The sequence below is a fragment of the Pseudopodoces humilis genome, chromosome 10, assembly GCF_049639895.1.
Source record: "Pseudopodoces humilis isolate 2021_Gansu_Grassland_sample_001 chromosome 10, ASM4963989v1, whole genome shotgun sequence".
Classification (NCBI taxonomy): Eukaryota; Metazoa; Chordata; class Aves; order Passeriformes; family Paridae; genus Pseudopodoces; species Pseudopodoces humilis.
In genome coordinates this window covers 2,285,731-2,561,938 of record NC_142209.1, presented here as the reverse complement: position 1 = coordinate 2,561,938, position 276,208 = coordinate 2,285,731, and the positions used below count along the sequence as shown (strand labels likewise).

The window sequence follows — 276,208 nt, the reverse complement described above, 5'->3', positions numbered from 1 at the left end:
GGAGGCATTTGGTGAAACAGGAAAATTTAGATCAAACGGCAGGAAATCCGCCCTCGGGCAGCACAGAAGAGCCGTGCTGTGGAAAGCTCTGCTCTGGCAGGAGGTGATCCAAGACAAACAGGGAGCTGCCTTCTGGGATGGACTGGCTGGCGGGCAGGATGGGTGAGAGCTGGGGCTCTGGGCAAAGCCATAAAAGCAGTTTGGCTTTGTGCTCTGCTGTGGTCACTGCAGGCGGTCAGGGAGGAGCTCCTGCCCTTCCCAGTCTACAGGATGATACCTCCAGCCCATGGAGGAGCAGAAAGAGCCTTTCTCACCATGGCCTGAGGCGGATATTTATATTTATAACTCATATATGGGTGTTTAACAGGGTATTTGCCAGCCTGAAGTGGCATCAGCATGGTCCCGGCTGGGTTTGGTGCAGATGGTGCCCTCCTCATTGAGGTGTGGGCTGTTTGGAGGCTTTGGGCTCTTCCAACGAGAGCATTTGTGTGCAAACACAAAGATAAATGTCCCAAAGTGGATGTTCCCATGGTGCCTGTGGAAGTAGCTGCTTGCTGGAGTGAACAGGGAGCCAGGTGCTACGTTTTGATGCAGTAGTGACTTCTCCTCGGTGGAGGTCTCTGGCTGCAGAGTCAACAGGGAAGATCAAAGACTCATGGATTTTCTTGGATGGAATGTCCTGCTGCCTTTCATGGGGCAGGAAGGGAGAGTGATTGAATTCTTGAGCGCTTCCCCTGGGGTTTCTTCCCTGGTTGAGATCAGGGCTTGTCTGAGAGCTCTTGGATGTGGAGTTGGCAGTGCTTGGGTGACCGCCCCATAACCCCCACCTGTCTGGCTGGTTCCTACAGGGCTGAACCCTTGCAGGAGTGCATCCCCACGAGGCAGCTGTGGACTGAGCCAGCCCAAGGCTTCGCTCAAACGCAAACTGACGTATTTCCAGCCAGTAGGAAGTGATCGCTGCCTGGGAACCCGCCTTGGAGTGCATTTGTTGACTGAAACCTTTATCAAGAGAGTGAAGGTGGTTTCCAGACTTGTTGATGTCCTCGAGATAGCTTTCGTGGAGGCTTTCCAAGACACTGCAATCTCAGCTATTGCCCTTTGACAGCAGCAAAGATAAAGATATATGAACCTCCCGTTCAAGGAATATTCCTCCTCCTCCTCCTCCTGCAGTTCTTAAGATTAGGCTGCTCCAGGGCTCTGTCCCTGGAACAACAAGCTGAGGAATCACAAACAGCCCTAATCACCCATGAAAGTGCCCTCTGCCTTGTTTCTCCTCACCCTCTTGGAGCAGGGGCTTGTGTGGAAGTGTCTGAGCTCATGAGTGCGAGAAATCCTTGAGGCAGAGGTGACTGATCCCCTCTGACTCTGCAGGCAGAGGGGTGGCTCTCATCCTGCTCAGGCTGTCTAAACAACTCGGTGTTTCTCAGGAGAGATGAGAAAGCTGAGCTGAAACCACATTCCCTGGCACAATTAATGCCTGAAACAGAAATGTGTTCACGTGGGAATGTAGAGGAGCTGGGAAATGCTGCCAGCCTATCCATGAGTGTCCCAGGGAATCTCCTGGAGGCCACAGGGAAAAGTGTTAGACCCAAAAGGGACAGAGGTCTGTGAGGGGGACCAGCTGGGGAGGTCGTGGCTACACAGACCTGCTATGAGAGGAGGCTGTGGCAGTGACAGTGAGTAAAGATGGAAGAGGAGATGAGCTCCAATGAGCTCTGGGCCATCTCTGTCCTGCAGATGGAATCACAGTATCATTTAAGTTGGAAAAGACCTTTAAGGTCATCAATCGTGTCCCCAGGTGCCTTGTCTACACTCCTTTAACTATCCCCACTGATGGAGACTCCATCACTTCCCTGACAACCCTTTTCATGAAGAAATTTTTCCCAATATCCAATCTAAATCTGGTGTGACTTGAGGCCATTTCCTCTTGTTCTGTTGTTGTTACCTGGAGAAAGAGACCAATTCCCACCTGGTTATGTCCTCTAGTCCAGGGAGTTGTGGAGAGTGAGAAGATCCCCCCTGAGCCTCCTTTTCTCCAGGCTGAGCCCTCCCATCTCCCTCAGCCACTCTTGGTGCTCCAGACCCTTCCCCAGCTCTGTTCCCTTCTCTGGACTCGCTCCAGCCCCTCAATGTCCTTCTTGCAGCGAGGGGCCCAGAACTGGACACAAGGATTTGAGGTGTGGCTGCACCAGTGCCCAGCACAGGGGGACAATCCCTGCCCTGGGCCTGCTGCTCACACTCTGGCTGCTACAGTCCACGTGTCCTTGGCCTTCTTGCCCACCTGGCCTCATGTTCAGCTGTTACTGACCTGATTTCTGGCCCCCTTAGGTGACTGCCTTGAGGACCCTCCCTCTCGATACTCAGGAATCTTTTCCACATTTCCAGCACAGATGTATCCACGGCCGGCTTTTTCCTCATTTGTTCCTGAGCCAGAGGACAGTGCTGGCACAAACAGCTCCTCTCCCTGCCTGTGCTCTTCGATGTTGATTTGGAGTAGTCTCTCTTTGGCCTTGGGTTTCAGAGGGATGCTTTTCGAAACCAGAAATAAATGGGCTTGAAATATTTCCCATAATTTTGCAAGATCTCAACCCTCTGATAGCCAGATTAGAAGAAGGATAACAAGGAAATCAGCATTCAGGCTGGAACCACTATTGTTAAATAGACACCACCATAAAGCCAGTACTTCTTGTTTACAATTGAACTCATGAATTTTTAGATATTAATGTATGAGAGATTGAGTAAACAACCATTGTGCCTCTAAGGAATGAGTCCCAGGCTGTCCTGAGCTGGAATACTTTGTACTTTCCTGATTGCCTTCCAAGAATTTCAAATTACTTGGTAAGAGAAAAACAACCCGGCTTCACGAGATGTTTGTGAGGCTTTCTGGATGGACTTAGTTCTTCTGCTCGGTGATGGGGCTGCTTTGGGGCAGAGCTCTGGGGCTGGGAACTGTGGGACACTGAACACCTGGCTGTTCATGGAGGGGTGGTAACATGAAGGATAAACCACCAGGGTCAGGAGGGTCAGCCTGCAGGTGTTAGAACCCACCGAAACATCGTGGACACTGGCACAGAGAAGTGAAAGGACAAGTGGGAAGTCACACAGCACTTCAGGGAGAGAGCCAGCAAGAAAGGACTCTGCTTGCCTGATTCATGAGCCTTTCTGGAGCAGCTCAGATGCTTTTGGGCACAGGAACAGCCCCAGGGAAAAAGTGACAAAGGGATGCATGGCCATGTCCCCCATGCCGTGGAGAGACCAGACCGTGCCATGCTCTCCATGGAAGCTGTGGCCCCTGTTATACACCCCTGGGTTCTCCAGGCTTACCCAGAGTGTTTCTGTACCAAAGTGGCCCTGAAAATTGCAAATTGTCCCTCTGGACCATCCCAGACACTCCTGCCTTGGGCATCCTGGCCAGCACTTTGGTAAAGCAGGCAGGATGGGTCCCTCTCTACCTGGCTCCTTTTTGGCTTTGGTTCCCAAGCCAGCAGCCTGGAGCTGTGGAAAGTCATGAATTCGGGTTACCAAACCATCTGCTGGCTGCATTTTAAAAAGCAATTAAAGCAAAATTGTTTCCAGCCCTTCTGTTTGCAAGATGTAGTCTACAGAGAAAAAGCCAAGCCAAGCCAGGATTTGCCCGATCCTGCCGCTACTCCAAGTATGAGTTAATTTGATTTAATTCCTCTGCTGTGCATGCTGGAAAGTGAGGAGTTCCCTACTGAGGGCCCAGGAAGCATGCAGGTAAACAGGACTGTGTGCTGTTGAGTTTAAATGATGGATAAACCCAGGAAAATGACATTTTGAGACTTTTAAAATTGCTTTTAATTAGAAATTATTAAACAAGAAAGTAAAAATGAAGGCAGTAGGAATACTTTTGCATGGTAGAGGATGATAGAGTGTTGCTGGGGATGGATGGATGGCAGGTCTAGGCAGAGTTGGAGGGTCTGAGGAGCTGTTCCTGGGGTACCCCACAAGGCTGGGGCACTGCTGTGGGGGCAAGGGGTCCCTCAGAGCCACCTCTGCTCACGCCTTGACTCCCAGGGACCTCTCAAAGCACAAAACTCTTCTTTCTTCCTTTTCTTGTAGTGAAAGGCACACAGAGAGGGGACCAAAAGGAGGTGGGGATGAAAAGAGAAGGTAGGGTGACATCATTCTTCCTTGTCCTCCTTTGGCAGCTGTCACCCTGCCAAATCAGAGGATGACCTTGTGCTGGAGGGGAAGGTGAGGCCATGCCTGGTGGTGAAGGGCACAGACGTAGAGGATTTAATATTCTCTGTGTTTTTGTGTCCGCAGGGTTTTCATTCCTGTTCTGCTGAGAGGTCGTGCCCAGGAGAGCTGGGGAAATGAATCCTCATAACCCACACAGGGCACAGCTCTGGGCACAGCTGGGGACTGCCTGACAGCCAGAGGTGACAGGATCAAGATGTTCTGGTGCTTCAGGCTGTGCTTGGTGGAAAGGTCACACACCCAGGCCAGTGGTGGCAAACCTTGCTCTGGGAGCAAAGGAGAGAGGGAGCAGATTTGGGACAAAACACCTTTTTCCAGCAAAGGAAGGTGAGGTGCCTCAATGCTGGAGAGGGTGAGGTGAGATGAGATGAATCAAAGAATCCCAGAATGGTTTGGATTGATAAGGACAGCAAAGGTCATTTAATTCCAACACCCTGCCATGGGCAGGGACACCCTCCACTAGACCAGGCTGCCAGAGCCACATCCAACCTGGCCTTGGACAATTCCAGGGATAGCACAGCCACAGCTTCCCTGGACAGCCTGTGCCAGGGCCTCAGCACCCTCACAGGGAAAAATTTCTTCCTAACATCCCATCTAACCCTGCCGTCTTTCAGTTTGTACCCATTGTCCTGTCACTAGGGTTCCTGATGACGAGTCCGTCCTCGGCTTCCCTGGAGATGCCTCCAGACACTGGGAAGTGCTGTGAGGTCTCCATGCCACCTTCTCCAGGCTGAACAACCCCAGCCTTCTCAACCTGTCTCCAGACGGGAGATGCTCTCCTCAACTCCGTGGGCCTCCTCACGATGGTTCCATGTCCTTCTAATGCTGGGGATACCAGAATTGGTGAGATGAGACAAAGTGAAGTGATGGCGCTGTGCTGACTCTGAGGAGCGCAGGATGCTGGCTTGTCCAACATCCAGCTCTGTGCCAACAACCAGCTGAACGGCACATGGCTGTGCCATCCAGGGGGCAAAACCCCTAAGAGCATGGCCAGGAGGTGCATTGCTGGTTTAGAAGGAAAAAGGCCCGAGCTCAGCCCAGGGCCGAGCTTATGTAAGAGCTGGCAGCGGGGCTGGCGGTGCGGAAACCCAGCGGGGCGCAGCCGCCTTTGATTCTCTCCTGTTTGCTCAGCAGCTTTCATGCGGCGGGGGAGCAGGGCGAGGACGCGAGATTCCTGCACACTGAACTCCTCTGTTTCTCTCGGCAGGATAAACAGGACATAAAACAAAGCCCCGAGCCAGCTCTCGCCTCGGAGGCAGCGCGCTGCCAAAAGCCCCGTGGAACAGCCTGTTCCCCCGGGGAGCAGCCACCCCATCCAGGGTGCCTCGGGCTGGGATGCAGGAGGAGATGGGAGCCCACCCAGGGGAGGTTTGGGGTGCTGCAGCCCTTTTGGTGGCCGGGTGAGGCTTGTCCTGTGGCACTGAGGAGCAGGGAAATGGGGGGCAAAACTCCCTGGTGGGATTCAGGTGATGAGTCCTATGGATTCTCCAAAGTGACACCGGGCTGGGCACCGTGTGGCCACTGCTCGGGCTGGGTGTCACCTGCCCAGCTATGCCACAAGGCACAGTCCCAGGCAGCAGGACTGAGCCCTGGCTGACCCACCGTGGGGTGCAGCAGGGTGAGGAACAGGTCAAAAACTCTATTCCCCTCTGCAATGGACTCTCTGGGATTTCCAGTGCTCCCTTAAAGCTGGGCTACTTTATAATTTCCCTTGAGAAATAATTTCCAGGCTCTCTTGCCCCCATACTGATCCCTGCCAGTGACAGAGGGCAGTGGGGCTGACCTCAGCCTTTTCCCAACACAGGATTAGCTAAGCTGGCTCCTCAGAGACACAGCCCAAACCCCTGGCAGCTCCCCTAAATCTCCAGAGAACCACGATTTCACCACTGCTCTCCTCCTCCAAGGTGAGAAGGCAGGGGGCACACACTCGCTGCTGGGGCTTGAAACCCTTCCAAACAGTTTCAAGTGGGGTTTGCTTGGGAACAAAGTGTCCTGCAGCCACCCTGGAGTCACTTGGTCAGGGCAAAGCATCTGCCTAGTGTGAGGATGCAGCAAAACTCCTCAAAACGCTATTGCTGCTGAAGGAACAGGAAGGGAGGATGGTTTGCTGCTGTATTCCTGTCCTGCCAGCCATGGTGGGCAGTGAGATCCCCTCTCTGCCAGGGCACTGCTGGTGAGTTACCCTGAGCTCTGCCACAAGCCTTGTGCTGCTCTGTGCAGCAGTGTTGCTGGCTTCTGCTCCCAAAAGGAAGAGCTGTGGCAGGGGAAAAGCCATCTGGGCCAAAAGCTGTTTTCCTGGCTGGGATGTGGGGGCTCTGAGCTACACACAAACACACAAAGCCATGGAAATGCAGAGCTGGGAAAGGAGGTGCTGCCCTGAGAAGCAGCGTGCCCGGGTGCCTGCTCTGGCTTCTGAGCAGCCCTGCAAGTGCCTGAGCTCTGCTCCTCCAAAACCCTTGGGATCTTGGTGGCTGGGAGGATGCAAATCCTGGGACTGCTTTTTCAAACCTCTTGGCCTGGGGTTTTGTGAGAGCTGGCTTTCTTGTAGGATTCCCACTCTGGGCTTGATGGGTTGGAAATACTGCAAGAGCAGCCCTTTTTCTGTTTTGTTTTGGGGTTTTTTTTCCTCCCTGATGTTTGTGTCTTTCCACTTCTGTCTCTGGCCAAGGCAAGGAGTGCCAGGGCACAAGGGCCAGGCACACCCAGGGGGAGGAATGGGGAAGCAAAGCACCCTCAGCCCGCAGGACAGAGGGGACAGAACACAAACCCAGTGGTGGGAGCAAGGAGGAGGAGGTTTGCTTGCCACCTCTGGCTGAGGGATGGCTCTCCTCACAGGGATTCATGGAATCATCAAATCCTTTGGATTAGAAAGGACTTTGAAGATCTTCTAGTCCACCCCCTGCCATGGGAAGGGACACCTTCCATTAGACCAGGTTATTCCAAGCTCCATTCAGCCTGGCCTTGAACTCTTTAAGGGATGGGGCATCCACAACATCTTTGGGCAACCTGTGTGCTTCACCACTCTCTGAATAAAGAATTTCTTCCTAACATCCCATCTAAGCCTGCCCTCTGTCAGTCTAAAACCATTGCCCCTTCTCCTATTACTCAATGTCCTTGTCAAAAGTCCTTCCCCAACCTCTTTGGAAGCCTCTTTTCCATGCTGGAAGGTTCCTGGACTCGAGGCCAGTATCATGGCTCCAGTTCCGCGCGCTGTCTCCTGCTCCTTCTCTGATGCTGTGTCACCTAAGGAGAGGTGAGGAGGGTCTGCACAGGGTGTTCACACAGGATTCCCACCCCTTCCCAGCCCCACGGATGGCTCTCCCTGCCCCTGCTCTGAGCAGGAATATGGGCTCCAGCTGCACAAGTGGAAAAGGCTCCAGCTCCCAAAAAGCAGCGCAGGATCAAAGCTTTCGAAACACTCGGGGCATTTGGCCCAGGAGGTTTTGTTCTGACTATTTATAGCACTTGGGGCCAAGCGAGTTCAGAGTTGGAGGAAAACTTTTCCAAAGCTGGGGGCCATTTGGATGAGGGAGGGGGAAAGGGAGTTCAGCCAGGTCCGTTTCCAGCAAATGTTGACTCCTTCCCTTAGGTATGTGTTGCTATCCATGACACACTAACAACAGCTCCGCACACAAGTGCCTGGCTGGCCCTGCAAAGATTGAAACAAAAATGTGAATTGGCTGGGAAGGAGAACGTGGAAAAGGGAAAGTTTCCAAACAGCAAAGCTGTAGCATTTGAAAGCAAAAACTTTCCTTACCAGCTTGTTTTCATCCTCCAGTCAACATCCTTCAATTACAAATACACCAGCATTGTTTTCCAGGGAAAGCTGGAGATTATTTTAGGGCAGAAAGACCAAATTACGGTTTCCTGAAGCCATGCTTGGAAATAGAGAGGAGGGGTCTTTTTATCTTCAAGGTGAATTTCCTAGCGCTGTTGCTAAAGAACATTTCATTTTCCTGTGCTACCCAGAAAAGCCAGGCTTCAACTCTGAGCAAGCAAACCAACACAGCATCCTTTAAATCCTGTCAACCCAGACCATGAAGGCAGAGCTGGGGTTTTCCTGTCTGCCAAGTGCTACTGTTTAGTCCTGAGGAGCACGAGCAGGGTGCTTTAGATACACACCGTGGCTTTTTGCATGCCTGGCTCTGCTCTCTTGATTTGAGGAGCTCAGTACAGGTTATAAAAATATCTCTCTAATTACCAGTAGCTTCCCAGCCATGCTCAGCATCTCCCTTTCTCCTTGCAAAAGGGTGCAATTAGGTTGGCAGGTAATTATAATCAGCCTAATGTGTGGATGTCCTGAGGAAGGTGGGTTTGGTAGCTGGGTGGTGTCCAGCCCAGGTGGGCTCTCACTGGGAGGGATGTTATGCTCTTTCCTGGAATGGGATTTCTCCATGCTGTAAGAGCTGAGTGCTGCAGCAACAAACAGCCCCAAACCTTGGGTTGTTCTTGGGGAGAAATCCCATAGCTAGAAGATTTCCTTTCATACTATCAGAGTGGTTTGGGAGATCACCTAGTGCCACCCCCCTGCCAGGGGCAGGGATGTCTGCAGGGGGAACTGTCAGGCAAAGGGAAGGTTTCCCCTGAACCTACCCAAACATCAGCTTGTTTCATATTTCTGTGAATGACCCAAAAAGCAATGTTGAGCTGTGTGAACGAGGCAGAGCTGAGGGGGTATCAACAGCACCGGAAGTATTGGGTGTTAAAAAGAGAGAAATTTCAGGGTGACCTGAAATACAGGAGCAACAAGAATGATGTGAAGAGCAGAACTATAAAACACAACATCTTTGAGCTTGAGACACAATAAGATAGGACTTTGCATGGTGTGGAGGTACCAGAGAAGGGCTTCTGTCTGTCTGTGGATCTCACAGCACCTGGGAGCCACAGCCTCAATGCTCTCATGGAAAAGGGAGATGCATGACTCGGGTGACAAGGACTCTCTGTTGATCTTAAGACCCTCATGGCAAGGGCTTCCAATACCTCCAGTGGAACAGCAGCTACAAACCTGATCATCCTTCCCTAGGAAATGTAAAGAGTGGAGAGAGTACAAAGGAAACCAACTGGCTTGCTTGTGCCATGGGTGAATTTGTTGTGAGGGTCAGATGTGTCCCTCTTCCATTTTGTTTTTTTTCAACGTGGCAGAGATGTGCTCCAAGCCCAGTTTCCACCCTTACCCAGCAGAAGAAAATGTTCTTCCCATTTTTTTGCCTCCTAATGATGATGATGATGAAAATTCACCTCGTTTTGTACGTGTCCTGACCATGAAAGACCCTTCTTGTGCTCGGCACTAATGTTCCCAACTCTTGACTTGGAAGGGCTACACTGGCCAACTGGACAGTCACTGGTTCACTGAGAGGCTGTCTGCTCTGCAATTAACAGACTAAATGCCCACCATTGTGGGTGGAAAGGAGTTTTAATTAAAATCCCTTGGTATTGGCTTTGGCCAGCCCGTGGGGTGAGTGGGAAGAGGGCGGAAGGGCCAGGTCAGTGACTTGGGTCACCCCAGGAGAGCATCCACTGAGCTGAGACTGAACACAAGGAAGGGCCCAGTTTATAATTGCAAGGGATTTGGATTTTTATTTTATTTTTCCCCTCGAGTGACCTGCCCAGTGGACAATTCCAAGCTGATAGGAACGCAGATACTGCCAGCCCAAAGTTGGGATAGGTCCACAGGTTGTTTGAGCCCTAATGAGGAACCATGAATAGAAGCTCACATCCACAGGGGAAAAACACCTCACTCCCTTCTCTAATGAGCATGGCTCTCCAAATCCTTTTGTCTTGGGCTTTGCTTGGATTTCAGAGGTGCCAAGGGCTGTCTCTTCCAAGCTGCTGCCACCTACCCCATCTTCTCTCATGATGGCCACCAGGGAAGGTGCCAGGTGGCCAAGGCAGACCTGCAGCGTTTCTGTGCTGGTGGCACAGGTTAAGAGAAGTCCTTGGAGGGTGACACCCCCTGACTGGAAGCCACCCTCCATGTGCTCACCTGTGGCATGCTGAGCTCTGGGCAAACCACAAGTTGTGGGTGTGTACACCCCAAAAGGTGCTCTCTTTAACTCTGAGGGAGTGTCAGCTCCTCCCCTTGACAAAGTGCATCAATTAATGCAATCAAACATCACACAGGAAACTGGAACCAGGATGGCTTTCCTGGTTGTTTGCATAGATCAAGTCCTGCTTGCTTTCATGATCCTATTTATATTCCCTCTGCTCAGGATGGGGTGATGAACTTTCTGATTTGCACACTAATGAGCAGACAAAATTAAGAAATATGAAAAACCTAATGGGTGTTAGCCCCATAACTTGTCAGCTGAAGTCCAGCATGAGGGTCCTACCAACCCATGTTTTCCCTTGACAAAGCCCCAGAGCCCTGAAGACTCTCTTTAAAATGTTACTCCAAAATCCTGGTTTTCTTTTTTATTTTTTCTAAACTTGTTAAGGTAACTTGGGAGGTTTTCCTTCCACCTTGGACTCCTGCACCTTTCCTTCAGATGTTTTCCAGAGGCACCCCAGACATTCCTGTGGGATGATGGAAAGAGCATCTGGCACAGCCTTCTGGGAAAGGAGTTTAATTTTCTCTTGGGCTCTGGCCTAAAGAAATTAATTTGCTTTCACATGTTTTAAGGAAAGAGGGAAAATAAAAAAATAATTTTCTGCTGCCACTGGAGTCTCTGGGTTCTGTTTCAGGTTTAATTTCGTGCTGTGAAGCTGCGTGGGAGCAATTTTGGCATTTCTCAGCCAGTGCTGATGGTGGATGAGACTTTGTCCAGGTGATCCCAAGCTACTCCTGCACCCCACCAGGATGGGTGTAGGAGCCCAGGGTGCCCCTGCCCAGCACCCATCCTGTGGGCAGGGAGGGAGACAGGGAAATTTGGGTGGCAGGGGCTGGAAAATGGGGAGATCCCCAGTGGTGAAGCACAGGGGGGGCTGCAGGGACTGCTCACAGAGGTTTCAGGACTGGGTGAAACATCCTGCTGCAGTTTAGCCCTGTGCTGGGCCAGCCACCTGGGATGAAATTAGCATTTGGGGACAAGTGGCAGGGGATTTTTTTTTTTACTGTCCCCGTAGAAAAACGCCATTTTTACTGCCCAAGCGTAGCAAACAAAGAGGTTGGCTGTGTTTTCCCCTTTCCTTTCAATCCCCTTTCTGCACGGTAACACTTTCTACTTCCAGACCTCGTTCTTTTATTTTTTTTTTAACTTCTTTTCCCCCGCTCCTATTTCCCTCTCCCTTCCCCCCCGCCCCAAACACCCCCGGGGGGCTGGGAGGGGGGCACAGCCCTTGCCCCTTTCCCGGGGTCCCCAGGCTGGCAGGGTGCCGGGGAGGTGCCAAGGCGATGCCAGCGCTTCCTGCTCCTTCCCTGGCAGCACAATGGGGACATTCAGACGGGCACCAGCACCAACCCAGAGCCTCCCCCTCGCCACTCTGTCCCCCCTATCGCTGTCTCCCAAATAGCAGCATGAGACAGAGAGCAGCTGACGCCGTGTCCCAGCGAGCCGGCGGAGGCGAACTGGAATCCGAGCATCACAAAACAAGCGCTGTGCGCGCTCCCCTCCCGACGCGTGTGCCCGTGGCCCCCTCCCTCCATCCCCCCCCCAAAAAATCTCCAAGTCTGCCCAGTAACACCAAACTGGGCTCCCTTTCCCACCCATCCCGGCCAATCCCAGCGCTGCCAACGAGGCTGGGCTGCGAGGGGCAGGAGCTGCTGGAGCTGAAGGAACGAAATGTTTCCCTTCTTCTCCCCTTCTTCCTCCAGAGCCCCGTTGTTTTCCAATTCGGGGCCGGAGGGGAGGCGTGGGCTGGAGCTCGGAGGCAGCTCCCCGTCCTTTCCCAGCAAAGCAGAATATCCTCAAAAACATGGGATGAGATTCCATCGCTGCTTCAAGGGAGCCTTGTTCTTAATCGCGGGGAGATCAGCGGTATTTTAGAGGTGGGACGGAGGAGAAAGGAGAGGGGGGCAGCACGAGAAAAGCAAGGCTTCGTCCTCCCAGGGTCCAGCCAGATCTTTTCAGGCTCTCCTGAAGGCTCCGAGGGGTTTGGTTTTCCCCCTCCTCTTTGCTTTGCTGGTTTTTCCTCATCTCTGCCGATGCTTGCAGCAGCTGCTGTGTTTGCGGAGCAGGGGCTGGGGCAGGGCTGGTGTGGTTCCCGTGCTCCTGGGGCACTGGGAATGAGTGATGGGGATTGCCTGCTGCCCTCCAAAACCCCGCAGGAAGCTGCAGGAATGAAAGCACTGAACGTGCTGGATTTTAGGGGATGCCTTGTCAGTCCCTGTGCCTCCTCCCTGCTCCTGTCCCTGCTTTCTGCAGGTCCCTTGGGCTTAGCAACCACAGGGCATGAGCTGATGGTGACTGGGAGCAGAATAATAAATCACATTTTGGTCTTTCCTAGCTTGTTCCTGGGGCTCCATCTCAGGATGGGCTTGCCACACCTAGAGCACAGAGGTGATAGGGATATCCAATGCCCGTCCCTGACATAAAGGATGGGTGTTTGGACCCAAGATTGGTGGTGCAAGCAGGATGACGTGCCCCTGCTGTTTCCTGCTGAGATGCAGAGCTGTGCTGAAATGCAGCAGTGCCCAGTGAGTGCTGGAGGCCAGGTCATAGCTGCTGCTCCGTGGAGATGTAGGAGCTCTGCTGTGTCCACGGCACTGATGCCAGGGAAAAAGCTGCCCAGGGAAGTGCAGGAGTCATCATCCCTGGGAGTATTTAAAAAACATGTAGACGTGGCACTGGACTCAGTCTTAGAGGTCTTCTCCTACCTAAAGGATTCTGTGATTCTCTGCTCTTCTGATTTACATCCTGCTGAAGCCTCAGCCTGGGAAGTTGTGTTGTGGCTTAAAGCAAAGAAATCCATATGGGATCTCAGTGAGCTGAGGACTTGAAGGCAGTGGCCTCGTTGCAGAGGGTGGAAAGCAGGAGGCCAGGTCACCACACAGCTTATACCTTGCAGGGAAATTTCTGCCAGCAATGCTGCCAGCCTGAGGGGATTGTCCTGACATCCCAACACTTTGCAGCCACCTGTAGAGGAGTGCCACACTCCCCTGGTTTTTTGGGATGTCGTGAAGGGAAGATGGGACGAGCATCTGCTCGGCTCTGGGTATCCTAAAGGGCTGGGGAGAGAACATCTGCCTGCTGTAAGCTGGTGCCCTGGAGAGGGGTCAGGCAGAGTCCTGTGTTGGGAAAACCACAGGATAGAGCCTGTGTGGGGCTGCAGATGTCCTGGGAATGCCAGCTGAGCCGTGCCACTCGTCAGGGGGTGGCAGGGACAGCTGGCAAGGGCAGAGTGTCCTTGTACGTGCTGCTCCACCCCAGGGAGAGGCTCAGCCCAGGGCTTCTTGCACAAACTGTTTGTGTAGCTGAGGAGAGCTGGGCCCAGGGGCATGGAACAGCCTGGGACATCCCATGGCAGCTCTCCTGCAACAGCTGCTGGAGCTGGGCCGGGACCACGGGAGGGAAACTCCAGGAATTACAGCTCCCAGGAGAGCGGGACCAGCTCAGCACCACCGGCTCTGCCCTACAAAGGCAATGCTGGTGGGAGCTGTGCCAGTAAAGAGGTGTTATTTCTTAAAAAGGCATCAGGGTGTGTTTTTCCTGTCCAGGCTGGGGATACAGATGGGTTTTGCAGTAGGATGAGGGTGCTCCTGGTGCAGGACGTCTCCGTGTTCATGGGGCAACCAAGAGAGCCCAAGCTGCAGCTCAGCCTTTGAGGCCAAGAGGATGGGAAAGGGCAAGCAGGGAGTGGGCAAGGGGGGCAGCCAGCTTTGCACCAAGGTTATGTTATATCCAGTTGTATCCCTTCAGGAGGGAGTTTGCTGAGGCCTGTGGAAATTCCCATCCCTGCCTGTGATCTGAGCAGGGCAGTGATCAGTCAGGGGCGACCTTCCCTTCACTTTTCAAATCTCAGAGGAGACTTCCCTGGAAGAAAGGCTAAGTTTTCTTTGGAGCAAAGATAATCTTCCCCTCCTCCCTCAGTGCTGAATACTCTGGCATCGCACCAAAGAGCAAAGACAACATGAAATACACCCTCATTTCCTTGGCCTCTCTTCCCAGCCATCCCCCAGCAAAGAGAAGCAATACAGCATCTGCGTTTCTAGCTGCAGCCTTCTTCCAGGGCCAGGTCTTTGTCGCTTTTTTTGGTGCCAAAAGCTTTGAAATCTGTTCAAGGCATAAAACAAGGAGTGAGCAGCAGAAGCAGCACTGCCTGTTCAGCCCTGCCTGCTGCTGGTAGTGCTCCAAAGGGTCTCCAGTTTGCTCAGGCTTTTAAGGTGCATCACTGAGGCCACCACGAACCCGTGGCATTGCTCAACCTCCCTGGTCAGTGCACATGGGGAATGGAGCCAAATCTCAAATCTCTTCCCTTCCATTACAGGCTAAAATAAAATAAAATAAAATAAAATATAAAATGAAATGAAATGAAATGAAATGAAATAAAATATAAAATAAAATAAAATAAAATATAATATAATATAATATAATATAAAATTAAATTAAATTGAATTAAATATAAAATGAAATGAAATTAAATTAAATAAAATAAAATACAAAATAAAATAAAATGAAATAAAATATTACTTAAAATCAAATCAAATCAAATCAAATCAAATATAAAATGAAATGAAATGAAATAAAATATAAAATATAATATAATATAATATAATATAATATAATATAATATAATATAATATAATATAATATAATATAATATTAAATTAAATATAAAATGAAATTAAATTAAATGAAATAAAATATAAAATAAAATAAAATAAAATAAAATAAATAAAATAAAATAAAATAAAAAATAAAATAAAATATAAACTAAACTAAACTAAACTAAAATAAAATAAAATAAAATGCTGGAATAAGGATGTTGGCTCTGCCTCACAGGAAGCTGCTGGCCACAGCCATGGTGTTGAGTCTAATTTATGGGCTAAGCAGATTTGGGAGAAGCTGATCAGCAAAGAGTGATCCTGCTGGTGTATGCCAGGCCATTTCCTCCAGGAAGTGGAAGCAAAATGGGAGCAGAGGTGTGTGTGGTATCCACTGTGCCTTCATCACACCAGCTCTTCATCTTCCTCCCTGTCCTCTTGCAAAGTGACTCAGAAGCCAGAGAAGTGGCTGTCCCCATCTCCAGCCCCTTGGCTTGCTGCAGGGACCTTCCCAGAACATCCCAGCTCCTCCTGGGCTGAGGGTGGGATGGATGGGGAACACTGGGAACAGCTCCCACCCTTTGCTGTGGACTGCGGAGGGCACGGGGGGAGGGACCCACCTTACACACAGGAGTGTCTGGTTTGGGCAGGATGGGGAAAGCAGGGGATTTATTAAATCCTTTGGAAAGAGGGTTTAGAGCCTGCAGGACATACCTAGTCAGGAGGAAATTATTCAGTGGTGGGCTGAATAATTTCCAGCTTCGGTATCTCACGCTGCCCATTCCTTTGCACTTCACTGAGCCGCCCTTCCAGCCACCCTCCTGAGCTCAGAACCACTCCAGCAGGAGCTGTAAATCTCTGCCATCAGCCCAGGGATTCCCATGCCCTCCTGTCTGCCACCTTTTGCCCTGGACACTCAGACAGGCCAGAGGATTAAAGAGGGAAGTAAAATTAACAGGAAGGCGTATTTTGGGAATGAAATGCTGGACAGGACTCAGGTGGGGCCTCTGTAATGGGCCCAGGGGCCAGATGCCACGTCTGGGTGTCAGAATGGGAAGAGGTGTGAAGGTTGGCATGGGGATGTGCATGCAGGCATATTTATTGCCTCTTCAGTGTTGCCTTAGAGTTAAAATTTATGGTACATCTTCTCTTCCAGCTCTTGTTTCCAGGACTGCAAAGATGACTCTGGAAAGTGGCATGCAGTGAGTTTATCCCCAGCCCTGGCACTGTACTGCCTGGAGTGAGGTTTTCCTCTGCTCTGCCCTCTCCTCCCTGCTGCTCCCATCCCTCCTGCTTGTTTTCCATGTCCTGCAGAGCCAGCCAAGCAAGATGCTGTAATATTTTCTTCCAAGTGAAGCTTCCTACAGTAATAAAAAAGGGAAAATGTGGTTTGTGCCACAAGTGAGAAATGTCCATGCCTCACTGCTCTTCCCCATGTGCTCCCCTCCCCTGCAGGTAGGTCTGGGAAAGCTCCTGGGTCACCCTGGTCCCCATTTGTTCCCAGTTGTGCCTGGGGGAGCACTGAGCAACACCAGGCCTTAGTGACAACCTCCAGGTGAGTCTCCAGCTCCTCTGGGTTTGAAACCTCTGTTTGCAACCCCTTTCTTGTCCTCCTGGTGTCACCTGGTCACTGCTGAGGCAGATGGCAGAGAGGGAAGAAAGAATTCCCCAGTGTGAAACCCAAGGGATGTGTGGATCGTGCCAGGGAGGCACCAGCTGAGCATTTTGTGCAGCTCCCAGGTAGCCAACAAACCTTTGACAGGTGACATGGCAGGACACGGTGGCTTCAGAGAGAGATCAGTCTCCAATGACCACCAGGAGCAGCCTCTGAGCCCCAACATGGGAGCTGACTCCACACCCAAAAACCTCCTGGCAAATTCCTCATGAGCCTCTCCAGGAACTGCTCCATGGCCAAATACCACCTTCACCACTGCGAAACTGCTCATCCTTGGGGTGTTTGCACGTCAGTGAAGAGCTGCCTGGCATTCCTGCTTCCCACTGAGCACTGAGCATTGGGCTGAGGCTCCTCCTGGGGTCCCTGTGGCTCCCCATCCACGCTCAGCTAACCTGCTGGATTACAGCCCCTTATATTTAACTGGATTAGGTGACTGTTTCTGCAGTTACTGTTACTGTTTTGCACTGGCCATATTTATAGGGTGTTCTGGTCATATTTATAGGGCTGCAGAATCAAGTTACAACTTGAAGGGCTGCAGCCCTGTAGGTCACAGCAATCCTGGATAAAGTGGAGGAGCATCACCCATCAGTGCCAGCACTTCCAGGGTGGCACAACAAACAGAAAACCCCTCCCCAGTGGAAATCTTCTGCTTTGGGGGAGCAGGCCCAGGGAGACAACCTGAAACCCTGAAATGGGAGCAGTTCACACGTCCCCTTGGGGTCCCTGTCCCCACCCCAGCCTGGCACATTGGGAAGCTGCCAGCCCTGGGGCTGCTGTTATGGTGGTGGCAGTAAACACCTTCCTGCGGCTGGGCAGAGTCCAGTCCCACATCCTACGTGCCAGAGCCACCCTGCTGACCCTGGATGGAAGCCTCTCTGCTCCTGGAGGGAATCAGGCAACCCCTCTCCTCACCCTGATCCACGTCTGGGGTGTTTGTGTGGACCTAGAGAATAAACCCCGCAGTGTCGCTGATTCAGCCCCAGCCAAATGTTGGTTTTCACTTTGCACAGCCTCTGCTGGTCAGGACACCCTCATGTCCACCTTTCCTGAGTGCAGAGGATGTCCCTGAGGGCACACACACTCTTAGCTGGACTTAAGGATGATGAATATTGAAGCATATTAAGCAAACAAGCCCCCTCCAGCAGGACTGCAGCCGATCTCAGCCATGCTGCACGTTCTGAGGAGCTAAAATTAGCTGTGTTCCCATGCAGAGGCTGTGCTGGAGCTGTGCTTGGAGCATCCCAGCTTTAGGAACTGCTGCTGCTGTTGCTGCTTTGGGTGTGAGTGCCTGGGGGTGGGCAGCCCTTGTCCCAAAAATGAATTTTTTTCAGGAGCCACTCGCCTAAAGGCAAGGGTGGGTGAAATGAGTAACCTTTGTGCAACTATTGAGATAAAAGCGCTGCTCACACGGGCTTGTGGAGCATCTCCTGCCTCACTGCAGCCCCAGGAAGGACTTGCAAAGCCCCCACTGGCTCAGTCTGCACCATGCTGCCCCAAACCCACAATCCCAGCAAAGATGAATCTCCACATCTTTCCTTTGTGTGGGATGAAGAAAGTCACCTCCATTGCTCGGGCATCCTGCTCCACACCCAGCAGGGACCAGCCCTGGGGACAGGGAGTCCCAATTAAGCTCTTTGTGAGTAATGAGGAACTCCAGCACATGCACTAAAAATAAGGAAGCATCAGGCACAGATAGATCAGCTGCAGGGACCCCCGGAATGACGGAGCCCTGATCTGTGGCCTGACCTCGGCCTCACTCGCTGGACTCCTCAGGCCCCGGCTCTCCTGGCTGGAAAACCGAGGAGAATAAAAAGCAGGATGTCAAGGCTGAGCTTAGCTTTCCCTTCTGCAGATAAATCACTTGGAGATGAGGAAATTGGCTGTGTTTGTTTGCCAACAGCTCACACGTGGCATGCCAGGCCTGGCCGAGCAGGGCGGCTGTGCCGGGCAGGCCGCAGGGCCGAGGTGGGAGGATGAACAAACACCATCTGCTGTCCTTGGCCTCATGGGGAGGGGTGGAGAGTTATCCCAAAGATCCAGTGGCCAGGGAGAGGGAGCAGCCACGTGCTGAGAGGGGAAGAACCCTCCCCATTCTTCCCTGCAATATTTGGGCCACACCAACACTCTCCATCACCGCACGGCTACCAGGAGAGCTGCATAAACCACCAACAAATTCAAAAATGCAAGGTTTTTCTTCAAGCATTTCCCCATCACTAGCTCAAGTGCTGGTGGTTTTTCCATTCCATACAAGAAATCTACATTTGAACCCTCATATCCCACGCTATGTTTTGTGGGAACAGAATTGGGGTCCAACAACCTTGCCAATATTCCCAGGCTGGTTGGGGTGTAGTATAAAGGTACATGCAGCTTGCTTTCCCTTCTCCAGCTGATGGGAAGTCAGGAAGGATGATATATTTTATCTGGGGAAGTAAATCAGCCAGAGAAGCAGGCTGAGCTTGATATTGAATGTGTGAATTTTTTTTGGAGAGTAAAGAGCCTGTCTTAGAGGCACCTTTTGGCACCCGGCACCCGCAAGGCTCGATTTGGGGTGTCTCAGTAATCACCTGCTTAACGGGGAAAGCTCAAGGAGCCAGAGAACAGGAATTGCACCTTTCCCATCCCCATTTTCCTGGCAGCAGGAGCAGTTTGCTGCAGCTCGTGTTCCCATCTATTCTGGAGCTGAAGGCGTGAAAACAAACGGAGGCTGATTACGCCCCGCTCCGAGGAATGGTGCGGATGTGAGAAGCCGCAGAAAAACTTGCTCACTTGGTGTTTTCCTGAGTGCCTGCCAGAGCTGCATCTGCTCCTGGGCCGACGCTGCCTGGCTGCTAGAAGAGAAGAATTTGAATAATTTCTGTCACGTGGAGGAAGAGGGAGCAGAGAGCCACCCTGATGGCCTTTGGGAGCTGAAAACTGACGCTCGTGTTCATTGGCTGCCATGTAAGATACATCAATGTATGGATTTTTCTTTTGTTTCATTTTGGTTTTTTTCCTTTTATAGTAGTGGTTTTGGTTATTATTTCAGGGGATGAGCTTGAAAGGGCTCTGGGGTTGTGTGCCTCTTAGAAATCTTGAATCCTTTATTGAGCAGATCCTAAAATCCTACTCCTGGTGCCCCACTGTGGGAGTATAATTCAAGTCCCCCTCTTCTCTCTTCTTGAGTCTCTTTATTCCCTGCTTTAACACATGGAGATGTGTGTATGGATCAAGCCTCCATCCCAAATGGACTATTCTAAGTACTGGGCCACATTAATATCCAATATATTAATTAATAATTAATTAATTAATTAATTAATCGGATAATTAATATCCAATAAAATCAGACCTGGTGAAACCAAATAAAGTAAGAAAAGCTACAGGCAGAGAAGCTCTGCAGAACTGCAGCAAGAGCTGCTGAGAGATTTTCTCCAGTCCAACCTCCCCAGCCTCAGATCCTCTTGCTTCTGTCTTGGAACTGGGAGGGAGGGAAGAGCATGAACAGATGTGGTTCCTTGCAGAGGAAGGAGGCACCTTGGTTCATGATGAGGAGACCCTCAGAACCTTCCAGACACTGGGCTGGGAGAGCTTTCTGCTGCCCTTTCCCTCTCCTTTCTTCCCATCTCTCAGCACCACCTCTTCAGAGAGCTGGGACCGCTTTAAACCCATTTATTTGAAGCCAAGGAGGGAGGGAGGTGGAGAAATACAATTACTGGGTCAGTGATTTGTCTCCTGCAAGGCTCCCAGGGTGCAGCGTGTCTGCTGGAACAAAAATCACCATTCATCTGGCCCTGATAATTCCATAAAAGGCTCCAGGTCCAGGGATGAAATAGAGCCATTCCCAAGGAAGTGCCTGCATTTTTGATGGATGCCTCAGGCAGCTGCTCCCTCTGGGATGAGCAGTGCTCTGCTGCAGAACAGACCTCAGCACCCCAAAATGGGCCCTTTCCTTATCCCCAGCCAAAGGGAAAGGACTGGGGGATCCATTGGGATGTCAGTGGCACTTGCTCAGGCTCTCTGTTCAGCCTCTAATCCCTAGGGATACCCTGGGTGTGTTTGGAGGCTGGGAGGGATGTGGGTCTCTGAGCTGAGCTGTGTCTTTATGCTAAAGCGTTTTAAATTGCATGAAAAAATGTGATATTAAATTAAAAATAATAAAAAAAGGCATTTAATTAGGATGATCCCAAAGCCTGCTGTGCTCTGGTTTGTCCAGGGGTAGGGAATGGAGCTGGGAGTGTAACAGGGATAGAACAAGCAGGAATAATCCCAGAATAATCCTGGGATTACAGGCAGCAATTAGCACCATGGGTATGTCCATGTCCCCCTGTGCTCCCTTCTGCAAGGTTTGGGATAAAACACACGGACTGGATTGTACCTCCAGCCCAAACTCACCCCATGCTCCAATGCCTGGCTTTGGGCTAAGGCAGGGTTAGACCCGGGCTGGGTTCCTGCAACACTTAGGAAAAACAACACCTGGATGACTCCAAAGTCAGCTGGTCTGGATGTGAGCAGGGGAGAGCTGTTGGCGGCAGGAGGAGGCGGAGGAGAGGGGCAGGGTGGAAACAGGAGAACAGGAGCTGCAGCCAAGGCTCTGCTGGGTAAGGCTGAGCTCCCCAGCGTGAGCCCTGTGCTCACCTGCACACCTCAGCCCACACTGGCTGGGAGCAGGCAGCACCAGGCACATCCCAGGCTGCTTTCCAGACCCTTGGATGACAGCTGAGGTGGTGCCTCCTCCCCAGAGCAAGTCACATCCATCCTGGCCTGCCAAAAAAACCACCCCAGCAGCACTGAGAGGCCACAGTGCTGGGTTTGCAGCAGCCAGGCTGTGCCACAGCAACATCCACCTCCTCTGAGATGGAGGCAGATGGGCAATAGCCTGCTGCAGCCATTCCCTGTGGTCTGGAAAATGGAAATTTCCCCACCAATAAAATGGGGAGTTCAGGGAGCCATCGGTGCTGACTCGCCAAGGAGGCATCAGGTCACAGCAAATGATGCAACTTTCCCTGGGCTGGAACTGGATGGTCTTTAAGGTGGCTTTTAGTCCAAACCATTCCACCAATCCACAATTCCATGCCCCAATCCTTCCGTGGCCCAACATCCCTGTGCGAGCTGCACCCCTCAAACAGCTCAGGCTGTTTTCTTGAGGGAGGGCATCTAAAAATCCCAGATATTTCCCCAAGGGAATGGCTGCCAACGAGCTGGTGTCCAGGAGAGGGCAGAGCCCAGACACAGCTTTGCCTTTTCCACATCTCTTCCTCTTTTTATTTATTTTTTCTTTAATTTATTTTTTGTTTATGAGTTTAAACCCCACGAAAGCTCTGAGGTTTGTGCCTTTCCTGGTCCTTTCCAGCCCCAGGTGTCTCTGGCGAGCCAGGCCAGCAGGTCCCTTGCTTACAGGGTGTTCCTGGTGCTGAGCCACCGCGGCTGCTCTTTGGAGAGGTGACAGAGGTGACATGTGCCTCGGGCAGGGTGGAGAAGATGCCCTGCGTTAATCCAGGGATCAGTTGCAAGGAACGTTGCCCTTCCAGGAAAAGCAGGCAGGTGTGGTCAGTGTCCAGCCAGCTGCGGGTTTGCCGTGGGCTCTGCCCCATCCTGAGGTTCTGGAGCGGTACCAGGAGCTCAGGGGAGCAGTGGGGGAGCTGGCATCACCCCAAGAGGGTCAGCACAAACCCCAGCCAGCTCAGACTTAGGCAGAGAGGAAAATACCCTGTGCTGGGCAGCCCAGAGCAGACTGAGAGGTGGAGAAAGCAGCTGGGGAGGGTTGATGGAGGGAGGTTTTCTGGGAGCAGGGATGGAGAAGCAGCAAGTTTGGAGAGGGTCACCGAGCAGCACAGAAGAGGGCACTTCCCTAGCACTGCTTTCTCCAGAAATAACACCCTTCCCCAGACACTCTGGAAACTCCTCTGGCCTTGCTCTGGCCCCAGGCTGTTAATGTTTAACCCCTGGACAGGGACAGCATGTTGCAGGCAGCAGGGAGGTGGTGTCAGCCTGTGGGGACAGCAGAGGGTGGCTGGGCACACACTCGAGGTCACCTCCCTGCGCCGTGGGACCCCCACGGCCTCGTGTCACCAGCAGCACCTGGCACTGCTCCCTAAACCCCAGGGCTCAGAGGGAAGGGGCTTTGCCAGGGAAGGGTGCACTTGGGAAAGGCGCTGCTGGGGCTGTGGGATGAGGGATTCACTGGGGGTGAAAGGGGGAGGATGCTGGGTCAGCCTCCCCCATGAAGCTCCAAGCTCGGCAGGCAGAGCCTTGGGGTGGTGCACGGCGTGAACCCCGTGTGTTTGTGCACACCAATCCCCTTTTCCCCCAGGAACATCATCCCAGGCCTTCCAGGGGTGGTTGGTGCCGTGTTTTAGGGCGAGCTCCGGCGTGTTGGGGGGGAAAAACCCCACGGCTTCCTTGTACGCAAACAAAGCTTGACTTTATTGCCTTTAAAGTGCAACCAGCACAAACAGTGGCAAAAGTGCAAACACTGATAATGCTCGGAACATTCTGAGCTGTGCAAACAAGCTGGAGGTGGAGGAGTGTGTTGAAATGAAGGGGTGAGGAGGCCGGGAGGAGGAGAGGTCCCTGCCCCAGCAGCCCCCCAGACCCCTCATTCCCCTTCTCGAGGTGCCCCGGGCGGTGATGCTGAGGCTGGGATGGGGTGGGAGCAGTCTCAGGGTGAGCAGGGCTGAGTGGGAGCCTCCCAGAGCACAAATCACCCCCCTGAGATGGGATGCAGATGTTGTTACAACATTTTTAGCCCCAGGCCGTGCCCTGCCCTGGCAGAGGGAAGAGCTCCATCCCTTGCCTGGTGGCTGCCCACACAGAGCATCCCACCCTGTTCCAGATGCCTTGTGGTGGTCAGAATGCTGAATAAATGCCTTGCTTTCTTCCCTTTTTCCCCTATCTCACCTCCTTTTAGCTGCATTACACACACCTGGACCCTCTTGAGCCTTGCTCAGCATTTTCTGTCCTATCCAGCTACCCAGAGCCTCCTCCAGGTGATGAGCCAGAGGTGGCTGCTGCATATCCCAGCTTGCCTGGTGGCACAAATCCCTGTTTCCCAGCACCCTCAGGGCACATTTTGCCCTGGATGGGGGTGGATGATTCACAAAAAGCTCAGTCCTGGCAGAGGTGAGAGGCTTTACAGGAATCTCAGAGCATCAGTGCCATAGGGAGGGACTAAAATCCAGCTCCTCAGGAGACATTTTAGGCTTCTGCCTCTTATTCCTTAGGATTACCCACCAGGCTGGGAAAAGCCACTGCAAGAGGCATGAAAGGAAGAAAAAGATCACTGGGGAATCAGGCAGGGTGCAGGGACCTCAGCCCTTCTCTTGTCTCCATCCCTCTGGATCCCAGTACACCCCAGAATCATCCCAGGCTGTTTTTGCTGGTGGGCTGGGAGGGAAAGAGGTGCCTGGAATCAGGGCAGCCCCATCTCAGTGCTCCTCCAGCTGCCAAATTCCCACCAGATGGGAATTTTTGGGAAACCAGGGACCCAAACCTCACTACTTGAGATCAAGCCAACCTCCAGCACGGGCACTTGTTTTCATACAGCCAGGAAAACCAGAATATTGGGAGGAATTAATGTCCTTGCCAGACCTACCCAAAACCAGCCAGTTCAGCATGTTACTGAGGGTTGGGACAGGCAAACAAAATGAGGATCCACTGGCTTTTGTAAGGCTTGGGAAAACAGGCTGGAGTACAGTACATAACGTAACAAAAAAATAGATGTACCAAGCTGAGTTCAGTTGCTTTGGGACAAAGTGATCTGGTTTTTAATTATTTTTTTTTAATAAAGCCAAAGCTTTCCTTTACTTTTGCTTCTAGATCTGCCAAGTCTCCTCAGAGTGAAGTCTTGGGGATTTTCCCAGCTGGAGTCCATGTCTGGTAGGAGAGGCCAGGAGTGCCTGCAGCGCATGTGTGGGAGCAGAGAGGTGACAAACATCAGATGTGACACCTGGGCTAGTGCTGGCCCAGCGTGGCTTGTGGATATAACCAAGGCTGGAGGCCAAAAGCAGTGAGTGATTAGAGGGAAACAGGAGTTTTCTCAGACGTGTTCTGGGTGCTGTTGAATGGCTTTGGCTTGACAGAGGGCATTGGGTGGGATATTGGGAAAAAATCCTTCCCTGTGAGGGTGGGGAGGCCCTGGCACAGGTTTCCCAGAGAAGCTGTGGCTGTTCCATCCCTAGAAATGTTCAGGGCCAGGTTGGACGGGGCTTGGAGCAACCTGGGATAGTGGAAGGTGTCCTGCCCATGGCAGGGGGTGGAACTGGATGATCTTTACTGTCCCTTCCAACCCAAACCATTCCATGGCAGGTGGGTGACACTCCCAGGAGAGGAACATTCAAGGAAGAAGCCAGACAAATCACTCCCTGGGTGCTTGATGCTCCCAGGATTTTGGAGCAAGCTGCTATTCCCTTTACGAGCTCTTTCTCTCCCAAACACTTTCCTTCCAAAAAATCACGATGAGCATCACCCAAGCCCCAGCAGCCCCATTTCCCCCCAGCCCTGCCCCACAGGCTGCCAGGAGCAGCTGTACCTCACCTGCAGGGTGCTGGAAGCTGCCAGGCCTAAAATGATCACAGCTCCCCAGGGAGCAAAGCTATTTCAGAGGCTCCAAAATTGCAGCAGCCAGAATTATTTCCTGCATTAAGTTATTTAAGCATCTGGCTGTGCAGGTACAAAAGCAGCTCACTTATATATATATATATATAAAAATAAAGCTTTTCCCTGCTAAGTGTCTTCAGTTTTCCCACAGGTACACTTTTTCTCTGTGCTGCTTGGGATTTGGGGAAAAAAAATCTGATTTTTTTGGGATGTGTTTGGGATGGGGCAGGATGGCACCACATCCCTGGAGCACTTGGCTTCATTCATGGGGAGGAGCAGCAGGGTCGGTGCCCTCTCCAGTGGGCAGCCCGTGTCCCAGCCCGTGTCCCATGTCCCAGCCCGTGTCCCAGCCCGTGTCCCAGCCCGTGTCCCATGTCCCAGCCCGTGTCCCAGCCTTATGCCAGGGTCAGGCGCCCCAAATCACGCGCCGGAGCATCGCCACCGACTGGCACTTCACATCTGCTTTGAGGTGCTGCCAGGGACTGGAGGTCGCGCCTGCCAACGAATCACAGGCATTGTGCTCCACGGCTCCCCCCTTTCTCCCCGTTAATGGCCCCTTTCTGTCCCCAGGGAACGTGATTCTGCATCATCCTCATCCCTCTGTGAACCCCAGCTCCGCTCCGGGCTGCCTGCCTGCACCCACCACTGGCCACATCCCAGCTGGGACAGCTCTCAGTGCTGGCTCTGCAAGAAGCTACTGAACCCCACCCCATCCCCCCCAAAAAAAAAATAAAAAATCACTTGCTGCATTCAAGAAAATCTCCCCCACCACTGCAGCCATAAACCATGACACCAAAAACGGGGTTTTACCCCCCAGTTGTTGGTGCAAAAGCATCTCCCTCACTCTGCCTCGCAGTGGTACCCACTTGGCAGCCCAAAGCCAAGGGCTGGAGCAGGTGGGGCTTTGGAAGCTCTCCGGGAACACAGAAGCCACCGAGCCAAGCTGTTGTTCTCATTTGTTATTCAGCGTTAAGGAAATCTGCGTCGTTCTGCAGCCTCCCCACCCCGGAGGATAATTGATGCTAACGTCATTTCATTTCAGTCCAGCTGCTGGGCTCGGGAACAGATGTTTTATTGTTCCAACTGAACACACGGAACCCAGAAAAAAAATAAAATATATTTTTTTTTTTTAATAAAAAGCAACAAAACCCGACTAATTCGTGTTTGTGAGCGGTTTCCTCTCCCCACAAACGCGAGGAGGCAGAGCAGCAGTCCCAGGGAAGATGCAGGCCTCTGGGAAAGCCAAGATTTATACATCCAATATATGATTCTACATCCCCCACCTCCAAAACTCTGCCCTGTCCAACAGGCAGGTGCTTCCAGCGGAGAATCATTTCCTCAGCCCTTGCACCCTCCCAGGAGCAGGGACCCACCTGGGTTTTCCACAGAGGGGCACAGCACATCCTCAAGAGCAAAGGCACGCCTCTCCTCCGAGGAGAAGCCAAAAACAGGTGCAGAAATGTGCCTGTGGCAGGTGGATTTTCAGAGCCCAGCCTCTTGGGAAAGAGCTGGGTGGTCCAGGGTGGGAGTGCTGCACTCACAGCCGTGCTGGGGATCTCCCAGGGACACACACATTACTCCAGGAGCACAGGGTGGAGGGATGAGGGGCAAGACTTGCTCTGCAGCAGGTGCAGGACAACACCTGGAGTCACAGGCTGAGCTCTCCTGCTGCATCCTGAAGCATTCCTGTGAAGCTGCCACCAGGCAAGCTGTGGAGCAGGTGGGAGAACCTTCCCTGTCCGCCAAAAAGAGACATTTAAAATGAAAAATCTTGCTGAGCAACCAAAAAAGGAGCCCTAAACCTACCCAGGTTAACAGGTGCTAAATGTTGATTTTCACTCTAGCACTAACAAAACTTCTCTAGCAGAAGAACTGGGAAACACTCTTTTACAAACTGTGGAGGAGCTGCCAGAAGGGAAGGTGTAGGTGTTCGCCTTGCCTCACCTGAGAAGGCACCTTGGCTCCTAGGTGAGAAATGGAGCCCCAGAAAGGAATAAAGGGCTCTGAAATGCAAATTATTTGGGTGATTTTCCCCTCAGGGCTGCCCACAGGGATGATGGGAGCATCTTTTGACACCTCCTGGTGTGTACAATATTTCTGTGTTTTCTCCCTGTTCCTTCCACAAGAGGAGGGTGGGAGGGATCTAATCCTCAGGAATCCACCTCATGGAATACCCTGCTCCCCCTCAGGGCACTGCACTGGAGCTGGGGCCTGGCACATGGTTTGGAAAGCCCTGGCAGCCGTGATCACAGCACCTTGTCTCAGAAAGCCCACGCTGGAGGACTTTTCAAAAAAAACACAAATAAAACACCTTGAGTGTGAAGAGCCCTGGGCTCTGCAGCACCTGTGCAGGAAATCCAGACACCAGATGTGACTGTTCCCTGGAGAAGGACAGTCTGGGGAAGGTCTCTGTACAGCCAAAACGCAGTAAGAGGCTGGAGGTGGAAAATACCTCTTGGATCATCCACCCCTTCCCATCGGCTGGGAGAGCAGCAGGGATGGGGTCAGTGAGTGCCATCTCAGGCACTCATCTCAGGCCTGCTGAGAAGCTGTTCCCACTTCCAGACAACCTCCCTGCATCCCACCCCGTGGGATGGATGCTTCGTGCCTGCTGGTTCCAGTTTCCCAGCTGGCTTGGCATCAGCCCATGGCCACGGGCCTTAGAGCTCCGAGCAGGCAAGGGGAGATGCTGGAGATGCCACCCCAGGCAAGCCAGAAGGATTTGGTGTCCCTGGGGGGAAGCACTGGCCCAGAGGCCACCAGCAGAGTCCCTGGGGGTGTCCAGAGAGGTCACTGAAACCTTCAGGGGGTGACATTGTGTGGGGACATGTAGGGAGGCAAGGCCGTAACCCGGAGCTGTAGGTACAGAGCCCGAGAGGAGATGTCAGAAGGAGATGTCATGGAAAATATTTACTCCATGAGGTCAGTGCACCCTGGGCTTCTCTCTGGAGGGGACTTTGAACACAGGAGGGCAGACGTTTCCCTTCTGCAGCAGAGAGAGGCAGGGCAGAGCAGGCACTTCCCTCCGCTGGGCAGATGAAAAGCACAAGTGGAAAGTTTTGTGAGTAAGGAAGAGCAACTGAGCCATCAGCTGCCGGCCACTGGGTGCCTGCTGTTAGGGGAAACTGCTTGTTTTGGAAGAAAAAGGGTGGATCTCTGAGAAAAATGCATGGGTGGGGGGGAAAAAAACACCAAAGGGGATGCCCCAGAGCAGGGCCATGAGCTGGCAGTAGGAGACAGGGAAGGGCAGACATGCTCTGGGTTATGTATAGAGGGGGGAAATCACCCCAAAACTGTGTGATGGCTCAGAAAAAAAGACCCCAGTCCTCATGTCTGGCTGTTTCCAGCAATAAAAACAGTGCTTGGCATCCTCTGCTCCTGGGGTTCAGCTCCCTCCCACAGGGATCCTCGTCACAACCTTTCATGCTCAAGGTGAGGTTTGAGTGTTGATCCTGCTAAATCCCATCCGTGAGTGTCCCTCTGGATGGAAGCAAGGTGTGATTGATCACTGCTGGCTGCTCGGGCCACCTGCACCAGGTGAGGCCAACAATTTGGGTGGCTCAAGCAGAGAAAATCATCTTTCCTAGAAGATCATCAGAAAAGGCAGATATTTCACGTCTCATGAGGCAAAGCTCTCAAAGGATGATTCCCAGCACATTTTGCTTGCCCTAATTTCCAGGCAAACCTTCCAGGAAGCATCTCTTGCCACAGTTGCTGGTTGGGTCAGCATCCCAGGGGAGAATTTATCTCTTTATTTCAGGCTTCCATGATAAATTGATGATTTTCCCCCGATGGCCCCCAAGGGGACTGTGACTCCATCACCACTCACACATGAAAAGGGCAGGGGGGGCTTCCAGTGCTGCCAGCAGTGACTCAGGAGGTGACACTCCAGCCCTCCTGCTGAGATGCTTCCCTTGCATCAGTCACTCTGGAGATGATCAAGGCACCCAAGCTACATTTTCAAGATGTGCTGTGCTCTTTTAAGCCCCCCCACATCCTCCTTTCCAAGGTTTTTTTTTTTTCCCCCTTTTTTCACCTTTTGACTCCCCATGTTGCCAACTCATGGAGCAGGGTAGGGGTGACCTCCTCCCCAGCCTTCTCCAGTTTGTCCCCGAGGAGAGGGATGGGGATGAGAACTTGCTCCAGGCTCCAGGGTGGAATTTTGCTCACTTCAGTGACCCAGTGCCTGTGGTGTGCTCTAAAAATACAAATAAAGCCATGGGCAGCCTGAACACACCCCGTGTCCCGCAGAGGCTCGGCCAGGCCCTGCCTCCCTGGCTGAAAGAAATTAAGCTGAAGGCCTAAAATTAGGGAAAATTAGGAGACCTGTGTGGGAATTCCAAGCACAGAAAGCTCTCAAAATCTTGTAAATGCAAGCTTAGCTATAGACATGGACACAGGGTTTGTTTTAAGGCCTTGGAGAAAGCTTCCAGATTTAAAACCATACAAATCTGAGTTTAAAGAGAAAGGCATTAAGTTAGGTTGTAGGAAGTTTTAAAATTTTAAAGTTAAGATATAGAAGTAGTTATAAAGGTAATAAGAAGTTTAAGGTATAACAAGTAGTTTTGAGTATCATTATATGTTTGGTTAAGAGTGTCCACACTCTGGCAAAGATGTATAAAACAAAATAATTGGTGTGAAAGTAGAAATATTCTTTTGTGGCATTAGTTTATTGGCTAATTAACCTTTAAAAAACCTTGTGACCTCTAGTCTTGTTACCACTGACCACAGACATTCAGTGAACCTGGTGAAGATGCTCTCACTCCTCCATGAGACTGTAGAAGAAGATAAATAAATCATGCTTTAAAACATCTTTAAATGTTTCTTAAACACTTAAACCATCTGTCTCACAAATTCCCGATAGACCTGGATGTGGGGTCAGGAGCAGGAAGGTTCTGTGTGCCCCTCACACTCCCTGCTTTGCTAAGCCAGGCTCATCCTATCTCCCCTGGGTTCTGAGCACCCCATCCTCATTCTGCTGCAGCCAGGCTGGGCTGGGCTCAGGACACACAGCAGGGACACAGCCACAGGGATCACATCCCCCCCCTCACGGTGTCCTTGTCCTCAGCCACTTCAGACAAACCCCAAAGTGGCAGCAGAAGCTTTCCTTTCCCATCCTCACCTGACTTGAAATTCATGAATTTCACCCCCATTCCTTCCCCTCTCTTGGGATCATCCATACTCAGTCCCCACATGGATGTCATGAACAGAAAGCACCCCTGAGCCTGGCCCTGCTTTAATTAACGTGATGCTTTGTGATTGCAAAGCCCACCCTGCTCCTGTCACATCTGGGGGCCCTGGCACTTGTCCTGCCTCCGTCCCCTCGCACATTCCAGGGACAGGGAGCCAAAGGGGACAGCAGGCAGCAGAGGCTGCGGTTTCCCTGCACCATAAATAAATAAGCAATAAATAATCTCTCCTGGGAGGCAGGGCAGCAGGGCAGCAAGCCCAGGGAGGTGGATTTTGGTGGGCAGGCAGGTTAGGAGCCTCTGGAGCCAGCACAGCGAGCGCTGTTATCGGTGAACGGGGCCAGGATGTCACCCACAGCTCCTGTCACCGCCAGGACACCGAGCTGGGCCAGGGGAGCGTGGGGGAAAGGTTTGTCCCTCGGCCACGGGGCTATTCCTGACTTTGGGACAGGGTTTGGAGCCAGGCTGCACCCGAGGAATATCCACACACCCTGACATAGAGAAGCCTCCCCATCCCCAGACTCCCAGTGCGAGCTGCCCCCACCATTCCCGTGGCTGCTGTCCCCTCTCTGGTGACACCCCCTGCCCTGGGACACGCTGTCCCTTGTGCTGCCACCCCTGGGAAGCCACCAGGCCAGCGAGGTCCCCGGGCAGGCAGCAGCTGATGCAGGGACCCGGCTGGGTTACATGCCAGCGGCTGTCTCTTGTTTACCAGCCCCGTGTCCCGTGCCAGGAGGATTCCTGGAAGCAGGAGGTGGTCTCACAGCCCTCCCTGTGCTGCAGGACACGCAGGTTGTGCCAAAAGCACAACTCCTCACGTGGCTGCTGCTGATATTTCCTAAGCTACCACCCTCCTTGCTCCCCTTGCTGATCTTTTCACTTTTTAAAATTCTCCTTCCCCTCCTCTCGGCTCTGAATTTTCCCATCTCTTAATTTAAAGGCATGCCAGGGATGCTGGAGGTCTCCAAAGGGATGGGAAAATCCTGGCTCTCCTCCAGTCCTGTGAGGCTGCCCAGGTGACACCAGAGCCCCAGGCAGCCACCCTGGGCTGCAAGAAAGGAATCGAGTCCTGGAGTCCAGACTCTCAAAATGGTTTTTGGAACTCTTACCTGTGCAGAGAAACAGGTGTGAGCCTGACCATCACTTGCAATTAGGACAGCAAGCCCCTTCCTTGCTCAGGCTCCCTTTTCCCAAGTCCCTCCACGCCTCTGATCCCAGCAGGGCTGGCCAGAGGGAAGTGAATCCTTGCAGATGCTGCTCCAAAGCTCTCCCCAGCCCATGGGCCCTGAACTGGGATCCCATAACTGGCATCAAGCAATGAGCCACTCCACAGGCAGGCCCAGCCCTGTCTTTACAGCCTGGTGGAAATCATTTGTTGTCCCTCCCTTTTGGGAACAGCATCAGCCACAGCTGGGCTTTACCTGGTGCCCCCCCTGAATTACCCCCAGGACCTCCAGCATCGTGTCCAGCACCTCCTCAGGACTCCTGAGCTATTTTCTCTCTGATTCACTTTCAGTACATCCCAAGACAGATTGTTTACATCTTTCAGAGGGTCTTGTGTGTCCAAATATTTCTATTTTTATTCCAGATTTCTTTTTGAGATAGACTGGAAGTTATCCTGAGTTGCCATTAGGGCAAAGGTCTCCCTGGGATATTTTTACACATTGAGGGAGAGATAAACTATAAAATGTAATCTTGCAAAAAGCCCTGAAGCGTTTTTGAGACACCTGCACAATTCCTTCATGGCAAACTAAACAGCTTCAAGCTACAAGTTAACTTAAACCTCCTGGGCTTTTTTTTTTTTTCCTGGTGTGCATTTCTGCCCTGTAAACAAAGAGCCAAACAAAGCACCTTTGCCACCCAGTGGAAAATTCAATCTGGGCAAAGGGAAAAAAAAAAAGAAGAAAAAAAGAAGAAAAAGGCTTTGTAAATAAATGGTTGCTTTTGCAAAGGGTCAGGACTCTGACCATTGGGTGGGCTCTGGAATATGGGTGACCAGCAGTGCTGCATGGAAATGAGAGGAAAGGAGGAAGGGAAGAGGAGGATGTGGGAAGGAGGAGCAGGCAGCTCCTGCAGGGAAACGCCAGGAGCACCCCCAGAATTTCAGGTGACCTCTCCCAAAGCTCAGCAGTGCTGCCACATGGGGATGGCTCAGCCTTGACACCCTGCAGGGTCTGGATCCCCATCCCACACACGGGAACGCCCTGTCCCAGCCTTCCCGGCACAGGGACAGCCTGGGAGGGCCCCCAGGCTGATGTGGTGGGTGTGAGTAATCCCAGCACTGGCCCTGGGATGAGGATCCCTCCCTGTGACCTCCTACCAGCTCCTCCATCTCTCTGTCACATCCGTGTGTCCTCCTCCTCCTCCCTCCCACCTTCCTTTAATTACAAATACCATGGAAGCCCTGGCAGAACCCCAATTAGCAGCCAGACCCCTGTCAGCACCTATTATCTCCTGTCCTGGCCGTGTCCTCAGCGAGCTGCTTCAAAATAAAGGCAGAAGGACGCTGCCCGTGGGCAGGAGGAATTTTCCACTGGGTGGGTACAGCCAGCCTGGGTCACGGGATGCAGTGCCCTGGCTTCCATCACCCACCAGCACCCTGAGAAGCAGCTGTGCCCCTTCCTGTGCCACCCAAATCCCAGGGGGTTGCCCAAAACAGCTGAACCTGGAGCACCCCAGCCTCATTGCGAGGGGGGCAGGCTTCAATCTCCAGGTTTGTGCCGCAGCAGCTCCCTCCAGGCTGGCTCAGCACCACCTTGGCAGGAGGTTTCGTGTGTGACCCCTGTCGTGGTTCCATGGTGACCCCTGTCCCTGGGGACGTGTCTCTGTCCCATGGAGCTGCCTGTGGGGGTTGTAACAGAGTCCAGCCCTGCTGGTGATGCTCAGGAGGAAATGATGAGGAACAGGAGGTCCTCAGGTGGGGACTGAGGGCTCCTTGAGGATGCAGCCACATCTGAGAGGGAGGGCATCCTCACCTTTCCTGCTGGGTGAGTTCCTCCCCGCAGCGCTCTCAAGCTGTTTCAAACCAGCCAAACCACTTCCCCTGGCCACAGGCACTGAGAGCCAGAGGGTGTCCAGGGCAAAAACCCTCTGTCCACTCCTCTCCTGGCTGGCAAGCAGCTGTTTCCCGCTCCCTGGCACTCCACATCTGGAAGGGAAGCATCAGGAAGGGACGCACTGGGTACTTCCCCTCCGCACATCTGGGAATTGAGAGCTCTGCCTCATTGTGCTGGGGCAGGGAGGGTTTTGCTGGTGTTATTAATCCAAGCTGGCCCAGACTCCAAGGGAAACAAAAGCTTCTTCCTTGCCAAAGGGAGGGCTGGCTGGAGGCAGCCACAGGAGACGAGGGCTGGGCTATTCCCTGGGCTCCTAAACGCTGCAGTTTGGTGTTTAAATTTAGCCCTGGGTTGAAGCTGTGCAGGCATGAGCCCTTCTGGAGAGCCAGCATCAACATGAACTTCATGTGTGCCCTTCCTTCGCTGCTCAGCCCCCAGAGGTGCTCCAGGGGACAGATTCCTGATGGAGAAACACCCCAGACGTGCTCTGGAGGGCAGTGATGGCTGAGCAAGGCGGCCTGGCTGGAATAAACAGCTCTTCTGGCCATCCAAGATAAAGGAAGATGCTCACAAGTCTCTCCTCGTCAAGCAGACGGCGAAGAGAACCTCCCAAAGGTGTGAGAGGGCAGATGTTGAGAGCTCTGGCCATGTCACCTGTGTGTCACCTGCCTCTTTCCTGGGGCACAGAAAGTCCTCATGGCTTGTGGCCTCTTGTGCTTTGGGATGCCTGGGAAGGGAGCCAAGCCCTCACTTCTATTTCATCACCAGGATCCACCACCCCCACCTCACTGCAGAGCCATGAAAAAGGGATAAAAAGGGGGAAAAAAGGGGAAAAAGGGGGGGGGGGGAAGGGGAAAAAAAGGGAAAAAATGGGAAAAAAAGGAAAAATGGAAAAAAGGGGAAAAGGGGAAAAAAAAGGAAAATAAGGAGAAAAAAGGGGAAAAATGGGGAAAAAGAGGGAAAAGGGGGAAAAGGGGAAAAAAGGGGGAAAAGGGGAAAAAAAAAGGGGGGAAAGGGGTAAAAAGGGGGAAAGAGGAAAAATGGAAAAAAGGGGAAAAGGGAAAAAAGAGGGAAAAGGGATAAAAAGGGAAAAAGGGGGGAAAAAAGGGGGGAAAAAAAGGGAAAAAAGGGGGGAAAAAAAGCCCAGCTCACAGCAGGTCCCCCCTCTACATTTAGACCCCCAGATGGGAGGGGCACTGGGTTTTTGCCTCCCAAATCCATAACTGAAAGGTTTCAGGCAGAAGTTCTTTCCATGAAGCTCGATCACACCACCTGGGAAGCTGGGAATGGTCCAGAGCTTGCCAAAAGCTGTCACCCCCTTGCAGCTGAGCTCTGTGGCCTCTGCCTGAGCTGGCCACTGGATCAAAGTGGGCAAATGAGGAATCAGGAGGAATGCTGTTTATTTGCTGGAGCTCTGCAAACAATTCGTATGGCCTTGTCCTCTGGATGAACCTGCTTCGATAAGGATCCTATTCATATTCCAGAGATTCCTGAAGAACAGAAAGTTGAGTGCAAGTGAGCCATCCTGCTCTTGTCTGCCAGGGAAATGAGTCTGCTGGCTCAGACCCCTGGGAAGAGAGAGGTGCTCCAAGCTTCTGAGGCTTTTCTGCACAAATCCTGTGTTAAAAGCACCTTGTAAATAAGGTGGAAGGGAGAGGGGGTGGTGGGAAATCACTGGCTGAAGTGACAACCTGACATTCAAAAGGTGGGAATATCACACTAGGTCTGTAGGGTGAATGGCAAAAGACTGGTGATTCTTTTATACAGGGAGTAGTAGAATAATGAAAACAGCTGAATACTTAATTTCACGGCTTATTAAAATCCTGGGGAAGATGATCCTCTCTCTGCACACAGCTCCCTAGGGATGAACCGTGTCTCACTGCTCTTGGGAGGGTTCAAATGCTGCAGGGATGCACAGAAAGCTTTGGGCACAGCAGGAGACACAAAGGTAGCTTGGGCTGGGGTGTTTCACCTTTCTTTTTTTCCTAAATGCTAATTCAGATTGGAAGGTAAATACACAACACTCACAGAAATCCGTGCTCCTCTCCAGGAAAGAGAACTGCAAGCCCACACAAGCTGGGAAGAGCAGAAATGCAGACAGTTTTGTGCTGGAAAGCTTTTCCCCATGACAAAGACAACCTGGTGCCAGTGTAAGGAGAATTAAATGGATTCAGTGAGTGGCTTAAGCAGGGGTTTCTCAGAGCCTGTGGCTCACTGAAGAAGAGGAGTGGGAGGAAGACACAAGAGAACCATGACAGAGACATAATCAAGCTTAGCTGCTCTGCTGAGGCTCAGAGTGATCCTGAAGATCTGGGGAATCCAGGCCAGCTCCATTTGCATCAACTCAGAGTGGCTCCTACAATCCCCATCTTCTCCTTTGAAAACGCTTTTCCTTTAGGCCACTTTCATTCCCTCTTCTCCCTGACCACTCAGTGCTGCCAGAAATGCTCACAACCTGCAGATTGAAAAGAGATTCTGCTCCAAAAATCAGCTCGGGAAGAGCTGGGGGGGTTTGATCTCCATGACCTGCAGAAAACTGAGCCCGTGGCTGTGTCAGCTCTGCCACTGAGGGATAATTGGGAATGCTGCCACCAAAGGTGGATGCTCAGGTGGGAAACACATCCACGTTTCATTGGGATTTTTCCCTGCAGAGACTGCACCAAGCCTGCCAAGAAGCATTTGGATAACACTCAGGCACAGGGTGGGATTTTTGATCCGTCCTGGGCAGGGAGAGAAGTTGGACTCCATGATCCTCCTCAGGATATTCTGTATTTCCCCAAGATGGGCTGTGCTTGGAGAGGAACTTGATGGTCAAACCCCTCTGATAAACCCAAAAGGAGAATCAGCAAGCTGTAAGCATGACAAGAACAACATGCAGTTTTTATTGGCCCAAATCACATCTTTGCTTTTGTTTTGCAGGAACCCCTGGTTTTGCAGACTTTTTTGACAGAAAAAGGAAAGCATTGCTGGACTCAAGCTCTGTTCTGCAGCTGTAAAGTGCCACCCCCCCCTCAGTTATTCGTGTTTATACAAACACAGCACCTCGCTGGGTTTGTACCACCCTGGTGATTTCTAGGCAGGTCTTCACCAGAACAGCCCCGCTTTCACAAGTGCCCGAGAACTTTCTAAACAACTCAGAGAAACCAGGGAAAATGTCATCAAAATGAGCAAAATCATGGTGGGGGGGGGAATGTATAAAATCACATAGACACGTGGGGAAGGGGAGGCAGAAAGCCAGCACTGACTGTGTCCCATCCGTGGGGATGATGCTGGGAGGGCAGTGCAGCTCTGCCTCCAATCACACCGCTGGCAGCTCTCGTTGCTATGGCCCTCAGGTCTGAAACTTTGGAAATTAGGTAAAAGGTCTAAACACGAAAGGGTTTTTTTTTCCTTCTTCTTATTTTTTTTTTTTTTTCTTTTTTTTTCTTTTTTTTGCCTCCTCCCCCTCGGCAGCGGTGCCCCTTGCCTCGCACAATCCCTCTTCCTGCTGAGCCCCAGGAGGAAAGCAGCTGGGATGAAGAATTAACTCTCGCAGTCCCAGGGGTTTTGCAGCGATGTGAGACAGGAGGGGTATCCCAGGGAAAGGGGGAATGTGCCAGCAGATCCCCATTCCCACCTGCCCTGCGCTGATGGAACTCCTGGAGGGATCCATCCTCTCCTCCCCCAGCAAGGGCGAGCATTTGAAGTGGGTTTCATTGCGAGATCCCAAAGGACAGGGTTTCATCCCCACACCATTCCCTGGGTAGAATTTGACATTTTTAAGGGTGCTGGATGCAGAGAGATCCATCTCCTCCCGTTGCAGAGGAGAGGACACAGCGCTGACACCCAGCCTCACGGATCCCCCAGCTTTCCCTTCATTAGAGTCACCCCTTAATTCCCACAGCCCCGAAAACAGGCCATTACAAACTTTATTTACCCAAATATTGACTACAAATACATATCCATAACCCAGTTCCCACCCACTCCCCGCTTCTTATGCTAATTAGAAAAAAAGCAATTAAGCATGGGCAGTTTGTCCTTGGAAATGGGTCGGTGGTCTTTGGATGAGTAGGGGTCATGGGAGGGAGGAAGGGAAATGGCTCTTCCTCCTTCTGACCTTTCTATACATTTATTCTATTATTCTATTTATTCTGTACATTCTATTCTGACTTTCAACACAAAGTGACAAATTAATCTGGTTTGCAATTCTCTTATGTTCTTGAAGTTCCTCACAGGATTCTACATTTCTCATTACAAGCCCAGCTGAACAAACATAAGGTTGACAGACAATCAGTTATTCTTAATAATTATTATTATTATCTCATAATTCTAATAGTGCCTCTCTATTAAATTTAACAAGGATTAGTTTTTTATTAGATTTAACAAAAAAATTAATTTTAATTAAGGTCTTAGCTTTACTAATCTCTTAAATTGTTCGAAGTTTATGCTTCATGCCATTCCCACAGCCTCCTGCCCACCAGGACCACCCCAGGCACACCTGGAGAGGTACAAAAAGCATCTATGGCACACCCAGCTGGGCTGGTGTAGGAATCCAGAAATGGAGAAACATTTCTCTGTTTGTCCTATCCTCAAAAAAAAAAGCATTAATTTTGTCTCTCACTGATGGAAAGGCTTCCAAATATCCCTGAGTCAACCAAGATTTATATATAAAAAAAAAATTAAATATATAAGATAGAAATTGATATAAAGTATAATATATCACTGAAGTAAAAAATATAGATTTTCAAGTGTTTTTTAAATAAAGATGAAGGAAAAAGAGTTTAGTTCTTAACACTTCTTCTTCCTTCTTTCCATAATTCTACAGTTTTTAAGAGCACAAGAAGTGATTGGTTAGAAGTTAATCACAGTTTTAGTTACGCAAGTAGATACAGAAAATTTACTGGTTAATATATAAAAACAACCCACTTGTCTGTTGCTAATTGAGCGAAAATGAGTATAAAGATAAAAGAGCTGCACATTTCAGAGCCATTTTGTGCCATTCAAACCAATTTGAGCCAGTCCATAGCAAGGTGAACTTAAGCAGAAAGTCTGAGAAAGCCTGCCAAGCCTTTTGATAATATATTAATAAACGCAAAAAACAAGAATCTAACGAGCCTTTAGGGTATTCTTCCTGACACAGAACTGAAATAAGCAAGACTTCCCGTGAAGAACTATCCCAAAAAAGCTCAACCCTGATAAAACTGAAATCCCACATCAGGCTGGGAACAGTTCCAGGAGTTATCTGAGCCCCTTTTTATTCAGGTTGCTTTTCCAGGTGAGAGAGCAAGTGCCCCAAATTCCAGCTCCGGGAAGCTCTTGGCTTTCCCTCTGGAGTGAGCCAGACACCTCTCTGGCTTGGGGCCAGCTCTGCAGGGCAAGGGAAGGGCCACAAAGGTGCTTTTGTTCCTCCTGCCTGCTCCCTGCTTCTCCCCAGCCCTGCTGTGACACCTTCCAGAGGTTGGAGTCATCTTTCCACTAAAAAAATCTCCAGCAGCCTTTCCCAGATGCTGCCTCAGCACAGCCAGATCGGGCTCATCCCTCCCCTACCCCGCCTTTTCCCAGGAAAATTCCAGGCCAGGAGCGACCTGCTGGAGCAGGTGTTTGTGTGAATCCCTCTTGGAGCAGGTTCCCGTCTGTGCCTGTCTCCCTGGAGCTCACCTCCCACCTGGGTACCACGGGGTGAGGAGCTGTGGAAAGCACCTTGCTCCTCTTCCAGACTCACAGGGTCTTTCAGCCTGGTTTATTCCAGAAATTTCAGCTGGATAAACTACAGGTGTCGAGTCCTTGAGGTCTGCAGGGAAAGGAATTATTCTCTAGCAGAAGAGCTGGGGAAACCTCCAAGAGATGCTGGCCTGTCTCTCTGAAAATCAGGCCTTTCGATATTGTTTTCATCATTTCTAGCCACTTTCCCAGGAAAGTCACTTATGTTTATAGTGTTTATACATTTCATTAAAGATGTGCCTTTTGATAGACATCTCTCACTGCCAGTGTGGTTAAGGAAGTGGTAACCTGGCTATCCAACCCCTGGTCATTGTGAAAAAACCTATAAATACTGAAAGAATAAATAAACTTCCTTCTTCTTCTTTCATCCCACCTCGAGCTGCAGCTGTGTGAATCATTTTGTACCCAACAGTAACGCTGGCCCAAGCCCACCTCGGGTTTGAGACGGAGCAAGAAGTCTCCAAACCAGGAGCAGAGGCAGCTCCCATTGCTGGTTTGAAATGCTCACACATTTCTTGTTTTCCTTCCCTTGTGCCAGCAGATGAAATGTTTGTTTCCCAGTGATCCCAGTGTCTAACATTGTTTTACCTCTCCTGGCAAACACTGCCTTGCCCAGCACCCAAAACCAGCCCAGCAGGGGCTGGGCAGCACTGCTACAATTCCCTCTTCCAGGAAATCTCATCAGCAAATGAATCTCTGTTTGGCACATTTAGGGACAGCAAAACACTTTTAGAATATCACCCTGTTCTTTGTTCAAGCTCTCAATTCCCTGTTTAGAAAAACCCACCTGGAAAAAACAATTTTTTTTAAATGCCCTTGGTTATTAAGCACCTGCAGCTCCTATAAAACATCAGCTGGGACCAAAAAAAAGGAAAATAGAGCCTTCTTGATGAGGAATTTGCTGCCTGAGTCTCACTTAGCTGCTCCCAGCACTGTTGGATGCTTTGGGACAGCGAGCTGGGCTGGGCTGGAAGCTCAGAACGAGCTCCTGCCCATCCCCATCCCTATCCCAGGAGAGCAGCCAAGCCAGGATCCAGCAGCTTCATCCACTATGTGCCTGTTGGACCCCAGGTATTGGGATTTTAAGAGCTGGGAGATGTTTTAAAGCATGATTGATTATTTTTCTTTTCTTGTGAAGAAGTGAGAATGATTTTATAATTTATTATTTATTATAAATAAATAATTTGCTAGATGTTTGTGGTTAGTGGTTACAAGACTACAGGTTATAGGGTTTTTTGAAAGGTTAATTAGTTAATAAACTACTTCTACAAAGAATGTTTTTTATCTTTACACTAAAAATTATTTTGTTTTATACATCTTTGTTACAACGTTTGTTGTAACATGGACTTCCTTAACTAATTATATAATGTTATTTTATAACATTTATAACTAATTATATAATGTTATTTATATAATATTATATAAATAACAAAACTACTTGCTACACTTTAAAATTTCTTATTATATTTATCACTTTAATACCTTTAAAACTTTCAACTACTCAGCTTAATGCTTTTTTTTATCTAAACGAAAAACTTACATTTTCATTTATGTTTTTTTAATTTGGAAGCTTTTTTTAAGGTTTTAGGTTGAACTCTGTATTTCTTTCTGCGTTTAGTCTTGTGTGCACAAGATTTTGAGAATTTTCTGTGCTTGGAATTCCTATGCCAGGCTTCTCTGGCACTCTGGGAATAGCAATAACCATTTTCCCTGCAAATTGTTCTGGATCCCAATGTATTCAGGATGCTAAAATTGTGCATCCTATGCCTCGCTTCTAAATCCAGAGCTGCTTTGCAGCACAATGTTCTGCCTCACCACCTGCAACACGGCACCAGACTAAACAAAAATGCCAAAAAACCACCCCCAAAAAAATCCAGATCTTAGGGGCCCAGCCTTGCTGTGGAAACTGCAATTCCTGGGATGGCAGTGGGAAGCAGGGGGTGTGCAAAATAATGTTCTTCCCAATCCCTGCCAGGGGAAAGAGCTGGGAAGGATGCAGGGTGGAGTAAAAATTAATGAGGTGTCTTCCCCTCCTCCCATTCTGTCTTGGGTTTAATGGTTGGAAAGCCATCAGCAGATGTCAACAGCGCTGGAAAAGCAGATCCAGGGGAGCCATCAGCCCAGAGCAGCCAAATGAACCCAGGGACGGAGCAGAAACCTGCAGGACAAGAAACCCTGGGTGAGAGCGACCGAGTCAGGCAGCAAAAACCATCCTGGGGTGTAATTTATTCCATTCCCTCCCACTGCTCCTGCTTGCTGCTGTGTTGGGGGCACATCCAAGTGTCTCTGGAGGAGCCCCCTGGGTCCTGGGAGCTGGAAACAGCCAGCACAGGCACTGGGAACAGCAGGGCCAGGCTTTTGTTTATTCAGTGAAGGGTGGAGGGAGGTGCAATGCAAGGGGAAATCACTGATAGGTAGAGGATGGAGCCCTGACAGCAAAGATCCCCTCAGGACTAAGAAGCAGATCTCTGGAGGGGAGAGAAAACAAACAAATTAAAATAAAAATAAAACAACAAAAAAAACCCCACAAAATAAATGTAAAGGAAAATTTAAAAAAAAAATAAAATAAAATTGGGTGTTTGCTTACAGAGAGAAGTCGTGTGTTTCCTCACGACTGGAATATAATGAATGGCCCAAAGAAATATTCCAAGCAAACAAAGCAAAACCCTCTCATCTGAGCATATTCCTTGCCTTCCAGCCTTCTCCTGTCCCCAACATCCTTCTCATCCATCTCCCACACCGAGCTACCCATTAGTGGGCAAGCAGAGCAGAGGGACAGGAGGCCTGAGCTGAGGAGATGCAATTCTAATTAATACAAGTTTTCTCCCCAAGTCCTTCTGTGCAAAGGACAGGGGTCTGGCAGGGGGGTCCCTCTCATCCTGGGGGTGCAGCAGCACAGGGACAGAGGAATCAGTCCTGGTGCCCCTGGTTTTTTGGGTTTAGAAGAGGACTGGCCAACAACAACATGACTAAAATCCTATCCAGCAGCAGCTGAGCTCCTCATCCTCCTGCTCCCACAGACCCCTGAGCACACAGGACTATTCCACCTGCCCCAAATCCCCCAAAGCTGCAGTCTGGGAGCTCAGTTCAGGATTGCCCTGCTTCCCCCCAGCCCTAGCTCTGGCCCAGCTCTGCTGAGAACACTTGATCTCCTCCCCGAGCGCTGCCAGCTGGGTGAAATACAGCTGCTGCCTCAATAACGCTGGCGGAAAAAAAGGCCTGACATTATTCACAACAAAAAGACAAGCATTGCTCTGCTTGCTTTAGATTTCATGGGAGCAGTTCCCACTGGCTGCATGGGCAGGGGAGGATGAGCAGGGGGGGGCTGCTGGGTCTCAAAGAGCTCTTTGGGCAAAGCTGTCACGAGCTCCCACCCAAAACATCCCGATCGCTGCCATCCCCCCACCCCAGCCTTTGCACAGAGATTCTTGGTTTGCCAACGCCATCTCCTCCAGCAGAAGCTCCCATCTTAAAAGTTCCATGACTTTCTCCAGCCCAAGACCACCAGCAAGATGAAGGAGAACTTGCCAGGAAAGCCAGCCACGAGGAGAGGTGGAAAAGAGGGAGCCAGTTAATCACCCAGCATGTGTTATCTGTCTGGGTGGAAAATGGTCTGAAAATACCCTGTGTTTCAGAGCAAGGGCATAGTTTTTGGTGATTCAGCCACCTGAAGCCTTTCCAGCTTCCAGGTTAAGTCCAAGTCTAAGCCCAGCTTTTCCCAGGTAGCTTCCTAAATGGCAATGGCACCTGGACAACATAGCCCTGGGCACAGCTATTCCCACCTCAGACTTGGGGGCTTGCTCAGAATCCCCTAAGAACAAAACCACCTCAAGCTTAGTTCACTTTCAAGCTCCTTACTCTGAAGTTCATCCAAAAATTTACATTTTAGCATTTAAATCAGCCAGTATGTAGTGACTGCAGAACAACACCAAAAGGATCATTTGAGGGCTGAAGTGGTGCCTTAACTGAAATTATCTTTTCCTGTTTGCATCAAATCCAGAGTCCAGACACTCTGACAGCACCTTTTAACACATTAAGCAACTTTTCACACCACTTTCAATATAACTGCACTTATGAACCAACCACAGATTAGCCTATAATGTTACAACCAGTATTTAAGCAGAGTAGAAAAGGCACCTGCAACAAGATATTTACAGAATTTAAATAAGATACATAATTTAGATAATAAATTTGATAAATAAATATAAAAAATATTTGATAAATAATGATATAATTAATATAATTAATATTTGATAAATAATTTCAATTTGATAAAAGATTGGTGTGAAAATGAAAGAAAGCATCCTGAACAGTGCAATGAATGATGTGGAGAGGCATTGGACAGATTGGGGTTTGTGGTTGAAGGAAACGGTCCCAGAATTTTTCCAAATATTTCCTGGTCACCATGCTTGCCAGTATCCAGCTCAGGAGGGCAGGAGGCTCCTATTCCCTTGCTTTCCCAGTGTTTTAGGGATTTTGGCCAGGCTCTGGCTCAGGACAGAGGCAGCTGGGCAATTCAGCAGCTGCTCAGCATCCCCACAAGCCGTGGATGGGTTTGAGGCACACAGCTCTGTGATGAGAAAGAACAGCCTAACCCTGGCTCTGATTAATATTTCTCATTTCAACAACATGTTTGGCGCTGGGGGAAGCTGCCAGCAAAAACTGTGGAGTCTGGTGCCTCACCCACCCACAGGACACGAAAACAAGGCTGCTGTCAGCTTCATCTCAAACCTGCGTGGAGGGTGAGGACCTTTCCTTCGGAGCCCTCAAAATGAAGAGCATCAGGCACAAGTGCAGGGGGTTGAGGCAGCAGGCTGGGGCTGCTGGGGAGCCACCAAACACCAAACAGCCCTGGGGGCAGGATCTGCAGATCTCTGGTGGGACAGGGATCACATCCTACAGGTGGGACACCGGGAGGGTGGGCAGCCAGCGCTGGGACGGGCGGAGGAGAAGTTTCTTGGTCTCCCCCAGGCTGTGTTTTCTGGGATTGTGGAAGCTCCCATTTCCATCTCCCTGCCTTCCCAGCGTTTTTGAGGGAGTGAAAGTGAAGCCAAGGAGGGCAGAGAGTTCAGCAAACAGGGGCAGGAGAGGAGAGTCCCGGGGTGAGCTGTGCATGCCTGGGCCAGCCCTCCTCCAGAGGACTTGCTGGAAGGAGACCTGGGCACAACCTGTTGACAAAGGAGAGCAGGGCTCCCGTACAAACAGCCTGGCTCCACCTGGGGCAAGGGATTAGAAAACTCGGATTCCTCTCAGCAAACCAACTGTGGCTGGAGGCAGGGATTAAACCCAGTGCTGAGGAATGTGGCTCCTTCCCGCTGCAGAGTCCAAGTTGGCACCGCATCCCCACTCAAGACTCGGCTTACATAATGCAGCTTATGAAAGCAAAATAGCACGGCCATGCCAGCCTGTGGGCAGGCCAGGATGGGAGCAAAGAAAGGGAAAGAAAGACATTTTTTGGCTGAGGTAAAGCCTCGCTGCCCCAGCCTTGTGCTGTGTCACCAGGGAAGGGAAGGGAAGGAAGGGGGCAGGGAGGGAGAAGGACCCAGTCCTCCTACAAGGCTGTGAAGAGCTGCAGTCCTGGTGCTCAGTCTGGAGTCACAGAATGTGGATTTTCCTCCCCAGTTTACCTCTCTGACCCTAGGCTTCTCCTCAGTCAGGCAAGTTCACATTGAGGTTCAACCACGGAAGGTTTTGGGCAGTGAGGAGGGAGCCAACATGCAGGAAGCACCCAGGCCCAAATTCCATTCCTTCAGACACCTCCAGAGGCAGCTCGGGGATGCTCTGACCCACATCATCTCCCACTGGGAACAGAGCCCCTGGAGACCCTTCAGTGCTGAGAGCAGTAGGATTGTGTCTGCCCAGAACCCTTCTCCACGCGTTCCCACCAGAGATCACTGCACAAAAGGGAGGAACAGCCCCCAGACACCCAGCACTGGCTCAGGGTGGAGTCACGAGGATCAGGCTGAGATCACCACTCATGAGCCAGGCAATTCGCATCTTTAGTCATCCCTCAGTGACTGATATCCCCCACAACCTGCCTGGCCTCGGGAAAAGCAGATCCTACAAATGGACTGGCCCCTTTACCAGCAAGCAAAGAGTCAGGGTTCAATTGACATCCACACAGGATGTGTTGAAACTGCAAATAGGTCACCAGTGCCAGCTGGAGAGCCTGGAGAACCACTCGTGGGTGGAGGACCCACTCAGGAGCCAGCCCGGGTCTGACTCTGCATGCAGCTGGCTGGGGAAGCCAGGCAGACCTAAGGAGATCTTCCCTTTCAAGAGCTCCCACTTGTTCCCTAAGCAGCTGTCCTCGGTTTAATCAGTAACTGAACAAGTGGGATGAGATCCCAGGCTCAGCTGGAGCTGAATTCCCGATGTGTGTGATGGCAGGAATCCCCTCCCAGCTCCACCACCTTGCTCAAAGGGGTCACACACAAGGAATTACCACACCTGACCTTTCTCCAGCAGCCTTCTGGAGCATGCCCTGGTCTCCTTCGAGGGGACAAAGAACCCCCAGCCGCTTTTCCAAAGGTGGAAACCTTCTCACTTTTATCAGCAAGCGTAGATCTCAGCTGGGACTGCTCCAGGCCCAGCACCAGAGGAGCTGCTGAAGCTCCAAAAGGCATTTCAAGAGAACAAAGCTGCTCTGATAACAGCAGCTTCAAGCCCAAAGAGAGGCTCTTGAAGAGCTCTGCAAATCAGTCTGTGCCCAGCTCCCTCCCTGGGGCCATCCCTTCCCTCCCACGGGCCAGCATCAACACCCCAGGAAAGGGGGAAAACACAGACTTGGAGAAATAAAAAGAGTTTCACCCAGCAACAAAGATGTGCCTCTCTTCTCCCTCACCTGAAGGCATCCAAAGGACAGCTCAGCAAATCCTGACCCAGCTAAGGCTGGCTTATTCCTCCTCCAGACGTGTTCAGGGAGAGAGGTGTGTGCAGCCAGGGGCTGTGAAGGCTGACCTACCAAAAAAAAAAAGGTAATCAAGGAAGCTCAAATAGCACTGCAAAACTCCCAGAAAATAGTAGGGGAAGTGAATTGTGGATGCTGGAGCAGCATCAAGGCGCTCTGGGAGTGGGAAAAGGCAGGAGAAATCCAAGCAGCCACACCTGATGCACCAGGCTCTGCAGAAAGGGAAAATCCCTCGTGTCCAGGCAATAACTGGGCTGGCACAGCCTGGCACAAAAAGATGCTTCCTGTGGGAATCTGGATTAGCTCACGGGCTCCAGGCTGTATTTGAAGGGGGCTGTGGCTAATCTTCTTTTGATTGCCTTAAAATCCAGCTGTGGGGAAGAGCCTGGCATGTGAGCAGATATATTAATAGGTTAGGGGCAGCCTCGTCTCCTAAGCTGGTGTTTGATTAAAAGGGAGCACAACCAACAGGCACTTCAAAAAGCTGCTGCTATTTTTGTCTGCCTCGTTTGGAGCAGTTCCTGATGCTTGCAAGTGCCCAGCAAACCCTTTGGGACTGATCCTTGCTATATCATTATTCACATTTTAAGGATTCACTTCCTCCTGAGAGGCTCAGATCAAAAGTCAAAATGTTTTCTATGAATGCATAAGACATAAATTCAGCTTCTGAGGCTTTCAGGTTCAATTTGTAAGAGCCCCATGGCCTTAAGAGGAGGCCTCCCTACCCTACAGAGCTGGGAAATCGTGTTTAAGTAACTACAAAGCAAATTCAGCAAGAAGGCTTTAGGCAAAAAGTCAAAAAACAATGTCTAGAGGGAATAAATGATTTTTTTTTTCCCTTCTAATTCATTATAGTAATTTTTTTCCCCCCTATACTTTTAATAATGATCTGAAAAGCCATTTCCCAGCACAATGTTGTTCTGACCTTGTTTTCAGCCGGGTAATTGTGCAGTGAGTGGATAAATGCTTTCTCAGCTGAGAACAAGAGGAACCATTAAGCATCAAGCTCCTGACCTAAATTTATGTTCGGGGCAGCTGGAGGAGCAAAGGACTGATGCCTGCTCCCCTCATCAGCCCGAGGGACACCCCAATGGCAAAGGGAGATGCTGTTTATCCCAAAGCAACCCAAGGAAGGTGTCCCTGCCCCTGGCAGGGGGTGGTTTGGAATGAGATGATACTTAAGGTCCCTTCCAAACCATTCCATGATTCTATGGCAAAACACAAAACCTGCTGCCCATCAGCTCCTCCTGCCTTGGTGATGCTTAGTGGCCAAAACTGAGCCATGTCCCTCCTTTTCCCAATTTTTTGTTCCCCAGGAGGAAAGGCTCTCTGGAGGGAGATTCAGCTTCAATGATTCACAGGGTTTGGAAGTGCAGGATCTTTAAGAAAAACGAAGAGAAAACCAAACCATGTCTTTTCCCTCCTTCTGTGCCAATGCCTTGGCCACCTAATTCAGGTGTAATCCGATTCTTTCCACTGTAACATTTCCTTGGAAGGCATAAGAAACAGCAGCTGCCTTGCCCCTGAGCCCAGATCAGAACAAAACTTCAAGATTTCTGGGCTCCTGAGTTATCCCAGAGCAGCCTGGATTTGTTTTGGCTGCAGCTCCCAAGTCCTTTGTGGCCGTGTCAGGATGGGAAGAAAGGAAAGGTGTTCACTTTGCCTCTGTTCCAGACACACCCCACCCCACCAGGGCACAGGGACAGGGGAATTTTGGGACTGTGCTGTGTTCCCCAGAAGGGAGATGCAGGAAAACAGCTGGCCCATAAAAAATAAACGTGATAGCAGGAATGGCCTCATCAGCCCAGCAGGATGCTCAGGTGCAGTTATTGCAGATTTAAAGGTGGGAGTGGTTAAAGCGTCCTCTCCTGAAGGAAGCAGCTGGGGAATGGCACCACAAGCTAAATAAAGGACCACGGGAGCAAAGTGACACATTTCTACTGCCTTGGTTGTTATCCCAAATGACTGGGTTTATGCCAAAGGTGGACGAGCAGCATTTTCTCATTTCTCTCTCATTTTCTTTCTTAGGAAGAGTGGGAAAGCTGCTTCTTCCACAAAGCCCCCTTTTAAATTAAGTTTCCTGGAGTTTTGTTTTCTGTAGGATTTCTATATCCCACAGAACTTGTGAGGAGGAGGCTGGGAAATGCACAAACATCTGTGCCGACCCCATGATCCTCCCTATGGACACTCACAATCCCAGGCCCTTTCCCATCCCAAAATAATCCCATTCGAGCCAGAGCTGGACCATCCTTCACCACAGAACCAAGCACTGCTGCTGACAAATCCCCATTTTCTGGATGGAAAGACCCCTGCCTCCCCCTCAAAGAAACCTCACAAATGAAAAGCCACATCTACCCGCTATCAGAGTCAAAATCCTTTCAAATGGTGAAGGCAACACACGCACAAAAAGAGGCTGCAGAGGTCAGATTGAAGGTTTTGTTCTTTTTTTCTTTTTTTATTACAAAAAAAAAAAAACAACCAAAAAAAAAAAAAAACCAACCAAACTATTCGGAAGAAGTCCAAATGCAACGGAATAAAACTGGCACCATCTAAGATATCCAAGTGTAAAATCCCGGAACGTTTGAACCCCCCCCAGCCCCAGCAGGAGCTGGGAGTGCCAGGGGTGGCTGGGAGGGACAGGTCAAGGTGGCCTCTCCCTTCCCTTCTCCTTGCCCCCATCCTGGCTGGATGAGAGCCAGGACACAACAGTGGCATCAGCGGTCTCTGTAAAACCATTCAGTCGAAGAAACTAGGATCATTATGAAAAAAAAAAAATGTCTAAAACTTCTTTTTTTTTTCCTTTTTTTTTCTGTTTTGTTTTTTTTTTTGTTTGTTTTAAACCTTTATCAAAAGCCCTGCTTTAGTGACATGCTAGCCCTGCTGGACAGGTGACACAGCCACGGCTCTGTCCGGAACGTTGTTGACCAGTCAACTCTTGGTTCAGGACACCTTCCTCCCGCTCTGAGCGCGTCACGGCCACCCGAGTCACAGTGACAAATGCTTCTGTGCAGGCTTCCCGCTCTGGGAACCCCCTCCTGCAAGCTCCACTCCATGCTGGAACAAATCTCATCCGAGTCTCCCTCCAAGCTCACCCTCAGTCCCACCTGGAGGCCTCCGACAGCATCCGCAAGAGCTCTGCCCGCTCCGGCTGGATGAGGAACGTCATCTCTTCAAGAAAAAAACACTTTCATATAGAATTTTTTTTTTTTTTTGCTGTTTTTATATTTAAATAGAAAAATACTACTTCACTCTGTGTTATGAGCCAGAGATCGGTTGACTTCCAGTGACAGAACCAAGAGTTCTCCTCAATGCTCCTACGCTGAGCTCAATGCCAGAAGATTCCCAGAAACCTCAGAGTGGCCGGAGGGCGACGATGTCCCCGTCATTGTCCCCACACAGGAAGGAGCACAGGCACAGCTCCCATCGCCACAGCTCCCATCTTCCCTTCTCCACAGAGAGGCACCAACCTTAGAGAACCATCAGTCTGCAGAGAGCCAGCAGCGGGGCTGACCCCCCAAATCTGGCTCTGTTTTAAGCTTTCTCCTCTCCTACAGGCTTTCTGCGTGTGCAGTCTGTCCCTGGAAGCCACTGGATCCCATCGGATGTACACATGAATTAGACAAGAAAAATAAAACAGTGGTTAAAAGTTCTCTAACACCCCGTCCTCCTCTCATCTTCTGAAGAGTCAACGACAAACAGACACGGATAAAACTAAACCTGCCCTCCTCCCCACCTCAAGACAACAAGAGTTACTGAGACACGAAACATGTTATCTTGTACCCTCGGGATTACATCTAGAAGGGAAGTTTAGGGGCGCGGGGAGCGCGGGGGGAGGCGGTGTCCGCGGGGCGCAGTCCGCTTAGTTCTTGTACTCAAAAGGCTCGTCCCCGGTTTCGTTGAGGAGACACGTGCGGACCAGGGCCTCTGTCACGGCGTAGGGGTCACAGTTGGCGGAGGGCCGGCGGTCCTCGAAGTAGCCCTTCTTCTCGTGGCCCACGTTGCGCGGGATGCGGATGCTGGCGCCGCGGTTGGCCACGCCGGCCGAGAACTCGTTGATGTTGGACGTCTCGTGGAAGCCGGTCAGGCGCCGGGCATTGTCCAGCCCCCCCTTGGGGTCGTAGGCACGGATGTGGTACTGGTGGCGCTTGCTCAGCTTCTCGATGGCCTCCTCGATGTGCCTGCGGAGGGAGGGAGGGACAGGGGACGGCACAGTGAGGCACGGCACGAGCTGAACCCCTCTGTCGTGTCGAGGTGACGAAGAGATTCATTGCCGTCCCCAAGCCACTTTGTGACGATGCCTTGTGCCACAAAACCCGCTCGGCTGCTCATCCCAACACAGGGTGTCTCTCCACTCCTGCTGCTGACCCAGAAAAAGGGTCCTCGTGGCCAAATCCCACAGGCTCCCTAAGGAGTGCTGTCTGTGAGACACCACCAGTTAAAACTTCCCGCTTCCACCCGCTCTCGGAGGGGAGAGCTCTCAACACTGGAGTTCACGAAGCTCTCAGAGTCATGGGCTGTCCTGTTATGTCAGGGCATCACTAAGATTAAGGCAAGAAAACAGAGCTGCCTGAGGGATGGATCCCCCCACACAGCTCCAGTGACACAGGGTCCCTGACTGCACTCAGCACAGCAGTCCCATGCAGGATCTCTCAGTTTGCACCTTTAGGATGCTCATCTTTTAAGAAAACATGGCAGCCTTGCCCAGATGAAGCGAATGGTCTTTCTCTTTCATCATGGCTATAAAAATATAATTTAAAAAGCCTGGTGCTGAGTTTGTTTGTTTGTTCCCAGCACTGGGAGGTCAGGAGCTGTTAGGGATAGCTGCATCCTGTACTTCCACCAGTACTGCTGGAGCTGTACTCCTGGCTGAATTGCCCACCAAGCATCAAGATGAGAATGTATCATTATAAAAAAAAATACACATTAAGAAAAACAGAAACCACAAAAACAAAACAAGCACAAAAAAAAAACCCCATCCAGAAGACTGGGATGTCACGCCAAGCACCAGAGCAACAAGTCCCGTGTCATCCAAAGCACTGCAAAATCCTGCAGCCCAGTAAACGACCCAAACACTTACTTGAGACCTCCTTCTTCCCTCATGCTCTTGGTGCTGAAGTTGGTGTGGCAGCCAGCACCGTTCCAGTTCCCAGGGATGGGTTTGGGATCGAAGGACACCACGACCCCGAAGTCCTCGCACACCCGGTGCAGGATGAAGCGCGCGATCCAGAGGTGATCCCCCATCTCAATCCCTTCGCATGGTCCCACCTGGAACTCCCACTGCAAGGAGGAGGCGTCACGGGCTCAGTGGGGTGGAGACAGGCACCTCCCACCCCCTGATGCTGGGCACAGCCACACAGCTCCCGCTGCCTGGGGCTTTTTCCACGCCACTCTCTCGCTCCATGAGGCGTCTTAGAATGGTTTTACCTGGGCTGGCATCACTTCTGCGTTGGTTCCTCCGATTTTCACGCCGGCATAGAGGCAAGCTCGGTAGTGGGCCTCCACAATGTCCCTGCCATAGGCTTTGTCCGCCCCTACACCGCAGTAATAGGGACCTGCAACAGCACAGGGGAACATCAGCCTCCACAGGGAAGAACGCTGACATTCCGTGAAGACCCAGCATGCACAGAGAACTCTTCAAACGCCCCAAGATCTGTTTTTCATGGAAGAACTTGCAGGGTAGAACGCTGACGGAGAGCAAGTTCCCCCTGAGTTTAAGTCTCCCCCTGAGTTTAAGTCCCCTGCAGACCAACAAACCAAGCAGCAAATTTGGAGGTGGCCAATCCCCACCTCAGCCTTTCTGCAACAAATTTCATCTCGTGGTTAGTTTTTGGCAATCTCCCGCTTTCTACCGTCCACCTTCGGTTCTAGGAACACCTTGGATCCCTCAGCTCAAGCTGTGCCGCACAGATTTCAGTTCAAACATTCCTGACTTGGTCCAGGCTCCCAAAAGATTACCTTGGGGTCCAGGAAAGCCATTGGAAGGCCAGCCAAATGGATGTCCATCTGTCCCCAGGAGAGTGTACTCCTGCTCCATCCCAAACCAGGGGTGCTGGTTGGACACCATGTCCATAATCCTCCTGCAGGTGTGCCGGAGGTTTGACTCTGGAACGGAAAAGCGACACGAGGCTCATGAGCACCTCCACTCCCCACTTCCACTTATTTTACAGTTTGAGTCCCAGCAGCGTTGAAGAATCCCAAGCCCAGCCCTTTGTCCATCACCAGCACTTCGTTTGCCCTGTCCTTTCAAGGCAGGGGTTATTTCTGTGTCATGCTAAGGGCACAGACAGCACTCGGGCAGGTCTCCCATTCCCCTTCCCAGGAACACCACCTCCACCAGGAGAAGGGAGAAGGTCCTTTCATTCACCTGCAGACTGGCGGTTGTATTTGAAGACCTCGCAGAGAACGAGTTTATTGGGGTCCTTGCGGAATGGGTCCCGGAACATGGCAGCAGGTCGCAGGTACATGTCACTGTTGGAGCCTTCGGACTGGTAGGTGCTGGAGCCATCGAAATTCCACTCAGGCAGATCTGGAGCAAAGAGAGGAACCAGCCACAGTGATCCAGGGTCCCTGGTCCCCAGGATGGGCTCCCTGCCACCCTCCAGTAAGACAGAGGTGAAGATGGTCATAGGGAATAGGTTTAGTCCCAGCACAGCTGATTTTGTTCCAAGTGGGAGAAGAAAAAAAAAAAAAAACAAACCAAAAAAAAAAACCCAAAAAAACCCAAAACAAGCAAAAAGCCACAGGAGTGCAACTCCCCAGCCACCCTGGGAAATAACAAGTTGCAGGGCCGCTGGCCAAGCCCGAGTGAACAGAGTAGCACTGAGGACATTTCCCATGTCACAACAACCACAAGGATGCGCAAAGCAGCCGGTCCCCTTGGCTAGGAGAGGGCAGACCATGAGCCATCTCCCAGCTGTGGGAATGAGGGGAGCCATGGAATACCCTCAGTCACGCTACCAAGGCCTGAGGAAGAGAGGTGGAATCTCATCTGGAAGGAGAGTGTGGCCCCTCGCCCACCCCTCCATCCTGAGCACTGCCCTCCAGGTCAAAACCCACAACTCCACTCGGGCAATGTTATCTCCTCCATATCCCAGGGGGAAAGAGGGAGGATGGGAAGCACAAAGATTTCCAAGGAGCTGTGCCAACCACTCCCTCAGAGGGAAAAGGGGGAAAGGAGAGAGGGGAAAGAAGAAGGAAAAAAAAAAAAAAAAAAGGAAAGAAAAAAAAGATAATTCTGCTCAGTCACACACAGTATTTTCATTTCATAACTGTCTCCAGCCAGCTCCATGGCAACCTGGGGAAAATCCTAATGCTATTATTGTGTAAGCTGGGACTGTTTGTTCTGAGGGACACAAGCTCTTAATTACACCGGATAGCTCCATTCTTTCCCCTGCACTTTCTTCTGCCAAACTACTTCCGGCCAAAACGAGTACTCGAGAGTCAATGGGCAGCCGAGCCCCTGCCAACAGCCCCCAGCCCCTGCCAACAGCCCCTCCACAGCGGGGACAGCAGCAAGGACGGGCTCCCAGCCCTGAAACTCCCTGAAACTCCACATCTGGAGAGCTGGGAACGCTCCCCTGCGGTATCTGGGGGAAGAGGTAACTGGAAGGGCACGAGGAGGAATGTCTTCCCCAAAAGCCATCCTTCTGCCACGGGAGGAGAGAAATGGCATCCTTCCTCCACCGGGTGAGGGGCTATGAGTGCTGCACCTGCCCTCTCACCTTCCAGGCTCTTGGGCTCGTGGTCCAGCGTGCGGGTTTTGCAGCGGAGGTGCTCCCCGGTGCCGTCGATCCAGATGTACATGGCCTGGACCTTCTCCCCCTGCGGCAGCTTCATGTACATGTGCTTGATGGCTTTGCTCAGGTGGGAGCTCGCTGAGGTGGCCATGGCTGCGGTCCTGACGAGGGGGTTCCTGCAGGGGGGAAGCACAAACAGCCCCTGCTGTGAGCCTTTTCCTGCGTTGCCACATTTTTCAGCCCCCCCTCCCCACCCCAAGGCCAGGGAGGAGCACGGGACAGCTCGGCCACAGGGCTGGCTGCCACCTCCAGCGGTTCCCTGTCATTCCTCAGGGAGAACACACAGCAGATGCCGGCAGCCAGGAAAGCCCTGCTCCACAATCCCTTCAAAAGAGTCCCATTAATACCCAAACCCCTGCTAATAAACCAGAGCAATAGACTTCCAAAGGGCTCCTTAGCCCCACGTGAACTTTTCACCTCCACGCTCCGCTCCAGAGAGAGGCTAATGCAAGGAAAGCTTAGCTGGGGCTTTCTTAATAGATCTGCATCATCGAGGAGGGCTTTTCTGCCCCAGCTGCCTTCTCAGCCCGGCCGAGGCTATCCAAGCCCGGTCTCAGGGCAGCAGGAAAAGCAACAGGCAGCACCCCAGGCAGCGATGGGGAGGCGGGATGGGCCGGAGCGGCTCTAGGACCAGTGGGTGCGAGCTGCAGCATCCCCAGAGCCCCGGGAGCCGGGCTCCCAGCGCCAGCCAGCCCACTCGCGTCCGACCCACAGCACCGGGCTCCGCGCGTGTTTTCCAGGGAGCTGGGAAATGCCAACAGTGTGGAAATGCGGACTGACTCGGAAAGTCGCTCCAACATCTCGTTCGCCGGCGGGGGGCGGGGGGCTCGGGATGAGCCGCCCCCAGCCCACCTCGCTGCGGCTCCCACCGCCGCGCTGCCCTGCCAGGAGCATCCCCCACGCCTGCGGCCGAGTCCCAGCGCTGCAGGGAGCAGCTGAAGGGGTGGGGGGGTGGGGGGAGGTGAAAGAAAAAAAACCAAACCACCCACAAAAACTGCAAAGGGAATGTTTTCAACAGCAAAACTCAAGCTGCCACTTCCTCCCACCTCCCCTTCCCCCAAAAGGAGGAATTTTCCCTTGGAAGGTCTGGCCGCCGGGGCTGCCTCCCCTGCCCTGCCGTGCACGGAGGGGTTGCGGCGGGTGTTGGGCAGCGGCACCCCCCTGTCCCCGTGTCCCCCCGGGCCGGTACCTGGGCTCGGCGGTGGCTGCGGGCGGGCGCGGGGCTCCCACGCTCGGCTCCCGGGGCCGCGCCCGCCGCCCCTTTATGGCGGAGCAGCGCCGGCCCCGCCGCACGGATTGGGCAGCGGGGCGGGACGGGGGGGACCCGGGAGGGGGGACAGGGCCACCACCCCGCCTCCCTCCTCCTTCCTCCTCCTCCTCCTCCTCCTCCTCCTCCTCCTCCGCCTCCGCCCGCTCCGGCGGCATCGCGGCCCGGCCGCCCCCGGCAAAGAGGGGAGCGCTGCCGCTTCGCCCCGGCTTGGAGGGGATGGGTGGGTGCGGAAAACTGAGGGAAGAGGGGGCAGAAAGCGGAGGGTTTGGGTGGGTTTTGGGTGTTTTGAAGTGACCGGAAAAGCAAGCCCTCGTCGCTGGGCAGGCGGGAGCGGATCCAGCGCTTTCCGCAGCGTTTACATGAGCGGCTGCCTTGGCACAGCTCGCAGGGATGGGGACCGGCCGCCCCGGGGACAGGGGGAGGCACCGGGGCTCCAGCGAGGCTTTGGCTTGGCGCTCACTCTTGGGAGGGGGAAAAGAGCCTCGGTGCCCGGTTTCTCCTCCTTGGAGCAGCTCACAGCCTCCAGCACCTGGATTTGCAGAGCCTCGCTGCAAGGCGCAGGATCACTCAGTGTCACTGGAGGGAGGAGAAATCCCCCGGCCCCACCATGGGAGCACCCACTCGGCACCCAGCAAAACGCAGGCAGTGCCCAGTATTTTTCCAGCCCGTCGGCCCGCTTGTCCCATCACCTGCAACTCCGTGCAAGTCCCAGCCCGGATGCAAGGGGCAGCCGGAGCTGCCAGCCGTGTGTGCACACCCTGGGGACACACGCAGGTCCCAGGCCGAGCACACGCCACCCACACGCCTGCCACGGAGCCACAGGATCCTGCTCTGCCCCATGCCAGCCTCGGGGAGATGGCACCGAACTGCTGTTCCTCGAGAAGCTGGAGCCTCCTGGCCGTCACAGCCACCCTAGCGCGGACACAGGCACTGTACAGGCAGAATCCAGAGGGAAAATGGCCAGGGAGAGACGGATCTTCAGGCGGGAGGAGGGGGAAGTGCTGGCCAAAAACCACGCTTTGATTTATGGCCCATCTCAAGAGCCAGATCCCCACCCTCCCTGCGGGGACAGCTCAGCTAATTCCTCACCAGCAGCACCTCGGAGCAGCCACCAGTGTGCGGCAATCCCCTGAGGCTGCCCAGAACAAGGTGATTTTCAGGTGCTTTTCTCCTCCTGGAATTGCTTGGGCAAGGCAGAGCCACCGAGCATTGCAACAGCGCCCCAGAAAGCGCCTCCTTGCCAGCACCCCAGCTCCTGCAGCCTGTGCACAGAGCCGCGGTTCCAACACAAAAAAAAACAAACGTGGTGTTTTACCCACGGAAATGAGCTCAGGAACTCACGTTCAGCCCAAGTTCAGCTGTGGTCACCCAAATCTAACAGCTCAGCTGAAGCAAAAGGAAGCAGAGCAGAGGCTGGTGCCCAAAATAGTTCCCATAAAGGGGAGTTGTCAACGTAAAGCGGCGTCCGGCCCTCTTCCCTAGTGAGTGTTTCTTTAATCGGGACGCCGAGAGCTCCGATAGCTCCAAATTCCTGGAATTACGCCTGCTACCTGCTAATTTCCCAGTAACTTTGTCCACCTCTGGCTTCGAACGAGCCCAGATGTTGACAAGTGGAAGCAGCGGGGTGACCCCCGTGCCGTGCGAGCCTCGGGGCTGGCCAGCTCCGAGCAGCCCTGAAGGCAGCTTGGCAATGTAAACATCATCCCTCCATCCCAAAAATCAACTCCCCCAGCCTGGGAGAGACGCCGCTATGGTGGGCAAGGCTGTGATGGCGGGGGTGGGAGGATGGAGCTGCCAGCCCCGGCAGGGTTTGGTGTTTGGGCTCATGGCCAAGCCCCCGTGCTCGCCCTGCACAAGTTGTTTACGAGCCAGCGGAGAAGCGGCAGCCGCGGACCCAGCGCCCTCTCCCGGGAAGCGTTCCCGGGCCTCCTCTCTGGGCTCACCCAGCTTGTTTACAGCCTGCCTTTCTTCTCCTCCTCCCCTTCCAGCCTGGCTTTTTTTCCTTTTTTTTTTTTTTTTATTATTTTTTTTTCCCGGGAAAGCCTGCTCAGGCTGTTCTTTGGCCCAGCTGCGTGCTCCAGTGACCCTCGGTGTCTCCAACAAAACCCTCCTCGGGGAGCTGGGGAGGGCTCGGTGCCAACAGGTGACACAACCCACGGGTGGACTGAAATCCACCTTCAAAGGGCCACACGTGCAGCCAGAGGGTGAGACAATGTCCCCTTCCAGGGGCGAGTCCCGACTGGCACAGCTTTTTCCTTCTTCCTCCTATTAATTTGTGGGATCACCTTTTTTGGCACAGTTTGATATCCTGAGAGGAGTGCCAAGGTTGGGAAGAGGATGGTGAGTTACGAGGGTCGGGCAGGCTGGACTTTGCAGCCTCCTGCCTCCAAAGCAGCAGGGCAAAACCTCAGGGACAGGGCACAGCCGGGTCCCTGCGCTCCCCAGGGAAGGTTTGGGGATCAGGATGAGTTTCTCTCAGGTAGCATGAGACATTCCTGCCCTTTTCCAGCTCCAGCCAGCAGCCAGGCAGTAAAGGATCAAGGCTTCCCTCTCCACTGTGCCTTGCTGGGGCTGCCGTGACCCATCCCTTGTGGTGGGCCCCCGTCCATCCCTGTCCTTCATTTGGGAATGCCTTAAAATGCAGAAATATCACACCATTGTGGGGGGGGAAAGAGGAGGGTGGCAAATTGAGGATTAAATAGACAGGATATGAAATTTCCTGCTGGCTCAGGCCATGAGGCAGGTGGCTGAGGGCTTTGCTCCTGCAGTTCTGGGACTTTCCCAGCACCATGGGGCCATCTCCAAGGATGCCACCTCACCACAGATCCTGGAATCTCAAGCCCAACACATTGCACACCCGGACTGCTAAGCCCAGGTACCTGTTGGGTTTTCACCAGCCCTAAAGAAAAATTCAGAAGTAGAAAGGAATGTTTTCGTTTGTTGGGTTTTTTTCCAATGGAGATGTCACACAAGGAGGAGGAGGAGGAGTTGCCCATTTTGCTGTGATGGTTAGGTCCCAGGGGGAGGCTGGACACACCCAAAATGCCCCAGCCTCCAGCAGTGGCACAGCTGGGAGGGAAGAGGGATGAGCATGACATCATGGAATCAGAATGCATTGGTTTGGTTTGGAAGGGACCTAAAGGTCATCAAGTCCAACCCCCTGCAATAAGCAGGAACATCTTCAGCATCTCTCCTCTCCCCATGCTCAACAGTCAAGACATTCCTAGTTTGAGCTATACCACTTGCATCCAGGGCAGTGCTTTGGGCTGGCAGGTCCTGCACGAGGAACTGAACTGCAGCCAGGTAACATCAGCCAGGGGCTGGCTGTCCTGATGTTGCATCACCCCCATCTCTGCCCACCCCTGGGCACAGCTTGCACCCACGGCAGGTGGGCTCCCGAGGCGCTCCCAAGCTTTCACCCACCGCCACCAGCAACAGGAGGGCTGGAAAAATCAACCCAACACCCGAGAGCAAGCGCTGAGCTCCGGAGTGACCGAGGACAGGGAGCTGGCCGTGGGGATGAGTGCACTGGGGGACTGACCTTGTGCAAGCAGCAGTGGCCGAGCGGTCTCCCCTGGAGCGCTTCAGGGGGCTGACGAAACCCCCCAAGGCAGGCAGGCAGTAGCTGCTGGCTCTGGCTGTGAGCAAACATTGCACGCTCCGCAGCAGGCCCATGCTCCCTTTGAAGATGCTGCCAGGGTCAAGGGTGGCCGCGGGCTGGTGGCCAGAGGGCTTTCAGCTTTCCAGAGCAGATCACCTGGGCTGTGCTAAAGGGCAGTTTAGGAAAGCAAATTAATAAGCAAGAGGTGCATGCAGAGTGAGAAAAAAACCAAAACCCTCCCTCCCCACTCGGCTCCCCCGGCCACGTGCCAGGATGCACAGAGGGAAGAGGGACCTTGGGTGCTGCCACCTCCCTCCCCACCCCTTTCTGAGCCACCTGGCTGCCTGTCCCCCCTTGCCACCCCTCCCAGGATCCCACAGCACTGCTCCATGCCCCAGCACCCCTTGCCCAGATCCAGAGACATTCCCGGCGGGCAGCCCCTACCTGCTGCGCTCCGCAGACCCTGCCCGGGGACCGAGCGCCTTCCCCGAGCACGTGCTCGCCTTCAGCAGCGGCCCGGGGGGAAGCTGGAAGATGAGAACGTCAGGGGCAGGCGGGATTTGAGACCTAGAAATTGCTTGGCTCGGTTCGTTCTGTACAAGGGTGGAGAATATCCCAGGGAGCGCTCAGCACATGCCTTTCCCCACAGTTGGAAATTGGTCACACTGTGCATTGGCAGGGTTGTTTTTATTGGGATTTTTTTTTTCCCCATTCTCTCTCTATTTTTTTTTCTTTTTTTTAACTGTTCACACTGATAAAAGCACTCCCAGCCAGGTTGGGGCTGTGTTAGCTGTGGCTGGCACATTACTTTCAGCCTAACACAACGCACAGCTCCGTAAGTGAGAGTACAGAAATCCTCAAACCGCTGCCCTGAGAGGATTAAGCGGTGAATCCGGGCCCGATATTGTAAATTATAAAAGGTAACAGCAAAGTGCCACCGCCCATGTCCCTCCCTCGTGGCTGAATTAGGTCCCTGTCCTGCCACAACACGTACTTAACCCAGGCTGCTGAAGTCAACAGCCCCAGAGGCTCGGGTAAGGTTACACCAGTGGCTCTGCTTCAGCTGGAGGGGAGACGAGCAAAGGCAGAGCCTGCCACAGGGGCTGTCAGGTGTAAGGGACAGTCCCAAGCAAGGAAACCACAGACTAATGGCAACAGGCTCAAAAATACTCCCAAAGGAAACACCAGTGGTGCCCTTGCTGAGCAAAACAGATCTTATGCACTCAGGAGCATGGAAATCACATGTGAAAAAGAATTGTCATATGTTCAAGGAAGGAGTTAATATTTAAGGCTGAACTGGAATTCCTCAGGACTTGGGCAATTCCAGTTTTAAGGAGCCGTGGGCCTAATGTCCTATAAACTCTTTCTATGAAAACAGGATGAAGTTGTACAAGGGGAAAAAAATCCCAAATCTTCCCCCAAAAGCTCATGGTGGGGATATAATGCTTATGCAGGTTTGTGCACTCAGGCTGGAGTTCCCCAGATTTCTGGGTCTCCAGATCATCGCCCAGAACCAGAAGCAATGCTGAGATGTTGGGGGTGTGTGGGAAACAGCCACCACTCTCCTGACAGCACCAAAAGGGACAGGCTGGGCTGCTGGGGGAGGCTGTGAGTGGCCAGTGACCACAGGCAGTGAGGCTGACATCGTGTTTGGGCAGCCTTGGACTTTGGCACCGTGGGGGAGTGGTGCCAGCTGATGTTGAGCAAGAAGAAAAATCCCAGCTCCATCCCCTCTGCCGCCCTAGGAACGTGAGGTTCTGCCACTTGTCACCTCGGGGCTGCCAAGGGAGGGCTGTTCCCCACTCCAGGGACAGGGGATGTGGGTGATTCAGGCTGGGGCAGAGGGGGAGTGAAGCCCTCCTGACGTATTTGGTGTTGCAAGCCTGCCCTTATCTTTTTGTGGAGTCCAGCCACTCCGAGCTCCCTTCTAAATCTGGGCTGTGCTCTTGTGCCCACCTCTTTTTTTTCAAATCTTTTTTGGTTTTTCCACCCAGCTGATGTGAGCTCCCCTTGTGAAGAGACAATGTGCCCTGGGAAAACCTGGGAAGCTGCAGCTCCATCCTGCCAGACCTGTTGGGAAGAAAACTCCGTGGAAATGGACCTGTGCCCTCTCACAATGACCATGTTGGCTAATTCCTGCTCACAACCTTAATTTTTTCCTGGCAGAAGCCATTACAGTCCCACTGAGGTCAGTCCAGAGCTGAATGAGCACCCAAGGAGCCACCCCAGCCTCTGAGGATCCTACTGGGCATCTGCTCAGTTGCAAACTGGAAAATGTGGGGGTTTTTTTCTAAGTTTTGACCTTTCTCTGAGAACCTTTGAGTCTTTTAGTTGTGAGACAGCCACCATTCCAGTTCATTCCTAACCCCTCCTCGCATCTCTGGGGCTCAGCAGCATAAATCTTTATGGATCTGTGATCAGAGCTCCTCCCCAGGGTCTTCCATAGCTCCTTCCCCCAGCTCCACCTGGCACCACTGAGATGAGCAGGTGTTTTGTGGCTCACAGCTGTCCCTTCCCCACATCAGTCTGGGTTTTGGCACAGTGACCAGCCCATATGGCCGGGCTGTGGCTGAAGGAAGGCGATTTTACATCCCCGAGAGGCTGTGCCAGCACTGGGGTTCCCAGCACCAACCCCACCATCAGTTCAGAGCTGTTCTGTCCCAAGCCTTTTGCTGGGATGCAGAGCCCTGCTGCTGCTGCTGGGAACAGCTTCACATTCCTGATTTGACAGCGCCACCTCGTGAGGTGGCCCCGCTCCTGGGGACACCGTGGGACACTGTGGGACACTGTCCTGCCCCTCTCTGCCTGTGCAGAGCCCCAGGACTGGCACCACGGCATTACGAAGAGCAGGATCAAACACCCACCTGGGGAGCAGGTTCCTCCTCCTGCCAGGGAAACAGGTCACTCCTGCTGCAGGACAGGTTCCTTCTTTTTCTCCTCCGTCTCCTTCTCCTCTTCCAGCTGGAGGGTCTCCAAGGTTGGGTCTCAGCCCCAGATCTGATGAAGAAAGAGGCTGATAAGAAATGTGGGTTTGTTTGGGGCAGGCACAGTGGGGTCTCCTGTGAAATTCCCATCCCAAGCCGAGCAGATGGACTGACAGCGAGCACACCCAGCGCTGAGGTGCCTCCAAGAGCCTGCTTTGAAGGCAAGAAGTTTTCCCCGGCAGGGAGAGGGGAGGGGTTTCATTTCAGGACTGCCTGAGTGTGTCTGTGGGGCTGGTGGTTTAAAAAGTGACATTTCACGGAATCACAGGGTGGGTAAGGTCAGAAGGGACCACCTGGCCCAACACCTCAGCTCAAGCAGGGTCCCCTGAGCTCAGTACTGAGGATTGTGCCCAGGTGGTTCTCAAGTATCTCCAGAACATCTCAGGGCAACCTATCCCAGCGCTCAGTCACTGTCACAGTAAAGTTTTTCCTCATGTTCAGGTGGGAATTCCTCTGTCCCAATTTCTGCTCATCCCGTTGCTCGCAGCACTGAGAACATCCTGGCTTCCATCCTCTGGACATCCCCTCTTCAGGCACATACACATCTTTAGACACTGATCACATCCTCTCTCAGTATTCTCCTCTTCAGGCTGGGGGACAGGCAGGAGGGAGCTGCTGAGAGCCCTGTGGCCCCCAAGGGCCCTGTGGTCCCCAAGAGCCCTGCAACCCCCCAGGAGTCACCAAAACGAGCGTGTCACAATCAGGGTGGCGCTTCGGAACACAGCACCGGAACACTGCACCATCATGATGACTGCTGGTGAGTTACCCTTTGCTGGGGGCTTCAGCCCCTCTAAAAACACTCCAAAAAGTAGAAAAAGTAGGGAGAAAAAGCAGTATTAAGCTTTGAAATGAGGGTCTTCCCTCTATCACAGCCGTGCCTTCATGGAAGAGGACATTTCCAAGGGTATCCACCCAGCAGCAGACTGATGCCAGCCCACCTTCTTTGCATCCAGATCTTTCAGACATGAATAAAACTTCACAGGGTGGTGGGAGGTTGGGCACTGACACTTGCACTGAGCCTTGGGTGGGTGAGCTGTGTTATGCCCAGTGTCTGGGCGAGGCAGAGGAGCCCAGCTTGTGCCCTCCAGCCACAGCACCTCCTTTCTCCTGCCCTGTGGATGCCACCACGTTTGTGCCCAGCCTCTGTGAACCACGTGCCTTTGCCATTCCAGCTCCCAGCTCCTGCATGCTTCTGAACCTGGTGCTTTCCAAACAGCCTGTGCCACCCGTCCCTACACACATTTCCCAGACTGTCCCAGCTCCAAACCCTCCCGTGTGCACACAGGACAAACTCCTACCACATATCCCCTAAAGCTGATTCCCCCCAAAAAACCTCCTGCTTTGGCTCACACTCATGTCCCAGATGCCAACACAAAGCCCAGGTAACTTTTTTCTTCTCCCCCTGTAGCATCCATCGCCTCCACGGACGTGGGGCTGCTGCTGCAAGATGATGTTTTTGTTGACTTTTTCAACACCTTTCTGAGCCTTCCCGTAAGTCCACTCTGCACCATGAAACCTGGGGCCTTTCAGAGCTCTCCTCAGGTCAACTTTCTCTGGCATTAGAGGCCACAGGAAAACTGGGAATACGCCTCATTCAGGCTGGAAAATGAGGGAAACTTGAGGATCTCAACTTGGAGGTCTAAAAGGGAATTCTGTGCCCTTCTGTGTAGTGGGAACTAACTAGAACAGCTGGGCTCTGGGCTCCTCTGCCACCCTCTATCTCTTTTGGGTCTCCCTTTCTGTTTTGATCCAGGTTTTTGGCCAGACACCTCTTTACATCAGTGGCACGGGCCAGTGGTACCTGTGGCCAGAGCTCCCGAGCCACCTGGTGAGAACTTTCCTTGTTGGAAGGGAGGAGTGGGAGGCAAAGGGAGGAAGGGACAGGGCAGGGGAGGGAAGGAGCCGGTTTCTCACTGCCGAGGCCCCTCTCTGGCTCTCCTGTTCGTGCAGCTGGGCGATCATTTCAAACCCAGGCGTCATTTCGCTTTGAAGCCCTGGGCGGAGCACAAGCCATTTAAAGTCCTGCTGCAGTTTATGGGGTCTATCTATAAACACCGAGAGCTGGAGCGAAGGAGAGCATGTGTGGCGGCAGAGAAGGACACAAACATCAACCCCTTGTCCTGGCTTCCTCCCGAATTCAACAGGAGCCAAGCCCCGCTGGCCACGGGGCTGGCTCAGCCCTCCCTCCCCACGCTCGCCCCCGTTCCCCACAGCCTCCAGCGCCGCTGGCAGCGCTCAGATCCCAAAGCAAAAAGGAAACTGCTCCTCTGGAAGCTCCCGGGAAGCTTCCATGCCCCTTCTGGGAAAGCAGGGGAAGGAAGGAAGCCGTGCAGAGCCGGGGCTCCCACTTTGGCAGGCAGAGCTTTTGGGGACGCTGTCACTTGAGTATCCCCCCCTTCCTTCTGCCTCAGCACCAGGGTGGATTTCATCGCCATAAAGCAACAGGGCGCCTTCCCCAGCTCCTTCCCCTGTAGCAGGGACTTGTCACTCACCCTGATGGCCAGGCAGGAGCCGGCTCCTTGCTCCCAGCTAATCCTCTCCTCGGGCAACGCAGGATCCCAGCCCCGAGGCTTTACTGGCTTGGCTGGAAAAGCACAGGCTGCCTCACTTCTGCAAATCCAGCCTGTGCCTCCACCTCGTCCTCTGCCAGAAGCTGCTGGCTTTCATTCGCTCGGGGGAAGCAGGTGAGTCATCGCGGCACGGAGGAAATCGGATCGGCTTCTCCTCCGCGCCTGGCCTTCCTCTCCCTCCGGGGCTGTCACCGCCCGCTGCCTGCCCAGTGGGTCGTGCCTCTGCTCCGGGTTAAAAAGGCGTTGCACATCCCGTTTTTAGGGATGCAGCAGGTCCCGATGGGATGTGAGGGGATTTACTCCTCCGCGCTGTTAATAAGGGCTCGCTAAGTAACCTGCCTAGCAGGGTTTACCGAGGGGTGCAGGGGTGGAGAGGGGCTGGAGAGCATCCTGGGGGTACGGGAAACCGAGGTGCTGATGGTTTGGGTTTGCTGCTGTTGCTGGGCTGTGGTCTGTCTTACTGGCTACAAGTCTGGAGCGTGCTCGCTTTGCCCCTAAAATGAACCTTCTCAGTCCAGCCAGGACTGAGACTGGAATAAAAGCTGTGGCAGCAGGAATGCAGATTCTCATTTCAGGAAAAGAAGAAATTCACCAAGGCTTTTCCCCAGTATATTGCTGCTGCTTCTCCAGTTAGGTTAAAACTCAAAGCAGGAGGAAATTGAGGGCAAGCCCCACATTTGAGAAAAGATGGGCATTTGCAAGGAAGAGAAGCACAGCAGCTGGACAGGCTGTCCCTGACAGCAGCGAGTTATCCTTCTAAACACCACGTGTGCATCCCACAGCCTGCCCAAAACTCCCAGTTCAGGGTGATTTGCAGGTCTCCCTCCAGCAGCCTCTCTCAGGGTGGGAGCTGGAGAGTTTCCTTGGGATCTGGCAGGCCACCCCTGGTGCCATCTGTGCCCTCTGTCCCACAGCAGAGCTCCTGAACTGGCAGGGTGCTGACCAGTGGCTGCTGGAGAGGTGCATCAGCGGGAGCCACGGCATGCGGCACTTCCTCACCTTCATCCGAGGAACTGCAGGTGAGCACGGGATGTCCTGCCTGGCAGGACACTGGCACAGAGCTGGGGGCATGGGTAAGATCCCAGAGAAAGCTTTGGAAGGTGAGCCAGCAGCAGAGCTGGGAGGGAGATGCATAAGCGTGGCTTTTCTCTGCTGTGTTCCCTCTGTTCATCCAGGTGATCTTTCTTCTGCTTCATCCATCCTCGGGGCTTTCAGGGGTTCCTCCCAACTCCCATCCCTTGTCTGATCCGTAGGGGAAGAACTGATCGACTTCTGGCTCATCACTGAAAGGCTTCTGGGTCTGGACGAGTCAGATGGGAGTCAGAGGGACCTGTTCTTGTCCCTGCTTCAGAGGCTGAGAGCCACTCACCTGCGCGAGGGCTCCAGCGTCGTCACCCTCTGCACCACCATCCTTGGTAAGGAACAGGGGATCTGCCCTTCCAGAGAGGGCTGGATGCTCCCAGGGGGATGGGATGCCATCAACTGCTTGGTTTGACTGGGGAGCAGCCTACATGGAGCCATCTCCCCGTTGTAATTCCCTTCATCCATCTCAGGATCTCTGCCGAAAGCCAGGCACATCCAGTCCCTCAGCACCAGGAGGGAGATCCTAAGCAAGATGCAGGAACAGGCCCTTTCCATGATCCAGAGTTACTGGCTCCCTAAATTCTTCGTGCACTGCAGGATGGGAATGGAGGAAGAGGAATCGTGCCAGCCTGTGCTCCAGGAATATCAGGAACGTTTATCACAGGCCTGCTGGCAGGAGCCCCCAGGCCTTTCAGAGCCCCTCCCCACCATGCACATCAAAAGGAGCCAGGGCGTGTCAGGGCCCTACTGCAGCCAAAAAGGCAAATTAGAGATCTGGGCTCTGGTCAAGGAGGGGAGAGACAGCCAAGAACTGAAAATGGACACTTTTTGGGTGAAACCAGAGAAGCAGCCAGGGCCAGCTGAGAGCACTGAGGGATTGTGTCTGGATGAGGATGCTTTGGGATCGATTCCCCAGCAGTCAGAGTGTCCTGCCTTTGGAGGCAGAGGGGGAGGAACATTTCCTGGAAAACCTCAGTCCAGTGCAGAGCAGGATCTAGAAGACCTCTGTAAGGAGAAAGTCCTCTCTGACCCGCCTCCCTCTGCATCCCTTGCCCAGCTGCCATCCCTGAAAAAGCCAGTCAATACCTTGGATTTCCTTCCCTGGGCCCTGAGTGCCGAGGTCTGTGCGGGACGACCCTTCAGAGACTTCCTGCAGCACCAGAACAGGCCCATGGAGACTCATCTCCTGGACCTGTGGCACGACCTGGAGGAGTTTCTGCCCGTGGTGCTGGACTCCAACAGAGAAAACAGCTTCTTCCTGCGCCATTTGATTGGGGAAAAGATCTGCAAGACCTACCTGGAGGAGAGCAGCAGTGAGAAGCTTCCCTTGGAGACCAGGACTCTCATGAGTCTGTGGGAATATCTGATATGTGGAGAATTCTCCCCTTGGATATTCAGAGCCCAGAAGGAGATTTGCAAGGTACACAGGGGTGCTGGCAGAGGTCAGGCTGGGAGGTGCAGCTGGCATTGGCACCCCTGTGGTGGTGTGAGGGCTGTGGGAATGCTTAGGAATTGAAGCATTTGGAAAATTCAGAGGAAAAAGAGATTAGGAAGGGTAAATCTTACAGTCACTTTGCACTGGAGCAGTGCCCGAGATGCCCCAGGCCAGTGGAGAGGAGCATCCTCACTGGTTTGCTGGGCAGCAGAGCAGGGGTGAGCAGTCACTGAATATCTCTGGTGACCCTGGCTGGTGATTCCAAGGGCTGGGGGTGACAGGACACTCACCATCCTTTTGCATCCACCACTGGCTCCAGCACAAGCCCAGTAAAACCCATTTAGAAGGCCATTCCTTCTGGGCAGCCCCAATGGGCCAAGCTGGATGTGCAGGCGTGTTCCTGGGAAGTTGTGAGCCACCCATGGCACCAGCACTGTGACCCTGCCTGGGGACAATCCCCTTTTGCTCCTCCTCAGGTGCTCTGCAGCCTCTATGAGGAATTTCTGGCTGTTGATGACAGGACGTTCCTCCAGTTTATGGTAAGGGGGATGCACAGGGGCATCCTTGGGGGGGTGTGCAGGCTCCAGTGGGGATGTAAAAAGCTGGAGAGAGAAAGAGAGGGAAAGAGGGAGGGAGGAGAAGCCCAGCATTAGCTCCAGTGGTCTGGCATCCCACCATATTCCCAGCCAGCACAGAGTGGGAAGAGGCCATGCAGCCTTTTAGCCTGTGACTCAACCACCCTCAAGTTTTCCACTTTTTTTTTTTTCCACCAAAAAGGATGATACAAGAAATCAGAGTCACACAAGCACTCTTCCCAGGTTATTATTCCTCCTGGCATCAGAAATCCCATAATACCTCCCCCAAATTCCAGCATTACACCCAGAAACCTCCTTGCAGACAGAACCTCCTGAGCATCCCACCTGCACTGGTACCTGCACAAACCATGCAGGCAATTTTTCTCACTGCAGATGGTGTTCTTCAGAACAACTGTTTTCCCAAAACGAAATGTAAAATCAGCAGCTGATCCTGGAAATGTTAAAGAGAGGCTGTCAAGGCTTGGTGTCCTCAAAGACCTGGCTCCCAGAGTCTCAGCCAGTGAGAGCTGGGCATTTTGGAAAAGTCAGCTGGCAGCTCCCAACCCTGACTCATTAACTGCTCTTGGTGGGAAGTTAATTAGCTGCCCAGGTTTTTAAGCATCTCTTGAAGAGGAGATCTCCCCTCTGAGGCCAGAGCTGGTCTGGGAGTGCAATTAGCACTTCAGCAGGCATCAGGGCCGTGCTGGCTGTGGGCACCATCCCCTGAGCCAAACTCCTCCTGCTCTGGAGTCAGGGGAGCTGCTGGGGGCTCAGCAGGGTTATTTTTGGTGCCTGCTCTCAGCCAGAAACCTCAGCTCCAGCGCTGCTGCTTGGCGAGCTGGCCAAGCTGCTTGTCTGTGGGGAGAGGCAAACCCCACAGGAGGGTTTCGGGGGGAATGAGGGAGGCACTCCCAGGGCAGCAGCTGGGGCCAGCCCGGGTGACAGCAGCCGACAAAACAGCACATGAGGCTGCTGGGGACACCTTCAGGGTTGTTTCCAGCCCTCCTGGAGGATGATGAACCCTTCAGGAAAGCTGCGAGGTCGTGTCTGGCCTACCTCTGGCTGCCTATCCCCGCCACTTCCCAGCCAGCTGAGATGAGCTTTGTGCTCACAAAGATTCCTTCCAGACTGCTTAAAGCTTGAGTAGAGATCTAAACTGGGCAGGTTTGTGGTTTGAGGGGCTGTAAAACACGTGGGCACAGCTCTGGAGACGGGGAAGGCGCTGGGTGCCATCAGCCTGCTCTCTTCTCGCCTCAGGCTCCAGGGATGGACGTCCCCATGGCCGAGGTGTCAGGCCGTGCTGCCGGCACAGGAAAACATTTCCACCTGTCCCAGAGGATGAACCAGTCCCTGAAGCTGAGCCAGGCCTTGCACGGCACCAGGAGCTTGGAGGAGGTCTCCTCCAGGCACTGGCAATTGCTTGCTGCCCGGGACCTCCGGAAAGGGGGCTCCATCCAGGCAGAGCTGGAGCTGCTCCTGGGCAGTGATGGTAAGAGGAGGTTCCCAATTCCTGCTGTGGCTCACCTTGGCTGAAGCCAGTAAAGCATGTTTGCTGCTCTGGTGGTGACCAGGGGCCCTAAACAGGCGATGGACATCATGGAGTGGGTTGGTACAGAGGGTCTGGGAGCCTTCATTTGTAACCAAAGCTTTGGAAGTGGCCTAAGGGCCGAATTCCCTCCTGCCAGTACCAGGGGCACCAAATGCCACATCCCTGCACTGGCCTGGATCAGATGAAGGCTGCAGCAAAGTGACCGAAGCCCAAAGCCAGCAGTGGCTCCTGCCACCCCACTTCCACATTTTGTCCTTCTCCTGAGGATGCTGGGACTGGCCATGCTGGTTTTACTGGTGCAACCCCTCAGCTTTGTTCTGTCATGCAATCTTTTGGGAATGACACCAATCTTCTCAGCACCTGCGGTGCACTGAGGGTGACAGCAGTCATCTGTAGCACCCCTGTAGCTCAGTTTTACCCAAGAAATGCAGTGTCATGGATAGATCATGGAACAGGGCACACAAGGGAAGATAACAAAACCCAGCCCTCAGAGGCAGTGCTGATGGGCTGTCATAACCAGAGGTAATGGACGTGGGATCTGTCCCCTCTCCTCTTTCTCATGCAGAGTTACAGAGGATTATGGCAGATGTGCAGGATGTGGGTAGCCCAAGCAAGGAAGAGGAGCTTCTGCAGCTCATGAGTACAGCATTTGGTGAGTCCAGGCTGAGCAGGCAAGAGGCAGGGTGGGCTCCCAAACATTTATCATCCTTGGGGGTATTTCAGGGACTGGGTGAGCAGGAGGCATCATCTGATGGAATTTCTCCAGCAGGAAAGGCCTACCCAGCCACAACAGGCTGTGCTCTGGGGCATTAATGCAGCCAGGGAGGGTGGGAGTAGGGGATTTCTGTGAAGCAGACGCTGAGGAGGTCAAACCATGAGAGGTGAAGAGCTCCCACAGTGTCTCCAGAGCCAGAATCACCAGAGACACCACGTGGAGGCTCCAGGGTCCAGCTGTGTGCAGGCTCTGGCTGTCACCTGAGGAAGAGGCCAGCCCTGTTTCTGTCCCCACAGCTGTTGCATCCGAAAGGATTGCTAGAGAGAATGCTGCTGCTGCTGCAAGGAGGAAGGCATCTAGAAAACGCAGGTCTGGCACCTTGCAGCACAGAGCTCCTTCCACTCTTTCAGATTTCTCCCAGTTTCCAAACTGCTCCCTGTTTGGTCATTTGGCCCTCTCAGGCATAGGTGGCCTGTGGGTCTAAACTGAAGAATTACCAGGGAAAGGAGGAAAATTAACACTCCCCACCCCCAGTTCAGATTTACTCTTCGCACCTTGTGCGCGTCTCATGCACTTCATCCTCAGTCAACCCCCAGAATGCCACCTGGGCAGGGCCCAGATTCCCAGAAAAATCACTTAAAATCACACTGTAGCTGTACTTAAATCTCTGGAGTCACATCTCACCTCCTGGGAATGCTCCAGCCATGAGTCCTTACAGCTTCACCCTGGGATATAAAGCAAATGGAAAAGTGATGGTGAGCACCTGAGCTGAGCTGATTTTCTCCAGTTATACAAATGCACCCTGCCCAACATCCATCCCACCCCAAGGGGCCAGACAGCAGCTGCTGGAAATGCATTTTTCTATGACCCATCAGCCACTACATTGATATTCCATCCCTCACCCCAAACCTACCAAATCGTTTCTGGGCGTGCAAGCTGCTGGACTGGAAAAGGAAACACTGCAGATAAGCAGGACAGACACTCCCAAGGTGACCACATGCAAGAAGAGAGCCCAGGGGAGGGGAGGGGATCCAGTGCCCTCTACCATTGTCCAACCTCCTCCAGGAACAGAAATCCAGTGGGACCCCAACCCCAGGGCCGTCCCCTATCAGCTGCTCCCCACCTTAGCTCCCCTTCCATCAAACCAATGCTCTCCTCATGCCTCTGGCTGCCCTTGATGCCCTCTCTGCTCTCCCATCTGGCAGGTTTGAGGAGGATGACGAGGAGGATGAGGAAGAGGAGGAAGGCATCCATCAGAAGAAGAAGAAGAAGAAGAAAGAGCAGCAGACACAGAAGAAGAAAAGGAAGCAGAAGGAGCAGCAGCAGGAGGAGGAGGATTTGTTTCCCTGGAGCAAAAAGCCCAAGTCTAGGCGTCGCCAGCACGTGCAGGAAGAGGGAGTGGGACAGAGGATGGTGAGGAAAGATCCTGTGTGCTGGCAGGCTGAGGATGTTTGAGGGTGTTTGAGGATGCCAGGCAAGAAAGAGAGGAGGTGCTGTGAGACAAGGGATGTCACCTGAATGGGGTGAGGGGATCAGACTTGGAGAGTTGCAGAAAGTCAGCAGGGAAAGGCTCCCTCCTACAGGCTCTGGAGTCCTGGTTGAGCGATTCACACCATCCCCTGGGGCCACCAGGGAAACTGAGGAATACTGGAAAGCAAAGATGATGGCTGGGTCACAAATCCCACTGCCAAGGCTGCTCCAGCTCACGGTGGTGGGTCCAAACAGGAGGGCTCAGCCCCAGGGCTGCAGCTCCCTGGCTGGTGCCACCTGTGCCGTGTCTCTGCAGGGATGGGCCTGGGATGCCATCCGGGAGCTTGTCGGGAGCTTCTGCAAGTTCCAGAGGGAGATGAAAAATCAAGAACGCCGTGCAGAATTTGAGGAGTTTCTCCGTCAGGAGCGAAGAAACGAGAGGGAAAGTATGTACAGTGTCCTGCCACCCCTTCTCCTCCCTCCCCAGGACACCCCTGGGTTTAGGCAGAGAAGAAAATGGAGAAAACCTGTCCCTTACCTCCCACCACTGTGACTTAGTGCCCCGTTGTGCTGTTGCATCTCTCTCAAAAAATGTTGTATATGCAAGTTTGCATCCCTGCCAAACAAAAAAAAAAATCCCAGCCCAAAACAGGAAATGTTAAATGGAGCTAAGGTGAGACAGACCAGAAAAATAAACAAAAGGAAATTGTTTTCTTGGCAACAGGGAGCTGACCTAGACAGAAAGCTTACACACAGGTGTGAGAGGAGGTTGGAAAAGCAGTTAGAAAAGTAATCTACTAAACACACAGAAATCCTATTTAGATAGAGAGAATTTTGTATATGGGGGAAACAAGAGATTCCTTCCCTTTCATCCTCACTCATTATCTTCTTGTGGGCTCTATCAGAGCCAGGCCAACAGCTGGACACACCAGCAGGCTTTAGGAACAGGCCATTCCCTATAGGAACAGTGAACATAAACACTCTGTGGGTGCAAAGAGGAGGAGGGATGGAGGAGATCACCAAGCTAGAGGGGAGGGTGTCACCCACAGAGGTAGAAAGGCCCTCAGCAAGTTGCATGAAGCAACAGGTGAGGTGAAAGAGCAAACCCAGTGCTGGGCAGCAGGACACAGCATCTCTTCCCCTGTCCCAGACTTGCCCATCAAGGAGAAGAAGAAGAAGAAGAGCAAAAGTCCCGCTAAGAGCTCCCGCTCCCGCAAGGGCAAAGCCCAGCCGCAGAAGGTGACGCTGGTAAAGCGCCGCATTTTGGACAAACAGCTCATCATCATCAGCTTCCTCGTCAATGACCTCCGCTTTTACCTGGAGATGGACAAGTAAGTTCTTCTTCCACCACATGTTCAGGTACCACTGCAGAATCCCAGAATGGTTTTGATGCCTGGAGAAGGCTGACCTAGGACAGAGGCTGCACAGAGTTAAGAGTAACGCAGGTATTTATTGAAAGGCCTTAAAGGACACACCTCGGGCAGTACAAGAGCCTGGCCAGGGCTACACCCAAGATGGACCTAAAAATGGTCACAAAATGGATGATTGCTCACGAGGTCTCACATTTTTATAAGTTTTGGTCCATCTGCATATCAGGGTTAATTGTCCAATTACAGCTTCAGGTTATGAAGTCCTATCCTTCTTGTTTTCTCTCTTCAGTCCAGCATTATTTCTGCTTTTGGGCCTGAAACTTGTAATGATTGTCCTTGGTATCAAGCTGGAAAAGGAATTGTTTTGTCTACCTGCTCTGTGAAGAGAGCTCACTAACACTTAATATGAAGTTCAAAACTACACACCTAGGCAGCACAGAATATGAAAAATATGAAAGCTAAATCTTAATGCATCGTTTCCTGGGTTAGAAGGGACTAAGGTCATCTCATTCCAACTCCCTGACATGGGCAGGGACATCTCAGGTTGCTCTATCCAATTTGGCACCTGCCTCCCTTGGCTCTGGCTCCAACCCATCTCTGATGGAGACCTCCAAAACCTTAATTTCAGCCTGCAGTCATCCCCTGGCTCAGGGTTCCTGTTTGAAATCCATTTAGTCTGGTAGTCCCAAGCAATCCAACATTTTTCCCACACCACTCTGGATGTCCCAGTTGTGGTGGCATTTCTCCCTTGACTTTGTCCACGCTCCCAACAAACCTGGAAGAACAATCCATGGCCAATGGGCACCAATCCTGCAGCCAACACTCCCACAACAGGCAAATCCCCAGCTTTCAGTCCTCCTCTTTTCCCAAAAAGGGGGAACATCACCTGCCCCAGGTGAATCCTGTGACCACGAGGGTGGCAGAAGAGGGAGGTGGCCTTTCATACCTCCCGTGTCACTGTTCCACACCTTGAGGATTGCTTTTCCTGGCCAAGCAAATACCAAATTAAGCAAGAACACGGCTGTCTAACCTAGCACTTGTCTCAGAGCAAGACCCCACATGCCTTTGCAGGTTTTCCAGGTTGGCTGACTCCATAGGAGCTGTGGCACTCCACAAGATGCGGTCAGAAAGGCACGTCGCCTTTCTCAGAAAGAAACGTGAAATCATCAGCAGACTTTTCCTGAACTCTGATCTCCCCCCCAAGCTGCGGGTGAGACCCCAGGACCCACCCAGGAAGGCTGGAAGCTGCTGCCTGCTCAGCTGGGAACAGTGGTGGGGAAGGAGGAGCAGGCAGGGGTCTGGATCTGCTGGGGAGGGCTTTGGAGTGTCCTCTTGAGCTTGGGGCTTCCACACGGGCTGGGAATGATGGGAAGCAACTCCTCACCAGACCCTGATAAATTGAGAACAAGCATGTGGATAAGGGTGGGAGAGATGGGGATGACTCTCCAGCATTACCTGCTGGACAAATGCCAGGGCTGAAGCACCAGGATGGTGCTGCACACCACCAATGCAGTCCTTTCACTCTTCAGAGGCCAGTGTCACCATCATCCCCTCCCCACTGCACCCACCCCATCTCCTCCCAGTAGCTCTGCCATCTCCCCTTTGGAGGGCACTTCCCACAGAAATCCAGGTGGGATCCTGCCCTTGTGCCTGGGACAAGCATCCAAGGATGGAATTTGGGGCTCTTCTTAGGGACTGCTGAGGTGGGGTCAGGGATAGAAACCTGGCTGGATGAAGAAGCCAGGATGGCTGCAAAATGGTTTAGTATCTTCTGTGCCCAGGTCAACATCTCTGAGAAAGAGAGGGATTTAATCTGCCGTCCATCTTCCAAGGGGCCACTGACCCGAGCTATCTACCACAACGCCAAGGTCACCCTCTTCCCCATCCTGATGTACTTCTGGAGAAGGTACCTATCCATCCCCTCTCTCCCAAGGTGGAGGAGGCTCTGGGGATCCCACCCTTTATCTCCAGCCACTTGTTCCTCTGCCATGCTGGAAATGCAGATGAGACGCTCCCCTGGAGCTCAGCTGGAATTGTCTCCTTGGAGCTTCGCTGTCTCCGGTGTTTCTCACGCAGGTTCTGCATCTGGAAGGTGATGAGGAGCTTTCGGGCCTACCAGGGGGACAAGAGCTCTGAGACCAATGAGGAGGACGGGAGTTTTCAGCTCACCAAGGGGGACAAGAACTTGTTGGGCCACAAGGAAGAGAAGAGATCAGAGGAGCCCAGGGGGGACAAGAGCTCCTGGGGCTACAAGGAGGAGAGGAGATCTCAGGAACCCAAGAGGGACAAGAGCTCCTGGGGCTACAAGGAGGAGAGGAGATCTCAGGAGCCCAAGAGGGACAAGAGCTCCTGGGGCCAAAAGGAGGGCAGAGTTCCAACCTCTGCACCTCCTGGAAAAACCCCCTCCAAAGCACCCAAGATCCCTGGTCCCAAGAAGCTGGTGGCCATTCCCTCTGCTACACGTTATGCTCCAGGTTTGTTCTTCCAGTGCAGAAACACCCAGAGCTGACATCTTTTAAGTTCCCCTGAAAAGACCCCCTCCTTCACACAGCTGTGAGGGTGTGTGTGGCGCAGGCCTGCTGGGAAAATTGAATGGAATTGTTTTTTTCCCTGTCAAAATTGGTCAAAACTCTCCAGTGGGATTTTAGAAATTTTCTTTGGTGAATAGGGAAGTGAGCACAGAGACTTCCTGAGCAAAGAGCTGTTGCATAATTCCTATTTATTTCGATAACCAAGTTAAAAATACTCAGGCACACCCCCTGAAACAGAAATAAAAACCCCCAATCTTTCTGGCTGCAAGTCAAATGGGAGCAGGAGAAGGAGAACAGCTGTGCAGCCAAACACCAGGCACGGTGGCATTCCATGGAGAGTGCTTTGAATATCTGGAATGGAGAATAATCCTCCATCAGGATTTGAGGTGACAACTCCGGGGAAAGAGGTGTTTTTTCTTCCTCATCCACTTGTTTAGTTGCAATACACTGAATAGCTCTAACAACTGAATAACTCTGAACATCACAAAGTGATGCTGAGCACTGTCAGTCTGCCTGACAGCCTGCTCCTTGGCTGAATATTCATTTGGAAATTGTCTAATTGATTTTTGATTAAAGGGGAAACCAAAATAGGCACATACTAATCTTGCTTTGACGGATGAGTGGGCGTCAGCAAGCTGCTGTTCTGCTCCCTGTCATTTATCACTGTCAAGTTCTGGCTAAAAGGCAGCAGAGTTCGAGGATTTGGATGCCTCCAGGCAGGTCCTTGAGCTCCTGCTCCACAGCAGGGCTGAGGTGACAGAGCCCTGTGCTCCAGGAATGCCAAGCCATGTCCATAGCTCAAACCACCTCCCTATTCCCATGGAAAACATCCAAGTCTTCAGCTTGGGTCTCCACCTTGTTACAGAGCCTCACTGCTCTTCCAGGACCTTCTCACACATAAGTGTTCTCATGCAAAAGTCATGAAGAAAACCCAGGAAAACCTCATGTATCACACATCTGTTCCAAGCTAGTGATAAGCCAGAAGCCTTGTGTCACACCAGAGCTACTGGCTGTGTTATACAGGACAAGGAGAGTGTTTGCCAGGGCCTGCAGGGAGCAGAGTGACATTTAAACTGATTCAGATTAGAGCTAGGAAGTCGTTTTTTACACTAGAGGGTGGTAAAACACCAGTACACGTTGCCCAGAGAAGCTGGGCATCCAGAATATTTCCCATCCCTGGAAATATTCAGGATCAGGTTGGATGGGGCTCTGAGCAACCTGGTCTAGTTGGGGGCTGCACTAGATGGCATTGAAAGGTCCCTTCCAACACAAATTATTCTGTGTTTAAATCAGTGCAAACTGCTGCAAGGATTGGCACGGTCCCAAGCAGCACAGCCCGTGTTTAACTGCAGCCACAGAGTCTGGGAGCTGCTCTGGATGTGTAGAAAAGGCTGTGATCTCCCCAGAATTTGCTTTAATTCCACAGGGACTGTCCCTGGGACAACAGTCCCCAAGCCACCGCTCCTTGCTGCATCTCACAGGGACGAGTAACAGGAGCCAGGCAGAAAAATATAATCCCTCAGCTTGCCTGGCATGTGGGGGACAAGATGTGTGGCCCAAAATATCTGCTCTTTCTGACTGTGCTGATGTCCACACCAGCTCCCAAGACACTTTTCTGCACCTTATGCTTTCACCAAAGACCTTTCTCTATGGGTCTTGCTTTTCTAACCTTTAGGTAAAAATGTGCTTTTGAGCTAGGGTGGGGGGGTGAAAAAAAAAATAAATTGGTTTTGTTGCCTTTTAAAAAGCACCAGAATTGCTGGGGGAAACACCTGAAATCACAAAGAAAACCTCCTCTCCCCCACACTGTGCTCTTGCCTTGTTTTGAGGGATGTGCAGGCGCGGTGTGAGCAGGGCTGGGTGGTGGCAGGCAGGGACCCATCTGCCATCACCAGGCATCACTGTGGCTGCACTGCCCGGCCCCAGGGCACGGCCACCAGCACTGGGGACCGTGGTGTACCAGCACCAGCCTGGGAAAGTGCTGCCCAGGCAGGCACAAAGCCTGGCACACCTCCCCATCTCCCATTTCTGCCCTCCAGCCTTGCCGCAGAGCCAGGGCGGGTGGGACATGGCACTCCCACCCTGCAGCCCCCAAACTGTTCTGCCATCAAGGAGACCTCAAGGCCTCTCTCAGTCATCCTTCCTTGTGCTCTGGGCAAGCCTCAAATGATTGAGGGTCCTGCTGTCGTCCCTCATTTGCCATCAGAGCTCTCCATGTCCTTTCCCTCACCAGGTAGAAGGGCTGTCCTCATCTTCACGCTGTCAGGCGGCCTCGAGCTCCTGCTGCCACGGCCCGAGGTGATAAAGGAGCCTTCAGAGGAGGAAAAAGGTGAGCCAGTGCTGAAAGGGGCCCTCCTGCTCCTGAGGGCTGTGGGGATGGGAGCTGCAGGAGGATGGAGGGCTCCCTGCAGCACCCATGGTGGAAGTTTGTGCTGTTGTTGCCCTCAGATGCAGGTCCCAGCGAGGAGAAGAGGCCCTCGCTCAGCGAGTCTGCCCCACAGGGAGGGTAGGTGCTCCCAGAGGTGTTCCCCTCCTCCAAACCCCACAGCACAGGCTGTGACTCTCCTAAAATCCCAAGGGTTTGTGCAGGATGCTGGTCAGCCCCATCAGCTCCAGTAAGAGTCACAGAAAACTCCCAGCTGCTGCATGTCTCCATGCCCAGAACTCCTCCCTGGGAACATCCCTCTCCATGCCCAGAACTCCCTGGGAACATCCCTGATCCCTCTCCCTGCCCAGAACTCCTCCCTGGGAACATCCCTGATCCCTCTCCATGCCCAGAACTCCTCCCTGGGAACATCCCTGATCCCTCTCCATGCCCAGAACTCCTCCCTGGGAACATCCCTGATCCCTCTCCATGCCCAGAACTCCTCCCTGGGAACATCCCTGATCCCTCTCCATGCCCAGAACTCCCTGGGAGAACATCCCTGATCCCTCTCCATGCCCAGAACTCCTGCCTGGGAACATCCCTGATCCCTCTCCATGCCCAGAACTCCTCCCTGGGAACATCCCTGATCCCTCTCCATGCCCAGAACTCCCTGGGAGAACATCCCTGATCCCTCTCCATGCCCAGAACTCCTGCCTGGGAACATCCCTGATCCCTCTCCATGCCCAGAACTCCTCCCTGGGAACATCCCTGATCCCTCTCCCTGCCCAGAACTCCCTGGGAGAACATCCCTGATCCCTCTCCATGCCCAGAACTCCCTGGGAGAACATCCCTGATCCCTCTCCATGCCCAGAACTCCCTGGGAACATCCCTGATCCCTCTCCATGCCCAGAACTCCTGCCTGGGAACATCCCTGATCCCTCTCCATGCCCAGAACTCCTTGGGAACATCCCTGATCCCTCTCCATGCCCAGAACTCCTTGGGAGAACATCCCTGATCCCTCTCCATGCCCAGAACTCCCTGGGAGAACATCCCTGATCCCTCTCCATGCCCAGAACTCCCTGGGAGAACATCCCTGATCCCTCTCCATGCCCAGAACTCCTGCCTGGGAACATCCCTGATCCCTCTCCATGCCCAGAACTCCTCCCTGGGAACATCCCTGATCCCTCTCCATGCCCAGAACTCCCTGGGAACATCCCTGATCCCTCTCCATGCCCAGAACTCCCTGGGAACATCCCTGATCCCTCTCCCTGCCCAGAACTCCTTGGGAGAACATCCCTGATCCCTCTCCCTGCCCAGAACTCCTTGGGAGAACATCCCTGATCCCTCTCCATGCCCAGAACTCCTCCCTGGGAACATCCCTGATCCCTCTCCATGCCCAGAACTCCTCCCTGGGAACATCCCTGATCCCTCTCCATGCCCAGAACTCCCTGGGAACATCCCTGATCCCTCTCCATGCCCAGAACTCCTCCCTGGGAACATCCCTGATCCCTCTCCATGCCCAGAACTCCTTGGGAGAACATCCCTGATCCCTCTCCATGCCCAGAACTCCCTGGGAGAACATCCCTGATCCCTCTCCATGCCCAGAACTCCTCCCTGGGAGCACCCTAACCCTGCTTTCAGCAACAGCAGCCACTGATGCAGCATCTCTCCCTTCCCTGCAGGAATGAAGGGAAGCTCAGCCCTCCCAAGACAGCACCCACACAGGTGGGATCTGAGGAAGTTGAGCAGCCTGGACACAGGGAGTCATCTGAAGTTTGTCAGCAATAAGACCTAAAAATAAAAGCAACTCACAGCGTCCTCTAGCTTACCTGGTGGCAGCACATAACAGCTCACAGCTCTGCAGGGACTTGCTGTGACATGTATTTCTAGCTGAAACACCACACAAATCTCCCTTCTCACGTGGATCTGCAGCATGTACCTCAGCTCCTCACCTTTCCACACAAATTAAACACTTCCTGTGGCTGAGAGAGCCCATTTGGTTCCCTCACTCAGCTGGCTGCTGAGAAAATGCCTGTTTTGACAAAGCCTTTCTGATTTTCCCACCAAAATCAGCTCATGCCTTACTGGGGCTTCAGCATGCTTCTTTTTTTGATGAAGTTTTGGTGTTTTGTTGGGGTTTTTTTTAAGCCAATGTGTGTTTACAAAACACTAACCAAATCATAGCAAGGGCCTTAATTTTCCCGAGGTGAAACTGAGTCAAAGTGACTTTGCCAAGTGACCAGGAAGCTGCAGAAATCACAAATATTCTTTGGACCTCGTGAAGACAAAGACCACAACCTTTATGTGTTTGTCAGAGGCAAGCTCTCAGCTTTGTCATTTTCAGCTGTTTTTAATCCCAGATCCTAAAAGAATACATCCTGGGAATAACACCAGCTACATTTTAAGGCATATTTCCTATTTATCAGTTATGATTATCAACACTTTGCCTCTGGAGGATCAAAAAAAAAATCAAAAAACCCAAGAACATTTCTTTAACTGAAGGGCTTGGGAAGCTGAAATGAAATGTGACCAACGCTCAGAGCTGCTTTTACGCTGGAAGTTTATTTTGCCCCAAAAGCTTTCAGCCCTGAAATCTTGCCGTGTTTTTATCAGCTTTTCACTAACACTCCTGAACCCACCTGAGCCCAGGCCCTCTAAGGCCTCACAGATGTGCCTGAAGCTCAGCACAGCGAAACCACAGCTAAGTAAAGCCTTCACTGCACTGTTCCTGTGGGCTGCTCTGTGGGTTTGTTTCTCAGAGCAGCAGATGAGCCACGGTGAGCTGGGAGCATCCCTTAGCACACAAGCGCATCCTCAGCGTGCGAGAGCCAGGACAGGGAGCACCTGATCCCATCACACTGGGCTAGGCCAGCTGTCCTGGGGGGTCCCAGCAGAGGAAAAAGCAGAGGCACAGCGAATGCAGGCAGGACAGCAGGGCAATGAAGCGTGTGGGGCCAAAGCACACCTTTGGGCATCGTTGGTGGGCTGCAAACCCCGCTGAGGTAAAGGCAGGCAGCGCCTCCCAGCTGGGCACCGATGCTGGGACATCCCATTTTGTCACTCATTTTGGCAGATGGTTCTGCCCCCAGCTCCCCAGGACACCTCCATCCCTGGGCTGTGCCCCAGGTACTGCCACACCACCCAGCTGCAGCACTGGCCACCAGTTTTGCATCCTCCTGGGAGAAGCAGCCTGGTGTTTTCCCCAGCCTTGCTCCCAAGTCCTGCATTCCTTCCTCCCATGGTCTGATGCTCCAGGAGCAACCAGGGATGCATGGATCAGGTTTCTCCTCTGACAGCAGCAGCCTGCTGGTGCTTCTGGCTTCTCTGACAGCAGGACAGAGCCCAGGAGCTGTCCCTGGAAATTCTTGCTAGCAGCCAGATTTCCCCAGAGAGATAAGCCACAGCCTCCCTGGGTTTAATCATTGCTCTGTTTTGGGCACACCTTTGGGGTCCCAGCCCTCCAGTGAAACAGCAGAGTGATGGGAGAAGTTGCAAAGGTCACAGAAAGTCGGGAATGTGGCATTTTACAGGAGGCTGGAGGAGCCCAGCCTCACTTCATGCCAGAGCAGAAATGCTGCTGTTGCACCCCACAGCCCCCTGTTCCCCACACTGCTGAGACCTGAGCACTCATCTCTGGGTGTCCTTCTGCCTTCTGGGCATGAGAAAGACACAGTGAGCAAGAAAAAAATAAAAATAAAAAGAGAGCAGGGGGGAAAGGTAAAAAACCCAAAAAGATTGGCACAAGAGGAGTCAGTGTTCTCCTGGTTGCATTTTGTCATCAACAGTTGCTTAGTAAAACTTCCATAATGTATTTAAAAGGCTCTCAGGTCCTCCAGAAGGACTTTTGCTCCAAGACAGGACCACTGATGCAGGTCCTGATGCTGCAGAACCTCTCCTCCTGTGCAGAGGGGATGGGGGAACCGCATTCCTAAAGGAGTGTAGAGACAATTTTCTAGTCAAGTTTATTTCAAGTTTGTATCTCCATGGAGTCATTGAAAGAATAATTATCCCAGTTTGGAAAAAGAAACACCAAAAACCAAACCCACAAAAAACCAGCCTTTTCAACAGCTGAAACATTTCAACTTTTCCATAACAATGTCTAATCACAGTGCAAATCAGAGCCTTCAAAGCTCGTGGTTGTTACACCAAACTCCTTGGAATCTTTCTTAATTTAAATCCTCCATACTCTGTCCCTGCGTGTGCTTTATCCCATCTCCTCACCCACATCTTCAGCTCTTTTGCAGGTGAATAAATAAGAAATAAAAGGAATGATGGTGGGGTCAGACACGGGACAGGAGGTGGTGACATCCTACAGAGAAGGGTCCTGGAAGTCTGCAAAGTGACTGCGCATGGGGCTCTGACGTAAACTGTTGTACACATAGATGGTGAGCTTTGGAAAAACCGCCAGGAAATACTCAGCATAGTCTCCTATTTTGTTGCTGATCCTGAAAGAGAACAAAAGCAAACAGGATTTTTAAAGCTTGTCCAAGGGGGTCAATATTCTAGGATGCCCTTGCAGAGGAAAAGCCTTTCCAGAGGCTTTCTGATAACACGGGGAGGTTTCCTAGAAACCCCAGAGCTGCAACTTTTCTACTCCTCAATCCTTTTTTTACTTTCTTTTATTTTTTTTTTTTATTTTTTTTTTTGCTATTCCTTTAATTTTGGACAGCTCTCTCAGGCACATGGTGGGGATTCTTAGGCTTGTCCTGGGCAAAGACAGGACTTAGTGATCCTTGTGGGTCCTCTTCAGCTCAGGATATTCTCTGATCCTATGCACCCATGTCAAGAGCAAGGATGAGAACACATACCCTTCATCTTTGTGTTCATCCATGTTTCTCATGAGCCTCAGGAGCTGGATGACATCATTTCTGTATTGGGTAGGTTTTGCATTCCTAGGATTTTCCATGATATGTAAAACATCTTTGTCGATCTGAAAGGAAGCATACAGATTATTCCCTGCCTTTCACACCCCACAAAAACCAACAGACTTTGAAGCTTTGCCAGACAATTTGAGAATGACCAACCCATTTAATCACCCCCGTTAGCAGAGCTCCCTTTAGCATCAACATCTTCTCACTACATGCCTTCGATTGAATTGCATTTCCCAGTTGTCTGTATTTTGTGTGGGGCTACTTTTCCCAGTTCCATTTTTAAACAGAGCCCGTGAAACACTCGGAAAATCTTCTGCCTGAATCAAACCTGACACCAAGCCTAGCTCAAACCTGACACCAATCCAAATTGAAGAGGATTACCATTTCGGTCCACTCTGGATAAGGAGAAGTTTTCTTAGTGACAGCTTCAAAAATCCTTTTTTGCTTTCTGTAATCTTTGATTTTATTCCATATAGTCTTCAGGAAGCTGAACCTGCTGTGGGATGAGAAGCTTCATTAGCTGCAGTGGGACATCACTGCTCACTGACCCACACCAAAATTCCACCTCCTCTGTACTCCCAGGATTTACTTCTGATTGCTCCAGAAATAGGGATGTTTGCTCAACCCTTCCAAGCCTCGTTCATCACCAGAAGACAGGCTTTGCACGAGGTCCAGAGCCTCCTCGTAATCTGGGGAATTGGGATCCAAATCCTCCATTCCAACTTGCTGGAGGGGTTTCCTGCCTGCTGTTAAAACGTAGAACACGAGCCTGCCCAGGGCCTGCAAAAGAGACATCACTGCTCCAGTGCTGCAGGCACACAACGGGAGAGGATTCCTACCCCCAAACCCTGCAGCTGCCCAGAAGTGTAAAACACACACCCAACACAATCCTCGACCCTGTGTGCACAAGGACAGAGGAGACTGGCGTCCAAATCAACATCGCTCCCACGCGACATCTGCCGCTACAGGGGCTTTCCCACGAATCAAGGCATTTTGTGGGATGCAAAAAAGCCTTTCCCTAGGACCCACAGCTGCAGAGCACCCAAAAATTCAAACCACAGTTTGGTTCACAGAGAACTTGCCTTTAAATCTGACTTTACAAGCTCTTCTTGGCCTTCAATCGACCTTCTTTTATTACCAAAGTCCGCCAAGTAAATTTTGCCGGCTAAATCTGAGGAAATAGGAGAAATTGTTAATAAATAAAGGTGGCAAAGCTTCATACGGTCCATCGCTGACTCCTGGATGGCCCCTTCTTTAAAAAACAGTTCTCTGAAGGCATCTGTGATGGGTTGATCTGCCTGCAGAGCCCTGGAGAGGGGGGCAGAGCTAATGAGATGTGTAAAGTTGTTCTCTCTGTGAAAGTGTCCATACTCATTTAAAGAGGAGATCTAAAGCCACCCCATTCAGCACAACGACATCTCCATTTTTACAGACAGCTGTGAGACACCTTCTCCCCTAAGCTACAGGGAAAGCAAAATGAAAACATAAAGAAAGCAAAACATAACCTATTACGAAGTTCCCGGGCTGTAGATCCTGGTGAGCAAATCTGAGGGAGTGCAGCTCTCTCAGTGCCTGGAAGATCATCTTCAGAGCAGCTTTGTAATCCTTTTGGCCTTCAGGCTCCTGCAGGTGTTCCTGGAGGTTTTTCTCCCAGAGTGGGAAGCACAAGTACATGCAATCTTTTTCCTTCTCAGACTGGAAGAGCTTCAGTAGATGTTCGCAGTGAGAACATTTTTCGAAGAACTCTTTCTCTTTGTCACCCTCTGCGCTGCAGGTTATTCTCACTGCTACCTCTGTCCCTCCGTGGAGCCCGAGGTAGATGCCATCCTGAATTTTCTGCTGGTTGTATGGAAACATCTTCAGTTTGCCAATCATGGGGCGATGCATTTGATGAAGTTTTTTCAGCTGGGGCCTCCAGCGTTTGCTGTTTGGCTCCCACGCCCTGGGGGTTTCTGGAACAAACCTGGCCTTGTACTCACGGAGAAGGTTTTCCATGCTTCGAGAACGATTTTCCATTGCAATTGCAATCGGGTTCCCAAGATCAGTCCTCGCTCCCTTTTCACACAGCAGCTTTGCTATTTTGTGATCATCTTTCTCCACAGCCACCATCAGGGCTGTGTTGCCCTTCTCATCCATGTCATCAATGTCTATCTCACCCCTCTCCAGCAAAGCTGTCACCAGCTCCGGGCTCTCCATTTCAACAGCCAGGATGAGGGCGGTTTTCCCACACTCATCTTTGCTCTTCACATCCACACCGTGCTCCAGCAGGAAATGAACTATGGGCACAACTGACTCGTACCTTTTTCTGCCCAAATCCTTCTTTAGGGCGTGGATCAAGGCGTTCCTGCCTCTGTTGTCACGGATGTTCACATCAGCCCTCATCTCCTGGACCAGGATTTTCACAATGGAGAAGCGGCGCTCCTCACAAGCGTCCATCAGCGCCGTGGCACCTCCTTTGTGCAGCTTGGCTTTCTCCTCGCTGGTCACCCTCCTCAAATTCACCTCTGCTCCTCTGCTGTACAGGAACCTCAAGGCTTCCTCATTCCCATGCCACGCAGCCTCCATGAAGGCTGTGAAGCCATTGATGTCCTGGTCGTTAATGTCTGAGCCGCGCTCCAGGAGGAGCTTCAGGATCTCCACGTTCCCTGCTACCCCTGCCACAGTAAATGCAGTGCCACCATTGTCCTTCCTGGCGTGCAGAGAAGCTCCCCTGTCCAGCAGAAGCCGGACCAGATCCTCCTCACCGATTTGCACTGCGGTCTGCAGGGGTGTCCAGCCACTGTCTGCCTTGGAATTCACATCTGCCCCTTGCTCCAGCAGCTCCAGCACAGCCTCTTTATCCCTGTTCCTCAGAGCAAGATTTAGCTCGGAGTTAAGGACTTCTGCTGCCTTCGTGCTGGCAGGGGTGGAGATGTTCTTCTGGGTGGGAGCTGGGTGCTCCATGGTGATCAGAGGGAGGCTCTGGGTTCACCACAGAAGGATGGGAGAGGTGCAGTGCTCGGTGCCTTCCTTGTGGGGGATGCGCCAGGCATGGCTGATGAAACCCATTAGGTGCAGTGTCGAGGGCTCTGTGGTCTTCACCTGATTAATGAACAGAAAATGCTGTTTGATTAGCCTGGAGTAACCTCACCAATTACACCCCATGTCCTGTGTGAGGGGCAGCTGGGGACAGCAATGCCAGTGCCAGCCAGGAGAGCCAAGGCCTGGAGAGAAGCCCAGCTCTAGCACCCACAGACTCCTTGTTTCCTTGCCTGGCCCCAGCCCCTCTCACAGCCCAGGGAGGTGTCCCTGCTGCTTTTGCTGCAAATGTCATCTCAGCCTTGTCACAGATACCTGATAAGCCATTCCCCAGCCATGGTGTCAGAGATGGGCGTTCCCTTTCAGCTTCGGGTGGCAACAAGTCCTGACTGCCCCTGGTCCAACGCCTGGAGGGAGACAGAAAGCCAACCTCAATCCCTCCTGCTTCTACAGGCCATGAGGAGACCATTAGGAAGCCTCTCCTAAGCTTTACACCACGTTAGGAGATGGATCAGGTACAAATTAATTTACCTTTATCTAGCTGGTATCTAGAAAAAGTGAGGCTCCAGTACCCATTTTCTGATCAGCACCTTCAGGAGTTACTGCCTGACAAGCTGAACTGGAAATAAATTACCCAAGCAAATCATCAAAGGGATGGAGAAGTCTTAAGGTATAAAAGCAAAGTATAAATTTACATGAATTTACCCTCAGAAAAGCCAGAGATTGTGTTTTGGATGGTTTATTTCCCTGCCCAGCAGGAAACAAACAGAGTATTTAATTGATTCAGATGCATTTCATTTCCTTGTATTAATTTCTACACTTTTTTGCCACACAGAAAAAAAAAAAATATATATATATAAAAATCTTTACTTTCCTGGTCAGAAAAGCAGCACAGCATCACCTCGGCACAGTGGGGCTCAAGTTCCTCAGTGTTGTCAAGATGGGGAGGGGAAAGAGAGGGGCTGAGCACCTTCCTCCTCCTCCTCCCAGCAGCACAGACAGGAGATCTGCCCTCCAGGAAGTGTTTTAATATTTCCATCCCCACCCCTCTGACTTTTGTCCCCATGAGTCACCCAGCTCCACCTTCTGCCACCCACAACCACACGGCCGGCAAGGCGTCCCCAAATATGTGCTGGCCCCTGGCAGGAAGGAAGGTTTTATCCATTTCCAGGAGGATGCTGGGGTTCTGGGGGAGGTGTTTGGTGGCCTTTTTATCAGCAGGCAGCAGAGAAGTCACGAGCAAAGCGCTCTCCCCATCTCTTTAGAAACATCTGCTCAGCAGTGGTTCAGGAGCTGAAGTCGTGGAGGCATTGAATGCATCAGGGGTGTGCACTGGGGGACATTTGGGGTTTCATTTTTAAGCTTTCCTCACCTTTTGGTAAATCCATCTGTGTGAGGGGGCTGAATGCTGCTAAATTACAGCCAGGGAATCGCTGAGCTGCAGATCTGTGGGCTCCTCGCTGCTTGGGCAGGGAGCTCCCTGGCACCACCCTGGCACCCTGCTCCTTGTAGGCAGCTCTGTGCAAACACCCAGCCTGATCCTCCAGGCCCTCCTTATCTGCCTGGAAAGGCTCTGCAGGAAATACAGGAAGGATCTGTGATCTCCCAGCCAGGTTCCTTCACTGCCTCGTGACGTGAAATGAGCTCAGCAGAGCCTGTGCAACTCCCCCAGGCACCTCCACTGGACTGTGCCAGCAGCAGGATTCAGCTCACACCTGAAACGGGGCTGGAATTGTGTCATTTAACCATCCCTGACCTGCCATGCTGCCTTGGCACGTGCACAAACTGGGAATCTGCATATGGACCCGGAGACACGGCCTGATGAGGGCACAAGGGCACGGAAAAGCCCTTAAAGGGCTGGGTGGATGCAGCCCTGCACGTGTTTTCCATGGATTTCCCAATCCTTATGGATGCCTGCACTGCAGCTTTTGCTAAACTCTGCCCCTGTACCTCATTGTGGTGTCGGGCATCCTGCTTCCCACAGCATCCACAGGGTCTGGGAACATCCCACGGTCTCTGCATGGAATTCTGTAGGGTTTGTGCTGCCACAGGAGACCTTGACACAGCCCCACAGGGAGAGAGACTGTGAAAACTCAGGGAGCAATCTCCAGTCTGTCTCAAGGCTTCCAGGATCACATTTTAATTCACTCCTTTAATTCCTTCAAGGAAGGATCTCTCCCAGTTTGACCAAGGCTGTGGCTGCAGCTGCTGGTGTTCAAGCACCCATTTGCAGGCTGCAAAACACACAAACAACCAGAGCAAGGACACATCTCAGCTCCAAAGCCAAAAAAGGCATCCAAAAAAGAAGCCAAAAGACATTAAAAAAAAAAAAAAAAGCCAACATAACAACATCACATCGCCCACCCACCCAAGTGCAAGAGCCTTCTTCAGCTTGCTGGTTTAATTAAAGTCATTTATTATCCTGTGGTGGGAAGATGAAAAACCCTAGGATGGTAAGAACCCAAACCTTACAGTGGTGGGAAGGAGGTGTTTGCAGCCAGCAGAGCTGGCAGGAGCATCCTGTGCCTGCATTCAGCAAAGAAGAATTTGCTGGTAGTGCTTTCCTCATCCAAATTATTTTTCAGAGCCATCAGTTTAAACTCTGAGTCCCTGCAACAGTTTCCAGGGAATGAAAGGGTCTCCAAGGTTTTCTAAAGCATGGGAGTAGCAGAGCTCCTCTCCACCACCATTCTGTAGCCTCTGGGTTATGGAGTTTGTGCTTTGTGTTTGTATTTATGTATTTATGTATTTATGTATTTATGTATTTATGTATTTATGTATTTGTACATCTGCAGTGATTATTTGCCCCCACGCACCCAGGGACTCAGGAGATGAACTGCTGAGACACAGACAGCAGGGAAATCAAGGGCACAGCTAAGCAAATCTCCCTTTTCCTCCATTCTGCTGGATTTACACCCATTTTTGCATCCCTTCCCCTGAGATGACATCTCCCGAGAATCCTTGTCCTCCCAGCAGCCACAAATAAACACGAGGCAAAATGTGGCAACAAAAACTGCCTGCCAAGGGTAAAATCATTTTTTAAAGGAGCTATGAATAGTAGGGTGAGGTTTTTTTCTTCATGTTCCTTTTGCGTGCTTTCTTATTTTATTTCCAAGTGGGAACATCCCAGGGTTTATGTGCTTGGCCACGCTGATGTGACTTCCAGAGCTGGAGAACAGCCCACAGAAGGATGGCAGGTGATGCTACCCATGGAGGAGCATCAACCACTTCTTACAGAACTATTTAGGTTTGAAAAGACCTGCAAGATCATTGACTCCAACCTCCAAAATCGAGTCCAGCCATCATCCATCACTGCCAAGCCCACCACTGAACCACATCCCCCCATATCTATGCTTTTTATGGAGTGTTTTTACATTTCTTAAACTTCATTTTCTGGTTTTTTAGACTGCTGCTCAATCCTCATCACCACCAAAAAAGACATTTTTGCCAGCAGGGAAGGAGAGATGAGGGCAGCAGCGAGGCAAGCAGGAACCTCACCAAGCAGGGCAGCACATCCCAATCCCTGGGCAGGGAGAGCCGCGCACAACCATTTAAAACAGCCCAGAGCAGCCCAAACAGGTCAGACAAGGAGTCAGGCTGAGCTCCTGAGCTTAGATACCTTTCCCAAGGAGAGCAGGTGGATCTCCAGCAGGATTTCTCCCTGCTGTTCCTCATCCCCCATCCTTGCCCCCAGGCTGTGGCTGCACCAAGTCCGAGCTCCCCTCCAGCACAGGCAGGAGAGCTGCAGACCCCAGCGCCGCCCTCGGTGCCCCAGCAGGAGCAAAAAGCACGAAAATCATCTCTCATTCCTCCTCAGCTCCCCAGGCAGCCCAGGGGTACAAATCCTTGTGCGCAGCTGGAGCGGATTGGCAACCTTGGCATTCAGGGGAGCACATCAGCTGTGAGCTCTGGCACTTGGTTCAGGGAAAAGGCCTCCAAGTGGAAGCTGCAGAGCGATGGCAGCCAGCTGCTCCCACCCTGCTGACTGGCCTGGGGGCTGGCAGAGCGCTGCAGAATGTTTGGCATATTTGAAATGGCTCGGTGCAGCCTCTCTGCTGCTGAGCTTCCTCCAAAAGAACGTACCCAGATAACATTTTACAGCTTTACTCTTTTTTTAAAGAAAGGAGAAATAAATCACGGATGTACACACGTGTAGCCTGTTGTCACATGTGTGCATCCACTGGAAATGAAAGCTCAGAACTCCTACACTTAAATATCTGCACACCCACCTGCCTAAATCCTTGTAGTGCACTCCTGCATCCATGTCCACGTCCTAAGACCACCCCAAAGCTGCTTGGTCCCACTGGAGCAGCGACCTTCTGGCTGCAGGAGCCCCTGAGCTGCTGCTGGGAATGCTCCAGCTCCCAGGGCACAGGGAGATGGATTTTTTTCCACCAAATAAATCCACACCACCCCCCACCCATGGAAACCTGGCCCTGGAGCAAGTTTGTGTTCACAGCCTGGGGGGGCAGGGCAGTGCCAGCCCCCACAGTGGCTCCCTGGAGCTCAAATCCCTTCAGCTGCTTCCAAATTTGCAGCCTCTGCCCTGGGAAACTTCAGCCAGGGTTTATTGGGAGTGACCACAGCCGGCCGAGGGAAGCTTTGGCTCCTTTTTCTCAAATGTGGTTTTGTGGGTTGGGGATTTTTTTATTATTTTTTTATCCCATCCCCACCCCGAGGCTTTTTTTGTTGTTGTTGTGTTCCTGCTGGGTTTTGGCAGCAGCCACAGCTGGATGAAAGGCTCGCTTTTAGTGACTGGGATTTCTCTTTGGGAAGCATCCCTGAGGAAATGGGGCTGCAAATGGGATTGTCCAGGATGAGCTGTGGGGTCTGAGAGCTGCCACCACCGAGGCTGAGGCAACAAGAACAGACACAGCCTCACATTTCCTTCTAAAGAAAGCTCAAAAAGGTTTTAATTCCATATTTTTATTACTATTTTATTTTGCTGCTGTTGGCCTGGTTTATTTTTTTTTTTAATGAAGAATCAGTTTTAAATTAACTTCAAGGCATGCAAGACAAAGTGTTCATATTTTTCATCCAGCAGCTGCAGTTAAAGAAAAAAACCAAAACAACACCACCATTATTTTTGATTCTAGCTGCTTTTAGTTTGCTTTACTGCTCTCTTTCCTGACAAGTAATTTAAATATTTCCTGGATACTTTTCAGCTGATTTCTTCCCTCTGACACGGACAAAGATCAGATGGAGATGTAAACTGCTATGATCCCAAATTACCGGGCTTGTAAGACAAGGCCATGCTTAATTTAAAAGGAAATGAAATGTGAGGGGAAGCTCAACCTGCTTTCCTCTGGATAGGTGGGGATGGAGCAGGCCCATGTGTTTTACAGTGCCTGCTGATCTTTAGACCCTGCTTGGCTGTGTCAGAGGGGACAGGAGGTCCTGTTGCAGCTGCAGCTGCTTGTAAAATGCATTTGAATGGCAGAGGGTGGCTTGTGCTGGTAGTAACACCTTGGAACATGAATTATTCCAGTTATTCCCCCGTGATCCCAGCTCCTCCTCGGCAGTCCCCTCACGCTCTCCTCCGCTGACGCAGGCCAGTTAATTCTGGCTTCCAGAACACGCAATAAATAGAGAGAAGGCAACTGAAATAAAACCATATTTCGGTTGGGATTTTATTCCAAGCACTTGGGGTGCTCCTCTCCTGCACACAGGCAGCCCTGAGTGTGCTTCCATGGGAAAGCTTTTTCCATGCAACCCTGCCCTTCCCTCGCAGAGCATTCCAGGGAAGTGCTCAGACCTCAAGGCGCTCTGCACAGGAACAGGATGGTTTTTAATAACCCCTCTGATACCAGAGAGTTTCCTCCTCGTCAATGGATTCAACCATCAGGTGTGTTACTGAGAAAAATCAAGTGTTATTTATGTCAGTGACCCAAAAGCAGGGTTTTTTCTTGCATCCTCTCAATTTTAAGATATTTGTGTTTTACTAATACCGAGCAGATATTGGGAGCTGCAGTCCTGTAAAGGGCTCAGAAATTATGAGTAATACAAGAAATATTGAATAGCCTGGCAGTTCAGACATTCAAAACTTCCCTTCTGCTTTCATTCTTTTTATGAACCATCCAGTTTTCTTTGATAAACCAAATACCACAAAGATTTATGCTTCAAAAGTCTTCCCCCTTCCTTTTCTGCTCATGACACTGTCACTTTTAAAGCGACTGGAAATTGCCCCCTGAGTCACCCAACGCAAGCAGCTTTGCAAAGCATCCAGAATTAGAATGTAAAATTCAATTGAAAGTCCACAACCAAAAAATAAATAAAATAAAATAAAATAAAATACAGACCCAGCCCATGCTGTCAGGGTGTTTTTCTCTTTGCATTTTATTTTGGAATGACAACATTATGTCGGTAATGAGAACAGGCCATTGTGCATCGCTGGCTTCAGTAACACAGCAAAGGTGGTTCCAGTTGTAAAAAATAAATAGGAAATAAGAAAGCAGCTGGTATCTCCCTGTAAACACAGCCAGGAGGCTCAGAGCTGGGACCAGGATGGGGATGGTGGAAGAGGACACGGAGTAACATCCCCAAACTGGTCCTTGGTCCCTTGCTTTGCCCAAGCAGCTGGGAAAAGCCCAAAGGATGCTGTGCTCTGGCTGTTGCTGAGACAGGGGGGCAGGAGAGAGCTCCCTTGGCAAGGAGTGAGTAGCAGTGGGATAAGGAACTCCAGGTTTGGGCTTTAGGGATAAACGAAAGCTCAGCAGGGAGCAGTGCCGGTGGCACATTCCCCAGGAGCCAGCACAGGCTCCACATCACCCACCCACCCTGCCACCACTGCTGCCAAGTGGGATCCACACCTCTCCAGGACCCCAGAATTCCTGCTGAGAGGGACTTTCTGAAGAGCTGCTCCCCGGTGTGGGCTGATGGCGTGTCCTGCCACCCCTCCGGGTCACTGAATTCACGTGAGCTTTGGCTCACTCCGTGGGTTTCTGGTAAAGTGCTGTGGCTGCAGACTGGTTCCACCATCCAAGGGAACACCGAGCCCAATCACAAACCCAGGCAAAGCCCCGGGTTTTCTCTCCCGTGCGGGAAAATCAAGTTTTCCATAGGGCTGCTCACCAGAGTGGCTGTTTGTCCTCTCTGTTCCCTGCTTAGGACAAGCTGCTGTGTGCTGAGATGCCTTCCACATCTTTAAGGGGAGAGAGGAAACACCATGGGCTGCAGAGCATCCTTGCACCGCCTTCTGTGGCCCTCCAAACCCTCTAGCAGCTCTCCCTGCTGCCACTGGTGTACCTCGCTCCACAATTGTGCTACAAATCTGTCCAGTCCTCTCAAATCATTACACAGAAAAGGTGGGAGGCATGCTAAGTGCTACAGCAGCTAAAATAATTTAATTTACAAGCTCCTGAGAGCAAGGGACATGTGTGTGTGCTTTCAGCAGTGCTCCTCTGATAAATACAGGTACAATAATAATAACAACAACGATGAAATAAATAACGATAATAGGAATGAAAGGTCACGCACGTGACCTAAGATTAGGTGCGATCTGGAGGTCGTGGAGCTCAAGCGAGGGATAAAAACACCGCTGCACTTGGAAGGAGGTGGAAAGCTTCGATGCAGAACATGCATAGGACACAGCTGGAGGATCTCGGGCTCAGGAGAAGGATCCAGCTGAAAACGCCGCGTAGTTTCGGGGCTTTTATCCTGGCCGTTCCCTGCGAGTGGGAATGGAAGTCTCCTGTGCTGGCCCTGCCAGGTCCGAGAGCAGGTGGGAGCTCTTCGGTTGTGGATGCTCAGGGGAATCCCATTTTTCCCTGGACCCGCAGCTCAAAATCGTTTCTTTCCGCGTCCGCGGCGGCGCCGCAGGTCTCCGGCCGAGCTGCGAGGGGAGGCTCCGGGCTCCCCACCCAGGGAGGAACTCCGGCTCCAGGTGCTGGGGATCCTGCTAAAATTCCAGAACTTCAGCCGAAACCCCGCGGCTGGCGGGCCTCAGCCCCCGCAAACCGCGTCCCACCCTGCCCTGGCTGGTCCCCCCGCCGCGCCTCGCGGCTGGGCTCAGGTGTGCGAGCGCTTGCTGGCACCGCGGTTGGCGGCCTGCTTGCTCATGTCCTGGTAGGAGGCGGATTTCAGGAAGCGGGGGTAGGAGTCCTTCTCCATCAGCGTGCGCGTCTTGGCCTGGGCCTCGTTGAAGCAGGCGGAGGTGGCCCCCGAGAGGTTCTTGCGGGTGATCTCCCTGGTTTCGTGGTCGATGTTCACCTGCAAGGCAGCAGCGCTCACAAACGTTAACTCCTCTCCTATGTGAGGGCAAGAACTGCTTTTAATCCGTCTCCAGATGAGCGTGAAGATGCTCACAAACCTTTCTACCCCTTCATGGTTAGGCTCAATTTCTGTTCCAACATTAACAAGCCAATCTGATGGACCACACCATCAAGAATTTGAAGCTCTCATGAGCAAGAGCACATCTTCCCACTGATCCAAAACAACTTCATTAAAACCCATCAGGATATTTTATTCCTTTCCCACCCTATTTGATGCCACAGGAAATGCTCTCACCTCCCTGGGCGCCTCACTTTGGACAAACTCCTCAAAGATCCTGTTGGCTTTGGAGGCCAGCTTGGTTTTCGACCGGGTCTTTTTGAAGTCCTCGCATGCCAGCCAGAAGTCGAGGTTCTCCTCGCTGAATTCAGTCTTCAGGAAGGTGTGGAAGGCATTTACCCCACCTGGGGAGGGGACAGAAGAGCAGTTAATGGGACAGAAGGCAGGGAGGAAGAGGAGCAGCAGCAGACACTGCCTGGCGAGAGCGTCGCCCTGGGAGCTCAGACCGTGACATCTGCAGATTTCCTTTCCCTGCAGGCAAATTCCACCCTCTGAGACACTGCTAATTGGCCTCTAGACTCCAATAAAATCCTTTCCCACAGGCAAGTAATCCTCTGGTTTTATTTATCTGACCTTTCTGTAATGAGGCTTCAGAGTATTTTCTTTACAGCTTCGGGAACGAGCTAATTCTACCTAAGGAGAAGCGCGCTGACGCATCGGAACGCTGCAGGAGCCGAGCAGCGGTGCCTTGATTTTGATTTCTCAGCCGAGATCCAGGGGGGAACGAGATGCTGAGGATGGGAGAGTAACTACAGCAAGGATTTCAAAGCTGTGCTGGGAGGGTGGATTAAGTTACCAAGCTGGAGATGCTTGTTAGCCGTCACAGCACGTGAGGAAGGCTGGGAAAAAAATACATTTGGCCCCAGACTAATGCTGTGGAAGGACTTTGTCTGGCTGAGGAAGATCCTTTAAGGTAGACAACTACTTTTGGATTAAAATTTGGGGCTTCTGCCATTGTGCAGAGACCGGTGTAAGGAGGGAATGATGTGTGGGACTTAAAAAGAGATCCCATCTCTGGGACTGGAGAGGGAGACAGCATCTCACAGAAGCCCTGTGCATCACAGACACACAGCTGATACCAAAGGGGGGGAAAGGCCACGGTTATTCAGTAAAACAGCTGGATTCCTTCTCCCTGTGGAGGAGCCATCCCCGGAGGCACAGGACAGACAGACAGAGGGCAGCAATGCAGTTGTCTGGACAAGCCTGAGGGGAGGCGGCTGCATCGCTGCTTCCACCAGGCACCGAGAGCAGGCGCTGCCTTCTCCCGGCTGTGGGGAAAGGGGTGCTTTGGGAATAGCACGATGCTCCCCCTGGAGGGCTGCTCCTCATGGGATGCCCGTGGCAAAGCGCCTGTCCCAAGCGACACAGCATTTCTGCCCCCTCAAAAACACCCAGCCAGGAGGAAAGGGTACAGCTTCATGGGGCAGGCAAAATGAGGCCTCAGATCTGGGCAGGAAAGGGACCTCTTTCGAAATCCTAAAACACCTCATTTGAGGAGGAGGGGAGGTTTCATCGTACACCGACTCCAGCCATACAGCTCACTGCGAGTACGTCTGTCCTACACGCTGTCACCAAGAGAAGAAAACAAAATGCTACTCACTTTTGCTCTTGAGGAGCTGGTCAAAGGACTCCCTCCATTCCAGCACATCTCGGGAGGAGTCTCTGGAAAAGACAAAAGGATGTAAGGCTCGCTGTCCAGCGGTGAGGGATGGGAGCACTTCAGTTGTGCGGCTCCATCGATGGGAGACAGCGGCATTCGGCAGGAAGCCAAAGCCAGAGGCCAATATCCATTACCTGTGGGCTCTCTTTCCTCTCTCCTCCCTTTCTTTTACCTTCCCTGATGGCTCACCCGACCTCAGCTCCATGCTGCTGGCCAGGAGGTTCTCTGGGGGATGCTCAGAAAAACCCTTTTCTGCCGATACAAGTCCAGCAGGTTCTCTAGGGAATGCTCAGAAGAGCCCTTTTCTGCTGGTGCCGCTCCAGGAAGAGCCCCTGCCCCTGAGCAGCAATATTTAGTGCTCTGTGTTTGATGCTGCCTGCATTCCCAGGGATCCCAGCCACCGGGAAGAGCAGGAGCCCCGCAGGTTCTCCTCTTGCCAAGGCCCTGCTCTCTGTGCCTAATGCCAGAGCATCCGTTCCCCGGCAGGATTTTATAAGCGCTGGAGCTGGGAAGTGATCCGCCTTCCCGGCCCGCCTGGGTGGGACTACGTGGAGGGGGGAGCTGTGCTCTGTGCTGCGCAGATGGGCAGGAGCATCCCTCGGGAAAGGCTGCTCCAAGGGGACCTGGCCCTGCCTGAACCTGGGCCAGAGCACTGCTTGGCTTACCTGCGCCTGGAGCCCAGCTGCAGCTTGCTGGAGCTCCCAGTCTTGTGTCCCAGCTCGGGTTTGTGAAGCAGGATGCCCAAGCGGGTCTTCAGATCCTTGGCTCTGGAAGGGAGGGAGGGAGGGAGGGGAGAGGTGGGGTGGCTGGACCGTCAGTCCTCTGCCGCCACCCCCTCGGCTGGCAGGGGCTGCACCCCACGGGCTCGGGGGCACAGCCCTCGCTCCCCAGCTTCAGCCACTTGTTTGCTCTCTGGTGTGTGAAATAAATGCTCCCCACTTGCTTTTCCTGCTCCCTGGCAACGGCGCTCGGCAGCGCATGGAGCCCGGGGGACTGTTCTCTCCTGCTCTATTCCCAGGCGGAGATATATGGAATATAAACCACGACGAGCTCTTTCCTCTGAGGCAGGTAAGAGAGCAGCTGCTGAGTGCCCAGCTGGAGCGCCCCCAGCTCTCCCGGAGCTAACCTGGCTCCTGTTCCCATCCCGCACTCACGGCAGCTCCCAAACCAAACTGGAGAAGCACCGCGATTTCTTTCCGCCGGGCAGAGCGGGAGCATCTCCCTGCTGCCAGGATGCTGCTGCTCCCCTGCTCTGTGTTTTGGGGTGCTCCTTGGGGTCCCCAGGAGCCTGACACCAGGCCGTGGAGAGGGCAGCATCCACCTACCCCATGCCTTTAGGAGGCAGCGGCGGCAGCGATGCTCCTGTGCCAGAGGCTGGGATGCTCCTGCCTGTGCCAGAAGCTGGGATGCTCCTGCCTGTGCCAGAGGCTGGGATGCTCCTGCCTGTCCCAGCGCTGAGGGCACGGAGGAGGCAGCTCCCTGCCCAGGGAGGTGTCTGCGGCAGCAGAAGCGGCTTCTGTCTGTCCCCAGGGTGTCCCCGGGACGGCGTGTGGCCCCGCTGCTGTTTGCGTGCCGCGGCTCGTTCGGGCGTCCCAAGGCGCCCGTACAAAAATAAGGGTTTAAAATGTCAAGCCGGCAGCGTGGGGCTTTGCGGGAGGAGCAACATGTCACTAAACAGTTCAGCCTCGGTGACAAAAATACTCCTGCTGCTGCCAGCTCGGAGCGAGATGTGCAGAGGCAGAGCCGGAGAAAGCCTGGTGTGTTTGGACAGCCCTGGGCAGCCTCCTCTCCCTCCGCTTTTTTCACCTCCGTGTTCCCCTCCTGGGGAAGCAGAAGGGATGCAGCCACACAGCATCACTCGGCTGCGTGTTTCCTCGAGGTCTGCACCCCACTTTCCACCCTAGCATCACATCACGGGCTGGTCCAGGTGCATCTTTTCCAGCGAACCCTCCGGCTCCCAGAAGCGCCTTACCTTTCCAGGCAAGTGATGGGCAGCGCGGCTAAGCCCCGGCACATGCTGAGAGCTGGGCACCCAGGCATCCAGCAACTCATCGGCTCCTTAGGGATGGGCAGAGGGGGTGCAAGAGGCTGCTGAGGCACCAGCTGCCCCTCGGTCCTTTTGCAGCAGCGGCGCGGAGCCGCGCTTTATATCGGGTGGGAGGCGGGAGAGCGGGGAGGGGGACCCAGCATCGCTCCAGCCTCCAGCCAACCAAAAGCTGCTCAGGCAGCCAAGATAAGAGCTTAGGTAAGTTTGTGTGTGCTGGTAAAGGAGGGGGGAGTGGGAGGCCCAGGCTCGTCCTTGAGCATCACAGTCATAGCCGCTTCCTCGAGAAACGGAGGGGGGAAAAAAATCCAGGCTCTTTTCCACCGACGTGTGGAGCCTGCTGAGTAACCGGAGGGTGGGACAGCGAAGGACAGGACAGACGCTGCAGCTCCGTCCTGCTGCTCCATCCCGAGGAGCTATTCCAAATATTCCACGTTCCAAACCTCCCCGCGCTTCCAGCACCGCAGGCTCTGCCCGAGTGGTTTAAGCAGGGGGTGGGAGCCCCCAGCGGGGTCAGGAGGGTTTGTGCTTCCTGGGGTGATGCAGAGGGTGTAATGTTTCCATTTCCCTCTTCATGGCACTGCCAGCTCACAGCTGGAATGTAGAAGGACAATGTCTGGCCCTGTGTGCTGGCTGAAGTCACTTCTTCATCACAAATTCCCTGCTGGTGTGTGTGAGGAGGGAAGGGGTGTGCATCAAAGAGAGCCAAAACCTGGGAAAGCATCGGATAATTGAGGATCCTGATGAGGAAAGGTTGGAAACTGGAGGGGAAGGACTGAGCCAGCAAAAGAGAAAGGGGTTAAACCAGTGCACACCAGCAAAGCCCAGGGTCTGGTGCTACAAGAACCAGAGGTCCGTGAGAACCAACAGGTCTCTGTGGTGATGTCAGGCTCACGCAGGATCCCAGAGCTGCCCTCCCTGCAATTCCCCAGCTCAGTGGCTCTGGAAAGGAATGACTTTAAACCCTCCCTGCTCATGGCCAGCCGAGCACAAGGCCGCAGCTGCCACTTCCACTCCTCATCCTCTCCCTTCCTCCCTGCTATTCCCAGCTCAGACATTTTTCCAGAGCTCCAGTTGTCTCCTACCCTTGCTGCCTGCATTCATCACACCCAGCACGTTGCCAGAGCATCTTTCCCAGGAGAGATGAACTGTGCCAGGAGAGTGGCAGCACGAAGCCATCTCGGCCCTGGGCCAGGAAGAAAGGCTCCTCTCAAGCTGCCTTTGGGATGAGGATATCTGGATGGGAGACTTTGGGAGGAGCATGAGGCACCTCAGCCCCACTGAGCAGTAAAGGAGAATCCTGTCTTTCTCTCATCGCTTAGGAAAAGCCACAGAAATGGTCTTGCTCATGGACAGACAGGAAAAATGCATCAGGACAGATGAGAGAACACACACTTTCAGCTCCTGTCTCAGCTCTAATGTAAGAGCAGCCTCTTTCCCCATGGCTCTGGGGTTTTTCACTCAAATAATCAAGTTTAAGCCTTCTTGGTTAGCAGATATTCAGCTACAGATAAATGGCTGGAGTTACAAGAAGCTCTTATTCACGTCTTCCCTGTGCCTTAAAACCGTGATTAGAGCTGTGATCCTTGCTGTGGACTGAAGGGAAGATCTGCAAAGTCACAGGATGCTCTGGTAACTCTCCCTGGTGCTCAAGGCATGGTGTGAGCAGGTCATGCCAAGAGGAAAACCTCCAGGAGCCCGGCCACGTGTTGCAGGCACACGGGACAGAGGATTTCTGGCTGCAGCTCCACGGTGCCTGGCACAGCCACTGTGCTGGGAAGGAGCCACGTGCTGCTGGAAGCAGCCAGGCAAGTGTAACTATGGCAAAAACACAGCTGGGATGGCAGCAGCAGCAACTGGTGAGGAGCAGGGGGGATGTGAGCCAGAGCAGAGGAACTCTGCACACCTCTGCCTTGAGATTACAGCCTGCTGACACTGTCCCCTCTTTGCTCCAGGCTCCCTGCTGCTTTTCCCAGAGAAATAAAATGCATTGGGAAAGTGTGTGTGTGTGTGTGTGTGTGTGTGTGTGTGTGTGTGGTTTTGGGCAAAAAACCTGGGCTCAGGTGAGGCCAGGATGGCAGTGAAGCAGAGGTGAGGAACTGCCCATGGTGGGACAGAGAGAGCCCTGTAGAATCCCAGGGAAGGGAAGGGAAGGGAAGGGAAGGTGCGGGAAGGGAAGGGAAGGTGCGGGAAGGGAAGGGAAGGGAAGGTGCGGGAAGGTGCGGGAAGGGAAGGTGCGGGAAGGGAAGGTGCGGGAAGGGAAGGGAAGGTGCGGGAAGGGAAGGGAAGGGAAGGTGCGGGAAGGGAAGGTGCGGGAAGGGAAGGTGCGGGAAGGGAAGGGAAGGGAAGGTGCGGGAAGGTGCGGGAAGGGAAGGGAAGGGAAGGGAAGGGAAGGGAAGGGAAGGGAAGGGAAGGGAAGGGAAGGGAAGGGAAGGGAAGGGAAGGGAAGGGAAGGTAAGGGAAGGGAAGGGAAGGGAAGGGAAGGAAGGGAAGGGAAGGGAAGGGAAGGGAAGGGAAGGGAAGGGAAGGGAAGGGAAGGGAAGGGCAGGGAAGGGAAGGAAGGAAGGGAAGGGAAGGGAAGGGAAGGGAAGGGAAGGGAAGGGAAGGGAAGGGAAGGGAAGGGAAGGGAAGGGAAGGGAAGGGAAGGGAAGGGAAGGTGCGGGAAGGGAAGGTGCGGGAAGGGAAGGGAAGGGAAGGGAAGGGAAGGGAAGGAAGGAAGGGAAGGAAGGGAAGGGAAGGGAAGGGAAGGGAAGGGAAGGGAAGGGAAGGGAAGGGAAGGGAAGGGAAGGGAAGGGAAGGGAAGGGAAGGGAAGGGAAGGGAAGGGAAGGGAAGGGAAGGGTAGGGAAGGGAAGGGAAGGGAAGGGAAGGGAGGGGAAGGGGGGGAAAGGGAAGGGAAGGGAAGGGAAGGGAAGGGAAGGGAAGGGAAGGGAAGGGAAGGGAAGGGAAGGGAAGGGAAGGGAAGGGAAGGTGCGGGAAGGGAAGGTGCGGGAAGGGAAGGGAAGGGAAGGGAAGGTGCGGGAAGGTGCGGGAAGGTGCGGGAAGGGAAGGGAAGGGAAGGGAAGGGAAGGGAAGGGAAGGGAAGGGAAGGGAAGGGAAGGGAAGGGAAGGGAAGGGAAGGGAAGGGAAGGGAAGGGAAGGGAAGGGAAGGGAAGGGAAGGGAAGGGAAGGGAAGGGAAGGGAAGGGAAGGGAAGGGAAGGAAGGGAAGGGAAGGGAAGGGAAGGGAAGGGAAGGGAAGGGAGGAAGGGAAGGGAAGGGGAGGGAAGGGAAGGGAAGGGAAGGGAAGGGAAGGGAAGGGAAGGGAAGGGAAGGGAAGGGAAGGGAAGGGAAGGGAAGGGAAGGGAAGGTGCGGGAAGGGAAGGTGCGGGAAGGGAAGGTGCGGGAAGGGAAGGTGCGGGAAGGGAAGGGAAGGTGCGGGAAGGGAAGGGAAGGTGCGGGAAGGGAAGGGAAGGTGCGGGAAGGGAAGGGAAGGGAAGGGAAGGGAAGGGAAGGGAAGGGAAGGGAAGGTGCGGGAAGGGAAGGGAAGGTGCGGGAAGGGAAGGGAAGGTGCGGGAAGGGAAGGGAAGGGAAGGGAAGGGAAGGGAAGGGAAGGGAAGGGAAGGGAAGGGAAGGGAAGGGAGGGAAGGGAAGGGAAGGGAAGGGAAGGGAAGGGAAGGGAAGGAAGGGAAGGGAAGGGAAGGGAAGGGAAGGGAAGGGAAGGGAAGGAAGGGAAGGGAAGGGAAGGGAAGGGAAGGGAAGGGAAGGGAAGGGAAGGGAAGGGAAGGGGGAAGGAAGGGAAGGGAAGGGAAGGAAGGGAAGGGAAGGGAAGGGAAGGGAAGGGAAGGAGGGAGGAGGGAAGGGAAGGGAAGGGAAGGGAAGGGAAGGGAAGGGAAGGGAAGGTAAGGGAAGTGAAGGGAAGGGAAGGGAAGGGAAGGGAAGGGAAGGGAAGGGAAGGGAAGGGAAGGGAAGGGAAGCACAGGAGTGGGATTGGGCTGTTCCAGCAAAGTCCTCCTCACCAAGGCTGCCACAGCCCCTCTGCCCACTCTGCCCCTGGCACAAGCCACCAGCTGAGCCCTCTGCCCCCTCAGGCCACTTTTCTGCCTCTCCCCTCCGATGGGGCAGTGCAAGGACAGGCAGCTGGCCAGCACTAGGTGAGATATTTCATATTGCAGAGCTCTTCCCAGGGTTATGCAATAGCCTCTCAGCCCAGCTCCGTGTGTGTACTCGGATGTCTTCATGCTGCTCTGTATCTAATTTAATTACGTGCTTCCTGTCTCATTTAGCTCAGCAGCCTCCCGCGGCTCCGGCTCCGTTGCCTCCATTATCAGCCTTTGTTTTGGAATAATACAAAAAAACTCATCTGTGTCGCAAGGCCTGGGGCCAGGCTCCCTTCCCAGAGCTGGGCCACAGCCTTGCCAGCACCAATCCACCTCCCATCCATAGGGACCAGCTTCATTTCCAGCAGGCAGGTCCTGGCAGGTGCCTGCTGAGGCTGGGAGGTGGCTGGGCTGTGAAGGCACCCACAGCCACCCTTCATTTGTGGGGGTACAGCAAAACACACACACATACACACCCCATCAGCCCCAGGGATTGCTGCTGGTGTTCCTGGGTCAGCATCTGCAAAGTGCCAGCAACTTTGGAAAAAGCAAAAGCAAAGGTTTCAGTCCCACACTACAGAAATGGGGTGGGGAATAGGAAAGGAAGGGTTTGGTGACAGGGTGCAAAGTGCCCTTGAGTGCGTGCCCCAGTGCACAGCCGAGCTCTGAAGAGAGTTTCTGGCAGCGGTGTTTTGGTATTTTGTATTCTTGTATTTTTATACCATTCAAGTGGAATACGGGGAAGATACAGAAATAGATTGGGAAGGGGAGGCAGGCAGAAGGAAGAGGGGAAGAGCCAGGCTGAGCTGTGCTCTTGGGGTCTCACTGCTCACCAAGGAGCCTGTCCCCAGTTTCTCCTAAACCAGTGGGCAACCAGAGAGGTGGCAATCAGGAATGGTCAAACCTGAAGGCACTCCAGCAGAGCCTGCCATGGAATCAGGGGAGGTGCTGAATGCAAAGGAGCAGAAATGGGAGGTTTAAAGGCCCTGCTCGTGTTGCACAGCCCCTTTCCTCCCCACCTGCAAGCTGTTGATAAGCTCTGGATGCCTTTGAGGGGGGCAGTAAGCCAAGGAGATGGGAATGGGATGGAGGTTGGTGCTGTGCAGGCAGGAGTGCAGTGGTGGGGACAGGGTTCAGTGGTGGGCTGGGCAATGCTGCCATAATGGTCCAACCTGATGATCTGAGAGTTCTTTTCCAAGCTGAGAAATTCTAGGATGGTGCCAGGGAGGAGCAGGGAAGCTGCCAAGGCCTAGACAGCAGCCAGGCATCTGCAAGTGGTCTCTGAGTAGCCACATTGCAGCTGGGCAAAGCTTCTGGGACAGGGACAGTCAGGGGACACCTGTGGGACACCATTTCCACGTGGCTGCAGGTGAGCCTGGCTCCATCTGTGCCTGCCCAGCCCATCCCAGGACATCCCAGCTGCCCATGAAGGATCCCTCACCCTCACCCACGGGGCCTTTGATGCTCTCCCAAAGTGTTCACAGGTGGCACAGGAGGAAATAGCTGCTCTGGAAATCTGGAAAGAGATTATTGAAATTTTTTTTTAAAAATTCATAATCATAATAATAATTAGAATTACAAAGGAGGTTTTCAAGGGGCAGCTGTTATCCGCTCTGCTCACGTGCTGGCTTTGCACAGCTGCACAGGGAGAGGTAGCTGACAGCAGGTACTTTTAATCTTCTCTTTCCGTTCCCAGCACCTGCTTTTTAAAGCCACTGAGCAGCCAGGGGGAAAAAAAAAAAAGCTAAAAGATGATGGCTAAATATATCCCAACTAAGAGGAGAGACAGAGCAGCACTAATGGCAGATCCTTCCTTGGATGCATTCAAATTGGTTTGGCTCGGAGACAGGCTGAGGGAAGAAGCAGCAGATGAGAAACAGTAGAAGAAGGGATTTAGGGGAAAAAATAAGGGGGATAGAAAGAAGCCAGAGGGACTGATAAATCCCACTACACCCATTTCCAGAGGAAAACAAGCCCATTTAATTTTTGCTTTTAAATGCAACCCCGTGCAGCCCACAGAGCAAACACTCACCTTTGGCAGGGAGAGTGGGCGAGGGAGCCCTCAGTGTGCCCAGGGCCAGATGAGATCCAGGTCACTGCTTTTCCTGCAGGCCAGACCAGCTCAGGAGATGCTCAGCCCTTCCTCACTGAAGCCCCTCAGGGTTTCTGCAGTAAATCTCTCTTTTTCATACAATTTCCCACTAAAACCTAACCTGGCCTCAACTGCCTTGCTCCCTGCTCGTGCCTCCCCTTCCCCCTTTGCTACCCAGGATTGCCCTCAGCTGCTGCCTGACCCTTCCCCAGCAATCCCAGGCTCCTCCAGACCCCCCAAACTGGCTGGTGACTCTCACCCTACTCCTTTTCATCCCTCCCTGCTTTATCCCATAAGGATGAGGCTTTTCATCCGGGTCTGAGCTGCCTGCTGGAGCACAGGGTTGCTTTTATGGTCTGGAGAAAGATCTTCTTTGGATGATGAAGATTATTTTCGATCCATCCACGCTGCTTCTTTTCCCAGGAGCTCCCAAACCGCTTCTCCTGGTGCAGGGAGCAGGTTCAGCAGGTGTTTGCACCTCTGGCTGTGATGGGTTTGGGGTTTGGGGCAGGGAATCCATCACGGGCTGCACTCAGAGAAGGACAGCGATGTGCTGCTGGAAGGCTCTTGGGATTTTCCTTCCTTGCAGGTCCTACTGACACATTTCTGACTCATCTCCCCAAACTGGACCTCTGGGGAGGCTGGTTCTACATTGCTCCAGCTGAGCCATGGACAGCTGGGAGCCAGCACAAGCCCACTCTGCTGCCCCATGCAGCGTGTCTGCAGCAGTGAAACCAGGGGCTGAGGAGAAACAGCTTCTCCCCTCCTCTTCCTCCACAGCAATTTGTCTTTGGACACCCCTCCATCCCCAGGATTTCAGCTTTTCAGACACTGAGGCAGAGAACAAATAGTCTCAGGCTGTTTATTACATCCTCAGGGTGTCTGTACAGAGCAGGGGTCACACTGCACGACGTGGTGATGCGACTCTGGGGTATCAACACCGATGGGATTGCTGGCGTGGCTGAGGAGCTCCTCCAGCCTCCCAGGGAAGGGAGCAAACAAGCAGCTGATGCAGGAGGAACCCGGGGAGCCCAGCCCATGCCTTCCCCTGAGTGGGAAAGGGTCAGCCTGAGCAGCCTGTGGCCTGCCCAAAGTGCTCCTGCTGGTGTCTCCCCACGGCAGCAGCACCCGGACGCCGCCGAGGCGACAGCAGCAGCATCTCGTGGAAATAAAAACGTGGCAGAGGGAAGCACTTTGGAGCTGCTCCATTTACCTGGTGGCTCACTTCTGAGTTCACTGAGCCACCCACGAGTTCATTTCCAGAGGGACAAGACATCTTTGTTGTTTTGAGCAGCCTTACTGGGCGCTTGGGCTTGCAGTCAGGTCCTCAAGGGCACACAAGGTGGAGGTGCCAAGGAGCTTAAGGACAAATCCGAGCTCTGATTTGGGTAACTCATAGAGAGGTTGGGGGGAGAGGTTATAAGAAGATGAGATCTTCAATTGTGGTTCTTAAGGAAGGGGGATCTACCCCAGGGTGTGCTTGTACCCTGCTCTCTTCTTTGCCAGGAGTCCCACAGAGGTCAAGGAGTAAACCCAGCAGAAGGTGCCTCCTTCCCCTCACTGCTTTCCAGCTGGTGGCTGCAGGCACTGACAGAGCAACATGAAGACATTTCTCTCAGGATGTTATCTACACTGGAAATGCAAAGCTGAGCAGCTCCTCGTCATGTCTCAGAGCCAGCCTGGGGCACGCAGCACGTGAGGCAAACTGGGGAGGTGTGGGGCCACTTGAGACAAACAATTCACAGCACAGCTGGTCCCCAAAGCTCCCTGGTCCCTCCAGAAGCAGGCACTGCCTTTTCTCCTGGGTCTTTTTGCCAAGAATAGTGGATGTTTTTGGTGACAAGCTCATCCCCCTCTGCCACCTCCCTCCCACGGCCTCAGTTCCCTGAACTCCCGCTGAGTTCACCGCAGTCCCAGATTAGAGACACATCCTCCTGTAAAGCCAGGAGGAGGCACAGAGCACAATGACTGACTTTGACGAGCAAATACAACCCACACACCTTTATTGAGACTATTTTTATAAACCAGAGGGCCACGGGGGTGCCCAGCTGGGAGTGACCCCGGCACGGCCGCCCTCTACCCTAGCCAGCCCCTGCCACAAGCACTGCATGTGCAGCGTGCATGGAAAGAGGAGAAAAAAGAAGGAAGACAAAAGACTTGGGGACAAGATGAGCCTCTGCAAAGCCCAAGGGGTTTGTGGGAGAGAGAAGCATTCTGGTCTAGCAGCAAAATGAACTTTAATTCCAGTTCTGGGATATAATGCTACGATGCCGGAGAGAGAGCACAGCACCAAGGAAGGAGACAACTGCAGCAGCCCCAGGGATGAAAGATAATGCAGAAATGATGTGAAACGTTTTGTTCTTATATAACAGGCAAGGAAGAGCTCGTAGGTGCTTTACAGTGGCAGTAGGAGGCGTGTGGGAGGGAGATGGCATGACCAGAGACGTGTCTGGGGAAGGGAAAGGCAAAGAGGAGAGGAGGGATGGATGGGGATGGAGGAGAGGCAAACTGGGGGAGGTTAGGGCAGTCCCAGGCTCAGACAGATGAGGACAAACAGTGCTGGTGGACAGGAAGGTTTGGAGTGCTTCAAGGAGGAGGAAGAGGAGGGAAGACAACCAGGATGGGACAGAGAAGGAGAGAGGAGTTTGGGGGGAGAAGCCAGAGGCCCCCAGGGAGGGGAGAGCTTGCACTGAGGGGTGAGAGGCACTCCAGGACTGGCATGAGGTATGCTTTGCTATTGCTCTGAATGCTGTAAACATTTTGGTTTTGTGTCTATCAGTGAACATTCAGTTCAGTTTGATACATGTGCTCTTAGGGGTAACTGGAAGCCTAGCAGAGTTTTACGTCTCTTACTACTACTCGGACTTATACACGAGGCAAACACAACACTGGCTAAAGATCTCAGTTTATGTCATTTATGCCTAATTCTCCTATTTTAACATGCACATCTATGTCTCAGAAAAGCTTCTCTAGTAGAGGACACTAAATAAGATACAGATGAAGTCACATGCACTCTCATCCACCCACACCCCCAGACACACACAGCAACTTCCCCCTCCCCTGCTTAGACTGGCAAGACTTTGCCCTTCACACCTCCCCAGCATGGACAACAGGGAGCCCTTGGTGCATTAATGAGTCCCCTAAAAGTGATGGAAATCATCCCAAACCTGGCTGATGGACCAAAGCAGGAGAAACTTTAGACAGGTCAGAGTTCTGCGTCTGATCCTGGAGTTAACACCACCTGAAGCTCATAGAAAAGGGAAAGGAAATTTGTAAACTCTTTTTCCCTTCTGCCATCAAACTACCTGGGAGCTGACTGGATATGTGCCAGCAAACAGAATAAAAAGAACTGAGTGAACCAATTTTTTTCCCCGCTCTTCATGTGACGGCACACTTTAACACTTTAACAGGAGGAAAATTTTGGGGGTGTGTGCTTGTGGAGAGGGGAAATGGGTTTGTGGGTTATGAATATCCCTTTCACACCAGAAAGAGATGAATCAAGGATAGGATATTTGCCCTTGGTGAGGATTAGTCACCACTCAGCTCTTTCCAAAGCTTTGGCTCAGTCATTGTTCCCTTGATCAGCCCCTGGTTTAAGGGGTAGAGCTACAAGCTGCTTATTTTGATTCGCTTCAGAACGGCATTTCCATAAAAGAAGCAGCTGGTGCCATTTTCTTGTTTAAGAAAAATAGAATTTTACTTTAAATAACTAGTCTGCTTTCCTTCCAGAAAGATAAACTGCAAGAGCAGCAACAAAAATAACCGTGGCAGACTCACATGCCTCAGACAATACTTTTGCTCCCCTCTGTGTTCTGGGATGCTGCTCCCAATGGAGGGCCTTGCCTGGCACCAATTTAATGGGGAAAACACTTCCCCTGCACCAGCCAGCCTGATTCCAGGCAGAAATGGCATCTCCAGGTGTACCCTGCTCCAGGCAATTCCCCAGGTGGGTGGAGGAGAGAAAGGAGCTTGGGTTTACAGGGTGTTGGCCACTTTGAAGTGAGTTCTGAGGTGAAATGAAAGGACAGCAGCACCGAAGCTGCTGGAGGACCTTGTGGAGAGATGGAGTCACAGGAGTCTGAGCAGGACCAGGCTTTGTAGCCACCAGGGGAGCCTGGGGGTTGTCCCCACTCACATTCCTCGACACAAACATCTGGTTCCTGCTGTGTCCCCTGGCCTGGCTGTCTCTGTGACCCTCCCCAGGGTGCTGCAGAGCCTTGTCTGGGGTGCCTCAGCTGGCACTAGAGGTCAGCACCACCCAAGCCCACTCAGAAGATCTGTCTGGAGAGAGGTACCACGAGTCTGGCCTTCTGCCTTCTCTTTGAAAGCCATGACTGCTTAAGCCTCCTGCTGCTGGCTCTGGCACCCTGGGCAGCTCTGGGATGCTTTCTGCACGTGCAGGCAAGAGGAGGGTGGAAAGGAGGAAGGCAGGACCAGACAAGGTGGCCTCCCTTCACCACCTGCAACACTTGTTCTGATTGTTTGAGGCTGAGCTGCCCTCTGGCAGCACTGGGGTCACTGGGTAAAACTGGGACCGCAGGCTGATGCTTTAAGATTTTAGCTTTTATGTTTTCCAGATCCTGTACTGCTGCACTGGTGCGTAGCTCTGAACTCCATGTAAAGTGTGGTTAACTCTCTTCACATTTTAGTTAAACAAAACAATCCCTTTGGGTGATCCAAAGACACCTCACTGCCTCAGGCCCTGAAAAGTATAAATAAAAGTGAATTATGGGGGAGCAAACTGGGGGAATGTGACTTCATTGCCTGAAGCTGTAACTGGAGGATTAACCCCTGATATGTAAATGGACCAAAATTATAATTGTCTGAAAAACTCATGGCCATTGTCCATGCTGGGTGTAGCCTTTGTGAGGCTTTTGCACTGCCCTGTTAGAGGCCTTTAATAAATATCTCCTTTATCCTCTTAACTCTGTCTAGCCTGTGGTCTTGGCAGCCACTCCAAGGCATCTGTTTTCGGTGACCCATTCCTTGCACAGGTTCCCCAGACCTGTCCCACTGTGCCTGGCTTGCCAAAAATCTCTGGGACACTGAGCTCCTGCATGGTCTGGTGCCCTTGGAGAAATCATGGCAAATCTGGAGCATCTTCCAGGGGTCTCTCACCTCTCCCACTTTCAAGCAAGCGGCAAAAAGTTTGTGTCAAACTGCCGAGGGCAGACCTTTCTGTCCCTTGTGTCCCATGAGGGGCCTCCTGTGCCTCAACAGTGTCCTCAGGGGTCCTTGCAGGGGCAGAGGACAGCCAGGAATGCTGGGTCACTGCAGCTCTTCCTGGCCATTCCTCATGGAAATTTAACTGGAGGTGGGATTTGCCTTCCACAGAGGGTTCTGCTGCTGACCAAGCAGGCGTTGAAAGAGGCAGGTTTCCCTGCTGAACATAAAGATTGCAGGAACACACCTCCAGAATAAACCCAGCGTGGTTACCACCTCTGTCTTGATCCTAAACCTGTTTGTCCTACTGCCCTGCACATCATCCTTGCAAAAAGCCTCATAAAGCTGTCTCCTGCTTAATTAATGGACAGTGATTTTTAATATCCAGCCAGACTTTTTTTTTTTTATCTTGTTCCAAACACATTGTGCTTGGCTTTAGAGTTCATTCTACCTCATTTACACCACGTTACGCAAAGTCTTTATCAGCAGCTTTCTGATGTATCAAACCCACCCACCACCCTTGGCTGGAGCAGAGTTTGACAGCCTCTGGTCTGGGGATGACTGAGAGAAGGAAAAGATCCATAGGGTCACTTTCCAGGCCTTCATTAAATTAAGAAAACAGACCTCTGCTCTGTCGGCTCAAATCCACAGACAGGCTGTCTGCTTCTCCCCTCAAAAATATTGCAAGAATCTGCCAAGCTGGAGCAGCAGTGCCATGGAAATGGGGCCATCAGATGGTAGGAATTATTGCCCAGCACAGAGGAGGTGCTACACCCCTGACATCTGCACGGAGCTTTCTCCTGCCATCCAGGCTATGGGAATAGGGCCAAGGAGCACCTCACACCCCTCTGCACACCCAGACACCCATCCTGCTCACTCCATGCTCTCTGTGTCCCACTGGAATCAAGCACCCTGCAGCAGGGTGTGTGTCTTGGGGAGTTCTGAACCCACAGTGGACTGGCAGTAAGTAGGAACAGTCAGTAATCAGTAATAAAATAAGAAAAATGTGATTTTTCACCTTGCCGTGCACCAAGTGAAAAATGCCATCTGCTGTGCTTTTCCTACACCTCAGCAAGGGGCAGAGGGGACATTCCTTCTCTCCACTCTTTCCAGGTCTTTCCTGAGGAGCCACCAGGAGCCCCTTTGTGCAAGCTTTTGGTCCAGTGCCCAGCACAACAGAGCCTGAATGACGACTGGGGCCCTGAGACTGAAATACCGCGCAAATAAATAATAGCCATGAAAAACAATCATTCACATTAGAGGACTTGACTGCCCAGGCCTGGTGAGAGCTTTTGGGATGACTTTCCTCACGAGGAAAACTCAGCTCCTCACACAGTCCTGTGGAGAATACTCCGAGTCTCCATCCCTGAAGGAAAAGGGTCGGTGACGGGGTAGCAGCCACGTCATGAGGTGTGCAAACAAAATGGGGAGGTGAGCTGAGTTTGCTGATGGTTTCCACTCCAGGAAAGGGAATAAATCCTGTGCTTTTGTCTCCTCTCTCCCTCCCCTCGGCCTCTGGGTCCAGACCCCTGGGAGAGGTGGGCTGGATGTGGCTGCACAAGTGTCAGAACTGCCCTTGGGGCCCTTCCAAGCACAAAGGAGAGGTGAGAGACAGGGAGATGTGTGGGAGGATGGAAAGGTGTTATTTACACACAAACCAACCCAGCAATTTTAAAGGAAACCTGCCTTGCCCACAGATGACTCGAGAGGGTTCTGGGTTTGTGCTAGAGAGAGGCAACGACTGCGAGGTGCTACTGCTAACCAAAAATAAACCCAAAAGCACAGAAAGCCAAAGAGTCTTAATACCACATCTGGATCACTCTCTGGAAGCTTCCTCTGCCCCTTCTCCCTCTTTTCCCGTTCCCACTGCTTTTAACACCAAGAAAGTTTCACATTTAGACATGGGTTTTGGCTGTTGTGGTTTCTGAGGGCCCCATGGCTGCTCTAGCTGAGCCTCCTCTGGGTCTGAGACAGCAGGTCTGTGTAAATTTTGGATCTCAGGAACCTGGGGTACGAGTCTTTCTCCATCAGGCTGTGCACCTTCCCCTGAGCTTGGTCAAAGCAAGAGAGGGAGGGCTCCTGCACATTTCTTCTCGTCAGCTCCCGAGTCTGGAAGTCTATGTTCACCTGGGGAAAGCAGCAGAAGAGAGTTTGGCACTGAGTGTCCAGCTGGCCTCCTCCAAATGTCACATCCCCTCTCCATGGGAATGGAGAAACAGCAGCAGAACCAGGGTCCTACCCTTGCCCATGCCTGAACAGCCCCCACAGCTCTGGGGATTTTAGTGATCCAGGGATGTGAGTCCTGCCCCAAGGCTGGAAAAGTTGGATTTATAGTGATCTGAGCACTTCTGGAATCAAATTACTTTTATTCAGACTCTTAGGCAGCGCATCACCTAAAACTGCTGACTCAGCCTAACCTCTCTCCTGCTCCCTTTTCTTCACCACATGCCCAACAGAGGGGTGAATAAACTGGGTTTAAACCATCAGTACATTCTTATTAAATGTTTCTAAACTCTGTTGATCTAAAATAAATTGTTTGATTTTTCCCATAGCAGCTTCACGTTACAATTATCTGGAGGACAGGCTTGAAAAAAAATAAACCACCCTAAAATGTTGTGACTGCCACTTGTTTGCAAAGCCACCCAATGGAGTTTTCCTGCTTTCCTTCCCTAGCAGAGCTAAATAATTTTAGGGTTATTGTCTGGAAGAAAAAAAAAATGGCTGGAAAGATGTTATTTGTTGTTATTAACTCAGTGTCCAAACTTGAAGGAGCCTGGAAAGTAAAAGCTGTCTGCCTCAGCGTGGATGTCGGCAGTATGGATTAGCTCTGTGCATTTGCTTAAGAATTTCATATTCCTGGCATGCCAAAATTATGTAACAGCGCTAAGGAAACTTCACCACAGGACCAAATTTTAGGAAAGGCTCCATCCCACCTGCATTCCCATTTCCTATCAAAAATCAGCCTTCCAGTCCTTAAAATCTCATCTGGCTTCCTGAATTACAGTGGGAAACACCCACGGACCTCGGTGTGAATCTGGGTCCTTCCCAGTGGCCTTCCCAGCTGGGACAGGGAGGGAAATGAGCCCATTTTGGAGTCCCCGACAGGCACCCATGAGGTGGAGCAGGAGGGGCTGGGTGCAGTAAGATTGCAGTAACCCAGTGCAGGATCTGACAGCACCATCAGCCCGTCAAGTGATTTAAATTGTACATATTTAAATAAATATTTTAAATATAAAATATTAATTAAGATATTAATTTTAAAATTAATATCCAATATTTATATTAAATAAGCGATTTAAAGGATTTAACAATGCCAGGCTCAGTGTTGTTGAGCCTGCATTTTTTTTTTTTTTTTTTTTGTTCAGCTCAGAGTTCATTTTTTTGTTCAGCACCTCTCTGGAGGTCTGGGTGAGGGGGGAATTACTCAGCAGAGAAACTCTCCTCCCTTGGGAGCCAACAAGTTACTCGTGGGTGGGTTGGTCCTGTGCAAAGTGTCCTGCGAGGAAAGAGCCCAACAGCCTGCTCGAGGGTTGATGGTAAATGAGAGCAGCAGGGTGAAATTGCTCCTGGGGAGAGCTGGGTGAGGTTAGGAAATGTAGGCTGAGGTTGCCAGTGAAGCCCCTGGCTGTGACTAATTTAATGTCACCAAAGCCCTTGCCCTCAGCAGCGATGAGTCACGGCGGGCTGTGACTGAGGGGTGGCACTGCCACCTTCCTCAGCCACTCCCTGAGAGGGGAAAGGAGAGGGAGAGCACCCAGCTGGGGTGCTGAGGGGTGCTCCATACCCACCTCCCGAGGGGCCTGCACGTCGATGAACTCCTCGAAGATGCGCTGGGCCTTGGAGGCCAGCTTGGCCGCCGAGCGCGTCTTCTTGAAGTCCTCGCAGGCCAGCCAGAACTCCAGGTTCTCCTCGCTGAACTCCGTCTTCAGGAAAGCACGGAAAGCTGCCAGCCCATCTGCAGGAGAGACACGGGGAGCTGCTGCTTTCACGGACATCCTTCCATCCACCCCCGGCCTAGCAAAGGCCGCTTGATTTTTCTCCCAAATTCCGCGATCCCAGCACTCGCCCGTAATTTACTGATCAGCCAGGCTCCCGTGAGCTGCCCACCAAGCCAAACATCACCTGATGTAACTTTTCCAAAGCGTTTTCCAGCTAAAAGGACCGGGACCCTCACCCTTGGGAACGTTACTCGTGGAATTATCAAGCTTCAGCTCGTGTTAATGCAACACTTTGTGTCGCTAAAAAAAACCTTTAATAAAACACGGCTGCTGTGGACTTGAGGCCTATGTTTTCTGTCATTTTGCTTTATTGCCTTCTGCCATTTTTAGTTCCTATTTAAACAGAGGAAAGCTCTGGGAGAGTCTGTTACAGCTCCAATAAAGGGGAGAGGGAAAGGACTCGGCCTAATTACAGCTTGTCTAGTCAGTGGTAAAAGTGTGCTTATCACTCGCTAATGCTCAGCAATTGTGACATTTCAGTAACGCAATCTGAGTCAGCTGGGGCAGATTAGAAATATGGAAAGATTTATTAGGCAATCTGTGTCCTCTTAAAGCCCTGCCTGGGCCTATTTATGGACACAGCCATTGTTTTTTATTTCTTTTCCCTGAGCGACACCAGCGGCGTTGAAGTAGCTGAAGGTTTCACACATACCCTTTCTCCTCGGGATAAATTTAGCTTCTCTCTCTGGTTTTTTTTTTTTTCCTTTTTTTCCCAGTAATGTGTTTTTAACTCTTCCTGGTCTTTTGCAATAGGGTGCAGGTTTTTGTAGTTCATGACAGGAAAGCTCTTGAGTCAGCACTGGCTACTTCCAAGCAACTGTCTAAAAATATTGATGGAATTTGGGACGAGCCTGGTGAGGTCAGACTCCTGGGAAGGATGAAGAGAGCAAGGACAGGGCATGTCCAGCCTCTCCATCCTCCAGTCCTTCTGCTGCTCTTGATCTGTTCATCCCCCAGCCTGGATTGATATTTGGGACAATCCAGGTGCAGCACTTTACATTTGATCTTATTAAAACTCATGAGACTTCCACGGGCTCATTTCTGAGGCCTGTCCAGATCCCTGTGGATAATCCTAACATTTTCTCCAGTTCCGGTTTATATGCTGTATATGCTATCTGTATATAGATATATATGGATATAGATATATCTGTATATAGATATATATGTGTATCTAGCTATATATAGATATGCATGTATGCACACATATATATGCTATATATAATAGATATGCTATTTATATGCTATCTATTTGCTGTATATATCTTTATGCCATGTGTGCTACAGGTTTATAGCAATGTAACACTGCCCTGCATCTCCCTTGCATGTCCTAAACTTCCTCCTGCTTCCCTTGTTTCTGGTAATAACTTAGGACATGGAGATATTTTCCAGCTCCTGCTGAAGCCTCGAGCCCTAAGCAGTGGCCCTGGGTACTGAACAGCAACAAACAATCCTATTTCTGTCTGTGTGTCAGTCAGAGGAGATGTCTGACTGCCAAGATCCTCAGAGGGAAAGGCAGAAGAGATATTAGGGCAGACAAGCCCAAATTAGAGGCCAAACCTCTCTGCTCTGCGCTCCTCAAAGCTCCTTCATTAGGGTTTTGTTTTTTTGCACTGACTGCTCCATCAGCAGTCTGCTATCAGCAATAAAAATGGATCCATCCCATCTCAGCCATGCTCCCTCCTGCTGTCAGCCCCAGAAATAGCTGCATTATTCCAGCTCGTCCTGACACTTCTCCAATCGAGCAATTTTAGGAGGAGATCGGGGTTTTTGCGCTGCTAGGATAGACAGAACCGGGCCTCTTGTCCAAGTAACACTGCAAATTGTGGGTCCAAGCCTGGGGCAATATTGTGACAGCAATATTCAGCCCTGGAGAAGCCTGCAGAGCAGATTGCCAAAGGAGCAGGGCACCTGCCAGGATTACCCTGCCCGTGGCTGCTTTGAGCATCTCCGTGGGTAGATAAATGTGGTGAAGGTTGTAGAGCTGCTGCCCTTGCTGAAATCTGGGACACAGAAACATTTTCCAAAACCTGTGTCCCCCTTAGCGCCTCTAAAATTCCCAGGACCTGTGTGAGAGCAAGGGAAAGACTGGAGAACAGGGCAAGGAGTCTTTGCAGGCTGACAGCTCTCAGAAAGAAAGAAATAAATCAGGGAGAAAGTTCCAGTAACTCAAGATCTACGTCATTTTATAAATCATCAAGCACCTAGGATGCTTGACATGAAATATTCCAGCACCCAAGCACATTGCCATGTCTCTGCTGTGTCCCTGCTGAGGTCTTGCTCCCCTGATTCTGCCCTGATCTATTTTTTTTTTTCCCCTTTTCCTCTACAACAGCCCCAGATCCACAGCACTGACAGAGTGATCCCTTGCAGGAACAGCAGTGTTGCAAGGAAGTGCCACATCTGCAAAAGGTGGCTGATGCAGAATATAATATCTGAAAAAATATGATACCTGAAAAAATTTGAAATACCTGAAAAATAAAATACCTGAAAAAAATATTATATCTGAAAAAATGTGCTGCCTGAGGAATAAAATGCCTGAGAAATACAATATCTGGAAAATATAATACCCAGAAAATATAATGCCCAGAAAATATAATACCTGAAAAATAGAATGCCTGAAAAAATATAATATCTGCTAAAAGAAGGGAATGTCATGAGTGACAAAGAGAGAAAGGTGTTTGCTACAGCCCTGCCCCAGAGAGCAGCTGCAGCAGGTTCCCCTGGGACCAGGAGGTTTCCATGAGCTCTGCCTCCTGCTCTAATGTCAATCAGCTCTTTTTTATCCTGAAATAAGTTTAGACAGTGAAGGGATAAATAATAGTGTCTGGCTGTTCTCTGCTTTTTTTTTATACCCTCCTGTCATGCAGTCCTGACAGCCTTCGAGGAGCTGCAAGTGGTGAGGCTGAACCTTGCACGGGACACTTTGGATGCAGGAGAGGTCATCCCTGACTGCCTGGATTTCCAGAGTTTTCATCTTTAGCCCTTGAGTGCCTGCCAGCCTTTCCAGCTGTGCCTGCCAGCCAGGTCTGGGGAATCGCTGCCAAAAGTTTGTCATGGAACAATGACAAGTCTGATGGAAAGGGCAGGAGGACAATCAGGCGTGGGAACTGCCACCACCTGAGCTGGAATCTGACCTGGATATTGATATTCAGTCTCCTGCCCTCCTTCACAGCACATGAAGGCTTTCAAGGAATGGTCACTCATGAATGATGAGCATTTCTAAGCTTATCCCACCCAACTGGATGTCTTTTTTCCCAGGGCAGCCACCACTGGAGCGCAGCGTGATATGGGCAGGAAGGAGATTTCACCTCCTGAAATCTCCCAGCGTGCCATTCCAAAGGGATGCTTTGCTGAGAAAGCACAGAAATTAAAAGCAGGATTAGAAGTCTGCAGAGGCAGCAGCACTAGATAATCCCTAACCTGGGGCCCAAAAGCCCTCCACTCAGGAGGACAAGATGTGCTGGTGTACAACAGGACATCTGCTGGACAGTTACTCAGGAATTTGACTCGAGAGTCCTTTGCTTGAAGCCAAAGGAGGAAATCGATGCTGATGGAGCAGATAAATTGAAGGCAAAGGAGCAGAGCTCTTTACTGAACCCTGAGCTCAGTCTGAAGCAGCAGGCATTTGCTATTTGACTTTGGCAGGGTAAATATAAACTTCAAAATTCCCTGCTCTCCGTTCAGACTGACTGAGGAACGTGCAGGAGGGGTTGTGCAAGTGCTCAGACGTTGCTCAGGATCCTGCAGGTCACCTGTGAATGACAGGGATTTGTGCTTTATGAGTGGGCAGTGCCAGGCAGTTCAACAACCCTGTGAGCACAGGGACTCCCAAAATCCCGTTCAGGAGATGGAAAGTGGATCCTTTCCAGCAAGAAGAGACTGAAGTGGGGAGCAGAAAACACAAGGCAGGTCTCAACTAAGCTTCATCAGCATGAGGAAGAGCCCAGATTAGTGGCCTAAATCATCCGGGCAGTTTGATAACCAAGCCTGAGCAAGAAAGCAACCAACAATCATTTATTTAATGCATGTGTTTCACCCCCTCAGCAAGCAGACTTCATGCAGGGAGTAAAGGTGGAGTCCCCACGGCTGGTGGATGGATGGATTGGCTCTGTGGAACGTGTTGGGTCCAGGGCTGGAGGGACAAAGTCAAAATAGCTCTGCACAGAACACGAAGGTGCTCTCGCTGCTGCTGAGCTGTGCTTCCCTTAATCTCAGCTGCCTGTCACCAGCACAATGCTAATGCTGTTCTGGCTTAGAAAGAGCTGGGAGTAGGTTGGGATATTCCTGTGCTGTGTAGGAAGTGAAGGAATGTGTAGACAACAGAAGGAGGAGAACAACAATAAAGTTTGGGCGGAAGAGCACAGAGATCACAAAAAATCTGGAGAAAAATCACCCTGTCCTCCAGATTTCAAAAAAATCTCTAGAAAAATCACCCAAAAATTCAGCAGGAAGGGTTTTGGTGCTGGGTGCTTTGTTGAGAAGTGGCCAAGGGTTGAGGACAGACTGTCCTGCTGGGTGCTGGATGAAGGAAAAGCCATGTGTCAGCCCCGTGAGGGACGCAGAATGAGACATGCTGCTGCTTGTATTTCCCTCCAGCAGCCTGTCAAAAGAAATCCTCATCTGGCTGGCCAGCCTGTGCCTCCTGGGCACAGGCACAGCGAGGGGATTACTCCTCAGTTACTCACAGGCATGCTCTCACGCTCTGGGGGCTGTGCTGAGCTCGCTTCCCCGGCACAAAATGGGAAAAGATGCCAAAATCCAGCGTGTTAAAAACACTGTTTTTTCTCCCTGGGCACCCAGGGGAAGGCTGCACACAATCTGCCTCTTACTCTCTCAATTCCCTGACAAGAGCAGCATCAGGCTCCCCTCTCCTGTTGCTTGCTCAGAAGCCCTGACCCCAGGGAAGGTGTCTGGCAGTGAGCTCAGGGCTCCTGATGTAAAAGAGGGATTGTCTGCCTGACCCCGGGGGGTTCTGAGCTGATTTGCTTCACCCATTAGCAAAAACAATTAGGATATCATTGCACTGACCCATCCATCCAGAGCTGCTGAATCCTGCTGCTCAGCACTGCTCACTCCAGGAGGGATGAGGGAATTGGGTCCCAGGGCCAGCACAAAAGCCAGGTGGGGAGAGCCCTCCTGCATTTCCTTCTCACAATCTCTTGTTAACAGTTAAATTATCCTTTGAGTGGCTCAGGGAATTAATCCAAACCAGACCACTCTATGCAGAGGGTCACTCATAAACAAAATCGTTTCAAATCCCGAGGGATTTCAGTCCTCCTCTCATCAAACATGACCTGCACAGTCATTCATTCATCAGAAAGGTGAGGGGAGATCAGGGGGAGATCCCCAGGGCCATCACACTTGAAGGTAAAGGTGATCATAGAATGATTTGGGCTGGGAGGGACCTTAAAAATCATCCCATTCCAACCCCTGTGCCATGGGCAGGGACGGTCCTCACTAGAGCAGGTGGCTCAAACCCCCAGCCAGCCTGGCACAACGAGGCTCTCCATGGAACCTGTGTAACCCATGACACCTCCTCAGGTCACTTCCACCTAGAAACCTTTTGGAGAATCATGAGAATACGAAGGGGAAGAAGTGGTTTTCCCATTTCACTTGGAAGTACTGGAGCCCTTTGAGCCTCCTCTGTGCTCGAGGGCAGCCTGCTCAGCTGGGCACTTTGGAGATCCTCTCAGGGTGCTCTGATCCCCATCCTTGTTCCTTGGAGCAATTTTGCCACTTGTCCAAGCCCTTGCAATATTGCCCACAAGGTCTGCCCCGCTCTCAGCTGCTCCACCCTATTCCTGAATCCTGCTCCAGCACTTTGGGGTTTGCTTTCCCTGGAGAACAGCTTGGCTGGAAGGGACCAAAACCATCTGACTGCAGCAGAACACCCCCCCAAAGTCACAATCCCCTTTCCAAAAGAAATGAACTGTCCATCTAGTGAAGACAAGTGTCAAGCAGAAGTGCTCTACCTGCTGATGCTGTCAGCTGGGGAGAACTCTCCCCAAGCCCACGCCCCCAGGCATGAATTCTGATTTTCCCTGGCTAATGCTGTTCACCTGGGCAGCCACAGGGAAATTCAACTGGGACATTTCTGTCCTGCTCTTGGCACTAAAAGCAGAATTTTTGCTGGCAGCTTCCCTACAGACAGATGCCAGCAGGCCAGGCACAGCTTTATTTACTCCCAGATTTTGGCCAGTTAAGGCATAAGGCTCCCTTGCCTGTCTAACATCAGCACATCCCTAACAGCAAAAATGCAACTCGTACAATAGAATTAATTCCATGAGTACGTGCTCTTCTCTCCTTTAAACCAGTGTAACTAAAATAACAATTCTGTCTCAAAAGAACTTCTTGTATTTGCATCATTATAACCCTTGACTGCCAGGCTGGCAATTCCAGAAACTTCAGGTGCAGAGCAGTTATAAAATATTCCTTTAGAAAGTAGTTTATTAAACAACAATTATTTTTTTTTTGTCACCAATCACCAGGCAATGTCACCGTGACTGCCGATAAAAAAAGATTAATTTAAATTTTAAAGATCACCTTCTGTTGCTATTAGGAACTGAATATTTTTCATTAGAAACTGAATATTTTTCATTAGTGCCAGAGAGTTATCAGAATTACTTTCCATTCTAAGAGATGGGAAAGATCTTGATAATTCATTTATCACTCTCTAAGGCTAATTTATTAATAAAACCAGACACCCTTGTGGAGGCTGCTGGACGAAATAATTGAACTAAGGTTTGATTTAGCATTTTTGCAGTAGCCAGCTGAAGAGAGAAGAATTTGTATGACATCAGGACATAGGTGGGTAAATTCACTGGGGTTTGTAATCCAAGAGATTCTTCTGCAGTCTAATAAAGAAAATTTCTGCTTTTACACCAGTGAGGAAGAAATGGGTTTGAGTTCTGGATGATAACAGGGGTGTGAATATCCTGCCCTCCCCTCTCTCCATCCCCCAGGTACCCTGCAATCTCCTTGGTGCATTTTCCCCTTCTTGCTCTGAATTTCCACAAAAGAAATGTTCCTTTTTAGCCATACCCAGCTACACCATATATTTTTTTTCCCCTATTGGCTGCAAGAGCAATGATCTCAACTAGATACTGCTGCTAAAATTACATCCTGGTTTTCCTGCCTTGGTCAGCCAGCCTGTTTAAAGTTGTCACTTAATTCCCTGCCAAAACTGCTGTCATCTCAGTAGAAACCCAGCTAAATTACCCTTTGCTTAATAATATAATTCTACACTTACATTTTGAAATGTGAGGAAAACCTGAGCCTTTAAGCAAACCAGACATCTCCTTATTGCCATAAAACAGCTCAGCACCCACGTTGACTTTTCCCCAGCCTCGACTCGTTTGGGTTTTGTTCTCCAGTAGAAGCCCATGAATGAACCCATACTGGGAACTTTGCATTGTTTGTAATTTCTCAGTGTGAAAACGCTGGTGAAGCACAGCAATATTTGCTGAACAGAACTTCTAGGATTGAACAGAGTGGGGAGGTGCTGGTTATAGGTTGGCATAAGGACTCTGGATGTGAAATTTTGGGGTTTGCTGTGATAATTGCAAGTCAGGCTCTGCTCAGGGGGTGATTCCTCTGTGACAGGGAAAGCTGGTCAAGGGCACTGAGCTGGAAAAGGCAGCACCTTGGGCTGATGGCTTTAGGGTTTTCCTTGTGGTCAGGAGCAAAGACGTGAAGGGAACACACAAAACTCTTTTTTTTTTTCCTGCCTGTAAAGGATGGTGACCGCTGGGGAGTGAGCAGCTCTGAGGGACCATGTCCCTGGACAGGGGTTAAGGGCAGAGGAGGGGGAAAAAAAGGTAGAATTTGATCTCTACTCACATTTATGGGACAAAAGGACATCAAAAGATTCTGCCCATCTCGTCGCTTCTTCTGTTGACAGTCTTCTGTAAGGAAAGGAAGGGGCAAGTTACGGACAACCCACGGCTGCTCACGCCCTCTGGAGCTGTTTGATGAGGACACCGAGGAAGGCTGGAATTATCCTCACCTGATTTTGGAGCTCTACAGAGTAGAACTGAGCCAAGTAACCCTGGGCTTCCTTTAGAATCAGTGAGGAGATACCAAGGGACCTGCAGGGACTCATCTCTGCTCATCTCACATCCCCAGGCGGGCAGGTAAGATAGGGCAGATGAATCGTGCCCAAAAAAGGGACCAATTTTTCCTCATTGACTCTAAGCAGAGGCCCAGGGAACAAGCTCAGATGCAGACATTTACATTGTAAAAGCCAAAAGTCAGGCGAAATGAAACTCAGCCCTGCAGAAGTGTTTGTTTCTCTCGCTTGGCTTTCAGGGGAAGGACAGATCTTAGCTCAGGTGCAAGCAGAGACTCGAGATCAGATGAATCCCATCCCACACCTCTCAAATCAGGACTCTGGAGGGTTTGAAGCATCTCCCTCAAGCATTGTGCAAACCATCACCCGAATTTTGGCAGTGTTAAATACCAGGCTGAGCTGAAGATGATCTGAACTTTCTGGTCACCACTTACACCAAGCCAACTGCTCAGGCTTCGATTTGTGATGACAGAGGTGTAAATTACATCCCCAGCTAGGTGCAGACATGTCCCACACGCAGCAGTGGGGACTGTGAGCATGTCCTGTCCCACGGCAGAGCTGGTGTCAGAGATCCAGGTATTTCCTGAGGCTGCTCCTGCTGGCTCAGTGCCGCTTTGTTTTCCTCGTGGAAGCGGCCACAGCTCGTACAAATTACAACAAAATGAAGACAATACCGGAGGGAAGGGTGCTGGGTGGGGAGGGGAAGGGCAGGAGTGAGGTTGGGGTGGGATGCTGCAGCTATACTCACTTCAAAGCCCGGTTGGGCTTGTCCGGAAGAATAGCTGTGAAATCATTATATGAGTCTGATTTGTGAGACAGGCAGCCCAGGCGAGTCCTCATCCCTCTGTTCCTGTGGTCAAGGTGGGGAAGCAGGGGTGTTAGCAGGGGAAAACCAAAGAAGAGGATGATTATAAGTCTAGCCAGCTTGGCAAAAGAAAAAGAACAAACCCAAAACAAAACAAAACAAAACAAAACAAAACAAAACAAAACCTCAGTGGCTCTGTTGCAGATCTGTGTCCTTGGTTCCCTCCTGAGTGAGAGGGACCCTGAGACATCTCCAGGCAGGTGTTAAGGGTGAGCACAGCAGCAGAGCAGCTGAAGGCTCACTCACACCAAGCATTCAGCTGCCTTGGCTGGCAGAAAGGCTTTGAAAGGCTGCTGTGCTTTGGGATGGTTCCTTGGAAAGTCCTGCTCTGCTCGGGTGTGGGAGGAGAGCAATGGGCAGCAGCACAAGAAATCAGTCCAGCAGCACCAGAAACACAAATACCAGAGGTGGAGGGCAGGAGAGGGCTGGAGGAAGGAGAGGGGTAGTAAGGCACCTGCAAGGTGAGGCTGTGCTGCAGCACCGTGAGTTCCCGGCCAGGATCGATCCCAAGCGGCCTCTTTAGACTCAGGATTACATAAGCAGGATCAAACTGCCTGTTTCCTGACACGCTTACCCAGGCAGAAAATGGCTTTATTGCTTTTTTTCCTCTAAATTTCAGCCCAGCCCCAGAGCCTTCTGTCCTGTGCCAGCCCCTGGTGTCCTTGGCCAGCCCCTTCCCGGGACAGCAGCCGCAGCATCCTCCATTACATAAGCCGGGATGGGCAGGGACACCGAGGCACGGGGGAATGGAACACACACATGCATTGCACGGGACTGGCACCACCCTCTCCCCAAAAACATCCAGGGGCTGCTTCATGCCTTTGCACAGGCTCTGTGATCTGCCTCTCCAGCCCTGGGCAATCTCCTCTCTGAGATTCCCTGGATGTCCAACTGGGCCATTCTCTCCTCCAGACCATGGGAGGAGCATTTAGCGACCCACTCTCCACTTCTCAGCTGCTGGACCTACTTTGGAGCTGCTGAAAGCCCTTCTCCAAGCCCTGCTGCCAAACAGATGCCGAGGACTTTCTGTGGCTGCAGAAGTACAGCATTTTTTCCCCCCTTCCATCTGTAATTCTTGCAGAACACTTCAGCACCAGCGCCTGAGCCAATCTGTAGAGCGCCTGTTTCCCCCTTCTCCTCCCGCCCTTCGGAGAGCTTCTATTATTGCACATTTTAATGTAATCTTAAAGCAAATTAAATGTTAATTAAATGCACCGAGTGTCTCCCTGGTGCAGCAGAGGCAGCTCGCAGCATTTACCAGGCACAAAAGCCAGGAACTCCTCAGTCACAGGAATTGTTGCACAGCCTCCAACTACGGCCCCACAGCCGTGGGCCTGGGATGCTCCACAAGCTCCAGGTGGGAGCACAGGGAGTGTCACATTCCCAGATGTGCTCCAGGGGACACCAAGGCCGCTACAGGATCCTGCTGGTACCTGTCCAGATGCCTCCTACCCCCCACCTTTCTGCTCCCTGCTCTGGCAGCGCTGCTCAGGTTCCCCCGTGACGCCTGAGATCCAGGGAGGGCAGCAGGGAATGAGAGCGGGTGGGGGGCAGAGCAGGGAGCTGCTCCTCCTGGAACACATTTCTCTCAGCCAGGACTTCCAAGACAGGACACAGGACAGAGAGAGGGGGGGAAAAGAAATTTTGCAGGAGGTGGAGAGGCAAGGGGAGGGCAGGAAGGAAGAGGGGACCCTGCAGTGAGCAGAAGGGCTTGCTGGACGAGGTAGACAGTGACAGGATGGGCAGGGGTGAGGGATGCACTGTGTCTTTCCAGTTACCTCCGTGGGATCAGTAAGGCAGCCATTCAGGCATCCAGCTATGGTTAACCCTTTAACTGGCTGGCTTGGACCGCAGTCGGGGCTGGCTTGCAGGAGGCAGGAGCGCAGGAAGAAGGGATTTACTGTTTCATGTCCTGGCACTTAAAAATGCACCAAAGAATCCTCTTTGCCAAAGCCAAGAAGGGCCAGTTGTCCTCAACCCATTTGATCCTTGCCTCGTAGCGTGGAAAGTCAATTGTTCAGTGGAAGACGTTGAGAGTTGAGGGGTGGTCACAGAGGAGAGACAGCATTTCCTTCCAAGACCAGGACTGCAGGTAAAGTCCAACTTCAGGTCTAAAGCGGTTCGAGTTTGGTGTCCCAGCTCACCAGGGAGCAGCAGGAGTTGGAATTATCCCACTCATCCTTCAACACATCCAGAGGTCTCTCCTCAGGGGGCAGAGCTCCGGGCTGAGCTCGCTAAGAAGACCAAACTACCTCTTGTGCCTGTCCCTCCGGGTCATGGCTGATGTGACTGGCCAGGCATCATGGAAAAGCTGGCACTGCAAACAGAACAACAGGAGGACTTCACGCATCTGCAGGCACCGCTCCTCTCACCTGCACAGGCTCAAGCACCCACACAAAAATAACTCCAAGCAAGCAAGGCCTCGTTTGGGGTGGTGGGAGCTGTGGGGAGGCACCGAGGAGATGCACAGGATGAAAAAGGGGAGGGAAGGAGGGAAGGAGGGAAGGAAGGAGGGAAGGAGATTGGAGATGGCAGGGTCCTCGTGAGCCTTGCCAGGGAGCAGCTGGTTGACAACTCTCACAGCAACAGAGAGTGAAGGTGAGATCCACCAGGCAGGAGAGCCAGGGGACAGAGAACAGGGCTCTACAACGAGCAGAGGTTTCTGATTTGCCAAGCTCCAGGTACCCTCCATGTCATGTTGTCACTGGGAACAACCCAGGAGGAGCCCAAGGAGCTGATGAGAGCTGAGAGGGCGTGCAAGGAGTCAGGACCCTGCTCTGCTGGGGCTGGGGAGACCCCCGAGCTTGGGCTGCCCAACGCAACATCCCTCTTAAAACCTGATTACATTAAAAACGCACAAAGCCTCTTCCCCACTAAATTAATGGAAGCGGGATTGCGCCGCACTGCCAGTGAGTGCATTTCCTTAATCCTCACCCCGACGGGCTGCTTCGCTGTGCTCTGACTGAAATCAATCCCTGTAATTCCTTAAGCCCCTTTAAATTTCCTCATTAACAGCCTCACCCGCATGTGGGGCCGCAGCACATGACTTCCTAGAGTCCAGCAGCTCCTGCTTCTCCTTCCCACCGCTGCTCCGAGCTGGAAGCGGAGCCATCTGCCCTCTCCCCTGCAGTCTCCTCCAGCAGCCTGAATTTTGGGGTGCTGTTATGAAAGAGCCTTCTGCTCGCCCCCACTCCCACCCACTCAGCCCCCACAGCAACCACCTGCTCCTCTGAGCAGCACCCAACTTCCCTGAGATCCCAAAGTCTGTCCGACTCCAGGGGTGCTGGGACCAGCCATCCCACGGCTGCCATAGCCACGGATGTTCCCTCTGTTTGCAAATAAATCCAGGCAGCCGTGACATTAAAATGTGATCTGTGGTGGTTGGTAAATTGCAATGAAGGTCTGGGAGAGGGGTTTTGCCTCCTCTGCTCCGTCCTTCTTCGTCCTGCCTCCCCCTCCTGTGGAAGGAACCCTCTCAAGGAGAATTACCAGCCTCGTCATGGATGTGTTTTGGGGGTTTCTCCTTGAGAGACAGCAAAGGAGGGGTGTGATTAGGACGTTCAGGTTATCAAAGCACCTGACCAAAGATAAAGAAGCCATCCCAATACCAGAGAAAAACAGCAGCACAAAGGTTAAAAACCAAGCGAACAAATAAACGGAACAGCAAACCGTGAGATCTCTCAGGGGCTTCACGAGATTAAAACCATCCATTCACACGCAGAGAAAGCCGAGCACAGAGGCACTGCAGACAGACAGACACCGAGAAAAAGATACTCACTGCCTTTGACCCGTCCTCTCTGCCGGTGTTTCTGTGCCGACAGCGCGGTCAGAGAGGCTCTGGGGAGAGAGCAGAGCGGGCTCCTTCAGAGACAGCCCCCTGCTCGGGGTGACAGTCACACCTCGGCTCCCCTCCCCTCCCCAGCTCTCCCCGGGCAGCGGCAGCAGCAGCAGCAGCAGCTCAGAGCCTCTCTGGCATCAGCCCCAGCCTGGCTGCGCAGCCGGCTCCGAGCGCTCAGCGCCGGCTCTGCTCAGGAGCCCAGCGCATCCCAGCGCATCCCAGCGCATCCCAGCGCATCCCAGCGCATCCCAGCGCATCCCAGAGCATCCCAGCGCATCCCAGCGCATCCCAGCGCATCCCAGCGCATCCCAGCGCATCCCAGCGCATCCCAGAGCATGCCAGCTCATCCCAGCGCATCCCAGCGCATCCCAGCGCATCCCAGCGCATCCCAGCTCATCCCAGCGCATCCCAGCGCATCCCAGCTCATCCCAGAGCATCCCAGCGCATCCCAGCGCATCCCAGAGCATCCCAGCGCATCCCAGCTCATCCCAGCTCATCCCAGCGCATCCCAGCACATCCCAGCGCATCCCAGCGCATCCCAGCGCATCCCAGTGCATCCCAGAGCATCCCAGCGCATCCCAGCGCATCCCAGCTCATCCCAGAGCATCCCAGCGCATCCCAGCGCATCCCAACTCATCCCAGCTCATCCCAGCTCATCCCAGCGCATCCCAGCGCATCCCAGAGCATCCCAGAGCATCCCCGCCTCACCCACCTGGCAGCAGAAGCCCAGCTTCTCCCCCCGAGGGCACGGGGGACCGCGGCGCACGGGCGGAGGATGCCAAAGGCTGCCGGGGAGCATCTGGGGGCGGGGAGGGGGGGATGCCTGCGAATAAAGCACCCGCCCGCCTCGCTCTCAGAGGCTCCCCGGAGCTTTGGGGAAGGTTGCTGCTCTCAGATCGTCTCCAGGGGTTGCCACAGACAGGAGGGATGGGAGAGTTTCATCAAAGAGCCCCGGTGTCAGCAGGGCCGAGGGAGGTTTTGGCACAAAGCAAAGGAGGATCTTATTGCTGGGCACGGCGAGAATCCAGCCAGCGGTGTGGCAGATCCCGTCTGGGGTTGTGCCTCCCTGCAAGCTGCCTCGGTGCCCTCAGCTCAATGTGTGGGCTCCAATCCCCCTTTTTTTCTCCTGCACCCACCTCCATGTTCCAGAGAGCATGTTTGGGATGCCCAGGGCACCAGGGTGACGGTAAAAACCTCACCCATGGCACCCACAGCCCCCCAGCACAGCCAGCAGTGACAACACAGGCACTGATGGGGGGTCACAAGCTCACTGAGAGCTCAAGCTGGGGGATCTCCATCGCTTTTTTTCATCCTGACAAAACTGATTGACTAAAACAAACAAACAAACAAAAAACCACAATTGTAATAATCAAAAAAGTCCTCTGCAGTTTAACAAGTCATTGCCTTTTCCCTGGAAACTTGTAGTCACCTTCCTCTCTGCTAAAACGCTGCTGGCCCTGGCATCCTGGTGCTATAAGCAGGAAACATGCCTGGAGATAGCACATTATCACCAGACACCATTCCTGGGGGGAGGCAGAGCCCTGCAAACCTCCTAGAAAAACACAGGGATTAGCAGCACTGCAGCAAAGACCCCGGCTCTCCAGCAGCTTGGACCCCCTCCTTCCCAGCCTGGCGTGGCATGGAAATGTTTGCCTTGTTCTCATCCTCCCCTGCCAAAGCCCAGGTCATCCTGGCTGGGATTAATCACATCTCCAGCTATCAGAAGACAAGCAGTGCAAAAATGCCGTGGCCAGCGAAATCTCCTCTAAACCACAGTCAAAGGTTGAGGTTCATCCTCTGTCACCACAGGCTGGTTTGTCCAAGTTAAATAACAGTCTGCTGCAGCCCTTGCCCCAAAACCCAAGCCAAATTTAACTTGTAACTTGTCATTTTTGGTTTAATGCATTACTTCCATGCCCCCAGGTTCCCTGTGGGCACTGCAGGGGGTCACAAGTGACAAGATTTTCGTAACAGTCCCAGGACATCCCTCAGCTCTCGCTCACACACGCCTTGTGGGCTGGAGGAGGTCACTAAAATGTTCAATCCACACAGCTCTGGACGATTCTGCTCCTTTATTCAGATCCTCTGGGACTTTACTGCAGTCCCAAACAGATCAAACTCTGGTCCACAAACACTGGATGGGACAAATCCCTGGATCATGGGAGCACTTCTCCCTCTGCTTTTACACCAGCTTTAGATATTGCCACCTCACAGCCAGTAGGAGACCCCCAATTCCTATTTTTCCAGTACCTCATTAGACCCTTTTGGTGAGTTCAGTGAGATCCTCCATAACACACAAATGGCTCTGGATGCCAACAATTTTTCCTTCTAGTTTCCTGGGGCAGGTGTGAGTTAATAGAGAACAAGAATAAGTGAACTGCTCTGACACAGGCACTACAGGCAATGTAATTAAATTGCAGATAAAGAGAATGACGGGGTTTTTGCAGGGTAATATTTTAGAAAGCTTCTGTGCAGTAGGTTTATAGCAAATTCCTTCTAAAACAGCCCTCCTGCTTCTGACCACTCTTCAGGTTTTATTTAAATGCTTTTAATAAAATAACTCATTTTGATATTAGGCTTGAATCTCATCCAAAAATTTAAATCTCTCCAAAAATGACTCTAAAGCAATTTCCTCCTAACGTGGCAGCAGCAAACACACAAGCAGTGGACACGTGCAGCGTTGGGAGAGTTGGCTGTCCCTGTGGAAGGGCAGAAGGGAATCTGCCAGCCTCTTCCCTACACATGAATTTCCCTCTCCTGGGTCCTTTTTTGTCTTCAATGCTTCCTTGCCTATTCCAGGTGTCTTGACCATCGATCATTACCATCGACCATCGATCATCGATCAGATGGTTTTTATCCAAAAAAAAATTCATCCAGATAAAAAAGCTCCACCAGCTCCTGTTGTTTTTACTTGGAGATTTTTCTTGTGTCTTTGGCAGCCTCTCTCCTGGCTGGTGCCATGCTCTGAGGGCCTCGCTCAAGCTTTCACAACCTGTTTGTCCAAGAGGATTTTCCCTCCTGCCAAGGAAAGCACTTCTTCACTTTGCTGTGGTGCTGAGCAGCTTCATCCCCAGCGGTGAAGTCACTCCCTGGTGTGTTTTCATCAGACCCTGCTTCCTCTTGAGAACCTTCCAGAGGATGCTCAGCAACCACAGGAAGGTGCCCCTGCCCACGGCAGGAGGTTGGAACTCGATGAGCTTTAAGGTTCTTTCCAATCCAAACCATTGTGGGATTTTGTGCAGGTCCTGCGGCTGCAAAATGCCAATCACAGGAGGCTGTGCTTCCCACAGGAGTCCTGGCTCTGGGAATTCAGGTGAGCTGCAAAGCCTGCCTTAGGCTCAGCCACAAACCTGCTGTAACCCAGGGGGGCTTTGGGCTTTTGCTGGGCTCCTGAAAGGAATAAAATGTCATTTTTGTCACTCAAAATTTATCCAGAATCCAGAGTGGCACCGATACGGGCCCAGCCCCAAGGGAATTCAGATTAGTAATTAATTAATCGCTCTCCAGAGATTGCTGTTCTCCACCACCACCGTTTGCAATTAAACCTGGAAGGAAATTACTTGTAACTCTGCTTACTGTGCCAGGCTGCCCTGCTGTCTTGTCTGAAAGCACACTTGGTCCAGCACAAGGTGACTGCCTTGGAAGGGAGGAATTATGATTGGTGTAGATCACTTGCTAAACTACAAAACAAACCACACACTTATCTTAGCTCTGCAAACTGAACCCCCTTCTAAAAAAAAATAAAATAAAAATCTCAAGTAGCATCAGGAAATACCCACAGATGAAGCTCAGAATGTTTTAAAGGAGTTGATTTATCTATTCATCTTAAACCTCAAATTGTTCTCCACATCAGGGCAGGAGATGGGAGACATCCATAGAGTCAAACTCCTCTTGAAAATGAAAGAATACGTCCAAAAATAAAAACATGACAGGAAATGAGATCTGCAGATGTGTCTGTGGCTCAGCTCAGGAGCACGGTGGCTGTTTAAATTGTCCCCTGTGTCAATGACAAAAGTGGCTCCTGGCCATGCCTGTGGCTCCTGGGCTCCGAGGCTGCTGCAGCAGAACAGATGCTCCCTGCTCCCTCCCGAATTCCTCCGGGCAGGTAGGACACAAAACCAACAGCACAAGCAGAGCAGGGAGCTCCAGGCTGAGAAGGGCAGGCGGGAATCAAAGGGAAGAATTTCCCTTTTAAAGCGCTTTATTGCAATTTCATAATTGTTCTCCGAGGAAACGCGCTGCCGGGCCCAGGAGCAGCTCGGTGGAAAGGAGCTGGGGAGGGAGGGAGGGAGGGATGGAGGGAGGATGCTGTGAGTGTGGAGCAGGGAGGCAGAAAGGATTGGAGCTGACACAGAGCTGCTCTGTGCAGCCTTGGAGCCCTCCCAGCTTTCAGCATCGCTGCTGCTGTCAATATGGCAGCGGCTGGGAGGCAGCTCTGAGCGTGGCTGGGAAGCTGGGACAGATCCACCCCGGCTTGGCAGAGCTCTGCTATGATCCCCTGCCACGGATTCCCCGTCCCTCGCAGGGTTTGATCGAGACCTGCTCAGCACAGGTCAGGGAGCGAGGCTTGCTGACAGACAGGGTTAATTTTCTGCTGGGAGATCAACCCTGCATTCTGTGAGCTGCCTCCTGCAAACGAGCTGTTTATTGAGTGTTAAAAACCAGCCCCAGACCTCGGGGTTGCGGCCCCAAAGCCATTTATGATGGACAAGGTCTGCTTCTGCTCTGCTCTTATCGCTGTTATCCCAAAGATGGGGCCTGCAGGGCACCCAGGTCCCCCAGTAAGGATTTCCTGGGACCATTTACTGCTCAGGGATGCACAAGCGTGCCACGGGGAGATCACAGCAAAACACCTGAGCAGGTCCTCAGCTTTAAACACTCAGTGGGTATTTGTAGGGTGGAATACAAACCGAGCTAACCACAAGGGTGAGCTGGGATTTCCTCTTTCATCTACCTCTGGAGGCTGCTGCCGTAGCCTGAGCTAAAATATAAATGAGGTGAGATGAGCTCTCATCCTCTTCCTCCAGCAGACGGTGTTTCTTTCATGAAAATGTCTTCTCCTCGGGAGAGGGCTGCCAGCAGTGTCCGTGTCCTGCCAGGCTGGAGAGGGATGTTCCCTGAGCTCTGCCAAAGCCCAGCTGGGCAATGTCCCCAATGTTCCCTGGTGGAAGTGGCGCAGGGAGACAGGCCAGGCTTGTCCCAGCGCTGCTCTGGGGGCTGCAGGGACGAGAGAAGGGCAGCAGAGCAGGACAGAGGAAGCTCAGCCTGTTCACTGTAACCCATGGGCTCCCCAGATGGGGGAATTGGACAGCAATCCGCTGGGATGGGGCAGAGCCATGGGATCAGCCACAAGAAGGGAAGGTGCCAGCACAACGGGCCCCTTGTAGTTGTCGGCTGTGCCAAATAACGCGTTCATTTCCATCACCCATGGCAGAGCAAGGAGCTGACCCTCACCGCGGTGGGGGTGTTACAGCAGCCCCACAGTCACGGCAGGGGGGACAGTGAAACCCCCAGTTTAGCTGGTTCTTCCCCCAGAGAGTGCACATGCCTCTGCCATCTGCAAGTTTTCGCTCCAGCCTCGGCTCAGCGCAGCTCTCTCGCCCCCAACGCGGTCTCTTTTCGCTCCAATTAGTCTCGTTTTTAACCACCTCAGCCCCAATGCTCACTCACAATGTCACAGACACCCAAATAGTCAAAGCAAACACAATCCACCATTTTAAAGCCACAACAGCAAAGCGGGGTGGGGGGGAAGATGCCAAGATGGTGAAGATCTCAGAGGTGCAGGCACAAGCACAGGCTGATGTTTTCTCTCAGCATCAAAGGCCCGGCGCTAATCCCATTGCAACGGAGATCACCCCAGAACCCAGTCAGGGCTGGGCTGAGCCTAAGAAACGCTGCTCCTTCCCCGCCTGCTAATTAATCTCAAGCCGTGCCTGTGTCCCTTTGACCATTCACAGGATGCCACGGGAAGATTTAAGGCACGGGGAGCAGCACTGCAGTGGCATTAATAGGGGTGGCAGCAGCAGCCTTCCCCTCCCGCTTCGCCTGCAGAGTCCTCCTTCCCCGCAGGAAACTGGGGCAGGAGCAAGTCAAAAATCCCTCCTCCACCAGGGATGCAGCCAAGGGAAGGACCATGGGGCCTTTCATCACCCTCCAAGGCCCTCCTGGCTCTTACCTGTGCTGCAGCCAGGTGGCTTTTGGTGCTGGATGGACATGGCTGGTTGGGGAGCTGCGGGGTCCCGGTGCATCCCCGGTTATCTCAAGAGCAGCAGCACCGTGCCACCGGCTCCCCAACCCTGCATCTCTCGTGCAAAGAGCAGGAGCTGGTGCAAGGAAGGAAGGAAGGAAGGAAGGAAGGAAGGAGGGGGGTTAGGAAAGAGAGGGAAGGGGGAGAAGGGAGAGCTCTGGCAGATGCACACACACACACACAGAGCAGACAGAGGCTTGCAGAGGATGGCACTGCCTGACTTGCTCTCGTTAATTGCCGCGGGCTGGCTGCTGCCAGGACTCGCCAGCACCCGCTGCTGACCGCGGGCACAGAGGGGAAAGGGACAGCAGAGAGAATCTCTTCCATTTAGGGCCTCATGTGCCATGGCAGCGAGGAAAGGACTGCCTGGTCTTTGTTTGCTGGTGCCTGGCTGGGGTAGCTGTGCTAGAGGGCAGGAAGGGATTGCAGCGATAGTTCAGCTTTTCGTGGTGACTCCTCTCTTCCTTTGAACATAACAAAATCCCCGAGCCCGGTGCTCCCCAGGGACACCGAGGGATGGCTCGGGACTGGCCTGAGCCAGGGCTGCACGTCCCCAGAGCACCAGCACTGCGTAAAGCTCAGCCTCCCCCTCTCATCCCCATTATCTGGGTCGTGCTGATACAGATCCGAAGGGCTGGCAGGGCTGTTTGAGGGGGTGGAAAGACACTCCAGCCATCACACCTCCCCTTCGGATGCTGTCAGGCAGAGCCGCCTGCAGTCCCTGACACTGCTGATCTGCTGCAGTGACAGACCCAAAACGGTGGGAACCAGAGATCCAGCCAGAATCCTTCCCAAAGGGGCACCAACTCCTCACTCCACAGATTTTATTTCCCTAAAACATCGTATGCTTAGAAGTGTGTGATCCTCTGGAAGGAAGTGAGAGCTTTGAACCTCATGCCTTTTCTGAAAGCTCACAGATCTCTTCCCCTCCTCTGCTCCGGTGCTTTCCCACTCAGAGGGTCTGGGTCTCGCCTGGGGGAGCTCAGTTTGGTCAGAAGGATTAAAATGAAAGTCAAGTCTGATGCTTGAGGTATTCTACCCTCCCCAAAACCTTCAGTCACCTATTTTACTCCAAGGTTTTCCGCTGGTGTTTGCAGACACATGGGTCTCTAGCCACAGGGCTGCTGTTAGTAGAAATCAATGGGTGATGCATGGAATTACAAGTGCAGAATTTCCAAGTCAATACCCTCCCCAGCAGTTAACCTGGGAGCACACCAGGCCCCATCCCCATCTCTGGGTGCCTGTGTGCAGTCACACACCTTCAAGACTCACCTAAAATGATGAACATTCCCACAGCAGAGGATAGGATCGGTCCTACCGAGCCAAAATCCAGTACCCTGCCTGCCTGCCCGCTCCACTGGCCTCAGGGATGTTGGCACCCAGCTCCAGGAAACCTCCCCCTCACAGGTCACCCCTGCCAGGAGCTGTCAGAACGTATTTCAAGTCCCAGCATTCCATCAGCCCCGCAGAAGGAAAGGTCTCGCTGTGGATCTGTAGCTATGGATGGATTCTCTGCCTGGAGCAGCACATCCAAAGCCCAAGGGATGATCACTTCAGAGCCCAGGTATCCCATCCTCATTCCCATCACAAGAGGAGTGGGAAGCTGAAGTTTGATGCCATGTCAAGATCATGATTGTTTCTCCATCCCAGAGAGATCCCAGTGGCGCTGGGGAGCTGGATCCCTTTAGGATGCTAAAATCAGAAGCAACATCACTACAAAGCGGGGGTGTGGGCATCTCTCTTGCAGCTCTCTGCATCTGTATTACTTAAATCACTAATAAAGCTGCCAGGAGTCTCTGAGGATGAACAGCTTTCCTACCCCCCAGGGCTGGGAGATTTCCAAGTGACATCCATTCTCTGTAGGGCTGTTTTTAATGCAGATACACTGCAGAGCCATCGGGGAGGGTGGGGAAGAACCATCTTTGGGGAAAGTAATCCCCACATCTGTGTCTTGTGGGGAGCGAGGAGCTCTCTGCTCTGTGCCCCAAGCCAAACTTCCAGTCTCCAGGAGGACAGACCCTCTGGCAGCCTTGTAGCCTGGGATCTGACTCTCCCAGGGGGGAAAAAATAAAAGGGCAATTGGATGATTTGCAGTGTGGTGTCCTGGACTTGCAAGGGGACATTGTCAGTGCCACTCTCTGTCACCACTGTGAAGGTGCCCCCCAGCTTTATAGGGGCAGGGACAGCCTCTCCCTGGGTGACCCAGGATTTCCAGCTGCGTTTGAAAAAGCAGGTTTGTTTTGTATTGCATGCAAAAAGCCTAAACTTAGCGAGAGAGATGTTAATTTGTGAGGGGAAAATAGGCCATATTTATGTAACTGTGAAAAGCTGCAGCGAAGGCTACAGATCCAATGGGAGAGGAGCGTCTGCTCCCGGCTCAGAGCTTTGTGAGAGCTCCAGCAACTGCATATTCATCGCCCCACACCCCAAAGAACCAGCTTTGAGGCTTTCCAGGCTAAGAATAGAGGTCTTGTTGTGTTTGCTGCTCCACGGACCGGGTTTTGTCCGGGGTTAGAGGCACCGGGGTGTGTGGAGCTGCAAATGGCAGCATCTCCTCCGGGCCCAGCAGGGATGGAGAGCGTGGAATAAAGGGTGAATTCATTCCCAGCCACACAGGATGGCATTAGTGCTGGCCCTCTGCTCACAGAGACGTCCCCCGTGGTGGATGGGGCACCCGCAAAACACGACTCCCTTGTGCACAAACAAAACCCAAGCGTTTTTCCAAGCGGGGCGGCTGGGACAGTGCCACGACTGAAATTAGCAGCTCGTCCTGGCTGTGAAGCCTGATGGCTTGGATCCACCTCGGGAAGGCTGGTCCCTGCAGGGGCAGACAGCTCCCCGCAGGCCTGTGACATTTCTTTCCCCTTCCACTCACATTCTCTGCCCTACTTAAACCAGGTTGGGAATCCAGCAATCGCCAGCCTTGGGAATGGAAACCCCGGAGGCAGCCGCTCCAGGGATTTTCAGACAGCCCTGCACTTCAGAGGTGTTTCAGCTCCAGAAATCATCATGTGGCAGTGCTGGCTCTGCTGGGAAACATCACGACACTGCTCCTTGTTTGGCGTTGGATTTGTCACCCTGGGACTCTGGGAGAGCCCTTTAAAGGCTGAACTGGGCTCGCAAATGGCAGCAAAGTCATTCCTGTGGGGAAACCAAGAGAAAAAGGATTTGTGGAAGCTTCTCTGGCCTCTGGCTCCGCTGTTCCCTGAGCCTGGGGGACATATTCCTGGACATTGATCCTAAAGCAGCAAGGAATGATACTTCCAGGCAGGATGGTGACCCTGGGCTTTGAGTACCTGTAGCCAAAGGCTGCACTGAACACAGGCACTGACAGAATGACTCCTGTCCACCTGAAGTCCAGCCTGGGAAGTGAGGGAGGCCACCACGTCACAGACAGAAGGCTATGACTGATATGAGGTGTTGTTTTCAAATAAATGGGGACAGAAATTGGTTTTTTTGAAACATGCAAGGAAATGCTCTGCAAAACATGAATCCCCTGAGAGAAAGCACAGTCTCTGGAGAAGGTCTTTCTTGCTAAAACATCACATAATAGAGAAGTCTCTCGGGAAATGACTCCTGAGATAACCTGTCTCCTAAAATAAATGCCCCTGGGAGCAACAGTCTCGGCAAAACATTTCTGGGGGAGGAAAAAAAAAAAGCATTCTAAAGCCTGCTATTGATTCTGTATTTACCCTCCCTGCAGCAGCAGCAGCACAGAGAGCTCAGAGGTGAGCCATCATCTTCCAGTGCTCCTTCCTAATCAGAACTGAGAAGGATCCAGCAGCGATCCTGCTGCTCCCTCATTTCCTCCCCGATCACTCAAACCGACCCACTGCGAGCAGCAGCTCGGCAAAAACGTGTCCTGGAGTCGTCTGCCGGCTTTGTGGAGCACGACAACGGGGCCATCCCATCTGCTGCTGTTTGTTTAGCCCCTGCACTGCTAAACGAACATGTGGGAACGCTGCTGAGCCTCTGCTCAAAGAGCAGGGATATGTGTGTGTCTCTCTGCCCCCTGCAGAAGTCCCCAGCAGCATTTGGCAAAGAAGGAGAGGCCAAGAACCAAGTGATGCCTGTCCCCTGTCCAGCCTGCTGTAATTAGCGGCTCTCGTGACGCTGGACACCATCCAGACACTTGGCCAAACGCAGTCCAGACACTCTGACCCTGAGAATTGGCTCCCATGCCTGGAAAACCACATGCCAGCTCCGACTAAGCACCTGCAGGTTAATTTATCTTTCACATTTCCATCAGCGCAGCCCAGAAAAACCCAGAGCCACGCTGGCAGGCAGCAGAATTTCCTTTATAAATAGCCATGAGTTGGGAAAGGTCTGAAAACTCTCCAGGAAATACTCATGGAGGCAGAAAACAGCGACTGAGCATTGTTGAGGATCTGCTGCAGGGAGCATTGGAGACCAACCCTTCTGCTCCTGGCAATGCTACAGAGCCAAGAAAGATTCTTTGGATGTCTTTAAGAGAGGAAGGCAGAAGCATTCTAAAGCCTGGTCTAGCAGCTTGTTAAAAATTACCTGTCCTTGCTGTGGTTTAAAGCCATAAATCTGTATTTATTGCCCACATTCTGCATATCCTGCAATCCCCTTATACATGACCAAATACGTGCAAACAAGGTGAGCCCCAGAGAAGGGGTTACATTTCAGGATGTTCTGTCACCTGCCTTTAGCAGCAGGCAAATGAGATGGTCCTGAGAGCCCACAGCTGTGTGGACAAGAGGAGTTGGTCCAGATCCATTCTGAGCTTAGACTGACTGCAAAGACAGTGTGGATGCAATTCCCAGGAGTCCTGTGGATTTCAGACAGCACCCACAGAATAAAACAAGGTACTGTGTGAATAACATCTCCTAAAAATCCACTATTGGGGACATGGTCATCCTCTAGAACTGTAGGGTCAAAATTAAGAGAAATAGGCAATGAGATGGAGACAAAGAATATAACAGACTTCCACAACTACCTGAGTATGAGCATCTCTCTCTGTCTTGGAAAACATGGACACCTGCTGAAGAATCTGGAGTGGTCACAGAGTGGCCACAGCACGCTGGCATAGCAGCTCACCTCTGCATGGCCCAGGGCAGCACCCAAAAGAGAACCCCATTCATTCACACACATCAGCCCCTGCCTTCCCTGCTGGCAGGAGGAAGCAGATTTTGTGTGTCAGACAGGCCCATTCAGCACCCAGCTCAGGAGGCAGCAGTGAACAGCTCTGCTCTGGCCCAGCACAGACCAGGATGAGGGCAGCAAGCAGGGTCTCCTCAGGAGCCCCAAAATTGGGTATTCTGGGTGAGAACAGCAGCAGGAGGCAGCAGTGTGTGCTTTGCTGTCTGCAGGACAGTTTACACCCAGCGTGGTGTTTGCCTTTGCACAATGGGCCCAGCTTGTTGACTCATGTTCAGCTTGTGACCCAGCGTCAGCAGCAGCAGCTTCTGCTGGCACAACAGCCGCTGTCTGCTGCTGACTGCAGGGCTGCTGCCTCCAAATCCAGCATCTCACACTCACTGCCTGCTTTTCCCAGCTTTTCCATGACCATTTCTCAATTTATCAAGGCTTGAAACCTCTCCCACTAGCCTACAAAGTTGTACTAGTTTGTCCACAAATACACAAATTTTCTATATGTTTCTATATTTTCACCATCCCAGACTGAATTAAATGACCTGGAAATACCCATTTAATTTACCTTATAGCAGCCTTCCAGTACCTAAAAGGGGCTTATGAGAAAGCAGGAGAGGGACTTTACACACCAGCATGTAGTGACAGAACAAGGGAAAATGGCTTTAAGATGAAGAAATATAGATATTAAGAAGAATAAGATAGTTTTAGATTAGATATTAAGAAGAAATCCTTCCCAGGGAGGACGGTGAAGGTTGCCCCATCCCTGGAAGTGTTCAAGGCCAGGCTGGATGGGGCCTGTAGAACCTGTTCTAATGGAAGGTGTCCCTGCCTTCCAAGGACCTCTGTCCCAAGAGGGGTTGGAATGAGATGATCTTTAATTCCAAACCATTCCACAATTCCATGATCATCCAACCATTTTGCACCCAGTTTCATCCTGAATCTGGCACAGTATGACCATGCCCAAAAGAGTTGGTATCTGTCACATAATGTCTCTCCCCTAGCAATGAGAACTTTTAATCTTGTCAGAGGATGACATTACTCTGGTTTCAGATGACACTTCCCCAAATAACCACATGGTTTTACCTGTCCAGCCCATTCCAGACACGTTCATTTTTTCCAGGTTTTTTCCTGTAAGTGAAAATTAAACTGATCTGTAATTACCCAGGTTCCCTTTCTTCCTATTAGAGACAGTGAGTTTTACAGCAGTCAGGTTCTTCACCTATGCACCCAAATTTATCAGAAAACACCACAAATTAGTCTGAAATCACTTCAAAGCTCTTTATTGAAATTCCTGCCACCCAAGCAGCTTGAGACTGCCTGATTTCCCAAGAGCCCTCTTGAATGTAATTTTCCCCCCTCTATTCTAGGCAAAGCCCTCACTATTTGTCATTATCACCAGCAGTGCTACTCAGCACTTCTTTCTCTTGAACTTTCTAACAATGACAACTATGAAAAATAACCATTTTGGCCTTCCTGACATTTTTTGATAGGTCTTTCTGTCCCCATGATTATCCCACATGGACATTAGCAGCCTGAGGAGGACCAAGGGAAATGCTGACCTCGTTTGTTGTGATTACCAGGACCACTGAAAAGAAGGGTTGTCACAGTTAGAATGAGTATTTCTCACATTAATGGATCGTGATGAAGCAAAACGGATTTTTCCTGCAGGTTTAGAGAATAAACCAAGCCCAGGGTTACAAAGGGAGAAGTGTTTTTATTCACTGAGTAGCAGCACCTTAGGTCAGTGTCACAAAAAGCTTATTCCCAACAGTCCAACACTCCATCTATCATGAAATGTTATATAGCAAATTTATCACTCCAGCCCCAGGGAGGGAGAAAATCCCCCAAAAAAACCTTCAGCAGTTCAAAAGCAAAGCCCAGTGAAATGCAAGAGTTGCCAAAGAGGCCATAATTCAAATTCAGCTCAATTAGAAACATGCCAGTGTTTTTACAGCATTAGGTTCAAGCCCTGATTGCCGAGACCAAAGTGGTGCTCACCCCCCTGAGCACCTTAATCCTGTTTTATGATGGACACAGCCTCCAGCAGAATTCTCATCCTCGATTTTCCCTATCCTCCTGGTATACTTAATAAATAAATGAGCACCATACATCCATTTCTACGTTAAATGACATTTCCTGATTATGGATTTGTTAAAATGCCTACAGTTTTCTATAACTGCACATTATATGATGCCTTTTCTTCACTAGAGGATGCATAGTATCACATAATTTATATATCTACACACAATTTGTACCTCCAGCTTTTAGTTCCCACTACTGTGAAAGGCTAAGGAATAAAGCAGCAACCTCTTTTATGATTTCAAAAGGAACAGTAGCCCCCAGGAATGCACACAAAAATCTTCTGTGTCACTGGCTATTTAAAGAACAGCTTCAGTATTTCCTACTGTTGCATAATAGATTCTGATTATTTTGACACTTTTCAGTATTTTTAAATCTTTTTAAGCAGGAGCCATGGGGAGGCAGCACGAATTAGCTGCACCTTATTTTATTTCTGTCAGCTAATTTCTGTATCCTCCAAAGCTCAGTTTTTTGGTCCTGTTCCTCACCAGAACTGCAGCAGCTGTTTTAGGAGGCCATGCAGTGTTCTGGGTCCAAAATCTGGTCCTGGTTGAAATAATGAAGGGCTGCTCATCAGGCACCCCTCAGATGCTTTGATGGGTGCTGCCAAGGAAGCAGCAAGGAGCAGAAAAAAAAGGATGGAAATGACCTTGATGTGAATTTAAAATGTCTGCAGGCTCCCAACTTCTACAGGAGGTTTTTCAGGTAGCATTAACAAAATGATAAACTCACAGAAATTGCCTTTTAGAAAGCATCATTCCAGCTGAACATTCCTGACTACAAAGTACCTCTCTGCACATTAATTCAGTCAGCACAGTGATTTAACTGGTGAGTCTACATTTAATAGGTGTTTATATTCATTAATATTTATCTCATCTTCCACAAATGAAATTAGTAACAGCATGCCAGAGATTTTCTCCACATGGCTCCTGCAAATGCATTAAACCCAGCTATCTCCAGAGGCAACTATGGGCAGAGCTTGGCCCTGTGTGTTTCTGTGGCAGCTGTGCTAAAATTATGTTCCTCTCATTAAAAGAATCCTTTTTTGCTGGATCTGGCTTTAGTTATACAATATTAACAGTGAAAATAGGAGCTGGGAATTCATGGCTTTATATGCTTTCAGTTTAAATTCTATTTAGAGAATTCTCTGGATTTTTACATCTTAAACATCCAAATCAAGCTCTCACCTTCCATAATTGCGTTTTTAATCTTTTACTATGAATATGACAGTATTAAATAACACCTTTATTCAAACTCTTTCCTTGAAAAGAAGCATGGGAGGTTAGAGATGAGTGAGCTTCCTATGTGAGCTTTAAAATACACAAAGCATGGAATGGTTTGGATTGGGAGGGATCTTAAACATCTCATTCCACCCCCCTGCTGTGGGCAGGACAACTTCCACTATCCCAAGCTGCTCCAAGCCACATCCAACCCAGCCTTGGACACTTCCAGGGATCCAGGGGCAGCCACAGCTTCTCTGGGCAACCTGTGCCAGGGCCTCCTCACAGGAAAAAAAGTACTGGAAAGTCAGAATGAGATCTCTTCCCCAGGCTATTCCTGGGATGCTCCCTCTGGGACAATACCCCGTGGCACCTTGAGCTGCTCAGCCTGTCATCCACCCACATCTCCTCATGGTTCTCTGCTAGGTTTGTACAAAGCTGCAAAAAAAGGGCAATGCCATAGTTACCAGGGGCTGTGTCATCCTCAAGAGAACTCCCAGCTCTGGGCAGTGCTTGGATCTGGACACTGTTGTTTTGCCACTCGGAGTGAAGTGATGCTGTGTGAAACTGTCACTCAGTCCTCCTTCTCCTTCGTCCTCCTCAGAGCCCTGCTGCTGTAATTGCTGTCAAATCAGTTCTGTTCATGCTGCAGGAAAAAAATCTATTGAAGGCTTTTCTTTTCCAGAAGCACCCTGGATGTCTTTTTCCTTTACATACAAATAAAAATAATGGCAAGGAAAATTGAACAAATGACAAACAAGGAGCCTGCATTTCAAGGGACACCATCAAGGAGCTGAGGACTTCAACTACAATTCCCTTCAAATTGCTCAAGTAAACAAGTAAAATTCTCAGCACTGAGAGTGTTTTAAATCTATTGCTCTCCAAGTAGAGGGTAACATTAAAAAATCCAAGAGTACACTGTGCTTGCTGTTCCAGAGAAAACTGCCACCAAACAGGCCCCTTGTACCAGCTGTTCTCAGACATGTTTTTATACTGTTCACTTTGCCACTTGGGAAAGTAGAAAGTGTTATCTGAATTTGTTTCTTGCTTTTTCAGGTAGATTTGGATCTTTTTGAGCAGTTAATGATTTTTTTTTTTTTTTAATATATATGTAAATATGTGATTTAATACTAATTTTTGCAGCAAATAAAGTACCTAGTCACTGGAACTGAAGGTTGGTAAATACTAACAGCAAGATGTGGGGGGATAAAACCACCAAAAGAACTAACAAGAGCATTCAGCTTTGGCCATCCAGCTGTCCATGGGTGTATGGAAAGTCACTGCACAGAAGACATGCAGGGATTTCCCCAGGAAAGTAGGTGATATTGCCTAAAACTGTACAGCTTAAAATAGATATGAATGGAAAAAAAAAAGGATATTAATTCATGAAGTTATAAGCAGAACAGAAAACACATAAGAAATTTGAATATCATTACTTCTATAAGCTACATGGGAAAGCACCTTGTGCAATGATCAGGTGAGAGGTTTAAATTAAGCATGAGGAAGTAGTTTTTAGAAGAACACATAATTTAACAGAACTCAAGGCTATAAAAATACAGAAGGGAGTCAACAAGAAAGAGGGGGAGGTACTTTTTGCAAGAGCATGTAGTGACAGGACAAGGGGATAGAAGTTTAAAGTGAGAGAGGAGGTTTAGATGGGATATTGGGAAGAAATTTTTCCCTGTGAGGGTGGGAAGCACTGGCACAGGTTGTCCAGAGAAGCTATGGATGATCCTGGATGTCTGGAAGTGTTCAAGGCCAGGTTGGATGGGGTTTGGAGCAGCCTGGGATAGTGGAAGGTGTCCCAGGGTGGAACTAGAGGGTGTTTAAGACCCCTCCCAACCCAAACCATTCTTGGATTCTGTAAGATACAAAAATGGTTAAAATATAACCAAATTAATGGGGGAACCATCCACAGTGCTTCTCTTCAGCTCTGCAGAGAACACCAAGACTATCAAAACGTAACAAGCAAGCTGATGTCTTATTAGAGAAAAATGTGACCAATCCATCTGAACGTATCTGTCACAGAGCTCTGCTCGCTGTAGAACTGTGCCTGGCACAGCTGGTGACTGTATGTAATCATCATTTTTTAATTACAGAAAACAATGCTTCCAAAGGAACACAACAAACTAGAGCACAAGGCTGGAATCAGAGCCCAAACATCTAGAGGTGAAGTCATGTGAAGCTGACACGGGGGATTTCCATCTGGCACTCTTTTGGTTGTCTCTGCCTCTTCTGCTGCTGTGAGCACAGGGGCTGAAGAACACACCAAGAATGCTCCAAGCACACCCCAGTGCAAGAAAAGACATAACTGGGGGGGGGAAATGTAAATCCATATATCTGAGAGCATAAATTCTCTTTATCCAGCTCCTTTTACCAACAGAGATTCATTTTCTGGAGCATCACCGCTCCGTTCCTCACAGTGGGAGAGGTGCTGGTGGAATCCAGAGCAGCAGAGTCATTCCTGGGATTGGGAATGTACAAAGCCCCACCTTCTGCCCACAATCAGGATAAAATAGTAGGTACAAATCCAGCTGCAAACAGCTGAAACCATTCTTGGAATATTTCAGCTGACTTGTTACAGATGATAATATTTTCTGTCTGCAGCAAAATTGGGAATTAATCAGCACTCTGAACCTCTGGGTGTCTGCAGCATGGGATTACACAAAGCTGCTGTGATACACTGCAATTTAGTAAATTATATTGTAATTTAGCTAATCTCGAGAGAGATGCCAGCACAATGCAGGATTAAACTCCATCCTAAATTTTGGGAACACTTTCTGTCTTTGTGGCACTTTATACAAAACCCTTCCAGCTAAATTCACCCAAACCACCTGGGATGGCTGAAATCAAAGGCTGCAGTTTCTCCCCAGCTTGGTCCAACCTGAAATATTCTGGATAGGCTTGGAAACTTTTAAGAGAAAAAAAAAAAAATTAACTAAAATAACTCACATTTTGGCTGCTGAGAATCCCACCAGCATGCTACATTCCTGTTCTGGAGGGAGGAAAAATATACTGAAACACACCAGAAATTGATCTCTGCTTCCACAAAGGGGGAGTATAAATTTATTAGAGGGTTATACTGGTCAAATCTGTTGAAACATACACAGAGTAGGTTTTTCTAGTCCTTCATTTTACCAGTGTTTTGTTCAGATACAACAGAAGAAAATCAGTAAGAGGTGGAGTCAAAGAGTGCAGAGGCAACATCCAACCCTGGCTCCTGCTAGAGCACCCCCTGTACAATCCTATTGCCCACCCTGATCTTCACATCCCATCTGTGCCAGCCATGAAGTTCTCTGGAGGGGAGAGGATCATGTCAGGGAACATTCAACCTCAAAATCTTACCTAAAGAATAATTCCTAACAGAGGAGCCCAGGATTTGGCATCTTGTAGCACAGCTGAGCATCTCTCCACAGGTTTGTCTGATCCAGGGAAAATAATGAAGAGCAGAAGCAACAAGGGGCCTGTGAATGTTTGCAGCCTGGATTATTAGCAGCAGGTGTTTTTGATGAACACTGTGCTGGAGTAATGGTTTTCTCTCTTTTCAGGATCACAGGCCAGCATCTTTTCTCCAGCAAGCAGGAAATACTGGTCTGAAATACAACCACCCCTGATTTCCATGGATTTCTTTGTAATGCCTGTCTACTCTTGCTCCTACCAAAATATGCAGCTAAGTGTGCCAAGCAGATTGTAGTTCCAGGGATTTTCTGTAGATTTGGCTTCCACAAGCCCAAGAAAATCTTACACAATGTTCTATAAAACAACAACAACAACAATTAGTATCTTTTCTGTGGCAACATTCACACAACCTCGACAAACTCACACTTGTCCTGGAAGCCACCCTCATTCACCAATCCAATCACAAACGTCTTGCCCGGATTTGGGACACACCTTTTCATATTTAACCTGATTGTGGCAGGACAGCAGCAGCCCAGACAAGGTGTTTTGTTGCATTTTTTATTTCTGGTGAGTCCCTCATCTAGTGGGGTAAACAACCAGCACCCAAAGCTGCTTGCACAAGAGGGATGTGCGTGGCTGGGAGACAGCTCGCTCACATGTTTTAACAAGTGCTCTCAAAAAGAATGTTCCAGGCAGGGTTACATTTCTGCCTAAGCCTCCCAGAGCATCAGCTTCCCCTTGAACACTTGATAATCCTAATTTGGGACTCATCAGAGGTAAACAGCATTTGCCTTTGCAAGCAGGTACTAAGCAAGTGATACACTACTCCTGATTTCACAATTAAAAAGCAAAGTTCAGCACATTTTGTTTACAGTTACTATAAATAATAGCCTGGGGGAGTGAAGAACTTTTGGGAGTAACTTATTTCCTATGTTCCATGACCTCAAACAAGCCTATGACATCCCTGCTTTGGGAACAAAGATGATCCTCAAGCAAATTCCATGCAAATCTTAATCACACTACCAGTAAAGAAATTAAATCAGAAAATCCAGCATCTTCTAAACCAGCAGCCTGAATAGAACACATAGCCTGCAGTGGCTGTATTTTGTATTACCACTGACAAGTCAGGGAACAAAAATATCTGGTATAACTGCCCCAGGGTGACTCTCCTCCCTGCAAAAACAACAACAAAAATTAAATAATTGTATTTCAAATCACAGAATGTCCTCAGTTGGACGGGATCCATGAAGATCATAAAGTTTATCATGGATTTGCTGAGGGATCTGTTTTTCAGGTCAGCTTCTCTCTAAAAACTAATCCTCACTCCATTACTGACAGCTTCTACTCAGAGAAAGAAAAAAAAATGGTTAACTACAGATGAATTGATTTCAAGAAGGAATGAATAGCCCATATGAAATAAAAATGAAGGAATTCAGTGTTTGGCTAAAATGAATGTGAATACAAATCCAGGATTGTTCTGTTTTGTTTTAAATAATATTTAACCAGCTCTGGGACTGAAAATAATAATCATGCCAGAAGAAAAGAAAGCGTTTTTCTTTCACACATGTAACTCCACCATTTTATAATCTGCAAAGCAGCAGAGCAAGTCTGCTCTAGTGTCACTTTCTACAGATGGTAATCAAAAAACCCCAAAAACCACGCTTAGGAGAAGAGCTGCCTGCATTACTGACTCAGATCAGCAGGACAGTTCACTATTTAAAGAACAACTGTGAACATCACCATGCAGTGTTACCCTGTGATGTGGAGACTGAAAGAGTGGCTAACCCTTGGGGCAGACCAGGATCTGACAATTGGCAGAAGGCTGGAGCTCAGACAAGAACTATCTTCCTTCTGTCCTCCAACACTTCCTCTGGCACATGTCTCCTGCTGTCCTTCCCAGCTGGGACACAGGAGCTCTCCCTTTTCTTCCTTTGCACCATCTTCTCACCTTCATCAAGGAAACTTTTCCTCAGTTTCTTCACCTCCACCTCTCCTCAGAGCACTCACCCCTGCACTGTGGATGTTCTGGTGTGGGATAGGGAGGAACTTGCTGCAGCCTCACTCAGCACTGCAGCAGCAGGCTTGCAGGAACAGGCAGAGCTCACAGAAGACTGGGAACTGTGCTGTGCTCCCACGGATTTCTTGGTGCCTCCTGCAGGGAGCAGGGGTCCCTCCAGTCAAACAAACTGGAGTTTTGTCAAACTGGCAGCTTGCTGTTGTAGAGAAAGCCCAAAGCTACACTCAGGCAAAACCACATTGCCAGGTAAACTTTATTTATAAACATACAAACTCCTGAATGATTGTGCTGAAAGCACCAGGACCACAGGCCCCAAAGACAGATCAACACCTCTTTGACAAGTATTACAAGGATAACTGTTGCAAACATCATCGATGCTTCTCTCCCTCTCCTCTGAAGGGAAAACACAGCTGAGCATAACCTCCCCGTGGCAAAGTTCTGCATGATCTGGTATCCTCCAACAGGAGACAAATTGCTGGCTGCACTGAAGTTTGGCTGTGCAGTGTCCAGAGCTCCTAGTCCAGCACATTTTTATTGTCACGATGCTCAGCTGACATGATTTAATGAGGATCATGATTTAATTCCTGCCAGGGAAGATGGCTATCTCCTCCAGATGGGAGGAGGAATACTTTACAAGGGACATGTAAAAATTGAGGATTGGGAAAAACCAGATCCTGTCTTCCCTCCAAATGTGACACCCTAAAGCAAACAGTCTCAAAATGCTGTGCTAAAATTATGTTCTTTTCTATTGCTTTTTTGCATGTCCTTCCCATTACCTCCCAAAGGTGAATTCCCATCAGGAAGACCCCTTATCTACTTCCCACTCCATCCTGAAACTGCCACAGTACAGTGGAGTTGGACTGTCCCCCCACCCTGCCACAACAGCTGATATTTTCTGAACCGAATCCCAGCCTTTAGAAGCTGTAACCACCTCTGGTTGATCAGATCAGCTTACATCACTGGAGTGAAGTCAGTTTTTCTTTGCCTCTTTTTCTTCAAGAGGCCAGGAAACCTGAATGTGATATGGCTCTAGTTCTTCTGGAGTGACATAGTCTGGAGCATTGCCCATCAGGTCTCGTCCCCTGAAGGATTTTGGAAAGGCAATGACGTCCCGGATACTTGGAGCGTCAACAATGAGAGAGATCAGCCTGTCAAGTCCTACAAGCAGAAAATAAATCGCTGAAACACTTGAGTTATGCCTCTCTATTACCTCCCCTGAGTCAGAAAAATCAGAAAGATTGAAGAGGTAATATCACTGAGCTTGAAGAAAAGGAGTGAAGCAAGTAAGGGAGAAAAAAAAATTAATCTCAGCGGGTAGCAGAGAAACGGATTTGCCTCGAGAGCAGAAGTGTCTACCAAAATAAAGCTTTTCAATATTGCAGGAAGTTCTGTAACACGCTAAAGGCTGCAAGACACAGACAGCAAACACAGCGTAACAAAACCTGGGCAGCTGAATGGCAGAACACTGGCAGGGCTCTGCTTTACAGCTCAGAGCTCTGCATCAACCAGTTTGGAACCACTACAACCACTAAGAAGAATTCAAGAGGAACAAAAGCCTCTGGGTGACTGGATGGAGGAAAGTCAAACTGGAAGACCACAGGTTAAAATACATTTGTTTTTTGTAGGCTTTTTTATTTTGGTAAGTGTAGGGTGTTTCTTGGTTGGTTGGGTTTTTTCCCTGTTTCTTTAAACCACAATCTTGCACTGTTCTAGGGAATAAACCAAACCCAGACATTTTCTGAATTATTGAGCAAAGCAGGTGAGGAAGAAGGGAAGTGAGAGGCAGCAGAGAGGAAAGATGTGAAACACAAAGTCCCATTGCTGTCCCACGCCTCCAGGCAGGCAGCACAGGGATCCTGCTCTGGCTGCACAGGAATGGGAACCAAGCTGACCCAACCCCACTGAGTACAGGATTTGCAGATCAGCAGATAAGGACCATCCTTGGAAAGCCACCAACATCCTTGCTTAAGACCTAAATCCCACTGCGACTCTGGGGAGGAACACCCCAACTTTCTGCTCTTGGTGACCTCTGTTTCTTTCCACAAAGCAAAGGTTTCTTTTCCTACTGCAGAGGTGGAAGCACCAAGGCTCTTCCTAACAACCATGAGCCTTGTTCCTGGGATCTAGTATTAAAAAAAAATCACCAAACACCTGCATCTGTAGAGCTATAGATCACTTACCTAAAGCAATTCCTCCGTGAGGTGGTGCTCCAAATTCCAAAGCCTCAATCAGATGGGAAAGCACCTCGGAATCCTCCTGCAAAATTACATTAAGAGGTGTCATTGGACAAGCAATGCTCTTCCTATTAGCACCAAAAGATGAAGGTACAATGAAATCATCCATTGCTCAGGATGAGGAGTTCATCTGAGAAGCACATGAGTGTTTCTTTTCAGAATATGTAACTGGTATTTCAATGAATTAGTGCTTTTAAATCTTCAAGACAGCGTTAGAGGCATCTGTAGGTGTTACCTTCAGCACTTTCTCCAGCACAAAACGCTGCTGCTCTGCACTGTGAATTCTGATGGAGCCACCTCCAACCTCATTGCCATTCAGCACAAGGTCGTAGTGCTGGCTACGGACCTGCAGAGAGACAGGGACAGGCACCTTGCTGAGGCTGGGCCACGGCTGCACCTAAAAACAACCTGCACAGAGACGGCAAGGACACCGGGAATGAAGCCATGGAACTCTGTTCTCTCAGGGGTACACTGCAATTCAGTCCTGCCTCTGACTGATACGGGAGGAGGACAAATCCTTTTGAAAAGTTCATCAAACCTGAAGCAAATGGGATGGGTGAGAATACTAGATTTCTGTTTCCTCTAAGCTCTTTTTGCTGGGGCACACATGAATACTTGCTATTTGCAGTAATCAGGAAGCCATTTCTTCAGGACATGATCATAGAATCACCCAATGGTTTGGGTTCGGGAGAACCTCGAAGCTCCTCTAGTTTCAACCCTCTGCCATGGACAGGGACACCTTCCACTATCCCAAGATGCCACAAGGCCCATCCAGCCTGGCCTTGAATACTGCCAGGGATAGGTCAGCCACAGCTGCTCTTGGCAATCTGTGCCAGTGCTTTGCAGGGAAGATTTTTTTCCTAATACCAATCCAAGTCTACCCTCTTTCTGTTTAGAACCATTTCCCCTTGTCCTATCACTGCCTGCCCCTGCAAAATGTCCCTCTCCAGTTCTCTTGTAGACACTGGAAGGGGCTCTAATGTTACTCCTGAGCCTTCTCTTCTCCAGGCTGAACAACCTTAGCTCCTTCAGCCTTTCCTCATTGCAGAATTGCTCCAAACCCTTTGATCATCTTAGCAGCCTCCTCTGGACTCATTCCAACAGATCTACATCTTCCTTGTGCAGTCAGTCCCATGGAACATCTCCTTCTGCATTAAAGACAGCTGCTGCTTGCCTGGTTTTCCATGGGAGCAGCTGTAAAAGGGCCAGCATGGCAGGCATGAAGTTGGTTACCTTTGTAGGATCAGAATACAGGAGGCTGGCATCTGAAGGGTGAGGGGCAGTGAAGGGGTGATGAGCAGATTCCAGTTCAGTAGGATTCTCAGCCTTGGGGAGGAAAAGGGGGAAATCCACCACCCAGAGGAAGTGAAAGGCTGTGGGATCACGGAGTGCCAGTCCAGCTGCCTCCAGGAGGTTGGCACTCAACAACCGCAGGGCTCCTAAAGCAGAGCACTGCAACAGAGAAGGGAGAGATGAGACAGGACAATTTCACCATCAGGGAAGTCACTCAAACACCAATCAGAGAATGAGTGTTCCATAAAGCAAGCACCACAGACAGCACCAGCAGTAATACTTTTGTTGCCTTGAACACTTTTTGCCTCGTATCCTGAAATATATCACCTTCCTGCTGTGGCAGCAGCAGCACCAGGGTTTGACAGAGACCAAGTAAGGAGCTTGAAAGTCCATGTTTTTCCAGCTATTTCATCCTCAGAACTTTCTTAGACTAACCTCCAGCTCCACACATGTGGATTAACTGGGGGAGCACATGAAAGATCCACACTTTGCAGGCAGAGAAATGAAGGCATGGAAGAGAATACAACAAAATGTTGGCTATTGAGCACAATGTGACACTTTATAATAAAACAATGCTTGGAAGGCAACATCTGCTGGCAAGAATAGAGAGGAGGGTAGGGACAGAATCTCCCACTATTGCTGCTAATAAGTCATGCACTTATGGGACACATAATTTTCCAATCTTTTTGATGCTTTAAAAATTAAGTTAAGAGAAAAGAAGGCACTGATTTGTTGGAGGGTTTTTATATTTCAGTTACAAGTCATGCCCAGAATTTGACTGGGGACCATAAGAATAATAGGTACATTTCATGCTTTATTTGCTGTTGCCATAGCTGCCGTTCCAGAGAAACAGAAAATTAGATGATGACCTATTTTAATAAGAAAAAGAATCAGACTAAGGTCAGATAACATCAGAACCATCATCAGGAACATTCAGCTCACAAAGCCATCCTACCACTTGCTTGTGTTCTCCAGCTGCCAGCAGCACCACATCATCCTCCTGCATGTTCAGTGCTTGGATAAGCTCTGACTTCTCCTTCTCACCAAGGAACTTGGTAAGCAGAGACTTCAAGCTTCCATCAGATCTCCGGATAATTTCCATGATTTCCTTGAGAAAGGTAAGGGTATGTTCAGTGCAGTGCTGCCCTCTCTCGCATTGAAGCATCACATGCTCAGGCTCTGACTCTCGGCTATTAAAAACTGCTCTCCTGCCTCCCTCTGCCTTTACCACACTTTGTCACTCACACTTCCCAAAGCCTCAGGAGAGTTTCTGTCTCACCTGGTTAAACTGGGATTTTGCAGACTCCTTCAATGACTCCAAGTCTTTATTTGTAAGATACCTCTGGGGAAAGAGCAAGAGAAGACAGCAAAAATCAGCTTGGAAAACTTAACTAGGTATCAAATATATGGACTAAACTGGTTCCAAACTTCTCAATTCTTTTGTTTCAAGTTCTTATGAGGGCTGTGGAACAAGGCAGGGTCCTTAGCACTGGGCTGGGTGTCTGCTCTGAGAGCTCCTTTCAGGAAGAGACCCCTCTAGATCTACATTGTATCTGCTCAGCAGGGTCAGATCACTGCCTCCAGCCTGCAGAAATGAGGCTACACCACCACACTGCGCATGCAGAATACAGAGCTCAGACTGCAGGAAGAACAGAGGAAAAACAACTGGGCTGACTCTTGCACGCAAATCCATGCAGAAATTGAGGACCTGCATCAAGATCTTGATTTTTTTTCATCAATTCCAGTGTTTAGGGTGGGTCTAGATGACACTTTTGTGTTGCTCAAACACCTCTGTGCCTTGTCATGGGAAGCCACTAACTTGCATCTTGTGCCAAAATGAAAGGAATCCCAAGGGAAACCATGGCCATGAAGCCCTGCTCCTCAAATAAAACTCAGTATTTAGAGGACTTGTTTTTTCCATATTGTCCAAGCTACAAAGATGCCTACAGCCAGAATTAAATCTGTTTCCTTGCCAAAACGCAGGGCTGTGTCAAAAGTCTTCCACATTTATTGTCAGCCTTGGATTTGGTCCATGACATTCTCATTACAAGACATGAATTGTACCCAAAAATGCAGCTGAAGGAAACAGGAGAAGGACACAGAACCACCTGACCCTTCTCTGCCTATCCCAGAGCTGTGCCATGCCAGCCCTGTTTCAATCTCCCATCACGAGGGACAATTAATTATTGAGATGCACATCAAAAAAGTGACAAAAGCAAGGTGAAACCCCAAGAGGGTTCCCTATTCTCAAGGGATCTTGCAGCTCTATTGTTTTCCTTCTCTTCCTACGGATAAAACACTCTTCCTGTTGCCTTATCACTCTAACACCACTCAGCCCAACCTGACATGGATTACAACCAACCCCAAATTCCCTTAAGAACACCAATAATAGCAAGGAACATTTCCATACCAACAAAGGAATTCAAATTGGCATTTTATTTATTCCACATAAACCATAAACAGGATGTAAGAGCATCACTTACCACTCCCTGAGGGATACAAATGGCTCTGATGGAGCCATGTGGGTAACTGAGGGCACTCTGCACAAAATGAATGTTTGATCCTCGTAAAACATCACTGATATCCATGATCTGACAAAGGAGAAAGCACAGGAAAAACACTGCTGGTAGGAATACAAAGCAAAAGTTCCTGCACCTGTGTCTTAACACGTTCAACACTATTCCGTTTGAGGAGATTTTGCTCCTGAAACAGTCAAGATGCATTGCTCCCTACCATTACATCACCTTTAAAATAAAGTTTTATTACAATATACATTTTTCACAGTCAACTGATCAAATCCTCTCTTCTTCAGCAGACTGCAAAAGCAGCAACAATGGGACAGGCACCTTGGGTAAATTACAGCATTCTAAACTCCAGCCAACCATGAATCCATGATCCAAAGGTTATTAAAACACTGACTGAAAGGAAAAGCTGCGAGTTTCCAACGGGCAAACCCTCACCTTCATCCCAAAGCGAGTGTCAGGTTTATCAGTCCCATACTCAGCCAGTGCCTCCTCATAAGTCATGGAAGGGAAAGGAGTCATAATGGAGCCTCTTTCCTCAGGCCAGGAATATTGCAGGAGGCCCTCTATGAGCCTCTGGATCCCAGCTTGATCTACGAACGACATCTCTATGTCTATCTTAAAACAGAGAACAAGGTGGGGAATTCCACATTAGCTACAGGTTGTGCTTTAACGCTGCTACTTGTGAGTACAAAGCCAGCAAAGTGAGAAACAATACACGAAATGACATCACAGCATGACTGCATTAGGCTGGGAATGTGCTCAGGATCACCCTCTAGGCTGATGACTCAGGCAACAGCCTCCTCAGAGAGTGAATGAGGTAAGGATGACAAGGACAGAAGAAGCAGCCTTGAGTGAACCAGGCTAACTCAGCCTGGGATTTCAAGGCTGAGGAATGGGAGTCTGACCTAGCAGGACAGAAGGAGATTGTATCATCAAAGTGAAATCACTGCTGCAATGCAGTTCCCACTCTGCACCTGGGGCACTGCAGCCAGCCAAGGACAGGAACCACGCAGTCATCCCACAGCAATTTCCAAGGGCTGTGTATGCGAAACACACACCAAACAACTTTGTACCCCCCAAGCAGCACCAGACTAGCACGGACTAAGCCTCCAGAAGGGAAAACAGCTGTGAGCCACTTGGGTTGAGGAGCAGGGAGCAAGGCAGCATGGGCTGGTTACCTGGGTGAATTCAGGCTGCCTGTCAGGCCGTGAACCCTCATCCCGGTAGCAGCGAGCGACTTGGAAGTACCTGCAGTGACACTTTGACTTAGATAACAATTTTAAGTATCCTGAACTGTGGGTATGGAATTGATCATACAAAAAATAAGGAAAAAAGAACTAAACCAGAGGGAGAGTGCTCTGTTCCCACAGCAGATGATCTTTGTTCCCATCCCTTCAAAGTAAAGGAATTTTGAGTGGAAGCAACTCTATCAGTATCTGTATCCGTTTCCAGGCATATCTTCCACAAGCACATGGAGACTGCCAGGTGAGCTGTCCCCCCAGGGCAGCACACTCAACTCTTTATTCCACCTTCCACTCCACTCCAGGACTCTCCTAACAGCCATGCAGACCTCTCAGATAAGACCTGGCCTGCACTTCACCGTGTGAACAATTTTCTGTCTTCCTGTCCATCCATTTGATTTGAAGAAGCAAGCCCAATTAAAAGCTTTGCACTTGGGCACCCTGACATGCTTTTCCTTGTCTCAGTCATGCTCAGCTGCCCAGCCTCACCTCAATTAGTTCTGTAGGTTACTCCTCAAGCAGCTTTTATCACACATTAGATTTTCTGCCCTTCAGGCAGGCTCTGCTTCAGATCAGGTTTGCATTTAACACAGCAGTAAAGATTTCAGCTTTCCAGAAGGATATATTTCATCGACTATAAAGTCACAAGTATTTAAGGATCCCTCTTCAAGACACAAATCCTTGGCAGTATGCTTTTTTGGGGGAAAGTTTCTAAAACTTCACAGATAAAGCAATCAAACCCTAGACAGGACACAGAGAGAACAGGAGTCCAAGAAACTCTAACCTGTCCAGTCCTCCAACCATGAGAAGCTGCTTGAACTGCTGAGGGCTCTGTGGCAGAGAGTAGAACTTGCCTGCTTCCCTCGAGGGCACAAGGAATTCTCTGGCTCCCTAGCATCAGAAAGAAAATTTACAGAGTTCAGCAAGTAAGTGGCCCCAATTCCTGACAGAGGAAACACTGGAAATGCAAGAGGAAAGGACCTATTTTTCCCATTATGAAATCCCACTTGTGAGGAAATGGCTGTTTGTACATTACACTTAACACTTGTTAACCAACTTGGTCCAAAACATTCCAAAGGAAAATTCTCTACCTTCTCTGAGAGGCTAATGCATAACAGACCATCCAAGACTGGGGTTTAAAGGCAAGAACTCCAGCTTAGCTGCATCAACAATTCCTCAGCTACAGCCCTCTTCTCTCTAACTATTTTTTAAGTGAAAGAACAGAATGTAAGATCAGAAATTAAATTTACTTGAGTATAACCTCTACAATAACTTACTGGTTAAAAGATAAATGCTGAAAGGACAGTACTTCAAGGTTTTTTGGGTTTATAATCCCAGGATAGACTTGCATTCAACATCTGCTCTACAAGGCAGAAGCTTATTTTGTTTGAAGGCTCAAAATTAAGACACAAGCTATCATCTCTCCCCTTTCTCTCCCACTACTTCTGAAAGGATCTGTGGATGATATTAGAAGTTCCACAAGCTGTTATTTAGCAAGGGAAAAGCAATGAAGGCTGAGTGGCAACTGGAAGTGATTCAGCCCTGAGTGTGCAGCTGCAGGAGGCCAAAAAGCATCACATACATACCCCTGGGGTTCTTTTAAACAGAGTTGGAGTTTCTACATCCACGAACCCTGGGGAACAAATACAGAATATGCTGAGAGGAGGGAGAACTAACATGACAGAGTAGCCTAGAGTAGGGTTAGTCAGCAAAATAGGTCATCTAGCACACCATGGAGACTCTCCAAAACCAACACACTTTACTACTTCTAATAATTATTGCTCCAATTACAGATCTAAAGGCTCTGAGCTGCTCTGATGTCCTGCCAGAACTGCTGATGACAGAGGACTCCAAACAGGCTGAAAATGTGTTAATTCTCTATCTATTCTGAACCAGGCACTGATTTTCCAAAAAGCACTTTCTGATTTTAGGAGAAGCAAAAGCCCTGAACAAAATCCATCCCTCTGACATGCCTCAACTGGGTGACCCAAAGAGGGCAACCACCTGCAAAGAACCTCTTCTCATTTGAAACAGCTAATTTGAAACCAGCTTGCAGCATGCCGAGAGATTTCAACATTGTTCTTCAGGCCTATCAACATCCCACTAAAGACCACCACAAGCAGACATGTCCTTATTAAGTGGGACCAGTTTAGAGTAGCAAGTTGGTTAGGAATCTCTGCCAGCAATGGAAAAAGGCAGCAGGGGAAGCTGAAATGTTTGCTGCATCCTGTCCTGCAAGCAGCTCACTCACCGTGGAGGTTGCAGAGATACTCGCGCATCCTCATCACCACACGAGACCTCAGGCGCAGGTTGGACTGCAGCCCGGAGCTGCGCAGGTCCAGGTATCGATACTGCATCCGCAGGGCCTCTGACTTCTGGGGAGGAGAGAGAATTGGGATGAAGAGACAAAATCCAAATTGCATGTCCAGTGAAGGTGCTCCTAAAGCCACAGGGGAAAAGGGAGAAGCTAAAAAGGGACGGCTCTTGACTGTCACAGCACGCCCATTACCCACAGCCTACACAAACGTGGCAATCACTTGAAACAAAAAAACAAACTTCCCACAAAAGTTTTGGTTGCCCTGTCCCTGGAAGTGTTCCAGGCCAGGCTGGATGAAACTCTGAGCAACCTGGTACAGTGGGTGGTATCCCCACCCATGGCAGGGGGTTTGGAACAAGATGATCTTTAAGGTTCCTTCCAACCCAAATCATTCTGTGATTCCATGAGTTAAATAAACAGCCTCGTTTCACACTCAAAAAACCCAGAAACCCCATTTCTTTCACTCTTTCCTTTACCATCAGTTCTCCCAAGAATATGGAATCATTCAAGCCCTGTTTTCTGCTTAGCTCTAACTGGAAATAAATCCTCCCAGCAAACAAGCAGCATCCCTGTTTTGAATACCATCATTCCTCCAAAGTGACGTGGGGAAAACCAGCCTCAGCTCTCAGATGTTTTGCCATCACCATGGGTAAATTCCAAATTTAATGAAAAGCCACCACTTTGGTAAGAAAAGAAAAACACAGACACCTTGATAAAATCCTTGATTTCAAAAGGCAGCTTCTTGCAGGAGTTTAGGATCTCTGCAGTCTCTGCCTTCACTTCAATATCCCCTGTTGGCATTTTCTAGAACAAAAAGGCAAGAAAAAAATTAAACTCAAAACAGTTGGACAAAGGTATTTCATAGATGATCAAAGGGAAAAAAATGAAGCAATGTGATTACTCTCCCTGCCTTCTAACACATTGTGTAAGTCAGAGAGCTTCTCCCAAGGACAGATTTCTCCCAGATTTCCCTTCTGTTCAGAGCAACACAAGTCACCAAAGATGGCAGTTTCTTTCCCAGTAGCATAATGGTCTCTAAACACATTAGCCTCAGCAAAACCACACAGTGTAGGTTTCAGTGAACACGAGCAGAATCAGCCCTTAATATGAGTCAAAAAAGGCAAATTATGAGGAACTTCTCAGAACTTCCAGTTCTAAACACCAGTTCTCAGAACTGGTCTTCTTTCGACTCTATCCCAAGGGAGGGCAGGCAGCTCCCCTCACGTAGCACTGAGGCACAGCAAAATTCACTTGATCCTGCAAGACTCTTGCTATTTACCAGGGGAAAGGACACACAACCTTCCCACAAAACAAGAAATGAATAGAAGAAATAAAGGCATTGCTTAAAACCTGGATTTTAAGTGGACATCTACAAGATGGAGCAAACAGGAATTGTGATCATAAATGCAGCCCTCTTTCTAGACATGCCAGTTATATGTACAATCCTGAAAGACCAATCTGCAGCTGATTACAATGACAGCTGAGGAATGCAGAACATGAAAAAATTATTCAACCTCTAAGGAATTATTCAACCTCTTAGGAAACCTCTGGTTTCCTAAACAAGGAGACCAGCAAAATCAATAAACAGGTCACCACGTGCCGTGGAACCCAAAATGACAATATTTATTCTCAGGCAAAAGAAATTCCCACCATGCTTTCAAAGCCTGGAAAAGCCAGCATTATCCTTACAAAGGGCTGGGATCAAATTTAATTTGTGGATGCCTGTAATGTGCTTTGAGATTCTCCTGTTACCTGACACAGCACTTAATTCACCTCACACTATCTGAGGATGGGCTGTCACGCAACCAGAGCCCATGGCAATGTTCTGACACGGAGCCCACCATCATCCCACCATCCAGGGTTGTTTCCTTCAAGGAATAAAAGCCCTGAGAGCCCTCCCCACCCCATCCTCACCGGATTCTCCTGCCCCAGGGGCCGAGGGGACACTGTCCCTGTCACTCTCACCACAGACTCCACCGGGGCGTTGGACAGGAGCTCCTTCACGTGGGAATGTGCCTGCAGGGAGAGGACAGAGCCTCACAGAAATTCAAAGAACAGGACAAAGACACTGTGGCCAAGCACCTCAATCCAAAATCACTCTTAAGGCAGGGGAAACAGCACTGATGCTCATGTTGCAGTGCCAGGTCAGGGCTCTCAAGACACTTCAATCGACTTATGAGTCAGAGCATTCAGTTTAACAAAGTCCTTCCTTCTCTCTGGGGCTGCTGAAGCCAAGCTGCCAAAGGAAAAATAAAAACACAGACTCATTTTGGTAGCACTTACCTCATCCTGAGGAATGATGACCTGGGTCAGTCCCTGGAAATCCCTCAAAACCAGAAACAGGCCTTGTCTGATCCATGAAAAGCACAAAAGGAAGAACATTTTTTTCACTAATTTAGTAGATTCTGCTTTTTAAAGCATATGGCAACTGGCTACACTTTCAGTGCCCTGCAACTCATCCCAAAGCACTTCCAAGTACTGAATTACAGGCACTTTTCCCACACCTGAACCTAACCTGAACAATTTATTTCACGTTGTGGCCAGCCTCAGACAACATACAAATAACTAGGAGAGGCAGGATTTTAACTTGAGCTTTCATGCACGCAGAGCAGGGATTCTGGACACGTGAATTTTCCTGCTGGGAAACATCATCCAGCTAAAATCAATTAAATGAGCAATGAAACTAAAGTTCACGTGGAATAAAAACAACAACAACAAGATCTAATCATAAGTCAAAAAGGGGAACACTTGTCCCATAAAAAGTTCCATATGAACAACCCACACTACCAGATCCAGAACCATAAATCTTGATTTCAAGCTGCAGCAGGGACAGCTGCCACTGTGCTTTATCCATCAAAAAAACTGCCCAATGGGACATGCTGTGGTGCCTTTAAAAACAAGATCACCACAATCACATTACAATAACCCTAACTCCTTTTCCTGGGTCTCCATCCACAACTGCTCAATGATGAGATGCTCAGGACCTCCTAAAATCAAAATACCCATGCAGACCATCAGTGGAAAGCAATGCTGGATGAAACACAGCTTAGGCTGGATCTGGCAAATAATCATCTCAATTTTCACCATGGTTTGCACTTACCTTTGATATTGAACCCATCCATACAGGGTCACCTTCTGTCCCACATGAGCAGAACGCAGCTCTCCACACGTGTTGGTCCGAGTGACGAAACTGCTGAAGTCTTAAATAAAAAAAAAATGTAAATTAATATAAATATATAAATATATTTATATATAAATATATAAATATATAAATATATAAATAAAAACTTCTTATGGCTTTTGCAGACGAGACAGAATAAATAATAGTTTTCCCTCCCAATACAACCTACACATACATGGAGAAGTTATTCATATCTAGATCTGCACTAAGGTACTATGTTATAGACATGAAACGAAACCAGTCTAGATGTATTTTAAACAGGGATTAATTATGTTTCTCAGTTAAACCTTCATAAAGATACTGGAACACAGCTTTGATGCGAAGTGTTGCCCTGCAAATTTCGGGAGCAAGAGAAGCAAAAGCCACAGATCTGAGGGATGCTGACAACTCCACATTTAAATCTAGAATCGTAGCATAGTTCCGGCTTCAAGGACCTTAAAGCTCATTTCATTCCGTGCCCCTGTCGTGGCCAGTCCTGCCACTGCAGTTCCCGGTGGCAACACGGCAGAATAAGCCTTAACAAACCAAAAATTAAATACACACAGAGGAATCCCACCATGCAGGTGTAAAATGAACTGTGACTGCCTGAAACAACTGGGAAAAGGCCTGAACCACGGGTACAGAAAGCTTTGCACAGACCCCCGTGTGTGTGCCTGTAATCATGGCCTAAGTTATAGAACCAAGCACACCATCTACAGAATGTGCAAGAGGTTCAGCTTGCAAGGAGAAGCCTGAAGGATACCGCTACCTGGACACATATAAGATAATTTTATGAGCCTATCTCACTACCTTCACTACTATCACAGCCTTTAGAATTAAAATAAATTTAGACAAGACACTTAATAAAGTGATGGAAAATAATTTGCCGCAAGCGTGATATTATTCGACTGTGTGGACTACCCTGACCTATATCCCGGGAGAAAAGGAACCCAAATCTCGAGGGGATGAGAACACCGCTCCTCCTCACCTGGAGCCGCGGCGGCAGCGGCCGCCCGGTGCAGCGCCCGCACCAGCAGCCGGGGAAACGCCATCCCCTCAGCCAAAAACACGGGAGGAGCGACACAGACCTCCGAGGCACTGAAAAGCAACAGTTCCGGAGGGGAAAAAGACGAAAAACCACCTCAGTCGCCTCCTTCCCTCACGGGCGGCCGCCCCCAAGATGGCGGAGGGGCGCGCCCCCGCGCGGGGGCCGACGGGAAGGAAGTTCGAACGGCGGCGGCGGGCCCAGGCGGCCATGGCGGAGGAGGCGGCCGAGGATGCTGCGGTGCGGACCCTGCCCAGCCTCAGGCGGGTCTCCCGTGCTCTGCCCTTCGGACGGACCCACAGCCGCCTCGGCACCAGCCCCAGCGGCCGCCTCATCGCGCCGGCGCTGTGCTCTCAGGTACGGCGGGGCCGGCGCGGCGGCGCCCCGCTGTCTCCTCCCTGCCCCCTCAGCCGCGCTGTCGCCGCGCGGGAAGAGCGGGCTTTAAGCTTATTCCTTTGAATCTGCTTGCACCTAGGAAAGCGTCGATGCGCAGAAAGTAGCGTTCCTGCTGCGAAAAGCCTGGACGCTGTACAGCGTGACGCCCCTGTTCCGCTTCCATCGCGCCCGCCTCACGGAGTACGCGCGGCTGCTCAGCGCCTTCATCGCCGCCGAGAAGAGGAAGGGGCTGGCGGTGGAGGTGGGCGTCGAGCTGGACATCAAGGTGGCCCTGACCAGCCTTGCCGACCTCAGGGGCAGCGAGCTGGACCAGGCTGCCCTCCTCGTGCAGGTGAGGGGGCTGGTTTTGCTGTGGTGAGACGCTGTGTCTTGAGAGAAAACCCCGAAATTAAACCCTAGATGTGTGGAGTAAGTGCTGGAGTATCCACTGTGATTTAATGGAACTGAATCCTGTCTGGTTTTAACTGGAACGGAATGTTTATAGTCCTAAGCTGTGTGGAGGTTTAGGTTGGACATTAGGAAGAACTTCTTCACAGAAAGGATGATTTGACATTGGAACTGGCTGCCTTGGGATATGGTGGAGTCACCTTTCCCTAAGGAAAGGCTGGATGTGACGCTGTAAAAACCCTGGTCTAATGACAGTGTTTGGTCACAGGCTGGACTTGATGACCTCAGAGGTCTTTTTCAGCCTAATTGATTCTGTGATCCCCTAAGCAATGCATTCAGTTTGAGTTCAACTTTTTAACAGCATCAGAGTTTGACTATACAGAGCAATCTCTGATGTTTTAGTTCAGCAGTCAATTTACTGCCAGGACTTGGATGGGTTATTTATCTTCCTGGATAAAGCTGGCATAATCCCATTTCCTGGCCAGAGCTCAGGTTTAATTAATATTTCTGAAAGGCTTTGCTACTGAAACATCAAGTTCATTGTGGCAGTGGTTGTAGGATGTACCACAGGAGTTAAGCAGCATAAACTCAAATCTCAGGACTGAAAAGTTTTAACTTTTTAACTGAAATTTAAAAGTGCTTTTTCTGCTGTTTTCAACAGAATTGCATTCAACTCTTAGGGATGTAATGGATAGACTAAATAACTGTATGTGTTTGACAGAAAACAGCATTGCATGCAAGATCCTAGGGAAAAAACCCCACTTCTACCAAACACTTAAAACTTTTAAATCAAAATCTATTTTTAGCTGACAAAAAAAAAAGCCATACTTGCTCTGCAGCACTGAAATGGTTCTTCTCCCCATCCCAGCTCTCTTCAAGGTCACAAACTTCCTCCAGGAACTCTGAAGACAAGCTGGTGTGGTCAGGCTGGTTCTGCTCCATGTTTGGAGACGACTTTTCCGAGAATGTGCTGGAGGACTTCACCTGCCTGCCCCTGTTCCTGAGCCACGGGGCCGAGAGCTACACAACCTTGGTTGGAAGCTGGTTCCAGAAGACTTTTGACTGCTGTTTCCGCCGCCTGGCCATCAGCCCCCTGAACCTCAGCTGGATGGTGGCCATGTGGGCTGGCTGCAAGCTGGACAGAGCTGCCTCTGCCGTGGAACTCGTCTTCTCCGTGCCCTGCCTGTCCCAGCCCCTGGATATTTCATACGCCATCCACCCAGAGGATGCCAAAGCTCTGTGGGACACGGTGCAAAAAACGCCGGGAGAGATCACCCAGGAGGAGGTGGATGTGTTCATGGACTGCCTTTATGCCCACTTCCACAGGCACTTCAAGATCCACTTGTCAGCTACAAAGCTGGTGAAGGTTTCCACAGCGGTTGCCTCGGCACACTGTGATGGGATTGTAAAGGTGAGGCCACAAGGAGCAGGTTGTCCTAATGCTGGCCAATAAAATACCTGAAGGTCTCGTGTTTATTTTGCATAATTCCCTACAAAGAATTGTTAAACCCTCAGCTTTTAATAGTCATACTTAGCTCTGGACTTGGGGCAGCTGCCAGTACAGTATTTTACTGCTCTGTTGCAGCAGAAGCTACTGCCTGGGACCAGAAGTAGGTGTATTAGCTGTGGTGTGTTAATATAAAATAAAGGAAAAGTTTATATAAAAATATAAAAAAATACATATAAAAAGTTTATATAAAAAGGAAAGTTTCTTAGGCCATAAAATACTTTTTGGACACAAAAAGATCCCAAACTAAAAAAGTGCACTAACTTTCTAGTATTGTAGTTATTAAGACACAGGCAGAAGACTCCTTCACTTGTAACCCTTTTCATAAAGGTGCTGGTCTTTCTACAGAGGTATCTCTAATATCCTTCAAACCATGGACCATTAATCCTTCAAGCAATACAATATTTTATTCTGAGTTAAAGAACAGTTTGTGTAAATGCAGTTGTTTAAATTTACCCTATGATGAGCAGTACATTGCTTGTTTTTATCTGTAATAGCTTAAAACTGTATGAAACAACTTTTTCTGTTGCAGGTAAGTACACAGTGATATCTCAGGCTTTCTGAAGGGTGCTCTTGTGGAATGTGTGTTGTGTAAATTCAGTTATGGCTTTTCATAATGGGATAGAGTTCAAGTCATATATATTCATTATGGGAAAAGTGTAAGTACCTGAAAAGCAACAACAGAGCAGCTGAGTAAACACACAGAACACTTGGTAGTTTCCTTCCAACCAGGGCTTCAGGGTGTGGGAATCTGGCAATTGCAATTGCTGCTTTGACAGGCTTTTTTCTCTTTCTTGCAGATTCTACACAGCCAATACCTGCCTGGAGTGCTGATGCTACTGACTGAACTCGCAATCTCTCAGATGCAGTGAGAGCCATTTCAGTAGCTCTTCATACTAAAGAGGCTTTCTGTTTGGACAGTCTGTGCTGAGAAAGCACCAGGAAATTCTCTCCTGCAGCATCTTCTTCCCTCTCATTCCAGCTGTCTGCAGTTGGACTGTAACAACAGCACTTGGCAGTGTAATTCCATGCTGTGCACAGCAAAGTCAAGCAGACATTTGGCCCTGAATAAGGGTTGCAATGCAGACTTGTGACAGCTTCCTGAGCAGCTTTTTTTCCTCAGTCACTCATTTCATTTATGTGCAGGTATCAGCTCAGAGACAAACACTGCAAATTCTTAATGCAACTTGCTGACAGGTATTTATTTCTGTGCTTCAAAGTTAGTTTTCACTGGACAGCCTAAGCTACACAGGCCTTGGCTAAACTGTGACTACTCTTGGGCTAGTCTCTGCTAGAAAAGGATTCTGCTCTAGAATCCAGGGCAGAAATACCCAGGTTTCTAATTCCCTTTTTAGCTTGTTAAGGATACTTGGTAATGGTGATAATGTTCATGTATGTTCTAGCTGGGCATGAGATTGGACACAAGGCACTTGTCAGCCTGTTGGTCCTCCCAGGCAAGTTAATAGATAGGAAAGTGAGGTGTGGATAAGCTTGATAGTTACTAGGCTTTGTTGTGATGTTTGTCATCTTGGATGTAATCCTGTAGGCCAGAGAGCTCTCAGGGTTAGAGCTGTGGGCTAGAATTTGATGTTGGAACCCTCCCTTCTGGAACAAGTAAGAGTTCAGAGAGACAGTGCCCAGTGTCTGGCTAGACATTTAAGGAGCACAAAGTAGCACCAGCTAAGAAGTTTTGTAATACAGTTATAAATAAAATAACTTCCATCTTTTGTCTTAAGGAAAGACCACCTATGCCTAATTAAATATCTCCTTGCATGGAGCTTATATCCAACTGTAGCTTACCTGACTAAGCCACCACTTGTTACTTAATAAATGCTTTTATAAGCAGCAACATTCCAACTCTAGTTTCTTGCTTCTCACTTGTGCAGCATCTCTAGGAGCTGATTTGTGTCCTATGACCTTCTCCTAAATAGGGATGCAAGTTTCCTCTCTTTTCCCAGTGTAAAACTGCCTAATATGACATAACTGCATGCCTAGTTTCTAACCTATTTCCAGAATTAAACAAAGAAAACATGCACTTGGATTTCAGATTCTTTACTAGTTGAAGATGGATCATTTTTGCATGTTAAGGTTGAAGTCTGTGGTAACTCTTACCCTGGTAATGAGCAGCTAAGTGATCTTCTGAAGGTTTTGGCAGCTCAGCAGCTACTTTAACTATCACTTCTGGTGCTTTAGTTTCCTTTTTTGAAGTATTTCAAAGTTTGCTATCTGGAGTCAGAAGAGCACTGGGCAAAGGAATACAAAGTCTGGAAATAATTGGCACCTTTATTTGGTTTGAAAATAGGAATGTTACACCCAGGGCTAAGTTTTAAAACTAATGCTCAGCTCTTCCAACAAATTTGCATAAATAATCTCTAAAAACCTAAATTTTCATAGATTTTTTTAACCTTTTCCTTGTGTTGTCCTATTTGATAAATGCAGTTAAGTGAGCAGAGAGATTTAGCCAGATAGCACAGATGCTTCCTTCCAGAAAAAGCTGGTTCTGAGTGATGTGAATGGTAACAATAAGCAGCAGAGTTTTAAGCCTCTTTTATTGGGATTTATCTGGAAAAAAAAACCCTCCAGCATCTTTGTCCACATAAACTACAGAAAAACACCCCTCCTCCACTGCTTTCACCCCAAGGAACAAACCAAGAACGGCATAGAAGAAATTTATTAAGATAGCACTATTTATACAAGTTACTCATGCTAGAAAAAAGCATAAATGATACATGTAAACATTTGTTTACAGAATACTTGTTTTCCTTGTAAAGGTGCAAATGATTTTCATATGTAAACACAAGAATACCGACCTTTAGGGGGAAAAGGGTTTTAAAAAAAGTTTTAATGTCCCATTTATGACTGTAGTGTATTTTTTACTATATTCAAGCACATTAAAATCTGAGTTACATGAATCAAACAAAGAAGTTGAAGAACTTAAGATGACAGCACTGCTTTTTTCATCTCAAGAATTTACAGGTCTCTTTTTTCAAAATCAAATTTAGTAAGGTCCACAGTTAGATCAGGTGCAAAAGGTCATTCTTCCACACTCAATAGAAATTACAGTACGAACAGAACTGTTGAGTCTTGAGTTCTTCCCTGCTCTCCCCCCACCCCTGGGTGACTCCACAGTTATTCACAGTGCCAGCAAACAGCCCTTCCCCTCCAAACTCTGAAATGAGCCTCACACCTTTCCCTGCTCTAACCACACACAGGCAAAGTGCACAAAAACCACTCAAAGAGAGGGCACCATCCGTCATGGTCAGGAATTCTACAGACACAGACAAGAGGGCAGCTGAGATGAGGCTGGTCTGAGCATTTTTCCAGCAGGAAGGAGCTGGCTGTGGGTCTGCCCTTCCAGTGAGAACACAAGAAGTGGGTGTCAAAATTAACAGATGACACCTGCACCCTGCTTCAGTCAAGAACTGATATCGAGCAGGCAACAAGAGGAAAAAGGCTTTTAGAAGTGAGCTAGAACTGGTTGGATTTAGGTTCTATCAGTGGTTGCAGGAGAAAGTATCCGTGTGGGTGTAGCCTAACTGTATTCCACACCCATCTTGCATTATTCCTGATGAACTGTTAATGTTTGTAACAGCTGGGAGCTGGGTGCAGTGTTCTCCCAGTCTTCACAAAGTGACAACTACACCCAGCCTAAGGGGCGGGTCATCTCTGCCAATGAGCCATCAAGGACTTCCCAAAATATCCTAGGACTCATAGGATTCCGTCATTCCATTGGGAAACTCCCCACCCTGGAGGAGGGGACTGAACATTCCAGCCTAGATTTTAAGGGTCTGTGACCTGGGGGGTTGGGGACTCAGACACAACCACCACCACTGGACATCCAGAGAAGGACCAGGACCAGCACTTTTAACAAGACCTCATCCATCACTCCAAGGGGGGCTGCAAGCACTGTTTAACTGGTACTGGTTTTAAGCCAGTCTTTCTGTATTCATTGTGTTTATTGTAATCTTTCTATTGAACGGGAACTCTGACTTGAAATCTCTCACAGGGTATTTGTGTGGGGTTAATTCCTCTCGCTGGTTCACCTTCAAACCAGCACGGGTTCACATACAGGAGAGAGGAGAGAAAAGCTGAACTTTTGTACAATAAAAAGGCATTGTTTGAAATCCTTCTCCTCTCACCCTTCTGGGGTACTTCACTGATTCAGTCGAGCGATGAGAGTTCCAGTTCTGAAAAGATACTCAGAGCACCCATCCTCACAGCTCTCCTGTCCTCTAAGAGACCCCAAATCATACCACAAGGGTTGGAACCACAGTAGCTGGCAGGACACAGCCCTGCCTAAACCACCAGCTGGTCGAAATGCAAGTCACACATATACATATATATATATATATACATATATGAAATACATATATATATATATGCACACACAGAGATGTATATAAAAAGCTGGAATCATCACTGTGAGCGATACAAAGAAAATACATGATACAAATCAAATGAAAAAATAAATATATTCTGTGCACAGAAAAGCTTCTGTGCAAAGGTGGCACCTTGCAGGTCAAGTACTTTTTTTTTTTTGAAGCTCTCTGTAAATAAGGCAAAAGCAATGTTTTCTGTATCACTTTTTCTCTTTCACCCACCAAACAGCTGCCATATCCACTGCTCCCACAGCAGGAGGGAAAGCAGGAATCCCTCCTCCTGGCCAGACTCCCAGTACAGAGTGTAGGCTCTACTTCAGCATCCTTTACGCTACAATAACTGTTACAGTTTGGTTTATTCAAAAAATGTAGAACTATTTAGAAAAAATACGGACATAAGCAACACTTCTACTTTTGTCCAGTGGTTCCCTGGAGTCTGACAACGTGGTCTCCCGCTGGGCACACTCTCACAGAAGTCAATTTTTATAATTCCATAGAAAGAGTTCACCGGCAAAGAGTTACATTGGATCTAGACCGTGCATACTAGAGCTGCAAAGAGGTCCAGTGTCAACAAGTCTCTTCAGTTTTTTCTAGGAATGAGAAGGCAGGGGACTCCCTCCCTCTGGAAGCTTACCATATATGAGATTCACAGTGTGTCATTTTGATAACCCCCACGCCTCCGCCCAGCCGCCGGTAGTTCATCCCGCCATACAACCTGCGGAGACAAAATTCCATTCACACGCTGGGTCACATCCTCCATGGGATCACCAGCCCCTGGGAGCTGCCATGGGAAAGGCTGAACCGTGTTACCATCATTAATGTCTGCTTAAAGTGGGCTGTGAAGAAGAAGTAGTTGTGGAGCACGCATCTTTCACACTTCAAAAGTAAACAGCTGTACTTGCTCGTGCCCTTCTCTCTCAGAACAGGAACTGCTGCTTGTTTTGACACCAAATTTCTGTCAAATAAATACTTCCTGCTCCCTGTCTGGTAATGTGCAAGACAGAAGAACTCTGTAGGCTGCAGCTGACCTTAGGCTATGTTTTGGGTAACACAGGACTAGGCTTAGTCCTCACAATTCAACTAATTTAATTTATATTTCTAAACCCCTACATTCAGCTGATGCAACCAAGATATAACACATCCCAAGCACCATCTGTTGACTGCAATGGTGTCTGCATTTCATTGGGATATCAGACCCCTACACACTCCAGCTGCATATTCCCCTCTGTGCCACTGGAGTCTGCTGGCAGGAACAGAAGCAAGTTCTCCCAACAGCTTTGTTAAAGCCAAATTGCATCAGAATCGTTTCTCAGTCTAGCTGCACAAATAAAAAATATCCTTGAGATAGAAAAGAAAGAGAAGACCACAGAAGCTGGTCACCCACACTGAGTTCAGTGAAGAAAAAAAAATCACAAGCTAGTAATACCTTGAATAATCTCCCAAACTGTGTGAATGCCTGCCAGGCAGTAACTCCTAACTCTGGACTGTTACAGGGAGTAGCTGAAACCATTCCACTAAGGAATCTGATGTATGTACTACTCTTTCCTCAACAGTTCACAAGATCCTTATATATAAAGGGTTAATTTTGATCAGCAATTTCATATTATTTGTCTCAGCTCGGACATTCTTCCAGTGGCTGAATCTTGCTGATTTAAAAGGGAAAAACATCATGTGCTTGAAGTGTTTCAGCTCCTTCAAAAGGATTCAGAAATCACTGCCTCAGCTTGAAAGCAAGAAGTGAACAGGCCAAATTCTACATGGTGGCTGTGAGCTCCTTCTGCTAAGGACAAGCTCAGGGAAGCAGGAGAGACTCAGCCCAGAATGAAAAGAAGGGGAAAACTGGGATATTTTGTGATTCTTTCTTGCAAGGCAAGAAACCAAAATGGGAGCATTGTGATGGTTCTACCCCACTCAAGTTCTCTGCTATGGTGTGTACCACATTCCTAATTTGCCTGGGACAGCTCCAGCTGGATTTCACTGTCTGACTGTCACCCAAATTCAAGTTACCTCCACGTGTTAGCGTCTGGATCAAACACCTCAATGGTCTTCAGGTACGTTGTGCCATCAAAGCCCCCCACTGCCATCAGCTGTCCATTCACCACGGCCAGGCCAACCTGCAAAACAGCCAACAGACAGCAGCTACTTAGCTGGGATGTCCTTAAATGAAGGGTTAAAATGAAAATATTAATAAAACTATTTAATAACCATGCTTGGTGACAGGCAGTCTGCAGGGGAGGGCTGGGTTTTTTTTCCTTTAGGCACAAATAAAATACCCTAAAAAATGAGACATGGAAAGTTAAATGTGTATCTCAGAATAGAGAATCTCTCAAAGAAAAAGCAAAAGGTTTCCTTTATTGCCAGCTACAAGAAGTAGAACCATCTGAATGATGATAAATACATGAGAATCCAAACCTTTTTCATAAAAAAATTACGTTCTGGACTGAAATTCTTCCCCAAGTAGAATATCTACCAGCCCACAACACTTGGTTACAGTAGCAGAACCACAGGTGAGCCCCTGATCCCAAACCTCTCAGATTGGGGCTTGGACCATCTGTAAGCACCTTGACCTCCAGACTTTCTATTTAGCCTTTCTGCAGAAGCAGAAAATCACTGAAACATCAAAAACACGATCACTTCCAGTGGAAAATGTGGAGTGTAACAGAGAAAACACACTGCAAAATGGTCCCCTGTTTTGGCTTTGAGGGCAGGTGTTTAGCAGTTTCCATAGAAAGCAAAAACAGAAGCAGCTGATAAAAAGTCAATGTCTAATGAGAAACTAAAGTGGACAGTGTTGGACAGCTCACTCTGTGCGTGGAGAACAGAAATGAATATGTGCTCTCTGCCTCCAAAACCAGTGGTTGCTCAAACTGTGATTCATCCTTGCCTCACCAGACACTGGAACACTAACACACAGACAGCACTAACCCTCTCTTCACTACATAATCCAATATCTAATTATAAACATTCACATCATTTGCATCTCCCCAACCACGATGGCTACGGAAAACACTGCAGTAATCGATTGTTCACAAGAAAGCACCACCATCAGCAGCTGATGGGAACACGCTGTCACAGGATTCAGTGAGGAGAGGCAACAGCCTAAGTGAAGGCCCAGGAACCCTGTTCCCACACACGCCTCCAGGCAAGGAGAGTCTGCTGGGAATATGTATCTAAACACGTGCTAACCCAATTTCCCAGCTTTTTCCTCTGAGCAAGTGGGTGTTTTCACCTCCTTATTCATCCAGAGAGATCCAGGTACTAATTTGATAGCATCTTTCAATGGTATCTCACACCAAGTACAGCTATGTCACCCCTAAAAGCTCCTCTGCTTCAAGCTTAGCTGACCACATATAAGGGCCCAAAAATATTTAAGAACACCCTCAAATGACTCATTTCCCCATCCTAAACAGCTGTTTGTGGCGTGACTTGGCTATCTCTTCACCCTGTAGTCTTGCTAGAGAGCTTTTCTGCAAACCTCTTCCCTCAAAGAAAAGAGGTGAAGATGCAGAGGAAGCAGGAGAGCCTCGTGAGAAGGCTGACACTTTTTTTTGACATAATTGTGTGCCCTCCTCACAAGCAGAGTGACAATGACACCCTGCCCTGTGCCCTCCCCACAAGCAGAGTGACAATGACACCCTGCCCTGTGCCCTCCCCACAAGCAGAGTGACAATGACACCCTGCCCTGTGCCCTCCCCACAAGCAGAGTGACAATGACACCCTGCCCTGTGCCCTCCCCACAAGCAGACTGACACTCTGCCCCAGGCTGTCCCCACATGGTGACAAAGGGAAGCAGGGGTGGCACCGGAGCAGTGCCTGGATGTGACAAGGACAGAGGGGCGAGCCCGAGGGACATGGGGGATGGCCTGGGGACAGGAGCCATCCCAGAGGGGACAGGAGCCATCCCAAATCCCAGTAGCATTCCCAGGGAATGGCTGTGGAACCAAAAAGTCTGTGACTTGGGTTGTGACCTCTGTCCCAACCCCATCCCAGGGATCCTGACCCCAATCCTGGGGGACAGATGCATTTCCCAGGGGTCCTGGCCCCTTATCCTGAGCATCTTGACCTTACCCCAATCCCGGCCCCACAGAAGTGATCCCAGGGGTTCTGACCCCAATCCTGAAGGTCTTGACCCAATCCTGGGGGTCCTGACCCCAATCCCAGCCCCACATAAGCAATTCTGGGGGTTCTGACTCCAATCCTGAGCATCCTGACCCCATCCCAAGTGTCCTGACCCCAATCCCAGCCCCACAGAAGTGATCCCAGTGATTCTGACCTCAATCCTGAAGGTCCTGACCCCATTCTGGGTGTCCTGATCCCTATCCTGAAGGTCCTGACCTCATCCTGGCCCCACAGAAGTGATCCCAGGGGTTCTGCCCTCAATCCCAGCATTCCCAAGGGTTCCAGCCCCATATTCTGGCAGACACAGACATTCCCAGGGGGTGCTGGTGGTGGCACTGGAAGGGTCCCCACCCTCATCCCGCTGTTCCCAGCCCCACATCCCTTGGTGGACGAGCCCACCAAGCCGCACTCACCCCGCTCCGCCGGGACGTCATGGCCACCACGGGAGACCACTGGTTGGTGCGTGGGTTGTACCTCTCGGCACTGCTGAGCTCCGTGGTGTCATCCCTGCCTCCCACGGCGTAGATCATGTCCTGGTACACAGCACAGCCCAGGTGCTTCCTCCTCGTGCCCATGGGGGCTATCGTGTGCCAGCGGTTCTCCTGGGGGTTGTAGCGTTCCACTGCAGAGGAAGGGAAAGCCCTTTGGTCAGCAGGGCTGGCAGACAGAGAACTTTTGGATCCAATTTGTACACAACAAAAATGCCATGAACATGTTTGTTCTCCCTTTTCTTCCAAAGAACTCTTGCTAGTCTCTCTCCTGTCTCTGCCATCAATCACACTCAGATCTTCACTCGAGAGGGAGCTGGCAGTGCTACAAACTGAACTGCAGCAGTTTTACCTTTGGCACCTTCCTTCCTGGTCACCAGCCGGCTGAACAGTGAGCCAGCAGTGTGCCCTGGTGGCCAAGGAGGCTAATGGCCCCTGGCCTGGATCAGGAATGGTGTGGCCAGCAGGAGCAGGGAGGTTGTTCTTCCCCTGTACTCAGCACTGGTGAGGCCACACCTCGAGTGCTGTACCCCTCAGTTTAGGAAGGACATTGAGGTGCTTGAGCGTGTCCAGAGGAGGCAACAAGGCTGGTGAGGGGAACACAAGCCCTACGAGGAGCAACTGAGGGGGCTGGGGTTGTTTAGCCTGGAGAAAAGAAGACTCAGGGGTGACCTTATCACTCTCTACTACTCCCTGAAAGGTGGTTGTAGTCAGGTGGGGTTGGTCTCTTCCTCCAGGCAGCAGCTGACAGAACCAGAGGACACAGTCTGAAGCTGTGCCAAGGGAAATACAGGTTGGATATTAAGAAAAAGTTTTTTACAGAAAGAGTGATGAAGTATTGGAATGGTCTGCCTGGGGAGGTGGTGGAGTCACCATCTCTGGATGTGGCACTCGGTGCCATGCTTTGGTTGAGGTGTTAGGGCTGGGTTGGACTTGATGACCTTGGAGGTCTCTTCCAACCTTGTGATTCTGTGATTTCTACAGCAAAAGTGGCTGCTGTAGGAATTTACAAAAAATAAAAAAGTGCTTGCAACTGCTATGCAAACAAGCTTGTATTCAGGATGTCCTTGTATTCAGGGCATACTGCCAAATGAAGCACTGAGAAAGTAAAAATATGACACACAACCAGGTAACAGGGGCTCACAAGTCTGGAGAGTGAGTTATTGTACGGCAAAACAATATTTAAAGAAGAAAAAGCTCCACAAACTGATCACTAAGATATTCAACAGCCATCTGGGGACATGATGGGCTCCAAGGACAAGCCCTGACTGGGATTAAGGGACAGCAAAAGGCATACCAGTATTGAGAGGAGATGTTCCATCAGAGCCTCCCACAGCATAGAGGAAGCCTCCCAGCACAGCCACCGCCACTCCCAGGCGCCTGGTGCTCATGGAAGCCACTCGAGTCCATTTGTTTTCTTTGGGATCATACCTGGCAAAAGAATAAACACCAGAGCTGAGTGAAGTGCTGACATCTTCACAAAGGGGCAGGAAGACTGACTTTATTCTCCCCAAACAAAAATCCCTATCTCCTCTCCAGCTCGTCTGCATCAGCTGCACCCTCTAAGAGAGCCTTTTTCTTGCCGTGCCCCACTCTTCTTTGGCTTTTTTGTAATTAATATGTACCTCTCCACAATGTTGAGACAAGAGACACCATCCTGGCCACCCACAGCATAGAGGTAACCTCCAAGAACTGCTACTCCAACACTGGTCCTGCAGGTGCTGGTGGGAGCCACATCACTGCTCCACTGATTGGTCTTTGGATCATACCTGGAAAAAAACACACCAAAAAGCACAAATTACCTGCTTAGGTCTGCTTCAGACTCTCCCATGCTTGGGAGCTGTACTAAGGCTGTGAAACTTGCCTATCCTGAGCTCCAACTGCAACACAGCTCTTTGTAAGCTGGATAAAAGCCCTGAAGTGATACAATGCATCCAGCATGTGTTATTCCAGGGATGTTCAAACTGGAGGCTGGGATGAATCAAGCTGAAGATCAAAGGTTCTGGTTCCTGAGAGAGACTGGCTGGCGTGTGGTAACTTGCAGCAAAGAGCAGCAGCCAGAGTTAACTCTGCTCTGCTCCCTGCAGTTCACACAGGAACTCAGCCAGCACTGGGACTTCCAGATAAAATAAGAAGGAACAAGAAGGACTTGGGAATGCAGAGACAAAGAAATACAGTGCATAGCAAGGAAGTGCAGGATGTGGGAGATACAACATTAGGGGTCATGATTTGGGAAGTTGGAAGCATTCAAGGAGATAGGTGGAAAGAAGGGGAGGCTCAAGGTGGGAGAAGGTATTTGCACAGCTCATTGGGTTTGTTACAGGGCCAAGATTAGGAGTAGTAGGAGAGCTTGAGTCATGTGGCTTTCAGGCATAGGAATTGTCCTATGCAGCTCCCAGAAACAGGAAGCTTGGTAAAACTTGTTTGACTTTTATCTTTCACAAGCCTAAAACTGACCCATTTTCCTTCTTCTGTCTATGTGCCAAGGTTCCTTAATTCTCAAGTTGCAACTTCACAATAAAATTCCAGGATCTTTCCCTCAGTATCTAAGAAATGCTCATTGTAACCTCACCTTCCTCTACAAGGCTAAAAACAAACCTGCAACTGGAAGGAAGGTTAACCAGGATCACCACTCCTTCCAACAACACACCCAGACCCATCTCCTAGAGATTCCTTCCTTATCCAGAGGCTTTGGCTCATCCCATTAAGCTGGGATAACGTGACACAAAGCGTTCTGCACCAGGGGTGTGCAAGGCAGGAGGAAATGAGAACACACTCGGCAAAATGAACTCGTTCTTAAGAGGCTGCACCCAGGTTTAAACATTCAGAGCTGAAATTCTGCACAGGGGCCTTATGGAGACCTACCTTTCCACACTGTTAAGATAAGAGGAGCCGTCGTGGCCTCCCACAGCATAGAGGAGGTCGTCCAGGACGCTGACCCCGACGCCACAGCGCCTCTTGCTCATGGAAGCCACCATCCTCCACTCGTTGGTCTGGGGGTCGTAGCGCTCCACGCTGGAAATCGCGTCCCCGCTGCACCAGCCCCCCACTGCAGCCAAACACCAAGAACAGGGTCACAAAAACACTCACAAACTGCCTGTGCCCCTGGCACAAATCACCCCTTCAGACTCGTCTCTAAGTCACTCCCTCTGAGGTTTGTAATGCCAAAATAGAGTGAAAATTTCAAGAGAATGAACTGAAGTTTGGAAATGCTGCGGCACTCACAGCACCAAAGGAATCATGTGAGTAAGAAAACGTAAGTTAACTCAAGCTTTCAAATATTAATGCACAGGTCACATCAGAAATAGGTTGTGAAGACTTCATGGGAACAACACCACCAGAAAATCCTGCCTGGAGTCTCCTGGCTTAAGCCAGGAGGGAAAAATACATCAGAATCAGAATATCCTCAGTCGGAGGGATCAAAGTCCAACTCCTGGCCCTGCACAGGATAGCCCCAAGAATCCCACCATGTGTCTGGGAGTGTTGTCCAAACGCTTCTGGAGCTCTGTCAGGCCTGGTGCTGTGACCACTGCCTGGGGGAGTCAGTTCCAGTGCCAGACACTACTGTGGTGAAGAATCTTTATCTAATAATCAGTTTAAGCCTCCCCTGACACAGCTCCAGGCCATTCCCTCGGCTTCTATTGCTGGTTACCAGAGAGCCAAGATCAGTGCCTGCCCCTCCTTTTCCGCTCACGAGGAAGCTTCAGAAAACCACGATGAGCTCTCTTCTCAGTGTCTTCAGGCAGAAAAGACCAAGAGATCTCAGCTGCTCCTCACATGGGCCCCTCTAGGCCCTCCACCATCTCCTGCTGGCACCACACACTCCTGCAGGGCACACACCTGCAAACAGCACCTCTCCACAGCGGATGGGTTTGCGCGGCCTCGTTCGCGGTCCCTGCATCAGCGGCCGCTCTTGGGGCAGCAGCAGGTAGTTCTTGGCTTCATCCACCAGATCCCTGTGCAAGACAGGAAAATATTAACCCCCAGAGCTCAGTCTCTGGAGAAGGGGCGAATCGGAACTGATGGGAAGAGCAGCCAACACTATTCATGCACCTCAGGTATTCACCAGTTACACGAGAAGAGCGTGAACAGCTCTGGTTAAATGCACTCTGTCACCCAAATACTCATCGGTTGTTTACAAGCCACTGACACAGTGACAGCAGCAAACCAGCACCAGTGCTTGGCCAGAGTTAATAATAGATATAGCTTGCTATAAAAAGATTGATAAAAAAAAAAAATACTATGACAAGAGATTTGTCAGGCTTACTACGCAGAAAAGAAAAACCCAGCCTGCCTCAAGCTAAAACTTAACAGTCAGTGGTTTTGCCTCAGAAGAGAACAGGAGTTGGAAAACACACAAATACATAATACACACATGACCAATAGGTGGAGATAGTACCCTTCTGATGAATATTTTCTCCATCAGCTCTGGCCAGCTCACACTGTCCATCCATTCATAACTTGCCACCTGGACTAATCCTAATATTCCAAACCCTTGAATAAAACAAAAAAGAACAAAAAAGTCCTCCTTCCCTCTACAGATGTAGAATTCCCCCAGTATGAATGCTTATTCAAGAAGAGAACAATTTAGCCTATGCCCTGATCTTCTTTACCATATGCACAAAATAAACCATGTGCTTCGTGGGTGATGCAGAACTCTGTAGAACCAGAAAGGTGAGACTCATGCCATAGGAGGAGGAAATGACATCTTCCCTGCATTATCCTTGTGGGAAAGAACAGACTCTATTCCCAGTGTCCAATACAGTTATCAAAGTGCAGACATTCTACACAGAAAAAGTACTTTGGATCCCACTGAGATCATCATGAAAGCCATGCAAGTGCTAAGCTGTAATAGAAGGCCATGACTAGAGAGGGGGAGAAGACGGGCAAAATGAAAATCAATATACTGAAAGGTCTTTTACCAACAGTTAAACTTCACACTCAAAGTCTGCAATTTCACTGGAAACTTGAAAGAACAAAACAACTTCTAGGGCACACTAGTGACTATTATGCAAACAGAAAACTATTTTTCTTGCTTCTCCTATCCTCCCAGCTGCCAAAGTCGAAATTGTGAAGCATCACCCATTTACCAGTGACAAATGAGCACGGGTTCAGAGGACAACATAATCCAATTCTGTAAATGGCTGAGGAGATTTACCTGCATTCCTCATCGCTCTTAATGAGTGGATCAGAACCCACTGTACCCACAAGAAACTTGGGACTCAGCAGGGGCAGGCGGACGTGCTGCAGGACCTAAAACACAGAACCGCTATGGTGAAACCACAGATACCCAGAGAGATGCCAGAAGCCACATGGAAAGCAGCAGAATTTTAGTTAAATGTAGCTTGTCTCACAGCACATTTGCCTTTTCAATGTTCCAGTTTAGATACCCAGCAGAAAATCAGTGTTCAGAAAGGGACAATCCACTGGATCCATTGACAGCTGAAAACAAGGTCACAGCTAGAAACCTTTAGAAAATGACAGATGTCAAGACATCTGCCTGAACAGTAATTAAGTTAGTGGTTTTATCAACCTCTCTTAAACCTGAGTGGCATTGCAGAGTGGATGAACAATAAGAAATAACATGTCTTTCACAAGGGTTTAGAATTTGAAGGCCCAACCATGTACAGACAGAGGCAGACAGTTATAAAAGCATTAAAAGCTGCCTTGAGAAGAGCAGCTTTTTCCAGTTTGGTTTGTTTACTTAAAACCATTTTCAAAAGCTTTCCAGTAAATAAAGTTGCATTTAATGTCTCTTTCCAAAGCAGAAACAGCGAGGCAGGCAGATGCTCACCTCTTTTGATCAGCCAGCCTGAGACTTCAGAGGCTTTGGGCTGACAGCTTTGTCAGAATGGGTTCTGCTCTGTGAAATGCCTTGGCTTAGATGAAGCATCACATTCCAACAAAACCATTCTGACAAGCTCCTCTGTAACATCGTGAGGGCTGAGGCACAAATCAAGCAGCAGAGCTCAAAGAAGCACCGCAAAGCAAGACAAGCCTTTTCTTCTCCACTGTGGTTTTGATACGACTCTCCAAGCAGTGCAGGCAGGTTTGTCTGGACAGACTGCTGGAGTGAGCTCGTTTGGCAAGTCCTAGCTGGGAAAAATCCAGCAAAGCCCCTAATGAAGGTCCTAGCCAGTACAGCTTCCAGCCTAGATGAAGGGACAGTGCAAGCCACCTAACACAGGTGGGAGCCAGAGAGAATTTTGGTGGCTTTACATCATTCAGAAGCGCTCTGGCACCACCCTACCATCCCTCATTCCTCTCCCCGTGGATAAAGCAGCCTGCAATGTCACTGTGGCTAAGATTACCTGTGGCAGCTGGGGTCTTCTCTCCTGGATGCTGTACTTCACCCAGGCCATCACGGCGTTGAACACCTGCTCTTCGCTGCGCACATTTAACTCGTCACTGGATATGATGTCTATGAGCTGGTTGGCAGGAAGCAGCATGAATTCCTCGCTCTCCATCACCTGGGAAAGGCAGAGGAAAAAGGAAGGGAGAGAGGACAAAGCATCAGAGCCATTCACTACTCCAGCACCTCATGGACTGACCCAGTAAAAAGCCAAATCCTCATCAGCTCCAACACCAACAGATGTGAAGGGTTTGCTGCACGCAGCATCCAGCAACATAAGAAGACACTTCTAGATGGGCATGCCTTTTACACCCTTTAACACTTTCAAAGGGTTAAACCACAGAAGGCACTGATCAGGTTTCAAAATCCAGGAAAAACAAAGCCTTTGTTTAAAATCAGTCTCCTTGTTTGCAGTGTCTAATACATAAAGCAGAAATAAAACCGCAATAAATACGTGACTACAAAGCGGCACTGGAGTGCAGAGATCCACGAGGAAAGCAAAGCAGAGCACAAAAATAACAGTCTGAAACAAGTTACCAGAGGCATTGCAGAGAACACAGAAAGCCTGATTTGTGGCAGAACAGAAAATATTTCAGGAGACTCATCTGATCCTGCCTCTTCCATTTGCTCTAAATATACACATGGAGTGTGCAGTAGTCGAGATGCACTAAAGAGGGAACCAGAGCCTCAGAGCCCCTAAGGACTGATCTCTTGTGAAAGTCAAGCCACTGACACAAACACATTAATTCCTTCAGCATCCAAGATAGCAACCAAGTTTCTCAGGAGGCCTTGGCTGCTGCTGGAGGACTGCTCACACAGCATGAGTCAGTCAGACTGCCCTGGGAGCTCACACACCACCACAGCTCCTGCACACACACCAGGCAGATGGGAAAGGTGCAAGAATCAAAATTAAAACTGGAGAAATGGCCTGACTGATAACTGCCAGCTTGCCTTCCCTGAAAGCATTCCTAGTCTGTAGCCTGCAATTTCCAAAAGGTTCAAGGATTGAAAACAACTGAAAGCTGGCTTGTCCTTATCATCTGCGACCACACTAGAATTCCACGACTTATTTCACAATTTGCTGCATAAATTAAAGAAAAACACTCATTTGACGTGATCATCTCAACAGCAGTCACCTGTGCAGTCCTTTTAATTACCTGAAGAAGTTATTTAAAGGCACTGAACAAATATGCAGGGATTGCCAAGTTACTGACAACAGAAAATATTGTAGAAAAAGAACAGAGAGGACAATGAGATCAGTTACCAGACTTGGTTCTTGGGTACACTGAACTTTTGGGGACAGTAAAGGCCACAACAAGGCTGGCCCAGACACTCCTTCAGCCTTTAAGCAGAAACTGGATTGGTCATTAAAGATCTTTATCAGCTTTTTTTCCACAGTCTCCCTTCCTCCTTCAAAGCATATGTGTAAACTTGAGTCTGATGGCTTTTAAATGCAGCTTCAGAGTCTGAAACCAGCAGCTGTGGAAATTCTTGAGCTAAAGATGCTCATCCAGTCTCTCCCTTTGACCCTCAGGACAACCAGTTGCATTGATGGCCTCACAAAATTCAAAGCACTCAAAGCACTTCTTTAAAGCAAATTATTACTACTGTGCAACTTGTTAGTTTACATATTAAAACAAATTATTATTTTAAATGCTTTGGCTTGATTTGGCTTAATTATCAGGACACTCATAATTACCTGACTAATATTAATGGTCTATTCGACTGACTTGCTTAGTGGACAAGAATTGGCTGGACTTCATTTCCTCTGCAGCATTCCTGTACATCAGTGCTTTTACAAACAGAGAGAATTCATGTCAGACTACACAATACAGAGAGCAATTTTTGTCTGTTGATAAAAGCACAAGTCGTACGTGCATAAATATAATTTATCCCGTCACACAAATGTCAAGAGACAAAAAAAAAATAAAAAAATAAAAAAAATACAAAGGCTGTTCTTGTACAGTGAATTGTTAATAGAGCCATTTCACATTATATGCACAAAATCCACGAGGGGTTATAGGCAGCAAATTAAATTGGGAGGAATGGAAAAAAACTGAAAAAACATTTTACCAAGAAGTTAATGATGTAATGCAGCAATAGACATAAAAATGACTAGAAGCAGAGGTTAGCACAGCAGAGGACATGGAGCAATTCAAACTGCATTCAAAGTAACTGCATGGGTTGGCCTGGTGCCTGCTGCTTAATATTTCACGTTGCCATCCAGGAAATTCCCAGCTCACGTTCCCTTCTGGCAGCTTGGAGGAGCAATGACCACACAGCCTCTGCTGTGGAAGGCAAATTTTTTATCAGTTTTCAACCTCCACAGTGGAGGAAGGTTAAATAGACAAGTGCCTGGCTTCCCCCAGTGATCACCAATCCACTCTCCAGATGGCAAATACTGCCAGAGTGGAATACAATCCCAAGGAGCAGCACCACTGACGTTGTCTGCAGAGAAACAGTGGAAGCAAAAGAAGTGATTATTAAGGATGAAGAGCTGCAGAACTCCTGGGGCACTGAAATGGACACCAAAACCCGCCCAGGCCAAAGGAGTAGTGCTCTAATCTAAGCCTCTGTTTTCCAGAGGCTGTGTTTAAGTTAAGTCAATTATAATTTGCATCATCCTCGAGGAAGAGTGTTCTTTTCTCTTTTGCCTTCGTGTGCTTTAACAGGGATAAGGAGGACAGAAAGTTGTCTTCAAGGGGCTGCAAAAGAAAAGAAGCCCGTAGCAAGCAGCTCTTAACAGCCAGCTGCATGTATTAGTGCTAAAACATTTTAAAACAAAACTGTCAAGCTGCTAAAATGTTATTTAGAGGCTTGTAACCATGGCCTACTCCTGTAATAAGATCAAATAACCAGTAAAACAACCAAGGACTGAAAATAAACAACCATCTGGATAGCATCTTGCTCTCCCCATCCCAAAAAAAAAAGAAAAAAAACCCAGAAGAAAAGATGTGCAGAGCAAGCACAGAGCACATGAAGTGGCCAGCTAAAATGTAGGAGTCTGGGAAACCACCAAGTTCTACGAAAAACAAACTCATTTTAAACAGCAAATTCTATTTGGTTAAAAAAATATATATTTAATTGCAGCTTTTGGAGTAAACTGATGTGTCCATAGTTAGATACCAAGAATTGTCTTCACTGTGTCCAAGTCGTGTTCTGTTGTGTTGCTCCCACTCAGGTTTTTCTCAAGTACTGCCTGACTGAAATTAATCCAATTTAAATCTGCTTCTTGCATGTCAGAAAAAAAGAAAAAAAAACCACAAAAAGAGACAAGCTGCCATCACTCACAGCACTTCCATACTGCTGCTTCTCTGGGGAAACTAAATTAGCACCAGGAGTTCCTGGAGTTCCTCCCTTTGGAAAGGATTTCCCTGTGAAGCTGGTGGGAAGAGGAGATTTTTCTGCAGCAGTTCAGTAAAGACCCACTCTTCTCTGACTATTGCTCACACAATCCTTAATTATTATGTTGATCCTTCTCAGAACCAGCTGCTGGCTTTTTTTTTTCCGCCAAAAAATCATCTAGGCAGAATTAACAAAGGAGAGAAACTTTATAAAGGTCAGCTACAATATTACACATCTGAATTATTTTCAGACAGCTTCTGCTGAATAATAGATGCAAAACTCTAGTTCTGCTACAACAAGGGATTTGAAGACTCCCCTGAGGCAGGCTCACGCTCCCCCAAACACCCAATCCCAGAGCTCAACATCAAATATTTTGGGTTCTATCGATGTGTTGTCCTTACTTTTTAACACCTGCCTCCCCTCCAACCATGTAGAATCCAGAATATTTCTGAAAGAGGAGTGGAATGTCAAACCATTGTGCAGGCAAGACAGATGCAATGCCAAATCCACCTGTGCCCATGACCTTGCCTCTCACATAGCACTCACCACACATCTTTCAGGGAAGAAATGCTGTGGATCACATACAAACCACCGGTACAACACAGTCCTGCCACCTCTTTCTTCCCCACTTAACATCTGGTGCCCATCACCATCAGGGCACAGAGCAGGTGTGTAAAGGCAGGATTTGGAAAAAAGGACCAAAAGGAGAGCTGCTGAAAGCTCTCACAGGTCACGTTGATGCATTTTCCATCACAATTCCAGCACAACAGCTCCTTACCTCCTGGAAGTTGTGCTGTGTGAATTTGTCGGCAATCCTCAGCAGTTCACGGCACGAGTGAGTGTCAGCAAAAGCCCGGATACCCAGGCAATTGGAAGGGTCCAACTGTCTCTTGAGGAACTCACAGCAGGCCTCCTGGATCTCGGCCAGCTGGAGAAGGCAAGCAGCTGGCAACAAGGTCTGGACATTTCCCTCTTCCACAGTGATCTGCGAGGTGTAGGCGAAGTCGATGAGCAGCTCCATGGCCCGCTCGTCGATGTCCCTGATCACGACCTCCGTCTGCCGCGACTCCGCCAGCTCCCCGGTGAACATGGCTCGGAAGTAGGGGCTGCAGGCCGACAGGATCACCCTGTGGGCGTAGATCTTCTTGGCCCCCACTACGAGCACCACATCGCAGAGCTCCCGGTGCTTCCGCAGCAGGTTGATGACCTCCAGGGTCTGCCGGGGGTGCTTGTCGGAGATGTAGGGCATGCGCGCGGGCTGCGGCACCCCTTCGGGCAGCTTGTTGGGGTCTCCGAGGGTGCAGCGGCTGGTCACGTCCATTCCGGTCTCTCCTGGGCGAGTGCTGGCACACCTGCAGCGCAGGAGATAAAAATACACCACCATGGTCAGGGGATCCCAAAGCCAGCTGCGCTCCAAAGCTCCGCAGCTCGCGCCGAGCGGTGCCCGTAAGTCCACGCCAGGACGTGAAAACAAGCACGTGACCACATGAAAGAGGAATCCATCTCCTAGCAAAGCTTGCTTAGAAGTAAACAAATGCCAACTTGCAGCAGGCTTCTATTTATTGCTATTTTTATACGCTTTCTATGACACACGGCTGTAATATCCAGCTACACATACATATTTATGAGCTGAACCTCGCCGTAGCCTCGTGTGGCAAAGGTACATTATCCCCATTTCACAGAGTGACTCAAAGCACAGATTAGCTGACTTACCCACTGTCAAGCGCTGGAGTTTTCTTTGACAGAGCTGGAGATGGATTCCCATTGCAAAGAGCTCCAGCTCTGTGATTTAACCAAACTTCCCCGCTCTTCTACCTGAGTTTTTAATGGGGTCACTCATCACTGTAGTGTCTGAACACACTGAAGTGTCACATAGACTTCAGGAGCTCGAGATGGCCTGCAGACTACCATGAGCATCTTTCAGGTTCACAGAACACCCATTTTAATCATCACCTCTTCAATTATTTTTGAGTTATGGAGGCTCCTGACTCAATCCACCCTCCCTGGCACGTGTCAAAAGAAGGTTAATCTTCCCCAGGAATGGCGGAAGGCAGGCGAAACCACATCAAACCAAACAGGAAAAAGATCAAACAAGTCTTCACCACTATCAACCTACCAAAAAAAAAGGAAGAACAGAAAAGTCAAGCTGGTAACTTTAGAGGAGAAGAATAACTTTAGAATACATAAACTAAATTACTGGCACAGAGAGGAAACACAGTGTCTTCCCAGTTCCACATGTAATTAAAGAAAAACCAGGACACTGCTGCCTCTTCCCACATCAAAGGAAAACTATCACTTAGAAAAATTAAAGAACATTGAGCAAAATATCAGAATATTGATGGTTTATGGCCACTGGAAAGGTACTGAAAGACCCAAAACATGCTGGCCACTATCAGTTTTTCCCCAATGCACTGGCATTTGTGAGCTGTCACTACCTCACCGTTCCTATTAAGAGTTAAAAAGAAATCAAGCTTGGCTTTGCCACGGCTCAATGCAATTTGCAGCAGGCTTGAAGGAAAAAAAAAAAAAAAAACCTCACATCTTTTCCCCTCATTATTATGTCAAATGCACTTTCTAAGCACTGAGAAACCAGTCTCTTTGCAGCAATTCAAATTATTCACTTGCACCTTAGCCTGTTTTCCCATTCCCTCCACACCCTCTCCTTGATCATCATATTCAGATGTTTTAGACCATTACTTCTTCCTCCTATCTTAGTTACACAGATCCAGCTGGGGCTCCCCTCTGGGTTTTGCTGCTTGCTCCTGCTCAGCCTCTGCACCTTAAATGCCTTGGGTTTTTATCCCTGTTCCATCTTTTTTACATCCATCACCGTTCTCCTTTCCTGACACCTCTGACAAATCCTTCTGCTGTTGCACTGCCTCTCACTCCCCTCCACCCACTCCTGTCCCTCACAACCCAAATTCACCTTTGGGGGGTTTGACAATCCTTCTCAAAGCTCTGACAAGTTCCTTGCATAAACTAAACTCCCCTTGCAGCAATACACACAAACCACAATTAATGGTACCCCTACAAAAACCCTAAGAAACCTTGGCTGAAGATTAATTTACCTAATTGGCTTATTTTCATAGTCCTTAGCAGCCAAGGCCAGAAGGTAAGTAATTTAATCCCTCTACTAAAAGATGGAGAAAGGTGGTGACAAACGTTCCCCTGCAGAGTTTGGCTCTTGCTAAGCAAGCTAAGTAGATTTTATTGTGCATTAAGTGTTTTGAACTATGTCAAACCAACCCTTGGAAAGAAAAAAAAACAACACAATAAGAGCTCGTTTAAGACACATGGTACTACAGTTCTGGGCAGTCTGTCTTGACCAAGCTGTCAGTCAAAGCACAGAAGAAGCATTCTTCAAATAAAAACCCATTTCATGTAACTAGAGCTCAGAAGAGATGGTGCACATCCAGGACAGGACATCCTTTTGGAAAGCACACAACCTGTGACACCTGTAGGTTTTCCTCAAAGACATCTCCCACTAAAAACAGCCCTAAAGCAGATCCCAGGGTGGCACAGGTTCTAAGCACACACAGATTGGATTAAGGCCATGCTGCCAGAAGAAATACACAATATTCCTGCCAATCCCACAGCCCAAGACTCCCTGCCAACGCAGGACAATGGGATGTACCATCTTGTGCCACAGGATTACCTGGCCAGGTTTAGGCAGTAGCCCTTGCCTTCCCTAACCAGGACAGAACAGGATTTTCCTGCCCAAATGAGGTCCTGCTGAATACATCTTTAACTCACTGAAAAGGTGTCTGGTTAGCAAGAACTGAAGTCACTCCTGTAGTGTTCCCACCAGCATTTATCTGAGAGCCCGCATTGTTCCCAGCCTCCTTACTCCTGGGGAGAAAGTGCTGGTTAATGATTAAAAAAGACTGAATGGATGGAATAAAGAGTAACAACCAAACCAGAGCTCACGATTCATCCAGAACTTATCTTTAGCTGGTGCAGAAGCCAGTGATCAATTGGCTTAAGAATTTCCAAGCTGGATCAACCCAGATGCTTGATGTGAAGCTCGGTGGGTTGCTGCTACACACAGGCACACAAGTGTGAATTTAAAGGACACATCTGCTGGCTGGTGTCTCCACGAGGATCATAATTCCACTGCATTATGTGTGCATTATGCATAAATATGCACAGAGAACGAAATGATGAGTCAGTAGCTTAGAGGTGTGAAAGACAGAAGGCAGCACTTGATTCTCACATGGCAGGGGAGCTGCCTCCCCACACACAGAACTCAGAGCTGCTCCTGAATAGCCAAGGTGATTAAGGAGGGATGAGGATCCAGAGAAAATGTGTGTGTGCTCGGATAAAACACTCACACCCAGCTATGCAGATATTCTGGGATTAGCTTCCATCAAAATGCAGGGCTGGGGAAATCAGCAAATACAATAGGATTAAGAAAGGGCTGACAAAGGATCAGTTTTTGTAGCACACTGCTGAGAAGTACAAATGGGAACACAGGCAGTCTGCAACACTAAGTCAGCTAAATAAACAGGCTGCTCTGCCTCCATTTTATCCTGCTATGCCAGGGCCCAAAACTTCATTCATTATTAGGGGCATCTATGAGACATCCATCCTTACAGCAGCTCCTCAAAGGTTCAAAAAAAATACCTGGTAACACACACCTACGGAAAATCCTTTCCCATGCTGTCACAAGGGCATCTTAACTTTCAAATCTGCATTTTTTTAAGACATTGTGTGTTTTAGCACAAGATTGCAAACAGGCCTTTAACACAGTTCAGCAGAAAACAACAGGCTGACCTAAGGCTTATGAAACACATCTCAGGCTAAAAACACCAACTGAAATCCAAAAATCATACATTGCTGGTGTGGATTTCAGTAGCAAGAGATTTTAGTAGCAAATAAAAATAACAAACCAAATGGGTAGTGATTTCTGTCAATACCTTGATTTGAAATTAAGAAATAATTCCTATACTCATTACAGAGGTGCAAGAACAAGGGCCATTGATTTGGCCCAGCCTTTGGCAACACAAGTCACCACCACAACACAACAACCAAGTAAATGGAAATGCTTTATTGTGGCATCAGTACTCTAGGAATTAAGTTAGCTAAAAGTCTGACTATCAGGAAAAATGCCACTGATTCATTTTCTTGCCTAGCTAGCAAGGTTTCAGTAAGCTATCTCAACAAAGTTATGCAAGCAAGCAGATAAACCTGACTGAAATACTATTTTACGTTACACAAAAGGAAAACAGCAAGGATCTGGTGTATTTGCCCTGATTCACGTTGCTCGGTTTGATTTTTACTGATCAAGCCCAGAAAACTCAGTTTCACCCTGACTCATTCCTGGAGTCTTCCAAAACCTTCCTGAGCCTCCTGTAGTTTGTTTTGGGCAAGAGCTATGTCCAGGTAGTTGGATAAGCTCCTGAGTGCACCATCAGGATCTGAAACCTCCTTCCTCCTGCCAGGTCTGGCTGCTCAAGCCTGCTCTGATACAGCACTGCTGTAAGCTGGGAAAAAGCTGCCAGGAAAAAGCTGGGTGAGAAGGAGCTGGGAGAGCTTCCCCAGTTGGTTTGGGAGCTGCTCAAGCCCTCGTGCCTGAGCTATGTTAAAGATATGTCTGCACCCGACTGCACCTACCCATTCTGAGCTGCTGAGCTGATTTCCCTGCTTCCTTCCTCACCCCTACTTGCCCGAGGAGCCCAGGACTCCTGGCTGGCCCTGGCCATCAGATCTGTTCTGCCCTCCTTGTCTGGGTGCTGTTGGGACCATGTCCTTCACTGAGAGATCCCTTGCTTTTCCCTTCAGCAAAGCCACATTCTCTTGCTTCTCCCTGAGAGTGAGCAAGAACAGCCTGCCACAACCACCCCTTCATTCCTAATGCAGGGTAAATCCTGATTGCAGCAGCAATTCGTGTTCCCTACTATAATCTTGACAGGAATAGCTGGAATTCCTTGTCTGTTCAAGCTGTTCCTCCTCCCCTCTGAATGCCATACACATTTGATACCATCTCACCGTGTTTATTAACCCACTACTGGCCAAGCCCCACTCCTCTCTGTGCATTTCCTACCACAACCCTCACCTGTGAGGTGTTAAATTGGCTTCAGAGCCCTGAGTAAAAGGATAAAAGAAAGTGCTCTGCCATCTGCTTAGCTGGAGTTCATAGGAAGATCTGTGCCCAAAATCCAATCAGGAACCTTTTATCATTTTCTGCTAAGACAGGCAAGAGGAGGAGAACAAACAGAAATTTTAACAACCCACGCTGAGGCCCTTAAAACAAGCAAGTATATTCAAGAACTGGAGTCCACAGCTCACAGCAGAGATGTGCTTGTCAGGCCAGGCTGCAGCAGTAATAAAAAACCTCCACTTCTTCAGCTCTGTGCTGCTGCCCACCACAAAAACTAAAACTGTCTGAGTGGCAGACAGAACTTCCACAAAAGCAAGTCCAAGGCCACAAACCCACATAGACACAGGAACTCCAGCATGTGAATTCTCTGCCTCCATGCAGAAAACAGCAGCCATGGAAATGAGTTTAGAACATCAATTTCCCCATCAGGAACACAAAAAGTAGGGAGAAAACAAGAACACAAGCCAATCTAATCACCAGTTTTATGTCATTCTGCCAAAACATATTGATAAATGGAGCACAACATCAAAACCTAAAAAGCTGTGAGTTTATGTTGGTTAAGATTTAAACAATCTCCACTGAAAGCTACGATGAAAGAGAGCTCATCTGCTATTTAATCCATCTTGGAGGAAAAGGAATTCACTGTAAAAGTCACATACAGCTCCTCATAGACCAAACCACATTTCTTATCATGGTAAAACTGGCAATACTCTGGCTCAGTGATGCTCCTGTTATGTCCCAGGTTTACCCACTGCTGCAGCAGCGGCACAACAAATTAAATTAATGAAAATCCATTTAATTAAAACACCATCATGCCATTCTTCAAGGGTTTAAGTGACTACTTCTTGCCTCCTTACACAGAACCCAGGCTAATGGTTTCTGTGGCTAAAAATGTTCTATATATTCATCTATGGTTACAAGCCTTGCCTTACATGAGTGAATACAGATTTACCCACAATAAAGTTTTCCTTCTTTCAACATCCCAAAGAGCACAAACAGACCAAGCAAGCTGCATGAGCTCTCTCCAATTCATTTAGAGGTGAAGAACTTTAGGCAACTTCACTTCCACGTAGCCTGCATCATGTACAGAAATGTATCTGCTGTTAAATTTTGCTGTGGGATTGCCATCAAGCAAGGAAAATCAACAAGAACTAGCAGAGAACCCTGTTTGCAAACCTGTCATCGTGCTGAATTACTGTGACAACTTTTTATCTATATGAGAGAGAATGTTTTTGACACAACCACAGCAAGAACTCCCCTGAATTAAACTTCAGCTGCATCTCCAGCTCATTAGAACTGAGGCAGCTGGCATCCATAATTAGAAAAGGAAATCTCCTTTTCACCCAAGACCTCACCAAACCCCTTTCGTTAAGGGAAAAATAATGCCCCTTGGAAATCAAGTGTAAATTTATTCCCAGGCAGTTTATTTTCCACAGTTTGAATACCTAAGTAATTAAATACTGAATTTTAAATATGACAGTAAATGGGGGAAGTGGAAAAGGGGATGGACAATTACAGTAGCTTGTTTTCCACACTCTTCCTGAAAGACACCTGGTCTTGTAAATGTTGAAAACTAAATACATTTAAGAAAGGACTAAAGAGGAATGATTTATTTCCCAGCTCTCCATAGCCAGGCTTTTTTAAAAAAAATCCAAAACCACACAACATTTTAAAGTCCAGGCACGTACAAAACCAACTCACATGATTTATCCTATTTGGGGAAGAGAAAAATAATTGTTTTTGTGTCTTACCTGCGCATTGGCTTTCCGTCCATGCACCGTGAAGAGAAACCTTCACCCTACACTTCAAGACCTGATCCAACAGAAAAAAAAAAAAATAAGAGGAAAGAAAGGTGATTTCTGAATCAAAAGAACCCTCTTTCCCCTCTTCAGTCTCCCTCTAAAAGAACAGAGCTGCCCACAACTACGTACAAAGGTGCCTTTAAGCTCTTATCAGTTATAAATTCAGAGCCCAGCTCAACAACACCTGGACTGCAGAGAATAAAGCAGAAGGAAACATCACCAGCATTAAAAATATTTTCACCACGGCTGCACAAAGATTCCTCACCAAACAGAACACACACATTATAAAGTCAGCAAACTGCCTGCCTCCCTGAATCCTTAAAACTATTCTACCAAAGGCAAAGATATCTGAAGTAACAGGGTGCTCACTCTCACTCCCTGCTCAGAGCCAGGAGGTATCTCTCCCTCACACATTTAGCAGAGATTTAAGGCAGGCTGGCACCTAATAAACAGCACAGTGCTGCTCACCAGCTACACTGCAGAGCCAGAATTTGATAGAAGATAAAACTTGTGTCTGGAAATTGAAGATAACTGTGCCCCAGAGGTAAGAGGGATGCTAATAATGCTACTATATCTGCAAAGATGAACGATGCTGCCTGATGCTCACTACACTTCCACTCCAAATAGGCATTTTCTGAGAGTAGTAACAGTAGCAAACTGCACAGGCCTTTCATATTCAACCACTAACTTCTAATTCTAATGTAAATTAACCCTTTTTACAAAGGCATCGCTTGCCCCAATTTCATTTTCGATAGCTATTCACTTAGGAATACATTTAATTCAATTATTATTCAAAGCAGTAAGCCTAACTTTTTATGAAAAAAAAAAATTATTAAAAGAACAGAGAGGTGTTCTGCTTCCACACTGATAGTCACAGGCTTCTACCCCTCCAGAAACGGGGTGAGAAACGGGAAACCACTGAACTATGGGAAAAGCAATGACAGAATGAGAATGAATTAAACCTTAAAATAAACACAAGCAGCATTCAAAAGAGGGGAAAAAATTAAATTTAGGGAGAATAAGATCATTTTTGAAAGACTGAGACGGTCATATCGGAGCCCTGCATCCAACAATAAGCAAAATATTTTTGGCACAATTGAAATTAAACTACAGAAGTGTTACAGCTGTGTTTGGCTACGTGAAGGAGAACCTTATTTTACACGCAGCACTCCCTAGGAGCATTATCCCAGACACACAAGCGGAGCTAGCTAATGAAGAATAAGCTCAGACTTGCTGTCTGTCGCAAATTACTCGGGTTCACAGCTCCCTGCAAATAAAGCAAGGCAATTCCTCCCGGTTAGGGCACCGCATACCAATTCCGAGGCGAGCTGCGACCGCGCATCCCCGCATCCCGCCGGGGCACCGCCGGCTGTCCCGTGTGCCAGCGGCCCCCCGGAGCTCCTGGCACACCCAAGGGAACGTGGACGAGGCTATTCTTAGCCCCCCGATTGCATCAGATTTAATCCCCTTAAACCCACGCTAAAAGCAGGCGAGGAGGGGAAAACACACACAGGCACAGGCGCACGGACAAAATAAAGGCATTTAAACCGCGCTGTCCGCGGGGCAGCAACAGGCTGAGGGATGGCTCTGCCAGCAAAGCGTGGCCCTGGAGCCCGTGGCACAACTCGGCTCTCCCGGCGGCAGCTCCTGCGGGACCGGCACCGCTCCCCTCCGCCGGGCCCGGCCCAAGGGCCGCCCCGAGCCGAGCCGAGCCGAGCCTCAGCCCGCCCAGGCCGCGGCGGTGCCCGGGCAGCGCTCCCCGGCCCACCCCGCGCCCCCCGCCCCGCGGAGCCGCCTCCCTCACGCGGGGCGCGGGCCCCTCGCCACCGCCGTGCCGCGGTCCCGCAGCGCCGCCCGAGCGCGTCCTCAGCCGCAGGAAGCGGCCCCGGCCCCCGCCAACCGCCGCCGAGCCGCGCCCGCCCCTTCCGCCCCCGGAGCCGCCCGCCCGCCGCAGCACGGCCCGGCCCGCCCGCCGGGCCGCCGTGTGCTACCGAGTCCCGCCGGTGTGGACCTGAGCTGGAACCCGTGTGCTACTGAGTCCCGGTGGTGTGGCCGTGACCTGGAACCTGTGTGGTACCGAGTCTCGGTGATGTGGCCGTGACCTGGAACCCGTGTGGTACCGAGTCCCGGTGGTGTGGCTGAACTGAATCTGTGTGGTACCGAGTCCCGCCGGTGTGGCCGTGACCTGGAACCTGTGTGGCAGCAAGTGGACAGAGCCACCACATGTACAGGGCCCTGTTGGATCCTGTCATAGGCTTAGAATCGTCAAGGTTGGAAGAGAGCTTTAAAGACGATACCGAGGAGTCCGATCACGCAGCCAGCAGTGCCACTGGATCCGCTAAACCGCATCACCCAACACTGCTGGGGATGGTGACTCCAACACCTCCCTGGGCAGCCTGTCCCAATGTCTGACCACCCTGACAGTGAATTTATTTATTTTTCCCTAATATCTGCATCTCCCCTGTCTCAGCTGGGCCGTTTCCTCTTGTCCTCCCAGCAGAAGAGACCGAGCCCAGCTGGCTGCAGCCTCCTGTCAGGTGTTTGCAGATAGCCATGAGCTCCCTGAGCCTCTTCTTCTCCAGCCTCCACACCCCCAGCTCCCACAGCCACTCCTCATGTGCTTTCTAGATCCTTCACATGCCTTGTTGCCCCTCACTGGACACACTCCAGTACCTCAATGTCCTTTTTAAAGTGAGGGGCCCAGAACTGAACGCAGCACTCGAGGTCCAGCCTCAGCAATGCTGAGTACAAAGGGATGATCACTTTGCCAGTCCCCTTATCCTTCCATAATTCCAGATTAACACCGCTTCTCATTCTCAATGGGTAATGCATTTCTCGCTGTGCCTGAACTTCACATATGCTGTGATTTTGGGGCTGTCCTGTGCACGAGGAGACATCATTAACAATGTATAAATATCTAAAGATAAGATGATGCAGCCAGGCTCTTAGTGGTGCCAGCCACTCGGATGAGATACACAGAAGGTTCCACCTGGTTAGAAGGAAGAACTTCCTTGCTGTGCAGTGATCAAGCACGGGAACAGATTGCCCAGAGAGGTTATGGAGTGTCCTTGGGCACATATCCCAGACCCACCTGGATACAAAGCAATGCCCTGTTCTGAAATGGCCCTGCTTGAGCAGGGAGGTGGGACCTGATGACCTTCTGTGCTCTTTTTCAACCCATTCTGTGACTCTGTGCAGGGCCAGGAGTTGGATTTGGATGATCCTTGTGGATCCATTCAAACTCAGGATAGTCTGTAATTCTGTGGACTTCTGGCTTTTCTCTTAACATGGGTGACCATTTTGCCCTTGTGTCCCTGTAAGGTGACAGTGCCCAGTGCCTGCCCATGGCCCACTGGGTTCCTTAGTCCTTAGAACCTCCAAGGCTGGTGGGATCACACCTGGAGGAAGAGCAGATGTTTGTGAGTGCCTGGATAACAATGCCAGCTAGAGTGTTTTCATCCAGACAGCAGTGGATTCCCTCCAGAATGACAACCAGTCAGTCACAAGGTGCCTCAGCCCACCAAAGGCTCTTGTGGTAGGGGCTTCTCCACTTCCTATGCCCTCTTCCTCTTCCTCTTGCCTGTCCCTCTGCCACCCTCCCAAAGGTGTTCCCAGGGCCCAGAGGCACCCCAAAATCTGTCTCCCTAAATATGACAGTCAAAGCATGTGGTACATCAGACATATCTGTGAAACTCAGCAGCCAACTTTAAAAATCTTCTTGCAAGGCTCGTATCAAGGGGTTTTACTGTTCCTGTGGCACGTGTCCTTTTGGTACAAAGGGCATCCAGGGCAGGGGTGTCAGCTGTTTGTGAGCTTCCAGAATGTGTGTGTGCTCTGGGACACATGGGAGAATTGGGGTGAGAGAGAGCAGGCACCCCACAGGTGCCACATTCCAGGAGGAGGCCATCGTTCCTGGGGCACAAAAATGCCCACACCTTGTCATGGAGAGCGTGGCCTCTGACCTGCCCTACTGACTGGGCCAGTTTTGGGAGTACCTTGCCCAGATGGACACGTCCTGGCTGCTCTGCAAGGCCTGGAAAGCTGTGGGCATGCTGGGCCTGGCTCATACTGCCCTCAGCATCTGGAGTAATGTGCAGAAAAAACAGAGATGGGCGAGCAATCTAAACCAGTCACACAAGAAGGGATGGGATTGTGGGGTGCAGTGTGGCCCTGTCATTTCCAGGGATGTGGACAGCCACCTTCATGTTCCACGAGGACAGACTGCCAGGCAAAGTGCACCTTCCCATGTTCCCAGCTGTACAAGACGAGAGCCAAAACCGTGGTGATGCTCAGGACCAAAACCATGCCGATGCTTGGGGCCACCAGGCTTTTGAACCTTTACCTGCAAGAGCTCCAGCACTGCCAGAGGAAAGCGGCAGCAGAAGTTTGGAAGTTCCCTTGAGGAGGGACAAGGGAGCCAAACACAGAAGGGATAAAGCACCAGCTCCTCTCCCAGCTGAGAAATGTTTCAAATTCAGACTGGCTGAGGTGGGAAGGCTCCTGGCAGCTCAGTTTGTTCAAATCCATGCTCAGGTGTCTCAAACCAGCTGCCCATGAACTTCTGCAGTTTTGATAGCTCCAAGAGACTCCACAACCCCTCTGAACAAGCTGTGCCAGTGCTCCCTTACTCTCCCAGCAGATGTTTCCTGATGTTCAGAGGGAACCTCTTCTTTTTCAGGTTGTGTCCATGTCCAACCACTGGCTGTCTTTTCACCCTCCCTCCCGCTATTCATATACATTAAGAGGATTCCCCCTCAGCCTCCTCCAGTCTGAACAATCCCACATCTCTCCATCTTTCCCCACAGGAGAGATCTTCCAATCCCTTCATCTTCATGACCCTTCAATGGACTCTCACCAGTAGCTCCTGTACTGGAGAGCCCAGAACTGGACACAGCATTCAGCTGAGCAGAGGGGAAGGATCACCCTAACCCAACACTTCCCCTAAAGCAGCCCAGGATACCATTAGCCCTCTGCTGTCTGGCTCCTGGACAAGCAGGACCCTCACAGCCTTCTCTGTGCATTCCAAATGTCCCAGCATGTACTGGCAAGTGGGATCATTCTTCCCCAAGTGCAGGACTTTGCAATTCCCTTTGCTGAACATCAAGATGTTTCTATCAGCCCATTTCTCCATCATGCAGATCTTCAGTGAAGATGTCAGATGGGCTGGACCTAGTCACACCTTCCACCAGACCTCATACCACTGATCACCACAGTCTGGGTCCAGTCTTTCAGTCAAATTTCCAGTTTTCCACCTCTGGGTTTATCCAGCCCATACATCAACAGTGCAAGGACATTACAGGAGATCCTATCAAAAGCCTGACTCAAGCCAAGCAGACAACATGCCCTGCTCTTCCCTCACCCACCAAGCCAGTCATTTCTTCAGAGGGTTATCAGGTTGTTTAAGCCCGACTTCCCCTTCTTGCATCCATGCTGACATCAAGTGTTTTGCCACAAACTGATCTATCCCTTTGCTAAAAGCAGTCTCCCTTTGCCTGGCACCCTGCTGGTGCTAATGCCACTTGGCCTGTGAGGTCTTTTGATGACTGTCATTAATTAATTAATTGAAGATACTTACTGGGAAGGGCTGAGCTTGTCCACCTCTGCTGTTCTGAGAGCAGAGAGGTCTCACAACAGCACCCCAAACCACAGGTGCACCAGGACTTGCTGTGTGAGTGTGACAGCTTGATGTCTTGAGACACTTTGGGGTGCATGTGTGTGAGGGAAGGGGCAGGACAGCCTTGCCCTGGTGAGGTAATGCCCTGCTCTGCATATCCATCCTAGAATCTGTATCCCAGCCCTGCAGTGGCTGCCAATCCCTGCCACACCAGAGGCAATGCTCCACACCTGCCCCGGAGCCCTAACCAAGCTCCTGAGTGGCCAAATGACTGGAAAACCCATCTGGGCAAGGGCCCAGGAAGGCTAAGGAATAGCTAAAGCTGAACTCGAGGTGAGCACAGTGCTCCTCTTGGAGTTTTATCAAATTAAACATGTCTGGAATCTAGGAGAGGTGTCCTAGAGATGTGTCCTTTTCTCTACTTTTTCTTGCTTTCGTCCTCCTCTAATTCCCTCTTCTTATAATTAATGAATAATTTAAAATTGCATGGGTTTAAAGTTGAATAGGCCAATTTAATGCTCTGTGTTTTACGTTGAGTGTGTGCTGCTCTAAACCTTTTCCCAAAGTTATTTGATTTTCTAAATTTGCCAGTAAGGTCTTTTTGGTTGTTTTGACCAGTCAGGAGTAACTTGTCAGTGTTTCTCCTGTGCATCTAATGCAGAGCACATCAAGAACCATAAGCCCTTTTAAAAGCCTTGTCAGGTGAGTTTTTTGGGCCTCACAGTGAGTTTTTTATCTTACACTGAGGGGGGACCAGCCAAAAGCCAGAGCTGCTGTCTCCTTCTTCACCAAAGGACTGATCTGTGCCAGCAGCTTTGCTCCAGGTCTGGCTTAAACTTGCAGAACTAAGACTAGGTTGGCCAAGTCTGCTTCTATCCAGGGACTGTAGCCAGCACCATCCAGCACCAAACAGGAGACAACACCAGCATCCATTTATTCTGTCTTTATTCACTGGGGAGAGGAGGCCAGTGTTTTATCTTGTCTTCTCCATGAGCCCTGAGAAGCCTCACCAGTTCTGCAGGGCTTTGGTCCCTCTTACCTACACAGAATCAGGCAGTGCCAGCCCTTGCTCGTGGCAAAGCTGGCGTGTCTGGAGGAGTGTTGGGAGACAGGAAAAGGGATAAAAGGCTGCCTCATCACAGAGCATGAAGGAATGAGTCTGCCCCAGCAGCAGTCACTGGGGGGAGGTGTTTCCTTTCTTGTTTTCTCTCCAGACCAAAGCTTGTCCCAGCTCACATCAGGCTGGAGAGCAATGGAACATGATCCATTAAACTCTTTACCACAGAGCAAAACCAATGCTCTGGAAAGAAAAAAAATAAAATTAAAAAGAAAAATGTAAAAACCACAAGGGAGCAAGGCTAAGGGTCTCTGCTCCAAGCTTTGTGGGATGCCTGTGAAATTTTGGGTTTGGTAGGGCAAGTCAGTCTTAGCAGCACTGGCCAAAGGATCTTTGCTGGCTACCATCCCACCAAACCCCCTCCATTGGCTCCCACCAAGCCCCTGCCCCAGCCAAACCTGCCCTACCTTGCAGGGGCCTCTCCAGGCATCCCTAAATCTGCAGTACAAGCCCACCAGGCCCCTCTGGCCGTAGCTGTTGTAGCACCACCAGGTTAGGGGAGACTAACCCTCACCCTGGGCAAGGGAGGGCACTGCCTTGGGACAAAGACTGCAGGGACAGTGACACAGGACAGGCAAGAGCATGCTCTGAAAACAGGGAGCAGAGGACCACTGGGCACCCAGTTTCACACTACCCAGATGGGACCTGTGGATGTCCCACACGGGGATGCAAGGCAGCCCAGGGACCACCACACTGCTGAGCCCTTCAGAAAGGCAGCTCAGCAGTTGCCTTTTATCAGCTATTGCCCCTTTCTTCTAGAAGAGGCTGGTTGTCCTTTAACCATACCTCATAAACCTCAAAATCCCCCATACAAGAGCAAAACCCATCCAAGTAAGGAATGAGACACACCTCTGACCTTCAAGCCAACCTCCAGGCAGGTCAGCCCAGGGTCAGCTCTGCCACCAGACACAGCCACCAAGCTCCAGAGGGGCTGAAGGTATCCACGTGCTGCCCCCACACAAGCCAGGCACTGAGACTGCTAGAAAGGCCAGGTTTATATGGCCACATACCCAGCAGCCCCACAGCTGTGGTGGGAAGGGGTGTCAGGCACAGAACGAGATGCTGTTGAAAGGCTGAGACTTGGAGCTGCAGAGAGTCAGGGGGAGATACTCCACATCATTCTCCCAGCTGCCAGAGGCATTGTGCAGCACCTGCCAGCCAAAACCAGGCTGCTTGGACCTGAACAGCAATGGTAGGAAGAGACAAACGCAGCCCAGGTGTAACACTCAGGCCACACTCAAGCTGCCACCGCCCTTCCCCAGGATGGGGAACCACAGTTTTTCCTTCCTTAGCGCTTTTGAGGTGAAGATCCTGACACCAACCCAGGACCCCCTTTCCCAGTCCCTCCCAGCAACACCGAGCCTGGCAAATACCTTACGGCAAGTAATTTTACGTTATTCTGCATTTACACAAAAATAGAGCAATTCTATATTTATAGAGGTTTATAGCCGGTTCCGTGCTGGAGGAGTTATCGAGCGAGGCCGGGAGCTGAGGGTGGTCCGGGCTCCCGAGCCAACCGGCTGCTTCTCATTCGGCAATTCGAACATACAAAATTAAAGGCATTCGTCTCCGTCTGGTTTCTTAAATAGATAAGGGGGGAATGAGTGGACAGTATGTACAGAGGGGCCGTGGCGGCCCGGCCGCGGCCTCGCGCCTCTGCCCGGGTCAGTGGGGCCGGCTGCTGGACTCTGAGGGCTGCCTCTGGCGCGGGGGAGTGTAGCCATTCAGGTACCCGTTGCTCTGGCGTTTGCTGAGTCCTCCGTTAAGAATGTCCTGGATGTGCTGCACTATCAGGTTTATGGCCACTGCGAGCGAAAAAAGGGGGAGAGACGGCGTTAGGATGGCTGCAGATCAAGCAGAGCCCAGGCAGGGCTGTGCCCCTGCTGTCCCTCCCTCTGCTATCCCCGCCCTGGGGCCTGATCCCTCAAGCCAGGCTGATTCCAGCCAGATGGAGAGCTGGCTGACCCAGCTGCACGTTGCCTTTTGTGTGGGATGAACCAAGAGCTGGCCTGTGGGCATCAGAGGAACTCAGACCCCCAGTCACTAATGCTCCAAGAAGGAACAAAGGGAACAGACTCATCTTGGCACACCTGTGGCAGCAGCACTGTCTCGGGTGGCAGCGGCCTAAGTCCCCTCTGTGTCAGGTCCTGCTACCTCCAGCCTAACTCCACTGCAACAGCAATAGGCCAAAGCTGGCTGCCAGGGCAGAACAGCAGCGTCTGGGAGCTTACCTTCATTATCTGCTCCTCTGGGAATGATCACGTCAGCGTATTTCTTGGTCTGGGAGGAGAGAGAGCACTGTGTTACAGAGAAAGTGGAGAGACCCTGGGCTGAGGCATCGTCCCTGCTCCCTGGGGCAGCTCCTTGCCCAGCCCAGCCCCACTGGGAGGTATGTCACTGCTGATAATACGTTTTGGATGCTCTTATTTGTGTTCTGCTCTGTGCTTCAAGGGCCACGCTTTGTGCCCTGTCTCCATTTTCATGAGCTCATACAGAAGCCAGTAAGAAGCACCCTAAACAAAACCTGCAATTAAGGAGCCTCATAATCACACGACTCCAGCAGATGCTCTTGGGAACATTGTTCTCCCTGAATCCACTCCAGACTTGCTCCAAGAGCACGAGCTGGCGTGCCTGGGCACAGCCCAGAGATCTGCCTGCGAAACGGGGAGAATTCTCCACCCCATGGCTGGCAAAGAAGGTGTGATTCAGGACACCAGTTTCACCTGCAGGTGCCAGTGTCAGTTTCCTCCCTGTCTGTGTCAGTTTTACAGCTGACAGCCAAGCCCCAGCAAGCCAGCTGGGGTGATGGGTGTCACCTGACACCTCCAAGTGCTTCCAGACATATCAAAAATCACCAGGATAGGCTGGACTGTTTCAGCACTGGACCACTTGGCCCAGAGCTGCTTTAGGAGTCAAATAACAGCAACAGTGGGTGCTGAGCCTGCAGTTGCTCTGCAGTTGAGCCAACACCAGGCTGGAAGTGGGAGCAGACCACCGCAAAGCTGTGGATAGAAACAAGGCAGTTTTGTGCCCTTCTTGTTTAATGCTTCATTCTCCTACAGACTCTTCATCAGAAGAGCCTGATGCAACACCTGCTGCTTTAAAGAACTGTGGATTTATCTTCCTGGGGACTTGCAAGGAGAGGAGCCTTGCAAGTCAGACCTGCCTCTTGGGGAAAAGCCCTTCTGGGCTTTAGAACTGGTCCCCAGAGCCATAGCTGAGTGAGCTGAGTGAGACTGAAAACAGGGAGCTGTGCAAGAACCAGAAAAGATCTTGTAGCACAGAATCAGTCCCTCTTAAGGTAAGGGGCTGAGCTGACCAGACAGATAGACATAGGGATGCTCTTAAGGTGGGAAGCACAGTTTAATTCCTGCCTGTGGCGCTGGCCAGCAGTTCCCAGTTTTCAGGACTCTGCTGTCTCAAAAAAAAAAAAAAAAAAAAAAAATCCTCATGTAACTACCACATCTGCTTGAAAAGCCTTGAGAACCAAGGCACAGGTTCCTCCATGGGAGCCAGGAAAGGTGTACAATGGCTCATCCTGCAAAGATGCTATTTCCATGCAAGTCTGCAGGACTGCAGTAAATTCCCCCACACAGCCCCTGTCTGCCAGGGAGCCTTGCCTCTGTCATCAGCTCCCAAAGGAGCCTCCTTTCTCCAGGCAGCCCTTGTCACCCCTGGCCACTCACCAGCCAGGAAATGCAACCTGCAAGGCCACATCCCATTGCACAGAGAGAAGGAAGAAGCTTCCCTGCTCTCCCAAGCACAAAGCCAGCAGCACCACAGGGTGAAAAGGGCAGGCAGGACAGCCCAAAAGAGGAGGCAGACGCAGCAAACGCTGCCTGGGGGCAGTGACCTCTCATTCCCCAGCTAAATACAGCCCAGGATCTTCCCTCCCAGGCTGAGCTGCCCAGTGGTTTGTCAGCCCTTGCATAGGGAGAGATTCCTCTGGCCATGCTGCCTTCCCAAAGGGAAGGGTGATCTCACCAGGAAGGCAGTGGCTGTATAAACAGTCCCCATCACACCCTGCCCTGGCCAGCACTGGCACCCCCTCCTTGGCCAGAGCCTGCAGAGGGGGAGCAAGGCACAGGAGGCTGATCTGAGCTCTGGGCACAAAGTGCTCCTGTTTCACGTGGGTGCCACTCCCCTGACTCACCGGCAAGCAGAACTCCTCGAAGGCAGGCTTGACGAAGGTGATGTACTGAGATAGGATCTGCTCCAGGTCCCTGCCTCGCTCACTGATGTCTCGTAGCACTGAGGGGAAGGTGTAAGGCACAGTCAGGAGCTAAGGCACAAACCTCTCCACCCCCCTTTCCCTTCAGTAAGTACAGCCTTTGGCCAGCCACCCGGATATTTTGCCTGAGATCTCCTCCTGGAAGCTGCTGTCCATGTGTCTGAGCACATCCCAGCCCAGCTCCATGCTTTTATCCTGCTTCCAAGTTCTCCTGGGAGCCAATGGCTGGCTGACCTGACCAAGGGCTTTTCTTGGCCTCCTGCCCTTCTCAGCTCTGCATGCACATTCCAGCTGTAACTAGTGCCAGCCCAGTCCCGAGTGCTCCCAGCCTCAGGCTTTGCCTCCCTCCTGTCACTCTGTCCTGCCTGAGTGGGCATCATTCTCTCAGTTATCCCAGTGCAGAGGTGCCCAAAGAATAGAAAAGCAGTGGGGTTCAGCTGCACACACACATTAAAGTACAGCTTAACTCAGATCTGCAGAGGTGAGGAGAGTAAAAGTCCCCCACCTGCACAGCTCTGCCAGGCTCCTTGCAGTGTCCCTAGAACCAGAGGCTGAGGGGGTGCTTGGGGCAGGTCAGCTCAGAAGGCAGGAGAGCAAACTGGCCTTCTGCTTGTTCAGCCACTCAGGCCTTTCACCCTGTTTGCATGAGCTGTTTGGGCCAGTGCCATCCCCAGTCTGAAGCCACTTCAGCATGGACAAGTGCCCCAGCTCAGCAGGAATTCAACCTGCAGGGAAGAGCCAAAGCAGCCCTGTGGCCGAGCAGACGGCTCTTGGCTGTCAACAGGAGGCTGCTGGCTTTTCCCCAGCATGTGAGTGCCTGGCACTGGGTTTGGAATGAGCCTTCTCTCGTGTCCCAGGCGGAGCCAAGGCACAGCACTGCCCTGCCAGCCTGTGTGACCTGCTCGGCAGCCACTGCCTGCGTGCTCTCAGGGCCAGGACACTGCTGCTCTGGCACTGTCCCCATGGCCAGCAGCTTCACAGAGTGGCCTTTCACAGCCCAGCATGGGGGAAGTGACGGGGGAAAAGGGCTGGCAGCAGGATGGGTGCCAGCTCCCTGCCTGCTCCAGGAACCATGCTGCTCTAGCCAGCTTCTCCAGAGAGCAGGAGTCAGCTCCAGCTTGAACAGTACAGAAAAAGAGGCAGGGAAAATAGAACACTTTTGTTTCTCAGGTCCCACAGCTTATTTGTTGGGGTGCAGGAGGCCTGTGAGCTGTGCAAGGGCTGGTCCTGACAGGGCAAAGCTCTGCTGCCTCTTCCCAGGACACACCAGAGCAGGACAATCACCCCCCACACAAACACAAGTCAAACACCTGCTGTCTTGTACCTGGCCCCAAAGCAGCAGACCCCAGCAGCCCAGGCTAAGACCAAACAGCCTGACCAGAGGGATTGCTGGCAGGGCAGGCAAATATCCCAAGGACAGATCGGCAACCTTTGAAGCCAGCAGGTCCAAACTCAAACTGGACCAAAAACATGCATGTGACACTGGACCTGGTCTCTTTTTTTAGGGAAACTAGCCAAGGACAGGGCAGTGAGAGACCTTAACCAGAATTAGGTCCCTGATCCCCACAGATCTCTGTTTGAGGTACCTGGCAGACCTTGCCCCTTGCACTCTGCTAGCAGAATTTCTGGGGACAGGTGCTGAGATGGGGACAGCGTGAGTTACACATACTGAACCCCAGCACTACTGATTAACTGAGCTGTCAGCTGCACTTCCAGGAACCCCTTTTCCTGCTGCTGCCCAGCTGAGAACCCAATTCCTGCAACCCTTTAGGACTTGTGGGACAGAAAGATGACTCAGGGCCACGTCACAACACAAGATCCCAACTTTTGCTGTGAGTTGCCTCCAGCTACGTTCCAGGGACGTGATTATACCTTTGGCACCTCTCACACAGGCTCTCCTTTCCCAGAAATGACAGGCAGACATACAATAAACAGATTTGATGCTGCAGTGGTCCTATCCACTGCTGATGGCAGGAAAATGGCCAGATTCCTACCAGGAGAACAATGAGCTGCAATAACTAGGAGACAGCAGCACCTCCATCAGCAAAGCTGCCCTTTTGCAAGTGATTGATGGTGGGTGGGAGAAGTACAAACTTTACAAGAAACACTGTGAGTACAGCAGTGACCCAATCACTCCACAGTACACACCACCTTTCCCTGTCCTGCATGACCACTGGGACAGATGGAGCCCAAAGGCAGGAACTAAATTAACTCAGTGGACACTTAGATCTCTTACAGGGGTGGTCCATAAAATAGGGGATTGATAAATGTGTGTTACACCAAAGGCGGGGAATCAGAAAGGACTGGAGAGTGTGGGACCTGAGCATGATTTAAGTGGTTTGGAATAAGGGGTGGAGAATATGGTGGTTTTGGTTGGGATAGAGTTAACTTCCTTCACAGTGGCTGGTGTGGGGCTGTGTTTTGGATTTGTGCTGAAAACAGTGTAGATAACACAGGGATGTTTTTGTTATTGCTGAGCAGTGCTTACACGGATCCAAGGCCTTTGCTGCTCCCCACCCCACCCCACCCCACGGGGTGGGAGGGGACACAGCTGGGACAGCTGACCCTGACTGACCCAAAGGATGTTCCACACCATATACATGATGATATAAAGCTGGGGGAAGAAGGAGGAAGGCGAGACATTTGAACTGATGGCGTTTGTCTTCCCACATCACACTAGAATCCTGCTTTCCTGGGGATGGCTGAACACCTGCCTGCCCACGGGACGTGGTGACAAATTCCTCACTTTACTTGCCTTGTGGCTTTTGCTTTACTTATTAAAGTCTCTTTGTCTCAGCCCACAAGTTTTCTCACTCTTACCCTTCTGATTCTCTCCCACCAGGGGAGGTTGAGCACAGAGCTGTGTGGGGCTGAGCTGCTGGCTGAGGTCACACCATGACAAAGTCCTACCCCATGGCTGGGTGTGACCCTGAGGTCCAGCACAGCACAGTTTAAGGGATTAGGGCTCACATTTTGGGATGCTGCAAGTACATATCTGTGACCTGCTAATACATCTCCCTGCGAAAAAGAACTGTGCTGTCACCTCCCTGGATGAGTCATGCAAGAGCAGTGGGCAGGGTCAAGAGGGATTTGTAAAAAAAGGAGATGTTAATCGGTGCTGATGACATCCCAGCAGCTGAGGAGGCTCTGTATGTGTCTGACAGCAGGAGGGCAGGCAAGACCAGCTCCACTGCAGAGCAGAACAGTCCCATGCACACAACAGTCCCAGACTGACGCACTGAGACACGCTCCCCTCGTCACAGCGCAGAGCTCTGGAAGGGACTGCTCCTCTAAGTCATCTTCTGCATCCCCAGGCACCCTGTGCAGCCTGTCAGAACCAGGCAGGGGTAGGAATAGTTCAGACAGAAGTGAATTCTGCCCCAAGAGTCCCTAAATGGTTTTTATCACCCAGGAGAGATGCTGCATCAGTGACCTCAAGGCTGCTTAGAAATGAAGGGCATCTCAAGTCATGCAGGCCCTGCAGCGTGGGTGCCCCTCCCACAGCCAAGCCAGGACATGGGGAGTCCTAGAGAGGGACACTCTGGTTCCTAGGGCTCCCAAAACCATCACCCCAATGCCAGGTACCACACAAAGGCTCCACAAACGTAGAACCCACAGTGGACACCTTGGCCCGCACGCCATCCTCGGACCAGGTCCTGAGTGGGTCCATCGGGCACTGCCTTCTGTCTGAGCTGTCCAGATGCTCTCCCTTCCCACTGCACCCTTCCCTGCTGGCATCTGCTGACTGGCAGCAGCTGCTGCTCAGCTGCTGGCACTGGGCTGGTGCCACGGGGCCATGCGAGGACACGGCACGCTCAGCAGTCATCAAAGGCGGAATCCCAGCCAAGGCAGCAAAAATCCCACTGAATCCCGAGAGACGCGGGCGCTCTCCCGCTGCCACAAGCTGCCCTAGTGACACTCTGCACTGCGGAGGAAAAGCTCCCCAGCTCTCTGCAGCTTCGTGCCAGCTCCAGTTCTGCTCTGGTGACTGTCACCTGCCTCTGTGACCAGCTGCCCGGGTCAGTTCAGGGGGATTTCTGTCCCCGCCTCACCTCTGCGGGACAGCCGGGTGTCCGCGTCCGTGTCCACGAAGAGCTTCATGCGGAAGAGGTCCCGCACCTCCTGGCTGTAGAAGGCCAGAATGCCTTCGAAGAGCACCACATCAGCAGGGTACACGGTCACCGTCTCCTCTTTCCTGGCAGGGGAAGCACAGTCAAAGCCTGCTGGGGGAGGGTGGGGAACAAAAAGAGAGGTGTGGGGGGGGAAAGCAGCGGTGCTCCTAAGCACTGCTCCAACCCTGGGACACCACTGCTGCACCAGGGGGGCGACCGAGGAGAGGGCAGACCTACCCCACCGCCGTGGAGGGAATCCAAGGCATACGTACGCTTCCTGGAAGGATAAACAGCAAAGCGGGAAGCACACTAGCCCCTCTCTCCCTGTCTTGGCCAGCTGCTGCTCACAAGGGTTATGTGCTAAGCCAGAAAGCCCAGGAAAGCCTCAGCACGGGAACCTGCACGGCCAGCTCTGCTTCCCTGGGAAGCAGGAAGCACTTCCCCAGTGCTTTTGTGGGAGACAGAGCAGAGCCACACCATCCACGACCAACACAGGCATGCAAAAACAAGCTGAACACATGCAAGGGGAGAGTTACAGGAGCAAGAACTGTTGTCCTCCTCCTTTCCTGGCACTGCCAGGGTGCTTGAGGCTGGAGTACTTGTTAAAGCTGCAAACACTGAATTCATGGGGAGAGGAGGTGTGGATAGGGGAAGAGAAGGGAGGTCACAATCCCCCGGCACCGATGCCTGGGTGCTGCTGGATGGCTACGCAGCTTTCCAGACCCTCAGCCCGTGCCTGTATGTGCCTGGGATGCTGAAACCCGGGGCTGGAGGAGTTAGGATGGAAGCTTTGTGCTGGCAGGTTAGGCACCCGAGGAGCAGAGGGCAGGAGTTTGGGGAGGGCAGGACGTTAGCGGAGGCACGGCGAGGCGGGAGCGGCTGTTAGACCTGGAGTGGGAGACAAAGTCATAGACAGGAATCTGGACCGTCTTCCCTTCCGTGATCTCTTTGAGCGTTTTCACGATCAGCTCGTTGTCAAAGGCATCTGAGGAGAGAGGAAACGTTACCCGAGGCAGCTTTGCAACCTCTCCCACCCACCAGATGCTGAGCTTTGCCCAAGGCACAGTCCTTGGCACCTCGAGCTGGGGACAGACAGACACACAGGCTCGGGAGGAAAGCCCTGCACCTCCCCAGGGATGAGGCAAGGCCCAGCTCTGCCAGAGCCACGGGGCTCTGTGGCTCTGCACCAGCCTGGGAAGTGCCTGCAGAGATCAATACAGTCCTTGTCCAGCAGTGCTGACAGCTCAGGCGCAGGAAGGCATCTCCTCCAGGGCTCCAGCCCTCGGAGAGAGACTGGAGCAGTGTTCCAGCACTGAGCTGCCAGACAGACAGTGCTCTGTTTGCTCAGTGCTCACTGCCTCTGCCCATTGTCCTCGTGGGGACGAGGGGACAGCAGCTCTGGAATTTCCCCACCGAGCTGGGAGATGGTTCAAAGAGCCCCTGTTGTAGTAACAGGGCAGGGCTCCTCAGTGGAAGGGCTTGCAGAGCAGCTGCACAGCTGGTTCCCTTCTTGGAGCAGGGACATGGAGCTGCTGGCTCCAGGGACTCTGCCAGGCCAGATCTCTCTGGGCCTGACTCAGCTGCACCAAAAACCAATCTGTTCCTTTGCAGCCTGCTCTAGGTGAAGGGCATTGGAACAAGACAACCTTTAAGGTCCCTTTTAACCCAGACTATTCGATGATTCTGCAATTCTATGAAAACCTTGTTCAAACTGGAGGATGTCTTTGCAGGAAGAGGAGTGTCTTAAAGAGTTTGAGGGTTTATAACCTGCTCTTTGTCATCCCAAACACTCAACCCCATTTCTTTCCCAAGAGAGATGCGGGAGACAACACCCAGGTGGTCCCAGCCGCCCTGCCAGCGATGCACCCAGCTCCACAAGAACTTCACTAAGCCACCCACTCCTGCCCCGTGAGGATTCAGAACCCCAGTGTCCATGCAGGCTCTTTGCTGCTGTAGCTGGGGGTCCCACTCCAGCCCTCTCCTCACAGTGCATGGCAGAGCCCCAGTGCTGTTCTGCATTCACCTGGGTGGTCAAAATTGAACTGGCCTTTGAGTGCTTTGGATTTCTGCTCCGAGGTGAGGACTCGGTAGAAGCTGTCCTGGCTCACGATCACCACCTGCTTCTGGCGATAGTCCACCTCGTTCTGGCCCAGCAGCTGGACGATCTTGGAGCACACTGATGACTGGGAAAGGAATAGCAAAGGAAGAACATCAGCAGCAAGCTAAGCTGCACAGGGAGGATGTCCCCAAGTAACATCCCTGCCTGCTTGCTGCACCTCCAGCCAGGAGTCTGTGGTTTTCCCACAGCCACTGAGGGAAAAGTGCTCCAGAGGCATCACCATGGTACTCTTCAGTGTGACAGCAGCATCAAGTTTGCTGCCTGCCACCCTCTCCTCCGCCCCTATAGCCTGCCCACAGTTCCTATTCTGGGCAGCAGAAAAACAGTCTGCCTGGGTTCAGCCACATGCCCAGGGGCCCCAGGCACTCCAGCCTGCCAGGCAGCTCCCCATAGGGCACTAGGGCTGAGCCTCCTCCCTGAGAAAGCAGTCTTGTCTCCCCCAGCTCTGCTCCAGCCCAGAAACCCCACCAGAGCACCAGAGAGTCCTCAGAGGGAGAGAGCAAACAAAGCCCAGGATGGGAAGATGCGAGGAAGAGAGCCCGTGGGACTTTATTAGGGATCTCTGCCCCAGCTGCCAGGGCTGGGAGGAGGCAGCACATCCTGGTGCCTGCTGGCACAGGAGGCTCAGGGCACTGTGGAGTCAGCAGCTGAGGAGCCACGTGGCCCTGGCTGCTGGCACGGGGAGCGGGCACCTCGCACTCCACACGGAGCAGGCCGGGAGAGGGCGGCTGGCACCGGCTGGGCTGGCACCGGCTGCGTGGCCACCATCGTGACACAACCCCGGGCACAGCTCTGGGGACAAATCCCTAAACCTGCTGCAGTCCCTTCTCCTTAGTCATGGGAGTCCTTGGTGCAACGCTCTGGTGGTGACTGCACCAGTGCCTGGCAGCCAGCGCTGCCCCAGCCAGGGAGAGCCAAGGCCAGGCTGGCTGGGGAGGGCTCTGCTCCTGCCCCATGGCAACCACTGCCTGGGGCACAGCAGCTGCTCCCGGTGCCAAAGGGAGCTGCTCCCACTCCAGGGAATCACACTGGCTGTGGGTGCCCAGCCGAGCTGCTCCCGGCCCCGGTCAGCACAAGCGCTCTGCTGAGCCCGGTGCCTTGCAAAGAGCAGCGTGCTTGCCCCAACCTGCCTACCCCAGCCTGCCAGTGGCTCTTTCCATGCTCCCACCTCTCGGATGGCTCAACCATCTGCTCCATACCTGGCTGGCAACCTCCAGCTGCAGAGCTGAAGAAAGCACTGGTGAGAGGGAACAGGGAGGGGAACGCATGCCTGGCAGAGGAGGTCACCCCGGCAGGCAGAGGGCAAGGTTGTTTGCCTGAGAAGCTGGAAGATTTGACAGCATTCCCATCCCCAGAGACCATCTCTTCCCTCCAGGCCAGGCTGACCTGACTTGGATGTGACCATCTGACTGGGCTGTGAGTCATCCCCAGCCTGGCTGGACAGGCTCACACACAGCTCTGCTGCGGAGAGAACCGGCTCCAGCTGAGCCACAGCAGTCAGGGTGGCCCTGGGCACCAGTTTGGGTTTTGGGTCAGGGATAGAGTCTCCTGAGCATCCCACCTTCTTCTTCTGCCTCTCCCAGCAGGCAGGTAATGTTTCCCAAGCCACGCTGGCAGCCCTGCCCTGCAGCAAGCTGCTCCCACCCAGAACAAAGCCCTGCAAGTCCATGCCAGTCATTTGCCCTTCCACACACGCAGACAAAGCCAAAGCCCTCTCTCCTCTGTTTTCCCACTCCCCAAATCCTTCTCTGGCCTGCCTCAGCACTACTGCTTATCCAGCTGTATCCCATTTGCAAAACCGGGGTGTGCTCAGTGCCTCTCTTCCACTTTTCCTCCCCCAGACATCACTGCTTGCCCGTGCAGTGACAGGACACAGCACAGCAGGGCTCAGCTTTGGCTACAGCTGCTGAGAACACCAAACTTCCCAGGCCCTTTACCACTAGGAATAAACCACCTTTCAGCACAGCCACCCAGACAGATCCTCAGACCCACAAGTTCCATGTGGATCTGCACCAGAAACTGCTTTTGCCAGCACAAGGGAGGGAGCAGGACTCTTTTCCTTTGCATCAGTGAAAGCGACACATGGATTTGCATTCGCTCTCTCCCCATGGACTTCAGAATGTGTATTGGCAATAAAAATCATTTGAGAGCATCAGACAAATGGTGCCAGTCTTCCTTCTGCACACTCATCTTTTTTCTATGGATTCTGGAAGCTGGAGAAGAAGAACCTCCACCAGCTCTGAAAATCACCCTCTAGCTCCACACCTCACAATCTGAGACACCTGATAGTGAGAAAAGCCCAAGGAGAAAATACCCCAAAGCAGCTGGAGACAGGAACACGTCCTCCCTCCAGGTTTCCAGACGAGGAACAGATTGTATCCCAGCTGCATTTGCCATCCAGGGCATCGGGGTGGATGGTGCCTCTTGGAAAAAAGCAACCTGGCAGACACTGTAGACCCTTCCCCTTCCCCTGGTGGGCTCTGGAGAGCTGGCAGAAGTGGTGGAGAAAGACAACCACAAGGACATCCTGCTCCCAGGACCGAGATGGGTTTCAGCATACCATACTCCCTGGGTGAGCAGGGATGTCACCTCCTGGCTGTGGGGAGAGGCACACTTGTCACCTTGGTCCTGCAGGTGTGGGGCAGGCACTGCTCACTTACTCCACCTGCATTAAGTGCAGCAGGACATGGGGACAGGGCATGTTCAGCTGGCCTTAGTCCATCCCAGGGCTGTGTTCAGCTTTCCTCAGTAGGGAACCTCAGCAAGGCTCAAGAGGAGGTTTTCCCTTTTGTTGCTATCATTTGTGACAGGAACAGCAATGTCTCATGAAGGGCAGTCCCTGATGCTAATCTGAACTCCTACAGCTGGACATGTAGTTTTTCCCCTCGGTTGATAAACACTCACTGTTAAGGAGGAAGAAAAACCAAAACCACAGAGCTTGGAAACTCCCACACACAATGGGAACAGAAACTCCCAGCCTCAGGAAGCATCCCCACAAATAAATGACATATTCCCTGCTTAAACCCTTTTCCCCCAAAGCAGCACAGCATACACGTGTGACTGTGAAAAGATCCATCAATAACTGGAAATCAGCAGAGCCAGGTTTTGAGGTGACCCACAGACGCCCAGTAAGGGCAAGAACAGAGCATGACTCCAAAGTACTGTGCCAGTGTGCACCAGTGTGGATGCAGGGGACACATGCTGACAACATGCACTTAGCACCTACTTGAAGGGACAGCCTGGGCTCAAGAGTCCTTCTTTTGCCAATTCCAAACTGCTTCTCCCAGGGAAGAAACAATTGCTTCTTCTCCAAGAAGCCCAGGAGTGCAGGGGATGGCTTGAGAAAGGTGATGTGATCCCAGCACACAAGCTGGAGGGTTTGAGGCCCATCCCTAGCTATGCCTTACATGACACAACTCATCTGCTTCAGGAACATGAGAGCTATGCCAGAGCTCCTTGTCCCTGCTCATCCCCTTCTCCATATCCACCTCATCCACGCACACCTTGCCAAAGCGAACGCCGCCGGTGATTCAGCCGCAGCAAACTCCCAGCAACAGGATGCCTTCTCAAGCAAAAGCCTTCCACTCCTCCAGAACTTGGTTAAAACTAAATATAGCCAGGACCCAGCAGGCTCTGAGCCCCTGTGGTTGCCAAGCAGACCTTTCCCATGGTAGCCACATGGAACTGAAGCAGGACTTTCCAAGCCCGTGGGCGGGGAGGGACCCTGGCTCCTGCCATCGGTCACGACTTCCCACACACCACAGCGAAGGCCACTCAGCTCCAGGTTGGAGCAAACCCCCAGAGCTGCACTCCCCCAGGCTTTGTGCTCTCCTGGGAACGCTCTGCAAACCAACCCACACCTCACAGCTCCTGGAGGGGAAGGTATCAGCACGGCACCGCGCGAGCGAGAGCTCCAAGAGGTTCTTCCTGAGCAGAAGCAGCTGCAGCTCCCCTTGCAGGACTCCTCCCCTGAGCCAAGCACACAAACAGCCAGTGTTCAAGGAAGAAGCACAGCTTTATTCTGCTGGGAAGATGCAGAGGGAAACTGGGGAAGAAATCCAACATATTTTCCCAAAAGGAGAGAGGTGGCACACAGGGGAAGAAACTCAACAGACAGGTGTTTGGAGGCCTACCCCTGACATTTATTTGGAATATATTAATTACATATTTAATTCACTTTCACTTGTGGCCTATAGCCAGCTGCTCAGATATTCTTCAGGAGCTGACTAATTCCCTGACATTATTATGCAGATTATCCCACAATCCCTCTTGGGTAGCTCTGATCAGTGAATTACAGCTTCCAATAAGTATTAAGGAGAAAACTGATGGACAGTGCCACAGTCACCCACCAGGAACCACCACCAGAAGTGGTGAGGGCAGGGTTAGAAGTGGAGAAGGACACAGCTGATGCCTCCAGCCCCAGGAAGGCAAGATCTGTCCTGGGCTAGCAGGAACTCCTAAGCCTTTGTGCAGGTGGATATACTAAACCCACATGCAGACAGCAGTCTGTCCATCCCCAAGGAACCCGCCACTGCAGAGGGATGTTCAAGTTCCCACTCCAGCCGCAGGGAGGATCTCCCGTATTCCCAGGGACTCTAGATGAGACACCTAGCAAAAGGGGCTTATAGCCAGATCAAGGGATAAATCTGCCAGATCCCTCAGGAGGGGGAAAAGGGTTGTGCCAAAAGTGTGGAAAGAGAGGCACAGCCTCCTGCCACCACCGCAGGCTGCTCACCGTGAGCCAAGCTGCTGCTCACGAGGACAGTTCCTCCCCAAGAGAGCAATGCCCTTGGCCCACAGCACAAGCAGGAGCAAGGGCAGCCTGCAGCAGTCACATCCCACCAGGCAGAGGAGCCCAGAGGTTATCTCCAGGGACACCACTGCCATTAACGCCCTTCCTGTAGGATCTGATTGTGAGCTGGCTTGGCAGGAGCTAGCGATGGCTCTGCATCTGCAGCAGCCTGGCTGGGGTGTCCTCATCACACCTTTGTGGGTGAAACAGCCTCCAGTTTTGTGCTCTGACAGGATTTTCCCTCAGATCAAACATAAGGAGCCACTGCAATTATTTGTTTAATTTCTCTGCTGTCCTCTCTAGCGTGCTGCCCTTATCTCCAGCAGCACACAAGCTACAGATGTTGTTCTCTTCCTGAAGGTTGTGGTAATTAAAAAGTACCAGGAAGTGCTTGGACTGGGATGACACACAGAACAGACAGCAAATTGGGAAGGGTCCCAGAGCATCTATCAAATGCCTGTGACTGCAGACAGCCAGTTCATGACCCACACCATCCTTTCCAGTCCTAATGGGAGCACATACATGTGGCAAAACTAGGACTGGAAACTTACTATTCTTGAACCAAAAGCCTGGGCCTCCACCCAGAGCATTCCCAGGCAGGTTCACCATCCTGCCTTTCCCTTTGTGAGCCACAGGCCAACCAGAGCAGGAGTGGGATAGCCAGGTCTCTATTCACTCGCCCTGGGACACCGTGCATGTGATCAGCAATCCCCAGCTGGAGTATAAACAGGCACACACAGAGGCTCTAAACACAGATTACATGCAGGGAGGAAAACAAACCCTCTAACACAATCCCTCCCAATCCTCTGGTTTTAGGCACAGGATATTTTTCTCCAGCCCCTGCTGCAAACTCCATAGCCCAGAGCTGGCTGAGCCCATGGGACTGTGGTAAGCAGGCTCCATAATGAGCACATATTCCATCAGTAACAGGAAAGGGCTGACCCATCAAAACGTCCTGTGGATCAGTCTGATCAGGGCTGGCACAGAACAACGTTCTACTAGAAAGTTTGACGAGTCTCTAGCACACGTTGACACCAGTGTTTAACTAGTCAGACCTTGTGATGCAGGGCTCCTGCCAGCCACAAACGAACGTCACCAGGAAATGGTGCTGAACCGGCACAGGGCTGCTGCAATTCCTGTTAGTCCCCCCTCCCCATGGGGGAGTCATTCCTGGATCTGCCCTGGGCTTCTCTGCCAGCCATCCAGGTGGTGACACTGTGGCAGTGACCCCCAGGCTGCCGTGGGGGACCTCAGCCCTTGCTGCGGTAGAGGGCTGAGCTCTGTCACAAAAGAGGTTCCATGCAGAGATGGAACTGCCTCATGCAGCTCGGACCACTCCATCCCTGGAGGCCAACACCGGCTGTCCCACCTGGCTGGGCAATTCCAGCCTCCTGGCTGGCTCACTCTTCCAGCCTCAGCCAGCCTTCCCAGTGTCCCAAGTGCTGGTGGAGTAAGTGAAGAGCACACCTGGCTGAACACAGGCTGCAATCTTGGTGCTCTGCAGGCTGGAAACTCTGAGGCTGCATGTTCAAACAGACATTGGGAACTTGATGTACTAACTCAAGACCCAAATGATGTAACTACAGGGCTGCAGTGGCACCCATACTCAGCCCTCACTATAATTTGAGCGATGAGCAGCCAAGCAAAGCAAAGCCTTTCATAAATCTGTCTTTTCTTACAGGCTCCTGTTGGAAGGCAGGCAGCAATCAGCACCTCACTTCACATGGGGACAACAATTAATGCTCCAGCCTGAGCTCAAAGAGCTCTCCCCACCCCAGCACCAGATGCTGCAGAGATGCATGGTCCCAGCAGCTCAGCTAAAGTGAGGACACAGAAAGAGCTTAAGGAGGTATCCCAACAGTTCCCAGCTCATCTCAGCAGTCAGTTTTTGCTGAACTTTCCTCCAGCCCGCAGCCTGGCTGCCTGCCTTGTACGCTGCAGAGTCCGTGGTACACGGGAATCTCTTGCAGGAGCAAGGGAAGAAGCTGTTAGCACAAAGGACATGGGTGTAAGAGGGAAACGAGAACTCTAGCAGAACACAGAGAAAATGCAACAGCCAGCCTTGGGAATCGCTCTGAGGGAATGAGGCCTCTTCAGGTTTGACACAGGATGGGGGTCTTAATGCCAAGTCATCTCCACCCCAGGAAACCACAGCATGCTTTGTCCAGACTGCACAATGCTTGGATTTCAGGGGACAGCTCTTTTTTTTGTGAAGAGCCTGTCCCAGCTGAGTTGACTCAAAACAGCCACTGTGCAGCTTGCACTGCCCTCACAGAGGCTGCAGCATCCCAGACTGCCCAGGACCTCCACGGCTCCCCAGTTTTGCTCCCAACACAGTCCAGCTTTCTTTCCAAAGCCAAAAAGCAGGAAAGCACTCAGGGTTCTACCCCTATTTGAGTGGCCAGAGTTGCTCAAGCCTCTTTTGCTCACTAGGGAAGAGCACTCAGCCTTTGAACTTGAGTTCTCAGGGATTTAAGGCACACCAGCCAAACAATCCCCAGCTCTTTGGGAAGGCCGGCAGCTTCCAACACCAGCTTCCCCAGGGCACCACACCACAAAGTCACACAAGTCATGGCAAGCTACAAAACACAATCCCATCCTTCCACAGCCTGACCCTGCTGGTACACCAAGAGGGATGGAGGGGACTGCAGAGCCTATTATAGGCCCTATTATCCCCAGGTCAGACCCAAAAGCAGCAGTGGGAGGAGCTGCAGAGGGCCTTGCAAGGCAAAATTCCCTGTGTTATCTTTGGGCTGGTGTGCTGCCAAAGGGGTGTGTTGTGACAACAACCCCCAACTGGTGTCAAGGCGAGTCGGATGGATTTGTCACTTTCCCAGTGGGAAAGGTGCGTGCTTCACTTTCCTGCTAGCACTCACTTTTCACCCAGAGCCAGGACATCAAGCCCTGTAGCCCCTGGGCTGGATTTCGGCTGCAGGCAAGCCCTGAGCTCAGCAAACCACATCAGCCCCACCGCAGAGTGCTGCAGCACCCAGCACTGCCACCAGTCAGGGACACAGGTGAGGGACAGCCCCCCACATCCCTGCCTTGCAGCTGCACCAAATGTGAACCTGAGGGGCTGTGGGCACAAGTCCCAGGTCCTTTTTTTTTTCCTGTTGCTTGGGGTTTTATGCCAGCATATTTCTTGCAGCCTTTTCCCACCAATTTTGTAGTGGTCTGCTGGATTCCCTTCAACGGGCAACACTGCACTGAGGATTTCAGCAGTCACTGGAGCGGGGGAAATCAAAGCTGAGAGACAGGAAAAGCCAGTTAGTACATCTCCCTTACTAGAAAGGACCATTTCCCTATTTTTTTCCTAAGGCAGCCTGCTGCTCCTGAGCATTTTCACTTTGAAGTTGAGCACCACTGTGGTGCATTGTACTGTAATCACTGCTTTTTACCTTGTGGGCCTGAGACACAGTGTTCAGGAGACATAACAGTTCAGCAGTGCCAGACACGATGTTATTGGGACAACTACAGAGAGGCAGACCCACGCATCAGAGAACAGACAAACCCAGCGTGTTTGAGTCACCAGGAGCTGTACTGCAAGAACAATCCAGCTTTGGTTCCCACCGGAGGAGATTGCATCCTCTCTCGCCATCCCTCCCCTGTTACAGCTGGATTTTTCCCCCTTGCAGCAGCAACATCGGTCCAGGAATCAATAGGTTACTCAGAGACACATGCTTAAAACACTGGGCTGAGGTACAGCAGTTGGGTTATGCCTTCAAGAGAAGGAGGGATCCCCCTCCAAATACGGATCAGCCCGGATATTTAAGGCTCATCCTCCTCCTGTGCCAGCCCACATTCACTTTCCTCAGCAAGAAATATTTCACAGGTATAGCTACTTCCAAATCTATTCATCCATTCCAAAATACAGGCAGAATGCGCTGCCCTGCACAGCAGCGCTGATGAGCTGCGGAGCTGCTTTTACTGCCCCTAAATAAGGCGGAAAAAAAGAAGCAATCTTCTTTTCCTATGAAGAAAGAAAGTGACCTGGCGAGGTTAAACAAATTCAGACGGACACATTGTATGAAACAAGGAAAATAAAACGCCGAAAAGCCGTGAGGCTGCCGTGCAGTGCTGCAGTTTTGGGTGTAGCAGCCTGCCGGGAACACCCGCATTGCCCCTCGGGCGGCTGCCCCGTCCCCGCAGCCCTCGCCCCGCTCCGCTCCCCCTACCAAGGGCCAGCCCCTCCCGGCACAGCAGCCAGGAGGTCGTTCTGCCGCTGTGAGTCAGCATTTGCTGCAGAATTCCCGCTCCTGCTACCCTAAAGTTGGGCAGAGAAGGGCACCCCCCATGAACGACCCACACTATTGGGGGTGGGGGGGAAATTAAAGAAAAATCGCATCGCCCCCGAGGTGCTTTTCAGGGCGGGCAGTGCCTGGGCTCGGTGCAGGTGAAGGGGAACGGGGGAGTCGCTGACCACAGCCACAGGAAAGATTCCGGAGGGGAGATGCCGCCTCTACCCCGGCCGAGCTGGGGCCACCCTTGCTCCGCGCAGCCCCCAGCTCTTCCCGCGGCTGGACCCCTCTCCCCGCGGACACAGAGGGACACAAGGTCCCGGCCGGAGAAAAGGAGCGAGTAAATCCCACCCCGCACCCCCCTCCACGTGTCCGCGGGATTCCATCCGCCACCCGAGCAGAGGCCTCGGCGGGCGCGCTCCCTCCGCCGGCTCATCCTTCCCCGGGCAAGCAGCGAGCCCGGCCCCGGCCGCATCCCCAGCGCCCGCCCCGAGCCCGCGGCCCGGCCGCGGAGCCGCGCACGTGGCGGGGCGGCCGCTCGGACCCGCCGCGCTGCCATGTGGCCACCGCGCCCGGCCTGGGGCGGCCGCCCCTCACAGCTCCCCCCGCCGACCCCCGCACCTTGCCGCTGGCCGTGCCGCCGCTGACCCCGATGAGGAAGGGCTCCCCGCCGCTGGGCTGCCCCTGCTCCTCCAGCCGCTGCTCGCTGTCCCCCGCCATCCTCCCCGGCTCGCCGCCGCGCCTCCTCCGCCTTCGCTCGCCGTGCGGGGCTGGATTTATCTGATGAGTCAAGGGCCTTCCTCCCCGCCTGGTTCACATCCCCGGCGCTGCGGCTCCTTGCCAGGTGCTGCCGCAGCTGCACATGCTCCGGCCCAGCCCGCCGGCGGGCGGCACTGCGGCCACATGGGCCCGCACCGCGCCGCCGCCCTCCCGCCCGCCCGCCCGCCCGCGGACAAAGGCGCTGCGGCCGCGCCGGCCCCGCGCTGTCCCCGCACCGCTCCCTTCCCCTCTCTGGCCGCTCCGCTAAACCCCAGACAGCGCCGGGACCGCGCCACGGTGGCCCCCGGCAGAACATCCATTATTTGTCTCCCACGCTGGCCAAGAAGGCCAAGGGCATCCTGGATTGGATCAGCAATAGTGTGGCCAGCAGGACCAGGGCAGCGATCGTCCCTGTGTGCTGGGCACTGGTGAGGTCACACCTTGAAAAGTGCATTCGGTTTGGGGCCCCTCACGACAAGAAAGGCATTGAGGGCCTGGAGCGTGTCCAGAGAAGGGCGGCGGCGCTGGGAAAGGGTCTGGAGAGGCTGGGGAGGCTCAGCCTGGAGAAAAGGAGGCTCAGGGGGAGCTCTATTACTCTACACCCAGAAGGAGATCGTGTCCAGGTGAGGGTCAGCCTTTTCTCCCATGTAACAAGAGATAGGACAACAGGAAATACCCTCAACTTATCCAAGGTGTGGGTGGGTAGATTGGATATTGGGAAAAATTTCTTCACCCAAAGGGTGATCAGGCATTGGACCAGACTACCCAGAGAAATGGTGGAATCACCATTCCCAGAAATGTTCAAAAACCATGCAGATGTGGCACTTGGGGACGCTTGCTTCATGGTGCACAGTGCTGGGTCAGTGGCTGGACTTGGTGATCTTGGAGGTCTTTCCCAAACGTAGTGACTCTGTGATTCTCCCATCCCACCCGAGCCCTGGTCCTGCAAGCACTCATAAATTATTATTAACGACCCAAATCCAGGAATAAAAATTATGCTTATGTCTCTGGCAAGTGGGACCTGTCTGGGAAGAGCCATGAGCACTCTGGAGGCCAGGATTCAAAGTCAGAATGACCTCAACAAAATGGAAAAAGGATTGGCAATATGTAGGGTGCAAGTCCATGCAGACAAATGTGATAATGATCCGTGGCAATTCAAGATAGGAGCCTGCTGGCTAGCCAGGCCTTCTACAGATAAAGATCTGGTGTAGAGTGGATCAAAGAGTCAATTGGTGATGCCGCTGTGAAACAGGCAAACATCCCATTGGGGCATATAAAAATCCACAGGTACTGTGTTTTGAGAAAGGTGAGGCCTGGGGGAGAGATTCCAGTGGGGACTTGGGAACAGCCCGGGCTGTTCCAGGATTTGCAGGACTGCAGGACCTATCTGTGTTTAGCCTGGGGAAAGTCTCTGCAGGGCTGTGGGGACACAATAACCATTTCCAAATACATAAAAGGCTGCTACAAACAGAAAGGGAATACATTTCTTTTAACAGTAGGGACGAAAACAAATTATTGCCAGCTCAACACTGTAACAAGAACAATTCAGGGACATTTTCTAGGGTTAAAAATGGTGAAATCCTAAAAAAGGTTGTTTAAGGAGAGTGAGGACTCTCCACTTTTAAATCTGAGGCTTTAAAAAATTTAAAAAAAACAGTAAACATGCTTTGTATGGAAAGTTTTCAATAGTACTGATCCTGTTTTGGGGCAGGAGCCAGCCCAAGCAATGCCCCAAGGTTCCTCCCAGCCCTGTTCAGAGAGGATCAGAACACTCACTTAGGTTTTTAACTTCCGACTTCAACACAGCAAAACAGGTGTGAAGATGTTTGCTAGAAAGGTCCCGTGTCCCAGCCCTCATCACGCAGGATGTGAGAGAGGATCTCCTGGGAAGCCCTGACCCCTCTGCCCACTGCTCCCAGTTCCTCTCCAGCAGTGCCATGGGAGAATGGCACCGCATGCAGCCGCTGCCAGGGAAGGAAGTGCTATATATGGATGAGAACTTCCTGCAGGGATGAATTCCCGTGGATTCCCATGGCCCCGTGCCTGTTTCCAAGCGCTGACCATGGGCACAGCTCCTGCACACCCCACTGGGACCCAGGAGCTATTCACAGCTCTTCTTTCTTACTCCAACGCAGACACAGCTGTATCTGGGTGGCAAAACCCCCTCAGGACAGTGAGAACTCCAGATTATTGGGTTCTCCTCCTGCCTGCCCTGCTTGGGGACAGCCCAAACCCTCTGCTGTGCTGCACCTGTTTCAGGCTGTGCTGCCCATCTTGAGCTTCTCTGTAGGATGCCCATCACGGCATTTCACCTCCAGATCCCCTTATCGCTGGACACGTGGCAGGAGCTGACACACTGCAGGGGGAAGGAGAAGTAAATGCCTCTTGATGGGCCCTGGAGGGGTTTGAGCTAAGGATATCCAAAGCTTATTTATACAGAACACAGGGAGAGCTTGCAAAGGCCAGGTTAATGGCTCTTTCAAATCCAGGCCAGGGCTGTGAACTAGAAGTGAACCAAATCCAAGTCCCAGTTAGTTTCAGATGGCACCTTTCCTCAGAACTGAGAATTTTACACACCCTTTTAGTGGCTGCTGGTCACTAACAGACTGTGCAAAGAACTGAACCTTTTGTTCAGTTTAAATTTGGAGACTTCAGTATATGAAACCTACCGGGATTATGTGTCTCTCTAATCTGGTTTCAAGGTTGCCCTCATAAATATTACCACTTCTGTATCTAGAATGTTTGTAGACCACACCAGCCCCTGACTCCTGTAACCAGAGCGATGTATTATGCAAATGCCTTCCTTTTTCTCATATCCCAGGCTGGTAGATCAAATCAGACTGCACCCAACTCTCATCTGTCCTTTACACATTGATCAAAGCACAGAATGCTGTTTTGAAAAGGAAATGCCATTGAGGGTAATATGCCGTGTGTTGTCTGAAAAAAGGATCTGCTGATAAGGGTCCCGGTGTGATTCAAAGTGACAGGATGAAATTACAAAGAGCCTGTTGTCACCTCTAATCCTTCAGTTCAAAGCATGGACACTGCAGAGGAAAGAGGTTCATGTCACTCACCATCTCCTCCTGGCCTGCATCTGCCAAAAAAACCCCGTTCAGTATCAATAAGTGATACCATGTGAATAATTTCCCACAGCAGCATAAGAGGAACTATTTCAAAATACTGCTTTGATAGATGCTGATACATCTCACAGCCAGGAAAGTCAGGGAGCTCTAAAGAGAGGGAGAGAGGGTGAGGATGGTATACAGCACAGGGAACTGCATGAGGTGGCACAAAATAATATAGAATCACAGAATGCACTGGGTTGGAAGGAACCTTAAAGATCATCTTGCTTCAAGCCCACTGCCATGGGCAGGGACACCTTCCACTATCCCAGGTTGCTCCAAGCCCTGTCCAACCTGGCCCTGAACACTTCCAGGGATGAGGCAGCTACAACTTCTCTGGACACCCTGTGCTAGGGCCTCCCCACCCTCACAGGGAAGATTTTTCCTATAAATCACAAGTCCTGCCACATCACCAGCTGTCAACATCTTCCTGCTGCTCAACCCAAACTCAAATACCCACCCCCAGTTTCATCCCTGTCTCCCTGATGGCTCTGAGTCCCATTTTGCTGCCATCCAGTTCTCAGTTCTGCCTCCACGTCGCAGGAAGCTCCCCGGACACGGTGCTGGGACTTTTCCTGTGGTGTGTAGCTGCACCTCTCAGTGACGTCTGACTCAGCCACCTGCACACACGTGGCTCTCTGGTTTCCTCATGTGCCTGTCCCCAGGCTCGGAGAGGTTGTTTGCTGTCTGACCTCACACCCTCACTCGCTGCTTGCGTTGTCTTCTCCGAGCTGCAGTTCCTCACCCTCTTACTGAGTGGAGTGTTTAATCTAAGGGCGGTCGGATTTTTCCTTTCCCTGTTTTTCACTCAGCTCTGCCTGTGTAATCCCACAGTGCACCGCTGTCACCAACAGCAAACTCCTCTGTTACGTAAGGAACAAACCTGCCCTTCCCTGCCTGCCCTGTTTCCTTTTCTGTATTTCTGCTTTCTAGGTCTCCTCACCCCATTACAACCCACGGATTTGGTCTAGTTCTGCTGCTCCAGGTGTAATCGCTGGAGCCTCAATAAAAGTCAATTTGTGTGACAAATCCTTTGCCATTATTGCGCTGTCCTCATTAATGCACTTCAGAGTCCCATCCCATCCATGAATATTTTACACACACAAGCAATGGGAGATTTAATTCCCTGTGAACCACATAATGCTGTACTCCACTGCTGGCTGTACCAGGAGCGTGTGGGACAGCAACAGCCCCTGGGTAAAGGGCAGGCAGCAATATTCCTAAATATTTGATCCCAGAAAGTGCCTCCTGGTGAGATGCACTAACAGGGTATTCACAGAAACACAGAATCCTAGAGCGGTTTGGGCTGAAAGGGACATTAAAGATCATCTCATTCCACCCCTGTCATGGACGGGGACACCTTCCACTAGACCAGTTGCTCCAAAACCTGTCCAAGTTGGTCTTAAAACACTTCCATTCACATCACGAGGCAAATTAACCCACGGCAGAGTTGTAGAAACCAGAAAGGCGTCTCCAAGCCAACCTTTTTGTTTTGTGCCATCTTCCCTGGCAAGCGGGTTCAGGCTCCACATCCCGGCAAGGTGCAGGGAGGGCGGACACCCACCCAGTGCCAAACTCTGGAGGTTTTAGGTCTGACATAAGGATTAATTTCTTCACAGAAAGGGTGATTAGACATTGGAGCGGGCTGCCCAAGGACATGATGGTGTCAGCGTCCCTGCAGCTGTTTAAGGAATGACCCGGTATGGCATTTGGTGCCACGGTACTGCTGGGTCACGGGCTGGACTCGGGATGATCGCGGAGGTCTTTTCCACAATAACTGATTCTGTGAACTCTTCCGCGAGCCCTGAGCCACGGCCCGGTGTGCGGGACTCGGGTGGGCTGCAGCAAGAGCCGGGCGCAGACCCCGCCATGACAACGACCCTCCCTCAGCCCCCACTGAGGGGCGGGGCCTACCGCTACGATTGACAGCCGCATCGTCCAATCAGCGCAGCGCGCGCCCAGACGATTGACAGATTGACAGATTGACAGGGATCTCGCCCAATCACAGCAGCGTCCGCCCAGCATTCCCCGCCCCTCGCCCTTCCCGCGCCTCTTCGCGCAGCCGGCGGCGCCAGCCGGAAGCGCAGGTGGTCGCTTCCGGGCGTTGCTAGGTAACGCGGCCGGCAGCTTCCGGGTGGAGGCTGCACTTCCGGGTGCGCGGCGGCGTTGCCGGGTGGGGGGCGGCGGCGGCACCATGAGCACCATGTTCGCCGACACCCTCCTCATCGTCTTCATCTCCGTCTGCACCGCGCTGCTGGCCGAGGGTGAGCCGGGCAGGGCGCGGCTGTGTGCGGGGGGCGGCCGGCAGCTCCCGGGAGCCGGAGAAGGGGCGGCACTGGGGGCCCTCGGGGTCACCTGAACCTGAGGAGCAGCGGTGAATCCTTCCCCTCCGAGCAGCGCTGAGCTGTGCTGCAAAGCGCTGGGAATTGGGGTTATTCCCTCCAGGAGGGAGGATGGAAAAGGACGTAGTGATTTTTCCCCATAGCTGTTTAGGCAGGGTGTGAAGAAATCGCCTGACCTTGCAGTGATAGTGGTTTAAGCTGCTTGAAAATTATATTTTAGTGGTTGGAATAGAGGCAGCTTTTTAATGAAGTGTCTTTCGGGGTAGTTACAAGTCAGAGGTCCGGTTTCTGGAGTGCTGTATCCCTAAATCCCCTTTCTCCCCCCTGTCCCCAAGTCTTCATCCCACACTTGCAAAACAGGTTTATCAATAAAAGTAAAAACTAAAGACTTGTTTCAGCTTTACACCTCTAGCTCATTTAATGGTTTATTTTACAGTTCCACTTTGCATGCGACTTGGAATGGGAGGATTTGAAGGAAAGGGATGGTGCAGTTTGCTGGTGCTCCTTTGGCTGTGTTATAACGGGGTTTTGTAGACATAAATTTTAATTTCTGCACGTGGATTTGCTCCCTCATAGCAGCACTATTGCAGGAGACTTTTACTTCCCTCATTACTGGCTGAGTGTTTGTTTCAGGTATAACTTGGGTGCTGGTCTATCGGACAGACAAATACAAGAGATTAAAGGCTGAAGTGGAAAAGCAGAGCAAAAAATGTGAGTACTCAGGGCTTATTTATGTCCTTTATTCTGGTCTTTTGCTGGAGGAAGCTCAGCCAAAGACCTTTTGCCCCTCCTGTCAGTGGAGGACAGTAGGGAGTAAGAGATTGGTACTGGCATCTTTTTTTTCTGCACATGAGCAGCCATTGTCTGAAATAAATGTCTGAAATATGTTCCAGGATGCAATTTCTGCCTGTCAGGGGCGAAGAGAAGAATTTGAGGTGTGTAGAAAGTAAGAACTAGGGTTGAATAATGAATACCACGGTAAAAAAGCATTTTATGTAAAGATCAAAAGTGGTGATTGATGGTGGGGGATGAGTAAGGACTCACAGAAAGGTCTGAGCAATCAGCTGATGTAAAACCAAATTATGCTAATGTAAACTGGAAGCAAATAGCTTAGAAAATATTAGGAAATAAGTCCCATGTTCATTCCATAGAGAGGAAGTTTGGGAGGGGGTAAACAAAGAGTAAGGGAAAAGGGAGCTGAGGTTGAGCAGTCAGAAGATCTGCATCAAATATTAAGAGAAATGGTAAACAGGAGGGAGCATGGAGTGTATAAATGGATCTGTCTGTACCAGAAGCCAAGTTGCAGAGGAGAAATTCTGACCTTTCAACCTCAACTGTGTACACCCTACCCAAGTTACAGCAGTGAGAGACAGCACATGACAGCTGGGGCCAAAATAGAGCTGGTTTTACCTTACTAATATCTCATTATGGCTACAGCACTCTTTAATGCATGAGAGAACAATATTATCACATATTGCTCTTACCAGCCCAGTTTATTCCAGCCTTCCCCTGGGAAATTTAAACTGAGGAGTTGAAGTATAGTCATGTTTGTGCACAGCTCTGACATTAGGGGCTTTTGTCACCACAGCAGGAGCAGATGGGGGTTGCATCTCTGCCTGCCTCACTTGAATCCCACTTGTCCTGTGTGTGGGGTGGAATTGGCCCCAGAAGAGCAAGTCAGAGAAGGAGTTAAAACCCAGTTGAAACTTAGTGTCCTCTCGTGTTTGTGCTGTTCAATTCCAAAAGCAGTTAGCAGGGCTTAATCTCTAGGGTTTAATGATTGCTGTAACAGTTTAATGCTGTTTGCTTTTATAGCTCTCCTGGTATCTAGGCTCTCATCTGTGAAGGGAGTGATGTGAGGTTCATGCATTTCAATTAGTTTCTGATCTCCTCGTTTGATTCCCCACCCCCAACAAAAAAAAAAAAAAAAAAAGGGTAAAGCTGAATAAAGAGTCAGTAAAAATTCAGCTTTGCTTTTTTCCCTTTCCCTCTTGTGCTGAGGACAGCTGGCTGACCTGAGTGCTTACAACTTGCCAAGTGGACCACTTAAGCCACACCTTTCAGCCGTTATCTAACACATCTGAAACAGGAAAAAACACATTTGAGACCTTTAAGCTCTCCCGTGAGAGTCCTAGGGATCCTTAGGATTTGCAGAAAACAAAGGGGCTGGGTAGTGTGCTTGAGCAGACATTGTTACTCCTTAATTTCGTCTCTTCCTGTCCTCTTCTTCCTAGGGAGAGGCTCAGCGTTGGCTGAGGCTGCTGCAGGGATTGTTCTGGGTGAATGTAGGGGTAAATTTACAAGGCTGAAGGCTGTCCCTGGAATTTCTGATGTGTTGACGTGGATGTTCCCATGGACTGTCCTGAGGGAATTGGGGCTGAGAGTTCCTCGGGCTTGGCATAAGTCTTAACAGCACTGTCTAGAGTTTAGAGCTGGGGCCATGGGGTTATGTGGATCAGGGCAGGGATGGACTGATGGGGTTTCTGCAGCTGGATCTGGCATAAGGAGGGTTATGGAGACAGTGTTCTGCGAGCCCTGGGTACATTATGTCATCTGACACCTCTCTCCAGTATTCCCTAGGAGAATTCCCTCCCTGTTTTCTTCCCTGCCCACCAGAGATCCTCTAGTTCATTGGGAAAAGCAGTTGTGTCTCACTCCGTTGCCACGGAGGGATGATGTATGAGGTGACTTCTTTGGGCTGATGTGATTTTCGGAGCAGTTGGGACTGACTCACAGGCATTTCGTAAGGCAGCTCTACAAATCCTGGTGTGGCTTGGAAGTCTGGCTGTCTTCATTTCCTCTGGGCTTTGAAATCAGGGCTGGAAGGTCTGTGCTGAGCTGGTACTTCAGGAGGGAGGGGAGCCCCAGGTAAATGTGAGCTAGCAGTGAGCCAAGGCTCTTTGTTGGTAGAGCGGATATGCTCCATGCAGTTTGCAGAAATACAGTAAAAAAGGGCTGCTCTCTTTTGTTAGACCATGGTCATGCTCCGTCATCTTTGCTTCTCTTGTTATAGGTCTTGAATGAAAATGTCTCTTGCTTCCTGGAAAAGCCCTTTTTGTTGTCCCAGAACCTCCTTTGCAGCACATTTACTGTGTAATTCCCATTTCCCTGTGCTGGCTCTGCTGTGCTGCCGTGGTGGTTGGTGCTTGGTGCATCTCACTTGGGATTTTAGTACCTTTGACCTTAGGCTTCTGCTTTAAAATATTGGAAATACTTCAATACTAATGAGTTGAAGAATGGAGAGGCTGTGGCTGCCTGCTTGGACAGCATTTCCCCTGAGAATGCCTGCCTGTGAAGAAGGGATGTAGGAGAACACAGACTTTGCTGTATTTTGCTTCCCACTGCAGATAACCGGGAGCAGAGCTTGCCACAAAGCTCTTTTCATTCCACTTGCTGAATCAAAAGTACTGTCTGATATTAATGACAAATCAGCAAGGGTCACTTGAGCCAAAATTGTCCCCAGGCTGCTCAGTCCACAGTGTTATGGGCTCTTGACAGAGTTCACAATTAACCCTTTAAATGTTTGTATCTTATCCAGGGTTTTGAATTTTTTTTGTTACAGTTTTTAAGTGATTGGTGTAACCAGCCTTGGTAGTTGATAATTTATTGATTCTGGACATGTTCTTAGTCTTACTTAGCTGCTTTTTGTGCCTCTGTTCTGCAGAGGGACAAAATGTTTTGTTTGGTGTGTGGAAAAGGAGTGGTGATATCACCACCAGTGCAGAAATGATGGAGTGTCTTTTCATTTTGCAGTGGAAAAGAAGAAAGAAACAATAACTGAATCAGCAGGGCGACAGCAGAAAAAGAAGATAGGTAAGACTGCTGCCTCAAGAATGGTGGAAAGTTGAGAAACTGGTGGAAGTAATTATCCTTTCCTTCCTTTCAAGGCTGCTTATTCATCTGCCTTACTCTTCCAAGGCAGGAGATACCCAGCCTCCTGATGGTTTTGATCAAATGGGTGGATCACTGAGAGGAGCAGCACCTCTTGCTGAGCTCCCTGACTTTCTCCCATTTTTGCCTTGACATCCATGGCTATTACTAACTTCAGCTGCAGTGCATGGCAGCTTGCTGGAGCTATTAATTGTGATTTTGGGTCTTTTTTGTTTTCTTTTTCCCCTTCATTTGAACACTTTAGAGCTGAAGATGTTCATATTAACTAACCATGCCTAGATTCATTTCAATTTCGATAAATCAGTTTTGCTCAATTTTAGGCAGTGATTTATTTTTCCATTCTTTTTCATTGTCAGTAAGCTGAACTCTTTCTGGGTTAGGGTAACTCTTTAAGTACTGAACTAAGCAAGAACAGGGTAAAGAGATGTTCAAAGGTTTTAGGAGGATCTGCTATCTGCAGGACTCGCAACGTGCAGCAAAGCTCAGTTAAGTTATTACAGAGATTGTGGCAGGAACACTTCTGAGAGCTCCTGGGAGTTGGTTTCCTCATTCCTCTGTAACACCAGGTAGCTGGATTAGTCATTTGATCTGTACAAAGCTTGGGAATTATAAACACATCTTCAAACAGTTCTTCCTAGGTAGAAAACCTGTTGTCCTTAGATTCCTGAAGGGACAGGAGCCAAAATGTTTCCTCTTGTGCACTTTTAATTTCTTAATCTTGACTAATCCCTGCATGGGATGAACACTGGTGGATAAGGTAACTTTGAAAGTGACCATATGTAACAACTGCAGATAACATTCAATAAAAAAAGTGTGACAATGACTTTTTTGCAAGGCACCATCCAGGCTATGTTCCTAGCAGACAATATTTTACTTGTGCTTGGACTAAACCAATAAACAGTAGAATCTGAGGACTTCAGATGCTCCACCAATTTTTATACACTGAAATAATCTTGTTTTGCAGATGAAAAACAAAGCACAAAGGGACAAAGATCAGAACTTAGGAAACGACCACTGATTTTGTTTGCTGTGATGCTTGCTGGCCAAGCCTAAGATTCTGACACTGATTTTTTTGGGTTTTTTTGTTTTTCTTTTACAAGTGCTGCATAACTTCAGTATTTCATTTGTGTTCATGCAAAGATGAATTCTTGATGTTTCTGAAAAATCAGATCCTAAATGTCACACTGGACTTCCAGAAAATGACTCACAGCTGTTAAATAGTTTTGAAATCTCTGATCTCAGTAACTTACTGGATGTCAAATCATTCTGCAAGATGGGGCATTGTTGTCACAGCAAATCTACTTGTGCTGGAGTTCTTCCAAGTTCTGCCATTTTAGTTAACAAAAAGTAAATATTGAGCTGAGGCTTTATGGATAAGTAACAGCTGTGGTACAGACCTGCCTCAGTTGCCATCTGTTCGTGCACAGAATAAGACAGGAGGTGTGTGGATGATATTACTTGGTTTCATAAGGGATGAATCATGCATGTGCACAAGGAGGTTGGGGGAAAGTTGCTTGGGAAGGCTTGATTTGGTGTTTCCTACTTTAAAAACTTTATTTTTAACTGTAGAATGAACTGTTTGTCACATTGTGTCTAAATCACCTTGGGCACTGCTGGAACAGGACACCTTTAGCATTGGTGTAGCCTTCTGTCATTTCAATTTAAAGAGATGATTTGTTAGCTTAAACCTTGCTACTGCTTTCTGTCTCCATGTGCTTCTGGAAGAAAAGACAATGACATTCCCAGGAGTCCACACGATGCACAGCAAAACTAAACCAAAATAAAAACCCCCAGTCCTGGCAGATCTCTATCCCTGTATCCTCATGGTTCGTGTTCCAATGAGCAGAGTAAGATGATTTTGGACTCCAGGGAGCTGCTTGTTAACCTAGTCCTCTTTCTCTGTGCTTTTACCCAACTGTAAACTACCCAGCAAAGTGCTTAACAGGCTGTTTATGTGTGCTTTGGGCAGGAATACACCATTTATGTAAGTTTGTAGACCACCCAGAGCATTTTCATTTTGAATCTGTAGAAATAGGTGAGAGACAGGTCAGGTATACTGGGAAATCAGAGCTGTGTTCTTTATGTAACCTTTAGCCCACCTAAATAGATGGTTAGTTATGCAGCAGAGGGGAAAAAACAAGTATTTGTGCCAAATGTGATTCCTGAAGAGCTGGCCTGTGGTTGCTGATACGTCCCAGGACACAGCTTCCCACCTGGCTCAGGAAACAGGTGTCTGAAAGGTTGCTGCCAGAGGGGATGGTTTGTAGTTAGGAGCAAGTGGAAATAGCAAAGAGGTTTCTAAGGAATTGGGTAGGAGTGTTGCTGTTGCTTTTCATAACACTGAGTCCCTGTGTTTAGCAGGGGCTTGGGAGAGAATTGTGGAGTTTCTGAGCTGTGGGCCTCTGGTACTGTATCTTCAGTAGGGATCCCTCGAAATTCCCATGCTGGATAGCCCTTGGCAGTCATTCTGCATCCTCCCCTCTTCTCTCATGCTGTTCTTTGGATATTCTTCCATTATCCACATCATTATTTCAGCTGGCTGTTGCTTCCCAGCCCTGGCTGCCCCTCTGGATCCTCGGTCTGAGAGGAGCACAAGGCATGACAGGGACGTTGGGACAGGAAAGGTGACAGATAGTGGATAATGCTGAAGGCCAGAGCAGCTGTCCAGTGAGGGACATGGAAAATACCCTCTCGAAAATCTGAGTATCTTTGAAGTCTGTGGTGATTTAAGGATACACTAAATTTCCAAAGTATTTCCTGCAAAGCACAGTAATACACTCATTACCCAATTTCATGTAGGAAATCTTTCCTCTTTGGAGAATCTCCTAGGTGTGAGAAGGGTACAAAATTCATTACCAAGACCAGCAGGATTTTGACATTGCTGAGGTGCAGATCCCAGCTCTGTGCATGGTTTTTCCTTTTGAGACCTCCAAAAGGAAATCCTTATTTATTCAATGTATTTATGATAGTGTGCAGCAAATTGATCACTGCTCCCTTTGGGAACTGTGGCAGAGGGGTAGTTTTTGTTTCCTGGCAGCAGTGCTCATGCTCCTGTGTGAGTTGGTTGAGTTAGCAAATCTGACATTGGGTGCATTTCTTTCAAAAATGCTGAATGTGTGATTCCAGCCGCCTCCTCTCTTTGTGCCTGACTTGCTGCATGTTGCTGTGGTGGAGAAGCAGTTGGCTGTGTACAGTTTTTCACTTTCTACTGTCTGGCAAAGAGAGCTGGAGTTGATTTTGGAAGTGTTATTTGTTTGGAGAGCCAAAGAGGTTAAGTTTTCCTGGAAATGAAAACACTCTGGTTTCTAGGTTGACATAACTGATTATAACTGTTGTTTTTGTCTTTCCAGAGAGACAAGAGGAGAAACTGAAGAATAACAACAGAGACTTGTCAATGGTATGAAAATTTAAAGCCAGTTGCCAACTGCTGAAGATTTCAGTCAGTTTTCCAACAGAAAGACTTTGTTCAATTGTCAGACAAAGCTGCTTTTCCTTTGAAAAGGTCCTTCTGGATTTTCTCTAATAACTACAATTTTAGTATGAGCCACAGAGTTACTGCCTCATCTCATGCCAACCCTTAGCTATTTTCATCTTTGCAAGTCTCCATGATGTTTTGCAAAGTAGAATTAATTTTTGTGGCTTCCTATAACTTTGATCATTGTAATGATCCCCTACTGGGAGTCTTCTGGGAATCCCCCTGATGGGTTTTTTAGGTTTAAGGAAAAAATAATACCAGCCCGTGCAAGCTGACAGGACAATTCTTGAGCACTTTTTGGTTTTGTCTCTCTGAAGCAGAACTTCCCATCAGTGGCCCACACTGTGGCTGCCTTTGTACCCAGTCTCTTTCAGACTTCTCCAGTCACTTTTACAACACCTCTGTCTCATGGGTCATCCTTTTTCCCTGTTGATTTCAGTGATCTGTACAAAGCCTGTTTTTAAGGCTCATAATACCTCAGTGTGGGCCTGTTGTTTGAAATATCTCTGACCTTTCTGCTTGCAGGTTCGGATGAAATCCATGTTTGCCATTGGCTTCTGCTTCACTGCCTTGATGGGAATGTTCAACTCCATGTAAGTATCAACTTCTGGATTTCTTTCTGAAATTTTTGTGGTGAACATATTTTCCACTTCATCACTTGAGGTGTTTAGAGTGACATTGTCCAGCCAAGAGCCATAAATAAATAAATGAATCCATATTTCATATGAAGATGTGGTGGTTTGGTCATCACATGCATGTTCTGCTCAAGAGGGAGTATTGAATACTGAACACAACCAAACTGAGCAAATTGCATTCAGCTAGACACAGCTTTAATATCTTTTCTGTATGGGAACATCCTGGTTAAGGCAGGTTTGGTGGATGTCAGGCAAACTTCTTCAGTCTTCAGCTGCTTTGGCTTTGCTGTAATGGTGTGACCACAGAATGCTCTTGCAAACTAACTGGGTCAGCTCCCTTGCCCTTAGGAATGAGCTGTAATTGCAGAGTTTGTTGTTGGCCTACTTGAGGTGATCAGATATAAACAGGTCCAGGCATGGGCTCCAAGCTTCATTTGTTTTCAAAGTGACCTGGGATAGGTGTAGTTTAAAAAAAACAAACAGACAAGAAACACCAAACTGGTTTGCATGGTTATAGACAGCTTTGTTTCAGATATGCAAATCTGAAAGGCTTGGCTTTTAGAACTTGATTCACTTGAAATATGAACTGTTGGCTGCTAAATCTGAAGATGACAGGAATGTTGTTAGGATAACCTTTAGGAGGATGCTTGATATCTGGGCAATATCCTTGCCCTGCAAACAGGAATTTACATTCTTGGGCACCAAAGCCTTTGGATTCTGTGCTGGCAGTCCCCAGGATACAGTCAATTGTTATTTTACTGGAGATCTGTGGGTGGATAAATTGCAAACATGGGGTAACATAATAACAGAAGTGCCACTGTGTGGATCCTTTATTTATGCAGCTTAGTCAGAGTTCAGCACTGAGCGTTCTGAGCAGAGCAAAGCAACCCAGCACTGGAGGATTTTGAAATTTGGGTACAGTCCTGAGTCAGTGATGTCTCATTTCACTGCAGCCTTGAGCAGGGCTGGAGGTGCATTGTGAACAATGAGGGGTCTGAGTGGATGTTTGTAGGGTTGCACTCCAAGTGCTTGCCTTGCTCTTTGGGTACAATACAAACACCAGCACTTGCCCCTAAAGCAAACTGAAAAACAAACTAAAAATGCTTTACCCCACTGTACCCACTTTCCTAGATGGAGAAGAAGCAGTTGCTCTGAATATTCTATGACTAAAAAGTACTACAGAACTGTATGTAGGAAGGGGTCGATTTGGGTTAAATTCTATATGGCTCCTCCTTCCATAGATATTAACTTAAAAAGGAAAAAAAAGGAGAAAAAACCAATAAACTTCTTCCAGGTTTACTTGTCTTGTTCCTCTTTTGAGGATTCCTGCCCACAGAGACCATTCTACTGAGCAGAGAATTGATGTCAGCCTTTGGGCATGTCTTTTATTTAACTGCCTCTTTCTTTAGAGGGAATCTTGAGCAGCAGGAGTATCCATGGAGGCACCGTGGGTGTGGTAGGAAAAGGAGGAAAAGGGTGGCTGACACCTGCAATGGCTGTGGCCACGTTTGCTGCTTTTCCTGTTCTTGAATGAGTTCATGGCTGCTGGGAAAAAAGGAGCAGGAATTGTGTGGAGACAGCAGCCTTTGGACAGGTACTCTGCAGATGCGGCTACTCTCTCTGTGCACCTCACTGCCAAGTGCTCCCTTAGCCAAACTGGAAATCACTGGGATGATTTCCTGCTGTCGTTCCTGGAGTGTCAGCAGTCCTGGGGCAGCAGGTTGGAGCGTGCTGGAAGAATGTGGAAGTGTCAGCAAGGCTGGTTTTACCCCAAAGAGCAGAATGCTGTGCCCAAGACAAACTGCTGAGGGGCTGTTGTGGCTTATAAGGTTCATTATGGCAGTGAGATCTGCAGCAGCAGTGGCCTCCAAGCCACCAGGGTTGTCACCTGGGGCAGAAATTACCTTCTGTGTGTCTCAGTTTTCTCTTGCCAGGAACTTTTTCATGCAATCAGTTCCCTGCCTTACTCTAAGAGTCATGCATTCTGGTACCTCTTGGTAATTGTGAAAACCTGCTGGAATTAAAAGCAGGTACCTCGGGGTGTTACTGCTGAAGTACTTGTCATTCTCACAGCAGGAATAACGCAGAATTTTAAGCCACTGGGGGATGTTTCAGGGAGATAAACATCCGTTCTGAGCTCTTTTGCCAAACTGCCTGTGAGATGTAAACAAAGTTGGCGTGTGTTTGAGCCGTGGCTGTGTGAATGCATCTCCACAGGAAAGAAGGCTCATTTAGGATCTCTTGAAACAAGAAACACCTGTTCAAAAATCAGCACATGCTGAGAAAATAACATCCAAATATGCACATGCTGATGAGGCATCATACACATCTACATCAAAAGATTGGGTTGACTGTCTGGCTTGGGAGAAATCTTTGCAAACTGGCCAAAATTCACACTCTGGCTGATGCCCTGGAATGTGGGCCTGGAGGGATTCCAGGAGCAGGACATGCCGCTCGGAATATGCGGTATCATCCTGCCTCTGCACTGCCTTCATCTCCACAGCTAATGCAGAGAAACTGGGGGCATGAAGTGTTCTGTTGGTGGCTCTCCTGGGCATCCTGAGGAGCACAGCTGCTCCAGGGAAAGAAAAGGTGTCTTTGATTTATGCACTGGTTTAAAAAATGCTGTTTTGCTTGAAGCAAAGGGTCTGTCTTGTTGCAGTAACTACAGTTATTCTGACATTCATCTCTTATTGAAGTGCTGACTGTGTTCTGGGAACTGATATGCTAAATCTGACTTAGAAATAAAACGCACCAGAAAACTGCAAAATACCAAGATTTCATGAACCAGCAGCTTGTCCAACTGATCACTTAAATCACTAGGAAACACTTTGATTATGGGAGATGTCTTTATCCTCCTCGGTATAGCATATGGAGAGGGGCTGGAGAACACAGCAAGGCCTTTTAGCCTTCCATGTGGTCTTACCTGCTGTGGTGGCCTGTTGTAGATGCTCACTTGTTCTTTCTATATCCAGAAGCTCTCACTGCTGTCTCCAGTGGTGATCCAGTGCTCTCTTTTCCAGATTTGACGGCCGAGTGGTGGCAAAGCTTCCATTTATCCCCCTCTCCTACATCCAAGGTCTCTCCCACCGCAACCTCCTGGGTGAGGATTACACTGACTGCTCCTTCATCTTCCTCTACATTCTCTGCACCATGTCAATCAGACAGGTGAGTACACTTTCCCTGGAGCAGGGAAAGCGTATTCCCATCCAGGAAGAGGAGTATTGTACGTATAATCTTGGATCTGTTTGTGGTTTCTGTGTTTGTCTTCATTCCTGTGCCTCGTATTCAAAGCAATTTTAGGTTGGGATCATTAAAACAGTTGCTGTTCTGGATGGGCCTGGAAGATTTGGCTGGAGACTTGTATCAGGGCTCTGGGAGAGAGTTGGCAGAAATGGATTCCTGACTTGTGTGATAACTTTTGATTGCCATACCAAGAGATTGTCTCCATCAGAAGCTAAATCCTACTCCTTAGTAATTATGACTTTTACAGCAATATGTGCATCTTTACAAACAGCAGCATCTTTAGGGGGAACTTCCTAGGTGGCTTGCAGCTCTATAAAAGTTTTATCAGTCCATAAAGTTGCTAGAAAAGTGAGGCAACAATTAAAGCTCCTCTTTTGGGTTTGTCCTTCCTGTTTTTGCTGGCTGCCTGATTTTTTTCAGAGTCTTAAGAACTGTACCTTTGGTGTCAAGTCTCTCCCAGCATTAGGGACGTGACACAGAGAGGGGGGTCTGGTATGCTAAGCCAAGAGTAGGCTCCACAGACCTCTCCAGCAAAGCTCCATAATCCCATCTTTTGGAAGAGGATGAGGATATCAGTGAGGGACCTGTTCAGGAAGCTTCACTGGCAGCTCAAGTGTCAGAATGGCTGGTGAGGACAAGAGGGCCTTCTCAGTACAACAAGAAGTCTGTTTTGTTTTCCACTTTTGCCACAGGGTGCTGGGGATAAGTTAATATACTCTGGATGAATGCTGGTGCAACTAACTGCTAATTACTTTCTCTTCTGTATTTATATTTCCCTTTTCTTTGATTCACTTCCTGAATTCTCACTGTTTTCCTTCTTGACCCATTTATTGCTTTTCCTTGGGGGTGCCAAACTTAGACTGAGGGACTTAGACTTAAAGCAGATCAGCAAAGGGAAGTGGTGTGTAATGCCAGGAGTTGGGGTGAGCTTGATGGAGCAGCTCCATGACACAGAGTTCCTTTAGTCACAGAGTGCATGCTGGTGGATGGAATTCCCCATAGCCCTTTGTACTGGGTGCTTGTGCTGAAATGGATCCCAATCTGGTCCTGTGCAAAAGCAGATAATGAATTGTAGAATCATTTATGCTGAAAGGATCACCTGAGGGTTCATCTGGGCACCCCTCACTCCAAGCAGGCCCAGCTTCACCTAAGGCCAGGCAGGGGATTCCTCACTCTCTTTGCTGCAAGACAAACTTTCACTTCCCTGTGACTAGAGCAGGGTTTGCTGCTTTGAAAGTACTGACACTGAGCTCTTAGGATCACCTTCCAGAATTCCTGGGATGCTGTGGTCTGATGCTGTTCCTTCAGGCAATCGTGGCTGGTGCTGCTCTGTGTTACCTGTTACATGGAAAGTTCTTTTCAGTGTTGCACATTATGATAGGAAATTAAATAGCACCACCAGCAAGATTTTTCTGCACCCATTGGGTTGATTGGGGAACTCTCTTGCTGAAAAATCCCTCATTTTTTTTCTCCAAAAATACAATTCCTATGGTTAATTCTAATGCAGTGGGTTGAGCTTTCCATACGACTTCTGGGAAAAAATTGTCCTTGTGCTTGAGAGTTCCTGCTGATGTCCCTGTGGAGGAGGAGAGTGAGTTTATTTCTTTGTAGAAGGGTGTGAGACTTCAATCTTCATGTGTTCAATTCTTCTGTGTGTAAGCAGTGCTGCCTTATCTACGTGATCGTGGTTAACAATTCCTGCACTTCTCCAGCTGTCAGGCAGCTCAGCTTCTTCCTCCTTGCTACTCGAGGGAAGGGCAGGGACACCTTAGCTTGCACAAGAGGTCAGAACTGAAGCTGTGATTGTTGCTGGCATCCTGCTCTTGACTTTATTGCTATGTGAAAGAAGCTAGGTGATAACAGCATTGGGGAGAGGACTTCAGAGCTGTGACAGGCCGGGGGAGAGAGCGAGAAAGTAATTAATGGCTTAAAATAGTGCCAAAGGCTTGCATTTCGTGCTTTCTGTGACCTTGGAGGTGAAGGTTTTGTGATCCTTTGTATTTCACTGTGTGCAAAAGGGGAAATCAAGCCAGGCTGGTGTCAAAACAGGTGCTGGCCCAGGGGAGGACAAGTGGTGTGGGAGTTGGTGTCTGGCTTGATGCTGCTGACACAAGAGGATGTACCAAAAATAAGGGAAAAGGTTGTGAACAAACCAAGGAGACCACAGTCCCTCAGTCTTTCCTTAAATCCTGGAGGTGCCTGTGAAACCATCAAAGGGAGAGAAGAGAGATATTCCTGTGGAGCTCAGAGGTAGAGCAGGAATTGAGGTGTGTGTGAAAAAACAGCAGGGGAGTCTGTGGGGGTGGGAGAGTGCCTGGGTGGTGATTGAAGTGACATTAGTGGGACAGGCAGGAGCAGCATCAGGGACTCTCTTCATGTGGGGGTGATAAACTCTTCAAACACTGACTGGGAAGCTTTGCTGCCTGTGACCTGGCCAGCATCTCCCAAAATAGTCACCTCACAGTGAGTAACTTCCTTTGCACTGTTCCCAGCTCTCCCTGGCACGTAAATCCTGTCCCCTAGTTCCTCCTGCCTTCCTGTTTGGAGAGAGGAGGGTTGCTGGGAGAGGCCTTCCAAGGGTCCTTGAGCTGTTGGGTTTTCAGCTGGGAAAGTCTGCTGCTGGGCTGGGTGGGAGGTGCAGTGTCAGGGTTACATCCTCTGTGGCTGCTCCTGGTTCTGAGCTCCCAGCCTTCACCTGTGCTGTTTGGGAAGAGGGATAGGCTGCTGTTCCTGGGGTGTTTGCTGCTCTTCACTTCCTTTTCACACACATCTGAACTGTAGATTAGGTTGCTTCTCACCGAAATGTATTCCCAGTGGGAAGGGGAGCCAGTAATTATCCCTACTGCCAGGACAGTACTTTCCCACAGAGCCTGGTCTTAGGGCAGGGAGCCACTTGCTGCCTTGTCTGAGCTCCCTTCTGGGTTTGAAGACCAAAGCAGGAGCAGCTCCTGTGCTTCCTGCAGTCATTTGAGAAAACATCAAAAGAGCTCAGATGAGTGATTTGGATCCCTAAATCTTCCCTCTCTGTCCTGAGGGTGATGGTTGTGCTTGTGTTGGAATCTGCAGATTTCCTTGTCCAACGTGGCCCACAGCAGATGGGACAAGGTTTCTGCTGGGCCTTGCCCTATCTTTGGTGCTCCCAGGTGTAGATTTCAGGATTGCTGTCCAGCAAAACATGCTTTGGAGCTAGTGTGTGATGCTTTCTGCCTTCCAGAGCAGGAGGGACTGCGTGGAAGGATAATGCAGGAGTGTCTAGTCTGGAATTACGACAGACAGACAGTCATCTCCCTTCCTCTTCAAACAGTTGGAATAAAGTTTAGCACCACAGTTCTCCTCTCTCTCCCTGCTATAAGGAGCGAGGAGGAGGCAGTGCAGGCTTCCTTGGTTCCGTGGATCCCTGCTAGGATCTCTGCTCCGCGGGTGAGCCGCTGGGAAGCTGACAGGACACGGGTCCTGCGGGCTGCTGGCTCTGCAGCACCCTCTGGTGTGCTTGGGCTGTCCCTTGACTGCTCCTTTCCTTTCTGGCCCTGCCTCCATCGAAGAAACTCTGAGAAGAACCACAGCAAGGAGTTAATGCTCTCAAACGTACTCAGTTGCTGAACATCAACCAGTGGCTGGTTTATGTATGCCGTGGACTAAACCCGATGTAATTCTTCTTCATGTGTTCCTTGTGTGTGGGCTGAAACCTTCCTTTTCATAATCTCCAGCTGGAATAAATCCTGATTAGATTTTATTTTAGCTACAGAGGAATTGCAAAACTATCTGCCTTTTTTCTTTTTTTTTTCTTCTTTTCTCTTTTTTACTTTTTTTTTTTTTTAGTTTATTCTCCTTCCATGATAAAAAAATTCAAGAGCTGTATGACCTTGCTCTCTGACCTATCCTTACAGTTATTTTGGAGAGGACACTCAGGTTTGAAGAGAATCCTTCCTCCCTTTGTTGTCTCGATAGGCAGCACTCAGGTGGTGACACAAGGAGGACACAGTTGCTTTCTTCTTTCCCCTGCATCTCAGATGTCCCTGTTTTGCCAGCACTGCAGGAGCAGCATCTTGAGCTGGAGTTCCTTACAGTGAAGAATGAAACTCTTGGCTCTTTGTAGTTGCACTGTTGTGAAATTTAAAAGAAATTTCACAAAAATCAAGAAAAACATTCAAATTTAAATATTTTGCTGTGATGTTTGGGCTTATGCCTGGCTCTGCTAATTAATTCTTCCCCTGTTTGTTGTTTTCCACTGAAACACCCCGCTCTGATGCAGATGAGGTCATCCCAATAGTCAGGTTTTGGGGTTTTCTCCATATGTCCTGTTATCCTGCATGTCTCCAGCACCCCATTGTTCTGTGTGCAGCACTGGCATTCGTGTTAATTCTGGGACTAAGCTCCTGACTTGCACTTGGCACATGCTCTGGTTGCCATGCTGCTGTCCCAAATTCCAGCTGCATTAGGAGACTCCAGCTCCCATGGCCACCACCAGCAGTGCTTTCTGGAATTTGGGAAAACCCAGGGCTGCAGGAGTCTGCCCGTGGGCAGGCACTGGGAACCTGCACTGCAGTTAAACTGCAATGGTGTTTTATGTAAAAATAGTGTGTGTAAAGACAGCTGACTGTGGGGTGTGCAGCTGAAAATGGGAAAGAATCCTCATCCAAAATGTGGATTTGGTGTTCAGAGGCTTTTGTTGGGGTGGGGAAGAACGGCCCAGCTATTCTTGTCTGGCTCCGTGCTGAGCTGTTTTGAACATTTAGGGAGAAAGGTTCAATATACAGTAGCCAGATGGATTAAGACTATGTAGGTGAGAACCTGAATCTGTTGAAACAAGTGGGAGGTTTTACTTGTGCTACTGGAGAGAGTCCTTCAGAGGCCACAAAGATGATTTGGGGTCTGGAACATCTCTAATGAGGAGAGACTACAGGAGCTGGGCCTGTTTAGTCCAAAGAGAAGACTGAGAGGGAATCTCATAATATAAATGTCTCAAAGGTGGATTTCAAGAGGATTGGGGTCAAACTCTTTAGTGGTGCCCAGCAACAGGATGAGGAGCAGTGGCCATGAATTAAACAGCAAGAAGTTCCACCTCAATGTGAGGAAGAAATTCTTTACAATGAGGGTGGCAGAGCACTGGAACAGCTGCCCAGGGAGGCCATGGAGTCTCCCTCTCTGGAGATGTTCCAAACCCACCCGGACTTGTTCCTGTCACCTGCTCCAGGTGACCTTGCCTTGGCTGGTGGGGTTGGACTGGATGATCTCCAGAGGTTCCTTCCAACCCCAGTTATTCTGTGAGCAGAATCAGGATTTCTTCCTCTTCATTTCCCTCACCATGGTCTGACCTACCCTGCTCTTTGTTCTTGCAGAACATCCAGAAGATGCTGGGCCTTGCTCCTTCCCGGGCTGCCACCAAGCAGGCAGGAGGCTTCCTTGGCCCCCCACCTCAGGCAGGGAAGTTCTCCTGAAGCACAGCCCTCACGGGAAGCCTGACCAGTGCAACAAGACTGCCTTGGGAATGTAACAAGCCGGGATTCTGCACCGAGCATCACCACCTGTCCAAAACCAGGCTATGCAGTATTGAATTCATCATCCATTCGGAGTATTCCACCAGCAGTTGTTCGTTCACCCAACCAAGAAACTTCTCTCGGAAGATAACACGACCTTTGTTTCTGAGTAATAAACGGCATGGGCATGTTAATTTATGTTAACAATGTCTCTTAATTGGGCGATCGGGAGCGGGCCCGGCTGCCTGGCCGCTGGCACGCCCCGGGCGGGGCGGGCCCTGACGGTGAAAAGGCGTCTGCGGCTGAGGCGGCGCCTCTGGGCCGCGGCGCCTGACGGGATCCCGCCGATGTTGGCACAATCCCGGCTGCCGAGCCTCCTCCCCTTCCTCCCCCGGCTGCGCTCACTCGCTCCCGGCCTGGCCATGAGCTCCGCCACCGGCACCGTCACCGTGCAGCAGCCCCTCAACTACCGCGCGGGCGCCCGCGTCCACCCCGCCGACGGCGGGCAGCTGGAGGAGGTGTTCGAGCCGGCCACAGGTACCGGGGGAACCTCCAGGGACGGGGAGAGCCTCTGTGCCTGCAGGGCCCGGTGTCCTCGGCTGTCCCTCAGCTCTCCTGGGTGCCGCCTGTGCGGGTGTCCTGCACGCCCTGCAGCCCCTCAGGCTCCCCTGCAGCTCCCGGGGCTCCCCTGCAGCTCCCGGGGCTCCCCTGCAGCTCCCGGGGCTCCCCTGCAGCTCCCGGGGCTCCCCTGCAGCCCCTCAGGCTCCCCTGCAGCTCCCGGGGCTCCCCTGCAGCCCCTCAGGCTCCCCTGCAGCCCCTCAGGCTCCCCTGCAGCCCCTCAGGCTCCCCTGCAGCCCCTCAGGCTCCCCTGCAGCCCCTCAGGCTCCCCTGCAGCCCCTCAGGCTCCCCTGCAGCCCCTCAGGCTCCCCTGCTGTAGTGGCTGTGTTCTGCCGACAGCGTTTGGCCATGGTCATTCTTTATGCAGAAATCAGCTCTCAGCTCTGTTGGGCAGTCTGATTTTGGCAAAACCCCACGATTTGAGTATCTCTATAATTGTGTAATTGTAGTTGTCGGTATGTGGCGTTCAGCAGAGTAGCTCCCAAGTGTTTAACTGTCCTGAGGAATGTGTAACCAGAGTCCTGAAGAGGGTGGTAGAAGTGTAACAAACTCAACTGGGAAACCCAGGAATTTTGTAGCAACTGGAGCTAATTAGTAACCACAACACGAGTGTGGAGAATGTCAGCTCTTTTAGTTCGGGCCAGCTGAATTGCAGCTCCTCTTCTATGGCTGATTACAAATCAATGAGTTTCAGTGGGAAATTCTGTGCCTGGCATAGATGAGTTGACTGAAGTATGTGGGGTTTGGTGCAAGATAAACCACATCCTGCACCCCTTTTCTGAGATTTCCATCTCATTTATTCCCTGTTTAAAACGTGCTCAGGTCGTGTGCTGTGCAAGCTGCCCTGCTCTGGGGAGAAGGAAGTTGATCTGGCTGTGCAGAGCGCAAAATCTGCCTTTAAAATATGGAGTCAGATGTCGGGCATGGAGCGATGCCGGGTGATGCTGGAGGCTGCCAGAATTATTCGGGTATGTTGGGGGGGGAGAGGGGTGGTTCTGTTTCTGAGCTTCCTTGTGGGTTATTGTGGCTCTTGGGGGCTCCAGCAGGACTTGCAGAGCTCCAGGAGTTGCTCAGGAGTTAAAACCCACCTTTGGCCAGAAGAGACAGGAGGCTGCCTTAGGCAGGGCTTTGCTGTTATCACTGGAGTCAGCATCCGTTAGTGTAGCTTTGGTCTTATCTCTGGATTCAAGGCCAGTGTGTGCTTTCTCAGCTTAATTCTGTTAGAAGACGTAAAACTGAAGCCAGCCATTTGGCATCTTGCAGGGTTTGTGGTTCTTTTAACAGCACCAGAGATTAAATTTCACTGTACACAGTTTCAAAGCTGAAATTGCATAACTGGCATTGCTGAACTTTTGGCTTGTCAGAGGCTGTTGTTACATGACAGGAATGTGTCCTGGCAATAAGAGAAAGTAGGAGTACTGGTTTTTATCTGTCAGATAATACACTTGGGGGAGGATGCACATAAGTGAGGTTTAGCACAGACTCCTTTCTGAGATAACAGGTTCTTGGGCATCAGAGTTAATTTCCATCAAGGCACAGATCTGTATGAATCCAGACTTTCTTTCCTCAGTGTGTACAAGTCATGAGAAAATTTTTCTTTATGCCAAACTTGCCAGACTTTCAGAGCAGGGTATTATTTCTGCCTGGGAGATGGACTGTTAAAGGATGCTTCCCAGCTGCATTGCTTTTTCCCTCTTCCCTGGCCTCTGGTTCCATCCTGATCTTGCTGTTTGCTCTTCCCAGTTTAGTTCTACGAATTCTGATCATTGTTTGCCAGCCAGCTTCTAAGTTTATGTTTGCTCATCTTTTAGATAAACAGGGATGTTAAACAAGACTGGGCCAGCAGTGAACCCCAGCAGCTTTCCCTTTGACACTGCCCTGCACTCATTCACCCTGAGGAAACTGACAAACAGCAGTTGGGAATGTCCCTTTTGGAGATGACCATTTCTCATGGCAGGATCTTGTTGGGGACTTGTGTGCTTGGGAAGCAGCTGTCTCCTTGTGGAGTTCTGCTCCAGGCTTCTCTAACGTGTTGTCTCTGTCCTGTGCCTCTTACAGGAGCAGAGAGAGGAAATTGCCACCATGGAGACCATCAACAATGGGAAATCCATCTTTGAAGCCAGAGTGGACATCGACATATCGTGGCAGTGCCTGGAGTATTACGCAGGGCTGGCAGGATCTCTGGCGGGTGAGGGCGTTACTGGAGTTTGCTCTTTGCTCTCTGTCCCACCTTCCCTGCTAACTCCAATGGCACAAAGCCATCTCTGCTGCTGATTTCTCTGAGAGATGGGCCATTCCTTTTCCTGAAGACCTTAGAAGGATTCAGGTCTCTGCCCACTGCTGCCATGCTCTGTGGGCACTCACACATCTTCTGTGAGCTTGCTGGGGTAAAAGTGTCTCTGCTTCCAGGCAAAGGCAGCTCTGACCAGACAAGAAAGAACTTTGCTCTTTTCTACCTTCTGGCTGTTTCTTTGCAGGTGAACACATCCAGCTTCCTGGGGGATCCTTTGGGTACACTCGGAGAGAGCCACTTGGGGTGTGTGTTGGGATTGGAGCCTGGAATTACCCATTCCAGATTGCCTGCTGGAAGTCTGGCCCGGCCTTGGCTTGCGGTAATGGAGCCTTCGTGCCCACACAAGCGTCTCTTCAAAGCCAACTGATTCTGTGGGGGAGAGTGATTTCTGGGATTGAGTCTACGATTACTTTGAAGTGTTGAAGGATTAGCAGAATGTCCAGGCTGTTACTCTGGCAGAAAGGAAAGGGAAATGGAAGGAGGAACATGTCAGATGCCAAGAGGTTAGGAGTGCATCCAGATGAACACTGATAGCTTTGTACCAGATGGGGAAGGTCTCTGGAAATGTTTGCAGGGCAAGACCAGCAGTCCCATCTCCCCCAGCAGTGATTCACCCTTAGTTGCAGTGATCAGCTGAAAGTGTTTCCTCTTCCCTTGGGGGAAACCTATGGGTTCTGGTGAGACAAACTGACAGTGTTGGGTGGGGATTGTTTTTGTTTCTTCCCTGAAGCAGTTTGGGTGTTAACCCCACCTCTCCTGTGTCTGGGTTCCCTTAGGCAATGCGATGGTCTTCAAGCCTTCACCCTTCACCCCCATTTCTGTGGTGAGGTTGGCAGAGATCTTCACAGAGGCCGGAGTGCCCAAGGGGCTCTTCAACGTGGTGCAGGGTGGGGCTGCCACGGGCCAGTTCCTCTGCCAGCACCCAGATGTGGCCAAAATCTCTTTCACTGGCAGTGTACCAACTGGCATGAAGGTAAAGGCACCTTGAGACAGGGGGTCTGTAGCTGACACCTCCTTGAGCTTTTCTGCATGGAGCTTGTAGAGGTGGGGGTTAGCGTTTTTGGGGCTGAGAGAGGAGCTTTCAGCATGTGCAGGGTCATGCTGGGGTCCAGTTAACCTGCTGGGCACGGCCTTGGGAGAGAAACCCCTTGGTCAGCTTCACTTGCTTAGCCCCTGATTGCAGTGAAGTCTTCTGAGCTGCTCAGGTGGGTGTTGATGTCAGGAGGAGAGTACATGAAACAGCAGCACTAGAAAAATGTGTTCCTGGCTGCTATAAAGCACTAAAGCTGCATGCAACCTACTGTTTTTAAGCAAGGGGATAGTTTCTGTGAGTTTCTCACCCTCAATTTATTATTTTAAAATTAAAGAAGGACTTTTGGAAATAAATTCTGAGTCGAAGGAGGGGAAATGTTGTCCCGTGAACGCTCCCTACGTGTGTGTACCTGTGGGTTGCAGTGACAGATGACAGCTACAGCTGCCTGCAGCTTACACGGAGCACAAGACTTCCTGCAAATGCCTCTCCAGGTTTTGTCGGTTTTACCTGTAAAAAAACAACCCCCAAACCCTCTGAGGCTGTCCTCAGAACGAGCTAACCACATCTTGGAAACCCAGCTTGCCCTCTGTGCTGCTTCTCTCTTGTTGGTGAATGGTCCTGCAGGAGCTCTCCCTTTGGGTCTCTCTTGCCACCCTGTGGGGTGACTCTTGTTGGCCAGTGGGTCACTTATCTCTTGTGTTCTTGTTCTCCTTAGATCATGGAGATGGCAGCTAAAGGGATAAAGCCAGTCACCCTGGAGCTGGGGGGCAAATCCCCCCTTATCATCTTCTCAGACGCTGATCTGGAGAATGCTGTGAAGGGAGCCCTCATGGCCAACTTCCTTACTCAGGGCGAGGTGTGTGTCTGTGGGGCAGGAGTGCTCCTTCCCAGGGAGGCACTGTGGGGTCAGGGTTGGGCAGTGGGGCCAGCCTGTGATCTCCTGTGAGTGAGGGATGCCTTGAAGCTCTCATCTTGTCACACCTTTCCCTGTGCAGTGTCAGAAGGGAGGCCCTTGCAGGAGCTGGGGCTGTCCCAGCAGAGTGTGCCTTAGCTACAGGACACACTTAGCCAGTGGCCTGTCCTTCCCAGCTATGGAGCCTCCCTGGCACCAAGCACCCAGCTCAGCACAGCTGCTTCTGTGCCCTGGGCACCAGTCTGGCACTCATAGGTCAGGAGAAGCTGTGCTGGTGTCCCTTGGAGGGGCAGCAGGTCCCAGCCTGGTGTGCTGATCCTGAGGACAGGGTTCTGTCCTTCCCAAATTCGGGATATCCACCTGTGCTGCAGGCTTTGTGTAATCCCGTTGGCAAATTTGCTCAGTGGGGTCATTTCTGGGAACTCAGAAGTCGGCTCAAGGTCTCTGCTGCTCGTGACCTGATCCTTTTTTGCCACCTGGTGGCATCAGAACCACTGTGTCCAGCAAGGGCTGTTCAGTGCAGTCACAGCCCCAGGGTAATCTTGTGTTCCCAGTCCCCAGGGACAAGTTAGCTGTTGTAGCAGCTATGGAGGAGTTTTTCCAAGAGCCTCTGGAGCAGGACCCAAGCAGGGAAGGAATTTGGATTGCTGTGTTTCCTATTCTGAGCTGCCTTTCCTGTGTCCCAGGTGTGCTGCAACGGCACCCGGGTGTTTGTGGAGAGAAAGATCCTGGATACCTTCACAAAGGAGGTGGTGAAACGCACCCAGAAGATCAAAATTGGAGACCCTCTTCTGGAAGACACACGGATGGGAGCCCTCATCAACCAGCCCCACCTGAATCGTGTGCAGGGCTTTATCAAGCAGGCGAAGGAGCAGGTGAGATTGTGATGCTGCCTTGTGACTGCCCTGAAATGTCTCTCCTGTTAGACAAACACACTGCCAGCTGCTCTCCTGCCCTGTGCCTTCCCAGTTAAGCTGGGTTTTTTTGGTTGTTTTTGGTTTACTCAGTGGGTGTGTTGGACCACTAGATACAGAAGTCTGTGGGTTCTCAGAGAATTGGCTGATGGAGTTGCTGAGCCATTCTCCATGATATTTGAAGAGTCATGGCAGTCAGGTGAAGTCCCAAGTGACTGGAAAAGGAAAAACATCCTTTTTCAAAAAGGGTGGGCAGGAGGAACCTGGGAATTACAGACGCATCAGCCTCACTGCCGTGACTATGGAAAGATCATGGAACAGATCCTCCTAGAACTTGTGTTAAGGCACGTGGGGGACAGGGAAGTGATTTGAGCTCAAGTACAAGTACAAGTGCTGCACCTGGATCAGAGTGAGCTGTGGTATCAATCCATGCTGGGGGATGAGCAGATGGAGCAGCCCTGTGAGGAAGGACTTGGGAGTGCTGCTGGATGAGAGGCTGGACATGCCCCAGCCATGTGTGCTGGCACCCAGAAACCCCCCGTGTCCTGGGCTGCATCCAAAACAGCGTGGGCAGCAGGTGAGGGGAAGTTCTGCCCCTCTGACCTGCTCTGATGAGACCCCACTTCTCAGCACAGGAAAAACACATGAGGAAAGGCTGAGAGTTGGGGTGGTTTAGCCTGGAGAGGAGAAGGCTCTGAGGACACCTGATTGCAGGATTTCAGTGCATAACGGAGCTTATAAAAAAGATGGGGACAAACTTTTTAGCAGAGCCTGCTGGGATAAGCCAAGGGCCAGCCAGAGCTGGGCAGGATGCTCCTGGATGTGCCTGCATCCCTTCCTCTCTTGGCTCTTTTCCAGGGGGCAGAGGTGCTGTGTGGTGGGGACCTGTATGTGCCAGATGACCCGAAGCTGAAGAATGGCTACTACATGCGCCCCTGTGTGTTAGGTAGGATCCATCTCAGTCATGGGATTTCTCCTGAGAAAGCTGAGTTCAGCTTTGTAACCTGGCTCTGTGATGTCCCCAGCCTGGACTGGCAATTGAATGGGTGTTCTTGGAGCTGAGGCTTCCAAGAACTGCATCCAGGGAAATCTGTGCTGTTGGAGGGCCTGATGGGAATGGTGCTGTCGGTGCTTTTGAGATGCAGGGTGTGCCTGGCTGCTCTGCCATGCTGTCTCCAAGGCTGTGTAGGTTGCTGAATGCACAGGCTGTGCTGCTGCTCTTCCTCCTGAAGCACTTGTGCTCTGCCACGCTTCCAGGGAACTGCAAGGATGACATGACGTGTGTGAAGGAAGAGATCTTTGGGCCTGTCATGGCCATCCTGCCCTTTGACACAGAGGAGGAGGTTGTGGAGAGAGCCAACGCCACCAAATTTGGCCTGGCAGGTGGTGTCTTCACCAGGTAGGACTGGGCAGTGTTGTGGAATCATTCTGGGGAGGGGAAATACTGCAGTGATTTGCTGCTCCTCTTGCAGTGCCTGGGCATGGGTATCCTCTTCCAGAAGAGCTGAAGCAAGGGATTGCCAAAAGGGAAATTTGTAAATGACTGCACATATCCCAGTTTTTCCTGAAGTGTTGGGTGGGTCCAGCTGTCCCTTAGGTTCCTCCCAGCCTGGCTTGGCCTGCTGCCTGCATTCCTGCACCTCCAGAATGCATCAGGAGCCTGCTGTGCTGCTCTTGGCTACTTGCCCCACTCTGTATTGCTGGTGTCCTTGTCCTGCCCTCTTGAATGCACTTGGAGTGTCCTTGGGAATTGGAGCTGCCTCCTTCAAGCAGGCAAAGACAGAGTAGGGCAGGTTGGACTCCAAAAAGCAGTGTGGCCTGCTGGCCTTTCTCCAGTGGATGTTTGCCTGGCAGGGAAGGAGGGGATTCAGCTGAATTGCTCTTTTCCTGCAGGGATATCCAGAAGGCTCACAGGGTAGTGGCTGCTCTCAAGGCTGGGATGTGCTTCATCAACAACTACAACGTCAGCCCTGTGGAGCTGCCTTTTGGAGGATACAAGTCCTCAGGTAAGCTCTGTGTGACCTCCCCTGGTACTTGCCAGCTCCAGGGGCTGTGAGTGGCCCCTGGCACTGCCTGGAGCTGTGTCCTCACTCCAGCTCTTCCCTACAGGATTTGGCAGGGAGAACGGCCGGGCAGCCATCGAGTACTACTCACAGCTGAAGACTGTCTGTGTGGAGATGGGTGATGTGGAGTCTGTGTTTTAGTGGCTCTGGGGCCTGCTCAGGGGAGCATCAGACAGCTCTTCCCTGCCAGCCAGAGATGTGGATCATGTACACAGCCATAAAGTATCCTACAGTTGTCAGTGCCCAGGGGGAAGCAGAGCTGGAGCAGCATTTAGCCACCCTGCTCCTGCAAGGAGGGTTGTACACACAGGGCTCAGCTCTGGCCTGGCTGGCGGACAATGGGAAGCTCAGAGCAGGAGGCACCATTCTGGCTTTTGGCAGCAGCTCCTGCAGCCACAGAGGTGTTACCAGAGGTTTGTCAGTGGCCAAGGCCAGGCCCAGGCTTCCCAGGCTGTGTGCCTTGATTCCCATTGCCTTTCACCCTCCATCAATTTCACTTCTGGCTTCCTAACAGGTAGGACCCTACTCAGTGCATGTATAAGCTCTTGACACCATGATATCCTGTAACTATCCTGACCCTGTCTATTCTGTGACCACATAAAAGCCTTAAGTGTAGCATTGTTTATTCCCTCTAAACCCTTGGTAACCTCGTTTTGGTTTGGTTTTTTTCTATCTGTACCTTACTTACAAGTGGGACAAAACATTGTGAGGGTTGGCTGATGCTGCCTGGGCCAGGCATGGCCGAGAATCATCTCCACACAAGAGTGGTGGGGAGCTCCAGCACAGAATAGTGAAAGCTGTCTCACTTCCTTCCTGTAAACTTACTGTTCTTTATACACATGATGAAGCAACACTTTGAATTGTTTGCCTACATCTGTTTTTTAGCAATCAAATAAATACTTACTCTGGAACATCTTGTCAGAGTGACATGAATTGTGAGGGGTCCAGAAATGGGGCTGCTGCTATATGGGTTAAATGAGCTGCAAGGTGGCTTTTTGATCACTGAAATCATCAAAGCTGGAAGGAACATCTCTGCCTGACAGACAGATTTCTGTAGTCCTGCAAAACCAGAGTAATTCCAGCATTCTGCAGAGCTTAAGAAAACCCTCTGTAACTTTAGAATGAAAATACAGAATGGACAACTTCCTTTTATTGAGTAAGAAAAGGGAAAAAACACAGGAAGCCAAGTGTTCTAAAAGAAAACAGAAGAAAACTCTCTTTATCTTCTGCACCCCTGCTGGCAGACCACCCAGCCCAGGTGCTGGCAGGCTGAATAGATGCCTGTGCCCACCAGCCCAAGGAGTGCCACGGAGCCAAGGGCCCCCCTCCTTCGATTTTTGGGATCTGGAAAAAAAAGCAGGATTTGTCACTTCACTGAAAGAGCAGCCCAGCCTGGAGATGGAAGAGGGAGGGAGCAGGAACTAAAGGGGAAATCTCCAGGGCAAAACAGCAGGCACCAGCTCAGGCCTCTTAGGGTAGGCATCCCTGCTGGATCAGAGCTCTTCCCAACAGCAGGAAGAGTGTGCTGCAGCTTTGGCAGCCTGTAGACCTGCACCCTTTCCTCCACACCTGGCTGGGAGCAGAGCCCTGGGGCACTGTAGGAGACCTGAGTCTGCAGGCACTGTCCTACCTCCTGTGTAGTAGCCGTAGGCATAGAGGAGTCTCCCAATGATCCAGGCGATGCCAAGCCCTGTGGCAACTCGCTGCAGAGAAAGGAGAAGTGTTAAAGGCTTTGGAGGCTTGACTGAAGTCCTGCAGGCAACCAGTCCAGGAGCTCAATCTCATTTCACCCCTGGCCAGTCAGCGAGCCAGAGCAAGGACCAGGACTGTGGAGGCAGCTGCTGCTCCAAGCCCTGCTCCACTGCCTCCAGCAGGTGTTCCAAACTTCCACCTTGACTCTTAATTTAGAGCTCTCTCCAGTGTGGCTCCCATTTGCCAGATGTGCCTATGCTGCTTCCTTCCCTATTGGAAAAGGAGTCTGTCTTCTGGAAAGATCTATTTTGTCTTTTGAGGGCAAAGACAGAGCTACTGGATTTGGCCTCTCCCATGTGCCTGCCTCCTCCCAAGTTGTCTGCATCTTTCAGTCAAAAATAATCCAGGCTTCTGTTGACTTCCTTTGGCAGGGCTTGGAAAAACCGGGCTGGAGGGATTCTTCCCATTCAGTGGCTGGAGGCTGCAAATGCTTTGCTTTGTCTAACTAAGCACCTTTAGGGGAAGGAAAGGGCTCTTATAGCTGAAACAGCAGTAATGAGTTTATTTCTAGTGCATCTCCTGCAGAAAACCTTCTACAACTAAATTTGAAGAAGGGGCACTGTTGTTAAATGCGATGTGGTTACTGAAGGGGCTGTCTTGGCCTCCTGCCCCCCACCCTGCCCAGGTCAGGGAGCCAGAGCAGAGTTCTGCATCACTTACCGGGTGGTAGAGTCCACCAGTGCCTAAAAAGAACAGGAAGGCAGGGTAGACTTCCAATCTGAAAATAAAAGTGAGGAGGTTGTGTTTGTGCTCGGGTTGTTTACAAAGAAACTCCAGAAAGACAGAAACTGCAAACATCCCCTGCCAAGGGCATTTTGGGCTCATCACGAGTCTCTGTGCTCAGTGCTGTGGCTGAGGAAAGAAGGGATCTGAGCACACACAGTTTTAGGGGCTTCCTCCCAGCCCATGCTTCTCTCCCAGAACACCCACCCACTCTTTCCTTTTTGTTCCCTAAGCCACTCTAAACATTCCCCAGGAGTTGTGCTTCCCAGCACCCCTCTGATGTGCTGTTGCAACCTGTCCACGGGAGCTGGGTGGACTTTGGCCACTCCCCAGGGAGACCTGGGCAGCACAACAGATCAGCACTTACAGGAAATGAGATTCCTCACTATCTACCCATGGAAGGAAATTGTTGAGAACTGGGGAAGAGGAGACGGCTTCACAGCACCATCCCACGGTTTAAGGCATGGGAAGGAGCCAGCATAGCCTTCCTGCTAAGCACTGCAGGGCTGAGCCTGGGTCAAAGCAGCACCACTGTGGTTGTGGGCCCTGCTCCTCAGCCCTGTTTGTTCCAAGGCCCCCGTTCAAAAGTGTCACTCACGTGTTCTGGTGCGCACGCTGGATGCAGTTGAATATCTGCCCGTGTTCAGGGTCTGTGCTGTACATGGCTGGGTACTGCCAAAAAATAAACCAGCAGCAAAACATCAGCAAATGTGCCCTGCAGCTCCTCTCCCCAGGAGCCCAGGGCTGCCTGGGTGCTGGCAAGACCGACCTGCAGTGGCAGGTTAGAGCCTGTGCCTGCCCTGGGGCGCACAAAAGCTGTGTTCAAGGTCACTGCCTTCCTGGAGCTGCTGCCTGGATGCAGAGGCTTCCCCAGGCCTCAAATCCAGCCCTCTGTGCACCACACGCACTGGGTACATTTGCTGCAATCCTGACTTGATGCAGCAGGAATGGGATCACCCCAGCAGGCAGCTGGAGCTGTCCTCGTGCCCACCCCTGTTTGTCAGTTCCGTGAGTGAAGCAGTGAAAGAGGGAAGGAGCAGTGGCTTGTGCTGAAGCCAAGTGGCACAGCAGCCACTGCATGCCATGGCCCTGACTCACAGGTGTCCCCACCCAGCCCACAGCTCTGCCTGGCTTAAAGGCTCCCCAGTGGGGGAAGGTCACTTGAAAGACTTGTCCCCTTGAGTTTGAGAAACCCTCCTGTCACTTCTGTGCCACTATGGCCCCTTTCTCCCCAGCGCTGCATCAAATCTTATTTGCAGAGAAAAAGGGCCAAGCAGTTTCTTGCCCATCTGTGCTGCCAAGCTCAAAGCCACATGCTTTCATCTTGGTGCCAAGCACCTGATGCCCCAAATCCCAAGCTCTGTTACGCTTTCTGGAGAGCCATGGCAGCTCCATCCCTTCTACATCAGTGTGGTAGGGCAGGAAATGTCAGCAAGTCACCCTAAACTGCTCAAGGTGTCACCGAGCTTGTCAGCAGGCTGGCTCCAACCTTGCCACCCCCTCAGCCTGAGCACTCACCTCCACACGGTACTTCTTGCGGGCCTTGCTCACGTTTATGGCGAGGTGCATGACCAGGACAAAGCTGGCGGCCCCGGTCAGCATGACATAGCCATATTCCTTGGAGAGAACAGCCATGGTGGTGCTGCCAGAGAAAGGGAGCCTGTGAATATTTTGGGGAAGAGAGAACAGCCATGGTGGTGCTGCCAGAGAAAGAGAGCCCGTGAATATTTTGGGGAGTTGGCAACACATGATATGCGTGCATGGAAGAGTCGCTGAGCTTGGACCCCAAGAGCTACCAGCACAGGGACTGTCTGAGGGAATTTGTACCTTTTGGAGCCTGCACAAACCAGGAGTTCTCTGCATAGTTCCTGTCAAGAAAGCCTTCAAATCACCTAAGCATTGGTGGGAAGTGGTGTCTGGAGAACCTTAGTGCAGCCTGGGCAGAAACTCATGGGCCTTTCCAGCCCCAGAGCTAGGGGCCACCAAATGAAGTCACTTTATTTCCAGCCTGTTCCCTAAGAGAGATGTTTCTTCATGCACCGGGAACCAAACCTGTGGAACTCCTTGCCAAGGGACATTGTGAATGCAGGAATTCAACAGGAAACCCGGAAACTTCTGGGACTAAGAGGTAAATTTGGAATTATAAAAGAACCTGGCTCAGAAATCCCCTGAGCTGGAAGGAGCTGGGCTCAATCAATGATTAATTTGTACTGCTAAGGTCACCCTTATATAAAATACTAATAAAACCCACCACCAGGGCAATGATAATTGAACTTTTGGGTAAAGAGCCACTGGCCAGATGACCAATGCTCAGCCCTGCAGCTCCCAGGAACCCTCTCAACATCACAAACTGGTGAAGAGCTCCAACAACACACAGCTACTGGCATTTACAAACATCTGCACCAGCGGCCAGGGGACACCAGGGCCTGTGTGGCTTTTGTCTAATGGTTCTGTGCTCCCTCATGCACGCCTGAGACAGAAGTGTGGGGCAGAAGGTGCATCCTGCAGCCTCTGTCATGCCACATTCCACATTCTCATTCTTTCCTGCTCACCAGCCCCATAAGCCTGCCCTGCTCCAACAGAGCACTCCAGCTCCCTCCCGGCTCCCAGAGAGCACAAGGGCGCTTCTCCACAGCCACCTTGCACAACCCCAGACCTCAGACGCCTGTCTGGGTGACCCTGGAGGGTGCTGCACGACACAGCACAGCAGAAGGCAGCAGAGATCTCCCTCCAGCACCGAGATAATTCTCCCAATCAAACCCCAGTTGGTGCCTGTCTCCAGATGGTGTCTCCACGATTCAGTGAGGTTTTGGTGTCTCCTGTACTGACCCACCAGCACAATCTGTCAGTGCAGGGAGAACCAGGCCACCTCAGGGAACTGCTGCAAAGTCTTCCCCCTGCACCCCTCACAAGGGATCTTTGGGGACTAGAGGGTTTTATTTCTCATTTGCAAAGGATTGTCATCGATGGAGCAAGGTGAAGACAACAGCTGGCTTTGTCCACAGGAAGTGCGGTAAACAATTATCAATAAGAATATTAAAACCCTGAAGTAATGAAGAAAAGTCAGCTGCATGCACCTGTAATTGAGGTTAGCACCTGACAGGTGACACACTGAAAATAGAACATGTAGAGCAGGTTGGTGGTCACATTTCCCCCTTCAAATTACAAGGTTGTTGGATAACCAGGCATTTTGTCTTCCAGCACTAAGTTATAATCTGGGGCTTTACCTTGGGAGCAAAGAGCACGGCAAAGCATTAAACCGGGTGTGTCATAAAACTGCTACTCTTACACTACTGATATCAAAGTGTACCTCAAGCCTTTGCTCTCGTAATTTGGAGCCATATAAAAGCAAATATTTGGAGCATATAAAGCACTCCTAAGTCACCAGGAGTCCCAGGGTTGTTTCCCGGAGCGTTTCTGCACCCTTTGACCGCGGCCGCAAGGGCTTTGCTGACAGGCAAGACTCAATTTCTACCTTTTACCCCGCGATGTTGCCTGCTGGAGCCACAGACACGAGACTTTGGAGCATAACGCGGCACAAAGCGGCAGCACAAAAAGGGTCCTTCCCAACTCTGCCACCACATTGCAGCTGCTGTGAGTCAGCAAAGCGCATTTAGGCTCCTCGAACAGCCCCACGCGTGGATTCGGACTGGATTACCCGATGTAAGCTCAGCCCTTGGAGCCAGCAGAGCCTTTTGTCGCCCCGCGCCCCCGTTCGCTGCCGGGGCTCTGCCCTGCTCGCCCCGCAACCCCCTTCCCCCGGAGCCTCCCCCGGCTGGGAGATGTCCACGGAGCTTCCTGCATTTTCCATCGGGACCACCTGAGTTTCCACGCCCTGGGAGCATCCCCCTGTCCCCGCACTCACCCTCACCGCGGTGCGGAGCAGCCCAGGCGCTGCGGGACGGAGCCGGAGCCGGGGACGGGCACGGAGCCGGGGGCGGCAGCGGCGGCGGGGCCGTCCCGCCCGCAGCACCGCCCGCAGGCGGGGCCGGGGCTCGGCCAGGCGCCATCGGTCTCATTGCTGCCAGAGAAGAGTGGGATAGGAAGTGCTGTGGATCTGCGGAGGGATTTGCCATTAAGCTGTGCCCCAGCGTATCTCCCGCACGCACTCCTCACCCTCTCCCTCATACCCATTCTAGCCAAGAGCTCTCAGCGTTGCTTCGCAGTCTACAGTTTAATGGCTCTAAGTTTGGTAATTCACACCGTGCTTGCTGAAATCTCCTGGTTTCCCCTGTTATCTCAGCAGACCCTGCAGTGTCGGCTGAAGCAGCCGGTGTTTCACACCTGGAGTTGCCGTGCTCGGTCATGTAAGCAGATCCTTCCCTTGGCAATTCCCAGCGCTGGTGGTAACAAGGATCTCACATCTCCCTGTAGATGTAACTCTGACACTTTGGTACGGACATGCAACCCCTTCCCAAGAATATTTAGAGAATGTGTAAGCAATATTTTTACTTTATAAAACATTCCAGTTTTAGGGTTATGTGATACAACAGCAGAGCTGACTTTCCAGTTCTGTAAATGTTCATACAGCAGTGGAGGCACAGGATGTCTGGCTGCACTGCAGGAGCACAGAGGGTTCTTTTGCTGTCACTAGTGTAATGGGAAAGAAAAGAACCAGTGGGATCCTGGGCTCCTAAAAATCCTGGTTTTAATCTCTTTGCCTTTCCACAGCAGGAAGTTCTTGAATTCCCTGAGGCTCTAGCAATCCAGTAACTCCCTGGGGCTCCGGCTGTGTAGGCTGATCCCAGTAAGCCCTGCTGGATTTTTTGGCCTCCTTGGCTACAGCACAGTGCCAGGACCTTTCCCATATTTCAGTACCTTTTCAAGCCAGTCCTTATGTCCCTGCTGTTCTGTGGTCTCAAGGTAGGGTGGAAGTGGAAATGCTTGGCATTTTGCACACCTCTCACACTTCCCCAAAATGAATATTTTGCCAATATCCTGAGTCCCAGTGGCAGAAGAGTGAGTATAGAACAGCAAGTGAAACTGGAGCACAGATACTTCATTCTCTTGCAGTTTTATTTCACAAAAAAAAACAAGACAATAAACAATCTAGGGTGGGACAACATGGGAAATCAGGCAGGAAAGGCCTGCCTTTGGTTCCCACAATGGGAGTTCGGAAGGACTGATCCTAAGTGGCTATGTCTTCCTCCTCATCCTCCTCTTCCTCTCCCTTTGAGGCATGGGCCTCGTAGATGACAGCACAGACGCCGGCCAGCCAGGCTGCCATGGTGCCAGCAAGGAATATGCAGAAGCCAACGAGGCACAGAAAGACATAATCCTGCTTGTACAGCTGGGTCAGGCAGCTGAAGTGGAGCTGTGCCTCTGCTGCTGGCATCCTCAGGGCATGCAGGCCTGCTGGGGTGTAGCAGGTGATGTTGTCAGCATCTGCAGAGAGATGAGCAGAAGCAGGACTCTCTAGTCTGTATCATAATTTAATGAATAGGAGTCCTGGTAGAAAAATTATAAGGGTGCTTGCTAAAAGTCTGAAAAATAGCTGCAGACTTCACTTCTCCCCTCTCCACTCCCCCCAGATTTTGGGTAAAATCTGACAGCCAAACTCGTGCCAAACCTGTGCTAAACCCTTGCCAAACCACAATTCTCAGGTTGCCAGAATATTTTTTGCAGTGTTGGCTCCATAGGATAATATTGCCCACTGGATTATGCCACTGTGGCAAACTGCTGTCCCTGCCCTGCTCATCTCTGCTGATTGAGCACTTTCATCTTCATATAAGTGCACCTGTGTTTGTTGTTTTTTTTTAAAATCTCAAACACCTTCTGAAGTGATACAGCCTAAGTGATGCTGGAGTAATGAGGCTGCTGTGCGTTTGACAACAAGCGTGGTTTGCAGTCAGGCACAGCCTTACCTGCTCTGTGAGGGAGGCAGAGGCAGCTCATCAGTGATTCAGTTCCACTGAAATAACAACCATACCCTGTCATATTGCAATATCTGCAGTGATAAAACAGATGCTGCCTGCTCCCTTTCAAGTTAGTGAAGGATTAATGTGGTGCAGGGTGTGCCCTCAGCCTTCTCCTTCCTCTGCAGGTTTTGAACCCCGCAGACACAGTCGCTGTGGTGGGCATGGGCTGGTGGCCACTGCTTGATGGACAAGGATGGAAGAGCCTGAGGGAAGAGAGCCACAGGCTGGGCACTGCTGGATGCATGGGATGGAATGGAAGTGGTGGAGGGGAACAAGGCAGGGGGGGTTTTTATTGCATTACACTGCATTGTATATGCAGTGATGTTCATGCTGATCTCGCTCCTGGTCCTCAGTAAAACTGGAGAGCTTTTATCTCTCTCTTACCCAAATCCATCCAGACTTGGGCAGCTTTGTGTCAGCCCCGGGGCTGAGCTCAAAACTCTGGTGCACAGACATTTCTGAAGGTCAGGAGCCTTTCTAAAGGCCAGGCTGGGGTCTGCTTGCAGCAAATTCCAGGGCTTTGTCCCAGTATCCCTCTGGCCTCAGTTTAAGGCTGCCTTTCCTACTCCTCCCCTCCCCAGCAGCCTGCAATGAGCTTTATTCTCCTGTTGCAGGGTTCAGTGGGTTATCTCCAATCTCTCTGCTGAGAGCTGTACTTTATTCCACTCTTCCATAACAGCCTGTATGTGGAAAAAAAACCCTTTATTGTCTATAAGGAGCTTACAACATCTAATAAAGACACTGAGATGTCTTTAATTCAGTTCTGTCCTAACACCAGCTTCCAATTGCCCTTCCCTTTTTTCCCCTTGGGCTCTTTTGTGGCCCTTTCTTATTCAGCAGACAGACTTTCTCTAACAATTTTTCTCTTGCAGGTCTCTCTCCATTGTGCCCTACATTACAGAAACCAAAGCTTTCCTTGTTCATGTGTGCTGTGCTGTGTCTCTTTTCAGTTTGGAAAAATTAAGTCCATGTGCTGCAGCTGCAAAGCAAAACACCACCCTTGGGAGCAGCGTTTTTATGGGAAAGGGAACTGGTGATTACCCTGTCTCAGCCTCTCCAAGGCCCAGTTATAGAATCTCTCAACATGATGAGCAGCAGCTGATTTTGGGGTGGAGACAAGGCAGGAAATTCAGAGCAATGATTTTCCCAGTGCATATCTCCCTGGAGCTGTGCTGGGCTTCTCTGTGCTGTGCACGCACAGAGGCACCTGAGGCTGGATCCAGGTGTTTTAGGGAAGCAGCAGCATCCCAGCTACAGACTACACCTCCCTGGCTGCCCTGGGGATGTGAACAAGTGTGACTCTTCATGTGTGGAGTGTGTGTAACCCAGCTGCTCCCATCCCCAGTTTGTGTGACAGCAGAAAATGGCACCCACAGTCGGCATGCAGTGGCACAACCCCATGAACTGAACTTTTGGGAAAGAGAACAGAGGGCTCTCTCTGTTCCATGCAGATCTGTGCTCACACAGCCCTCACCTGGAAAATGCACATCGCTCTCCGTCATCCAGGTGATGAAATCCAAAAAGGAACAGTTGCAGTGCCACAGGTTGTCACTGAGCCCCAGAAGCCTCAGGCTGGGCAAGTCCCGGACAGTGCTGGTGTCCAGGAAGGTTAAGCCTGTCCGGCTCACATCCAGGTGCCTTAGCCAGGTGTTGTTGGCAAAAGCATCCTTCTCGATGGTCACAAGGTTGGGATTGTCCGAGATCTTCAGCACCACCAGGCTGAGGAGGTGGGAGAAGGTGCTGAAGGTAACTTGTGTGAGGTTGTTGAAGCTGAGGTCTAGATAGACAAGCTTGGCCACGCCAATGAAAGTGAAATCCAGGTCATCCCCCAGGAGGTTCTTTCTGCAGTCCAGATAGACCAAATCAGCCAGGAAGCTCAATTCCACTGCTGGCAGGTACGAGACGTTGTTTGCTGCCAGAATCAGCTGCCTGGTGTCCAGAGGGATATCCACAGGGAACTCCTGCAACTGCTGTCCGGTGCAGTTCACCTCCAGGTACTGACAGCTACACCTGCTCGGGCAGCTGATCCCCTCTGATGCCATCCCCAAAAGAAACACGAGGCCCAAGGGCCATGGTCTACCTGAAGGAGACATTGTTTGAGACCTTAGCACTTTGTGGACTGCAAGCAGCCCTATGGAAGCTGCACTGCCCTCCCAGCCATGCCGAGGAGGTGTCCGGCTGCAAGGCTGTCGGGATGCACTTTGTGTCCGTGGCTCACCTGAGCCCTTGGCGGAGTTCCCAGCTGGAAATCGAGCCTGGCTTTTACATCGGCAAGTGTGGAACAGTGGCTGGAGCATCTCTGTCTCACACTCGGTGCCAGGTGACACCTCCATAATGTCAGTGGCTTGCAGAAGCTGCCTGTGGATGCTGCTGTGACCTTGCTGACCTGCTTCCAGCTGAGTGGAGGTGTGGGAAGCTGTGCGTGGCACGGGAGCATCGGAACTTTGTGGGGAGAGTGGGAACAGCCCGAATTTTGTTAGAAATGGTGTCACGCTGCAAGAGGTGGTACTGGTTAGGCAAGAGTTCCGTGCAATGCTGGGCTGCTGTTGTCTCCTTTCAGGAGCCAGGAGGTTTTTATCCCATCTGGAGTAGTGTGTCCAGCTCTGGGAATGTCGGCACAAGATGTGGAGATGTTGGAGTGGGTCCAGAAAAGACCACAAAGATGCTCAGAGGGCTGGAGCAACTCTGGTATGGGGGCAGGCTGAGCTGGGGCTGTACAGCCTGGAGATACTGGGGAGAACTCATCTAAAGGGCTTTTGGAAGAGTGACTCATTACACGGGCAGGTAATGAAACAACAAGGAGGAATGGCTTTACACTGACAGAGGACAGGTTTAGAGTGGATGCTAGAGAGAAATTCTCCCCTGCAAAAGTGATGAGGCACAGGAAGCCCGGAGAAACTGAGGCTGCCTCATTCCTGGAAGTGCTCAAGGCCAGGTTGGACAGGGCTTGGAGCAACCTGGGATAGTGGAAGGTGTCCCTGCCCATGGCAGGGGGAAAACTCGGTGAGCTTTAAAGCTCCTTCCAGGGATTTTATGACTCTTCCAGAGGCCGTGACAGCCGCGCCTGACGGAACCGAAGCGACGCGGCCGCCACACCCCGGCCCTTCCCTCACGGCCAACTGCCGCGGAGGGGCGGGGCCTGCCAAACCACGCCCCCTCACCACAGCGCGGCCGCGGATAGGCCAGGAGAGGGCGGGAACGCGCCGATCCCCGCCCCCCGATGACGACACGGTCTCTGATAGGTCAGAGAGGGGGAGGGGGCGGGGCGTGGCCGATTCAAGCAGCGGGCGCGCACCGCTGCTGCCATTGCGTCCCCGCCGCGTCTCCTCTGCCACCGCCGCCATGGAGACCATGACCTTCCCCCGCTACAGCCCCGACGACATCATCAGCTACCTCCGCTCGCACGTCCTGGAGGGCGCCGAGGCCCGCAACCTGGTCAAGAGCGACGTTTTTGGCAACCCCAAGGTGCGTGAGGGGGGGCGCGGGGCGGCTCCGTGTCCCGCTCGCTCCCGTGTGGGACGGACGCGCCGGCCCGGCCCGAGTGACCGCGGGGTTGGGTGGAACGGGCTTGGCTTGGGCTCGGAGGGGTCTCGGGGCTCTCCTCGAAGCGCGGGGGTGTCACCAGCAGCACTCGGCCTGTCTTTGCCAGTTCCGTGGGAGCTGGGTAAAAACAGCCACGGCGTCTAGTTCCAACATTTTGCCGGATCCATTTAGTGCTTTTAGACCAAGCCCTAGTTTTAAACCCCTCTCTGCAGAACCCCCTTTCATCACTCTGACTGTTTAGTGTTAATGAGTGTTCTCGGCGGAAGAAAAGTGGCTTTAAAGTGGAATCGATGCCGGTGCTGTTAGTGCTTGTGTTTGAGCCTTCGGTAGAAGGGGTCTGGCCCTGCTTGTTTAGATGATTTTTAAGAAGCAGAATTGATCGTGGGTTAGTGCTATAAATGAAAAACTGTTTAGCTTGTATGTGATATTTTTCCTCTTCATTTTAATAATCTAATAAAGAGCACTCGTTGCTACAAGATTATAATTTCTGTGACTTGTTTTAGGCTTTTGGTGTTACTTGGTTTGGAAACTGCTCAGCAAGCAGCTGTGTAATGAAAACCAATGCCTGGCATATGCAGTCAGGGCTGTAGTCGCCCAAGCTGACTGCTGCCCCTTAAAACTGAATTATCAGCGAGTAATGCTTGAACTGCAAAATGTTGGAAAGTGAAACTTGGTTGTTGTGGCGGCTCAGTGAAATCAGCCTTCATGTGTTAAAAGCTGAATGCTTCTATGGCCTGGCCTGGGAGCCCTGAGTAATTAAACATACAGGATACTGATTCATGTCCTCTCTTCCTGCAGCTTGAAGTTTTACACCTGATTTACCTGAGAATCCTGCAGAAAGTGTGTGGAATCCGACTGGTGCACGCCTACATGGTAGGGCTGCCTGTGGCAGGGATGATGGGATGTGAAAGGAAAAGAATATTGGACTTACCTGTTCTTTGGGATGCTAAAAATGTGCCAGAAATGTCTGTAAGGTCCAGGAGGGATTGGACAAGCTTTTAGAGGGACACCATGCCTTGAAAATCCATACTGGCCTCCTGCCTTTGGCCATGGCTGGAGGAGGTTGGACTGATCTGGAAGGACTGTAAATGTTGCTTTTGATATTTGACCGTCTCCACTTCTCCATTAACAGAGAAGAAAGTGAGGAGAGTCTGATAATTGACTATCATGAATTTATCTGCTGTCTCTGTTAGGCAAGAGCTGATCTTTGAAAGTGGGAGTAAATGGTTTTGTCTCATGGCATTTCTGGATAAACTGAAAATGTTTATTGAAAGTATTATGTGCACAAGGTAACTCTGTTCTTCCCCAGGCAGTGATATCAGCTGCCATGCTGTGCTGTGAGGTTTAAAGAGAAACCAGAGAAAGGGGACAGTGTACCACTTCAATCTCCTCCTGACTTCTTCATGAAGCAGTTGACTGTGTCAATTTTGGGGTATTTAAAAAAGGAGCTTCTTGCTGGTAGCTGTATAATGCAGAGACTGTTGTGCTGCACAAGTAATGAACAAATTAAAACTGAGTTTAGATTGAGTTCCAGAGTTTGTAATGTTGCTGCTTTAGTTATTTTTATGTCTTTTCCAGCCACAGTTGACCCTTAAAATATGTGCTGATTAACTTGATGACATTTTTCAGCCTTTAATAAGTGTTCCCTGTGGATGGGAAGATCATCCTCAGTGTTTATAATCTATTGGAATTATTTTATGCTGTGGAAAATACTGCATAATTTTTGTTTGGAGTGTTCTCTACTTATGCACCAACTCTCTTTTGACCCTTTAGATGCCACTCAGCGTTGAGATAATGTACCCACAGATCCATGAAGGCTTTCTACCTGTCTGTAATTTGTATATTCACATGTAAGTAGAAGATTCTTGTCTTGTGCTTTGCTGGGCAAATGCTCTGGGATGAGAGGACAAGATCTGTTTTTTAGCAGATGGGTACAGGACAAGAACTGAGTCATGGTCACAAAACCTGAGCCATGGTCACTGCAGCTGTTTTGTTTTCCTTGCAGGGAGCGCTTGCTGCCGATGTGCCGGATTAGTGACTTCCAATTTGCTGATGTTTTAAACCCAAGTAAGCAAGTAATCCTTGTGTTTCCTGGGGTGCTGGGTGTTGCTTGATATTCCAGGTGCTATTTCTCCTTGTGCATAGCCAGATGGGCATCTAGTGTGGAGCAGCATCCTTGACTTCCTGCTGCTCTTCTGACCCTTAAGCTGATTCTAGTGAGCAGTTCTTATTCCTTATGTGGGCTGGTGCAGGTCAGGACTGAGGCTGGTTCTGAATGCTATGAATCTGTTCAGCTGCAGGACTGGAGATGGGTTGTGACATAACAGTGTAATAATAGATGAAATGGTGATGAAAATTACCCTGACAGCTCTGGAATGCTTTAGGATTTCTTATGCTGATGCCTGTCCTCCACTTCTGTACCCAATTGTGGTGATTCTGCCACAACACAGACAACTTGGAAAAGGCTGCTCCAAAGGAATCTTTCACTTCTGGCTTTATCTTGTCTAAGACATTCAAAGCTTTTGTAATCATCTTTCAGCAAGTTTGCTTGGAATAAAGCCAAAAAGTCCCTTCAGTTCAAATTGCTGCCTTCAATTTGGTTGATGGCTATATAGAGGTTCTCTCTTCAGAGCTGTAGTTCAAGATTGACACTCTTTCTCCCTGGCATATGTTGTAATGGGAGGCTGTGTGTTAACAGCCTTTTCTCCCAGGTGCTATTATTCATTTGTTAAATTACACAGAGTTTGTAACCAGCTTGGTGCTAGTTTTAGTGTTGTCTGAAACCTTTGCAAGCTGAGTGGGGGAAGAACTAATTTGGATTGTGTTTTGTAATTTCTGTCTCCTCTGAATTGCACTTTTACACTTTTTTGAAGCAATTGCAATGCTTTTGGAAACCAGCTCAGTGAGCTCTTGCAATTCCTGTTTCAGAGACAAAGAGGACTGTTCGCTTCTTGAGTGGCATCCTCAACTTTGTGAACTTCAGTGAATTCCGGCATGAGGTCTACTTGGAGCTACAACTGAGCTATGTAAGACTGGCTGCTGTTTTATTCCAGATACCTACAAAAGTATAGTTGATACTAACCTAGAGCTGGGAGCATGAAGGTTGTGGTTTAACTTCAGGTTTATGTAACATGTTAAATGTAGCCAAGGATGTTAAATGTAGCCAAGGAATGTTAAATGTAGCAAATGTAGCCAAGTATTTCAGGATATTATAAAAAGGTTTTTGGTGGGTTTTTTTTTCCCTTTAGCCTGGTAAGTGAAGGATTGACACCTTGGGTGTCTTTTTGGGAGAAAAACTGGGTGCAACAGTTGTATGTGGCTTCTGTTCTGAACATCTTAGTAGCTCAGAGGTGGTGCATTTCATGTGAAACAACATTGAGCAAGGCTCTAATAGAAACCCAGAGAAAAACCACACTTCTCTAAAATTAAATATTTAACTTGCAGAAATCAGCTATGGAGAAAAGCCAACACCTGGAGGCTGCAAATCGGGAGGCAGTGCTGAAGCTGGAGAAACTGAAGTGAGTGTGAGGAGAAAGCACTGTGAGATGCACTGCTTGCCTTTCCTTTTCAGGGAGGATCAGTGTGCCAGCTGTGTGAGGCTCAACAAGTCTGAGTGCACAGCCCCATTCCTGGGTCATAATGACTTGGTTCAATAGCTGGGGGTGGTTATTCTCTGCTGGCAGAGAAAAAAAAAAATACTTTTACAGTGTATGGTTGTGTGGTGGGAATCCTGTATTTGTATGTGGAGAACTAGGTTGAAACTTTTTGCTCCTAGTGATGTGTCTTTATCCCTTCAACAGCTGGAGGAACCCCATATTTAACTTAATAGATGAGTAAAGTTGTCTTCCTTAGTTATTTGACATGTTTGCCACAATCTCTGTTTCAGGCCATTTAGCCCTACTGCCTGTGTCTTTGCACCATTAAGTTTTGTTTTTGCTTGTGGATAATAGGATGAAGAAATGGCTGGTTTCCAAGAGAGCTTTCAAAACAAAGTGTTTTTTTTCTCTGGCAGCTGCTCTTGGTGTGTGCTACATAGGGGGTTCTCTAGCTTGGATAAGTCTACTTTAATATAAGTTTTTTTTATGACAGGTAATATGCAAATTTTGTAAATGAAAGTCACCACCAAAATTAGTAGGAGTGTTGTACTTTCATGCTTTGCTTAACGTGATCTTTAAACTTAATCCTCTATGTTTGTGCCACTTTTGGCCAAAATAGCTCTTAAGATTATGCTTCAACTGCAAAATCTTACAAGCAAAGGAAAATAAGATATATTAATTTGAGACTGTCTTGCTCAGATTATTAAAGTTACTGGCTGTAAACTCTGGAGACAGTGATTATTTTATCTACTGTACTCTGACTGGACTATAATGATGCTGAAACTGCCCAATATCTTTATTTTTCCTTCAGCACGGTCCCATTTGAACATGAGGCAGAGATCAAGCAGCTCACAGAGAGCATTCGAGAGCTGGAGCAGGTGCTAAGGCAGGACTATCACCGGAAACAAGTAAGATCTTGTTCTGTATTTCTCTGAAAAGCTGCTGTGGGTTCCTCACTTCTCTTGATTTTATTCCCTTCCCTCTAACTCAGTGGATGAAAGGGACTTTTCTGATTTAAAACAATGGCCATTTTAGCAAAATGCTGTTGGACCTGTTTGCTTCACTGTAAGGCATGTGAAATGTGCTTTAAATCAGACTTGAATACAAAAGTATAGTTGACTTTTTTTGAAATGTATTTCTGCAATGACTTGAGAGGTGCACATCACACTTCCAAACAGGATCACAAGGATGTTCCTCTTTGTTTTCCATTTGAATTCAAAGAATTGGAACTGGAGGAGAGCCATGGCAAGAAATGAGGCATAAGAAGGGTCACCCAAGGCAATGCCTTGCAAAAAGAGTAGGGTTAATTACAGGAGTAACTTTTCAGGAGTGGAAACTTGCCTCTCAGGTCTCATAGATAACCTTTTTAGCTCCTTTGGGAGAAAGAAAATAGTAATCTATGGTTAGGACTTTTTTGTTTTGGCAAGTCATGTCTCTCTTATTAGCATTATTAACCTTGTGTTTGACTATTATTTGGGACCTTATGTTAAATTATATTTTTCCCTGAAGAACAGGATTCTGGCAAAGAAAATTGTGGGGGTATAATAACTGCCAGAGCCAATGAGAATAGGGATGACCAATTCCTTATCCCTATTCCTAGTTACCCCCTGCTGGCTGCATTCCTAGTGCTGCCAGTGACTTTGGTGACAATATTCTCCTTTCCTGTCTTTGAAATCTTACAGACTGCAGTTTTGTCTGCTAGTTATGGCATTCCAAAGGACCCATAAATGTGATTTCTCCTGTGGACAGATGTATGATGGAAGGATAAGGCAGGTAGCAGCTGTAGAGATGCTTGTTGCAAGCTTGGTGCCTTTTTTTTTTTTTCCAGACAGCTTTGCAAGAAGTGACTTCTCAAAAGAAGACTGATATTGCAGAGGGAACCCAAAAACTGGTGAGTACACCTCTGTGTGAGGGCTGGCTGCAGGTTCCATCTCAGATCAACTGAGAGATCATCTCTCCAGGATCAGATTATTTGGAATTATGTCACTAGAAATCTGGACCTCTGACGTGCTATGGGTTTACCTTCCATGCACGGAGTGGGCTAATGAGGCAAATCAGGAGGTTGTGAGAGGCAGCACAGGAAACTTGTTTCTCTTCTCCCAGCATGACAGAGCTGGCTCTGGAATGCTGCAGTGACTGCCTCAGTATCCCTAGGGGAGGAATTCTGAGAGAGCTGCTGGCAATACAGCAAGCTGGTCTAGTGGGAGCTGTGCCTGGTTGGAAGGAGGTGATCTTTGAGGTCCTTTCCAGCCCAAACCATTCTAGGATTAGCTGGCAGGCTCTTTGTGGAAAATACCAGTTAACTGCTGTTCTTGTGCACCCCTGTGAACAAATCTGGAAAGCAAAATGGGCTGTTAATTGCTTTGATTTGGGATGTTAATGCTGTTTAGAAGAGTTTATTTTTAGAACTTCCTAATGAGGAATGACTACACACCAAAGAACCTGTCTAGTCTTAAGATCATGGCAAACTTTGCTACACAATTCCTCTTTGTTCACCTAATCACTAATATTGAAAATGTTTATCTCATTAACCAGAATGAGTGTAAAGTGTCTATATCTACTTTGAAAGAAGAACAGGAACAGCTGAAATCCAAAATTGTGAGGAATCCAGAAGAACAAAAAACTGACAATGAGCTGATGAAAGAGACTATTAAGAAATTGAAGAGATCTAAGGTGATGTTTTCCTCTGTCCACATGTGGAGGTATTCTGTTAGAAAAAGCATGTTTTATTGGACTGTCATCACCTAGAACTGCTTCTTGGATGATGGTAAAACACCAGCAGGACAGTGGTTAGTCTGAAATGAAATCACAACCTCAGAGAAAATGGAAGGTTTGTGGTAGAGGTGGTGGTTTATTTTTTATGGTTTTTCTTTCCTTTTGAAAAACAAGATTGCAGTCACTTGTAAAACCAGGTGTTGGACTCTTTTGTCTATACCTATTTGGCTGTTTGCCCTCCAGAGGAGACAATATTTTGTCAGCTCCCAAATATCCTTGGATTTAGAACATGTGCTTTATAGTGCTTCTGTTGTCATTCACTGTGTTCTGGACTTGATGGCTGTCTTCACTAACATGCTGAACACTGAGTTCCCTCCTAGCTTTTTGGGGTTTTTTGGTTTGTTTGTTTTTTTTTTAAATTACAATATCCACTCATTTTTGTGGTTTGTGATTGCTCAAACAGCAGCAAAGTTTGCACTTTGACTCTGAAGGTATTTTTGTTCCAAAGGTGTAAACTTGACTGCTGTAATTTCAGGTACAAAGCTTTACATAACTTTTGTTTTATCAGTGTAGAATTTTTTCCCTGTATGTTGTTTTTTTGTTGTTGTTGTTGTTTCTTTGTGGTGGGTTTTTTTTTTTGTTTTTTTTTTTTTTTCCTGAAAGCTCTTGGAAAAAAGCTGATTACTGATTAATTCAGTGTAAAACACTTGTGTGTCACCTTTATTTCTGTGCTTCCAAATAAATGCCTGTTTTTAATTATTTTTTTTACAAAGTGAAGAGCTCATTTCACTAACCCTTAAATATTTCTTCTAGTGTCTTTAAACAATGAGGGAGGGTTCAAAGTTCAATATGCTTTAATTCTATATAAAAGAACTCTAAAGATGTTTATTGATAGTGTTTTTCCTATCTTTAAAGAAAGCAGTTACTGAGAAATATGAAGGTTACAGAGATGTAGTTGAGGCTCTGCCATCATGCCAAGTGGAAGTGCAGTTATACCAAAACAAGATGGAAATACAGGAAGCAAATCTGGAGAGACTGGCCAGTATATCATCAGAGGTTTGTATTCTCCAAATTATATCCTGTTAAGGAGAATTTGATGTCTAAGCAATGTTCTCCTCTTTCCTCTTTGCTGTAAAGAATGACATTTTGAAGTTTCCAAATTCTTTCTTAAAAATGTCAGTAAAACATTTGCTTCTGCTTTGCTGGGTGGCACTAGCTAATGTACTATGCACTAGCTATTGACCACTTTGAATAGTCAAAGCCTCTGTTGCCATAGAAACCTGACCTAAAATAGTTGGAACTGTCTTGGGGTTGTTGGTAGGAAATGATGGGAAAAGTGAAATTCAGTTTCTTCTGCCTTGAGAGTGGAAAAAGTAAGAACAAAAAATGGTTACTTCAGGAGGAATCACGTCTTAAGTGTCTTTAGCTTTATTATTATTACTGAGCCAGACATTCTTTGATGAAATGTTTGTTACAATACTGCTATTTGCTACTAGGTTTTGGGAGAATGCAAGTTGTTAGGGATGTATGGAGTCTTTTTGGGGATTTGTATAGCATGTGTTCAAATTACCCTTGGCAGAAGTCACAGTCACATCTGAAAGCCATCCTGAGGGCTGGGGTCTTGTCCTTTTGGATGTATTTATAATCAGATAAAGACCAGTGAACTGAGAGAAGGAGTTTGCAATCAGATCTTCAAAAAGAAGACAGCTAGCTGTAATCTCAGCACATTTACAGGGTATGCTGTCTTGATAATTTCCTGCCCCTTAAATTTATTTCTCTTTAATTAATTTCTATATTTCTGTATTCTAGGCCAGAAGTCTGGAGAACCAAGTTGAGAGTGCTCAGATAGAGCTGAAAAAGGCCAAGACAGATGAAATGTCCCTAAAGAGAACAGTCACTGCAAAACATGAGAAGCTTGCTACAGCTGAGATACAGCTTAAAAAGATGCATGAAGATATTGAGCAGCAGCAGTGCACTGTGGTCGAGTATGGAGGAGTTGATCTTTCTGCCTGATGCTGCTTTTTATGTCTTTGTTATGTGCTGCCAAAGTTCATGTCTGCTACAAACACACAGCTTAGCAGTGAGGGGAAAATGAGCAGTGTGGGACAGCTCTGTATGAAGACCAGTAATGCTGCAGGCAGGGAGTTGGGGTCTCAAATCAATAATTGCAATGTGACTTGACAGCAATTCTTTTATTGGAGCACTAATTTAATTTATAATGCTTATTCTTGATTCTTTTATCTTCTTAAAGAGAATGTCACATTGGGATAATTTTCCAACTTATCAGACTTCAACAAAGCCCCATTTGCCTTTCATGAATTTTTCATAATTTCCCTTGCCACTTTTGCTCATTATCAAAGATGTTCAAGACCCATGGGGAAATGGGGCTCGCATCTCAGAGGAGCATTATCCTGACATGATGCTTCTTAAACAAAAGGAAAAGTGTCATTTGATCAAAGCCTCTCAGCCCCTCTTCTTTCCTCCCATATGCTGAAGGCAGCACCAAACTGCAGCCCTGGAAGGTCCTGGCTTCACTGTGAGCTTAGTGCTGAACTGTTAGGGAGCAAATTGATTCTTAAAACAGTTTTCTTGTACACAGATAGATAGGAAAGGGGATATGGAAAAGGGAATGTTATTGGCTGTGATGGAAGGGAGCTGCTTGCACATGGCTGAGAGAGTCAAGTAAGATTTAGTCAAGCTTGAGGTTTGTGTGGTGGGCAGAATGGCACTTAGTGTATTGTAGCAGCTAAAGGAGATTATTTGGGAGGAAAAAAGGTTGGACATTGGGAGGAATTTCTGGACAGAAAGGATGATTACACCTTGGAATGGGCTGCCCAGGGTGGTGTGGAGTCACTGTCCCTGGAGGTGTTTAAGTGCCATGGTTGAAGTGACAAGGGCATGTTCATAGGTTGGACTTGAGCTCAAAGGTCTTTTCCAGCTTAAATGATTCTGTGAACAGCAGCTTTTAATTTAGGAATGAAACCAATATAATCTAATGCTCCTTTTTGTCAAAAGTTGCTGCCAATTTCTGTTTTTCATGTGTCAGGTATTTCCCTTGAGTGATAAAATTAGATGCTTTGATAAGCAAGAGGGCAAGGGAGGTAACCTTGGTTGAAGAAAAGAGTTTTTGAATAAAACAATGTGTCCTGACTATTCCCTTGAGGTAGGAAGGTGCATATGGGCTCCTGCTGAGTTTCACTTCTTGTACCTAAGTTGTTTCAAAATCACATTAATTTCTGAGAAAGTAAATTCTGTGTATCATTGCTCCTGGAAGCTGCTGGTTTTAGACTCATAAAAAGCGAGCTTTGCTCACAGTGGGCTTCAGTTTAATCTGGAAAACAAGTCAGCTCAGTCCTAACTTTTTTTCTGTCACCTTTAGATATTTTAACAAAGTCCAGGAGAAGAGGGGTGTTGTGTATGACAAAGTTGTGGTCATTCGCAAGGAAATCAAACAGAAGAAGGACAAAATTGAGCAGCTGAAGGATGATGCTGAAGCAAAAGCAAAAAAAGCCAAGGTGAGGGTTTTTTTTTTACTCCCCTTGCAATCTTCTTAAATTCCTGTTGTAGTGTGGCCAGTACAATGATCCTCTAAACAGCATCCCCTGTGTTTTGTGAGTGCTGCTTCTTAAGCCATGGATAAGATACCCTTGCAATAGTTTGAGTCCACCAGACCACTCACTTGACATTTGTGCTTGATCAAGATTTAACTTTGCTGATGGAGTTTTTTTTTTTTTTCCCTTCTTTTTCTTCTCTTTTCAGGAAATACAGCTGATTTTAAAGGCTGTGTTGGACAAGTGTCACGAATCTCTCCTTAAGGCAGTAAAGACTTCTGCAGCCTCAAGAGCAGAAAAAGTTAATGAAATAAGGGAAGGGCTGTTGAGCATTCAGTCTTCTGGAAGTAGTTCTTGAGCCTGTCTGCACTTGTGTTCCACTTCCATTATTTTTGTTGCTCATACCTGAACTTGAGAGCTTCTGCTTTGCATGGGAGGGATAATAATTCCAGGCAAATCCAGCTTCCTCAGAAACCATGTCAGAACACGTTCAGCTTTCCAGGCTGATCCTGGTGTCACGAGCTTGCTGATATGGAAAAGACTGTTTCTTGTTGTTTCAGTCAGCACCTGATTTTAGTGGTAATATTGCAAGTCTTGCTAACACCAAACTGCCCAACATTTCAGACAGAACCCTGCATTTGTAGAAACTGTTCTGCAAACTTTGATCTGGGAACACCTGGTGCCTTGGTCTGCCTTGAATGTTCAAGATAAGTCAGTAACAAGTGGCCAGCTGAACTCCAACACCATTATTCAATTAAGATTAATTTCTAACAGAGCTATAGCATCTGTCTAAATGCCAAATTACTCTCATCATAAATATTTGTAGCTGTAAACACTCAGAAGTATCATTTTAATATCATTTTAGTTAACAGTACACTCCCTCTCAATGCTTGAACTCCTTGTGTCTGCTTTGTGGGGTATTGAACCTTCATCTGTGTTCACCAATTTGTGTTAGGATGCTCTTAAAAACTATAGATTGATGTTTTGTACCTTAACTTGTGATAGACACAGTGGTTTTTATTATTTGGAAAAATAATATGTTAATTTTTACACTAGTTGATATAAAGATATTTAACCCTTTTTCTCTTGGGTCTTTCCATTCCCCTAACTGATTTGGCATAACATTTCAGTTGAAAGATTTTGTTTTGTACATTTGTAGGAATGTGTGCTATGAGAGCAGTATTTTATGATGAAATGAGGAGGATGATTCAAGCAATCTTGAAAATTTTAATTCTTCATCTCTTACCAGCCAGAGGTGACAGCAAGTCAGTTAAGAGGAGCAGGTGCTTGTTCCTTCTAGAGCTCTTCTGGAGGCATCAGACCCGTCTGAAGTTTTGCTTTAAGCTTTTTTGTTTGTGTTTTTAACACTCTAACAGACTTGTTTAGCTTGGAAAAGCCCTCTCAGAGGTCCACCACTAAACTCTGTCCCCAAGTGCCACCACTACACTTTGAAATATTGCAGTAGCATCTCCTTCCTTACAAAAACTGGTTGGAGGCTGCACTCCACAGCCTGGATATTGCAGCAGCTCTGGGGAAAGAGATTGCCAAAAACTTCCAGTAGGTACTCCAGGAGATTATTCCAATCAGCAGATCAAGATTCTTAGGCTAGAGAGATGATGCTTGTGTACCCCAGTGATGAGGAATTTGCAGGACAAAGAAAAAGCTGGAGTCTGGTTGCTGCTCTCAGAGATTTTGCCACACCAGCTGTTGGGTAAAATAAAAGGCTGCAATTCATGAAGAAAGAATAACTCTGATTTCCAGGTTTTTGTATTTCCAATAGGTTTTGTGCTTTCACAGTTGCTTATTTCTACCTAAAATATTTGTAAATAAAACATAAGCAAGGTATGATTTATCTAGAGTTAATTGATTCCTAGGTGTGAATTGATTCTTACTGCTGCTAGTCAAAAACTTCTACCCACCTTGAACCATATGGCAAGGCAGGGGAGGGAGTTTAGTGTGGCCTGAAGAACAGGGAAAGAATTACTTTGCTGAGGAAATACAGCTCCCTTTCCCTCAAGAGGGCAGTGTAAGTCAAAATTTTCTTGTTTTTTTGGTTTTGTTATTTATTTTTTTCTGAACCTTTCTGCCTTAGCTACTGTTTAATTTAATTTTTTATTTGTTGGTTTTTTTTTGGCATGTACTTTAGTATTTTCTATACAGCATGTAACAAGTTTGCATCCTACTGCTTGGACTGGCCACACTTGTTTGAAACGTGTGGAGTTGCTAACAATAATCTGTAAACAAGTTTTTCAATTCTACAAGCAGAAAAAATAATAGTAGCTAAGGTGGGAAAGGAGTTGATTGTGACATATTTTTCCCAGTATGAGGGATGAAAGGAAACCTCTTTATCACTCCTCTTTTGCCTTTACTCCAGAGCATGGCTGGAAAGATCTTCAGAGCTCTGTCTCAAAAGCCAGATTTCCTTTATGTTTTGGGTGAGAGTGGCTGAGCCAGGTTTGTGTTTTTACCTGCTGAGGTGGTGGGATATGAGCTGGGAGAGGAGCTGATGTGCTGGCCACTTGGTGGGGATGTTGGCACGGAGAGTGGCCCTGGATTCACGTTCTATTCCTGCCACAGCTCTGCTGAGGAAGCCAAAGGAAAACCTGCTGAATCTTCAGCTTCAGGACAACAGCTTTCCAGCTTGACACTTAAATATTCTAGGACTAGCCAGGACCAGGTAAGCTACAAGTTAAAACTTATTGACAGATATTTCCATCTAAGCATCTTGATGATGCCAAAGTAGGAGCTCCTCTGGAGGAAGGAGATGAAGCCTCCACTTGAGAGGAGTATTATTCCTTATTCCCTGTTATTTGTGCAGGGGAATTAGGAGGGAGCATGAAAGGCTTTAAATGTGTATAAATCATGAGGTTGTGAGGTGCAGAGTAAAGGAATCTGGCAGATAAATGCACCTGTGTGTTGAGGTCCCTTGTTTAGGGCACGTTTTGGAAAGGTTCTCTTGATGTTTCCATCAGGCTCATTAAAGGCAATCCTTATTACAATACAGTAAAATAAATGGCTGGAGATACCTGGGAATAAAACCAAAGAAAACTTGGAGCTGAACATCCAAATTCTTGTTGCCTGCAAAATTCCTTTTTCCAAAGCTAATGAGGGAATGCTGTTTTTTGAGATGCTGTAAATGGGGAAACTCTGACAAGATAAAGTTGCAGTTGCAGGAGTTCCCCTGTGGTTTTTCACTGAAAAGTTTTATCACCACGAGGCTTTTGTGCCTTTTTCCCCCAAGAAGAAAAGAGAACAAGGTGTTCAGGAGCTGAGTTTCTGATGGGTAGCACATTAAACAGTCCTTACTGCAAAGGGAGAGTCTGGAGGCTGGGACAGTGATATTGAGAAAGGCAATCACTGAAAAATGTACTTGCAAAGAGAAATGGGCATTAGAGGGGAAAAAAAAATCACTGGTTTTGCAAGTCCTTCCTCCAGCTGGGGAGGGACTGGGAGAGGCCAGTGTTTGTAGAAAATGAACAAACAAAAGGAGGGAAAACCCAGGTTATGTTGGGGTTTCCATAGCAACACAATACTTTTCCTGGAAAACTCGGATGATGAGATCTAATCTATCTGCTATTTAACCCTTGCATGCAAAGCCCTCTTTCTTGACTTACCTGTCTCCTCCACAGCCCAGTCCCTACTGATGGGTGTGCTGTCACTACAGCACTGTGGTCCCCATGGGGAATGACATTCCTGAGACAAGGCTGCTCCTGTTCTGTTCCAAAGCACACAGAAAAGGAAGAGCTTATGAAGCAAAAGCAGCTTTTGTGCATAGGAAAGGCTTACCTGGTGTGTTGCTCCTGGGCAGCCTCTGCCTGGGATCTGTGGAAGAGTTTCTGTGACTGTTTGGAGAGTTCATCAAAGCAGCCTGACTTAAATTTGTGCCTGACTTAAATTTGTTCCTGATGTTCTGCCCGTTGAAAAACCCCAGCTGTGGGGAATGGGAATCCTTGGTGCCAGGGGAGGTTTCTTGTGGAGGAAGATGGAAAGGTGGCAGCTTTTGCCTGACAAAAAGGACAATTGAGAGAGTGGGCAGCACCACAAATGTTCATGAGATGGCTACTGGTCTCAAATATGTAGAAAGGAGTGTCTGATTTGGGGAGAGAAGTGAAGAGAGAGTGAGACCCTGTCCTGGTACAGCAGAGAGGAAATGGATCCTGTTCCCTGACTTCTGAGCAAGCTTTGCAAGAGGGGGCTGCCCTTGGAGGGGGGAAATGGGATGGAAGAGGCAGAATCTTCTCAGTTTCTGGGGTTCTCTGTGTGGTAAGTGGTTGCAAAGAGAAGGCAGGGATCCCAAAGGATGCTGATTTATTGTCACAGAAAACCCAATGCTTTGGGTTGGATAGGACCTCAAAGCTTATCCTGTTCCAACTCCCTGCCATGGGCAAGGACACCTTCCACCATCCCAGGCTGCTCCAAGCCCCATCCAACCTGGCCTTGGACACTTCCAGGGATCCAGGGGCAGCCACAGCTTCCCTGGGCAACCTGTGCCAGGGCCTGCCCACCCTCACAGGGAAGAATTTCTTCTGTCTGATGTGTTTGTTAGAGCCTTGTTAAGGGCCTGGCAGTGGCCAACCCCTGCAATATTCAGCAAAAGCAAAGTTCTGTTTAATTGGTGGGCTTTAAGTTTATTTTTTTCTTTTTTTCTCCTCTCTGACTGTTGTTCTGTTATTAACCTATTATTATAGCTTATTGAGCCCTGAAGATTTGTGAATAGAATGCAACCATCATTACAATTATTTAAAATTATTTAAAAGAAAACCAATTCAGAGGGATTCAAAGACCAGTAATCCAGGTATGTGCCAATAAACAGGAAGCAGTGCTTTAATATCTCTTCACAAACCCTCCCCTAGCTTTAAACATTTATTATATTTCCTCTTATTTCTCCTGACAGCCACCTGTTCAACTTGTGCCCTGTTTGTAAAAATCTGCACACCATCTATCAGAGGGATACACACACTTACAAACTTCTGTTCTGTGGGCATTGAGTAAATTATTTCTTTAAGATCATATGGCAGATCTATAATTAATTAAACCCTCCATGATATTAGCGCAAAATAATTTCGCCTTTCTAAAAAGGTAAATGTAATTTGCCGATCTGGTATTTGGAAGAATGCTTTCCCCAAAATCAATTCCTTTAGTTTCCAGAGAATAGAAATGAGAAGCAATCTCATTTTAATTATATCTCTTTATTGCTAACAAAGGAATGATTTATGCAATTAAATTAACTGGCTAGAAAATTATTCTCAGCTGGGCTGTCCTAATTCTTTGCTTTCTGAATTGCAGGCTCTTACACTTCTCTATGTAGATTAATTTTTCTGATATGCAAACAATGCTCCTTGTGTTCATTTTTAACATTTTTTATTCACAGCTCCCCTTTTCTTAGTGTCAATGACATGAGTAATATTTGTGCACTGCTGGGCTCTGATTCAGGCCTTTTTTATGTAGAAAGATTGGGAAAAAAATCTTTTCTTTTGAATCTCATTATTGCAGAGCAAGGTTTTGAAGTTTTCTTATCTATTGCTGAGAAACAGCAGCAGGAACATGGAGGGACTGCAAAGATGTCAAAGGATGCAAACTTTTGAAGGAAAATGTATCAGCACTGAGGAGACAGGTGAATCTGCAGTTGGTGTTAAGAAAGCATTTTTTAATGTATTCCTCTTAAACCTCTGTCTCCTTGCAGCCAGGCAAAAAAGCTGAAATACAAAGGGGGGAAAAAAGAAGAGACAGATTTATGTTGTCCACAGTTTCAATAGGGAAAGAATTTGGGATATTTCTTTTTTTTTTCCCCTGCCTAGGATTACTTTGCAGCGTCTGGCCAGAATGTGAGCTAGAGGTATTTGGGCTGAGGGGAAAATTACCGTGTAACAACACATTGTGACCATGTGCCAACACAGCCTGACATCTTCTGAATGGGGCATTGGTGTAATCTGCTGCTCTAAAGCAGCAGTGAACATATTGCAGAGCACGTGTTGGCTCTGTCTGAGCTGTCCTGCCCTGTATCAGTGGAGATGTGTCAGCTGGTCAGGGTTTGCTGTGCTGGCACTCTGTGCTGCTGTCAGATGGCTTTAAACTGAGCTTTAGGATGGATGTTAGGAAGAAATTCTTCCCTCTGAGGGTGGGGAGGCGCTGGCACAGGTTGCCCAGAGAAGCTGTGGCTGCTCCATCCCTGGGAATGTCCAAGGCCAGGCTGGATGGAACTTGGAGCAACCTGGGCTAGTGGAAGGTGTCCTTGCCATGGATGATCTTTCAGGTCCCTTCCAACCCAAACCCAGGCTGTGATTCTATGGAACAAAGTTAAAACACGGAGTTTTTGTCGGGGTTGGAACGTGGTGGTTTGGGTGTGGCAAGGTCTGCACCGCTGGGATTCTGAAGGCTTTCAAAATGCCAGACAGGAAAGATCAAGTTATTGTCTTTTGGGTGGGACAAGGAAGCGTTTTGAGCCCCTCTCCTTGGACTGAGGATCATCCAAAGGCAATCTTTCCTCTGGGCTGCTGGGTGGGTGAGGGAAGGGGCAGGTGGTGCAATGCCTCTATTGACTGCAGTTGTCATCCTTGAGAACACCACTGTAAAATCAGCATAAACTGAATTTGCTTAGCAAGTGGGATCACACTTATTTATTGGAAGAACATTTCCCAAAGAGCAGTTGCCCTTGGCTTACTGTCAAAGAGTGATTTTTAAATCTATTTTTTTTTTTAATTAAAAAAAATAAAATAAATTTTTCCCCTAGTTCTGCAAATTCCCTGCACTGAGTTCAGTTCTCCTGCATGAATACCTTGGCTCATACAGGAAATAATCCCTTGCAATGCCTCAGGAAGATGCTGTGAGGTGTGAATTTACCAGCAGTCTGCAGAGAAGGCTTTGAGTTCAATATTATCTATACAGCAAGAATGGTTAGAAATCAATAAGATGAAATTCATGACAAATGCTACCTTTAGGGAGGAAACATCTGATTAAAAAAATGAGAAACAGCTGCCTAGGCAAGCAGCACTGCAGGGAAGGGTTTGGCTTCAGAGTGAATCACAGATAAGTGAGTCAGTGATGTGCCTTTAAACAGAAATCTTGTTCCTGGAAGCATTAATAGGAATGTCAGGAGCAAGTTGTGGGGTCGGGGGAGAGATATGACTGCTCTGTGCTGCTTGGTGAGGGCTGGCAGAATGGATCCAGCCTTGCAGCCTGCATTTCAAAAGCCAAGAATAGGGAAAGAACTGCGAAATCATGATCTGGGGGATAAGTAATGACAAGCCTTACAGAGGAAGAAAATTAAACTTCACTTGCAGCAGGAGAGAATTAAGCTGATACCAGGAAAATCTGAACCACAACCTTCAATTCTCACCTATCAGCCCACCTGGAAAAGTCCTGGAACCCTCTGGATGTGTCCTTTGGCCCCCCAGCTCCACCTGCTTTTAACTCCTGTTGCCTGCCACCTTTTTCATTCTGCTTTGGCAGCAAATTCCAGTGAGAGCTGTTTCTGGTGATGGCCAGGGGAAAGGTTTGATTTCTCAGTGCCAGAAATCCTCCAGTTCTTTTGGAACAAGCAGTGGGTGTGAGGAGCAGTGTAAGCAAAAAGATGCAGTTGTAGTGCAGGGGAATGAAAGGTAAGGAAGGAAAAGAAACTAAAATAAGAATAAAACCCAACAAACAACCACAACTGGAGGAAAAAACCCCAAACCCAAACAAACAAACATCCCTCCTCCCAAAAAAAAAAACCCAAAGCAACAACCCAACCCAATGAAACCAGAAAAGAAACCTTCAGAGAGTTGATAATAAGGTGATGCTCCCTTGCAATCTGGGCTCAATTCTCTTCCAAAAGGCATACTGAGACCTCTAGAATGGTTTAAAGGGGAGGCAGTGTAGGTTGGCAGTGACAATTTCAAGGCTCTGCTCTTTTACAATCTGAATTCTGGACTCCTGTTCTGTTCCTTAACAAAGGAAATGAGTTCCCCTCACATCCTCTAATAGAATTAATCACCTCTCCATGGGCCATTTCCCAAATGTGCCAGGATTTAATTTCACAGCGAGTGCTATCCCGATGAAAAGCTGCCTTTGGTAAGGTGGGGGATCTCTCCTCTGCAAACTAGATCACTATCACAGGTGCCTGTTGTCCCTTGGAAAAAACCCCTGTGCCTTGCTTGCTGATTTATCCTGCCAAGCCAGCTGCCTGGGACTGCCCTTCCTCTCTGGGATAAGATTTAGTGCCTTGTGAAGCTCCTATAGATGTGCTCTCTGCAGGTGCTTTTCTTCCAGATGAGATGCTGCTGAGACAGCAGTAAAACAAAACTGGGTGGAATCTGAGAGCCTTGTGCATTTGCCCAGTTTCCTTAAAACAGGAGCAAATCACTAAAAGAAGAGCCCCATTTTTGCTGTTGATTCATTCTTTTCTCTTTGCTGTTTTGTTTTGTCCAGTGGGCTGTTTTTAAAATCTGATATCTTCTGCTCTTATTCCTGCTGAGGTTCTCACAAAGCAGGACTCGGTGAAATGGACTTGCAATATTTCAATAAAGCCAATTTTAATTTTTTTTTTCTTTTGTTTAATTGTGTAACATAAAAAATTTAATGAACATTTTACTGCAAGTTAAGCAAATGGTTAATATTTTTCATTTTGAATAGCATACTTTCGTTTATATTGGATTCTGGATACCAGAGTGCTGAAATCAGAGGTTAATCTGGTTCACCGCACTGAAAGAGATGCAAGTGCTGGAAAGCTTTCTGTTGACCTTGTATCTTCATTTTTCCTGACTTTTCATTTCTAGTCTTCCCCATTTCCCAGTAAATTACTGAGACATAGCTCCTAGCTGTGTCTTACTAGCAGCAGAAGAAATGAAGCAGCGTAAAATACAGATAATACAGACCGAGCAGCACTGCGTGCAATTAGGCTGTATGGCTGTGCACGCCTGTGCTTTCTGTCTCATTGCATTTCAGAGGGAAATTCTGGGGAACAACCCTGTTTCTCTGGCCTTTTAGAACCTATTTTGTTATTCCTGTCAAGATCTAGTTTGGAGCTGGCTGGTCTCATCACAAGTCCGACCTGAACCTGCGGAGATCGGCGTGGCCGCTGTCCCCAAATTGGCAACAACTTCTCTGTCTGAAGATTTGCACTCAGAGACAAAAGCCAAAACATCCCAGTGAATTTATTTGAGTGTCCCCAGGTTGCCACCAACATCCTCTTGTTCCCTCTGTCCCACACCCAGTGTCCTTCAGGATGGACCATCATCATTGCTTGGGCTTAGTTCTGCTGCTCACCAGGCCCAAACTGTTTTCTGCCCACCCTCAATCTTTCTTTTCCCCCCCTTTTCACCCAAATGAGCTCTTCCTACAGAAATCTCAGTGTCTGGAGC

The 276,208-nt window shown here is 50.0% G+C and overlaps 14 protein-coding genes and 1 long non-coding RNA gene across 29 annotated transcripts; 5 read left to right on the top strand and 10 right to left on the bottom strand.

The window, feature by feature from the left end:
* Positions 1–40,827: 40,827 nt before the first annotated feature.
* Positions 40,828–46,277, bottom strand: LOC148183645 (uncharacterized). The gene is made up of 3 exons (XR_015773402.1): positions 46,162–46,277; positions 45,899–46,014; positions 40,828–41,212 (listed from the first exon to the last, which is right to left on the bottom strand). It is a non-coding gene; the product is annotated as an uncharacterized LOC148183645 (long non-coding RNA).
* A 2,109-nt stretch (positions 46,278–48,386) lies between these two features.
* GLUL (glutamate-ammonia ligase) lies at positions 48,387–59,158 on the bottom strand. 2 transcript variants are annotated; one of them, XM_005528690.3, is made up of 8 exons: positions 59,076–59,158; positions 58,572–58,797; positions 53,686–53,876; positions 52,329–52,490; positions 51,920–52,066; positions 51,389–51,516; positions 51,042–51,241; positions 48,387–50,142 (listed from the first exon to the last, which is right to left on the bottom strand). In XM_005528690.3, the coding sequence occupies exons 2-8, from the start codon at positions 58,703–58,705 to the stop codon at positions 49,824–49,826; spliced, it is 1,281 nt and encodes a 426-aa protein (XP_005528747.1). In that variant the 5' UTR covers positions 58,706–58,797; positions 59,076–59,158; the 3' UTR covers positions 48,387–49,823. The 2 variants fall into 2 exon arrangements, with proteins under 2 accessions (XP_005528747.1, XP_014113050.1); XM_014257575.2 differs by lacking the exons at positions 58,572–58,797; positions 59,076–59,158 and adding an exon at positions 54,950–55,051.
* A 3,201-nt stretch (positions 59,159–62,359) lies between these two features.
* RGSL1 (regulator of G protein signaling like 1) lies at positions 62,360–79,066 on the top strand. The gene is made up of 20 exons (XM_088060482.1): positions 62,360–62,372; positions 63,024–63,106; positions 63,369–63,443; positions 64,149–64,299; positions 65,100–65,204; positions 65,439–65,600; positions 65,739–66,688; positions 67,180–67,242; positions 68,536–68,767; positions 69,393–69,479; positions 69,839–69,911; positions 70,748–70,955; positions 71,329–71,458; positions 72,163–72,343; positions 73,454–73,592; positions 74,164–74,288; positions 74,459–74,856; positions 77,147–77,242; positions 77,362–77,419; positions 78,961–79,066. Exons 1-20 carry the CDS (start codon positions 62,360–62,362, stop codon positions 79,064–79,066), a joined length of 3,435 nt encoding a protein of 1,144 aa, XP_087916608.1.
* Positions 79,067–81,226: 2,160 nt separating this feature from the next.
* RNASEL (ribonuclease L) lies at positions 81,227–86,179 on the bottom strand. 5 transcript variants are annotated; one of them, XM_014257537.2, is made up of 9 exons: positions 86,069–86,179; positions 85,699–85,786; positions 85,483–85,574; positions 83,655–85,230; positions 83,232–83,320; positions 82,739–82,929; positions 82,531–82,660; positions 82,087–82,208; positions 81,227–81,723 (listed from the first exon to the last, which is right to left on the bottom strand). In XM_014257537.2, the coding sequence occupies exons 4-9, from the start codon at positions 85,090–85,092 to the stop codon at positions 81,588–81,590; spliced, it is 2,106 nt and encodes a 701-aa protein (XP_014113012.2). In that variant the 5' UTR covers positions 85,093–85,230; positions 85,483–85,574; positions 85,699–85,786; positions 86,069–86,179; the 3' UTR covers positions 81,227–81,587. The 5 variants fall into 5 exon arrangements, with proteins under 5 accessions (XP_014113012.2, XP_087916524.1, XP_087916523.1 ...); XM_088060398.1 differs by having other exon boundaries at positions 86,038–86,172; XM_088060397.1 differs by lacking the exon at positions 86,069–86,179 and having other exon boundaries at positions 85,699–85,979.
* Positions 86,180–91,532: 5,353 nt separating this feature from the next.
* LOC102100555 (regulator of G protein signaling 16) lies at positions 91,533–97,283 on the bottom strand. Of its 2 annotated transcripts, XM_005528689.2 has the most exons (5): positions 97,128–97,283; positions 95,821–95,922; positions 95,096–95,157; positions 93,673–93,839; positions 91,533–93,375 (listed from the first exon to the last, which is right to left on the bottom strand). In XM_005528689.2, the coding sequence occupies exons 1-5, from the start codon at positions 97,205–97,207 to the stop codon at positions 93,175–93,177; spliced, it is 612 nt and encodes a 203-aa protein (XP_005528746.1). In that variant the 5' UTR covers positions 97,208–97,283; the 3' UTR covers positions 91,533–93,174. The 2 variants fall into 2 exon arrangements, with proteins under 2 accessions (XP_005528746.1, XP_087916455.1); XM_088060329.1 differs by lacking the exons at positions 95,821–95,922; positions 97,128–97,283 and adding an exon at positions 95,290–95,597.
* Positions 97,284–104,303: 7,020 nt separating this feature from the next.
* On the bottom strand, positions 104,304–132,969 carry RGS8 (regulator of G protein signaling 8). Of its 3 annotated transcripts, XM_005528688.3 has the most exons (7): positions 132,818–132,969; positions 125,239–125,297; positions 123,239–123,777; positions 121,344–121,445; positions 120,367–120,431; positions 112,318–112,484; positions 104,304–110,656 (listed from the first exon to the last, which is right to left on the bottom strand). In XM_005528688.3, the coding sequence occupies exons 3-7, from the start codon at positions 123,262–123,264 to the stop codon at positions 110,474–110,476; spliced, it is 543 nt and encodes a 180-aa protein (XP_005528745.1). In that variant the 5' UTR covers positions 123,265–123,777; positions 125,239–125,297; positions 132,818–132,969; the 3' UTR covers positions 104,304–110,473. The 3 variants fall into 3 exon arrangements, with proteins under 3 accessions (XP_005528745.1, XP_087916836.1, XP_087916835.1); XM_088060710.1 differs by lacking the exons at positions 123,239–123,777; positions 132,818–132,969 and adding an exon at positions 126,011–126,375; XM_088060709.1 differs by lacking the exons at positions 125,239–125,297; positions 132,818–132,969 and adding an exon at positions 124,482–124,614.
* Positions 132,970–145,613: 12,644 nt separating this feature from the next.
* On the bottom strand, positions 145,614–159,336 carry DARS2 (aspartyl-tRNA synthetase 2, mitochondrial). Its single transcript, XM_005528737.3, has 17 exons — positions 159,137–159,336; positions 158,089–158,188; positions 157,272–157,338; positions 156,903–157,004; positions 155,697–155,792; positions 154,923–155,046; positions 154,258–154,304; positions 153,456–153,562; positions 152,609–152,678; positions 151,866–152,045; positions 151,389–151,496; positions 150,185–150,247; positions 149,861–150,013; positions 148,846–149,064; positions 147,848–147,958; positions 147,559–147,634; positions 145,614–146,536 (listed from the first exon to the last, which is right to left on the bottom strand). The coding sequence occupies exons 1-17, from the start codon at positions 159,198–159,200 to the stop codon at positions 146,349–146,351; spliced, it is 1,875 nt and encodes a 624-aa protein (XP_005528794.1). The 5' UTR covers positions 159,201–159,336; the 3' UTR covers positions 145,614–146,348.
* Positions 159,337–159,394: 58 nt separating this feature from the next.
* Positions 159,395–164,437, top strand: CENPL (centromere protein L). Its single transcript, XM_005528736.3, has 4 exons — positions 159,395–159,550; positions 159,669–159,920; positions 160,845–161,387; positions 162,284–164,437. Exons 1-4 carry the CDS (start codon positions 159,404–159,406, stop codon positions 162,353–162,355), a joined length of 1,014 nt encoding a protein of 337 aa, XP_005528793.2. The 5' UTR covers positions 159,395–159,403; the 3' UTR covers positions 162,356–164,437.
* Positions 164,140–189,636, bottom strand: KLHL20 (kelch like family member 20). Of its 6 annotated transcripts, none has more exons than XM_088060239.1 (14): positions 189,580–189,595; positions 188,018–188,078; positions 182,120–182,278; positions 180,945–181,518; positions 176,781–176,939; positions 175,628–175,722; positions 174,310–174,425; positions 173,335–173,518; positions 172,095–172,238; positions 171,767–171,900; positions 170,395–170,603; positions 167,870–167,976; positions 166,497–166,577; positions 164,140–166,411 (listed from the first exon to the last, which is right to left on the bottom strand). In XM_088060239.1, the coding sequence occupies exons 4-14, from the start codon at positions 181,485–181,487 to the stop codon at positions 166,381–166,383; spliced, it is 1,803 nt and encodes a 600-aa protein (XP_087916365.1). In that variant the 5' UTR covers positions 181,488–181,518; positions 182,120–182,278; positions 188,018–188,078; positions 189,580–189,595; the 3' UTR covers positions 164,140–166,380. The 6 variants fall into 6 exon arrangements, with proteins under 6 accessions (XP_087916365.1, XP_087916364.1, XP_087916363.1 ...); XM_088060238.1 differs by lacking the exon at positions 189,580–189,595 and adding an exon at positions 189,382–189,399; XM_088060237.1 differs by lacking the exon at positions 182,120–182,278 and having other exon boundaries at positions 189,580–189,636.
* A 4,974-nt stretch (positions 189,637–194,610) lies between these two features.
* Positions 194,611–215,152, bottom strand: UCK2 (uridine-cytidine kinase 2). The gene is made up of 7 exons (XM_005528686.3): positions 214,913–215,152; positions 205,166–205,325; positions 204,031–204,127; positions 203,083–203,225; positions 198,953–199,050; positions 197,031–197,079; positions 194,611–196,604 (listed from the first exon to the last, which is right to left on the bottom strand). The coding sequence occupies exons 1-7, from the start codon at positions 215,009–215,011 to the stop codon at positions 196,465–196,467; spliced, it is 786 nt and encodes a 261-aa protein (XP_005528743.1). The 5' UTR covers positions 215,012–215,152; the 3' UTR covers positions 194,611–196,464.
* Positions 215,153–220,280: 5,128 nt separating this feature from the next.
* On the top strand, positions 220,281–237,432 carry TMCO1 (transmembrane and coiled-coil domains 1). Its single transcript, XM_005528685.3, has 7 exons — positions 220,281–220,436; positions 221,148–221,225; positions 224,268–224,327; positions 227,756–227,802; positions 228,406–228,473; positions 231,539–231,683; positions 237,101–237,432. The coding sequence occupies exons 1-7, from the start codon at positions 220,367–220,369 to the stop codon at positions 237,197–237,199; spliced, it is 567 nt and encodes a 188-aa protein (XP_005528742.1). The 5' UTR covers positions 220,281–220,366; the 3' UTR covers positions 237,200–237,432.
* Positions 237,433–237,547: 115 nt separating this feature from the next.
* ALDH9A1 (aldehyde dehydrogenase 9 family member A1) lies at positions 237,548–245,983 on the top strand. Its single transcript, XM_005528684.3, has 11 exons — positions 237,548–237,775; positions 238,679–238,824; positions 239,915–240,044; positions 240,334–240,468; positions 240,926–241,122; positions 241,898–242,038; positions 242,782–242,970; positions 243,868–243,955; positions 244,267–244,408; positions 244,903–245,015; positions 245,119–245,983. Exons 1-11 carry the CDS (start codon positions 237,586–237,588, stop codon positions 245,211–245,213), a joined length of 1,566 nt encoding a protein of 521 aa, XP_005528741.1. The 5' UTR covers positions 237,548–237,585; the 3' UTR covers positions 245,214–245,983.
* Positions 245,984–246,194: 211 nt separating this feature from the next.
* Positions 246,195–251,509, bottom strand: MGST3 (microsomal glutathione S-transferase 3). 2 transcript variants are annotated; one of them, XM_005528683.2, is made up of 6 exons: positions 251,413–251,509; positions 249,066–249,189; positions 248,146–248,219; positions 247,485–247,542; positions 246,703–246,775; positions 246,195–246,416 (listed from the first exon to the last, which is right to left on the bottom strand). In XM_005528683.2, the coding sequence occupies exons 2-6, from the start codon at positions 249,180–249,182 to the stop codon at positions 246,292–246,294; spliced, it is 447 nt and encodes a 148-aa protein (XP_005528740.1). In that variant the 5' UTR covers positions 249,183–249,189; positions 251,413–251,509; the 3' UTR covers positions 246,195–246,291. The 2 variants fall into 2 exon arrangements, with proteins under 2 accessions (XP_005528740.1, XP_014113015.1); XM_014257540.2 differs by having other exon boundaries at positions 249,066–249,207; positions 251,413–251,484.
* A 1,166-nt stretch (positions 251,510–252,675) lies between these two features.
* LRRC52 (leucine rich repeat containing 52) lies at positions 252,676–255,558 on the bottom strand. Its single transcript, XM_005528735.3, has 2 exons — positions 254,940–255,558; positions 252,676–252,932 (listed from the first exon to the last, which is right to left on the bottom strand). Exons 1-2 carry the CDS (start codon positions 255,556–255,558, stop codon positions 252,676–252,678), a joined length of 876 nt encoding a protein of 291 aa, XP_005528792.3.
* A 1,186-nt stretch (positions 255,559–256,744) lies between these two features.
* On the top strand, positions 256,745–267,950 carry NUF2 (NUF2 component of NDC80 kinetochore complex). The gene is made up of 13 exons (XM_005528682.3): positions 256,745–256,930; positions 257,807–257,881; positions 258,782–258,858; positions 259,014–259,075; positions 259,937–260,034; positions 260,453–260,526; positions 261,416–261,512; positions 262,433–262,495; positions 263,140–263,277; positions 264,235–264,375; positions 265,129–265,304; positions 266,699–266,834; positions 267,079–267,950. Exons 1-13 carry the CDS (start codon positions 256,808–256,810, stop codon positions 267,226–267,228), a joined length of 1,410 nt encoding a protein of 469 aa, XP_005528739.2. The 5' UTR covers positions 256,745–256,807; the 3' UTR covers positions 267,229–267,950.
* The last annotated feature ends 8,258 nt before the right edge of the window (positions 267,951–276,208 follow it).

Excerpts from the sequence above, each read along its gene's own strand:
- GLUL (XM_005528690.3), bottom strand. The coding sequence starts at position 58,705 with ATGGGCCTGCTGCGGAGCGTGCAATGTTTGCTCACAGCCAGAGCCAGC. Across the intron at positions 52,491-53,685 it reads CGAGCCCAAGAGCCTGGAAG|ATCTGCCTGAGTGGAATTTC; the intron begins GTGAGAGGGCAG and ends TCTTTGCTCCAG. Across the intron at positions 52,067-52,328 it reads ATACAACCGCCAGTCTGCAG|AGTCAAACCTCCGGCACACC; the intron begins GTGAATGAAAGG and ends TTTCCGTTCCAG.
- RGSL1 (XM_088060482.1), top strand. Across the intron at positions 63,107-63,368 it reads ACACCTTTCTGAGCCTTCCC|GTTTTTGGCCAGACACCTCT; the intron begins GTAAGTCCACTC and ends GTTTTGATCCAG. Across the intron at positions 69,912-70,747 it reads AAGGCATCTAGAAAACGCAG|GTTTGAGGAGGATGACGAGG; the intron begins GTCTGGCACCTT and ends CCCATCTGGCAG.
- RNASEL (XM_014257537.2), bottom strand. The coding sequence starts at position 85,092 with ATGGAGCACCCAGCTCCCACCCAGAAGAACATCTCCACCCCTGCCAGC. Across the intron at positions 83,321-83,654 it reads GCCCGGGAACTTCGTAATAG|ATTTAGCCGGCAAAATTTAC; the intron begins GTTATGTTTTGC and ends CTATTTCCTCAG. Across the intron at positions 82,930-83,231 it reads TTGTAAAGTCAGATTTAAAG|GCCCTGGGCAGGCTCGTGTT; the intron begins GCAAGTTCTCTG and ends TCTCTTTTGCAG.
- LOC102100555 (XM_005528689.2), bottom strand. The coding sequence starts at position 97,207 with ATGAGTTGCTGGATGCCTGGGTGCCCAGCTCTCAGCATGTGCCGGGGC. Across the intron at positions 95,923-97,127 it reads CCCATCACTTGCCTGGAAAG|AGCCAAGGATCTGAAGACCC; the intron begins GTAAGGCGCTTC and ends CCTCCCTTCCAG. Across the intron at positions 95,158-95,820 it reads CAGCTGGGCTCCAGGCGCAG|AGACTCCTCCCGAGATGTGC; the intron begins GTAAGCCAAGCA and ends TGTCTTTTCCAG.
- RGS8 (XM_088060710.1), bottom strand. The coding sequence starts at position 126,097 with ATGCTCCCCGGCAGCCTTTGGCATCCTCCGCCCGTGCGCCGCGGTCCC. Across the intron at positions 120,432-121,343 it reads AAGCCCAACCGGGCTTTGAA|AAGACTGTCAACAGAAGAAG; the intron begins GTGAGTATAGCT and ends CTTTCCTTACAG. Across the intron at positions 110,657-112,317 it reads ACGTGCAGGCCCCTCGGGAG|GTGAACATAGACTTCCAGAC; the intron begins GTGGGTATGGAG and ends TGCTTTCCCCAG.
- DARS2 (XM_005528737.3), bottom strand. The coding sequence starts at position 159,200 with ATGGCGTTTCCCCGGCTGCTGGTGCGGGCGCTGCACCGGGCGGCCGCT. Across the intron at positions 155,047-155,696 it reads AAATCAAGGATTTTATCAAG|AAGTCAGAGGCCCTGCGGAT; the intron begins GTGTCTGTGTTT and ends TCTCCTCCCCAG. Across the intron at positions 150,248-151,388 it reads TTTGTATCCCTCAGGGAGTG|AGGTATCTTACAAATAAAGA; the intron begins GTAAGTGATGCT and ends CTCTTTCCCCAG.
- CENPL (XM_005528736.3), top strand. The coding sequence starts at position 159,404 with ATGGCGGAGGAGGCGGCCGAGGATGCTGCGGTGCGGACCCTGCCCAGC. Across the intron at positions 159,921-160,844 it reads AGGCTGCCCTCCTCGTGCAG|CTCTCTTCAAGGTCACAAAC; the intron begins GTGAGGGGGCTG and ends TCCCCATCCCAG. Across the intron at positions 161,388-162,283 it reads ACTGTGATGGGATTGTAAAG|ATTCTACACAGCCAATACCT; the intron begins GTGAGGCCACAA and ends TCTTTCTTGCAG.
- KLHL20 (XM_014257585.2), bottom strand. The coding sequence starts at position 181,550 with ATGGTGGTGTATTTTTATCTCCTGCGCTGCAGGTGTGCCAGCACTCGC. Across the intron at positions 170,604-171,766 it reads AACATCTCCTCTCAATACTG|TGGAACGCTACAACCCCCAG; the intron begins GTATGCCTTTTG and ends CTTCCTCTGCAG. Across the intron at positions 167,977-170,394 it reads TGACGTCCCGGCGGAGCGGG|GTTGGCCTGGCCGTGGTGAA; the intron begins GTGAGTGCGGCT and ends GCTGTTTTGCAG.
- UCK2 (XM_005528686.3), bottom strand. The coding sequence starts at position 215,011 with ATGGCGGGGGACAGCGAGCAGCGGCTGGAGGAGCAGGGGCAGCCCAGC. Across the intron at positions 205,326-214,912 it reads GCGGCACGGCCAGCGGCAAG|TCATCAGTGTGCTCCAAGAT; the intron begins GTGCGGGGGTCG and ends TTCCTTTCCCAG. Across the intron at positions 196,605-197,030 it reads CAGAGGAGCAGATAATGAAG|TGGCCATAAACCTGATAGTG; the intron begins GTAAGCTCCCAG and ends TTTCGCTCGCAG.
- TMCO1 (XM_005528685.3), top strand. The coding sequence starts at position 220,367 with ATGAGCACCATGTTCGCCGACACCCTCCTCATCGTCTTCATCTCCGTC. Across the intron at positions 227,803-228,405 it reads ACAACAGAGACTTGTCAATG|GTTCGGATGAAATCCATGTT; the intron begins GTATGAAAATTT and ends TTCTGCTTGCAG. Across the intron at positions 228,474-231,538 it reads ATGGGAATGTTCAACTCCAT|ATTTGACGGCCGAGTGGTGG; the intron begins GTAAGTATCAAC and ends TCTCTTTTCCAG.
- ALDH9A1 (XM_005528684.3), top strand. The coding sequence starts at position 237,586 with ATGTTGGCACAATCCCGGCTGCCGAGCCTCCTCCCCTTCCTCCCCCGG. Across the intron at positions 242,039-242,781 it reads ACTTCCTTACTCAGGGCGAG|GTGTGCTGCAACGGCACCCG; the intron begins GTGTGTGTCTGT and ends CCTGTGTCCCAG. Across the intron at positions 242,971-243,867 it reads TCAAGCAGGCGAAGGAGCAG|GGGGCAGAGGTGCTGTGTGG; the intron begins GTGAGATTGTGA and ends GCTCTTTTCCAG.
- MGST3 (XM_005528683.2), bottom strand. The coding sequence starts at position 249,182 with ATGGCTGTTCTCTCCAAGGAATATGGCTATGTCATGCTGACCGGGGCC. Across the intron at positions 248,220-249,065 it reads GCAAGAAGTACCGTGTGGAG|TACCCAGCCATGTACAGCAC; the intron begins GTGAGTGCTCAG and ends ATTTTTTGGCAG. Across the intron at positions 246,776-247,484 it reads CTGGTGGACTCTACCACCCG|CGAGTTGCCACAGGGCTTGG; the intron begins GTAAGTGATGCA and ends CTTTCTCTGCAG.
- LRRC52 (XM_005528735.3), bottom strand. The coding sequence starts at position 255,558 with ATGTCTCCTTCAGGTAGACCATGGCCCTTGGGCCTCGTGTTTCTTTTG. Across the intron at positions 252,933-254,939 it reads GAGCGATGTGCATTTTCCAG|ATGCTGACAACATCACCTGC; the intron begins GTGAGGGCTGTG and ends ATCTCTCTGCAG.
- NUF2 (XM_005528682.3), top strand. The coding sequence starts at position 256,808 with ATGGAGACCATGACCTTCCCCCGCTACAGCCCCGACGACATCATCAGC. Across the intron at positions 261,513-262,432 it reads AGGACTATCACCGGAAACAA|ACAGCTTTGCAAGAAGTGAC; the intron begins GTAAGATCTTGT and ends TTTTTTTTCCAG. Across the intron at positions 262,496-263,139 it reads CAGAGGGAACCCAAAAACTG|AATGAGTGTAAAGTGTCTAT; the intron begins GTGAGTACACCT and ends CTCATTAACCAG.